Here is a 288358-nt window from a genome sequence, read left to right on the forward strand (position 1 = left end):
AGAGATTTTGGATTTTCCTTTCACAAGCATGCTTGTGTTTAGAGGGAAAGATTCACACTCCAACCCCAAAGTCAGCTTTGATTTTTAATTGAATTGAACCACAAAAAGACCATTTGCCTTTTACGTTTATACAGAGCATCAAAATAAGCATTTTGGGAAGATTTATGAAACTCTACCCTGTTAGAGGTCAATTTACCCTTTTGTGGGGGATTTTCTCTTGAAGATTTCTCGTCTCCAGATGTCTCATTTGTCCAGTGGCCTTTAGATTGCTTGGTTGGATGCTTTTATTCTCCTGGAAAGACAAAAACAAAAGCCTGCCCTAATCCTAATTTGAAGAAGTTCCTTTTTTGGCAGATTATATTTTTGTTAAGGCAAAATGTTTTTTTGGTGGTAGAAAAAGTGTTATCTTTTCACAATAATTTTTCCGGTCAAAGGAAAGGCATTTGTTAATCTTATAAGTTAATTTGGACTGCATGACCAAGCTGTTTGATGAACTATCACCTCTCCTGATCAAGAGGTCTCTCCTGTTTAAATCTAATCTTAATCAGTCTTTATGGTGTCCGTAGCTTTTTTCTCCTATGGAAACAAGAGCAAAACCTCTCTCCCAATATAACACATATCATAGTTTCCATTGTGAGGTCAATATTTTTAAAAATATAGGCTGATTTAATTCAGCAGTTTTTTTTCTACTATCCAATGTCCTGCAGGTGTTGTTCCGTTCTTGTTAGCATTTAAAAATTTAAACTTATTAAAGCACTGTGTAATCTATCTTTATTACCTCTTTTTGTTTATTAAGCATATTTTAAAGGGCAATTAGATCTTTCTATATTAGCTTGTTCTGTATAATTGTGTGGTTTGCCTATAATATGCTTTATATTGTAATATGTAAAAAAAACTGTTTCATTTTACTAGAGAAATATGTTGGAGCATTGTCAGTGTTGATTTGTATGGGTAGTCCCATAATGACCATGACTTCTAATAAATGTGTAATTATGAATCAGCCTATTCAGAACTCAAAGCTCTTGCCCATTGAAATCCTGACTATATATCTATGGTATGGTGCACATACTTTAATTTTCCAAACTCTGCAGAATAAAACACATCCATTTACCAGATTTCATTTCTTTAAGTACCCTTTGGACTACTCTTCAGGTCGTGGAGTTTGGTTGTACAGAGAACAGTCGACATTTCCTTATAATTTTCTTGGTTTGTTGTCAAGTGATAGAAAAAGTCTTTCTTCAAACCTTTGTAATTAACATGGTTTTCTTATGAAATTCTGAGACTTCTAGCACATTTCCTACCAATGGCTGATCAATTTCTAGTACTTTGTACTAGAGGGCCTGGTAGAGCATTATGGGATCTGATATGTGTTATATACAATGGATGGTTTCTATTTCTGATTATTTATTATAATTGAATAAATAACAGCTAATTTTGATTCATCTGAAATAATTTCAGTTAGTTTCAATATATAAAGCAACTCTTCTTCTTACATATTGAAAGCCAGTAACTACATTAAGAAATTCTGGAAAAATCTAGTAATACCATGTGAATAGTATAACTCTGATTTTTGAACTGAATTATAAGACCTTTGGACCACTTAACTTATTTTTCCTGGCTTATAACATGCCTTTTTCTGATTTATTTGCATCATTATAGAATGTAGGAGCTCCAGAAATTGTTGTTCCTCATACAGTCTGAGGAAGAATCCAATTACTTATTTTTTATAAACTGGAGTCACTTGCCTTTGGGATATTTGTTGCTAAACTCTCTCTAAAAAATTACTCCAAGCTCTTTGCCAGTGTTCATTTTCTGCCCATAATGAGGCAATTTCAGCATTCATAAAAAATACCACAATTTCTGTTGGGTCTATTCCAGCTAATTAATGAAGTCCTGATTTTCTTTTCAGAATCAATTCAGAAAATCTTTTCTATATATATCTTTAATCTTTTACTCTGTTTTTGTGATAATTCTAAGATATTATTTTCTCTCTGCATAAGAATTCTTGTGGGAGGATGAGGAGAAGTACTATGACCAGGATACAATCAAGCTCTGGATCCAAGTGATCCACTTGTGAATCCTGTAATTTCTCTTTTAACAGAGCCAATTCGCTCTCAGCCTCAGGTGATCATTTTCATGGACTATTTAAGTTCTTAGCACCTTATAAGGTTTGAAATATATTACTTACCTCTTGAATAATTAATCCAATTGTGGGCCTTAGCCAGTTAATATCTCCCAGCAATTTTTGAAATTCATTAAGAGTACATAATTGATCTTTCCTGATTTGTACTTTCTGTGGTTGAATTTTCTTTAAACATATCTTATATCCTAGGTAATTAATAGAATCTCCTCTTAGTGGTTTTTCAGGAGCAATTCATAATCCCTAATAAGGCAAATTATCATTACTTCATCGAACATTTTCACCATTAGGTATCTGTGTCTGAATCATTAGTAAGATATCATCCATGTAATGATTACAATTTATTTCTAATTGTTGTTGCACGAAATATTGACACAAAGAGACTGTTTAACATTCCTTGTGGAAGGACTTTCCAATAGTACCTTTTAATGGGCTGTGAATTATTAAAATTAGGCACTGTAAAGGAAACATATTCTCTATCCTGTTCTTGAAAAGACATAGTGAAAAAGCAATCTTTTAAATCAATCAGTATAATAAGCCATCCTTTAGGTAAATAAAGAAGGCAAGATAATTCCAAGCTGTAAAATGTCCATTGTCTAGATCAGCTTATTAATACCTCTCAGATTTGTTACCATTCTCCATTTTACAGATTTCTTTTTAATAACAAATATAGGAGAATTCCAAGGACTGGTTGATTCTTCAATATGTTGAGCATTTAGCTGCTCCTGTTCCTGCTGTTCCAGGATTCTGATCAAGTGGCAAACTTTATTTTTCTCAGGTTAGCTTATATAGTCAGTAGAGCAGGCTATGGAGAGGGGTAGAATGAGTTGTTTGTGCAAGGTGTTAGTGTAGGCAGGATATTAGGAAGCCACAAAGAGGATGTTTGGCAGGGTAAAGAGTTCATGAGTAAGAGGTTCAGGAAGGGTTGCCTAGGTGACTGAGCCTGGCAACCCAGGAGGACTGGGTCAAGTTGTTTCTTTTTCTGGAGCTGAAATTCTAAGGAGCTGCTATGTAAAGGTTAATTACATGGTTGGCCAAGCATGGACTAGGATCTCATGCCAAGCCCTGAGATTTGGCTCCCAACAGGGATAAATACTGATCCATTACCAGAGGCCGCATAGATTGCCCAGACCTCCAAACTGACATCCTCGTTCAGGGGATCTGGATTGGTCCTATGCTGGTTTCCTAGCTATCAGTCTGGGATCCATGAGCTTCCTCCTTGTTCAGGTCAGCTGTTTCTGTGGGTTTCTCTAGCCTGGTCTTGATCCTTTGCTCATCACTCCTCCCTCTCTACAACTGGGTTCCAGGAGTTCAGCTCAGTGTTTAGCTGTGGGTGTCAGCTTCCGCTTCCATCAGCTACTGGATGAAGGTTCTAGGATGACATATAAGGTAGTCATCAATCTCATTATTGGAGAAGGGCGTTTAAGGTAGCCTTTCCACTGTTGCTTAGATTCTTAGTTGTGCTCATCCTTGTAGATCTCTGGGCATTTCCCTAGTGCCAGATTTCTCTTTAAACTTATAGTGGTCCCCTCTATTATGGTATCTCTTTTCTTGCTCTCCTCTATTCTTCCCCCGACTCAATCTTCCTGCTCCCTCTTGTCCTCCTCTCCCCTTCTCTTCTCCCTTTCCCTTTCTCCAACTTCCCCCCTCCCTCCATGCTCCCAATTTGCTCAGGAGAGCTTTTCCCTTTCCCTTTCTCCAGGGGACCATGTATGTCTCTCTTAGGGTCTTCCTTGTTTCCTAGCTTCTCTGGGGGATGTGGATTGTAGGCTAGTAATCTTTTGCTCTATGTGTAATATCCATATATGAGTGAGTACATACCATGTTTGTTTATTTGTAACTGGGTTACCTCACTCAGGATGGTTTCTTCTAGTTCCATCCATTTGCCTGCAAATTTCAAGATTCCATTGTTTTTTTCCCACTGAGTAATACTCCATTGTGTAAATGTACAACATTTTCTGTATCCATTCTTCAGTTGAGAGACATCTTAGGTTGCTTCCAGGTTCTGGCTATTACAAATAATGCTGCTATGAACATAGTTGAATGGATGTCCTTTTTGTATGACTGTGCTTCTTTTGGGTATATGCCTAAGAGTGGAATTGCTGGATTATCTGGTAGACTGATTCCCATTTTCTTGAGGAGTCGCCATACTGATTTCCAAAGTGGCTGTACCAGTTGGCACTCCCACCAGCATTGGAGGAGTGTTCCCCTTTCTCCACATCCTCTCCAGCATAAACTGTCATTGGTGTTTTTGATTTTAGCCATTCTGACAGGAGCAAGATGGTGTCTCAGAGTTGTTTTGATTTGCATTTCCCTAATGGCTAAGGATATTGAGCACTTTCTTATGTGTCTTTCAGAAATTTTAGATTCCTCTATTGAGAATTCTCTATTTAATTTTGTACCCATTTTTTAATTGGATTGTTTGGTGTATTGATGACTAGTTTCTTGGGTTCTTTGTATATGTTGGAAATCAGTCCTCCATCAGATATGGGGCTGGTAAAGATCTTTTCCCATTCTGCGGGCTGCTATTTTGTCTTGTTGACTGTGTCCTTTGTCTTACAGAAGCTTCTCAGTTTCAGGAGATCTCAATGTCTGCACTACTGGTGTTACATTTAGGAAGCAGTCTCCTGTACCAATTCCTTCAAGGATACCTCCCACTTTCTCTTCTAACATGTTCAGTGTGGCTGGATTTATGTTGAAGTCTTTGATTCATTTAAATTTAAGTTTTGTACATGGAGTCTTCTACATGCCAGCATCCAGTTATGCCAACACCATTTGTTGAAGATGCTTTCTTTTTTCCATTGTATAATTTTAGCTTCTTTGTCAAAAATCAGGTGTTCATAGGTGTGTGGGTTAATATCAGGGTTTTCAATTCAATTCCATTGGTCTACCTGTCTATTTTGTGCCAATACCAAGCTGTTTTCAGGACTATAGTTCTACAATAGAGCTTGAAGTCAGGGATGGTGATGCATCTCTGGAAGTTCCTTTATTGTATAAGGTTCTTTTGGCTATCCTGAGTCTTTTGTTTTTCCATATAAACTTGAGTATTGTTCTTTCAACGACTGTAAAGAATTGTGCTGCTATTTTGAAAATGGATTTTATTAAATCTGTAGATTGCCTTTGGCAAGATTGCCATTTTTACTATGTTGATCCTACCTATCCAAGAACATGAGAGGTCTATCCATTTTTTGGTATCTTCTTTAATTTCTTTCTTTAAACACTCAAAGATCTTGTTATACAGGTTTTTCACTTGTCTGGTTTGCATTACCCCAAGATATTTTATTTGTTTTCGGCTATTGTAAAGGGTGATGTTTCTCTGATTTCTTTCTCATTGTATTTATCATCTGTATATAGTAGTGCTACTGATTTTTTTAGTTAATCTTGTATCCTGCCACTTTGCTAAAGGTGTTTGTCATCTGTAGGAATTCCCTAGTAGAGTTTTCCCCGGGTCTCTTATGTAAGCTATCTCATCTGCAAATAGTGAGAGTTTGACTTCTTCCTTTCCAATTTGCATCCCCTTGATCTCCTTTTGTTGTCTTATTGCTCTAGGTAGAACTTCAAGTACAATATTGGAGAGATATGAAGAGAGTGGACAGCCTTGTCTTGTTCCTTGTTGTAGAGGAATTGCATTGAGTTTCTCTCCATTAAGTTTGATGTTGGCTGTGGTTTGCTATATATTGCTTTTATTATATTCAGGTATGTTCCTGTTATCTGTGATCTCTCCAAGACCTTTATCATGAAGGGGTGTTGGATTTTGTCAAAGGCTTTTTCAGCATCTAGTGAAATGATCATGTGGTTTTTCTTTTTCAGTTTGTTTATATGGTGGATTACATTGATGGATTTTCATATGTTGAACCATGCCTGGGATAAAGCCTACTTGATCATGGTGGATGGTTTTTCCGATGTGTTCTTGGATTCGATTTGCCTATATTTTATTGAGTATTTTTTGCATTAATGTTCATGGGGGATATTGGTCTGTAGTTCTCTTTCTTATTTGTGTTTTGTATGGCTTTGGTTCCAAGGTAATTGTAGCCTCACAAAAAGAGTTTGGCAATGACCCTTCTGCTGGTATTGTGTGGAACACTTTGAGAAGTATTGGTATTAGGTCTTTTTTGAATTTCTAGTAGCATTCTGCACTGAAACCATCTGGCCCTAGGCATTTTGTGTTTGGGAGACTTTTGATGACTGCTTGTATTTCAATTGCTCATCCTTTATTGATTTAACTTTGGTAAATGATATCTATCCAGAAAATTGTCCATTTCTTTTAAATTTTCCAATTTTGTGGAGTACAGGTTTTCAAAGTACGACCTGAAGATTCTCTGGATTTCCTCAGTGTCCATTGTTATGCCCCCCTTTTCATTTATGATTTTGTTAATTTGCATGTTCTCTCTCTGCCTTTTGGTTAGTTTGGATAAAGGTTTGTATTCCATGTTGATTTTCTTGAAGTACCAAGTCTTTGTTACATTGATTCTTTGTATTGTTTCCTTTGTTTCTACTTTATTGATTTCAGCCCTCAATTTGATTATTTCCTGCTATCTCTCCTCCAGGATGAGTTTGCTTCTTTTTATTCTAAAGCTTTCAGTTGTGCTGTTAATTCTCTAGTATGACTATTCTCCAGTTTCTTCATGTGGGCACTTAGTGCTATGAACTTGCCTCTTAGCACTGCTTTCAAAGGGTTCCATAAGTTGGGGTATGTTGTGCTTCATTCTCATTGAATTCTAGGAACTCTTTAATTTCTTTTTTTATTTCTTTCTTGATCCAGGAATGGTGCAATTGCACATTGTTCAATTTCTATGAGTTTGTAGGGTTTCTGCAATTTGTGTTGTTGTTGAATTCTAACTTTAAAGTGTGGCAATCCAATAAGATACAGGGGGTTATTCCAAGTTTTTGCACCTTTTGAGGTTTGGTATGTTGCCAAGTACTTGGCAGATTTTAGAGCAAGTTTCATGTGTCATGTGGTGCTGAGAAGAAGGTATAATCTTTTGTATTTGGATGGAATATCCTACAGATGTCCAATTGGGTCACAACTTATGTTTGTTCCTTTGCTTCTTTGTTAAGTTTCTGTCTGGTGGTCCTGTCTAGTGGTGAGAGTGAAGTGTTGAAGTCTCCCAGTATAAGTGTGTGAGGTTTTATGTGTGATTTGAGTTTTAGCAATGTTTCTCTTATGAATGGGGATGCCTTTGTATTGAGGGCATAGATGTTCAGAATTGAGACTTCATCTTGATGGATTTTTCCTGTGATGAATATGAAGTGACCTTCTTCATCTCTTTTGATTGATTTTAGTTTGAAGTCTAATTTGTTAGATATTAGGATTGCTACACCAGCTTGTTTCTTGAGTCCATTTGATTGGAAAATCTTTTTCCAATCTTTAACTCTGAGGTAATGTCTGTCTTTGAAGTTGAGGTGTGTTTCTTGTATGCAGCAGAAGGATGGATTATGTCTTTGTATCCATTCTGTTAGCCTGTGTCTTTTTATAGGCAAGTTAAGACCATTAATATTGAGAGATATTAATGACCATTGGTTGTTCATTCTTGTTTGTTTGGGATTTGTTGTTGTTGTTGGTGTGTGTGGATTTCCACCCCTCTTTTTCTTTTGGCTGTTGGTATAGTGGGATTATCTATTGCCTATGTTTTTCTGGTTATAGTTAACTTCCTTGGGTTGGATTCTTCCTTCCAGAACTTTCTTTAGGGCTGGATTCGTGGGTATGTATTGTTTACATCTGTTTTGTCATGGAATATCTTGTTTTCTCCATCTATAGTGATTGAAAGCTTTGCTGGTTATAGTAGTCTGGGCTGGCATCCATGGTCTCTTAGTGTTTGTAGAACATCTATCCAGGACCTTCTGACTTTCAGTGTTTCCATGGAGAAGTCAGTGTAATTCTGTTAGGTCTGCCTTTATATGTTACTTGGCCTTTTTCCTTCAATGCTCTTAATATTCTTTCTACATTCTGTATGTTTGGTGTTTTGATTATTATGTGGCGAGGAGGCTTTTTTTTTTTTGGTCCAGTCTATTTAATGTTTGGTAAGCTTCTTGCACTTTCATAGGCATGCTTTCTTCTATGGTTTTTTGTTGAGTATGTTTTCTGCACCTTTGAGCTGGGCTTCTTCGCCTTCTTCTATACCTATTATTCTTAGGTTTGGTCTTTTCATGGTGTCTCATATTTCCTAGATATTTTGTGTCGAGGATTTGTTGGATTTAAGATTTTCTTTGGTTGATGAATCTATCTTCTCTAGTTTATCTTCAGTATCTGAGATTCTCTCTTCCATCTCTTGCATTCTGTTGGTTATGCTTGCATCTGTAGTTCCTGATCATTTACCCAGCTTTTCTATTTCCAGCATTCCCTCAAGCTGTGTTTTTTTAATTGTCTCTATTTCAGCTTTCAAGCCTTGCACTATTTGAATTGTTTTCTTCACTTGTTTGGTTGTTTTTTCTTGGCTTTCCTTGTTTTCTTTAAGAGATTTGTTTATTTCTTGAAATTTTTGGTTTGTCTTTTCCTCAATTTCTTGAATTTTTTGTTTGTTTTATCATCCATTTCTTTATGGAATTTTTCTCATTTCCTCTTTGAGGGTCTGTATCATCTTCATAAAGTCAACCTTGTTAAAAAAAAATACCAGTGAAGGCTTCTTTTGTAAAATTTTTGCAAATGACTGGACTCTGATCTCTTTCCTGATTCTTCAAGTTTGTCCCAAGCATTCAAAGCTGCTAAATGATATAGTGCTAAGGTATGATCGTCAAATTCAAACTGACTTTGCAAGTCAGCATATTGGCCTTCACTGAATAACTGACCTTGGGAAATATCAATAACCACTATTTCATTGTTCTATATCCCTAGCTCTCTTTCCACCATGTTATGCAATATAGAACATGGAGAAGACCAGCTCTCATTCTTGCTATAGCTAAATGTTTACTGCCTTAGGGGATAATTCTATTCTGATTTGCCCGTGATATTTACCATCTGCTTCACATAGAGTGAATGTATACCTTGTGAAATGACCACTTTTTTAGATCCCCTCAAATCTAATATTTCTGTATGATTCAATTTAACTTCTGCATATGTAGTCAGACCTTATTTGGACTACCAGCTCCCAAATAATGACAAGGAGACTTCTTATTAATTATGAAAACTTGGCCTTAGCTTAGGCTTGTTTCTAATAGCTCTTATAACAAACTAACCCATTTTTATTAATCTACATTCTGCCACATGGCTCATTACCTCTCCTCCATACTGTAGGTCCAACTTGCTCCTTGTCTCGCTGACAAATCCTGTCTCTCTTCATCCCAGAGTTCCCATCTCTTTCTGGAAGTCCCACCTCTCCTTTCCTGCCTAGCTATGGTCATTCAGCTTTTTATTAACCAATCAGAAGGTGCCTTTGCAGAGACACATCTTCACAATGCACAAAAAGATAATCCCACAATACTAAGCGCCTACATAAAAAAGCAGTGATGTTTCATACTAGCAACTTAACAGCACATGTGAGATATCGAGAAAAAAGGAATCCAGCATATCCAAGAGGAATAGACAGCAGGAAATAATCAAACCAATTAATAAAATGAGAACAATACAAAGAATTAATAAAATAAAGAATTGATTCTTTGAGAAAATCAACAAGACAGACAGATTCTATCAAAACTAACTAAAGGCAGAGACAGAACATCCTAATTAACCAAATAAAAAATGAAAAGAAAGGCACAGCCCAGCAGTAGGGGCACATGGCTTTAATCCCAGCACTCAGGAGGCAGAGGCAGGCAGATATCTGTGAGTTCAAGATCAACCTAGTCTACAAAGTGAGTTCCAGGACATCCAGAGCTGTTACACAGAGAAACACTGTCTCAAAACAAGGAGGGAGGGAGGGAGGGAGGGAAGGAGAGAGGGAGGGAGGGAAGGAAAGAAAGAAAGAAAGAAGAAAGAAGGAAAGAAAGAAAGAAGCAGGTAAGGAGGGGCATAACAATAGACACTGAGAAAATCCAAAAAACCATTAGGTTGTACTATTAAAAACTTGTACTCCACCAAATTGGAAAATTTAAAAGAAATGGATAATTTTCTTGATAAATACCACTTACCAAAGTTAAGTCAAGATCAGATATTCCTCAAATTTCCCATAAAATAGGAAAAAGAAGGAACATTCCCAATCTTATGAGGTCACAGTCACCCTGATATCCAAACTGTGCAAAAATTCTACAAAGAAAGAGAATTGCAGACCAAGTTCCCTTATAAACATAGATGCAAAAATACTCAACAAAATACTTGCAAACCAAATCCAAGAACACATCAAAATTTCATCCAACATAATCAAGTAGGCTTTACCCAGAAATGCATGCATAGTTCAATATATGAAAGTCAATAAATGCAATCCACCATGTAAATAAACTGAAAGAAAAAAATCACAAACTCATCTTACTAAATGCCAAAAAGTTCTTTGGCAAAACCTAACACTCCTTCATGATAAATTTTGGAGAGATTAGGGCATAAGTAAACATAGTAAAGACAATTGACAGCAAGCCAATAGCCAATATCAAATTAAATGAAGAGAAACTCAAAGCTATTTCACTGAAATCAGGAACAAGACAAGGCTGTCCATTCTCTCCATATTTATTAAATATAGTAATTGAAGTTCTAGTTAGATCGATATGAAAACTGAAGATCAAGGAGATACAAACATGAAAGAAAGGAGTTAAAGTATCACTTTGTGAAGATGATATGAAGTATACAAAAGCAATCCAAAAAATCCTGCCAGGGAACTCCTACAGCTGATAAACACCTTCAGTGAAGTGGCTGGATACAAAATTAATTAGAAAAGTTATTAGCTCCTATGAGAAACAGACTGAGAGAAAGAAATCAGGGAAGCAACACCCTTCACAATGGCCACAAACAATATAAAATATCTGGGTAACCTTAACCAAGCAAGTGAAAGACCTGTGGACAAGAACTTGATGTCTTTGAAGAACAAAATTGAAGAAGGTATCAGAAGACATGCCCATGGATCTGTAGGATTAATATACTAAAAAATAGCCATCCTATCAAAAGCAATCTACAGACTAAATGCAACCCCCATTGTAATTCCAACACAATTCTTTACATAACTTGTAAGGGCAATACTCAACTTCATATGGGGAAAAAACCCAAGGATACTAAAACAATCCTGAACAATAAGAAGAACTTCTAGAGGGGACAACACCCCTGATTTCAAGCTCTACTACAGAGCTATAATAATGAAAAAAACCACATATTGTTAGCATAAAAACAGATACATTGCTTAATGGAATCAAGTCAAAGACCTAGACATAAATCCACACACTATGGACACCTGATTTTTTTATAAAGAAGCCAGAAAAACACAATGCTACATTTATACAATGATGTATTACTCAGTTGATAAAAAACGATGTCATCAGGCAATTTGTAGGCAAATGGATGGAACAAGAAAAAAATCACCCTGAGAGTGGTACCCCACCCAGAAATATGGACTCATTTCTAAGTAGATATTAACCATCAAGTAAAAGACAACCCTGCTACAATCCACAGGGCCAGTGAAGCTCTTAGGGGGAAACATGGCTATCCCTGGGAAGAGGAAGAATAGATTTTGTGGATGAACTGGCGGAGGGTGGCAATGGAAACAGAAGGGATCAGGTTTTGGGGCACTGATGTGGAAACCTAGTACAGTGGAAACTTTCTAGAACCTATGAGGGTGACCTTAGCAAGGGCACCTATTCTAGTAATAGAGGATACAGAGCTTTAACCAGAGTTGTAACAAGGCAAGGCTCCTGGCACTGGAACGAAGACATCAAACCAGCCACAAAGCCTTCAACCTACAATCTGTCCTGCCTGCAAGATGTGATGGGCAATGGTGGCGCAGAGCCTGTGGCCAACCAATGACTGGTCTAATTTGAGGCTTACCACCATGAGAAGGAGTGCATACATGACATGGCCAGGATGGCCAAGAACTGGAAGCTGGATGGCTAGATCTAGAGTAGACCCAAACATGACTGGCAAAAAAAAGTCAATGAAATAATTCCTATTGATACTCTGTATTCATATATACAGGTCATCAGAGAGGCTTTCTTTGGCAGCAGATACAGAGACCCACAACCAAACATTAGATAGATCTTGGAGAACCCTGATGAAAAGGGGGAGGAAGGAATGTAGGAAACAGAGGGGTTGAGAATACAAACAGAACATGGCCCACAGAATCAACTAATAAGGGCTCATAGGGGCTCACAGACTGAAGCAACAATCATGGAGCCTATATGGTCTGTGCTAGACCCTCTGCAATATGTTGTGGTTGTTTAGCTTGGGGTTTTGTGGGGCTCTTAGAGTAGGAGAAGAAGATGTCTCTGACTCTTTTGCCTGCTCTGGGACCCTTTTCTCCTACTGTGTTGCCTCGGATCCAGCCTTGATATGAGGGTTTGCGCATAGTCCTACTGCATCTTGTTTTGCTGTGTTAGGTTGCTATCGTTGGGGAGCCTGCTCTTTACTGAAGAGAAACAGAAGAGCAGTGTATTTGTGTGGTGGCTGGTAGAGAGCTTGGATGAGTGAAGGGAGGAAGGATGTGATCAAGCTGTATTATATGATAGAAGAATAAATTAAAAGGAAAAATATAGGTGATAACAAGAAAGAAGGAAAGAAGAAAGGAAAAAAGAGGAAAACCAGTACATTTTATATATGCATTTACACACACACACACACACACACACACACACACACACACACACACACTTCCAAAAGCAAAATATGTATCTTCATTGTTAGAAAGAGCAGGAAGTCTCAAAGGCCCTTGAAAAGAATTATGAGTAGAACAGATGTTTGGTGTGGGGTAGGTAATACATTGTTCTGGGAAATGCATTGTAATAATGGTGGTCTCCAGACTCCAGGTGGGACAGAGATCCATCAGAACAAGTGATGCTGTCGTGATGCTTGTGAGGAATGTGGACAGGATATGGTCCTGTAGCTGTGTGTAGATTCCACCCACAGTTCCCACTGTCCATGATTCACAAATAAGGATCTCCCCAAATCTAAAATAGCAGTTTCAGTTGGATCCCTGTGAGAGCACCATATGATTTGGGAAGATCTGGAAAGGACATAATTGGTAGAAGATATGGCAAATGAAATCAGGCCCTGTTACAGTTGGACTTGAATAAGGACCACCATGTGGGAAGCATGGTTAGTTTAGAACGAGGAGAGGGTACTCTGAGTTCCAGTGCAAGGCATAGAGGGATGCAGTTCTGGTGACACAGGTCCAGAAGAGTGATGAACTTGATGGTATAACAGATGGCACACACGTAGAGCACTCCTGTTCTTCCAAGGCTTGGATCAGGCTAGCCTGATGGTGCTTTTCCAGACAGTGTCCTTCTTACAGCAGTGGCTTGCATAGGGAATGTGAATTTGCCATAGAAAATTCACTAAATATCTTCCTGGCAAGATTCTTGCCTGCAATAGAATCAGTAGTGGAGCTCAGAGACCTGTGTGCCAGGTTAGAAAGTACAGCTGATGGCAGCTGTACAGAGTCCAAAAATGGTTTTGGACACAGCTTTATTGAGATACAATTCACATGCCAAAATTTTACTCATTTAAAGTATACAATTAAGTTTATATATATATATATATATATATATATATATATATATACTCACCACTCAGAGTGGTGAAATCATATCCATTATCTATTTTTAGAACATGTTCATCACCTCAAAATGAAACACTATGTCCACTAACTATAGCCACTATAACCCCTATCCCATTTTCCTTATATATTTCCAGCCCTAGGCAGGCAGCAGCCTGTTTTCTGACTATGAGTTTGTTAGTTTAGAAAGTGCATAAAATTGGAAGCTTATGGCCATTCATGTCTAGCTTCTTTCATTTATCATAGTGTTCCCAAAGTTTATATTATGGCCTTATAAAAGAAATATTTTCTTTTTTAAAAAAATCAAATGTATTCCATGATACACATAAAAGACACTCTTCAAACTGATTCATAAAGATTAAAAGCTAAAAAATGTTTTATTTATTTTTAATTGTATGTGCATTGGTGCTTTGCCTGTATGTATGTCTATGTGAGGGTGTCAGAAGCCCTAGAACTGGAGTTCTAGAACAGGTGTGAACTGCCATGTGGTGCTAGGAATTGAATCCAGGTCCTCTGAAAGAGTAGCCAGTGCTGTCAACTACGGAAAAAGATTAAAAAAAAAAAAAGTCAAAAGAACAGGTGCAGGCCACGCCAATCAGAAGAACAGGGCCCCCCCTGCTGCAACAAAGGCCAAGTGAATCTCCAGAAAGCCATCTCCCAGTTTGGACAGAGAATAACTGCTAGACCAGAGGTCAAGAAAGCCACCAAAAACACAGGCCATAAAGACTAGAAAACCAAAGAGGAGACAGAAACCCAGGAACAGAACACCCATCTAACAAAGATAAATACCAAAATCAGGGCCTATACCTAATCATCCCAAACCCTAAATGCTAGTGTAAGAATAAAGTCAGCAACAGCCAAGGCAATATATCACCACCAGAGCCCAGCTATCCTACGACATAGAATCAGCAACAGCCAAGGCAATATATCACCACCAGAGCCCAGCTATACTATGATATACAATCAGCAACAGCCAGGACAACATGTCACCACCAGCTATCCTTTGACAGGAAGACCTGAATATTCCAATGCAGCCGAAGCACATGAAATGACTTAAAACCAACTTTATGAAGATGATAGAGGTCCTTAAAGAGGAAATGAAAACTCCCTGAGAGAAATTGAGGAAAATGCAACCAAAAAATAAAGAAAATAAACAAATCTTTTGAAGAATGCCAAGAAAAAACAAACAAACAGGTGAAGGAAACTCTTCAAGACATTAAAATTGAAGTAGAAGCAATAACAAAAATACAAACTAAGGGAATTCTGGAAATGGAAAACCTGGGTAAGTGAACAGAAACTACAGATACAAGCTTCATCAGCAGACTATAAGAGATGGCAGAGAGAATCTCAGGCACTGAAGATACAATAGAAAAAAATAGACTCATTGGTCAAAGAAAATGTTAAATCTAAAAATTGTTTTTATTTTATTTTTTATTTGAGAAGCACTCTTATTTACATATCAATCCCCCCATTCCCTTGACCTCCCATCCTCCCATGTTTCATACTGACACCCCCCAACCCACCCTGCACCCACTTCCCAAGGATAGTGAGGCACTCCATGGGGGACCATCAAAGTTTGTCACATAATTTGGGGGAGGGCCTAGGTCCTCTTTCTTGTATCTGGGATACAATAGTACCCCTCCATAGGGAATGAACTCCCAAAGTCCATTTGTGCTCTAGGGATATAGACTGGCTCCACTGTTAGAGGTCCCATAGACTGCCCTGGCCTCCTAGCTGGCACCCACATTCAGAGAGCTTAGTACGGTCCAATGCTGTTTTCCCAGCTTTATGACTAGGGTCTTCATGCTCTCACTAGGTCAGGTCAACTATTTCTTTGGATTTCTCCAGCACAGTCTTAGCTCCTTTGCTCATCCCTTCTCACTCTCCACAACTGGATTCCAGGAGTATGGTTCAGTGCTTAGCTGTGGGTGGCTGTTTCTACTTCAGTCAGCTAGTGGATGAAAGCTCTAGAAATGGAAACCAAGGTAATCATCAATGTCATTATAGGGGAAGGGCATCAAAGGCAGCCTCTTCACCACTGTCAAGATTCTAAATTGGGGTCATCTCTGTGGATCCCCTGTGCCAGACCTCTCTCCAAACCTATACTGGCTCCCTTTATCAAGGCATCTCCTTTCTTGCCCTCCTCTATTCCTGTGTCAGTCCTCCTGTTCTCCCACTCTCTCCTTACCTTCCTCCTCCCCCCTCCCCGTGCTCCCAATTTGCTCAGGGGTCCTTGTCCTCTCCCCTTCTTCAGGGGACCATGCATCCTTCTCTTGGGGTCCTCCTTGTTTCTTGGTTTCTCTGGTGGTGTGGATTGGAGGCTGGTAGTCCTTTGCTCTACATCTAATATCCATATATGAGTGAGTACATACTCTGAATGTCTTTCTGTGATTGGGTTACCTCACTAAGGATGTTTTCATCCAGTTCCATCCATTTGCCTTCGAATTTCAAGATTTCGTTGTTGTTGTTGTTGTTGTTGTTGTTGTTGTTTTCACTGAGTAATACTCTATTGTGTAAGGGTACCACATTTTCTTCATCCATTCTTCAGTTGAGGGGCATGTAGGTTGCTTCCAGGTTCTGGCTATTACAAACAAGGCTTCTATGAATGTAATTGAACATACGTCCTTGTTGTATGAATGTGCATTCCTTAGGTATATGCCCAAGAGAGGAATTGCTGGATCTTGAGGTAGACTGATACCCATTTTCCTGAGAAACCACCATACTGATTTCAAAAGTGATCGTATAAATTTGCACTCTCGCCAGCAATGAAGGACTGTTCCTCTTTCTCCACATCCTCTCCATCATAAACTGTCATTGTTTTTTTTTGTTTGTTTGTTTGTTTTTGTTTTTTGTTTTGCCATTATGGCCGGTATAAGATGGTATCTCAGAGTTGTTTTGAGTTGCATTTCCCTGATGACTAAGGATGTTGAACACTTTCTTAAGTGTCTTTCAGCTATTTTAGATTCCTCTATTGAGAATTCTCTATTTAGTTCCGCACCCCACTTTTTAATTGGATAGTTTGGTGTTTTGGTGGCTAGCTTCAGTTCTTTGTATAATTTGGAAATCAGCCCACTGTCAGATGTGTGGTTGATGAAGGTCTTTTCCCATTCTGTGGCCTGCCATTTTGTCTTGTTGACTGTGTCTTTTGCCTTACAGAAGCTTCTCAGTTTCAGGAGGTCCCATTTATTAATTATCAATCTCAATGTCTGTGCTACTGGTGTTATGTTCAGGAAGCAGTCTCCTGCACAAATTCACTCAAGGGTATCTCCCACTTTCTCTTTTAAGAGGTTCAGTGTGGCTTGATCATGTTGAGGTCTTTGATCCATTTGGATTTAAGTTTTGTGCATTGTGATAGATATGGATCTATCTGCAATCTTCTACACGTCCGAATCCAGTTATGACAGCACCATTTGTTGAAGATGCTTTTTGTCCTATTGTAAAACTTTTAGCTTCTTTGTCAAAAAATCAGGTATTCATAGGTGTGTGGGTTAATAGCAGGGTTTTCAATTCAATTCCATTGGTCTACCTGTCTATTTTTGTGCCAGCTTCTCTTAAATTATCCCATCTATCTTTTGCTTCTGGGCTTTGTCTTTCTCTATTTCTGTATACCTTTCTTTACTTCTTACTCCATGGCTTTCTGTGTAGCTAGGTGGCTAACCCCTGGAGTCCTCCTCTTTATCCTGTTCCTCCTTCTATTTATTCTCTCTGCCTGCCAGTCCTGCCTAGCCTTTCTCCTGCCTCGCCATTGGCCATTCAGCTCTTTATTAGACCAACAGGTGTTTTAGCAAGCAAAGTAACACAGCTTTGCAGAGTTAAATGAAACATAAAAGAATGCAATACATCTTTGTATCATTAAACAAATATTCCATGGCATAAATGAATGTAACACACCTTAATCATTCCACAACTGGAATGGTCTTGAATGCATTAGCACAAGAGACAACTTCCTAAAGAGAACACTGATAGAACAGACACAAGATCTACAATTAATAAATGGGACCACATGAAACTGAAAATTAAGGCAAAGGACACCGTCAATAGAACAAAACATCAGCCTACACAATGGGGAAAGATTTTCACAGATTCCACATCTGATAGAGGGCTAATATTCAAAATATATAAAGAACTCAAGAAACCAGACAAAAAACAAATAATCCAATTAAAAATGGAGTACAGATCTAAACAGAATTCTCAACAAAGGAATCTCAAATGCCTGAGAAATACTTAAAGAAATGTTCACCGGGTGGTGATAGCGCACGCCTTTAGTTCCAGCACTTGGGAGGCAGAGGCAGGCGGATCTCTGTGAGTTCAAGACCAGCCTGGTCTACAAGAGCTAGTTCCAGGACAGCCTCCAAAGCCACAGAGAAACCCTATCTCAAAAAAAAAAAAAAAAGAAAGAAAGAAAGAAAGAAAGAAAGAAAGAAAGAAACGAAGGAAGGAAGGAAGAAAGGAAGAAAGAAATGTTCAACATCCTTAGCCATCAGGGAAATGCAAATCAAAATGACTGAAATTCCATCTTACACCTGTCAGAATGGCTAAGATAAAAATCACAAGTGACAGCTTGTGGAGAGGATGTGGAACAAAGAGAACACTTCTCAGTTGCTGGTAGGAGTGCAAACTTGTACATCCACTATGGAAATCAATATGGTGGTTTCTTGGAAAATTGGAAATATATCTATCCCAAGATGCAGATATACCACTCCTGGTCATATACCCAAAAAATGTTGCACCATACCACAATGGACTTGTTCAACTATGTTCATTTTATTCACAATAGCCAGAAACTGGAAATAAACTAGATGTCCCTCAATCAAAGAAGGGATGAAGAAAATGTGGTATATTTATACAATGGAGTATCACTAAGCTGTTTAAAACCAATGATATCATGAAGCTTGCAGACAAATGTGTAGAAATAGAAAAAACATCCTGAGCGAGGTAACTCAGATCCAGAAAAACAAACATGGTATATACTCACTTATAGCTGGATATTAGCCGTAAAGTAAAGGATAACCAGGCTATAATCCACAGACCTAGAGAAGCTAAGTAACAAAGAGGGTTCAAGAGGGCATGTATGGATCTCACTGTGAAGGGTAAGCAGAATAGACATTGCTGTTGAGTGTGGGGCGGGGTCTGGATTGGGAGATGGTGGTGGGAACAGAAGGGATCAGTTGTGGGGGGTAGAAGGTGGAGGAAGAGAGTACTGGGAGAGACACCTGGAATCTGAAGGCCTCTCTAGAACAAAAAATAAATAAATAAAACTTAAAACTAAAAAAAAAAAGATACCTAGAGCATTGCTGGCTTCTGGACACCATGAGAAAAATGCTGCGCCTGGAGATTCATTAGGAGTTGGCTTAGGGCAGGTTGATGAAGTGCAGGGATTTGGACCAGATCTGGCTAGATATCCAGTGTATGGATACCTGATCTATAGAGTGACTCACAAAATATTAGAGACAGGTCAGAACCTGGGGCATTCATTTTGAAATACACCTCCTCAAAGCCATTGTTTAGGGTGTGCAAGAGACTGCAGGTCAAGTGTGGTGAGCAAAGGGATTTCCATACAGGGTCATCTGGAGTTCTTGTGTTTCACCAGCCAGTGTAAAACTAAAGTCAGTCATTGTCAGGGTCACTGTTGACATTAAGATGAACTAGATTACTTATCTTCTTGGATTACAATAGTATTAAATATACTATAGTATTAAAAATACTATTCTAGTATTAAAAGTAACATTACTAAGCCCCCACAAAAAGAATAATGAATGTATGCACAGCAAATAAAAGCAGAAGAACTCATAGACAGACACAGTGGTGCATGGCTGGAATCCCAGTTTCTTGCAAGGCTGGGGAGAAGCAAGAGGATTACACATTCAAGAACAGCCCGAGCAGTTTAGGTGAACCTTGTCTCAAAATATATAGTTAAGATACTTTTATGTGTATGTGTGTGCCCTCAGTTCCAGAAGAATGTGTGCCTGATCCCCTGAAGCTACAAGATGGTGTGAGCCACATTTTGGTGCTAGGACCTAAATATGGGTCTTCTGCAAGAGCAGCAAGTGTTCTTAGAAGCTGAGTCACGTCTCCAGATCCCTCAAAATGTATTTTAACTAACAAGCGATACTGCAGTTCAGCGCTCAGGTACATATTAAACAAAGCAAAACCCTGAACTTTGACATAGAAAACACACCTTTCAAAAACCTTCACAAAAATGGCTATATTTAAGCTACAGATTTTCTGAAAATTCCATAGAATCACCACAGATAACACTTTCTGCTTGTAACATAATAAAACCAGAAATTAATAGAAAATTATCAAAAAGATCTTCTGCCTTGAAATGTTGTAACTCTTTAACCATTCTGGGTTAAAGGGTGTCTGTCAGGGGCTGGAGAGACATCTTGGTGATTAGGAGAACTTGCTGCTCTCTCATGGAACCCAGATTGGGTTTTCAGCACCCATGTAGTGGCTCACAACTGTATGTAACTCCAGTTCTAGGGCCTCTAGTGTCTTCTGCTGTCCTTTGTGGGCACCCAGTATGCACATACAGACAGACAAAACATTTGTACACAGAAAATATGAATCTTTTTGTGTTTTATAAAAGTTTATACTTTTTATCATAAATATTGTCTCATCAACAAAACAAATTAGAATATTATAAGCTGGGGGGAATGGTACATCCATATAATCTCAGCTATTTTAGAAGCTGAGGCAGGAGAATCACAAGTCCAAGACCAGCCTAGGAAAATTAACAAGACCTGGTTTCAAAATAAAACTTTTTAAAAAATTTAAATTAGAAACAATCTTATTTTACATATCAATCCCAGTTCCCTCTCCCTCCTATCCTCCCATCCCCCTTCTGCTCCCAAGGGAGGTTGAGGCCTTCCATGGGAGATCATCAAAGTCTATCAGAATCTTTTTATAAGTATGTATTAAAACAGGATATAGCTGGGCGTTGGTGGCACATGCCTTTAATCCCAGCACTCGGGAGGCAGAGGCAGGCGGATCTCTGTGAGTTTGAGGCCAGCCTGGTCTCCAGAGCCAGTGCCAGGATAGGCTCCAAAGCTACACAGAGAAACCCTGTCTCGCAAAACAAAAAAAAAAAAAAACAACAAAAAAAAAACAGGATATAAAAGCATTTATTTCTGCAAAGTAGCTATACATATTAGGTTCATAGGATATAGTCAAGGGAGTTACACAGATTGAAAAGCATAGGAATAAACACTAATTTAAGTTGTAAAGAACTGTAATAAGTAAAGCATCTGAACAGAAGTTAGAGAAGGAACAACTTAAAGCAAAGTAGAATTCAGGTATTAATAGAGAAAACAGAACAACAACTATTCTCTTTTTTTCACAGTTCTGGGGGTTGAACCAGGTCTTACATTAGGTAAGCAATCTATGAATGAACTACACTACACTCCCTGAGAAAAACTTGAAAGAGAAACCAATGATGTCTTTGTAAAATCCTCTGCAGACCCAAATTTGACAAATTGGGCAAACCACTATTAGCACACTAGTCATATTCAGAGACCCATCACTAAGAGCCAGTGTGTCTGCTGAAGAGATATAGATCCGAAACAGTGGGTGTACACAGAATGACATCCACAGGTCTTGGGCACAGGCTTCTTGGTGCCCCTGTGGGAGCGTCCAGTCACATAAGGTAATAGGTGTCTCTGAAACCATCTCTGCTGTTTAGAGGGGAGAATCTTGCGTTCAGAAACCCAGCTTCTACTGAGCCTTGTACTCTGATTATCTGGTAGGCACATTTTTGTTTCCAGGGTTTCCTCTAGCCCAGGATTGCCTTAAACTAGATAGATATGTAACCGAAGCTGGCCTTGAACTTCTGACCCTCCTGTAGGCGGAGTTTTTCATTGGGACCTCCAGCTCCCAAATAACAATAGAGACTTAATGTTAATTATAAATGCTTGACCTATGGCTAAAACTTATTACTAACTACTATAACTTAAATTATCCCATATTTCTTATCTACACTCTGCCGTGTGTCTCAATAGCTTTTCTCAATAGAAGTTCATCTGCTTCCTCTGCATATCCTGGTGACTCTCCTGACTTGGCCCTTCTTCTTCCCAGCATCCTCTTAGTCTGGCTCTCCTGCCTAACATCCTCCTGCCCAGCTATAGGCCAGTGAGCTCTTTATTAAACCAGTGAGAGTAACAAATATTCAGTGTACAAAAAGGATTATTCTACAGCAGTCTCCTGCCTCCACCCTCCAGGGGCACAGATACTGCCTCCAGCTCTCACCCACCCACTGAAACATAATTGTTATTACTAAACAATGCTAACAGGCTGATCCATTCACTCTGGAACAATCCAAAGTCCTTAGTGACTTTATCTTTAGTTAGTAAATTCCAGTGGTTGTAAAGGGTCAGCAGCTCTGTAAGAAAGTTGATGGCCAGTCTGGGGCAGCTGATATTAACCCATGTGATGCAGTGTGTATAAACTGAAAACAAAGGGAATATTAAAATACAGAATAAAATGCACAAGGGAAAGAATAGGAACATAAAATTGTTTAAATAGTTAGATACTGCTTGTCCAAGTTTGCACTAATGAGTTTGAAGACCTAAGTTTCAAATTATTTTAATCATAGGAAAATGCAATCTACTTTAGCATAAATAAGCTCAAACCAACTACTTTTCATGAGAGAAATAAAGAAAAATTTAATTGAGACATTCTTTCTCTCTCATAAAGCTCAAGGCCTAAACAATTTCACAAGATAATTCTATCTTCCCTTAAAGAATACAGCAATAATAATGCTACATAACTATGGTAGAGCTTAGAAGAAGAGGAAGACATTCAAATTATTTTCAAGAAGTGAATATAACAATACCAAAACCTGAGCAAAAGAAGCAAAGTGCAAATCATCATTTTATAAATATCAATGAAAATCCCAAATAAAACAATATGCATGTTCAAAATAGTATGCCCTGGCCAAAAAGCAAGTTTTGGGCTTTTGCCATCATTGTTTGTCTTCTGTTTCGAAACAAGGTCTCGTGTGTCCCAGAATGTCCTTGAACTTGATATGTAGCTGAGGATGACTTTGAACTTTCTTTTAAGATTTATTTTATTTGGATCTGGAGAGATGGGTTAGTGGTTAAGAACACTAGCTGCTCTTCCAGAGGACCTGCATTCAATTCCCAGCACCTACATGGCAGCTCACAACTGTACATACCTCCAGTTCCAGGGTACCCGACACACTCACATAAACACACACCAATGCACATAAAGTAGAAATAAATTTAAAAAACATTTATTTTATTTGTGCACACGCGCGTGCGTGCGTGCGTGCGTGCGTGCGTGCGTGTGTGTGTGTGTGTGTGTGTGTGTGTGAGAGAGAGGCAGAAAAAGGTGTTGGATCCCTTGCAGCTAGAGTTACAGGTGATTTCGGATCCCTGGCTTGTAATGTGAGTGTGGATGCTTGAATTCTGGTCCTATGATTACCCAGCAAGTACTTTTAACTATGATCTATGTCTCCTCCACCTCTCAGAGTGCTGAGATTATAGGCATGTGCCCCCATGCCCGGTTTATGTGACGCTGAGAAGCATCGGGGCTTCACGAATGCAGGGCAAGTGTTTACCAAGTGAGTTACACTGCTAGCCCATCATTCTTGTTTTTATTGTTGTTGTTGTTTTGTTTTATTTGTTTGTTTGTTTTGTTGTTGTTTTTCAAGACAGGGTTTCTCTGTGTAGTTTTGGAGCCTGTCCTGGAACCAGCTTTGTAGACCAGGCTGGCCTTGAACTCACAGAGATCTGCCTGTCTCTGCCTTCCGAGTGCTTGGATTAAAGGTGTGTGCTACCACTGCTCAGATCATTCTTGTTTTTAAAGGCCAGTAAGATTGAAATACTTCTTTGACATGGTTAACACACACACACACACACACACACACACACACACACACACACACACCTCTCTCTCTCTCTCTCTCACACACACACACACACAAACTCTCTCTCCTCTCTCTCTCTCTCTCTCTCTCTCTCTCTCTCTCACACACACACACACACACACACACACACACACACACACACAAATAGCTGTATGTGTATTTCAAAACAAAAACAAAATTCCAATTTTATAGCTTCCAACTTTTGTGTTTCATGGAAACATCACACTGAAGTTATAAAAGAGTAAAAGATGCCCATCTAACTCAGTACTGATGTAAATGCAAGAAAACAAATTAAACATTGGGAAAAAAAGAAGTAGGACTCATACACTTATAAATGCTAATAATTTAAATTCAGGAAACCACAGAGAATGGAAGAAAATAACTATAAAAAGAAGAGATGTCTGTAAAACTGAAAACAGTGTCAGCCTTCACATCTAGGTGGCCTGAAAATAATCCATTTAATGGCGTGCAAACAAAATGAGCAAACAAGTGAGTAACAGATGAATAGCACTATATCTGGAGAGGAACACTGAAGTAGCTATTTTTAAAGAGAGGGATAATTTATTTTGTTTCCATTTCAGATGTCTTAATCCATATAATCTGGGCTCATGTTTCTGGACCTGTTATGAGGCAGAATAGCAAGCATGGCAGAAGGGCACAGCAGGACAGAGGAGCTTATGTCTCGTGACCTAGAAGCTCTGCACCACACACACACACACACACACACACACACACAGAGAGAGAGAGAGAGAGAGAGAGAGAGAGAGAGAGAGAGAGAGAGAGAGAGAGAGTCTCATCTAGCCCAGGCTGACTCACTACAAGGCTAAGAATGGCCTTGAATTCTGGATCCTCCTGCCTCAACTCCCAAAGTCAGGGGCTGCAGGTGCACTGCCACACTTAGCTGTAGTGAACACTCCCAGAGAACACAAAGCCCACAGAAAAACACCCAGGGCTTGGAAGAGTCAGCACCACTTGAATTCATTTAGGAGAGAAAGCTTGGAAATTTGAATTTGACTGCTGAAGCTGTTTTGCCTAAAATGCAAATAATTCTCGGCATCACCAACAGGTGGCAGTATCTCACGGTACTTTACAATCATGTGACAATTGCATCTTGGGATTTGCACTAGCATTTTATTCTATGCCTTCATGTACATATATGGAAACCTGGGGAGACATAAAAACAAAGAACACAGGACAGCTGGGGAAAGAGGCAGGGAGAGAAATCTGTGTACATACATCACACTTAGTTTGAATTATGTCCAAAATCTCAAGGTCAGGGTTTCAAGGAAAAGTAAAGCACACAGCAGAGAACACTCATTAGTTTGAATGGAGATTTTACTTTGCGGGACAAAGAAAGCACCTTACAGTCCTGCACAGCAAATGCTAATGACCCTCGAGAAATGCGGAGCCCTCCTGCCCTGCCCCCTTTAAAGTGTCCTCCATTTGATAGAAGCAGTGTCTCTTGTGTTACAGAGTCCTCACAATCAGGGAAAAGGGCTATCTTGCTATGAATTCATAATAGAAATACTTCCAAGTCAAATTCCATATGATAATTTAACTATTCTTCTGAACGTTCTCTAACACTCCCTTTTAATGTAATTTCTGTTCACTCTACACAGAAACTGGTTTCATAAAGACATTCTTGTATAGGTGTGCATATGCTTTGACCATGTTTACTCCTGCTTTTTCCTCCCCAGGGTTCCCATGCACTTCTCCAATCTCTTTGCTTTCATGTTGCATACATCATCTACATTACTTTTTTTTTTTTCAGTGTATAAGCATTTGTTTGGATATTTAGTTTCTTTGCTGCTCAGAATGTACTTAAGGACCTGGAAGATGTCCACATATCTAGCAAAGTTTGTGTTTTGGTCGCTCTCCAGACCTCTTTGGAATGCTCCAGAAAATCTAAAGTCTCCCAAGCCCAAATAGACTGCTAGATGGCAGTAGAAGTACATGGTGCTTGTCGAGTCCCCGGCTACATCTCAGAATTACATGGGAAGATCGACTCTTCCTTCTCATTCCAAACAAGGTTGCCAGCCCCCAAGGAAAGGCAGCCACCAAGTTCACATGACCAGTTAGTCAAGCAATCTAAAAGCAGAATCGCCTACAGATCATCTAGTTTTTTATGCTTTAATATTTGCAGCAACTGTTTTCTTATGGCTACATTGAGAAAAACGATTTTAAATGTTTTGTGTCAAAACATTTTGAAGAACTGAAAGCCAATACAAAAGATAGGAAATGCAATTAAAAGTAAGTCTTTCTAAAAAAAAAAAAAAAAAAAAAAAAAAAAGTTAGTCTTCCTTCAGCTGCCTCCTCAGTTCGTGTCCCAGGAGAGACACTCGACCAAGTTCCTGATTGTTTACCCAGAGATACTTACATCAAATGTGCGCTGACCGTTGGTGCAGGATCTGTGTGCAATTGTGTGGGGAATCAGTGGGCAAAGTGCACGCACAGACTATAGGGTACTATGAACAAAGGCGGGAAAGCTGTTGACCCAGGGAAAATGTCTCCTTCGCCCACCCAACCTTGCTCCCAAAACGGGGATCTCTAAAGATTCTCAACTCCAGTTTTTTGTTTCTGTTTTTTCCTTCTTCTTGCTCCTGTTTAACAGATTGAAACCCTACCAACAGCACCCTCAGTATCGGTCTTGGTAAATCGCGCCTTCTGAAGCTGTCCCAGCTGTAATTCAATTACTGTAAATACAATTAGAGGGTCCCTCTAGGTGGTCTGTGTGACACCAGCCCCAAAGGAATTGTCTTGAGATATTTGAATCCAAAGTAAAGAGCAAAGTGGCGGGATCCCCTTAGGGGCCAGTCCTTTGAGGGTTTGTGAAATAACCGGTGCCCCGGGAGTAGGCATAGGTAGCAGAACTTTCAGGAGACATTTTTCTCAACCAACCCTGGCCTTCAGGATCAGCGCGGGGTGGGGGTGGGGGGGTTCCAGCCTCCACTGAGCGCTTCCTGCCCCCTCAGGGCCTGACAATGATTTGCATTCCGTCTGGACCAGTGTGCATTCAGCATGTTTTGCATAGCTCTTGCTATGTGGTCCACGTGTGTTGCTCAACAAGCTTAAACTTTGCCTAGCCCGTGCTAAACTAATTTGCGTCAATTTGTCTACATCATGCCAACAATCGTCCTGAGAGTCCTGAATAGAACATACAAGGCTGCTGATAAAGGCCCTGGGACCAGATGCCGCAGGCCTTTCTGCTGAGCCTCGGGTCTCTAGTTCTTCTCCATGGTTTCGTCATATCCTAGTGACGATGTTAGTTTTTCCACCATGGAGTTAAAACTTTTTTTTTTCTTTTTAAACAAAAGACACTGCCTATACAACTGGCAATCCTACCGATTTTTTTTTTTTTAAAGAAAGAAACTGCTGAATTCTAGACCCAATGTTTCCTAACAACATCCTCCCCCACCCACAAGTTTTAAAGAAGCAAATGGAGTTAAGTTTTGTAAAAAAAAAAAAAAAAAAAAAAAAGTGCTTATACAGCTGTGACCAAGCACTATTCAAATTGCCTGTCATTCTTGAAGACTAAAATTGTAAGCCTAAAACCCGATTGCTTTTTACAGAAAGATTTTTGTAAATAAGAAAATAATTAGCATTTATGCCGAAACACAGCAAGCCAACACAGGATAACCAAGGTAGTTTGTAATAAAAAGGGGTTTTGTGAAGGATTTGTTTTGTTGTTTATTTGAGACAGGGTCTTGCTCCATAGCTCAGGCTGACCTGGAATTCACTGGAATCACTATGATTCTCCTGCATGAACTACCTCACTCAGTTCAGAAATAATATTTTTAAGGATTTATTTATTTTTAATTGTGTTATGCATGTATGTATATGTGTGGATATGTGCACATGGGTGTAGGTGCCCTCCTGTATCTGTGTGTGCATGTGTTCACATGGGTGTAGGTGCTCTCATGTATGTGTGTGCATGTGTGCACAGGGGTTCAGGTGCTCTGGGGGATTAGAAGAAGGTGCTCAGTCCTCTAGAGCTGGCCTTACAGAGGTTGTGAAGTTGCTCAACCTGGCCTCTGGGAACCAAACTCTGTGAGAGCAGTGTGAACTCTCAACTAGCTCTTCAACCCCAGAAGATTTTGTTGTTGTTGTTTTATTTGGGGTTTTGTTTGTTCTGTTTTGTTTTTGAGACAGGGTCTTTCTACTGGAACTCACAAAGTAGACCAGATGAATCACAGAGATCCACTTCCCTCTGTCTCCAAGTACTGGGATTAAGGGCATGTGCCATCAAGCCCAACAGCCCCCAAGAAATAGCTTTAATGTAGGGGGATCAGTGGGCAAAGTGCACGCATAGACTATACGGTACTATGAGCAAAGGCAGGGAAGCTATTGACCCAGGGAAAATGTCTCCTTTGCCCACCCAACCTTGCTCCCAAAACGGGGATCTCTAACTTTCTGTGTTGTTTTCTGAGCCCCATATACAATGCCTCTCCCTTGCATTATCCCCCTTAAAGAATCTAAAGTCTTTCCTTAGAAAATTGATGAAATTTCAAATGTATTTAACCTAATGAGCGATTATTGAGTAACTACTACATGCCCAGCACTCTTCAAAGCGTTTGGTATCTAGCCATAAACAGACAGCCCTTCTGTAGCACCTGGGAAAGAGATATTTAAGGAAACCAGTGAACACATAACAACACTTGGAGGGGATACTGGATAACGGGAAGTGCTCAGAAGAAAACTGAAGAGGGGAAACTCCTCAGGCTGATGTCTTAGGGATTAGAGAAGATGTCACTGACAAGATGGCATTGCACAGAAACCGAAGGGAGAGCAGAACAAATAGAGGTAAATTTAGGAGTCCAAGCCCTTAAGGTGAGGATGGCTTTGAATACTAAATAATAGGAAGCTGGAGTGGGGGGCGCAAGAAGGTAGGAAAGGCAATTCCAAAGATAGCTTAAGGTACAGGCTGCAGCATCTCAGGCTTTCCCTACTGCTCAGGTCACGGTGAATCTGGGTAGCAGCGCATCACTTCTCCGTCTGTCCAGCTGTCCTTGAGAGAACCCTAGAGAGAGATGAGACGGATGCTAGGCCAACGGAAGCACTCAGAGCTCTTCCGCACTAATCGGCAATGGAGGAGGAAAAGTTCAAAAATGTTAGGAAACGTTAAAACTGCAAATCGGAAGCAGTGAGTTACAGCTTCCCTGAAGGACCCATAAAGCCGGATTAGCCCGTGTAGCCTGAAGTTTGGGCACAGTGGAACCTTCAAGAACAGCACAGGCAGTCAGGTGCAGCTGTTCTAAAGAATAATCTAGAATTACTTAGGCAAATAAGTCAAAGGCAGTTAGTCAGTAGTCTTACCCCTAGGATTTATATAAAGCATGAAAATTCTGTTGCTCAAAAACAAGGCTCAGAGCCCTGGGATTTAGGAGGCACACTTTAATGCTGGGAATGGGGCCATACGCCTGTAATCCCAGCACAGCAGCCAGGAGGACTGAGAGATGAGGTCAGCCTGGGCTCCCCCCTCCCCAAAAAAATGGAAACAACAGAAAGCTGTCTTAATCACTTTTCTATTGATATAATACAGCACCATAACCAATGTAACTTACAGAAAAAGTTTATTTGGGGTTAATGGTTCCAGAGGATTACAGTCCATGACAGTGATTCAGAGACAGTAGCTGGCAGGTGGCTGGGGCAGCAGTCAGGAGCTCACATCTTAAACTACAAACATGAATCAGAGAGAGCTAACTCCAAATGGCAGGAGTCTTTAGAAGCCCTGAAGCCTGCCCTTCACCACATACTTCCCCCAGCAAGGCTGTGCTGGCTGGTTTTATGGCAACTTGACACAATCTAGAGTCATTAGAGAGGAAGGAGCATCAGTTGAGAAAATGTATCCATGACATGTAGAATGAATAATAAAATCCCAGAGACAGATATTGGGGTTAAAGCTGAAGATCAGAGAAGCAAAACAGCCAAGCCACTAGAGTTCTTACCTCTACCAGGGCTCAGACCAAAGGGGTAGGCGATCCTGTCCTCAGAGTGACTGCAGACTGAATACTCTGCCCTCCTTTCTTCCCTGCCTTATATTCCTCTCTAGTGCTGGGATTAAAGGCTTGCACCACCACTGCCCAGCTTCCATGGCTGACTAATGTGTCTGCTGGGATTAAAGGTGTGTGCCACCACTGTCTGGCCTCTATAGCTGACTAGTGTGTCTAGTTTTTCACTCTGATCTTCAGGCAAGCTTTATTTGTTAGATCATAAACAATATATCACATTTCCCCTTTTTGTTTAAAATTTTAAAAGGTTATAATTAATATAAGAACTATACATAAGTACAATAATTGCATACAATATATACAGGCAATAAGTACATCAACAATGTCTAGTCCATTTGCATTTAACAAATTCAGAGAAAATACTCTATTATCTATCTTACCTTGGTGAGTCCTAAATGTTGTACCTAATTCACTTTCTATTCTAACTTACATTACCAACTCAAAATTATCTTTTTATGTTTCTCAACTTTATATACTTTACATTTCTTTAGTGAGTTTCTTTTGTAAGTCTGGTAAACAAGGAAAACTCTTATCTAGTCTTCAACTGCCTCAGACACCCAAGAAGGAAATAATATTAAATGTAAACACAAAATGCAAGCAAGTGACTTCCAAAAAATATAAGAAATGTCAGAAACCACTGACTTCCTAGGCAATCACCCAAGGTTCCTCTGCAATGCTGGGGCTATCTTCAGCCCATAGGCCTAGAATATCTGACAGACTTTTCTATGAAGCAGGCTCTTTGAAGGACCTTGCCACCTTGTCTTGGCAAGGTTTAGCAGTCACTCTCTTTTTTGTCCTGTTTGTCCAATTAGGACAGCATACTGTCAGCAGGGTAGGCAAAGGCACTTTTGCCCAGTGACTTACTTTTGACACAGAGAAAGTAAACTCCATGTGGAGTTTCTTCAATGCCCAGCATCTTCTCTGAAATAGACTTGTGCTGTCAGGAGCAGACATGTCTCATCATCATAAAAAAAAGAACCAATGTTATTAAAATATCTTAAATGCAATATTCTCTAGATCTCTGAAGTGTTTGAAGATAATATGTCTATATGAAATATATATATCTGTTTGACTTTGTAAACATACCTACTATAATTACAAATTCAATTGTAATAGGTGACTAATTACTAACCTGCATTTCTATTATCCTATATGGTTGGTAATAATAACTTTCAAGGACTAGAAATTTACATTGCTAAATGAGCTACATAGGTACAATATCTTGAACAAGATTAGAAATGTATGTACAGTATGTTTTAACAAAATTAATCTCAAATTTGTAACAATATACAAAATTTGAATACTATATACAAAAGTGCAATATAATGTAAAATATTTAAAACTAATAGTTGTGTTTTAAAAGTATATTTAATAATCTACCTTTTTATCTTATCATATCTATATCCTCCCCTTTTTTCTTTTCAGAATAGATTCAATAATTTATCCTCTTAGCCTGTCATATGTTTCCCCCTTTTTTCTTTTCAAAACAAGAACCCTGAATATAATATCCTTTGGTTAGCTTTTTTCCTGACCATTATCAATAGGAACTTGTAACCAATTCCCCTAGACAATGACAAATATCCATAATCTACTGAAAGACCAAAAACCACCCACCCCATCTCTTGGGAATGTAGGTGTTGTGTTCTTAAATTTACTTCCTGCTCTCTTGGGGGCTATGGCATCTTAGGGGATCCTGAAAAGAAAAATTGTGTTGTCAGGTCCCGGGAGAGGTAGCTGTATCATTTGTTGTCTAGTCTGCGTAATAGGAAAGTTAAGGCCTTGTTTCAAGTCCTGGTAGAGTAGTCTGGGAGGCTGGATCATCTCAGCTAGCCTCCTCAAAATTGTTCTGAGCAGTTTGTAGTCCAAAGCCGATCTTTAGTTGGTGTTTTTCAGTTTAGTGGTGTTATCAGAGTCCTGGTGGAATTGTCATTGTGGGGATCTATCATCTTTTTATAGACTTCAGATATTGCATTAGGTCAGATTATCCTTTTTCTTGGTAATTTTTTCCCAATAGTTCTCCCTTCTTCTTTGGATGCTTATTTGTCCAAAGTCTTTAAATTCCTCAAGATGCTTGTTTTTACTGTCCTGAAAAGACAAAAACAAAACCCTTCTGCAACCCTAACTTTAGGGAGCTTCCTAATCTAATCTTTATCAGTTTTGATTTATGGTTCCTCCTGAAATTTTTGTTTTATCTTCTATAGCTCTGCTATCATCTAGAGCATTATGTTTTCTTACAATAGGCATTATAATTGCTCTGGGAAGGAGTTCCCACGATGACAGGAAATGACTGAACTCAATTTGGCATAGGGCCCCTCAGGCAGTTTCCTGGTGGCAAAGGATTGCCTTGATGTCCATTGTTGACCTGCATTCATTAGTTCAATGCCTACCCTTGACACACCTTCTTCATAATCCAGAAACGGGGTGGGGAAATTCTGTTTGAATTATGTTTAGAAAAAAACATTGTTTCTAGGAACACCCTGCTTACATCCCTTTTGAGGTAACCTTGTTTGCCACAATTGAAACATTTGACACTTTGATTTTTCTTCAAACCTCTTGAAATCCCCTTCTCTTAACCATGCAACATCATGATCATGAGATTCAATAATGATTGTATCTCAGATCCATTCCTCCAAGGGTGCTGACCTTGCCTTTAAAGGCCTAATATCCTTTTGCATTGAGCATTAGCATTTCCAAAAGCCAGAGATTCAATAATTATTTGTCTAGCTTCTGAATTTGGTATCATTCTATTTACTGCTGATATCAGTCTTTGTAAGAAATCCGTGAAGGCTTACTTTGGGCTCTGTACAACTTTTGTGAATGATTCAATTTTTCTTTCCTACTTCTCCAATTCTGTCCCAAGCATTCAAAGTTTCTGTGTGGTATAAATCCAGGGTGTGGTCATTATATAGAGATTGCCTTTCAATTGTAGCATAATCTCCTTCTCCAAGAAGTTAATCTTGGGAGATTTCCCTATCTCTAGCTTTACACCATTGTTCAATAGTCTCAACCACGTCTATGAACCAGATACTCTTTTGTAATTGTGGACCAGGCTTTAAAGTAGCATTAACCAAGTCTATCCAGTCTTTATGGATAATTCTATTACAAACTGATAACGACCTTAACATTTGCTTCACAAATGATGAATGCATGCCATATGAGACTACTGCTTCTTCGAATCTCCGTAAATCTAACATTGGCACAGGAGTCCAATCAGCTCTTACAGAACCTCTGTCATTTGGCAATTCCTGTAAAGTTACTGGATATATTAAAGTTGGTTGTTTGAAAACCTTAAGCTGTTCCTCTCTAACCTTATAATGAAATGCTGAAATTGGTTGTACTTTAAATTCCTCGGTCTGGGTTTGAATATCTCTATGATGTGCTTTCATAAGTTTTTCTAAGGCCTGTATCTTAGCACTCATATCAACCAACTTTTTTACAGATAAACCAAGAGTTATCAAACCAACAACAAAAATTATCAAAGTGATAATTAACAGTATTTCAATCCTGATTAAGTTGATTATCCCTTCATTTAATTGCTCCAATTTTTAAACCATCCATTATATAATCATAGAGACCTAACTATCTCCATTGTAATAGTGTTTACCATTTTTAATATGGAAAAAAACTCTCTCTTTTTAACTAATTCCTTCCTTTAAGAATTCCCATTGTCTTACCAAATCTGCCGGCAGTGTCAGTGAACTGTGAGCACGTCTGATTGGAAAACTAGCTGTGGCCGTCAGCTGAAAGTGGCAGCCAGAGGAAAGGGGCTCTAGGAAAAGCCTGCAAACCCATGGTGGAGGGGATGGAACTAAGCTATCTGAAGAACTGCAAACAGGATAGTGTGGATAAAACACTTGTGGTGGGTGTGGCAAAGTCAGCCGATCTAGGGAGGGTAAGTCCTGTGGTGTTTGAAACCCAGGTGCTTCTGGAGTTTGGGTGTCAGCAGAGGACTGTGTCAGAGAGCTATGATAGGAAAATCCCAACACTTTCAGAGGCTTGGGGAAAGAAAGAAAGGAAGACATAGTGAGCTAGACAATGATTGCAGTGGGAGCCCCTTTTGCAGCCTCTGCCTGTACCCTCTTCATGAATTCATACCCCAAAAGTTAGGTACCAGATGTAGCATAAATAATAAAATCCCAGGAACAGTATTAGAGCTAAAGCTGAAGATCAGAGAAGCAAAACAGCCAAGCCACTAGAGTTCTTACCTCTACTAAGGCTCAGACCAAAGGGGTGGGCGATCCTGTCCTCAGAGTGACTGCAGACTGAATCCCCTGTGCTCCTGTCTCCTCTGCTTTATATTCCTCTCTAGTGCTGGGATTAAAGGCTTGCACCACCACTGCCCAGCTTCCATGTGGCTGCTGGAATTAAAGGTGTGTGCCACCACTGTCTGGCCTCTATAGCTGACTAGCGTGGGCTAGTTTTGCACTCTGATCTTCAGGCAAGCTTTGTTAGATCATAAACAATATATAACTACAATGACATCCAGCAATAAGGCATTTTCTCAATTAGTGATTGATGGGGTTGGGCCCAGCCCACGGTGGGTGGTAACATTCTTGGGCTGCTGGCCCTGGATTCTATAAGAAAGCAGGATGAGCAAGCCATGGGGAACAAGCCAGTAAGCAGCACCCCTCCATGACCTCTGCAGCAGCTCCTGCCTCCAGGACCTGCCCTTCGTGAGTTACTGTCTTGACTGCTTTTGATGATGAACAGCAACATGGAGAGTAAGGTGAATAAGCCCTTTCCTCCCTAACTTACTTTTTGTCATAGTGTTTCATCACAGCAACAGGAACCCTAAAAGGCCTCCTAATCCTCTCCAAACAGCTAATGACAGAATCAAACATTCAAATGCCTGGGACTTACGGGAGACATCTTGAATTCAAACCACCACAAAAGCAAAGCAAAACGAAATAGAAACAGGGCATTAAAATAGCTGTATTTCAGGAAGAAGAGACAAGGGACAAGGATACTGACTGGTATTGGAACCTCCTCATCCTGACCCCTTGTCACACCACACAGTATGCATTCCTTATATCCTGGGTACTGTTTGTGGTCCTCCAGGACTCGCTAGTGCCACTCATACAGACTGCACAGCAGCAAGGATGTCTACTCCTCACAGGGATCAATATTAGGACAGTTTTTGCTGTTGTTTTCTGTAGCCCTCAGGGATCAGGAATCTCCTCGCTGGTCAGAGATGGCAGACACTTTCAACGACCAACCCCAAAGTATGCAGGGTGAAGGCTAGAGAGAGAAGTCCACACACTATGATTGAATAGTTAACTCTTATAACCCGAGTAGTTCAGCAGTCCTGTTCTTTTGTTTTGACTACTATGCTATTGTGACAACCTATAAAGCAGCATTCGAATTCAGAATTTCCAGATCCCCAGAGCACAGAGAAGCCAGCTCCTAACCTGCAGCTGGTCCCTTTCTGCATCCTACCATGAGCACCAACCAGTACTATGAATCCAAGCTGTTTTCCTCCTTTAGCGACCAGCTCCACAGGGCCATCCTTCAGGCCTAGGACAAGCATTCTAATGACAATTTGGGCCTAGGGAAGAGGCCTGCACAGGCCTTCTATGGGGTAATGCAATGCTTTGGGTTTCCTGGGCTCCTGATGCATTCCTGACCTCTGAGCAGGAACACAGAAGGTAGCCAGGATGGAGCCCCCTGAACAAAGGGACTCCTTCTACCTGGACCAGGGCAGGACTTCTAAGAAAGGTACACAGAGTTAGCTTGAGTCTGGGTCAAAGATAACATGTTAAAGAATATAGACGATTCCTTGAGCAGCCTGGGAACAATGATGGGCTCCAACAAGTCTTTGAGGCAATAGAAGTAGATGGTAGACACAGAAAATTTTGAGACAACCCAAAATACCCAAGGATACCTTGTGTAGCTGGGGAGTCTTGGGTAGGCTTCCTTAAACTCTCAGTGCATCAGTTTCTCCATCTGTGAGTCAGGTGGATCAGACAAGACTAACATTCTCTCCAGCCCAGTTCTTCTTGTGTGCAGACAACTAGGTTGAACCAGATGAGAGAGTCTCAGCTTGAGGTCCAATGAGGTTTCTTTCTGCTCCCATCCCCCACCCAACAAACAGAATCTCACCTTGAAAATGTACTTAGGTGATCTAAGTATTCAGAACTGAGGCTGTGGGACCAGTTGTTCCTCTCTGAGACATGCCACTCCCAGCTCCACCAGAGTCTCTCCATCCGTGTGGGAAGCACACTGGATGGGAACTTCATTCTTAGCTTGGCAATAGTGGATTGTCTCTAAAACACAATGTTTCCCACAAGGCTTTGTGAAAAGGTCCATGGACTCCAAGGGAGGTTCTGGTTACAGGGTCACCTGCATCTGTGTGAAACATTGAGGGTGGGAGATGAGACTTGAGGCCTGGGGAGGCAGACATGACTGCTAAAGAGAACAAGACCCTGCAATAGAGCTGCCAAGCTTGGGACTTGGCTCTCAGGAGGCCACTTCTCAACCTCTCTGAATGGCAGATGCTGCCCGGCCTCTCCAGGCCTCTGCCAGGCACCTGCAGGCCAGACTTTTTTTGGCAGGTGAGGAGGAGAGAGGAGAATGGGGCTTTTCTCCAGCCTTTCTCCCAGAATGACATGAGCTGACATCTGGGGAGATACCGGGTGGGAGACACAGGACACTGTGTGTTGGTCTCAGTGTGTGAGAACCAGCCAGCAAGTGGCAGGAAAAGACTTTGTGCTGAAGTGCTTTGCAGCCCTACGTCCGGAGCTTGGTGTGTTCCGGGCACCATGAATGAGACTACTCGACGCTTTGTACCAGATGTAAAGTGGCCTCTTTTCACACAGTTGACATTGAAGACTAGTGAAGGGGATCCAGTGCTCTCTGGGAGCTTGGCAGAGCTGGGCATGGAGCCTGAATAGTGGCTCTGTGGTGCAAGGACAATGCTACCCACTAGGAGAATTCTTCAGCCTGGAAGTGATGAGGTTCCCCTATCAGCAATGACCCACCACACCCATACCTCCTAGGGCCCAGAGCTGCAGCTCAAAGATCACATTTTCCAAAACAGACTGGAACATGAGTCTCGTGTCTTAGGTACCCAATTATTTGCATGTTCAGGACAATTCCATGGGTCCAGTAAACAGACCATGGAGATGGAGACTGTCTAGAAATATGGGGTTAAAAATCAAAGTATGTTTTCCATTTATTTATTCTTTCTCTGTCTTTGGTTGTTTTATAGCCTTCACTATCAATGTGATTAATCATGTGAGAGCATTATTTCCACTTATCACCATCACCACATCACCTTCATCATCATCACCACCATCATCATCATTTGAAATGAGGTCTCGATGTGTTGCCCAGACCAGCTGAGTTTCTGATCTCCATCTCTTGAGCAGTTGGAACTGTGGGTGCATGGCATTGTGCCTGGCTCCAGCTGACAGCTGAGGAAAGGTTCAAAGCTTAGGGGGAAATATAATCGCTTGCTCAAGCTTTGGACCACTGGGGTTCAAAACCTGCTTCACTATTAAAACCTAAATTCTTCCTGTGAGATTGGGCTTTCCATAAAAGCAGCTGGGAAGGAATGATGCATACACAGTGTTGCTTGTCTGTGGAGGGTATATATTATGCCAGAAGTCAGCATTAAATGGGTCCCTTGCCATTCACTGGTGCATATATGCCAGGCTAGCTGGCCTATGAGCTTCTAGGGGGTTTCCTGTTTGCATCTCCCATCTCATTATGGGGACACATGCTGCTGTAGTAAGCTCAGGTCCTCAAGCTTGCAAAATAAACACTTCGTCTACTACACTGTTGTCCCAGCCCCTCTCTCTCTACTGTGTTATAAGATCTTTCCTGTTAGACTACACTGCCTGACTAGTGAGCTCTGGAGATCCATCTGTCTCTCCCTGACCCTCCTGGGTTACAGGCTCACAGCATACATACAGCTTTTTACATGGATGCTAAGGATGGGAACTCAGATTCCCAATTTTACACAGCAGGCTCTTTATCAACTGAGTCATCTTCCAAGCCCCCAGAGGGTTTGTTTGTTTGTTTGTTTTTTATGTATTTTATGAGTGTTCTGTCTGCACGTATGCCTGTACTCCAGGAGAGGGCATCAGACTCTATTTTAGATGGTTGTGAGCCACTATGTGTTTGCTGGGAATTGAACTCAGGACCCCTGGAAGAACAGCCAAGTTTCTTGGTGAAAAGCCCCAAGGTGTCCTCAGCTTGCCCATTGTGCTGACATGTTGATGTCTGAGTCTATAAATATCGCTGGAGCTCGAGGAAAGTCTGGAAAAGCTAGAGTTGAAAGGGTGGATCAGAGTTCAGGATATGCATGAAGCAAATGTTCACTATGCTTTTGAAAAAGATCTCGGGATGTAGAGATGCCTAACATGTTTAAGGTCCTGGGCTTGATCCCATGTACTCCATACAACTGTGCACAAGGACACATGCCTGTAATCCCAGCTCTGGGAAAATTAAGACAGGAGAATCAGAAGTTCAAGGTCATCCTTGGCAATGTGCCAAGTCCAAGACCAGTCTGGGTTACAAGAGATGTTGGGAAGGAAGGAAGGAAGGAGAGGCAGAAGATCACTATGTAGGAAAGATAGTGTCATCTCTGTAGCTCATGGGCTCCAAGAACAAAAAAGTAGCCTGGCGCGTTGGTGCATGCATTAAATCCCAGCACTCGGAAGAAAAGGCAAGCAGAATGAGTTCTAGGACAGCCAGGGCTGTTATATAGAGAAACCCTGTCTCAAAAAACCAGAGAGACAGAGCAAGAGAGAGACATAAAGGAGGAGGAGGAGACATTGGGGACATTGGCTTGACTTTTGAGAAACTGAAGTAAAACAGCCACCCTAGCATTTTTGTAGGTAGATTTATATAGGTGAGAGAAGAGGAATGGGTGGCTCTGTGTATTGCTTTAAGTAGCAAAATCAGGAGGTAATGACCTTTGGCACAGAACAATGTGCTAAGAATCATGGCCAAGGCTGGGACATAGCTGCTGAGTCCGGTGTTTGTCAAAAAAGCTTGAGCCATGAGCTCCATTGGGATGAGAATGGAAGCATAGGCAGACCTTGAACACAGTCCCTGTGGCCCTCTTCCCCATTCTGTGTCTGCATTCATGCTTGTGCTGCCCCTCAGCTGAGGTCACAACAGGCAAGCACAGAGCAAGAGGAGGCTGGGTAAGCTCCCCTAAGGGTCTGCTTGCTCTATCTCCATGCTGGAGTGAGAAGAACAACCGAAGGAAAAACCCAGAAAGCCTGGGCTTAGTAATTGCCTTCTTTTCTGCCCTCAGAAGAGGGGTTTTCCCAAGAGTTTCCCAGGCCTCTTTCTCAACTCAAGTGACTTTTCCAGGGCTCTCACCCACCAGCTCCCAAGCTGTTCCCACAGGTTGCCTCTCCCCCAGTGCCGGGAGCTCATTTGCATATGATTCTGGCTGCTCCTTTCCACCTTTGTAGCCACTCACTTGGGGCTGAAGGGGTTTCTTACCTCTCAGAGGCCACTTTTCAACCTCCTCCTATCTTTTGCCAGCTGAAAAATAGACATGTGCTTTATTCACTAAACTTTTTCTCCTGAGATCTTCATGTAATAAGAGACCCTTTTGTAGGATTCTGGGAGCCATGTTTTAACTAGTTAATTTCTCAACCTGAGCTTCACAGAAGCTCCTGCCCCTAACCTCCCATCTACTGAGGCAACAGCACTAGGTCTGACATTCATCCTAGCTCTGATTTTGGAGGATTTTCCTGAATCTCAGTGCTCTGGGTCAGTGTAAAATGTCACCATCCACAGGTCATGCATTTGAACATTTGGTCCCCAGTTGGTGGCTCTGTTTTAGGATGTTGGAGAATTCAGACACGGGGCCTAGCTGGAGAAAGTGTTTCTCTGAGAGGCAGCAAGCCTTATGGGTTATTGTTTCATTTAGGTTCCAGTTTCGATCATGTGTTCTGATCCACATCCTCAAGCTCCTGCTGCCACACCTGAAAACAGTAGGCAAGATTTCCATGATGCCTGGCCCTCTCAAATCATGAGCCAAAATAAGTCTTTCCTCAAGCATTATATCACAGTGACTAGAAAGCTCCCTAACAGAATTAGTGCTGAGTAGTGGAATCTGTGCTGTGGTAAACCTGTGTGATCTGTAGGCCTTTGGAACTGGTTTGTGGAATGAAAGTGGCAGGCTTACACTCTATGGACCAGAGCAACCCTGGAATGTTAGTTATAAGTAGAGTTTAATGGGTGATTCTGGTGGGTATGTGAAAGGCTAAAATGCTGAAACACTCTCTCTCTCTCTCTGTCTCTCTCTGTCTCTCTCCGTCTCTTTCTGTCTCTCTCTCTGTCTCTCTCTCTGTCTCTCTCTCTCTCTCTCTCTCTCTCTCTCTTCTCTCTCTCTCTCTCTCTCTATGTGTGTGTGTGTGTGTGTGTGTGTGTGTGCATGTGTGGATATTTTCACCAGAGTGCAGGTGGTCACACAGGGGAGAGGCACTGGATCTCCCTGGAGCTGGAGTTAAAGGTGATTGTGAGCTGCCCAGCACAGAAGCTGTGAACTGACTTAAGTTCTTGGCAATAACAGTATACATTCTCAATCACTGGATTTCCCTCTCATACAGACAGGCTTCAGCCTAGACAGCCATCAGGGTGAGAGGTAGGGAATGAAGTCCACCGCTGTCCTGGCTGGGCAGGAGTGGAGCCTGAGGAGGAGAGTGTCGACCCCAAAAACTGACAGCAAACCTCTCTGGGTCTTTTCTAAGAACTGGCTGTGGGATCCTAGGTGAGCAGATGCTGACAGCCAACATTTTTCTCTAGTAGGAGATCTTGTGGGCAGTGAGTGGAGCTCCAGGGACATTTGGGGCCTGGAGTAAACCTCTTTACTCAAGTTCTGGGTCAGATCTGGGCTCGAATCCTGGCACTGCTGCTTTCAGGATGGATGTCTTGAGGGTGATGCACTGGTGGCCAAGCTAAACCAGGACCCTCGGGTCAGAAGCCCGGCTGTGTGTAAACCAACCCTGAAGGCACTTCCAAAGAGTAGTGCAGAAAGGTTGGAGCTGAGCAAGGTTTTGGAACGTGTTCTTATTCAGGCATTTCATTCTGATTCTTCAAGATCTGTACTTCATCAGAAACCTTTTTGCATGTTACACTGGTGCCTACCCTCCTTAAGGAATATGTTACACAATACTGCTGTTTCTTGTGGGCTGTTCCTTGCAACTCAAGGCTCCTGAGTCATAGATTGTGGGTTTTGGTTTGAATATTTGTTCTTTTTTTTTCTTTTTGGAGGGGGGTCTCACTGTGTAGCCCTGGCTAGTATGGAACTTGCTATATAGAACAGGTTAGCTGGAGATCTATTTGTGTCTGCTTCAGAAGTGCTGGGATTAAAGACGCAACCACCTTGTGAGGGTTGGTTTTAGTTACCTCTCTGATGTTTGGCAGGAGAAACATACTCAGTATCATGGAAGTAGGTGTCATTAGGGTGTCTCAGCTCTTCATGAGTGCCCTTTCATTGTGGGGACTTTAAGAGTGTGTAAATAAGTACAGTAGGAGAAAAGCATCAGTTATTATTTTCTTCCTGTGACATTCTTGCTTCACAGAGGTGACCTTGAGTAGATTCTACTAAAAGCTGAGTTCATCCATCTGGGGAGCAGAGATTCTTCAATCCAGAGCCTCATTAGCAGATATGAGAGGAACATGGACTGTTCTGGAGATTAGCAGAGGCACACCTCGGTGTTCGGGAATGGAAATTAGGCAAGTGTGTACCTGACGGTAAGTGGGTGGAGGTGATAATGGAGGAGAAATAGTAACTTCAGACACATTGTTAAGAAATCAGCGTGTGCAATTCCTCTAAAATCAGGGACTAGGCAAGGCTGTCCACTCTCTCCATACCTCTTCAATATTGTCCTTGAAGATCTAGCTAGAGCAATAAGCCAAGAAAAGGAGATCGGGGGATACAAATTGGAAAGGAAGAAGTCAAACTCTCACTATTTGCAGATGATATGATAGTCTACATAATTGACCGGAAAAACTCTACCAGGGAACTCCTATAGCTGATAAACACCTTCAGCAAAGTGGCAGGATACAAGATTAACTGAAAATATCAGTATCCCTACTACATATAGATGATACATTTTCGGAGAAAGAAATCAGAGAAGCCAAAAACAACATAAAATACCTTGGGGTAAAACTAACCAAACAAGTGAAAGATCCATATCACAAGGACTTTGAGACTTTAAAGAAAATAATTAAAGAAGATACCAGAAAATGGAAAGATCTCCCATTCTCTTGGATAGGTAGGATCAACATAGTAAAAATGACAATCTTGTCAAAAGCAATCTACAGATTCAATGCAATCCCCATCAAAATTCCAGTACAATTATTCACAGACCTTGAAAGAACAATTCTCAACTTTATATTGAAGGGACCAGCTCCCCATTTCAGCAGCCATAACAACCGAACACATGCTTGCCCTGACCTTGCCTTGGTCACTAGGAGGTCAGATGCCTGCCTCGTGACAAGGAACCAATCAGAAGTTAGCTGGTGGCGCTATGCTTATGGTTCTGGGTGTGCTTTACGGACAAGTGCACAGCAATGACGCGCAGAGCATAGCAACCATCCTAGGAGGGACTATGGGCCATAACAACCAGTTGAACAATCAACACAGGGCAAGCCCTCCAAGCCTGGAGGGCACACCAATCCTGAGCCTGTGCGTACCCCTAGACACTCCCCTTACGCTGCCCTATAAGATCTCTATGCAGACGGTTCGAGCTGTCTTTCCTAGCCATCCGCCATGGTGGGTGGATGAAAGACCCGAGCTAACATAGGGTTAGCTTGTTAAACAACTATAATAAAGCCTCATGCTGTTTGCATCAAGCTTTCGAATCCGCCTGGTGATTGGGGTGACTGAGGTCCTGGGCTGAGATCCTGGAGACCTGAGCTTCCGGGGGTCTTACAATATGGAGAAACAAAAGGCCCAGGATAGCTAAAACAACCCTGTACTATAAAGGAACCCACAGAAACACCTGACCTGAACAAGGGGGAGTTCTTGGTCTTCAGACTGATAGTTGGGAAACAAGCATGGGACTGATCCAAACCCCATGAACGTAGGTGTCAGTGAGGAGACCTAAGGAATCTACGGGTCATCTTGTAGTAAATCAGTACTTTGGAAGCCCATTCCACATAGAGGGATACTTTCTCAGCCTAGACACATGGGGGTGGGCCTATCCCAAAGGATATGACAGACTCTGAAGACCCCCCCTCCCCCGTGGAAGGCCTCACCATCCCTGGGGAGCAGAAATGCTATGGGACAGGTAGGGTGTTAGTGGGGGGCAAGGGAGGAGAGGAGGGAGAGGAAACTGGGATTGACATGTAAAACAATCTTGTTTCTAATTTAAACAAACAAATGGAGAGAAAAAAGAAATCAGCATGTGGGGGGTGCAGGGGTCTGGTATGTAGCTCAGTAATAGTGTGCTTGCTATTATGTTTAAGGCTTGGGCCTGATCTCCAATACCACCTCTCTTAGTTAGGATTTCTATTGCTGTGAAGAGACACCATGACCACAGCAACTTTTTTTGTTTTTTGTTTTTTTGTTTTTGTTTTTGTTTTTTCCAGACAGGGTTTCTCTGTGGCTTTGGAGCCTGTCCTGGAACTCACTCTGTAGACCAGACTGGCCTCGAACTCACAGAGATCCACCTGTCCGTGCCTCCTGAGTGCTGGGATTAAAAGCATGTGCCACCATGACTGACTTTTCCACATTTATTTTTATTTGTGTGTATGCCTGTAAGTATATGTATGTATGTTCATATGCAGGTATGTGTGCCTGTGAGTGTGTATTTGTGTGTATGTGTGAGCACATGTGTGTGTAGGTACCTGCAGATGCCAGAAGAGAACATCAAATCACCTGAGATAAAGTTACAGGGGGCTATGAACTGCCTGATACAGTAACTGGGAACCTAACTCCAGTATTCTGGAAGAGAGGCATGTGATCTTTACCTGCTGAACCTCTCTCCAGATCCTAAGCCCTACTCAAAGCTTCAAGAACTGCACCATGAGCTGAGGACCAAGTCTTGCTAGCTCCAAACTATGGCAAAGTTCTTAGTTTTCCATTTTGTTTCGAGACAAGGTCTCCTATAGCTCAAATTGGCCTCAGATTCACTATGTAGCTAGTGATGACTTTGAACTCCTAATCTTGCTGCCTCTACCTCCCAAGTGCTGGAATTGCAGGGATGTGTCAATGCTGTACATCACTATCCTCAGAGCAGATCAAGACTGTCTGTTGGCAAAAGATCAGCACAGTTGGGCTTATTGACTGTAGACATTCCCTCATGGAAGGAGGGGTCTGGAGGGTCATTGGACCTTCCCCTGAGTATCCAGCTGCTCCCTCCAGTCATTAGTATGCATTTCTGCCCTAATCAGTGCCCTCAGGAAGGGTCTTGAGAAGGGCCTAGATTATATAGGCCAAGGAGGACTAGGCATCGGGGTTCCATCTACTTGGCCATGGATGAGCCATCACCATGGTGTCTTAGTCACTGTTCTATTGCTGTGAAGAGACACCAATACCAAGGCAATTTATAAAAGAAAGCATTTAACTGGGGACTTGTTTACAGTTTCAGAGGGTTAGTCCATGAGCATCATGGAGGGAGCATGGCAGCAGGCAGGCAAGCAAGTCGGTGTAGCCACTGAGAGCTTACATATGATCAATAAGCATAGAGTGAGTGATAGAGTGAGACTGGGTCTGCCAGGAACTTTTGAAACCCCAACTCCATCCTCAGTGACACAGCTCCTCCTAAGGCCACACCTCCTAATCCTTCCCAAAGAGTCCACCAACTGGGAACCAAAGACTCAAATATAGGAGCCTATGGGGAGCCATTCTCATCCAAACCACCACAACATTTCAGGTACAGACTTTCCAGCATGGCCGCTTCAGGGTCTCAGACTCCGGCTCATAACCAAACCCAGGGTGAATTCTGATGAACTCAATATTTGGTTCATCACTAAGAACTTGGGAGGAAGGGTAGACATTGTTCTCATCTTCCCCAGGGAGAACATTCTCAGGGCAACTCCAGTGCCCTGTTAGGTATTAAACCTACGGCTCCATGTGGGTGCTGGGAATTGAGCCTGGGTCGTCTGGAAGAGCAGCCAGTGCTTTTAACCTCTGAGCCATTTCTCCAGCCCCAAGAATATTCTTTCTTGTGCTATGGCTTGGCTACTATGAATCTGCCAAAACACATGCTGAAATTTGATTGCAGTTGTAAAGGTGTTGAGAGATGGGGCCTCAAGGGGAACTTAGATTTTGCAGACTCCACTATCATGATGGGATTAAGGTCTTCTCTGGGGATAGATTAGTATCTGGGCTGCAATGCATAAGAATAGGTTGTTTAGGTAAGGTCATAGCTGCACTCATTCTCTCTGATGCTTCTCTTGTCCACCTCTGATCCCTCCTGCTTTTCCATCATGAAGAGAGACAGCACAAGGCCTGGCTGTTATGTTGAACTTTCCAACCTCCAAAACCATAAGCCCAAATAAATCTGTTATGGTTTGAATGTCAAACTCAAATCTTTCCCCCTCCTCCATAGATCACATATGGGAACACTCAGTCTTTAACTGGTGGTACTGTTTGGGATGATTACAGAACTGTTGGGACATGGGGCCTAGCTAGTGGTCATAGGCTCCTTGGACCAGGCCTGTGAAGGTCATAGCCTGGTCCAGCTATGTCCTGCATTGCAAGCTCCTGCCACAGTGGACCAAGCCCTACAACTGCCATGCCTACCACGAAGGCTACCTTCTAAAATTGTGATCCAAAAGAAACTTTACATTGCTTCTGTCATACTTGTTATTACAGGGACAAGAAAAATAAATAACACAAAATCTCTTTATAATGGTCCATTGTCAGAGGTTTTATTATATCAACGGAAAGCAAACTGCTACAAGCATGGTACCAGTTTGTAATGATGTCATTGTTTGCCTGTCTACCTACTTAACTGTTTGTTTCCCAACACGTAGATTGATAGCTCCACAGAGACACACACTGGGCCTGTCTTGTTTAGCACTGGGTATCACTGGCTGGGCACAAGATGTGCTCAAAGTGTATTTGCCCAGTAATGGTGGAGGGGAGAAGGATGGGGGGCTCATACTGGGAATGATAAGGTCAGTGTAAGAGAGACGGTTGGCAATGGAAAATGTGTTAGGAGAATGCCTTGGCTATATATGAGCAACTGGTGCTGAAGGTCCAGCCCAGTAACCCACTTAAGGTCAGTGTCACTTGACATTAGGGAGCCAGTGGATCTTGGGATCAAGCTTGAGTCCAGTCTACCACTTTCCATGATGATGTATTTCTTTAGGTGTTTGGTTTCTCATCCATATAGTGACGATAATAATAGTACCATTTCATGGAATCAGAGTATAGGATATGTGTGTGTATGTATGTTTGTGTCTATGTGAGTATGTGTGTCTGTATGTATGTGTCTATGTGTGTCTGCATGTATGTGTCGTGTGTGTGTGTGTGTGTGTGTGTGTGTGTGTGTGTGTGTGTGTGTGTGTTTGTGTGTATGTGTGTATGTGTCTCTGTGTGTGTCTGTGTGTCTGTGTATGTTTGTGTGCCTGTGTATATGTATCTGTGTGTGCGTTTGTGTGTCTGTGTGTGCCAAGTCCAGCTCCAGATGAGGGCAGGGTCTGAAGATGGATGGATGCAATAGGAGGAATCAGACACAGGACACTTCTTAGTTTCCTTTTAGGAGAGATAGACAAAGAGGAAGCACATGCCCTGTGGAGATGCAGGTCCCAGCAGGGGATGTAAGGAGTAGGCGAGGGAGGCAGTGAGCCAGGCCATGGTGGTCAAGAGAATCTTGCAGCCTGACTGACTAGCAGACTGTGTGCTTCTTTATTTATACAGAATTTAGTAAGTAGGGATGCATTAATGTTGTTCCAAAACATAGATCATATCATTTTTGTTTTTGGACATGTGTTTCACTTCCTTTTGCTCATCTTTGAGTTATCATTAATAAACTAGGACAGAACAGAGTTATCATTTCCAATCATTTTTCCTCAAGTTTTGACATTATTGATAAAGATATTTTTGTTTGGTTGGTTGGTTTTTGTTTTTTCGAGACATGGTTTCTCTGTATTGTTTTGGAGGCTGTCCTGGAACTCGCTCTGTAGACCAGGTTAGTCTCAAACTCACAGAGATCTACCTGCCTCTGTCTCCCAAGTACTGGGATTAAAGGCATGCGCCACCACTGCCCAGCTTAGCAGCTATCTTTTTATGCCATATTTCCCTCACCATCCCCATAACCCAATTTTTAAGACTCTAGAGTAATATGACTGCCTATTCTCAGGCTAGTTACTTTTGTGACTACAAGAACATTAGACCAAAACAAAATCTTTAAGACATGTCCCAAGTAGTGTATTATTAACTCTTAATGGTCAGAGTACCCAAGAAATACCCTTGGGCCAGAGCTGCTGTAGTTATTCAAATTCTGGCATAATACAATGTTCATATTTTATATCTTTATAGAACACTTTTATCATCTTTCTACATAATTCTTTGCCCATCAGTATACGTCTCTGTGTAGGACAGAGGTAACTTCAGCTAATCTAACTTTGTTGTTGTCTATTCCATGTAATGCCTGGGTGTATAGTGGGAAGAAGCTTTCGGTCTGAACTGTGGCCAACTCCTGTAGCCCACCGAATCATGTTGGCCTTTTTAAGTTTAACTTGGTTTTGAATATCTTGTTCCTGTGTAAGTCAGGAACAGATGTTTCAAGAGAATCTCATAGTCTCATAAAGAGACCTCTGGCTTCTTCATGTGTCACAGCCTCCAAGCATAAGGAAGACCTTCAAGTAGATAAGGTTGGTTCCCTAAAATCAGGAGGGGTAGTGTGTTCAGGACTTTCCTGGGGAGGCTTAGAAGCAGTACACCTGGGAGAAGGCTTAAATAATTTACAAGAAAATTTCCATCAATTCAATATCCCCAAATTGTACAAATATTAAAAGTCTCCCAAGTATGCAACAGGTGGAGACAAAAACCAAAGTAGCATGGCGGCCATCATGTGGCTCAGCTTTGCGGGATCTTTGTCAAGGAGCTGTGCTGGCCTTATGACTTTTGCTGTTCCCATCAGATATGACTGTGCCACTAATGCATACAGGATATAAACAATATAGCTTCTATTGATGTATTATGAATGAATGAATGAATGAATGAATGAATGGGTTGAATGTTGCGTCAAAAAATACTGGAAAAGTTTCTGTGGAATAAAAAGACTCATAATCTTTAGGTAAAACAACATTTTAAAGACAAATATGGCAAGTCACAGAAATTTAATCTCCTAAATGGTTCCTTAACAGTAAATATAGGCTGCTTCCTAGAAAGCCGTTTGAGTGGACGCAACAAAAGCTTTGCATGAGCTGACCCCTCACTACCAAGCAATCCACTTCTAGGAATCTACACTAAACAAACAACCAGTGCCCACGGTTTGTTTACAGAGCTATTCCTGGATGGTCTTGCAGTTAGGCCCAAATAACAAGACACTGAGGTAGCAAGCTCATTACCCAGCAGTGGATGATGCCCATGTTGGACAGCTTCGGAAAGGAAGCATACAGTGCAGGCAGGATATGACAAACAGAACTGTGCTGTCATAATGATCTAGTGAGAAACACATAAAACTGGCCAGTCAGACCCCAAATGTAGACCAGGCAGGTATGATGAGAAGATTCCTAAAAGAGGCAAGCTGTGGTCCCTGGTGAATGTGGGGAGCAGTAGTCCCTGGCTTCCTTCTGACGCCCTCATCCACAGCCTGGCTTCCAGCTAGCATTTAGCCCCAGTCACCTGTGTGAGCAACCGACTGCAGCTGAGGCTGAGGCTGAGGCTGAGGCTGGGGAGTCTTGACAGCCTCAGTGTGGTTTTTCCTGCCTGAGGGAGGACAGCGAGTGAGAGGCCCTGAAGGGCAGGGCCAGAGAATGTCAGTTGGCACTGTGGCTTGTCCACAAAATGTGACTTTGGCCTTCACAGTGGTTTTGTCATCTGTGAAATAAGGGGAAAAGGCCTAGGTAATCGCCCAGGAGTCACAGAGCCATGTGTCTGCTGAAGTCTGGGTGCTATGCTTAACTGCAGACGTGTGTGTGTGTGTGTGTGTGTGTGTGTGTGTGTGTGTGTGTGTGTGTGTGTGTGTTATGGAAGCAGGCCAAGAGTCATAGTCTTTCTAGCAAACTCTGAGCAGGGGTTTGTTTTCATTCTTAAAAATTAGCAGTACTTTTTTCTTGTTTTTACTAGTGCTTTGAGAGTTTTACACAATGTACTTTGACCACTTTTACCTGAGGGTTCTCACAGCATACCCAGGTGCCGCCCCTTTCTCCACCCACCCAACTTTGTGTCCTTTTTTTATTTTCTGTTCCATATAATGAGGTTTTTACTCTTGTCACCTTCCTTACACGTTTCCTTCTTCTCTTTAACTGTCAAACCTTTGTTTTTGTATCATCAAGATTGATGAATTATAAACCCTGTTTGGGAATGACAAGCATCTGTTCTTTGTCTATTGGTTGATTCTAATTCAGAAGTCAGTCCCTGTTCTCTACCAGAGAGTTGCACTGAAGCCAGCTACGTTTCCTTTTGTGCATTGCATCTTGTTTCCTGGGATTGCCAGGCATCTTTCTTCACTACACAATTTGCAAAAGAACCAAGTGTGCCAAGCGTGCCAGTCATGGTTTGATCCAGGGCTGTGTGTGTTCATGCTAGGGAAGGAAAGAGCCAGAAAAGGGACAGAGCAGCTCACAGGAGAACTGGCTAATGAGGGCACCTGAGCCCTGCGCTGGAGCTGGGACAGAGTGGCTCAGCTACAGGTTCAGTGTCCAGCCTGGGGCTAAGGAATTGGGCATGGAGCATCAGTGCCCAGCCTGGGGTTGCGGATGGGCATCAGGCATGGAGAATGGAGAGAGCTGTGTGGTTTGGAACCCAGGGGCACCACTGCACTGACCAGGAAGACTCTCAGAACGTAATCACTGCATTCCTCCTTCCCCAGTTCCCTTGCCATCCCATTTTGCCAGGTCTGGTGCAGAATCCTAGGGGACAGGGATTCTAGGAATGTGGCTCCCAGGTTAACTGAGCCAGCAGCACAGCCGATGCAGCCCCACCGGTGTCTTCATCTATGCTGTGTCCTGCAGTTCAGGGGTGCAGTCTTCGCATTGCTCCCATTCTCTACACTGGTTCCTTCCTGGACTGTTGGAGCCTGGGGCTGGACACCTTAATCTCACCCTGCCTGTTAAGTATTCTTCTGGCTTCATGAGTCCCAGATACTCAGCTACCTGTCACTCCATCTTCACACATGCATCGTGAACCTCTGCTATTTAAGGCATCTGGAGTGCATGTGTATTGTTTACAGACTCACTGCTGAAACTTTAGGGATTACTGTCTCTTAGCTTTGGTGAACTATTGAGCCTGCCTTCTGGGATATCCCACAAACACTTATGGCTTTGTTGAATCTCAAACTGCTACCAAACTACCAAATGGGATTAAAAGAAGGTAAGAGACAGATGGAGGGGACACAGATGTGACCGATCTCCAGGGGAGTGTGTGTGAGTGCAGAGGAAAACATAGACCCAGGCAAGCTGGGAATCCAGTCTAGTTTCACCTGCACTAAGTGGGTGACCCAAAGGTTTCCTAAGAGTATCTGATAAGATGTCAGATTTGCAGATTGAAAAAAGACAGGCGTATTTGTTCATTGATGTTTTCACAAAACAGTCCTAGTTTGTCTAATTCTCGCTTTCTCTTTTAGATAGGGTCCCACTGTACATGCTGGCTGGCTTGAATTTACAATGTAAACCAGAGAGACCTTCCTCTGCCTCCTCAGCACCACACTGAAGGCATGCACCACCACACCCAGCCTTTAAAGAGAGTATTTTCTTATGTATACAGTGTCTGTCTGCATGTTTGTCTGCATACCAGAAGAGGGCACCAGATCTCATTATAAATAGTTGTGAGCCACCATGTGGTTGCTGGGAATTGAACTCAGGACCTCTGGACAAAACAGTCAATGCTCTTAACCTCTGAGCCATCTCTCCAGCCCCTGTAAAGAAAGTATTTTAAATATGCACTTATTTTATTTTATGTGTATGTGTGTGTGTGTGTGCCTGAGTGTATGTCTGTGCATTATGGACATGCAGAACCCAAAGGCAGTCAAAAGAGTGGGTTAGATTCCCTGGAATTGGGGTTATGGGCAGTTGTGAACTGAAATGTGGATGTGTGTATGCCTGGACCCAACCTGTGTCCTCTGCAAGAGCAGTCAGTGCTCTTAACCACTGAACCATCTCTCCAGTTCCCTTTACAGTTTTTTTTTTTTTTTTTTTTGAGTCCATCCTGGAACTTGCTCTGTAGACCAGGCTGGCCTTGAACTCACAGAGGTCTGCCCGCCTCTGCCACCTACACGCTGGGATTAAAGGTGTGCGCCACCACTGCCTGGCCCCCTTTACTGTTTTTTTAAGTTTCATTTATTTATTTATGTAGTGTGTGTGTGTGTGTGTGTGTGTGTGTGTGTGTGTGTGTGTGTGTGTACTGGAATAGATGTACATTAGAGGACTGTTTGTGGGAGGTGGTCCTCAGCTTCCATTGATTTTTCTAATTATGTGGTAACTAGTTATTTTATAAGTTATGCTTCTCAGTCACCCAGGTTTAAATGGGGTCTTCACAGAAATTTGGGAACATTATATTCTAGATTTGTCTTCATCTATGAAAGCCCCCACACACACCTCACTTAATTTTCTCACATTCAGCTTTCTCTGAGAGCTAAAGGGAGAGCAAACCAGCCTCATCCCCTTCACCTGGACATATAGGATCTCAGGCCTCCCAGCCCCACTGAGTCTAGATGTTTTTATAAGCGCATCCCAGGGATTTGAGTGTCCCGAAAAATCTAAGAAGTCCTGAAGAGCCCTGCAATTTCCTCCTGACCTGCTGCAGTCCAAGTGTGGACTCTTCATGGGAATAATAAAAAAGCCCTTCTTCCTGGTGTGGGAATTCTGCTAGACACTTTTGTTTTGTTTTTCGAGACAGGGTTTCTCTGTGTAGCTTTGGAGACTATGCTGGCACTCACTCTGGAGACCAGGCTGGCCTCGAACTCATTGAGATCCGCCTGCCTCTGCCTGCCGAGTGCTGGGATTAAAGGCATGCGCCACCAACGCCCAGCCGCTAGACACTTTATGAATTCTCATTTCAAGTCCCCGATGACTGGCTGTTATAATTGGACTGGAAAATGAAAAACTAAGGTTCAAGGAGGTGAAATCACTTGCTCAGAACCATGACTCATGATGGCCATGGTGGCTCTTACCTAGAATGCCTGCACTAAGGAAGCTGAGGCAGGAGGATTATGATTTGCAGGCAAGCCTAGGTTACATAGTAAGTCCAAAGCCAATCTGGACTACCAAGTGATACGCTATTCCAAACAAAACAAAACAACAAAACAACAACAACAACAACAAAAAACCCCAACACTCCCCACACACCATTGCAAATAGCTGACACATGAATTCACATGCAAGATTGTGCAACTTCAGAGTTCATACACACATAGATACACACACACACACACACACACACAGACGCAGAGAGAGAGAGAGAGAGAGAGAGAGGAGAGAGATTTAAAACTAAGGTAGGGGAATTCTATTTTTTAATTACTTAATTTTATCTTATATACATTGGTATAAGGTGTCAGGGTGTCAGGTCCCCTGGAACTGGAATTATAGACACTTGTAAGCTGCAATGTGGGTACTGGGAATTGAACCAGGGTCCTCTGAAAAAAACAGCCAGTGCTCTTAATTGCTGAGCCATCCCTCCAGCCCCTAGAGTTCATATTTTTAACACATTGAGATGTTCATATTTGCATGTACACATTTTCTTCTTAGCTTTAGTAGTTATTAAAGTGATTGCAACAATTAATCTTGCAACTAACCATGTCCCAGAGACCTGCTGCCTCTCTTTCTTGCTGACTAGCTGACCTGTTGGCACAGAGGCGTGCTGCCTCTCTCTCTTTCTGACTGACTGGTTGGTTGATCTGCGCTGGCAGGGATGGGCCTTTGTTGTCCCTCTGGTCTGCACCCCCCTCACTGTGGCCACTTTCACTCATTTCTCCAGGGAGCTGCCTGGCTGCAGAGAAAAGCCTTTGGAGCCCTTCTCTTTTCAGCCAGTCTTTATTGAATTTCACCTCCATGTTTTCTTCTCCCCAAATAGGAGCATCATTTATCTTGGACTTTAAGTTGCAGAGGTCTTTAGAAGCTTTCTTTTCTCCCCAGCTGCATTTGTTGACACACAGTCAATCTGTTTCTTTCCTCCACTCCCCGCTCCTCCCACGAAGTCCCCCAAGCAGCCATAAAGTGTCTACAGCTGTGCCTTTATTACCCTTCCCTTTCTATGGCCGCAAGGGGGACGAGCTGAAATATAGCACAGCCATTACCGCTGACAAAAAGGGACAATTTTAAAACATTTTTGCTTTTCATCAGGAAAGCTGATGGCACAAAAGAAAGAGCATCATTTTATTGTAAATGCTTTTAAAATATGGGTCACTTGGCCATAATCAGCCCCAAAGGACAGAAAAGTTCAAAGCCCCAAAGCGGCCCCAGATATTGAGAGTTTCCCCCCTTGGCCTTTGCCTTTTAAATTATGCTAATTGACACCAAGGAAAAAGGGGTGGGGGTGGTAATCTCCAACCATCCCATACACTCTGCCTGCAACTCCCTTCTTACAGAAAAAAGCGTGTACAATGCATCAGCCCGCCCAAGAAGGGTGACCAGAAACTATTAGGGCCATTTTTCTTTTTATTTCATTCCAGGAAGTATTAAGAGTAGGAGGCTTGTGGTCTGGTCTTTCAGGACGGGGCGACTTGCTCAGTCCTAGTGGGGAGACAACTCTTGTTATCTTCCTTGCAGACCACCAAGAAGAATCTGCTAAAGGCTCCTAGGTTTGTGATTATGGGCTGTTTCCAGAGGTACACAGAGGTGTAAGAGTAGGAGGCCCAACTCGGGGACAGGTGCCAGGCCCTCCTGTTAAAGTTAGCATATTTACAGAGTGCGTCTCAGGGTTAGGGAAAGAGAGGGCAGGCAGCAGGATGACAGAGATACCCATGTAGATTGTGAAAAGTTGCCCTCCAGCACCTCCCCCCCACCCCCTCCCATGCTGAAGTCTGAATCTTCCTGCCTGTGGCTGTCTCCAGAGAAGGGATACAGATGTGAAGATTGGGGCCATAAGAAAGAGTCTCCTAGTACCTGGAGTGAGGCCAGGATCACCAGTTCCTGTGGACCAGTTGTCTCAGTGGCACACAGACCCTCGACTATTCAGGCTAAAGAGTACTGCTTACCCACTCTGAGACACTGTGGAATGAGTGAAGAGCTCCCACCACCCAGCATACATGTGGCATGGAACTCTGTCATTGCTTGATAAGGCTGAGGAGGCCCAGGCACTGGAGCCCAACGATATAGGTTGGACGGTTGGCTCTCCTGGGAAAGGAATGGCACTGAGGGTGGCTTTAAAACCCCCTACAGTGAAAGGCACAAAGACTATTGGGTGATGCTGAGTTTCATGCAGCCTCCCCCACCCTACCCCACTCCGTGGGCAGAGAGCCTGGTTGGGTTCTGCTCATCTGTGCTGAGCACTAAAGGCCCTGCTAACCAGGTCAGCCCTGCCTGCTCGGCCTCCATTTCCCACCAACAATGAAGAGTAAGAACAGTAGCTATGCCCCAGCTTCTTGTGAAGACTGAATGATTAGACATTCAAAAAGCCCTATCAGAGACCCTGCCATAGAGTAAATACTGTATTTCATTATTATTCCTAAGAATGTGAGGTGAGGTATGTGCATGCATGATCTCTCTCTCTCTCTCTCTCTCTCTCTCTCTCTCTCTCTCTCTCTCTCTCGCACGCACGCACGCACGCACACACACACACACACACACACACACACACACACACACACCTATACCTGCGTGCACATGTGTACTGATTGTTACCCCATAGAGTCTATATTCACACAGTGAATATAGTGTCTGTGTTTGGTCCTGGTGTCATCTCTTTCTTAGGAGGACCCAGGTGTACTCTCCGATAGTGTCCCCTGCCATGCTCAAGGCTCTTTGGCCACCATTTTCACTTGGTTGCTCATTTGGCCTTATGCTTACTTTTGGGGTTTCACTTACTCCATCTTTCCTTTTCGGGTAACAGAGCTGAAGCCCATATTTAAAATTAGTCACAAATGTGGGGAGGAAAAGCTCCCCACATTCTCTGTTCTGATCTTTTTTCCTTTGAGATTATTTCTTCAAAATCCAGTGACCTTTGTCTATCTCTTCAAATTGAAGAGCCATGGAACATCAACTTGGGACCTCCACAAGGGCTCGCCACATCTCCTCCAAAGTCCATCTCCTCCAAAGTCAGCGTGATCTGCTGTGCTGTGACTCTGGCTTTCCCTTCTGGCCCAGTGGGGCCACTTTCCCTTTTATTTCTGTTCCAGGAATTATTAACACTAGGAGGCTTGTTTGGTCTTTCAGGATGGTGTAACTCCTAATCCTGGTGTGGAGCAAACTTTTCTTCCCAGAAAGCTGCTAGGCTGCGTCTACTAAATGCTCAGTGTGGATTGTGGCTGAGTCTAAACCTATACAGGGAAGGTGTCTGGCTGCAAAGCAGCCAGGGAAGAGTTGCTAGACTCTCTCAGTTCAGGCTGAATTGGCCTCTGTTCATACCAGGACTATCACTGCTATAGGCCTATGCACCTGCTATGCCCTCTCCCTGGAGGGATCAAGTCTTGTGTTCTTGTGGCTTCTTTCAGGCCTTAGCTCAAGAGGCACTGTTGGAAGCATTCCCTCAAGACTATAGAATCTGTCTCCTGACTGTGGTGCCCCATTTGGATGAATCGATGCAGGCATGGAGGTATATGCAAAGCTATCTTCCATTTACCAACACACTGTACCCGTTAACTACGTCTCTGCAGAAGCAGAGAAGCTGCAGGCCAGGCCTTGACTTCAGCCATGTTCATGCCTTCTGCGGCAGTCAATGTGCTTATTTGATGAACGAGTGTCTGCATGACTGAATAGTGACAGTACCAAGAACCGTCCTCCCATTTCAGAGAAGGATTCCTGCATTCAGTCTCCTCAGGTCCCTTAGGGTCAGTTCTTCCAGAAGAAAATGACTGGCTGCCAGGGTTCTTAGAGTTGATTGGAGAGGCATCTACCTTCCCCCTTTTCTCAGCAGGGACTTTCCCTGACTTCTCTGCTAGCATAAGGTCTGGAACCCTTTGAGCCAACCCCTTCGTAGGGGAGCTCTTGGATACAGGGTCTGGGGTCACACAGAACAGGAACCACATGGTTTCATGTGTGTACATGTTAGGGGCTGGTGGGGGCGGGGATTTGCCAACCCTCACCACAAGCCCTTCTCAGGCCTGTTATCTCAGACCCTCAAGCCATTCTAGGCCCTGCAGGGTCTACCAGTGACTGCTGTAGGTGCAGGGCAAGGCCCTGGTGTACAGTGTCTGCCAATGCCCATGGTGTCAACTCTCCTGCCATAGCCAAATCCCTTTATAACCACCACTCCCAAAACAGAAGCAAGATCCATTACATCTGCATCCTTTCAGTGTGGCTCATCTGTTTCCCTTGAATGCCTCCAGAATCTTCAAATAAGCAAAATTTTGATTTTCTTTTGATATTGGTTACCACCAGTTTTAAGTCTTTATAAGGTTTTTTTTTAAGCTTGAATTTTCCAGCATCTCCTTCCCATACAATTGCTACAAATTGTATATTTTGACAGGAAATACAAACAGGCAAAAAGATACCATGACTACAGTAAAGCTTAGAAACAAACCTCCACCATGTCCCTTTTATCAGTATGCATATATGCAATGCATGCATACCCATGGCACTCTTTATGCAGTGTAGGAATGCTTGGGGGATATTTTCTTTTCTGGGAAGTCCCCTAAAGGACCATGTATTAAAGGCTTATTCCTGTACATGCCAACCCAAGTTCATGCTGAAGTTGGAATGTCAATTACAAACTATCTGTCCAAGTCGCCGTGGAAACAGCACCGGTCAGCATGTCAGCCCATCTTTCAGTCCTTCGAGGAGCTCCTCCTTTGCTCAAGTCTCATCTCAGCTGTCACTGACCTCACCTTCATGACTTCTTAGAACACAATTCCTTTCTTCATCCTCCACATTGTGCCTGTCACACTCCAACAGGTGTCACGTTGGTTTTCCCAAAGAGCAAGTCACTCTCCACCCTTGAGCATTCTCCACCTTGCAACCACAGTGGATACCTCCAAGAAAGCTGGCACCAGGCTCCCCACCAACCAAGGCTAGCACCTTTTGATTTCCAAGTCCTAGGGCACCCTTGCTACTCACTTGGCAAGACTTTCTGGGTACTTAATTCTGCTGCCATGACATGCTACCATAGCTTCTGGACAGAGCTACACAGCTGGGTGAGCCTGCAACTCCCAGCTACTCCAGGTGCTGTGGCTTTACTGTGTAGAGGCCCAGGCTGCCTTCCCGAAAGACAAAATGCAACATTTTTTTAAATGGGTAGGTCCTAAAGATCATAATATTTGCTGTGGTGATCAGCAGGGTTTGCTACCCTTCATGTAATGGAATGTCATAGCCATTAACATTTGAAGAATATTTATTGGTATGGGAAAATGCTCACAATATGTTAAAGAAAGCAGGGTACAAATCTATAAACACAGCATGATCCCAATCTTGTAGTAAAATAAATTATATATGCATAGAAAAAACACAGGAAGGGGAGACACTCAACATTAAGACTGAAGATCAGGGAGGGCGGACTCTGGGTCAATGATTAGTCTTATGGTTTCCTGTACATTTTATAAAGAACATGTATGTCTTTGATAGACAAAGGGGTGCAGGTGGACACCTAGTCCTGGGAGGCAGCAAGACGTGTGTGCTTGCTGAAGTGCCATTTAGTCACTTGCAAAGCTTCAGCCTGTCATATATGAAGGAAGGGTGGCATCTGGGTACCTGAAAGGGTCACAGCCATCTGGGAACTGTCCCTTCAAGCAGCTCGAATGCCTTGCTTTAGGGCACACTTCCTCACCCATCTTTCACTTTCGAAGTTCAGTGTAGGCAGAGGGCTGGAGACTGTAGTGGTCACTGTCCCATCATTCTCACTGGAGAGGGAATGGCCCACACCACTGTCTCTGACCTAAGGGTGCCCAGGACCTCGTGTATCTCTGCTAACTGACCAGGCTTCTCACTCCCATGCCAGCACCTCCCTGATGGGAAAGCCCAAGACTGCTTCTTCTAGAGGTTATTGCTTAAAATGACCTGAGAAGTACCACTTTCAGCAGCCGGGGCTGCTTCCATCTCAAAGCCTCTGGCTGTGTGGTCAGACATGCAGTAGGGAAGGTGCTTAAATCAAGCCGGCCTGCAGCTGGACTCTGGGGTGAAATTACAGAGAAGACATGGAACTTGATGCTCAGTGCTCTTTCTGTGTGCAAGGTGAAACTACTCCATTTTCTTTCTAAGAATTAACCCTTAAGAAAAAGAAGTGCCCAGTAGAGAGATTTGCAAAGTGAAAGAACTCACTGAGAGCCTAGGAGCACCTCTGCAGCACTATGCAGCAATTTGGGCAGAGCCAGCGAGGAGCATCTCACCAGGCATGGCCTGAGTTATTAGGCTGATACTCATGGGAAAGATATCTGACCAGAGATTATAAAAATACTTTCAAAATGCATTTGTATAATGAAATAACAAAATAGTTAATTAAATTCCCTTTTCTCTGGATTTTTCCACCTAAGCTAAAATCATGAATTGCCAAATAAAGGTTATATGCCATTGGCTAAAACATGGACCACAAACTCTTCCCAACAATTGTGCACAAAAATCCTGTAATGCATGTACTCTTCCTAGTTGCTTACAAAGCATTCTGAATTTGATTTATTCTTTTACAGCAACTCAGGGCCACAATTAGGAAAATATGGCCATAGCATCACATACATTGTTTTCTGAGTCAACTTGGGTACTCTTAGGTAAGCAGAGTTCCAGGTTTGCTCTCCATGGGCAGTGTTTTTCCTCTCTCATCTTGGCAGGCACTCTGACCCTATTTGAGCACCAATGAATGGGTGCTGCAGGCCTTTCCAGGCCCAGCTGGCTTCTTTCACTTTCAGCGTGCCGACTTTAACTCCAGTAAACTCCTTTTCTGCTTTTGTGTGTGGGGTGAGGGCTTCAAGTCCAAGCAATCAAACGTTAGAAATGAACGTAAATCTTAGTGATGCAATTTGTTCAGTAAATTTTAAGAAACTGACTGACATCTCTCTGGCAGCTCAAAGGCCTTTTATGATTCAATTCTTGATGTGTGGTTTTGTTAGAAATAATTTAGGATAAATGCCATTCTCACTAGTACTATGCACACTGTCTTTTAAAGAGGTTACATGATGACAAGTGAGGCAACAGATGGAAAAACACTTTAAAACACAAACTGCAATGGTATTGTTAGCCCATGTATCCATAAAGAAACACACACAGATGGCTAAATTGAATCATCCCCAATGTTTTATTTAATTTAAAGTTTTAAAAGGCAGTGGTTAAGCACATAATCTATGTGTGTGCATGTATGTATGTATGTGTACTTATATGTACATATACATACATATATGAAAAGAAACCAACCCCTTTTCAGCTTTAGCCACGGATCAACTTGGCCTGCTGTCTACATGATTGCATGTCTACTTCATATGACCATTCTAAGAGTAAAAATAAACAGCCTTAATCAGTTTAATAGTAACTATTTGTGTTTCTTTTTTTAATAAATAAAGTTACCATTAAACTGATCACATATGGTAGAAAGAACACACACACAAATACACACAGAGACCCTTGTTTAAAACATGTGACATACGAATGACCTTTATGTACATATGGGTGCTGTTGGCTCCCTACCCCCAGCACAGGCCACAAAAGAACTCCCACTACTCGGGGAGCCCCATCCTCTCTGTTGCCTGGAGGATGAGTATGTACTTGGCACCCTGAGTGAGACCTCAGAATGCACGCTCTGGATGCAGTGGTACAGATGGTGGTCCAGCCCTACGGTACTTGTAGTGTTCAGGAACTTGAGGAATAAATAGGCACATGTAGCTGCCTGGAACAAAACCATCATTTCTAACTCCTCATAGGAGAGATGTATTCTGAAGTTTTAGCTAAGTGACATACAAATTTTCTGAGTGTAACAGGTTTCTCTGTGTGTGTGTTTCCACATTTACAGAAAACTGAAATGAAGGGTGGGGCTGGGTTTACAGAGCAGCTGCCTGGCTTCCATTTAGTCAGTGCTGATCTAAGGAGTCACTTGCCTCAGCCCTTGTTTGCCAGCTCCTTGGGCTCTCATGTGCCTTGGGGTTGCTGGAGAGACTTGGAAGGGGTGGTTTACATGAGTGGGTGAAAAGACATGGCTGAATCTTCGGCTAGGAATCCTGGCAACAAGACTACAAGCCTGGACCAGGGCTGCTTCTGAGTGAAGGCCGCACTGCATCCTCATGAAATGGAATGACTGTCTCTGCTCCTAGCCCGAAACTCTGCCTAACTCCCGCTCTGTGTGATGTCTCAGTGTTGCAGAGAACACAGGACCACCTCTTAAATACGCTGGGTTCTCAACGAGTAAACCAGCTAATGTGTTTCTAGCCAAAGCAAGGGCATAAATGTTTTAGAGAAAAGGATTCCCCTGGAGCTACAGAGAAAAGATGCTGATAAAAGCCATATTGAGAGTGGAGCAGGTGACGATGCTTTTCAGTCTGTGTCGGAGCTGGTCTCTTCGATGACAGAATACTGGCTGAGTGCTTCCTCCAAAGGCGTTATTGTCCCGTCAGGTTTTAGTCCCATTGGTTTAAGCAACTCCTCTCTGGAAAAAGAGATAAAAGAAAGAAAAAAAAAAAGTATTCACCAGCATCACACACACGCCCCTCCCCCACCCAGATCCACATCCTTTTAAAAGAGAAGTCTTTAAAATCCAAAGTATTTTCTCTCTCGCTCTCTGTGTGTGATAGAAAGATGAAAGGGGCATGGGAAGAAAAAGAGGGAGATGAAAGACTTCATTCACACAAGCCAAACCTACTAAGCCAATTAAACTATGAAAAGTCAAGGTCCAAATGGGCTCAGGACAAGGAGCAGGTCTCTTCTGTTTTGAATAATTAACTTTTTCCCCTCTTGTGGATTCATTTGTTTTAGAGAAGTTGAAGCTGCCAGAGTTTCACCTGCCCAACTTAGAATTAAACACACGTTTCATTTAACAGAATCAATCTGTCAAATTTGGTTTTGTTCCCATGGTCTCTGACTCATGAATACTTGTTGATTCATTTCAAATCAGTTGGATTTCCCCAGGTTTTCTTTCCTTTTCGCTCTCTTTCCTTCTTTTTGGTTAAAACACCACTGCTTTTGTTTGTGGCAGTTTAATTACAGGATTGACAGCCATTTTTAATCTCTTCAAAGCTCCCCAACTGTCTTCACCTAATCCAATTGTATCCACTCCACAAGTTACAGCCTCATCTAAGATGGTTAATTATTGATTAAGCCAATCAAAAAGCACCAGGAAGATTTATTTAATCTTTTTCATAACCCTTGTTTATATTACACGGAGATTGTGACGAATGTACCTATTGAGCTGGTAACTCCATTCCTTCCACTCCCAAAAGCTAGTAGTGCACTTAAGAGAGCGGGCGTCAAAGGCCCAGGAGCCCCTTCAAACCTGTTTCTCATGGAAATGGTCACCACTGCCTGAGAACATGGTGCAGCAGCTGTCGTGTTGGTGGGCTGTGGTGTGAGGGAAACAATAACACTTGGCCTCTCTCCTTGTTACTGTCCCTTCAGGCAACACAAAGAAGGGTTCTCTCCTGGGAAAGGGCATCGATATAGCTGTGGCAGCACAGTGAACCCTGGGGAAGTAGGTTCAGCTCAGTGACTGGGTTAAAGAAACAGGAGTCTCAGCAAGTGGTTCTGGCCAGTGCCAGAGGATGACTGCTGAGACCAGGGTCCGGAAAGTATGGATGGCTGACTGCTAGCTAAACCAAGGTTCCTGCATGTTATATGCAGGGAACAGGATCAAAATCATGAAGCTTAAAGTTGGAAGAGGTCTCACAGATCATTTAGTCTGACCCCCTTTAAAAGGGGGCCACTGAGTGGCAGAGTTGGGCATGGGACAGGTCTCCTGAACCCTAGTCCAGTGCTCTTTACAGTGAGTCCATCTCAGTTGGCTGTTCTAACTGCATGGAAAAGCAGTTGAATTCACTGTTCAACAACCATGTGACAGGAACTGCCACTTGCTGGGCAGATGAGTAAGACAAGTGGTAGCTGCTGCTCTTGATGACTGGACAAAAACAAACAAACAAACAAACAAACAAACCCAAGATGACTTGGGCCACAGGTGGGGTAAATGTCCTGAGAGAACTGTGGATTCGACACTGTGGCTCCTGAGAAGAAGCATGGCCACACTACCTGGGAGAGGCAGAGAAGGCATCACAGACAAAACCAGACACCCTATGCTGGGCAAAGGAGACTGTGGAAGGCTCCGTTGTCTTGTGTGACTGTGTTAATTTGCTTTTGCTGCTTTGTGTTCTTGTAAGGCTAGACAAGGAACCAGTGTTTAGGGAAGAGAGGGTCTAGGAAGAAGTGAGGGGCAAGAGGGAAGGCTAACAAGGTCAGAGGAAGGAGCTTAGCATTCGTCCTGTAGTGTCTATGGGATCACACTCTGGGAGTGCTGTGGCTGATATAGTGCAATTGGTGACAGGCAGGTTAGGTATTAGGAGGTCATTGTAATGCTGTGTAATGAGAGAAAGAGATGGATTAGGGCTGAGGCTGGGGCAGGAAGGCATCACACCTCATGTAGGTGTGAGAGAGGGCTGGTGAAGGTGAGTGGTACAGTGCCCCTATGGCTCCAGGGCAGGTATTAAGGCTAAGGCTATGGCACTACCTACAGGAGCCAGAACACAGGAAAGATGCCTGGTAAAAAACCCAAACCCAAACCCAAGCCAACCAAACAAACACAAAACCTTAAGAACCTAATGACCTCAGTTTAAAGGTGTTGGTAACTGAAGGCAGTGAGGTATGGTAAGGACTGAACACTAAGGAGAAGAAGTAGAACTGGCAGGGGCCCTACCAAAGACAGTGATGAAACACCTGATAGACACACCATCACTGACAGTACTAACACAATTACATTTCCAAAATAACAGGTCAATCCTGGGACTAGCTGCCCGTATGCCAACTACTCAGCTACTTTCTATATAAACCCAGGAAGAATATTTCCAAATTAAGTCTTCCATCTTTATTCCTACCCTCTAGTCAAACTCTACAACTAGGAATAATTGAGAATCTTAAAGTTTCATGGTCAGTTTACAATAGTTAATTTATAGAACAAAGGGCACCCACTTTTTCATTCTCACTTGTTAACTATTTTCAAGCATTTAGGGGGTGCTCTGCATCACCCTCCATTAAAATGGAAGCCCCTCAGAAGGTATGAATTATTTTCTTTTCCACATGGCTCCATGCAATGTTTCTTTGTACTGATATTTCTGTAGGAACGGAGTCAGTGCAACTTGGCCACAGTCATGCATTCATGCAAATAAATTAAGACAGCAACGTGATGTGTGGGAAGAGCAAACAGACTGTAAGTTAGCAAGTCTAAGGTCTGGTCTCTTCCACTTCCCAGCAGTGAAATCTTAGTTTCCCCATCTGTAAAATGGAGGCATGGTAATAACAGCTCTGCCTACTTCCCAGTGATGACATGGAAGTCCCAGAACAGCAGTGGTAGCAGTAACAGTATAGATCAAAGAGTTCTGTGAACTGGAGAGGACTCGAGTGTTTACTGTAGGGGAGTGAAAAGCACATATAGGTTCTAAATCCAGACCTGGGTTTTAATTCTAGATCTAGAGCTCATTAACTGCAAGACCTCGAAAATTCTAAACTTTGATTTCATTCTCTGTAGAACTAGACCAGGGACATGCACCTCACTAAGCGATCATGAATGCACAGACCACAGACTACACATAGAAAATGTGCAGTGTAATGGATGGGATATAACTGGAACCCACAAGCTGTACTCTTGTTCCTTGTGTTTACAGAAGGCTTCCCCTTCCTGATAAAATAGTATAACTGGGGGAGCATTGGAGGAGAATATGCAGAAGCAGAAGACATGGTCTCTGTCCTCTCACTTTGGAAGATCTCTCGCTCTCTCTTCTCTCCTCTCTCTCCTCTCTCTCTCTCTCATGCACACACACACACACACACACACACACACACACACACACACACACACACACACATTAAACAATATCAAAAAGGTTACAGGACAGCAGATCAACAAACTTAGGATGATTGACAGCCAGAACCCTGCTTTCCCTGAGCCAGAACCCTGCTTTCCCTGAGCCGTACAGCTCACCAGTTGACCCCTGCTGTCTGTGAAATGTGTTCAAGGAGATTTCCTGTCCTGTCTGAGAGCAGGAATGGATAATTTACTAGCCTGTGACTGCTTTACCCATGGACCCTGGATTGCTTCTTGTACTCTCAAGTCCAACTTTGCTGCTCTTCTGTCCTAAAGCTAGTACATCAACCTGCAAGCACCAAACAAGAACTTGCTCTAGAGACTCACTGCTAACCCTAATGGATGCTGTGGCTACCTTAAGAACCTAATGACCTCAGTTTAAAGGTGTTGGTAACTGAGGTAAATGTCGGTTTCATTTACATCTGTTTGTGTCCAGGTCAACAAGAAAAGGACGGAGAATAGGAACCTTTTCATGAACACTACAGCAGTGTTCTTCCACCGTCACATGGCAGTGCACGTGTGGGAGGGTCACATCCCTGCAGGTCCCTTGCAGGAGGCAGACTCGAGGCTACACTAATGGCAGTGAAGACATGGCATTATAGGAAGAAAGGCATCCCAGAAGCAGGGTTAGTCAAGCAAAGGCACACAAGTGAGAGTTAGTTATGTGCAAGGCCGGCAAGCATGTTGGCTAAGCTGAGAAAAAGAAAACGAAAGCTCAAAAGTTCTATGAGGCATGAAAGTGGGGCTGGAAACCCGGGCTCCAAAGTTGAAACTGGACTGCGTATGGAGGGATTTTTGTCTCCTATTTCAAGAGCCACCTCACTATTTAAGAGAATTTATTAACAAAAACCATTACTACACAGTTTGAAAGCTGCAAACAATACTGTTCTGACATATTAAAAGAAACTGTTCTGTGCTTTAGTTAATCAGGTCATAGTCCTCCTGTGTTCTGGCACAGGGCCTTAGAAAGCAGTTTCTTCAGTTAAGCACCCATGAGCTGGCCTTGTTACATAAGTCACATACCATATAGGCTCCTCACAACTAAGCCACAAACAGGACACAGGCTAAATTTGTGAGCAGATTTGCTTTCATCAAGATTTGTAGGTTCAGGAAAGGATTGCCAGTCCTCAGGAAACCCTGCTATAGAATCAAGAAAGGACTACTAATCCACAGAAGAACATGATTCTCACAGGATCAGGAAGGACTACTAATCCACAGGAAATCCTTTCACAGGATCAGGAAATCCCCTCACAGGATCAGGAAGGACTACTAATCCACAGGAAATCCTTTCACAGGATCAGGAAATCCCCTCACAGGATCAGGAAGGACTACTAATCCACAGGAAATCCTCTCACAATATCAGGAAATCCCCACACAGGGTCAGGAAGGACTACTAATCCACAGGAAATCCTCTCACGGGATCAGGAAAGACTACTAATCCACAGGAAATCCTCTCACAGGATCAGGAAGGACTATTAATGCACAGGGAATCCTCTCATAGGATCAGGAAATCCCCTCACAGGATCAGGAAGGACTACTAACCCACAGGAAGCCCTGCCTGCCAAATGCTGTCCAAGGACTTAATTGCTCTCTACTAGACTGCTCAACTGGAAGGCAGTGTCCATGTCTTCCTTGGCTATGATTTTCACATATCTAGTCTAGGAGCACACAGTAGGTGCTTGGTAAATGTTTCCTGAAAGGCTATAGTTCATGGGTCAAGGAGCATTCTTTTGCTAGCTGTGACAGTTTCCTCGATGGGTCAACATCATTAGATGATGTTCTCAGCCCAGCACAAGTCAGGCTTTCTTGCTGTCAACCCCCATCTGGTACAGATTCCATGTCTTATGCCTGAGAAATTAGGAGTTCTAGATTCTAGCCTCATATCTTCTGCTAATCTGTTGCAAATCCTTGAGCAAACCATTTGCCTCTGTGAGCTATAAAATGAAGAGTTGGACAAGATGATCCCCACTATTCTATACTGATTTTAAGAATTAAGTATCAAGCTACTAAATAATTTCAATCACATAGAAAGCTCCTGCAGTTTTAAGACACTCAAAATCACTATCCTAGGCCTTTCTTCCTAATCAAGGTATTCTAAACCTAATGGTCAGACATAGCATCTGCTTGTCAATGATAAATACCACAACCACAAACTCTCTCTGCAATCTGCCAGCAGATTGCAATGTCAAGTACCTCACAAGGATCCAGACTGCATCATAGCCTTCACTGTGTCATATTATGAAGAGTTACTACTGGTCCTAAATTTACAAAGGTCCTTTCTAAAAAATGATGGCCAAGTGTCCAATAAACATCATGGTTGAAATGTGTATCAGTATTTAGATATTCACATAGCAACAACTGCTTCATACTTACCTTCAATGCTATACACAGGCCTTAACACAGTTAAGACTGCCCCCGTTATCACCAAAAAGTACAGTGATGTCTACTGGATAAAGAGCCCATTCTAGGCACTGTGACAGTATCATGGCGGGCTTCTCATCTGATCAGGCATCTGGCCAGGGAAGAGATAAGCCTCCAAGAATGTTCAACTGGAACGAAACATCATTTAGAAATTTGATCTTACTAGACGATAAGGAACCATAGTCTATAAGGGTGTGGCCAGGCAAGAGGACACAGATAAAGCACGTCCAAGAAAAGAAACCCTATTTTGCCCTTGGGACTGCAATGGGAACCAAAAAGGTGTGGGGACTTATATGGGATTCAAACATTTACATTTTTTCTGTTTTAACATCTTCCTGTTGGGATGGCACTTTGCGATAGCTCCTCAGAACTGTAGAAATGGTCACAGTGTTTTAGGGCTTTAAATTCCTATGTGACACCCCCAGTAGTGACAGTGTAATATTGGGGCTCAGACAGTAACATGCCCAATTGCACACTGCATTCATGTTACAGAATAGGTCAGATGTGCGTGTAACACCTTACTTGACCTGGAAGCAAGAGAATACTCTTACCCACAGCACATGTTTTGTGCAATATAAACAAAGCATTCGATTCAAGTGCACTTGTTGAAAGCAGGACATAATCAAGCAGTTGGTAAAAATACATCGTTTTTCCCACTAGCAAATCTCCCAAGAGTCCCTTCGAATTTACCTATACGAGTTTCAGCTTCCCGCTTGCCACTTAGCTTGATAACGACTCAAAAATCATTCCCTTGTTTTCAAGGGCTCTTCTTTCTTGTCTGCTCTGTGTACTACAGGGCAGTATTGACACATGGAATTAATGACAGGGTCTGTAATGAAACAACAATCATGCAAACACCAGTCTGCTCTTTTGATAAAACAGCATGTTAGAGACCTATTCACCTCCCTCTAATTGAGTACTGCATAATAGTTCCGATCCTTTTGTGTCACATATTTTGTTCTATGATTAGAAAAGAAGAAAAAGGGGGAAACCTATGAAGCATTGCTTCCTTTAATCACCCCTGATTAATTCTCTGTTTTAATGAGGGTGCTGCTATTTAGCCAGCTTCTGTTACATTCTTGTTTTGCTGACTTCTGTTCAATGTATAACAAAACCCGAGACAGGATAATTGGGAACCATTACTTTGGCACAGGGATTCCTGTTCTTAATGTGAGGTTGGCCTGGAGAAAGAGCCCTGACATGTTAAATTAGCCATTTCATATTTAATTCCTTTCACCTTTGAAAGATGTGACAAGGCATTAGTATATAAATGAAGTATTTTAATTAACATAAGATGCCTATGGGGATGGAGCCCCTGACACCCCAGACGGTATAGAGCTGCAGTGCCTGCTGGACTAAGCATGACTCAAGTAGTCACAGGCCTCTCAAGTGTTCAGGGCTTCTCACTCTCGGTGACAGCCCTTTTTAGCTAAAAAGTTACACTGTGTTGGATGTTGTGAGTGGAGTGGCCTTTGGGTGTGGACACTGCTTCTTCATCTCTCTCTAAATGACTTCCTAGTGCAACTGGTTATAGTGATCTTTTACCAGGACGTTAATAGATGAGGAATAATGGGAATGGTGGCTTTTCCACAGCAAACATAAGGTCTTCAAACCTGCATCTTAGTCAATAATCCTGAGGCCTTTCCCTCAGCCCTTTCCATTACATTCGAAGTTGGAGCACTGATGGGAAACTGAAATATGTCAACCCCAAGATAAATGGACATGGCATACCATTTATACCACCACACCCTTCCATTTTGTAATGGGATTGCAAATTACCCAAAAATTTCAATAGGAAAGCCATTTTAGAGTTAAGATTTAGTGATGTGATGGCATGCAAGGATCTGTTAGGATACCTTACTCATTCTCTTTTAAAAATAATGTCAAAAACCCATTTAACAGAGCATCTTAGAACTTTGTTTCCCTAATAAAGCTAGTTCTTTAACTAATGACGTAGTGTCTGATATGGAGTAGAAAATTGGGGTGTGTGACACATCTCCACTATAATCTATAGCCTGTCTAAGTACACACACTCACTGTTGGTCTTTAGTGCTTTGAATTTATTTAAAACTATGTCTCATTTAAAAATAACCAGACTGACAAACTTCTCAAAGTTGTTGGTCATTTTTCAAAAGCATAATATTTGGGAGTTTTGAAACTGCTCTTGAGTCAATTACTTAACCTCTGACAGCTCAGTCCTTTCACAGGACTGTCTTAGAAGATCACCAGGGAGCACATATAGAAGCACTCTTTACATTTTGGAACATTAAGTTAGTTTTGTATTATTCTAGTTTCTGTTAGAAGATAGCATGCAAAGCTTCAAAAAATCAGCTGTGGCCTTGTGTTAGTTAGCACAGCTAAGAGCACACTAGAGGGGAGATTAGGACAGGGGTGAAAGAGTGTAATTTAGCACAGCTAAGAGCATATTAGAGGGGAGGCCAGGACAGAGCTGAAAGAGTGTAATTTAGTTTAGCCTTAAATAATGACATTCTTTATCAGTTCTTGGTAACATTACTAGAAAGCTTTTCTACTCTGTTGTCTAAATTAACAAAATCCAGTGAGGTTTACATGCCAGTGAACTCTGTTGAAGGAAGCAGCACAAATGAAAATTCTAATACGCTCCTCCAATCAGGATATCTGAACAGTAAAGGGCAGGCAACTAGGAGGGATGTTATTTTCATTTCACATTTTGCTAATTGTCAAAAGCCTTTTCAGCTTGGCTTTAACCAAGCATCCAGTGACTTACAATAAGGAATACAAAGGGCAAATGACACCCCATTCAGGCGACTAGCCACTGAGATAGTCCTCTATGACATAAAGATGCATAGACCAAGCTTCTCCAAGTAATCCCCTCGTTCTTTCATAAGATGGTGTCAGTGTACAAAGTACCAAGTTCCCTTAACTGACTTCTCATGGAACCTTAGTGACGGAGGACAGTGCTGCATGTCACAACAGGAGCCACCACCCTGGAAGCTGCATGCTGACATTCAAGTCCCACTACCCAGAAAGAAAAGTACAGTGGGGTAAAGTTGATTTCAAAGGTATATTGTATTTAATCCCATACAAAACCTGGTCATTTTAAACACACAATCTACTAAATAATTAATGCGAAACTTTCCGCTCTCTTTTTGTCTTTAAAGGACATCCTAATTTGGATTAATCACACTTCATGTATGCAGTAGTCATGAATTAGTGGTTCCCATATCCAAAGTGTCTCCTGACCTAGATCATTAAGACCTTTAAACTGTGGTGCCTACATCAGGTCTTACAATGCTTTGAAAGGGTTGGTCGTGTTTCTGAAATGTACCCGAAAAGAACATCCTAGACTAACTCCTCACAAAGGCATGTGCAATTACAGATTTTGGTATTTTTGTAAGATGAGCAATAGAATTTAGTTATGTGGAAAAAGTTATGTATCTGTTACTTTTCAGCTGTAAATCACCATAACCTTATATTTGATGCCAATATTACGAAAGGCATGTCCCATATATCAATATGGCTGGCAAAAATGGGGTGAGATGGGAAGCATGGTTAGTGGCCAGAAAATGGATGAGAGAAGGAAGTGGTGGCAGAATAGGCATTATCTATCTATCTATCTATCTTTCTTTCTTTCTTTCTTTCTTTCTTTCTTTCTTTCTTTCTTTCTATCTGCAATTTAAAACACAATTTTTGTTGTGTTTTAAAGTGCCTTGATAAACAGTGCTAGAGTGAGAAGGGAGTATAAGACCAATCCATCTGGTGTCAATTAAGGAAATAAAGGGGATTAGAGGAGTAGAACCAAAATTGTAATTAACAATGTCCTTGCCCTTGGCATCATCAGTGTGCGAGTGTGTTGCTGCTAGGCACAGGCAGCTGGGCCAGGGATCCTGGGCTCCCTACCCACACAACCATTCTAGTCTCCTGCTTGAGTGCAGGGGCTTAGTTTTTGCTTTCAAATTCTAAGGCGAGAGGAGGTGGAGAGGCAGGCAAGTTATAAATGTCACATGATGTTTTCTGTAATCTTACACTTCAGGCTTGACTGCTAAATATTATACTTATTCTAGATCAAAGAAGTCCTTATCACTTATTTAACTTAGCCAGTCATGGCCCACATTTCTAATGTTTGGCTAAGAAATGGAACTGACAACTGCACTTTGAAGACTTGAATCCTGCAGGTTATTTTATACAGAGAAAAAAACAAAACAAAACAAAACAAAAACAAAAACAAAACCCAGACTTCAAATCTGAGGGGTCAGCTACTTCCATTTTCCATTCTTGCACACTGGGAAACCATAGGGCAAAAGGCACTGAACTAACTATACAGGAAAGGATTTACAGGGTTGAGATGATTTTCTAGCTTTGAAAGCCTCCAGAGGCACTGCCATCCCACAAAGAACTAGAGACAGGTAACACAGACATGACCTAATGTCACTGAGGATGCTACTCGGTCCATACTCAGTGGGAAGCTTCTAAGCACCAGTCTCCTCACCACCTTTCAAATCTTCGCTGGGGTAAAGATGCTGAGGACATGAATTCCTAGGGCTGTGTCTAGCATGAAGGTGAGATGGAAATGTGACCTCAAGTTTCACAGGAGTGGTTTTACACTTTCGGCATTAACATCTATACCCTACACCAGGCTCAGGAATAGTACTTGGCATGACCAACCTTAGTCATCACTTTGGTAAGTGCTTTGGCACGGGCCACTGTTGCTAACCACCATCCTGGTGCAGGTCCTTCACATCTGCTCTCCTATGGATGAAAAAAGGAAGTGTCTAGTGTCCATGCCTTGGCCACGTCACCTCCAATCCTATCCTCTGCTCACATGCCTTTCTTTTTGAGGTGCAGGAAAAGCTGCTGATAGGATGACTAAGAAGTGTTCTGGCAAACACTGTAACTTAGACATAGTAACACAGTGGGCAGAGCAAAGGCCTGGCCTTCTGCAAAATGGAGCTCCTCGTCTCCCTTTATCTTGGAGCTGGAGAGAGCTTGCATGGGTGAGTGTTTGTAAACTGCCAAAAGAAAATGGATTATCAGCAGCTATCTGCTTGGAAATGTTTTGGGCATTTCTGTGGTCCTTGCATTTCCCACTGGTCAGTGAGGTTAACATGCCACTTGAGCTCTTTGGAAGAATGATGTAGTAAGTAAAGTCCAAAGACTTGAAAGGACTAAGTCTCTCTCCCTATAATGAATTCTCCACTTCCACTTCTCTCGAGAATACTTCTTAAACTTCAAGAGCAGCCCACACGTCACTTCCTTTCCCCGGGAAAGACTCCCTGAACCATTTAGACAGAACGAACTGTTCCTTTTCCTTGGGGCATACAGCTCAACACATAACTTGTTTGTCACCATTTCTACTTTGCATTCTGAAATTAATTATACAGTCATTTCTCCTGGTAGAGTATGAGTTTTCCAAAAGCAAAAAAAAAAAAAAAAAAAAATCTTATTCATCTCCAAATCTCCCTTGCCCTCCTAGCTCAGTGCCCTGCCCACGGGTGCTGCTGAGTAAATGTTCCTTGTACGGTACTGAACCTAAGTCGACTTGGCTGTATGGCATCTTATTTTTTCTTATTTTATCAAAAATAAGAAAAGGTGAAAAGAGAGATGAAGCTTTAGACTAATGAATAATTTAGCAAAACAAACATGAAAGACACATGAAGGAATGGTTCCATTCTGTGCACTGTTGCTCTGGAATGCCTACTGCTGGCTTCACTCAGCTGTCCCTGTTGTTAGTGAGAGTGAATGTTAGGAAGCCCACACACAGCAGACAATGTGAAACCCACCACACCCCATGCAAAGTCACCACAGCTTAAGACTATGCTCAAATTTCTTTTGCTTTCCATCAAAACCAACACAGACATACATACTGGCTCTGTTTTAGACATGCGAGCATCAGGACCGCCTTCAGCTGGAGCCAGGCACCTGCTGGGTGCTTCTCGGTGAATGTTTGTTTTCTTTTAGACATGCTTAAGGGGAAGTTGGGCATTTCAGAATTAATGTTTATTGGTAGGTAGCTTCTAAAATATGTCTAAAATATGTAGATTCCCCCAAGATTAAAAAGAGAATTGTTTTATGTGAATTAATAGGGTACTTGATGAAACTGGTGATGCATCTATGAATAAGCCAAGAATTCAGATTACACTGTAGTATCTTGGGCAGTTTATTCCTAATTTTTTGTTTATGCTTGGGCATTTCCTCATGCAGGTTATGTGGACCAGCTATATAGCATCTGTGCTAACTGCCAGCAACTCCTATGGTCATAACAGGAAATTTATACAACCTTAGTGATCTACTGTGCTAAACACTAACATGTTCTACCCAGGTCCTTGCTAGCAATTTCCTTTCTAGCTTCCACCAGATGGATCTACTGATTTCATTCTAATTTACTTACACCATCATGTTTCACCCATCTAGACGCTGTCATGCACATACAACTTATTTTTACATAGATTCTTTTTCTGGAGGGGAGGGTGCTGAGGACTGAACCTAAGGGCTGGACTTTAGCACTGAACTCTTTTCCTAGCTAGTAGAGTTTATTTTTTTATATATTCACATAGAGCTTGTTATTCTTCTTAATACAGGTCGGCTCTAGTAACAGTCTCTATGACTATTATTAATTTCCTTCTTGGAAAAAACTTGTTATATAAAATATTAAGGAGAATGTAATTTGCAAACAGGACAAATGCTGGGAAAGGACAAAAATTTAGGAGGATCCAGCAGTCATCAAGTTCTACAATACTTTGTAGATAATGAAGCTACTTACTTTTAAGGATATTTTACACATGATCACTGTCATTCAGAAAGCTAAAGCCTTATCTCCTATAATTCTGCCAACCCACAGTCATTCATTTCTCAGCTCAGCTAAGCCTCTGGCTACAAATGGAACCTATGCTTTCCTGTTAGCCCTTTCCCTTCCCACAGCTAGTCTCTAGCTGTTCTATTCCAACTGTTATTTCTCTTGATGGATGAATAGCAGCTTCATGGTTATGTGAAATGAGATGAGCAGAAGAGATTTACCTTTACATGGTGGTTGTCACCAACACAAAGAAACACTCACTCAAGATGACCTAGGACTGGAAATAAGGCAGCCTATCTGAGTTTGCAGGAATCATCTTCTAATAATGCCCCCAAAGAGCTAGTTGTTGATTAGTATGTCTTGATTTAATTATTTACAAAACTGGTTATTTTGGAAAGGAAGGAGGTGTGAAGCAAAAGGGGGGGGGCTGGTTGTTTTTGGAACCCCTAATTAGTAAAAGTGCCTGCTTAAAAAAAGTCTTTTATTTAAACTATTTCTTTTCCCTTCTTCCTGAAGAGTATATGGCATTTTAGAATTCTTGGTTTCAGCAGCAACTCAAAAAGCAATACTGCAAACTTGCACATCAAAAAGGAAAGGAGAAAAAGCGCCATGGTCTCAAACAAAAACCAAAACAGACTGAAACAAAAATACAAGAAGCAGCAAAGTTACTGACCCTAACTCAAAGCATTCTTTTGACGACAGGGAGGTTAGTCAGTTAATATTACAGCCACCTCTAGTTTCTGCTCAGCACTGAGTGTTGACATGTTTCAGTGACGCACACCCAGAAGTGGCACGTGTAGAAACGCCATGGGTGGCACCTAGCTGCTGCTGCCTGGGCCTCCCTGTTCCAATAGACATGGATTCCAGAGTTGTTGTTCTATGGTAACTCTCAGTGAGAGAGAGACAAAGAAATAGAACATTCTTAGAAACCAAGCAAAAAATGGATGGGAATACAATACCTGGAAAGTTTATCAAGCATGTTGACAAGTTTCATGGCTTCATATTCTTTTTGTTCTTCTGTCATTTCATCTATAGGGTTTGGCATTGGTTCCTCTAAATGACCAGTGATAAGATTAATGCTACAAAAAGAAAAAAAAGTTATGCTGTATGTTTTAGAATTATGCTCTTTCTATACTTTTCTGGTCCAAATTTTAAGTTATATAAGAAAGAGTATAATGGCCAAAAACTGGCAATAATTTTAATAGTAATTTTATTATATAGAATTGCTATAGGAATGTTATTGTTATTATTAATTTTACTAGTTTGCTTTGGTAAATGAGCTTTTTAAAAATCAAAACTGACTTGCCAACTATTTTTTAAGGCATGGCTGCTTTTAAAAAAATATAAAATTTGGTTGGTGCCATTGGATAAATATCCTTGGATGCACATCTTATTCATTAATTGTAGGGGGACAAATACTTTCAGAAGTAAGATGAGAAAAATCCGTTTTGTGATACAGCATAAAACAAACATGTTCAAAAAAAAAAAAAAGAGGAAAAAACAAAAACTGGAAAAATGATGCCAGAGAGGCTGCAATCTGCAAATGAAAGCATGCCGCTTCATAATCTCAGGAAAATTAGTCCATTAGTGAGGCTGACCCCAGAGGTAATGAGTAATTGAAACAGCAAAAGGTAAGGCAGAAGATAACTTCTCATTAGATTAGAGCTGACTAGCCCATCAAGAGTCAAATGTAGCAACTTCGCTTTCTGTAAAGAGCCCTGGAACAGTGCTCACAGCACAGTGCTCACAGCAATGCATTTCTTTTACAAATGTTCTATTAAGTGCTAACACCAAACAATTATACTCTTAAATAAAAGGCCACATTTCTGTCTTTTCTTTTTTTACTGAGGGGAAATAAAACTCAGTTCTTTCAATGTCTGCTAAATACCAACACCTTAAAACATTCTTGAGAAGACATGACTACAGTTACACCATCTTATACCAGCCAAGAATAGGTTGTTTTAATGATCTGCGTGGAAGAACCCTGCAGACACACACTGATGATAGATGATTTCTAAGGTCTTTTAGATAAAGGACCAATGCTTGCAGGGCTAGGTCAGGATAAGCAAACCAGTACAAACTGTGAGGTGTTGGAGCCTGGGGTACACTGAAGCAAAAAATATTGTATGAGCCAACTAAAGCCACTGAAATCAATTGGCTCCTCTGATGGTCAGCGTCCAGTTCCACTTGAAACTGTTCTGTTGTCTTAAGGGTTAGCTCATGGGTCACTATCACTTACTATAAATTAGATTTCCCTTTCTTTTGCTATATTCTTTAAAGGCTATAGAGCACAGGTTCTTGTGGAAGGGTCTGCAGTCACAGTCTTAGCAAACTAGATTTGATGTTTGTGCCGCTGTTCTCAGATAGGGCCTGTGACTAGAACTGTGTTTAAGAAAATCTATTTTGAAAAAAAAAAAAGAAAATCTGTTTTGTAGGACTTAATGGTGCATACCTAAGATTCTTGCTTGGGGCTGAGAAGGGAGGAGTGTAAATTCAGCCAGACTGAGTAACTTGCAAGGTTTAAAGGGAACTGGGCTACAGCATTTGCTGGAACTAGGTGTGAGGCCATGCATTAAATCCCTACCATGCCCCTTCCTTGTCCCTAAAAAGGCAAATGAACAAACCAAGAAAACCCCTGTTTCCACCAGTAAACTGCACCAGACAGAATGACGCAGAATTCCTCAGGGAAAAAGGTGGGAATAGGGCAAGCAGAAGACACTGGGACCTAGAGACCCTTCTGTTTGCTCCACCCACTTGTTTCCAGGTAGTCCTCTACACTGCTTCTGGAACTCTGGGGTGGCCCGCAAACATGTAGCTTGCTCACTTATTCCTAGTCTTGACTACATATGAGAATCACTTGGGAAACTTTAAAGATAGAGCTGGCCTTACCTTAGATAACATGTAAAGTTCCCCAGGTGCCCTTGGTACACTGGGCTCACTCGGTACCTGCTCAGACACTGCTCTGTACTCTCCCTTTTAAAGGTGAAACAAAGAGGCCTCTAATTAGAGGCCATCATAAAATTGCTAAATAAGCCACTGTATTTCCCCAAACTTATGAACAAAGAGAACTGAAACAAGGCTTCTGAGAAGAGAGGTATGGAAATGCAGTGTCCCTGTCATCTGCACAAGCAGATGGCTCTTTCTATTTCCTAACATCCAGCCTTTGAGACGGAGAAAGGTACACAATAGTTACAGCTCCTATCAAGTCAAAGAATCGGGCCTTCAGGAAAGTGCAAGTGGAGGTAGACACATAAGCTATGTTGGTCCCACTCAAGTTGTCACTAGAAAGCAGGTGTCTCACACTGACAGAGATGTGATTTGAAGAACCACACCTGTAGACTTTTCAGAAAACAATGACAGTAGCACAAACAATCACCGACCTAAGGAAAGTGTCAGGACACACTGGTGAGCCTTGTGGTGTTGTGACTCCTAGGTTGAGCAGAAAAGTTCTTTTCTTTGTTTGTTTGTTTCTTTTTGAGACAGGGTTTCTCTGTGTACTCTAGTTGCCCTGGAACTCACTCTGTAGACCAGGATGGCCTCAAACTCATGAGATCCCCTGCCTCTGCCTCCAGAGTGCTGGGACTAATGGCACGCATTGGTGGGATGGTGTCCATTTTCTAGAAGCTTCTCTCGAGTCTCCTGACTGCCAAAATGACTTTGAGGTTATCTCCCAAGTAACAAAGTCCTCTGTTATCTGAGCATGAAAGCAACATTCTCATTCTCAAAGAACGGGGCCCCTCCCCGATCCATGTAGAAAACACAAGTAACCCTAGGGACTCAGGATTCATTTCTTTCCCTTGTGATACTCAGAGGAATGTAAACAAAACCACACAAAACACAAGCCAGGACAACGAACTGTGCCAGTCTCCCATGAGAAAAATGCCAACACATAGTAGCAGAAGGCAGATGTGACCTCTGTCCCCTCCATCTAGCCTCATACAGCTTCCCACCCAAAAGGAAAGAAACATGTCACCACAACAACAATGACATTAGGCTGGATACTCTGGGATGAACACACACCTAACACCGATACCCAGCACTCCAGACTCAGCTTTTCAGGTTCCAATGGTAACTATGAAATGCTGAGGTCACCTTTGTTTAATACTAACCGTGGTGGACCTTTGGAGGGAAGGTCATAACCATTTATTTACCTCTTCTTTCCTCCCTTCTCCCATCATTCCAGTCCTGTGATTAGTTATATATTCCAATTAGTTGTCAAGTGTCTGAACTCCTATGGATACTAACCCTGATTTTCTTTTTTAAGCCTATCACATGAACTGGCAAGGTACGGCTCAACATCAGAAGGATTATGGCATACTAAAAGGGATGAGCAGAGTTGAACCACATTTTAGTTCTTTTTACTCTTTTAACTATTGCTGTTTCTGGTCAATGTTAGCATCACTTAACAAAAAAAGAACTCCATGAGAACTTAGCTATATGAAAGCTTCGACCTCTAAAGGCAGGGCTTAAATTTTACTCAATTCTGGCAAGGAAGGGGCTATACTGCTGCAACAGTGGCAGCACTGGATAGGGGGCAAACTGCTCTGATTGGATTTCAGGCTCCCTCTCCAAGATATTTCAATCCTGGTACTGAAAATCAGGTTTAAAAATCCACAGCTGGAGAGGCCATGGGCTCACATAGCTAACTTTACAAGGCCTCTAACTGCCTTCTAATCATCGATGTTAATATCCACAGATAAACACTACCTTAGGGAAGAAGCTCTTCTTTACAATAAATGGTGAATGCAGAAACTCTTGGCTACTCAAGGTGCCGAGAAAAAGAAAGAGCTGAGCTCATTTATATCACTACCTCCAAGGCTTACGGACTGTGAGAGTGGAAAGCAGGGAGGATGGGAATGAAAACCTTCTTGTCATGACACAGCAGTCAGAACCATGGACTTTACAGTTGTCTGTACTGCTCAGGGACAAGAACAGACCTTGTCCACAGTAAGGCTTGATGGGTCTCGAGGGGCCCTACCTTTGTGGCTAAACTACAGACTACTAAAAGACTCTGGGGAAGGAGCAGTCAGTATCTTCAGATGTTCACCCAATGATGGTGAGTGAACTACAAGGGACAGTTCCAAATCCATGATCATATAGAGGGCTCTGGTTAAATGTGGTAGGTCACAAAGCAAAACAAAAAGATATGGATGTGGGCAAGGGATTAGTGAGGAAGGATTGGAGACATGGATAGGAGGGAGAAAAGAGAAAGTAGGGGTGAGAATAACTGTAATTCATATGTACATGCATGACATTGTCAAACCCTCATAGAGACAAAGGCAGTCAGCAAGGAATACATGCCTGGTATGACAGAACTCTACTCGATTCCATCAGCTGGCTGCTAGGTGAGAATATAAGCTTTATTAGAACTAGTTGTTTTTATAAGGATGATAGAAATCCAGATTTTCATCTGAAATATCTACATCCTACATGTTGCCAAGTAATAATTATTTTAATAAGCACTTTTCAAAATGATAACAAAAATATAAAACAAACAAACAAACAAAAAACCAATACTACATGGGACAAACCAAGCATATTTGTGGGCAAAGATCCTGTTTTCATGCTGATAAATTTGCAACCTCTTAAGCGTTTTTAGGAAAAGGCATTTTTGTATGCCAGACTGGGAAGGAGTGAGTAGGTAGGTAGAAGTGAGTGAGAAGTCCCATGGGATAAAGCTCATAGTCTTTTCTGGATGCCTCCCTCCCCAAGCAACATAGAAAGCAAGGGGCCATATCTTCATTTCCTGAGGTCTGCTCTGGCTACCAGTGCTTCTCCACAGGAGGAGCTGACTCATTCATTTAACAGCTCAAACAATGTATTAATGTAGGGGTTGGAGAGATAGCTCAGCAGTTAAGAACACTGGCTGCTCTTACATAGGACCTGGCTTTGACCCCCAGCTCCCACATAGGGCTCTCAAATGTCTGTAACTCTAGTTCCAGGAGATCTGACATGTTCTTCTGGCTTTCATGGACATCAAACATGCACTGGGGCACACATATACATGGAGGTGAAAGACTCATACACAAAATAATTTAAAATGTATTAGTGTAGTCAACAAGCATTTGCATAAAGACAGTTTTTTAAAAAGTCCCGTTCTCTCATGGAACTCACCTTCTAGCAAAGAAAGGGAAAAAAAAAAGACTTAATGAACAGGGAAGCTAATTATGTGAAGGTAGGAAGAGCTGTTAGAAAAAAAAGGCAGTGAAAGAGTGTGAGGTGGAATGGAGATGGAGGCGTGAGAGCAGGCTTCGTAGAGGACTAAACAAGCTGCACAGAGGGGAGAGGCTCAAGCAAGACCTAGAGGAGACAGCAGCCATCTGGACAATGTCCCTAGACAGTTTTGAGCAACTGGCATTATTTGACTCGTACTTTGTGGGGATCACAATAACTGCTGGGTTGAGAGTAGAATGAAAAGTTGAAAGGTGGAACCCACAAGGTCCGTTAGATGGTGAACTAAAACATGACTGAGAGCTATGGCTGTGATTTGGTGGTGGAGAACCAGCTTACCATGTACAAAGCCCTGGTTCTGTCACTAGTGCCAGCCAAAGGGGAAAGGATTTTGGAAAGAGCCCAAGTGTCAGCATGGTGATAATTAAGAGCAATAGACACAACTTAATTCTGAGTGTATTATAAAGACCCAGTCATGACAGACAGGTGTGTATGAATATTTACTGAATGATAGTTGAGTCAAGTGGTACTCCTGTGTTTTCATGGAACCAAGGCATGTGCAGACACATTTATTTTCTGTTCTGGAACTATCTTAGAAAGACAACCATGTAAGGAGCTATGAACAGGGGAGCTGCATGAAGGACAAGCCTGTGTGCCTCTCTGACTCATGGAATGGAGTGGTAGGTAGGATACAGTCCTCACTTTTTACCACTGAAAACACAGACAGGCACCCTATGCAAAATAACACATACTGTGAGCACATAGTATAGAACAACATATACTGTGTTCATATAGCATATATTGAACCCTATGACTTCAACAGGAATACAAGATGGTGCAGCTGAGTCATAAACAATACGGAGTTTCTCAGAAAACTGAACATGTGATACACACTCAAGAGAAACGAAAGCAGGGACTTGAAGAGATACCAGGTCACTCATGTTCAGCAGTATTATCCATAAGAGAAAAAAGATGGAAGTATTTCAAGTGTCCCTTGATAGCCAATGGATAAACACAATGTTTATATAGTAAAATGGAGAACCATTCAGTCTTAATATGGGAGGATATTTTGATACATACCACAATATGGGTGACTCCTGATGACATACTAAGTGAAATTGGCTAATCACAAAGGACAACTATTATATGTGATTTCATGGATATCAGGTTTCTCATTTTATAGTCAGGAAGAGGCTAGGGGAGGGCATAGGACAGTGACTAATGATAAATTCTGTAGGCAAACTGGCACTGTAGTACACACCTGTAATCCCAGCACTCTCTGGCTATGGCAGTGAGACTGAGTTTGAGCTCAGCCTGGCTGACTGATGGAGCTTTCTATGAAGCCAGCTGTGGTGGCACACACTTAAAATCACTGCCCTTGGCAAACGGAGGCAGAAGGACAGTCAGCCTGGGAACTGAGACAATTCCATTGTGAAAGTGCAAGTATTACAAAGGCTGACAAGTGTGTGAAGGTGGTGTGGATGTGGCAGAAGCAATAATGATTTTTTTTTTCAACTAGGGTCTTTTCATGACCAGATTTTGGATGTGTTTCACAGGGTGCTTGTAGTCATAAACCTTGGTTCCTAAATTAGTTAAATCCTAGTATGTACAAACACAGTCCAGATTAGGCAAAGAGAAAATCTACATGGCTCATTCACTTTAAGAAATAGTAAAGCCATACAATTTATACAATTAACAAGACAATTACTACCAGACGAGAGCAGCACAACAAAACCATGACAGAGGGGAAGAACACTCAGGCATGGTGCCTTCTGCTGAGTTGGACAGTGTGTGTGGGTAGTCCACACGACCACTGCCACAGCATGTAAGTCAGTGTTCTCAGGAGAGCTATCCCAAGAGTGCTGAGCACAGTGCTGAGGCTCTGTACCCCACAAGCTCACGTGGAGACTCAGAAATCACCCCGGGATCTGACCACATTTGACTCTGCCTCTCCCCCTGCCTCTCTATAAGGCAGCACAGTAAGACACCTCTGGATGCCAATGCACCCAACCTGAAAGCTAAGGACTGAAAGCTGAAAATAAGCCCAAAACACATTAAACATACATCTTTCTACTAATGCTTAGAATGATGTAAACCACACCAGTTATTAAGGGGCTCTATGCTCAGAGACATAAAAGAAAGCAGGATAGCCGGGCATTGGTGGCACATGCCTTTAATCCCAGCACTCGGGAGGCAGAGGCAGGCGGATCTCTGTGAGTTCGAGGCCAGCCTGTTCTCCAGAGCGAGTGCCAGGATAGGCTTCAAAGCTACACAGAGAAACCCTGTCTCAAAAAACAAACAAAAAAAAAGCAATATAAAATTAAAATTTAGTTGGGTGTGTTAGTATAGGCCTTTAATCCCAGTACTTGAGAGACTGAGGCAGGTGGATCTCTGTGAGTTTGAAGCCAACCTAACCTGTATAGTGAGTTCTATGCCAGCTAGGGCTACAAAGCAAGATCCTGTCTAAAACAAACAAATGAAAAGGAGTTTAGACAGTTGGCTTCTTTCCTTTGATAAAGGACTGTATCTGAAAATGTAGCCAGCCTGACTGGCTAGATGGCCATGTGGCATCTAACTGGATTCTAGAAGTGTACTTTGTTAAACGTGCCTAACTGCAGAAAGCCGTTTCCAGTTCATTAAATACATTTATTTTGACACACAAAAGAGACTGCTGTAAAATTAACTGTGCCCCAACGCCTGGATGGAAGCGCCATACAATCAATCCTTGGGTTTAGATTCCAATAAAGGATTACAGGTTACCTTGGTGCATTAATCAGAATCCACTTACATTTCTGACAATGGGAATTGGGCCAACTGAATGAAAAGTCATTACTTTAGCTAATACTAGCAACTGTTGTGAATAGACATGTCATAGACATAGACATAGCAGAATGTGGGATCCTGGGAACACTGATGATAAAGGGGACAGTAAAATGAGCGATCCCATCAGATGCCCACTTTCTAAGTTCGATCACACTAGTAAGAAGCTTTACTAACAAGCTCTTCAAGCTCTGTGGGTCATTCCCCAGAGAACTGAAGGGCTGTTTTGTTGGCAAAGTATTTTACTCACTGTCACTTCCACAGGAACCCCTGGAAGAATATATTTTAAAGTTACATTAACAATTCCTCCAGATTTTACTCTTGAGAGGGCAGATTTGACAGAAAAATGGACACTAGTCTATTTTAAGGGGTGTAATATACTTGAAAACTCATATTTATGCTTACAATGAGCAACGTTTCAAAGACCAAGATTTGACATTGGTCATGACCCTGGCCAAATTTAAGAGCTGAGAAGATTTCCTTAAGGTTACAAAGCCCAAACACGGTTTTGTTCCATGTCAGAGAGCTAAGACATCATCAACACTGATCACACATCAACACTGATCACACAAGGGTGCCTTCTGAGGTTTAACATCACCTCTGCAATGTAAAAGAACCTTCATTTCCTACACCGTGGGGAGAGACCCAATGTTCCTGTGCCTTCTTCCTTGAGCTCCTTGGTATGGCAGCATTCTGTACTTTCTAGTTACCATGACCATACAAAAGCCATTTATTACATAGAATCAAGCATACATACTGAAATGCAAAGACACCAGCCATCTATGAACACTTAGGAGTTTCCTACCTTAGCTCTCTTTGTCTACATGGCCTGGAATTTGAGAAATAGCTAATGTCATCTCCATCTTCACTGCTTGTGGTGCTGTGTGCTTAAAGTCTCGGCTACTGGGGAAGCTCAGGGGGAAGGGTCTACTTGAGTCTATGACTTTGAGATCAGCCTGGGCAGCACCGTGAACACCCACCCCCAAACACACATCAACAACAAAAAGGGGGACTTTTTCAACTAGTATATTTTTAAGCCTTAATGAGAAGATGTGCTAAAATGATATGAAAATATAGTTTATGGAATGAATAAAAACAAGAACTTGCAAGACTAACTCAGAATATTGACTTAAATAAGTACAATTTCTCTATCTTATTTTCAAATACTTGACAGAGATGCTCAATCCATAGCATCTAAGTGGCAGTAGTCTATAAAACTCATTGGTCTAGAGCCACTGGTAGCATTCTTCCCCCAACCAAGGTCTTTGTTTCTTAGGTAACATTCTGTAAGGTCCTTCTGAAGCTCAGAGTAGTAGGATGCCAAAAATAACACACGTGCTCAAACATGATTTGTCAAAAAATAGGCCATGTTGTTTCTGCTTGATTAGAGACGGGTGAATTATTATTTTTTTTTTTACACTTTATGGCAATTTAATATTATCCTGTCAACAGAACACAATCTACACTTGATTTTACAGACTGTGATGTTCTATTCTTGGTTACCTACTTATGACCCCATCATTCTCTGGAAGAAAAGCCATAGAAAATAGTACGCCACTGTCACTGACAATGCTTAAAATGAAGGTGCCTTACTAACATCCAGTCATGGAGCCCACCAAAACTCAGCTCAAGTGACTGCTAGGAAGTGGGAACTAAGGATGAGAGTTGAAGAGGACGAGAAGGACAGGGAAGAACAGAAGGAAGGAGGAGGAAAGGAAGAGAGGTGGCAGTTTAAGAAAAGGAGACCATCTTTAATTGCACATACTGACTTAAGTGATGTCCCCGAGTTTCAGGTTTGTCCCCGCCAGACACTGAGACGCCTGCTAACAGTCAAGCTCCTAAGTGTGTGTTTGATGACTGTTCAGTGAAGAGCAAGCTTCTTTTCTTTTGCAGCTATGTGCCTTGCTGCAATATTTTTTGACTTGTAAGGGTGAGAATGATGGAGTCATCAAATAACCAACTTTAATACTTGATGTTATTAGCTGTATGTTATATTATGTATGCATGTATGTTAGCTGTACATTAGAAAGTCTCATGTAGGCAAACAGTCTCATAATGCTCTTTTAAACTGATGATCAACATCTACAATTGCTAGCACTTTTACTGACCCAGAGGGTAATGACCTCGTTGAAAGAATCATGCAGCATATTTCATAAAATACTATCCTTCAATCAGCTGAAGTCACTAACTATATGACCAGTAGATGGAAAATTTACAAATTCACAGGAGAAAGCACTGGAAAATGAAAGCCAAAGTGGAAGACAAACCGCTAACTGAAAGACACAGCTACTTAGATAAACAGAAGCTTGGTACTATACTTTGGTTTTGCGTTTTTGTATTCTTCAGTGTCCGTGTCCTCATCCTCTGAGTACCAATTATCTCCTCTTCCTCCAGCCAAGAGGCCCCTGGCCGCCAACAGTCCTGCAGCATTTCCATAGCCAGTGTATTTCAGTAGGCTATCCACTGCAAAAACACAACACGGTTTTAGACAGGGGTCCTATGGTACTTACCATCACCACCCACTTTGCAGCATAGAGAAGTTGGGGCTACCTGCCATGGCAGGAACCCTTAAGAGGCCTTTAAACATAGAGTGGTTAGGCTGAACTACCTACAAACACTCCTACTTGCTATGAAGTCTAAGACCCGTTGTTAGATAGCAGGGATTCTGAGATTACTCTCTGTCCCTGTTGGTAAGAGTTATGCATCAACTTTCTGATCTCTAATCTTATTAAAAACAAAGCTAAAGACAATGAAGGTCAGATTGAGGTTCTGCATGTGTGGCATGAACAACCTTAAAGTTTTTTTAATCCTTAAAGAGATACAAAGGAAAATATATAAGAAATATTAACACCTAAGGACATTAGCAAATTGGAAAGGCTAATATATCACTTAGCAGGGCAGGGCAGGGCAGGGCAGGCTGAGGAGATGGTGCAATGAAAAAAGTGCTTGTGACACAGGTGTGAGGTCCAGAGACCAGAGTCCAGATCCCCAGAAGCCCTGTAAAAGCGGAACAGGTACTTGCAAGACAGAGACATATTTCCTAGGTACTAGCAAGTTCCAGGTTCAATTGATGGGCTGCTTCAACAAATAGAGAGAAATTGAAGAAGACACCCAATATCAAATATGGGCCCATATGTACACAGGAGTGTGCACCTACACACACACACACACACACACACACACACACACACACACACACACACGTGTGCACACACACAGTTAGCAGCAACATATAGACATAGGCTAGATTTCATTCTGACCACTATCACTAGCTGGCAGAACTTGGGTAAAATGTTTTGCAGCTCTATCCCAGCTTTCTGACCTGTAGAACTGGAGTAAGAGCATCTGCCTCACACATTAGTACCCAGAAAAATATGTGGCAGAAGTAAGCTCTCCTTCTCTTAACTTGGGTGAATACTATGTAAATTGATGATGTTAGATCTCTCCCTCTCCTCTCCCTTACACACACACACACACACACACACACACACACACACACGTCTGAGACACTGGGAACCGGTAGCAACACCCTAGAACCTCGCACTGCAGAGGCACATGTTGAAGTGTCTGAGTGTGCGTGAGTGTGTGAGTGTGCGTGAGTGTGTGTGTGTGATAAACTTTTAAGGAGTATACTGAACAATTACTGGCAACTTTATAGGGGTACTTCATTTCTTCAGCTACAATTTCAAGGCACACAATTATGTATATAACAAGAATAAAAACTGTTAAGTTTTACTCAAGGCTTTGAGTATAATGTTCATAAAATGACATCCTAAGGTCAACTGTAGAAAACAAAATTTATTTATTTATCCATGCTAAAACCAACAGTTGAAAACTCATACCATTCACCTCAAAAACCACTGCTGGGGCTGGGCGTTGGAGGCACACACCTGTAATCCCAGTACTCAGGAGGCAGAGGCAGGCGGAGCTCTGTGAGTTTGAAGCCAGCCTGGTCTACAGAGCTAGTTCCAGGATAGGCTCCAAAGCTACAGAGAAATCCTGTCTCGAAAAACCAAAAAAAAAAAAAAAAAAAGAGCACCCCCCCAAAAACCAACAACAAAAGAACAAAACACACACATACACACACACAAAAAGAACACTGCTGAAAAAATTAATAGAAGCACAGATAGGGGCTAAGGAGGAGGAAGGGGAAGAATGTATGTGAACTTCAGCTGGGGATGGAGGATCATACAGGAGGAGGAAGGGGAGACAAGTAAAACTAAGAATGTTTGAAAAAACCATAGAGAAACATGTTATAAGCTTACTTACATGTATGCATGTATGTATATATGTGTATATATATGTATGTATGCACAGTATGTGTGTGTGTGGTTTACATGCACTTATGTCTCATGCAGTTATGATAATGCCCCAGATGGCAGTTCCAAACTGTAACTCCAGTTCTAAAGGATCCATTGCTCTCTTCTGGCCTCTATAGGTACCAGTCATGACAGTGGCACACACACATTCATGTAGGCAAAATGCCCATAGAAATAAAATAAAATAATTTTTTAAAAAAGAATGACACAAAATGGCCCCAAATTAAAATAGTCTAAAATCCCAAAGGCTACGGAAAGCCAGAAGAGTTTAAAGAGAAGTGAAAACAACACTAGTAACTGCTTTCTTTCTATGCAGAAATCTGTCTGGAAGCTAGTTAATAACAGTGGTCCCTGTTATTTTAATAAAAACAATGTTTACTGCTCTTTTACTGGAACAATATGCCAATTCTATGAGAAATGGGGTTACAGAAATGATTTAAGACATATTATTGCCTCCAAAATAAATAAAGTTAAATGAAATCTTGTTAAGATTTTAAATAACTAAAAATGGGGAGCAAAGGAAGGAGGAAAACAGAATACAGAATCCTAGCAGAGAGGAGGGATGGAGAATGGAGGAGCCTTTAGGTACCTGCTCCTGTAGTGCTAAAGTGGACCTGAGAATTCCTGTTTGACACTGTGAAAGGAAAAGAGGAAACAGACTGAGCTTGGCTTGCTAAGGAAGGAAGGGTTTTCTAGTGCTGCTACAGAGATGGGCACACAGGATACTTGTTCTTTGTCACAATAGCTGTCTTTGTTATTCCATGAAGACAATGATGAAATCAACCAAATCTCAGCAAGCAGATGTTGTGTTGGAAGCCTATCCAGATGTGAGTTCTATCATTTTACCACAAAGCAGAGTTTCCACCCTTATACTGAGAGGGAAGCACACCCAGAGACCACTGTCCCTTCTCAGGCAAAGTTTTCATCCAGTCCAACTCCGCAGATCCCAGAAATCCATGCAGGCAGAAACCGTAACTAGTATTCTTCCAGTTCCCTGTCCTCCCTTTCCATTTCTACCAGCTGCCCAAGACACAGACACGTTGTTCAACACCAACATGACTGTGTTACCTTCCTGGAGGGGACCTCTCCTGCTTCCCCTGAAGGCTTGAACCCCCAACCACAGGTCCTGTAGCTTCTGCTTTCTTTTCTAAGGCTGTCTTTATGCTGTACACACCTCAGATTCTGAAATGTCTTTTTCTGTAATTACTTTCCATTCCTCTGACTCGTATACAAAATCGTTCCTCTAGGCTGCCACTGTAGCAAGCCCAATCTCTTTAGGAAGTTACTCATCACTATGGGGAAATACACAAGATAGCACACCCACTAGACTGAATTTATAGGGAGCACAATTTTTGTTCTTTTATTTAACATTTATGGGACAATTACTATCTGTAAGATGTAAGGTCTCCAACCTAATGAAACTTGATGTTGGGAATGCAAGCCCGATGGAGTTAAAAGTGTAAAAGCTCGAAAAGAAGACAAATAAGTAAAAAAGGCACAATGGAGAATGATCAACTTTTCCTGGATGGCCAGAGAATTCTTCAGAAATGATGTCCACGCTGGTTTTCAAAGACAAAGCTTAGCATGCTGACAACAAGGGGAAGGGCATCCCAGACAACACTAAAGCATCAGCATGTATAAATAGGAAAGGTAGCACATTAGCAGAAGGAAAACATTACAGAGGCAAGAGGGGGGGAACAAAATTTGGATTTCATCAGGCAAGTGATGAGACATCACTAATAATTTACAAGGAGGCAATGACAAGTTTGTGTCATTTATAACAAACCCTCTGACATAACAAACCTGGAAGACAAACAACAAAAAAAAATCCAATTAGAAGAAACAGGAGATCTGGCTATTTTAATATTTAAAAAAATGATTTTAAAGATATTTAACAAGAAGTGGTGTGGGAACAGAACAGGAAACAAATAAAAATGGTATTTAGGAAATAGTCTGTAAGGTATAATTAGTTTTACATATTGAGAAAGTGGGTAGGGTACTATAGATAATGGTTCCTTTACAGAAGAAGTGAGCAAAGGACACAGAAAGGTGAAGGGGCATGGCCACTGGAGACAATGCATTTACTTTCAGACAGGAGATGGAGGGAGCTGTGAGTTCTCAGGTGCAGATGTCTGGTATGTAGGTGGCTATACATGAGGGTTCATCCTGAAGTAGAAGGCACAGATAGAGAGGATGGGGTTCAGAGGATGACTACAGAGAGCTCAGTGTGGAACCAGGATAATTATTGGCAAGCAGGACTGCAAAGAACAGTTGTCAAAGAATATCTACGACTGCCCTAGTACACACATATTCAGAACAGTCAAGCGTCAACTATTATGAAAGCCACGGTAGGATACAGATGAAAAAAGTCATTGCTTCAGATAATTAAGAACTGCTGAGCTTGCTGAGAGTATTTTCAGTGATTAGGGTAGCAGTGAGAAGCATGTTCTACTATTACTGGAATTGAGAAGGAAATGGCTGACTAGAGGCAAGGTGAGGTCTCTCTGGGTAGAGAGGGTCCTGGAAAAAAGAAAGCAATCAGTCTTCCAAGATGCCAAGATGGGGAAGGCTATTGACTAGTGGAGGAACAAACAAGGAGAGCTTAAAAAAATTAAACCAAACAATAGAGAGGAACAACTCATAGAGGAAGGCCTCTGAGAAGACAGGAAGAAAAATATGAACAGTAAAGAGTCAAGTTAACAACAAGCTAGAGAGATGCCTATGGCCCTGACACTAGGATGGAAGCACAAGAGAATTGTGCGTGTGAGCTATAGGCCAAAGGGTTCAAGCTGAATTTACTGTTGTAATTCAGCCCTACCACAGTGCCTACCATATACTGGAAGTACTGCGTTATTTCAGAAATCACTTTCTTTTGGTTAAGATAGCTATGTAGGCTATTTTTAAGGAGTCTGAAAGTAGTTTTAAAATTATTATTTTTAGAAAATTGTTATTAATATGTTAGCATGCAAGGTGAGAAGGTTTTCTATGGTATTTTCACACACATATGTCATTACAGTTGGTTCCTATTTACCCACTTCCTCTAACCCATTTGCCTTCTTCCTGGTTTCCTCTTTCCCTGATAGACAGCCTTCCCTCCTGCTTTCATGCATCTCATTACCCAGATACTCCAAGCTCTTGTTCTCCCTTCTACATTTATGATTCACATTCTCTCATTTAAACTTCACATATGAGCAGTGTTTGTTTTTCTCAATTTAGCTTTTTTGTTTGTTTGTTTGTTTTTTGCTTAGGGTGATTTCCAGAAAGCACTGACTTCATGGAAGATAATAAAATTTTAGTTTTGTCACAGTTCAACACAAGTTGGTGGCATGACCCAGTTAGCATTTTGGCTCCTGCTGGCTGGAGAAGTGAGCTGGCCTGGCACAGATGGCTATTTAAGACAACTGGGTGTTCCTTCAATGCCTAGTCTCTCCTAGGGCTTTACCCTTTGTATCTTGCTTCCAACTGTTGCTCTTTGTGGTTTGAACACAGATCACAGCACTTCACATTCAACTTGGCTTTACTAAGTGTAGAAATTTCAGCTACTCTGACTGTTTGAAAGTTATCTCACCTGCAAAACAGACATTCTCCACTCTCTGTTCTCCCAGACCCAATCCCTAAGGCTCATCACTAGCACTGCAACAGATCACCAGCTATGCCTCCCACCCACATCTCCTGTGATTCCTACAGACCACCCCCTCATCTCTCCCTCTCCTAACTTGTTGCTGCCACCCCCACCTCCAACACCAGCAGGCATTCCCTGTGAACACACCAGCTGGGTGGACCAACACTCTGAAAATTCAGAGAGCAAACAGGAATCAAGGAACAAAACATACACCCAACAAAGGCAAATCCAGAAATCAGTACCTAGACCTATAATCACTCCAAACCAAGATGCCTAGATGCCAGCATAAGAACACAATTAATAACAGCTAGGGTAATATGTCCCTACTAGAGTCCTACTAGCCTACCACAGCAGGCTCTCGATATTCTAATACAGCTAAAGCACAAAAAAGGGGGGGGGTAAAACAAACTATATAAAATGACAGAGGTCCTTAAAGAGGAAATTAACAAATCCCTTTTAAAAAGCCAGGAAAACACAAACAACTGGAGGAAATGAATAACTCCCTTAAAGGAGACCAGGAAAATAAGTTAAAGGAAATGAATAAAGACCTGTGGGGAAGAGACAGCTGGAATTGGGGGAGGGGTATCTGGAGGGTTGTATGGAAACCCAGTGCAGTGGAAACTTCCTGGAATCTATGAGATGACCTAGTAAGGACTCCTAGTAATGGAGGATGTGAAGTCTGAACTGGCCATCTATTGTAACCAGGCAAGGCTTCCAGTGGCAGGACTGGGTTATATTTGGTTGAGCTGTTAACCAAGGGGCTACCATGGAGACCCCAGAACCCAGGTTGATGCCCTAATAGAGGGTCATTCTTCACAAACTGACAGTGGGAGCCCCATTGCCAAGGACAACATCCACACAGCGCACTGAACACAGAGAGGTTGAGCTAGTGCCTGTATGGAACCTTCACATCAAAAAGTCTATTTGGTGCAGGAAGGTACTCTTCAGGCTACAGAAAGAGAAACCTGGACACCAAACTAGTCTTTGACCAACCATCTGTCCTGACTGCAAGATGTAATGGAGCAATGGTGCTGCAGAACTTGTGGGAGTGACCAACCAATATCTGATTTAACTGAGGCCCACTCTATGAGAGGGAGCCCATGTTCAACAAAGTGATGGCTAGGTACCGGAGACTGGATGAACCAAGAGACCTAGCTAGGGTAGAACCAAACATAAAATCAATAAAATGCCTCCTAATGACATTCTGCTATACTTCTAGATCAGTGCATTGTCCAGTCATCATCAGAGAGGCTTCCTCTGGCAGCAGATGGGAGCAGATGCAGAGACCCACAGCCAGACATTATGCAAACAGAGTCTCAATTAGGAGTCTCCATCAGGTCCCTTCCATTGCTACTCAAGGCATCCCATAGAAAGGGGGATGGAAAGATTGTAGAAGTCAGAGGGGATGGGAAACACCAGGATAACACAGCCTGCTGAATCAACTAAGCAGGGCTCACATGGCTCACAGCCTGAAGCAAGAAGCACAGGGTCTGCAGGGGTCTGCATCAGGTCCTGTGCATATGTTGTAGCTGTTAGCCTAGGTTTTGTGAGACTCCTAACTGTGGAAGCTGGTGTGTCTCTGACTCTTGCCTGCTCTTGGGGCTCTTCCTCTTGTTGGGTTGTCTTGTCCAGTTTCAGTGTGAGGGTGCTTCTGCCTTGCTTTATTTTGTTTTGTCCTGTTTTGTTGCTGTCTCTTCAGAGCCTGCTCTTTTTTGATGGGAGATGGGGGTGGGAGTGAATCTGGGGGAGAAGGGAGGAGGGGAAAAAGGGAAAACCTGGTCGGGATGTATTGTAAGAGAGAAGACTTTATTTTCAATAATAAAAAAGAAAGTTATTTGATAGTTTACAGTTCCTTAATGGCAGCATCGAGTTGTAGCTATCCATCAGTGCCTCCTCTCCTGCCTCTGCAGCCCCTTGCCCCTCCAGCCCTGTTCTCCAAGCAACACACACACACACACACACTTTTAAAAACAGGCACAAATGTGTGTGCATGAGCATGTGGAAGCTAGAAGGCACCTTCACGTGTCATTCCTCTGGGATGCTGTTCACTGTCTTTTGAGGCAGGGTCTCTCACTGTCCTGAAGTCTGAAAATCAAGCTGAACTGTGTGTCCAACAAGCTGCAAGAATCCTTCTCCAAGGGACCCTTCTGTCTCTGCTTCTCCACTGGAATTATAAATGTGTGCCACCAAGCTTGGTTTGTTGCCTTCCTTCCTTCTTTTTTTTCCTTCCTTCTTTCCTTTTCTTCTTTCCTTCTTTCCTTCCTTCCTTCCTTCCTTCCTTCCTTCCTTCCTTCCTTTCTTCCTTCCTTCCTCCCTCCCTCCCTCCCTTCCTCCTGCCTGCCTTCCTCCCTTTCTTCCCTGCCTCCCTTTCTCTCTCTCTCTATTCCAATTCAGATTCTTTTGCAACCACTTTACTGACCAACTCATCTTCCCAGCCTCCACACAGCTCATTTTTTATCTAAGATAAATATACAATCAGCCAGTATTTTAACAACACATATAAGAACTACAGGAACTATCTGATTACAAGATGCAAAGCAATGTTCTTTCAAACCATGGAAGAAGTTAATAGTTCAAGAAGATGAAACTGAAGCAGTATTAGCATAAAGAGTGTCCCTATGGGATTAAGTGGTTTTAGGCATAGGACGCCTGTTGTCATCAACATTATAATAACATTTCAATTACGTTGCTAATAATGTGCTATCCCTATAGGAATTTAAGTGATTGAATTAAAAAATTAGAAACGAGGTTTAAGAATACAGAAGATTTAAGATTTTGAGGACTGGGTGTATAGCTCAGTGGTAGGGCAATTACCTAGCATGTATGAGACCCAAAATTCAATTCCCAGCATAAAAAAGTAAATAAATGAACAAATGGATAAAAATTTTGAGGACTGCTTTTCATCTCTGAACTGAAAAACGGGGGTTCTTCAAAAAAGTGATCGCATCTGCTTAGATGTTATTTCTGTATAAAGATATTAATAAACAAGAATACATTACTGTTATCACAAAGGCAAAGTGATCATATCTGCTTAGATGTGATTTCTATACAAAGATATTAATAAACAAGAATATGTCACTGTTATCACAAGGGCAAAGTCACCCCACAGTAGACTTTTGGACTTCTATGCAGTATATCACAAATTACCATTCTGTGACTAGAGAGAGTGCAGAACTCAGTGAAGAAACCAAACTTTTACTGCCATCTCAAGAGGAAGAAGAACCGACTGAAAACTGTACCTGGTCATTAACAGGAGCAGACCTCTTACAATGATTTGCAAGCCCGAGATGCTATAAGGTCTATGTTAAGTGCACACAAAGCAAAGTTTACATGTCTGTGTGTTTGGGAATTTGGGAGCACTTAACAACGTTGTCTAATTACTACTGCCTGTTATCTGCACAGCCACTATAATAAAAGGTAAGCAATCAGCTCTGCAGCTCTTAGAGGGCATCAAACACTACAACCAACAGGAGATTCTCAAACTTCCTCCAAAAGATACAAAATATAGGGCAAAGAGAGTTTGACCTACCTCTCTCTTTGCAAAGGACAAAAAGGAATTCAGCAGCAATTTGCTTGACTCCAAGGTCAACATGTGTCATGAGGCGCACCAGCTTATTTCTCACAGTTGAGCCAACTTCAGGTCGATTTGTCACATCCCTCAATGGTGGTAAAACCTGATGGCATAAATCAAAAGAACCATCATCAATTGAGGGTCCTGGGGTATGTGAGAAGGGTACCATGCAACTGGTCAGTCTTAGAAGAAACTACACTTAGAGTTACTAAAGTAACAAAAATAAATGTTAGCTTCCAAATAAAATGAAATTAACCATTATCATTATCATCATCATTAACAACAACCAGACCTCAGAACCCTGTCTTCCCTGTGTCACCCACCATATCAACACCTGCAGTGCCTCACAAAATTAATTTAAAAGTCTGTATCAAGTTTCTCTTTCTTGCTGGGCATGATAGCACACACAAGTGTATGGAAGGCTGAGCGAGGAGGCTAAGAGTTCAAAGTCTGCTTGAGCTACATAGACATAGCAAGACTATCTCCAAAACCAAACAGAGGGGTAAAGCCAGTGGAGCTTTCTGTGTAAGCACAAGGACCTGAGTTCAATACTCAAAAACCATAGGAAAAATCCAGGTGTGGTGGCGTGGGTTTGCAATCCTAGCATGGAGGGGTAGGCAGAGGGGAGTGGGGCAGGGGAGTGGATGAATAGAGACAGGAGACAGCCTAGCCTAGTTGGACAGTTTCAAGGCAATGAGAGAGAGGAGTGAAGGGGGAGGAGAGAAAGTCGATGTCTAAGAACCAACATTCTATTCACACCAATGCTCACGGTTTCCCATTGTTCCACATACTTTGCTATTAGCCCAAACCATACTGACTTGATTCTTTTAAGTCTAGCAGCATATTCAGTATTTAATTCTTAAAAATATGGATTTATAAAAAAATATGGATTTATGCTTTTAGTTGTTTAATTTTATAATAAAAATGGCTATTTTAGGTTGAATATTCCTAACTCCAAAATCTGAAGCCTTTGAGTACTGACATGATGCCATAAATGGAAATTCCATGTGACAAGGGACATGAACTTCATGTGATGGGTTAAGTGAAGATAAGCTCTGGGTATAAGGTGTATACAGAACATGAAAGAATTTCATATTTACAGTTGGGTTCCACTGAAAGATATCTTACTATATATAATCCATGCAGATATCTGAAAAATCTCAAAACATTATAAATCGGAAACACTTCTAGACTCAAGCATTTGGGTAAGAGTTAACCTCTCATCACCAAGAATTTTTCTCTAAATAGCACTCTCTGTGTCTCTTTCTCTCTCTGTCTCCCTCCCTCTCTGTCTCTCTTTCTCTCTGTCTCCCCCCAACCCCTGGCATAGTAAATACTGACTGTGCTCCTTTTTCCATGGAAGTACATCCTGTGACTCTTAGAAGCATGCACTCATGCTCCAGGTGTGTCTTTCTGAGCACTTCTCTTTTAGCCTTAATGCTTATCCTATCATCTTCTTCAAAAGTAAGTTCAATAGGGACAATTTCCCCTTTCTTTATTAGTCTCTTCTCGGTGCCTGGAATATTATGTGTCCAATAAGTATTTGTTGATTTAGAGGGGAAATTAATAAATACAAGTAATTTTCATTATATGGTGTATTGGTCCATTTCTGCAAGTGTAAGAAAAGGCCCAAAGCATGTTAAGTTTACCTTTAGAGTTTGGGAGCTTCAAAATCCAAGATCGGGTGATCCTACCCACAGGTTCTACTTCGGGTGAGGGCCTATGGGAGGATGGTGCCACAGAGGCAGGGGATTTTAGGGTCAGCCTATTCTAATTTATTTTGTGAGAGCTAAGGGGCCCAAAGGAATGTCTTAACCCCACTTAGGCAATGCCACCAGTGACCTGTGGACTTTCCATGAGGCTATGCATCTTAAAGGTTCCACATCATCACCCACCTCTGTCACCCTGGGGGACATCAAATTTCTAATGTCTTTATAGGGAAAAACTGCACCCAAACCACAGCCTTCTATATAAGAATTAGTCCTTGTGCTAGGAAATGAAGCACATTACAAAGCTGAAGAATGATTTACTGTGCACCTATTCAGACTGTATACGTGTAGCCTTTATTTAATCTATATAACTAAATGTTCCCTTCCATCTCTCTTTTTCTATAGAGTGTAACAGAAGGTACAGGGCTTGGTAATACAATTAAAACATAGAGAGAAAATGTTAGACAATTAGTCTACCCAAATGTTTATAAGACATATAAATATCTCTAGAAAGGTGGGGCTAACATAAGGCATAAGGTAATTGCACAATACATCCTTATTTGATTGAGTTGATTCTCATAGGTTTATTTCCTATTTCTAGAAGAATGAGACATGTGATGAGTGATTTCTAAGCAGTGATTCCTCCAGTAGATTCCTTAATGTCCAGTGTGCACAATCTATAGTCAAAAGATTGGCATGCAAAAATCTGTTAGCTACTTTCTTGGGTTTCTTAAACTTAGTAGCTACAGGTCACTACCAAATGGTACATGCATCTCTCCTCACATTATCCCTCAACAATTTTTTGCTAAGTTATATCCAGTTTCTCTTTGCACCACAGTATCTCTTCTTTAAGACCATAGACTAATACAACCTGGGTCAGTACTTTCCATTGCTTTCATATGTAACTGCTCAAACAGAGCACCCAAGGCCAGATTCCTGTGGGTATGGCTGACTTAGATTTAATAAAGTAGTTGCTATTTCATGCAGTAACTATTTAGACATAACTTCAACTATAGTATTGTCAAAGCTAATTATCTGTTATTTTCCCCAGAGACTAAGTTTGTGGCCAAGCACACGCTCACCAATGAGCCACACCCTGAGATCATGTGCTACATTAAGTTCTGCCTTTCTTGAGCACTATCTACAGAGCATGCTCTTTAGAAGTTTGTTTCCTTCTTCTCCCTCCTCCCTTTCTTCCCTTTCTTTGAAGTTCAAGGACCATTTTATTAGCGTTTCAAAGAAAAACTACAGGACAGCTGCTAGGAGGAAGGTGGGGAAGAGAGAAAGGAAGTCATGGCCTTTGAGTTACAATCAGCACCGGAAGTCTGTAAACAGTTGTAGAAGGGGTGGGGATCGTCAGGACAAATACACTCAGGATTTTGGTCAATAGCCAAAGAACAGAAAAAGGAGAAGACAAAGTTATGCTTTTGAGTTACCATTCAGAAAAGTGGGCAGGCTCAGCAGTGAAGATATGTAAGCAATGGTAGCAAGGGAGGGTCCTGGGATAGGTAAGTACATTCATTATCTCCCTGTATTGTACACTTGTGCTGGACTCTCTGTGCATTCTCTATGGTTTCATATGTTAAAGCATGATCCCTAGTGTGGTGGTGACAAGAGGTGGTGAGCTGACCTTTAAAAGCTGAGGCAATTGCAAGGTTCTTAGGTCATGGAATTGTTTCCAGAGGATTAAGGTAACTCTGTTGAGACCCTTGAGCTTGCAGGATAGCAAGCTGTTATAAGCTACAGTGAGCTTATTCTGGCTTTTTGCTTTGAGATGTGACCCTTCTTCCTTGCATACATGCTTCTGACATATGCCATGCAGTCCTTACCAGAGCCAAACCAATGCCAGTGCCTTACTCTTAAATCTCCAGGTTAAAGAAATCTGTCTTCTCTGTAAATTTAGGCTGTCCCAGGTATTTCACTATAGTAATGATGAGCAGACTGACACAGAAAACTGGTACCAGAAGTACGGTTGTTTGCTATGACTCTACCTAGAAATAGAGGCAGCTTTGGAAGTGGGTGACTAGAAGAGGTTGGAAGAATTTGGAGGAACATGGTTTAATTGGAGTTTCTGGTAGGGCTCAGAAAAGGAAGAAACCAGGAAACGAGTATTATATGGAAATGAGAATCGAATGTGAAAATAGAAAAAAAAAAGAAAGCCATTACTATTACACTGTTACAAAGAATCCAGCCATAATGAATCCATGTCCTAAGACATTGCAGAGGCTGGAATTAGGAGTGCTGAACTAGTTTATTTGGCTGGAGAAATTTTAAGACAAAATGTTTGGGTTATGATATTAGTGTTATGGCTATTGTTAGATTTATAGTAAGAGTTGGAAACAAAGGGAAATGGAATAAAAGAGTTGTAAAATCTGCAGCCTTCCCAAGGAAGGAATAAAATATGTGACTAAAGGTATGGCTTAGGAATATACACTGAAAGACTGTTGAGATTGGCAAGAATGCTAATTATGAGGTCTATATAAAAGCCTTGACGTCACTTCCCACATCTCCTAAGTCACTCCCCACCTCCACTACAGGACAATAGACCTTTCAGGATATCACTGTCTCAGGCAGAAGCAGACTTCACATCAGAGCAGACTTTTCTGCCATCTACATGGTGCTGTTTCTGCAGGTGTGCAGAATATAAGACTCATGAGACCATGATGGTATCAACCACAATTTCAGGCAAGGGCAAGCAGAAACAAATCTGCTGCAGGCTCAAGACCCTGCAATGAGTGGTGGGATGATGCATAGTAGAGATGCTTAAGTGGAGCTATAGCAGGGCCTCAAGAAACAAAGGGAGACTAGCAACATGTCACCCTTGCTCAGGAAAGCTATGGATGTTAGCACATAGTCATCTGGGCAATGGCCAGCAAAACCGCAGGAAACTGCAGAGTGTTTAAGATGCCCAACTTTAGTGTCTCCCTCTTCCCTGGGGCTTTGAGCCAATTCCCTGTGTTTGCTTATCTTTTGGAATGGAAGTATATGCCTGGTGGTTATGCTACCACTGCACACTGGAAAGTAAAAAGTCATTTTATTTTACAGATAGAAGGAATTTGCCTTGAGTTTTCAAAAGTTTCTTTTTGTTGCTATTGTGTGTGTACATGCATGTAGGCATACACATGGAGGCCAGAGGACATTGTGTGTCTTGTTTATTACTCTCTGCCTTATTCCCTTGAAGCAGAGTCTCTCACTGTACCTGGACCTACCTTAATCAATCCTCATCAATCCTCCTGTCAATGTCTCCCTACAGTGCTTGAGGTTACAGGCAATGCATGGCCATACCCAACTTGTTTATGTGGGTAATAAGGATTTGGTTATGTAGCAAATGTTCCTACCCACTGGGCCATGACCTCAGCCACCTGTTATTGTTTTGAGACAGGGTCTCACTATGTAGCTCAGGTTGCTACCACTATGTACCTTCAAGGGATATTAGAAAGAGTTAAAATTATTTGGAAATGGAGTGACTATTTTGCACTGTGAGGACATGAACAATGAGTATGAACAAATCAGCTGAATACTGGCTTCCCCTTTCTCTGCTACCTGGTTTGCTGAGATAGGAACAAATAGCTTCATGTTCCTCATGGCACAGCTAGAAGCTGCTATTTCTGCCATGCCTTCCTTACTATGATGGACCATGAGCCAGAATAGATTCTTTCTCCCTCAGTTGCTTCTGTCAGGACTTTTGTCCCAGCAACATGCAGTGCAATTAATGTGTCATGCGATGTCTGCATCTCCTTGGGGATGGAAGTGAGAAGGCTGTCACTAGATGTGGTCTCTCAACCTTGGATCTCCAAAAATGTTGAGACAAGCCCACTTCCCTGCAGTATGCTTCACAGGAACACACCTTATAGCTTTAGTTATCTTTTTACCTGTCCTGTCTCAAGCCCTCACCCACACTACAGTGTTTCCCAAGGAGACAGAGGGTCTTATACTCTTGTGCACCTATATAGTATGTGGCTAGCAAATAGGTTTCTCTAAATGTCCATATTAGAAAAAGTAAATACAGCTAGTTTTTGAACCTTGACCTTGTTTCTTCTTCTTCTTCTTCTTCTTCTTCTTCTTCTTCTTCTTCTTCTTCTTCTTCTTCTTCTTCTTCTTCTTCTTCCTCCTCCTTCTCCTCCTCGTCCTCCTCCTCCTCCTCCTCCTCCTCCTCTTCCTCCTCCCCCTCTCCCTCCTTCTTCTTCTTGGCTGTCCTCAAACTAACTGTATAATCTAGACTGGCCCTGAATTTTCTATATACTGTAATCTAGCCTTGAACTAAGAGCAATTCTCCTGTCTCTGCTAGGACTAGAGGCATACACAATTACACTCAGTTTCAAGGGCAAATAGTTACGTTTTCAAAGAGAAGCTGGGCATGGTGGTGCAGACCTTTAATACCAGGACTAGGGGGGTAGAGACAGATGGATCTCTGAGTTCAAGACCAGTCTGTTCTACATATTAAGTTCAAGGCTATCTAGGGTTATATCTGAGGGGGGGAAGAGGGAGGGAGGGAGGGACAGAGGAAGGGAGGGAGGGAGAGGGAGAGGGGGGAATATTTCTCCACATATGACACAATCTGCATGATTCTATACTAACTGGGGATAACTGGATAGATTTTTGTGCAGATGTTTGCTGCCTCCCACTCTGCTCATCCTTCTGTTTCTAAGCCTTCCCAGATTCATACATGACCTTGCTTTTCTATTAATAAGTAAAAACACAGAAAATGAAGTTTCTTTTAAGAAAAATATTTATTTTATGTTTTATGTGTGTGGGTATTTTACCTGAATGTATGTCTGTACAGATGTGCATGCAATGGCTGTGGAGGCAGAAAGGGCACTAGACCTCCTACCAGTGGAGGTACAAACAGATGTGAGCTACAATATGGGTGCTGAGAATTGAACCTGAGTCCTCTGGAAGAGCAAGCATTGCTCTGAGCCATCTTTCTAGCCCCATAAAATATTTTCATTTATTATTCTTCACCAAGTTCTTATAGTCGAGGTAGAGTGTTTTAAAGTAATCAAACTCACACCTAAGAAGAGCTCATTCATTTATCTGGCTGAAGCAGGACCATGTTTTTAAGAGTTCCTGCTTTCTGATGTCGTTTATTAGCACTGTTTCTGTGCTTGATACACAGTAAGTTGTCTACCTAGTTATCATCGTAGTCAAAGAGACTCTGATTTATGTATAAAAGGCCAATGAAGTAAAGGGTGGTGCCAGTAAAGACCTGGAAAGGAAGAGGGACCATCAGGAAAGGAGGATGGGAAATTACAGTATTAATTAGGGCTATGCTAAAGGGAAACCACTACATATCCAATACTCAAAAATGAGCAGTTCATCATGATTGTCTAGGGAATCTGAGGTTGGCTCAGGTTGTATTTTAGCATGCATGCCTGGGAATCATCAGCATATAGATGGGTTCAGAGTCAGTACATTGGGATGTGATAACAAGGGAGGACAGAGATAACACAGATGCACTTGTCTTAGGCATGCAAACATTCAGGATTTGGAAGATGAGCAGCAAAGGTCTCTACTGTGTCCCAAGATCCAAAGGAAGTGTTTCAAGGATGTAGGAACTTACACCAAGTGCTACCAGAGGGCAAGCATGTATGTACTCTGTTGACAGAGGGCATGCCTAGTATGTACCAAGTCCTGGGATGGATCTCCAGCACTGCATAAATTTGGTGTGGTACACAAATGTAATCCTAGCACTTTGGAGGTGGTGGCATGAGGATCAGAAGTTTGAGGTCATCTGTAGCTATACAGTGAGTTAGAGAACACTATGAGCTACATGGAGCTCCATCTCCTTTTGAAGAAAAAGGAGCTGTAAAATATATTGGAATGTGCTGGGAAGCTACTTGTTGGTAGTTTTAAATTTAAGGAGACTAGTCAGTTCAAGTGCTCAGTAGCAGGCCACATTTATTCAACCATTTGTTTGTTTGTTTCAAAACGGGAAGACTGAGGAAGAGTGCAGTTAAAGCTATCTGGAAAGCAGAGACTACAGTCGTGAACTGCATACGAGCTTGTCTAGGCAAGAGAAAAGTAAGGGCACCAGGGAGTGAAAAGAATGGTACATTCCCCATGGGAAGAGACAAGGCTGAACTAAAAGCACCGACTAAGGGTAACTAAAATAAGGTGCTTGACATTGAAATTTTAAGAAGTTCATTACTGTCGAAGTTTAAGACAGAATCAAAAGGTTCACAGCTTATTATGTCTTCTCAGGTTGTGCCCCAATCCATCAGTACAGCATGTGAGCTGCACTTTCAAGACATAGCCCAAACAATGAACTCTGGCCACTCCTATACTTTCTCACCCTTTGTTAGCTGTTCAAGGATTGGTCTATGTCATAGGGCAGCATCCACTCATGCTCCACTATACTCTCTCCACACATAACATTTGAAGTATTTTTCAACCATTTGTTTGAATGGTTCTACCATTCAAACAAGGTCCTACCAAGCCCTTTGAAAAGATTCCAGGGTTTTCTCAGCTATTTAAAGAGAATCCAAAGTACGATTCAACCTTGTCACTGTCTTGTGGACTCTGCTGGACTGATCATCTCTTCCTTCTGCCTTCTGTTCAGGCACACTGGCTGCTGGGTACCCAGAAGCATACCAAAGCTTCTCATCTGAGAACTCTAAACCTTTTCTTTCTGACAGATTCCTTTCAACATTCATTTTTTGTTTCTCAGCCTCCTGCTCACCACCAGTCATCTCTTCAAGGAGGCACTCCTGCATCTCACCTCTCCTTTCCCTTCTTAGAGCACTCACAATGCCCGGCTATTACACTTGTTTTTGTTATTTCCCAGAAGGTAAAGCCTGTGGGAATAAAGAACTCCTGGCACTGAATACTCAAAGCTGTTTAACAGCAGCACATAACAGACTTCAGTGAACATGTGCTAGATAAAGGACAGATGAGTGATGACGTGCACAAGGGCGTTTATTCCTGGCTGAAAGGTTTCCGGTTAGAATTCATTAGTTCTAAGTTAACAACATATATACGAAATTTTAAATTTAAGATGTAAGCAATTACCTGATCTTTGAGAAATTTTCGGATGTTCCGATGGGCTCGGGAACACTCTGTTAATAAGCTGAGAACTGGAGTTAGACCCTCTCTATAGCTGCTTCCCTATAAAGAAAACCATGCATGCCGTATTAGTCCAGTTCCTAAAAGTATGGCTCTCCTCCTGAGAACATGAAGACATTTTTTTTGGAGGGGAAGGAGGGGGAAAGGAGGATGATACATCTTATAATACCAAAGCTTACAAGCAAATTTTAAAGTTCCTTTAAATAGTATTTCCATAAGTTGTCTCCATTTCACTATCTGGCTTTGTCTTTTCTGTTTTTTCCTACATTTTCTAGGGTTTCCACCAGCTTAGCTGGTGTCCAGAGCCATCGAAACCACACAGCTGCCTTTCAACACACTCACCAGAGAAACTGAGTGATACACTAGAGACAACTTCTGAAGGAAACACTTCTGAAGATGTCATTTCAGAGTAAGTTAGTTCTCCTAATGCTCACAAAGTAGCTAAGCAGGGCAGTTATTCGTTTTTTTCCTTTGTTTCCAGGCCCTAGTTATACATTTGGTATAAAAACACAATTTTCTACATAAACTCATTTGATTTCTACCAATTTATCATAATAAAATACTTTTAAAAAGACAATTATATAGCACACCAAGTGTAAAGAGCAAGCTTAGTTGTGAGCTTGTGCATGTGTTCTGTCTCTACTCTAGCAGCCTTACCTTGTCAATTCTCTTCTCCATAAAACTGAGTAACACGTGAACAGCCTCCATATTCATGCCATTGTATACCATGGTATTGCTTTTCAAAGCTGTGTCTTTCTCAGTTGTTTTATCACCAGGCAGTTCATCCAGAGTCGCTGCCTCCTGAGGTGTTTCTCCATGGGTTAATGGGCAAATGAGAACATCCAAACAAGAGACTGGAACATTGCTTAAAAGGTTGACGGCATTGCTGAAAGGCAATTGGAAAATACGGTATTTTAGTTTGATTGAATAGGCTTTTAAAATGTAAACATAATACCAAGTTTGAAGGTGACTTTTAGGAGTCAATTAAAATTTTTCTTTTTCAAAATGAGCCATTAATATCACATGGTATTTACTAAGAGAAAATAAAGAACTGTCTTAAACATACATATGACTAATTAAAAAGAAGCAATGTTAAATGGACAGACACAATCACAGGATGCCACGTCACTTTCTGAAATGCTAAAACAGGAATTAGCCAGCTGGAATGCCAGTTCTTTAATTTACTATGACAATGCTGGCTCTGAATTTTCTCCAGGGGCTTGAACTCCTTTTATGGGTCCATTGGTGTTTATTATCCCTTAGTTACAACATAACACACTTGAGAAGCAATGCATGTAAGCAGCTTATCAGAGGCAACACTATTAAAAGCAAACACTGGAGTATTAGTATGCGTTTTTCCTAATGTACAAACTACAATTTTTAAATTATCCTATTTTTTTATATGACATTTTCAGGGAAAAAGAAATGGTGCCCTTCCCCCTCCCTTCATCGGGTCTCTTTAAGAGGCCAGCACTGCTGTTTCTAGCTTGTATTCCAGGTAAACCTGGGATGCACACCAGCAGGGGGAACCCAAACCTTGTATTTTTGGCATTCCCTAACAACCCGTTCTGTTGCTTAGTTTAGAAGAGGTTAAAATGATAGTAGAAATTCAGAAATAGGCATGTTTTTAGTGTGCACATTTTCCTCCCTGTACTATTTTGAATTTTTATCTACCAGGAGAGGCAGTGTTCGTATGTGAACTATATTTTAATAGCCTGTACCCTAGCACTTCCTGATAAACAACAATGGAAAGACAGGCATTGCATTTCCTAGTGACACAGAAGAGAGTCTAAAAATAACCACATCCTGACTAAAATTAAACTCTTGCAAATACAGTTTACAAGTCTAACCACTCGGAAATTGCAGCCAGGGCTTAATCCAGCTGATGTTGTCTTAATTTAGACCACAGCAATTTAAAATGTAATTTATAGTGACACTCTAAAAAAAAAAATAAACAGAAGAATAATACAGAGGTTTTTCTTGTTTTATTTTGAAGTATGGCTTTATTTCTCCATGAATCAATATCCCATTCTTTATATATTACAGAAAAATAAAAATTGGTAAAGAAAAATTACAAATTAAACAATACAGAAAATGAGTGGGAATAAAAAATAATATGAATTGTAGGCAAAAGAAAAACGATTGAACCATTTTTATAAATAATTGATTCTGGTAAGATGTAAGTTATTGTTGTCCTTACTGAAGCTGCTGTTCTATCGTTTGTGAATACTCAAAGGCAGTTTGAGCATACCGCTTTTCACACAAACTTTAGATTTTTTTTCAAACAACCATAGTTCCTTATTTATACATTAAAGTGACTTGTTCCTCACTTAAGCCTTTGGAGATGTTATTAAGAACTACAGTCACTGGAGAGAAGAGTAAAGAACTTTACCTAGAAATGACTTTCTGAAACATCACAAGCCATTCTGAAATGCTAGCATCCCACCACACAAGACAAGCAGCTTTGGAAACCATCGGCATATGGCTCTCTAAATCTATCACAGACTGGCTGGAAGAGTTTTGAGATGGTCTTTCTATTACAAAGGGAAGCTTCTCGGAATTACTGAAAGGGGGGGTTTCCCAGAATTTGGCATATTTAAGAAGCCAAATGTAGAACTGGAGTCAACAAATATTTGGTGTTTAAGGCTTTCCAAGCAAAGTTCCCATTTTCTCATTTCTTATTAAACAAGTCAGTTCTCAAACATCTACAAAATTAATTTTCTGGCTCACTGTATCCGAGCTATTCTTTTTAAGTGAGGAGGGTCAGCCTTTGAGCCCTGTCACTTCTCTGACAGTTTTATTTGTGGGAGAAGAGTGCATGAGATTCCCCAGATACCAGGAAGTAGGTGGCGATGCACACATTTACACAATGGTGTTTGCATTCCTCCTCCAGGGGGTAGAAAGGCTGTGTATATTACTCTCCTTTTCAGGTCCTACAGACCATTAATCACTGTGCCATGACATCCTCCAGCTCATGTTCCCAGCCCCCTCCTGATACGCAGATTCAAAAGCAAAGCTCACTTAGAGCTCCTTGTGCCTTGATTAAAATCCTACTAGCTGTGGGAAGGGGAAGGAAGACAGCCCCACATCCAGTCTTCCCCTGAATCAATTGCTGAACTCGACAGAATGCCAAATGATAGTGAGGAACATGCTAACAACTCACACTCAGCAGCAGCGAGTAACAAATCTTATGATCAAATACAGTTTCTTTATACTTGAAGTTTACATGTGTATTTTCAAGCTGGGAAAGAGAGCCAGCCAAACAAATCACAAGATCTTCAAATGATTCCCGTTCTCTTTATTTAAAAAAAAAAAAAGGTTAATTTTTGTTCCTTTTGTGGTATGAACACTTCAGATCTGCCCTTTTTTACCAAATGTTAAATGCACATGCTACAGTCTTATCAACTACAGATCCTGCTGGACAGCCCCAGTAGTTTCTGACTGAAACCACACACCCTCGCCTGTCCCTGGTCACCACTATCATACTTCTTGGCTCTATGAGTTTCTCTACTTTAGAGTCCTTATTAAAGGGGATCATGCAGGGTTTGTCCTTTTGTATCTGGTTCATTCAATTTATTATAGTGTCTTCTATACCTACACATGTTCTTGCAAATGCCAGGATTTCTCTCTTCTTAAATGATGAATAATATCCCATTACGTGCATATATTTCCCATTTTACCCACTTATCTGTTGTTAGACATTCAGGTTGTCTTCCTATCCCCCCTCCTGTCTATCTCTATCCTTCCCTTCTCCCTATATTTTCTTTAGACAGGCATTTAGGCTGTCTCCATAATCCCCTTCTGCATCGTGCTCTCTCTCTCTCTCTCTCTCTCTCTCTCTCTTCTCTCTCTCTCTCTCTCTCTCTCTCTCTCTCTCTCCCTCCTCCCTCCCTCCCTCCCTTCCATATTTTCTTTATCCATTCATCTGATGACAGGCATTCAGGTGGTCCTCACGCCCCTGTGGTCACTGTGAATGGTGAAGTGATGAACACGAGTGTGCAGGTGTCTCTTTGGGACAATGACTTTTATCTCTTTTGGATACATATCCATCGGTGTGGCTGCAGGAGTAAACAGCACTTCTATTTTCATATGACAGAAGATCCTTTGTACTGTTTCCCGTAAGAAGCCCTAGCCATCGGCCAATAATTTTAACTCACACTGCTGCCAGGGTACAAAGATTCTCCTTCTCCACATGCTCTCAGATACCCTAGCTTTGTGTCTCCTTTAATCAGCCACTATATCAGATGAAAGGTGGTTCTTCAGGTTCTGATTTGCATTTTACAGAAGATTAATAATGCTAACCATGCTTCTATAGGCATGTTTCTGTAGAGAAATGTCTATTCAGATCCTTGGTCTGTCCTTCTTACCTTCCTTCCCTTCCCAGTCTTTCTCTTCTCCCCTTATTCCTCCTTTCCTTCTTTCTTTCTTCTTGGCTATTAAGATTCCTGTGCTGGGTCTGGTAGCACACTGCTGTAATCCTAGCACTCAGGAGGCTAAAGCAGGGGATTGTCAACTGAAGACTAGAATACACAGTCATTTCAAGAAGAGCCTGAGCTGCATCAAAAGTAAAACAAACAAAAAAGTTCCCTATATATCTTTTAGATGCTTACTCCTTACCAAAGGAGCAGAAGGCAAAGCCTATAAATAGCTTCCTATTACACAGGTGTGTTTCCACTTAGACAGTTTCCTATGCACTGCAGTCATGGGGGATGTTCTTCTGTGTATATGTTTCTCTTATTGGTTGATGAATAAAACACTGATTGACTAGTAGAGGCAGGAAGATAGGTGGGGCTAGGAGACGAGGAGAATGCTGGGGAAAGAGGCAGAGAGGTACTGTGAAGAGATGCCATGTAGCAGAGGAAGGAGTAACAGGTCCAGACCCTCCTCTGGTAAGATAAGACCATGTAGAAATACATTAATACAAATGGGTTAATAATCAAGAGAGAGCTAGCCGTAAGAAGCCCTAGCCATCGGCCAATAATTTTATAATTAATATAGCATCCATGTGCTTATTTGGGGCTAATCAGCTGCGGGGCCAGGTGGAACAGAAACCTACATCTTCACTGCAGATTTTCAGTTTGATGAATTGTCTGTTCTGGTGTCATACCTACAATTTATTGCTAAAACCAAGCTCTACAAGCTTATTTACCCTATGTATTCTAAGTTTTACTGTGTTAGACTTTATAGTTAAGGTTTTGATACCTTTTTAGTTCTTTGGTGGTAGTGTGTCACATTTAACTTCAATATTTTACATATAGAAACACAGTTTTCCTAACACCATTTCTTGATGTGTTATTCCTTACCCTTGTGTTAATACAGTTGACTACACATTTGTAGGATGTAGGTTTACTTCCAGGCTGTCTATTCAGTTTCACTGGTCTACATGTATATTTTCATGTAACTACTACAGTAATTTAATTACTGGAGCTTCCTAATATCTTATGAAATCAGGTACTGCCATACCTCTGCAGCTTTGCTCTTAGTAACTTTCACTATTAAGGGCTTTCTGTGGTGTAAGGAGGGAGGGAAGGGAAGTAGCAAGGGGGGAAGAAGATGACAGCATTCAGACTATCCTGTTTCTCTTCATGGTAACATGGTTTGGTGATGACATTAAACTAGAGTTGTCTAGGCAAAGTAGCAGAGGCACAATTCTGATTATTGCATGTTAATTGATTTGTGTGATCAAAAATGAGTAGGGTAAACCCACAGAGACATTAAGGTCAAAGCAATATTCTGTACAGGACAGGGCACATCTAACTGCAGAGAGGTACATAAAATGATCCACTGGGGTGCAGAAAGAAAACATACAATGCTTATCTATTTGTTTGAAAAGTCAAAAGAAGTCTCATTTTGCTATTTAACCAATGTTCTAACACTGGCACCCACACCTGAATCTTATGTGATGCTCCCTGCTCACAAACCCCAGTGAAGTAGTGGAAAGAGTAAAAATTCTGGGCCATGGGCAGGGCAGCTGTGATCCCCCTTTCCTTGATCACTCACTTGCATTCTGAATTGGTCACACTGCAATTGGCATATGCTCAGGTAGGTTACAGACTGTTTTATCTGTGCTTTTTTGTGGGAGAGAGGGCTGCCCTCTGGATCCTCACATCTGTTAAACATGCTATCCTTGCACAAAATTGTCAGTGTTGCTTCATAAGTTTTAAACTGAGCAAATTCTTACAAAACAGGCAAATCACTTTACATGATTCCTGCAAAGGAAACCTAAATTTAAGACATTACTTAAAACAATAGCACATTCTACTTTCTTTCTGACAAGAAAATGGCAGAATCCTTTGTCTGATGTACCATAAGGAAAGTCAGGGCAATCCAATTGCCTCAGCATGGAGTCAAGTTTCTGTTTTGAGACTGGATTTCATGTGACCCAGGATGGCTTTGAATTCACCATGTAAACTTTGAGAGTGAGTCCTCCATAAACCAGAGTGGCCTTAGCTCACTGACCTTGAACTCCTGACACTCTTGCCTCTGCCTCTTGAGTGCTGGAATTAATGGAATGTACCACCAGAAATTTGTTTAAAATTTTTGAAAATTGGGCCAGAGAGCTGGCTTAGAGTGTGGAGGTGCTTGCTGTATAAGCCTGGCAACCCGAGATTGATCCCTTGTGTAAAGAGGAACTGACCTCTTTACATCAGCATCAGCACACACACCCCATCTCGAGTGCACGTACACATGCACGCACACACACCTTTTATTTTTAGTTGTAAATTAAGCAGGCATGATATCAGACTCCTGCAATCCCAGTACTGAAGAAGCTGAGGCAAGTTTGCCAGTTTGTGGACAGCCAGGTTACATTGTGAGAACTCATCTAATAAATAGAACATAAATATGAAAGTTAAAAATTTAAAGGTGGGAATTATATAAAATATGAGCTTACATCCATTGTGTTACTGATTAGTTTTGCCTGATACCCTGAGAAATGAGCTAACGATAAAGCCATCATTAATTAGCAAGACATCTGAATGCCAAATGTGTAAACTATACGGAAAAGGCTATTAACTGAGAATACAGTAAGCTTTTGGTAGGTTAATTTTAAAATTTACTTCCAAAAATTAATTTATTATCCCCTTTACTGTTTATTTCTATATATGATTAATAACTGATTACACATAAAACAGCTGTATATAAACATCATTTACATGTAAATAAACATAATTGAAGGTATGTTCAAAGGGTCTTCCTACTTCTTGTGGGACTCTCAACAATGGGAATGGGGAGCATCTCTGACTCTTTTGCGTGCACTTGAGACCCTTTTCTTCCTACTGGGTTGCCTCGTCCAGCCATGATATGAAGGTTTGTGTCCAGTCTTATTGTATCTTGTTAGGCCATGTTCGGTGGATATCCCTGGGAAACCTGACCTTTTTTGGGGTGGGTGGTGGGAGAATAGAAGAGTTGGTCTGGGGAAGAGGGAAGGTAGGGAGAGGGACTGGTAGGAGTGGAAGGATGGGAAACTACATTCAGGATGTAATTTATGAGAAAACAATTTTTTGAAAAAGGTTTTCCTACTAGGCCTAGACATGATCAAAACCTATGGAGACTAATGGCACAGGAAACACTCAAAAAACTTCTGTAAAGGGACAGAAACAAACACAGTAATAGCTCTGAGGGATAAAGTTTAAAAAATTATTACATCTTAATGTGTGTGTGTGTGTGTGCGCGCGCGTGCGCGCTCCCAGGGTTATGTATGTGTAGCTGTAGGTATCACCGGAGGCCAGAAGAGGGCACTGAATTCCCAGAGCTATAGCTACTGACAGCTGTGAGCTAGACAACTGCTGGGCATCTTGAGAGAGAGCAGAAGTGCTCTTAACCACCAAATCATCTTCCAGCCCAGTGAAGAGTTTTGATAAGGATTTATTTTTCTCCTACAAATGAAACAGCTCTTAGTATATTCACATTTTGAAGACATAATACCCTCAAGGAGATGGAAGATCTAGAAGGGGAGATAATGCTAGAATACGGTCTTTGGAGGCAAAAGCAAAAGGTGTAAAAATAGACCTGGACAGGAAGAGAGCCACTGAAATGTCCAAGAACATCAGGAAACAGGCACAGATACAGACTACAAAAGATTTATTGGTGGCACCAAGGATGAGGGTTTAAGTTTCTGCCTAGTTTCCAATTACTGTTATATGGCTGCCAAGATCATCATTTATCCTCCCGTTCAATTCATTTTCACTATACACACTGCTGTGTGTGTGTGTGTGTGTGTGTGTGTGTGTGTGTGTGTGTGTGTATGTACGTATGTATATGTGTGTATGTATGCATGTGTGTATATATATATATGTATGCATATGTATGTATGTTCATATGCACATATGTGTACTTGCCTAGGTGTCAGGAATATAGTAGAGAATAAGACAGGTAAGCTCTTTTATCCCTTTTTAAAGAGAATACTTTTATTTGTTTATGTCTGTGTATCTGTGTGGGTATGCACATGTGTGCATGTGTACTCAGAGGCCAGAAGAGAGCCTTGGATCCTTTGGAGTGGCTTTGATACAGTTGTGAGCTGCCCAACATTGGTGCTGAGACCTGATTTTCGGCTCTCTGTATGAGTACTATGTACATGCTCTTAACTGCTGAGCCATCTCCCTAGCCTAATTTTTTTTAAAGCTTATTACTTCAGGAGGGAAATAATAAACATGCAAAACAATAAAGGAACAATATTATTTTATTTATTGATAAATGCCATGAAGAAAATGATGAAGATGAAATAGGGACAGGATATATTTATGTGTGTGTACACAAGTCTAAATTAGGAGGCTGGAGAAGGCCTCACACAGCAAGTTACCTTTGCACTAAGTTCTAAAGGGCAAGGAGAAGCCAAGCCTCAAATGCCTAGGTAAAGTGTCCGAGCCTTCCCAGATGGTGCAAATGCAAAGGCCCGAATAAATAAGCAGACTGTGTTGAAGGAAGAGAAGGCTATTTTCAATACAGAGCATCTGGTTTGTAGAATTTGGTAGCTTTCAGAGGCAGGGGAAAGAGTAATCAGTGCCATGAAAGTGTTTTGCTTGACAACAGGAAGAGGAGTACTGTCAAAAGCAGAATGCTCCTCCAATAGGGAGGCAACTGCCTCAGATCTAACTCCATGGATTCATCCAATATTACACAATGAGAGACAGTTCTCATTCAGAAGAAATTGATGTAACTGGCACATTGCCATAGTGGGAATATACTGCCCAGTTCATTATAGAGTCTGTGTGAGACTTAGCATAGTATTTTCCCCTGAAGTCTTGTAGTAAGGGTTGAGACAATCCAAGGCTTCTAAGGCTATGCCAAGAAACAGTTTGAAAGCTTTTTGGACTCCCACAGTCTTACCTGCCTCTCCCATGCTGCCAAGCCATCTTGCTAAGTGAAAGCATAGTATTAGCTGACAGGGCTATATGGGACCTCATGCAGATTGTAAAGGTTTGGCAGACTCATTTATAGAGGAAGAGAGGGAACTGATCTGGTGACACAATTTCCCCAGATGGGGCTGCAGGTCCTAAGTGTATACATCACAAAACAAGTAGTTCTTGAGCTTTTTGACTGAGAGGAGTCATCTGCTTTTTGAAGAATTGTGCATGCAGTGGAGATGAAACCATCTGTCAGTCAGGTAACTTCCCTGTGGAGGTTGCATGTCTGATCTGGAGTTGTGTGTGTTGAGACTCACAGGATATGAGGGAGAAGGAGTTGAAATGACGAACTGATAATTTTAGAGGCAGACAGGCAAGAAAGTGAACCTGGAAGTCTTCCAGAGAGGAAGAAAATGCCAGCCATGGTGGTGCACACCTTTAATACCAACACCCAGGAGGCAGAGGCAGACAGATCTCTGAGTTCAAGGCCAGTCTGGTCTACAGAGCGAATTCCAGTACAGCCAGAGCTACACAAAGAAACAATCTCAAAAAATGAAACAAACAAAACAACCAACCAACAAACAAACATTCAAACAAAACAAGATAAGAGAAAAATCAGTTACTAGAGGTGGGAGGTGGGCAAGAAGGCAGAGGACAAACCTGTGTGGAAAACCCTCAACTTCAGACCATACTCAACTTATCCTTTAGCAACTGTTTGGTACTGGAATCAGTCACTGAAAACTACTCAGAACTATCTTATGGTCTCTTTCTATTCTCTCCTTGAATTGTAATTTAACTTTTCATAGTCTTTATGTCTTGACTCCTCAGCCAGTGCTGTTCTATCAGGGTATGCAACATGACATCCTTAGGACACCTTAGAACAGCACTCTGCTGGAAGCTTAAAGGAGCCAAGGGAGTTAACAAGAGCAACAAATGCCTCCCTTTCTGACTTCTCCAAAGTAAATGTGTTGACTGTACTCTCATATAAGCTTGTTTACGTCTGACACAGTACTCATGGTGGTGTGTGTGTGCCTCATTTACTCACTTCTCTACTAATTGGTGAGCCTCGAAGAATGGACTATATTCTTTGGTCGCTTTTGAACCTGGAAACTCAAATTAGTACCTAACACATGGCTAAGTGCTCACTAACAAATAAACATAAATGGAAATAAAATCAGCTCATTTAAAGTATGATATATATCAGGGTTTTCAACTCTATTCCATTGGTCTACCTGTCTATTTTTGTGCCAATACCAAGCTATTTTCAGGACCACAGCTCTGAAGTCAGGGATGGTGATGCCTCCAGAAGTTCCTCTATTGTACAGGGTTGTTTTGGCTATCCTGGGTCTTTCGTTTTTCCATATAAAGTTGAGAATTGTTCTTTCAAGGTCAGTGAAGAATTGTGTTGGGATTTTGATGGGGATTGCATTGAATTTGTAGATTGCTTACCCACACACCTACGAACACCTGATTTTTGACAAACAATCCAATATATACACTGGAACAAAGAGAACATCTTCAATAAATGGTGCTGGCATAACTGGATGCAGACATGTAGAAGGCTACAGATAGACCGAAGCCTTTCGCCCTGCACAAAACTTAAGTCAAAATGGATCAAAGACCTCAGCATAAACCCAACCACACTGAACCTATTAGAAGATAAAGTGGGAAATACCCTTGAATTAATTGGTACAGGAGACCGCTTCCTGAACACAACACCAGTAGCACAGACACTGAGATCAACAATTGATAAATGGGACCTTCTGAAACTGAGAAGCTTCTGTAAGGCAAAGGACACAGTCAGCAAGACAAAACAACAACCCACAGACCGGGAAAAAATATTCACCAACCCCACATCTGACGGCTGATCTCCAAAATATACAAAGAACTCAAGAAGCTAGTCTCCAAAACACCAAACAATCCAATTAAAAAGTGGGGTACAGAACTAAATAGACAATTCTCAATAGAGGAATCTAAAATGGCTGAAAGACACATAAGAAAGTGTTCAACATCCTTAGCCATCAGGGAAATGCAAATCAAAACAACTCTGAGATACCATCTTACTCCTGTCAGAATGGCTAAAATCAAAAACACCAATGACAGTTTATGATGGAGAGGATGTGGAGAAAGAGGAACACTCCTCCACTGCTGGAGTTGGTGGGAGTGCCAACTTGTACAGCCACTTTGGAAATCAGTATGGCGACTCCTCAAGAAAATGGGAATCAGTCTACCACAAGATCTAGCAATTCCACTCCTAGGCATATACCCAAAAGAAACACATTCATACAACAAAGACATCTGTTCAACAATGTTCACAGCAGCACTATTTGTAATAGCCAGAAACTGGAAGCAGCCTAGATGCCCTCAACCGAAGAATGGATAGAGAAAATGTGGTACATTTACACAATAGAGTACTACTCAGCAGAAAAAAAAAAAAAAAATGGAATCTTGAGATTTGCAGGAAAATGGATGGAACTCAAAGAAACCATTCTGATTGAGGTAACCCAATCACAGAAAGACAAACATGATATGTACTACTCATATGTGGATTTTAGACATAGAGTAAAGGATTACCAGCCTACAATCCACACTGCCAGAGAAACTAGTAAACAAGGAAGACCCTAAATGAGACAAACATTGTCCCCTGGAGAAGGGGAAAGGGTCACGATCCCCTGAGCAAATTGAGAGCATGGGAAGAGGGGGGAGGGAGCTATGAGAATGAGAAGGGAAGAAGAGGAAGGATACAGAGGTTATGAGGGAGCAGAAAGGTTGAGTCAGGTGTAGATTAGAAGAAAGGATATGTGATAGGTAGGGTTTTAGTTGAGGGGAGTAGGGGAGGAAGGGAGGGAGAAGGGAACTGAGATTGTCATGTAATTCAATCTTATTTCTAATTCAAATAAAAAACTGATAAAAAAGAACAGTTTTTTAAAAAGTATGATATATATAATTAGGAAATGATATTATTAGAGTTGAATAGTCCAAATACAAGATAACTCCTACCAATATCACAGTGATGTTTTTGTAGAAATAAAAAACTCATCTTTAAATGTATATGGAATGTCAAGAGACTCAACAACCTGTACAGTCTTGGAGAATCATACTTCCTGGTTTGAAAACGATACACTACTTTAAGTAGAAATGTATTCAAACGACCTAAAGACACTCCAACCAATGGGAAAAATAAAGAACCCAGAAATAATTCTCTCTCTCTCTCTCTCTCTCTCTCTCTCTCTCTCTCTCTCTCTCTCTCTCTCACACACACACACACACACACACACACACACGTGTAGATGCTAAGAGCAACAGGGAAAGGAAAGCCTTTTCAATAAATGGTGGCTGAAGCTGGATATCCAACATGCAGACAAAAGAAGAGGATTTTACACACCACACACCATTCATTCAACATGGATCAAAGACATAGATGAGCACACCCCGATGCACTAGGCGTGTAGAAGAAACTGGAACTGAGCACTTCAAACAAGCTAACCTGTGCTATGTCTGGGTCTCACCCTCCTTAGCAGCATGGAAGTTGTCCTTGTCTATTTTCTTCCCAAAATAAATTACAAATATCCAAAGTGTGTGTGTGTGGGGGGGTAAGTATTAATGGGTAAGCTTATCAACTGTGGGAAGGAATACTGAAAATACTTTCAAGCAAACAGTATAGGCAGAATAGAAGCAGGACACTGTTTAACACAAAGGTAGATAATACTATTTATATTCTAGCTGACAAAAATAAACAAAAGAAACAGAAGTACTACTTAGAACTCTGAGCATGGGGAAAGAGGGTCAGCTGCATTGCCTCTTTGAGTGAAGTCGTACACCACACCATGTTGTTTTCACTTCTCTGAAGAAAGCAATGATGATGACCTACAAAGAAATTGACCAGAAATTTGCCAGACTCTTCCTTTTTTCTTTTCTAAAGCATCTTTACCATTTAATATGAATGGAATTTCTGGCTTGGGGGGGATTTAGAATATAAGAAAACAAATATCTTTATATGATCAAAGGATAAATACAAAAAAAGTTTCTAAATTGAGATATTAAAAACTCACGAAGCAATCTACAAATATTAAGTATCCCAGTAAAAGTCAATCTGTTTGTTTTTAGTTTAAATTTAAAAAAACAAAAAAGAAAAGTCAATCTGCTTGCTACAATAACAGAGGAGACAGCAGACATAGCTGCTGTTAGGAGCTCACTGAGCATCAGGGCCAGGAGGCCTCACACATTCTTATGTAATCATCCCATACCCACAAATACCTTACCCAGGATTACCTGTCACTACAGTGAAACTTTAAAAAAAAACAACAACAACAACAACAACAAAAAAAAAAACAAAAGCATTGAAAAAAGGAGTTATAAAAGGAAAAACCTTGAGGAAGGATGTGTTCAAGTTTGGACACCTCTTTCAACAACTTTTAAAGAATGAAATATAGCAGGGACGAAAGTGAATATGATCAAAATAAATTGTAAGAAATTCTCAACAAATTAGACATATTTATCTTAAAAATAAAAGATGACTTTTAAGTATCAGTTTATGTATCTAGCCTGCGCCTGGCACCCATGCAGTTTTAAACAGTACTATGTTCAGACACTGCACAGGTGCAAATTTAACACCTCTAGAAAGAGCTCCTGACCTTGGTGCAGTTCTCCCACTTAAAAGAGGATTAGCCTGGAGCCATCAGTATCCAAACTGATACTAATCACTTTCTTCTGATTAAAAGGGCACCTAAGGCCATTCGAGGCTCCTGCTAAGTCAGCAGCAACCTAGATCTCCCAGGAAAGCCTGAGAAATACCCATGATCCTGACTGTGCTGTGGGACCCATCTCTGTGTTCACAGTGTCACAAACCTGACTGTGACTGTGGGACTCATCTCTATGTTCACAGTGTATGTAATTTATGCTATGGTTGTGTTGTCATAAAATTTTATTTACATTACATCTGGTGCTAAGTGCCCACAAGGTAATTGACTAGAAGCAGCTCATGTTGACTCTGTATAAAGCAGAGTTGATGGCAACCTTTTCTTTGTAGCTCTCAATCGTTTCACATGGCACTTATTACTGCTGTTGTTGTTTCTTCAAGATGGGGTTTCTCTGTGTAGCCCTTGCTGTGCTGGAACTTGCTATGTAGACCAGGCTGGCCTCGAACTCACAGAGATAGGCCTGCCTCTGTCTCTCAAATGCAGAGACTAAAGGTGTGTGCCACCCCGACTGGTAGTCATTTTTATTCTTCCAGAATACAGCACTAGCAATCTGCTTTGTTACTACAAGCCTAATCTACAGCAAATAAGAACACTGAAAACTGTATTAACTCTTCTCCAGCTGTTTTCACAGAATGATAATTTTTATTTTTCAGTGCTGGAAACTAAACCCAGGGACTTGTGCTCAGAGGATGAACACTCTACTGAGCTGTCCACCCCCAGCCCCAGAGAATGATGAACTCCATTAATGTCTCTAACAGACAAGTTATGTAATTGGAATTATTTTTATTTTCTATATATCTATAATTTCACTGTGTGTGTGTGTGTGTGTGTGTGAAAAAACAATCCGGGTCACCTTAGTCCCTGCCTTCCACCCTCATCTGATACTGGGACTGTTTCCCTGCTGCATATACCAGGCTAGCTAGCCCATGAGTTCTGTCTCCCACTATCACTTCCCTACAAGAGCGCTGGGATAACAAACACTCTTGTTACGGCACCCGCTTTTTTATGAGTTCTGAAGATTCACACTCAGATCCTTATGCTCACATGGTGAGCATTTTTACCCAATGACCCAACCCTCCTCACCTATTTTAATAGAAGACACTATGATTATATTCTTATTGATGTTTTATATTTTAATTATTATTGTATAGAATATTCTTTTTTGTTAAATACCCTTAAAATGAAATGGTGAAGTGTAGTAATGAAAAGGAGACCTCTGTCTTCTTATCTTTGGAAAACAAACAAAAAAAAAGCTACCTCAAAAGGTTAACATTCCCAGTCTGGAAGTCTCTCTCTACAGCACTTAGCACAATGAAACACAGAAATTGTTCAGTACAGTTGTTGACTACAACAAATGCAGAAGTCTTACCCAGGAGTCCAACATGACAGTCAGAGAGGATAGGACACAAATTTAATACAAAGGCATGGCTCAGGCCTACTGAGTCAATATAATATTTTCACTTTCTTGTGATCATAATTAACCATCAAAGCTAGATACATGAGAGAACAATAGGTGATTTGTTCCACTGAGGCATCACCATAGAGGTTACCCACCTGTGCAGCTCTTCTGTTTTGTCTTCAGTTGGACCTACGATTAGTAAACAATGGCGAAGGACAGCTGCCATGACACGGAACTGATGAGAGTCACTCTGTGGTAAATAAAGAGGAGAGGAAGAGTTGGGGGCTGCAAGCCTTAACAGAGGGGTCTGGTTCAGTAATACATCACTGTTCCCCAAACGTTCCTCTGCCATACAGGGAGATGGCAAGATACTCCAAACTTCCAAAGCAATAAGCAAGTTATTGCCATTCCACATGAATTAATAGCCACAACCACCTGCAGAAATGGTGGATGCCAGTAGGTGTTAACAGAGCTACTCTGTTCTATCTTTTTGAAAACTCAATTCACTTAACATACTATCCCAGTTTACTACCCTTACAAAACTTCAACAAATATAAGCTATACTGAGAGTTCTTTTATAACTGTCTGTCCATTTTTAATAATTTAAGAATAATGATCACAACAAGGTTTTTTTGTTTTGTTTTGTTTTGGTTTTGTTTTTGTTTTTGAGAAAAGGATCTTGCTATGTAGCCCGGACTGGTCTTTAACCTGTGAAACTCTGCCTCCCAAGTACTGAGCAAGCAATAGGTATATACCAATGGCCACCAATTTTACTTTTTTTCCATCTTTTTAATTTCTGAGGTCTACACAGTGCCACAAATGGTCAGAATTGTATCCCCTTACTTTCCCAATACTTACTCATTGTCAGTGAATTAAAGACAAAGAGCTAGAGAGAAGGAAACTGACAACAAGGAATAAACCAAGTTCTGAATAATTGTTTTAGCTCTTCAACCTCCTATAATGAGGTCTTGGGCCATTACAATTTCTTCTTTTTCTTTTGGTGTGTATGCGCTATGTGTCTATGTGTGTACACACTTATGTGCAGAGGCCAGTGGCTGATTTCAGATGTCTTCCTTTATTGTTCTCTATTGCATTTAGCAAGGTAGTCTCTCACTGAATCTCTAACTCACTTATTTGCTAGTCTAGTGAGCCAGCTTGCTCCAAAGAGCCTGTCTCCACCACTGGAGCACAAAGACTATAAGGCAGGCACACCCACCTGGCTCCTATGAAGAGCAGAAATCTGATCCTCATGCTTGCACAGCAAGCACTTTACTGACAAACCATCTCCCTAGCACAATTACAATGTATTCAACCACCTGTATCAAGGTCCTATATCTCTCTGGGGTTTTGTTGTTGTTGTTGTTTGCTTTTTGAGACAAGGTTTCTCTGTAGCTTTGGAGCCTGTCCTGGAACTTTTTCTATAGACTAGGCTGGCCTCGAACTCAGAGATCCACCTGCCTCTGCCTCCCAAGTGCTGGGATTAAAGGCGTGTGCCACCACTGCCTGGCATCTTTTTGGGGGGGGGAGGGTGGCTTTTTTTTTAACATAATGAAAAGGACACAGCAAAACAAAGATAATTATGACAGCCTGGATATGCTACAGTAGGTCTCTGTCCATGATGGTTTTTCCCCAATCTGCAACTGCAAACACCACTTTCTACCCTATTCCCCTCTTTTCATAAGCAATAATTTCAAAAAGTTCTTAGTATATAATTAACTTCACCTAAAGTGAAATATGTGTGCATATAGACACATATAATTCACAGCCTTTCTAAGATTCTTCCTACAGACTCTAACAAACATTAGGACACATTTTCATTACTCATAATATGGCTGAAAAATACTTTAAACAGCACCTCACATACAGATTTGAGACAGAGGAAGGCCTCAGTCATAGAAGGGGACAGTGTTACACTTGGAGTCTAGCAGTCATCTGCCTCTGATCTTCAGTCCCTTTCCACATTCTTCAACAAACATGAGGTTCTGCCAGGATTCAAGAAATGGTACGCATAATAGTACTTTAAAACTTGGAATAAGCCTGGAGTTGGTGGCACACACCTTTAATCCCAGCACTCAGGAGGCAGAGGCAGGCAGATCTCTGTAATTCAAGGCCAGCCTGGTTACTGAGTGAGTTCCAGGACGACCTCCAAAACAATACAGAGAAACCCTGTTTCAAAAACAAAACAAAACAAACAAACAAACAAACAAAAAACCTTGGAATAAAATATGAAAGTGAAGGGAGGGGAAAGAGAAGGAAGGAAATGAAATGTGACTGCTAGTGATGAAACAAGTGGCAAACAAGCAAGGGAGCTGGCAAAGGTAAGAGTTCTTAGAAAGGACCTGCTGGAAGCAAGGGCGATACAACTGTTGCATTCACCACCCATCCCCAATTCTTGAGTAAAAATTCTCCCATAAGTATACTCTTACTTGCCCTAAAGTACGTGAAGCAACGAAACCTATGTCAAACTAAATTATTACTTAACCACTGATAAGATTATCTCTTATGAAAATTGGCTTTGCCTGAGCTACTGAGCCCCATCTCCATCCAGATCTTGCTTTAAGTGACAGGGTCTCACTATGTAAATCAGGCTTTCCTTGAACTCAGACCGTTGTATTGCTCCTGCTCACTGCTAGAGGTTACAGGTATGCAGTACAGCACACAGCTGCGCTTCCTTTTAAACCAGACAGCCCTTTATTCTGGAGGTGACAAACCTCGCTCAACATGATCAGGACAAGCCTCTTACAAATCTATCCATGTTGGTCTCTGCCCAAGCTGCAACTGCAAACACCACTGTCTACCCCATTCTGCTCTCTTCATACCTCTTATTCCCAAACTGTACTTTCTGTCTGCAATGTCCCCTTTGCCTATATCTACTTAAGTCTCTGTATGTCCCTGATCAGAGCAAACTTTTGAACATGGGCTGTCCTGCCTCTACTTCCTGCTGTTAATTCCTTTTTGACCTCCAGGAATCCCCCCACTCCTTTAACAGATATATTGTTTGGGAGGTTTTAAAGATTTATTTATTTGTGTATATGAATGCTCTATCTGCATGTAAGCCTTTATAACAAAGAAGAACATCAGATCCCACTATAGATGGTTGTGAGCCACCATGTGGGTGCTGGGGATTGAACTCAGGACCTCTGCAAGAGCAGCCAATGCTCTTAACTGCTAAGCCATCTCTCCAGCCCAGGAAGCTCCTTTTTTTGACACCTGATCTGTATCATTATGTCTTGTTAAAGTTTCTTTTGCGGAATAATTTGTAATTTCACATATTTAACTAAACTTTCTTTTTTGTTTTTTATTTCAGTTTTCAAGTTATTTAATTAACTTAAATATTAATTATTTACATATCCATCCCCCCATTCCCTCACCCTCCCATCCTCCCATGTTCCCCACCAATGCCCCCAATCCCCCAACTCCACCCCAGGGATAGTGAGGCCCTCCACCAGGGACCTTGAAAGTCTGTCATATTGTTTGGGGGAGGGCCCAGGCCCTCCTTGCTGTATCTGGGCTGCAATAGTATCCCTCCATAGGGAATGGGCTCCCAAAGTCCATTTGTGCTCTAGGGATAAACAATGGCTCCACCATTAGAGGTCCCATAGACTGTCTTGGCCTCCTAGCTGGCACCCACTTCAGAGAGCTTGGTTCAGTCCAATGCTGGTTCCCCAGCTTTATGACTAGGGTCTCCATGCTCTCACTAGGTCAGGTCAACTGTTTCTGCCGGTTTCTGTAGTACCGTCTTGGCTCCTTTGCTCATCCCTCCTCCATCTCCACAACTAGATTCCAGGAGTATGGTTCAGTGCTTAGCTGTGGGTGCCTGTTTCTGCTTCGAACAGCTACTGGATGAAGGCTCTAGGAATGGTAACCAAGGTAGACACCAATCTCATTATAGGGGAAGGGCATCAATGGCATTTTCTCCACCACTGCTTGGATTCTTAGTTGGGGTCATCTCTGTAGATCCCCTAACATTTCCCCTGTGGCAGACCTCTCTCCAAACCTGTACTGTCTCCCTCTATCAAGGCATCTCCTTTCTTGCCCTACTCAATTCCTCCCCCATCTCAGTCCTCTTGTTCTCCCTCCTCCCCACCCTGTGCTCCCACTTTTTTCAGGAGTTCTTGTCCCCCTCCCCTTCTTCTAGGGACTATGCAATCTTCTCTTGGGGTCCTCCTTGTTTCCTAGCTCCTCTGGTTAACTAAACTTTCACATACTTCATTTTCTCCACAAATTATCTTCATGAAGACAGAAGGCATGTGTTTAAACAGGTGAGCAATAAATGCTAATCCAAGTGGTCAAGTATGATATACAGAGAGAAAACTGTCCAAATTCTAAGTGTATAATTGAATAGCTTTTCACAATGTAAGCAGCTGGTATAAGCACCATGAGACTCACATAATGCCAGCATTAAGAACCCCAGAACTCTCCTATCCTGCAGATGGCATCCTCCAGAGCCCCAACCTCCAACATCCCATTAGCAAGTTTTGTTGCCACTGAACTTTGTATGGCTGGAATAAAACCAGTTCTCTCTGGTTGAGTCTCATCCATGTTGTATGTAGTTGGAGTGGTTCTAAGTGCTGAGCTGACCCACCCTTATCTGTCACAGCAAAAGCATGTGAGCCCGAGAGATGCTCTGAGCAGTCTGACGTTATGCATGACGCTTACAAAGATTTCCATTCCAGTGGAAAACGTCTGGGCCTTCACCACAGACAAGAAAACACTGGGGCCGGGCGTTGGTGGTGCACGCCTTTAATCCCAGCACTCAGGAGGCAGAGGCAGGTGGATCTCTGTGAGTTCGAGGTCAGCCTTGTCTCCAGAGCGAGTGCCAGGATAGACTCCAAAGCTACAGAGAAACCCTGTCTCGAAAAACAAAAAAACAAAAAAAAAAAAAAAAAAAAAACCAACCAAACAAACAAACAAACAAAAAAACCACTGGGGACGGTTCAGGAGCACCACTGGGGCTGAGCAGATGGCTGAGTGGATAAAGAGAGCTCCTGGTTCCACAAGAGACCCTGCCTCAGACAAATAAGGTGGGAAGTGATTGAACGAGACAGCTGACACACACATGCTTCCACACATGCACACATGCAAGCCCACATGTGCAAATACACATACACACATACATTGTTTCCAAAACAACACTGCTATCAAGAATGCACTGTATATATTACATCACAATGTACCAATGCACCCACCTCTCAATGGTCTCTTTGTCTCCTGTTTGGGGCATTCTGAAAACTGCTGCCATAAACACACTTGTTATGTGTCATCTGGGTTCACGCCCAGGAGAGGGGAAGGGAATGCTGCATCCTCAGGACTGTATACACATCACACTTTATATCCTCAAGTTTTGAGAGAGCAATGCCAAGTAGTATTTCCAAGCATACAGCTGGCAAACATCTCCCCAAGTGGGCGCCCCACCCTCCAGTCAATCTAGCAATGTCTTCTGACAGTTTCTCCACAACCCCACCCTCCAGTCAATCTAGCAATGTCTTCTGACAGTTTCTCCACAACCCCACCCTCCAGTCAATCTAGCAATGTCTTCTGACAGTTTCTCCACAGTTACGTCATTACTTGATGTACGTGAGGTAGTTTCTTGGGTTAGTACCATGTTAAGATGACACAGTAGAACAGCTTTCTTATGTTACCTGGTCATCTGCACAGCTCTTTGGACAGTTCTTAGTCAAGCTCTTTGCCTACTTTACTGTTGGGCTGACCATGTGCACAAATGTATAAGCATTTTCACTGTGCTCAGAGCACCTGTCCTGCAAGTCTCTGCCCTCCACTGTCCCCCACGCTAGGCTGGCTTCTGCCTCCTGAGTGCTGAAGTTTCAGGACTCTACCCCTATTCTTGTCAGCAGCAGCATCTTTTGAACTTATTTTAATTAATATCAATTGCTCAATTTCCCTTTATAGTTTGGTCTTTATTTTATCTTTCTCAGAAGTCTTTCCTTATTTCAGAAATGTTTGTGTTGTCTGAGATAAAGTCATGAAGATAATCTTCTACAAGCATTAACATTTCATTTTGTATATTTAGGTCTCTTCTCTAACTCAGGTTAATTTTTTGTGTATTCTATAAAGGATTCAAATCTATTTTCCCATCATCCACTTGAACTAGTATCATCTATCAAAAAAAAAAAATCCTCTTGCTTATTCTTCCAGGTATCATAACCAGTCAACTGAGTGCATGTAGATTTATTTGTACACCTTATTCTCCTCTTTCAGTCTATATCCCAACAGATATTTTTAGAGGCATCCTATTATCAACTTTTACCCAACAAAGAGAGTGAGTAGGACCAGAGAGATGGCTCAGCATGTAAAAAATGTCATGCAAACCTGATAATCTAGGTTTTATCTTTGAAGTAAGGTAGATGGATAACCAATTCTACAAAGTTGTCCTCTGATCTGTTATATGTATGGTATAATGTGTGCAACACCCCCATCACACACACACACACACACACACACACACACACACACACACACACTAGTAAATTTTAAAAATAAAATTTAGTGTTGGATGTCATAGTACACATCTTTAATCCCAGAACTTGGGAGGCAAAGACAGGAGGATAGCCTGGTTGCACAGTGAGTTTCAGGCCAGCGAGGGCTACACAGTGAGACCCTGTCTCAAAAACATAAAATAAGCTTAGGGGCTTAAGAGATGGCTTGCTGGTTCAAAGTGCTTAATGCTCTCACAGAGGATCCAGGGTCAGTGACCAGAACTTATGTTGGGTCACTTACAGCCACAGGAACTCCAGTTCCAGGAGATCAGATGCTCTCTAGCCTCTGTGAGTACTTGCATGTATGTGGTGTGTATAAATTCACATAGGCACACACATACATGTATAAATTTTTAAAAAATTCTTTAGGAAAAAGTCTAAAATGGGCACGATTTCCTACTGCTGGTTACCATTGCGTGAATTTCCCCAAGTAATTTCAGCTCTCTGATCTTCAGCAGAGCTAACATTCATATTTCACATATATCACCAGCACACAGGTCTTATTTACTGGCTTTCTGACTCAGATTTGCTGTCTTTAGGGCATGGGTATTTTTATCTCTCCTCTGAAATAACACTACATTCCAAGGAAGACAAGAAGGAAAGTCCCTAGAACAAAGACAAGGGAGGAGAGTGAGACAAGTGGGCTGGAGTGGTGACAGGTGACAGTGAGATTAAAAACAGAGGAAACTCTTTGAGATCTTTACATAGTGGTCACTCCTTAATTGGAGTCTATTATTTACTACCACTTTTCACTCTCATGCAAACTGTAGAAGATTCCACTTTATTCACAAAAATATTTTTCTCGTACATTTTCATCCACAGGCTGACTTAGCTAGCCCATGTCTGTGAAAAAGCCCACAGACCTAGACTATATGGCATTGGTTCCATTACGCATGGTTAAAGTGGTTCTTAATTTTCAAGTATACAGCATGTAGAAAAAATATCAAACACTATAACAAACAGCGTTTTTATGGTTTGAAAAGTCCCCCTCACACCCATACTGAAATCTGATTTGTATGGTAAAGGACATGGGTGATAAGGTCCTTAAGAAATGTTTAAGGTCAGTGGGCAGTGGTGGCACACGCCTTTAATTGAAGCACTCAGGAGGCAGAGGCAGGTGGATCTGTGTGAGTTCAAGGCCCGCCTGGTCCAAGCTACATAGAGAAACCTGATTCGAAAAACAAAAACAAAAAAATCTTTAGTCAGATGCCTAGGGTTTAAAAGAATGTAGATAGACTCACTCAAGGAATACATATTTTAAAACAAAAACAACAACAACAACAAAAACTTAAACTTTTGAAATCCTTTGGCCCATCAATTTCAGGAATGAAGACTTCACAAGAAAATTCATTATATTCATGTTTAAATGAGAAAGCATGTTTGTTAAAAATTGACAAATATAAATACTTCTATTTTTATATTTATACTCATCAGTATTATTTATACTCACACATGTTTTTAAACTCACAAGTATTCTTTCCTAAGATTCATCAATCTTAGGTATTTCTGAGTAAAAGTAGTCACCAAGTTTGACATAGCTGCAGAACCTTTTAATCTCCAAACAAAATCTTAGTTACAATACAAGTTTAAAGAGACAACAGCAATAGCTACTTTTCCCAAAGGTTTATAATATTTTAAAGCCTCCTTTTTTCTTTTTAAAATTTCTCTTTTCAGTGTAGAAATGAGGAGCCTAGGAGTCTCACCCCCAGAGGCTACTCCTAGGGACCTCTCTATCAGAAAGAACACATTTGGAAAGATTTATTCTTAAAAATGGTTTATTCTGGTAAATTTGAGACTCAAATCTGGAGCTCACAAATGCTAGGAGGTGTTCTTGAGTCATACCCTTAGCCTGAAGACCACTGCCCTTCAAGAGCAGTGTAGGAAGAGGTGCAGACTATAAAATGACTGCATTTTGTGAAGATGTTTTTTTCTATTCAGAATGTGTAATGAAGAATGACTGCAAAGTGCAAGCAGGGCTTGTCTTCTAATTGATGAGTTTACAGGTAGTTTGCATTTTTTGTCCCTTATGTGGCTTTTTCTTTTTCTTTCTTTCTTTCTTTTTTTTTTTTTTTTTTTTTTTTTTTTTTTGGTTTTTCGAGACAGGGTTTCTCTGTGCCTTTGGAGGCTGACCTGAAACTAGCTCTTGTAGACCAGGTTGGTCTTGAACTCACAGAGATCCACCTGCTTCTGCCTCCCAAATGCTGGGATTAAAGGCGTGCGCCACCACTGCCCAGCGGCTTTTTCTTATATAGCCTCTGCATCTACATTATTTTCCTAAGAAGAAAAATACTATTTATTTTAAAAGTGGATTCTTCAGTAGCTTTTTCATATTGCCTTTGTTTGTTTGTTTGTTTGGCATTAAAAGCATTAACCGTTCCAATGGCTCACTTAATTGAAGTAAATATCCTTGGTCTAATAAAAACAGAAGACACTGGATTCCAGGGAAGTGGGCTCTCCCACCCAGTCTCTCTGTACTGGAGCTGAGTTGTGAGTGCCCCAGAAAAAAGGGGTTCTGTGTCTTGTAAATGGTGCTTAACTCTAGGAAACTTCTGTCCCTGCATTCTGCAGGCGGCTAATTCCCCAGCATCGTCATCCTGGCACTTTCCTCACCTAGCACTAAATACAACTATTTGCTGACTTATTACCTGTTTCTACCTACAAAACTAAAGTTTCATGAAGGCAAAGACAATGCTTAGCATTTGCCAGTACATTCTACAATGCCTGGGACAATGTCTAGTAATTGTTTATAAACATCTGTTGAGCGACTGTTGAATACAGAGCCACATTAAGACATTCTTTTATAAATAGGTTGTTAAAGATCCTACTTTCAGTACTGTTTATATTTCTGAAAACTTCAGTATTGGCCTAGTGTCACATTTGTGATACATACTTCATAAAAGCTGCATTAACTGTCCCATGGCTCACACAGATAAACCACTGACCCTTTATGGAGAGAGTCTCAGAGAACGAGTTTTCTGGAACACAGAATGAGGCTCTGCTTCTTCACCATTTCTAGAGCTCCCCAGTCCCACTGTCACTAAGCTGAAACACTACAGAAAGCTGATCTCAAAGCATGTGCCCACCCCGCCCCCCAGATACTGCGTAGCAGCCTCTAAGGTAGGAGCCATCTTGCTAGGCATCCAAACAGAATATTGTAATAACAGCAAACCAACAGTCTCTGAGGCACTTTTACAACTAAATGGAGCTCTTAAAAACACCAAAACAAACAGTGTAAGAAAAATAACCACAGAAGGTAGCATATAAGCCAAGACATAACATTTTAAATACTTCCAAATATTTGGTTTCAAAGCATAAATGGAGCATGTGGGCTTTGCACATCTTCCCTGCCAAGTCTCAGGAAAGCTGACTATACTGCAGTCATCTGAAACAGCTGTTAGCACTGATCTTCAAATATTTGGTTTCAGAATACAGACCTATTTGCGCTGTACAACTCAGATGCCTGTGTGCTCCCACTATAGCTGCGCTGAGATAATCCTTCTCCAGTAGGCTGCTGGCAAAAACATGGGTGAGAATTACTTCAAATAGACAGGGCAAAATGTTAACCTCAAAGGCAGGAGCTGAACTGCCCTGGTTTTTTAAAGATTATGAAAAAGAAAATGTGAAATGGTAGTATTCTTGCTGAATGATAATGTCCACTTAACTGTGGGCTTCCTCAAACTAAATTTCATGTTTAGCACATTTTTCTTGTAGGAACTCAAATATAAACTATCAAATCCACCTCACTTGGGGTTGTTGGAAGGTCCAGGCTGCAGAGAAAGCTCTTAGTCTAGAAATAAGTGAGTGGTCTAAAACAACATTGTCCCCTGTATGGTGTGATTAGCCCATTTCCTAGGGCCATATGTATCCATAAATATCTGGCTGGTTTCAGACCTCTTAGGGCTTCACAGCACTACAAAACAACACCTCAGAGACTGTAACGATTATACAACTCAGAATACTCTACCCACCATCCTACAAAATGGTAGGCAGTCCTTCTTTACCTTACTCTTATTTTTATTTTATGCATGCCTGCTAGCCACAGAAACCAGAAGAGAGCATCAAATCCCCTGGAACTGGAGTTACAGTGGTTGTGAGTCACCATGTGGGTGCTGGGAACAGGGCCTGGTCCTTTGGAAGAGCAGCTAGTGCTCTTAACTGCTGAGCTATCTCTCCAGCCACTGAAAGAATACAACTTACCCACAGCTAAACACTGAACTGAACTCTAGAACCCAGTTGCAGAGAGGGAGTAGTGAAGAGCAAAGAGGTTGAGACCAGGCTGGTGAAACCCACAGAAACAGCTGACCTGAACGAGGAGCTCTTGGTCCCTAGACTGATAGCTGGGATGCCAGCATGGGACTGATCCAGATCCCAGGAACATGGGCTTCAGTGAGGAGACCTCGGCACTCCATGGGACCCCTGGTAGTGGATCAATACTTATCCCTGGACTTTGGGAGCCCATCCCACATGATGCTCTCTCAGCCTGGACACATGGAGGAGGGCCTAGGCCCTGCCCAGGATGATATGACTAACTTTGGGGAACCCCCATAGAGGGCCGTACCCTGGGGAGCAGAGGGGGGATGGGGTAGGGAGTGGGGAGGCTGGAGGGCAGGGGAGGGAGAGGGAGAAGGGATTGACACATGAAACAGCCTTGTTTCTAATTTGAACTAATAAAAAAAATACCTTGCAGTTTAGAAAACTAATGAAGGAACTGGGATGTTTTCCATTTTCCAACTTAGCATTCCTCTTTTGGGTGTAGCAACCCAGTCACTTAATTCCAGGTAAATGTGTGTATTCTTCCCAAGCTTACCTCTTTATGCACCTTCCAGCTGTCTACCGTCACATTGAAGAGAGCTTTGAGGGCCTCAATGGCACAGTCTGTCTCCTGAGGTGAAAGTGGGGGTCCATTATGGTCTATGGCCGACTCGTACTCATCGGTCCACTTGATGCTAAAGGCACTTTCCAAGATCTGGGTGAGCAGCGGGAGTCCCTGGAGCTCATAGCGCAATTGTGACCTGATGTCAGTGTGCAAAAGTGACAAGAGGAAGAGCAAGCGCAAGTCAAAGCACTTTATGTCATTGATAAATTTTCGGTCCTTGCACTTTCTCAGGAGGTTACAGAGCTTTGCAGCAAGATTCAGTTCCAGGCTGAGCTGCTGGGCCATCTGACTGTTGAACACAATGTTACACAGACACTTTAACGATTCTACAATAACCGGGAACTCTGACACCTTCTCCAAAGAATCATCTGACTCATGCAGCTTGGCTAGTTTCAGCAGTATTTGCATATTCTCCTTAGTCGTTACCGGAACTAAAATCTTTTTGTCTCTGGAGAGGATGCGGAGTACCTCCAGGCAGGACACTTGGCATGTTGTTGGGACGTCCTTTACAAGAACTTTGAATATGCCTTCACAGAGTCTCTGAAAACAAGAACAAGGACGAAAAATCATTATTTGGCTGAAGTTATTTCAAACAATGTTTTCTACCAGTGAAGCCTAAAGATATGGCTATGAGAGGATTTTAATTTTTATATAAATCACAAAAAAATCAGAACCAGACAACAGCTTCCATTTGGTACACATACTTCACTTCTACAGACATGGAAACTGAAGGCCAGAGAGGATGAGGAACTTGCACTGGGCAATGATCAGTGGCACAGGAAGAGCTGGAGGATATAGTCACTGCCTTCTTGGTCCACTTTTTTTTTTTTTTCTCTTAAAACCACATATTTTATACTGAAGTATTTTCCATAAGCTTTAATCTTAACAGGGCTTTAAGATGCATAGCATTGAAGCTAAGGGGAATCAGGACTAAAGCTGGAGAACTGATCCACAGCTGTGTGTGGGTGCCCATGGAGGCAAGAGGAGGACGCTGGCTCCCTTGGAGCTGTTACAGGCAGTTGTGAGTCGCCAGACGTGGGTGCTGGGACCAAACCTGGGTCCTCTGGAAGAGCAGCAAGTGTTCTTGATAGCTGAGCTCTCTCTCCAGCACTTATCTTGTGTTTCAAAAGTATCTGTACTGCCAAATTTAGTGACACTGCCTCAAAATTCAATGTTAAGTTTTCTTCCTAAACTGCCATGTCTGTGTCTCTCAAACTTAATCTCATATATAGAGACCAAGCAACTGTTATCATTCTATTAAGACATTTCTATATTCCACTTAAAAAAATAACAGACACAGCCAATAAGATTTTTATGTTTTTTAAATTTTATTTTATGTGCATTAGTGTTTTGCCATAGGTTTGGGTCCCCTAAAACTGGAGTTACAGACAAGTTGTGAAGCTGCTCAACAAGTTGTGAAGCTGGAGAATTGAACCCAGGCCCTCTAGTAGTGCTCTTAAATGCTAAGCCATCTCTCAAGCCCCAATAAGATTTTTAACATAATGGTTCTATTAACCTATCATTAGACCTTAACTCTTCAAAAAGAAGCTACCAGGGGTCAAACATGGTTTTGCCAATACTCATGTGCCATTTCCTGATACATGCTATTCACACAACTAATAGAAATACTAATTCTAATGTAAATGCCTTCCAAATAAAGGTAAGAAGGAGCTTTACTTGGCATGGTGAAAAAAAAAAAAATCCCATACCCATGTCAACTCTACCTGTCTCATCTGGTCTACATCCATGTCAACTATACCTGTCTCATCTGGTACAAGGCTTTCTTTTAAAGTCTTAACATCACTACTAAAGTAGTATTTTAAATGAGTGTTATCTAGAACTAGTGTAAGTATGGCAGTCATTGAAATTATATAGAGCAGGGAAATTCTTCCATTTCAGATCTGTCAAATTGAAAACAAACACACACATTGTGCATGCTATTTCACACATGGTACGATCCTGGAGTAAAATCAAACAATCTTTACCACCACACAATTTTTTCCAAGAAAGAAATGATCTATCTTTCTGCATAAGAAACCTAGAATACAGGACTAGAGAGATGGCTCAGCCATTAAGAGCACTGGGTGCTCTTCCAGAGGCCCTGACTTTGATTCCCAGTAACCACATGAAGGCTTAAAACTGAAAGTAACTCATTTCCAGGGATACAACGCCATCTTATGGCTTCCAAAGGTATTGCATGCACATGGTACAGGCATACACACCAACAAAACACCCATACACAAAATAAAAAAGAAAATATGGGATTAAATAAATATGAAATATAACATGTGACTATGGTATAGTACATAGATATCTTTACCTTCTAATCCCCAAATGAAAACAACAAAAATCTACACAATTCCTTTCTTCTTCAGACACAAGAAGGAAGACAGCATGAAGGTAAACTATAATAGCCCAGGCTACAAAAAAAAAAAAACAAAACAAAAGGACTGGGAGACTGAGGCCTATGAAAAAAGGGCGAGAAGTCAGAGATGCCTACAGAGTTTACACTTTATACCTAAAAGCTTGCACAGGCACCCAGCATCTAAAGACATGGGTTTTTGTTCTTCAGCAGTTGCCAATCCTCACTTCTCCCAACCATGTCATTTCTCGTGACAGTTTTCTACTGTCTTTGAAAAGTAATAGTGAAAAGGTAGTTAGCTCTATTATACAAGTGCTTGTAATGCAAGCATGCTTGGAACCCTAGACTCAATGTGCATGCTGGGAGGGTATGGCAGCCTGCCTGGATTCCAGGGACAAGAGGCAGAAATGGGACTGCTGAACCAACCTGGTTATCTGAACTAGTTGTACTGGTGAGCTGTGAATTCAAATGAGAGACCCTGCCTCAATAACTGAGAGGAAAAGTGACTAAGAAGACACCAACAACAATCTTGGTTACACACACACACACACACACACACACACACACACACACACACACGACTTGCACAGACAGTGATCCATGTGGGTACTAAGAACTGAACTTGGGTCCTCTAGAAGGACAGCACTTTTGATTGCTGAGCCATCTCTGCAGGCCTTCATATACATCACTTTAAATGGACACACTGAATCCTGCTGTCACTGCAACTTTAACATGAAATGCAGCTGATCCAGAAAATTCAGTGGATTCCCAGCTTGGGAATGGCAGAGTTTTCTTATGCATCTGTAGAACTAAGGTCAGCTTTGGCTTCAGCTGTGAAACAAGCAAGACAAGCTATGAAGCAAACATGAGCACTCAAATGATCTCTTATTATCTGTACACTCCCAGGATGTGTCTTCTAAAACTATTTTAAAAGCAAATTTCAAGTTTTAAACATAAAGAAAACACCTTTGTTTAAAAAACATGACATCAGTCTACATGTGATCCCAAAATAGGCTTTCAGAAAACACCTCTAAAACCATGTCTGTAGGTAACTGCCCATTCACAGTCTGTTACTAGACCACAGAGAGACGAGGACAGAAACTGAGACAGATACAAAAACTGAGAGTGTTCAAGCTGGGTGGTGGTGGTGCATGCCTTTAATCCCAGCACTCGGGAGGCAGAGGCAGAAGGATCTCTGTGAGTTCAAGACCAGCCTGGTCTACTAGTTCCAGGACAGCCTCCAAAGCTACACAGGGAAACCTTGTCTCAAAAAAACAAACAAAAAAAGTTGAGAGTGTTCAACTTAGCAATCTTCACAGTAGGTTAATGTTGCTGGGACAACTAAGAATATGGTTATTTCTTTTAGTGGTTAATTTTGACTGTGTTTCATAAAAGTACTATGCTCCAGCATTTAGGAGAAAATGAACACAATAAAGCCCCCAACCCTTATCACAAATCACCTGTTAGGCACTGTTACAAATAAGCATCCTGTCTTTGGTAAGTTGTCTATAATAAGGAACTAAAACCAACTGGAATCCAGAGACTAAAACAGATAAAGATTCATATTCATGCTCACCCACGGTTTCATCACTAGGCATTGAGGTAGACATAGAGAGCTGCCCACCAGTGAATCCATCTGCCCTCTCCTAGGTAGCAGCAGAGCAGCAGTAACCCATGGCTGCTTGACTGTACACCTTTTGCCAGCTATTCAGAGACAATGCCACTGAGCTTCTGCCAATGCAGGATTAGTATCTAAGACAGTGGCTTCAGCTTTTTCTCTTTCTTTTTTTTTTTAATTTATTTATTAAGTATAGTCTTCTGCCTGCATGTGATCTGCAGGCCAGAAGAGGGCACCAGATCTCATTCAAGGTGGCTGTGAACCACCATGTGGTTGCCGGGAATTGAACTCAGGACCTTTGGAAGAGCAGTCAGTGCTCTTAACCTCTGAGCCATCTCTCCAGCCCGCTTTTTCTCTTTCTTGCTCCTATCTATACAGTACAACAGAGAAATGGCAGCCCAGTCTAGGCATGAAGTTTGACTTGACAACTTGAGCTCCCCCGAATCAATTCACAGAGAAGAAACAATTAGCATGCCTAGACATCACCCCAGAACTGCAAAGGTAGAAGTTAACACCTTAATTCCTTGAACCACTTCCATCTTGTTCTTTGTCGTTTTAAATGTGTTGATTCTTTTGTTACAATTTAGTTATCACCTGAACAGAATGCATACTTGAAATAAAGGTCTCATGCATGCTCTTTCCACAATCTCCTAGGCCTGCAATTTGTATATAACAGATGTTATGGTCTATGCAAAGTCTAACAGCTACTTTTTCTATTTAATACCAAAAGACAGGCTAGTTTTACCATGGCTAGTTTGTGCATTCATTTGCTCCTCTCTTTAGCCACAATCAAGAATTCCCTAAGTGTCTATTTTACAAATCCCAGGTGATGAGGACAATGGTAAAGGTCTAAGAAACTCAAGAGTCGAGTGGAGAAGTACAAGAAGATATAAGCTATGTTAATGTGGTAAGTGCTTCTCATGGATCTATACCACAAATTCCTTGCTGTACTGACAATTTGGATCAGAAAAGTCTTTGTTTGGAAGGCTGTTTTGTGTTTTAGGACATTTATGGGAATTTTAATTTTCTACAGGATGTTAATAACATACCAGCACTGCCACCAAGTCGTCACAATAAAAAACGTCTATGGGAATTGTCAAGTCCCCTGAAGAACGCAATCGCTCCCCTCACTGAGCAACACTGTTCAACCACCTAGCACATATATTGAGGGTGTGGGGTTTTGAAGGTACTGTGGGAAGGGGTGGACAAAGGTGTAATTCTGATACTGAGCAGATGACAGGCTAATGGAGAAAGCAGAAATAAATATAAACAGCTAAAATATGATGAAGCATTGTAACGGAAGGAGGCAGGATGCTTTGCTAAGGAGTTGGAGAAACATCAGCTTGGGTGATGCTTAAGGTTAGTTGTGAATGTGAGAAACTGCTAACCACAGAGTGGGGCGGAGCAGCACAGGCAGAGCCAGGGATGTCTGCAGTGTTGAAAGCCTATACAGTGAGACTAGCGGCAGGCTGCTGGGAGATGAAACTCCAAGTGAGCAGGAACCGGCCATGTGGAGCCTCACAGCTCAACTGTTATGAAAAGTCACTCAAGAGTTGATGCAAAGAAGAGTAAAACCCAGTTAAAATTTAAAAACCAAACCAACCTGGCTATCTATGAAGAAGAGACTAGAAGAGCAAACACAGCTTCAGTTATAGCGGTAGTAGGGGACTGACAGCACCTGCCCTGTGTAAGAAAATTTCTGGCTTCCACCAACACACTTACAAAGCAAGGATGACTAGGGAAAGGTCAGGCTTAGAGAACTCTGTAAGATCACAATACCCTTGAAATACTTATAAAAATGTCAAAGAGGAAGTTGAATGTATGTGGCAGAGCTATAAGCAGTCATCAAAGCTATGCTTTCTGTATAAATAGGAACACTTCATTTATGACTGGATTAGACTAAATAGAGAAAAACAGAAAGAAACGATACAAGAGCCCTGGAAAATGACAACACCATGACTAGTTTTTAAGAGGAAATTTAAAGTGTAGGTGTTCTGGGAGAGAGAAGAAAGCATTTTATGGATGGAATGCTCAGGCGTTTCATATGCAGGCAAAAGATCAAGTAGGACCTGGCAATGCTAGACCCCAAGTGTCTTCATAAAGACCTTTCTAAAATATACCTGGAAGTGGGGGAAGTGGACAATAGACCTCTCAAGACACAGAAAAGAAACATGGAGATATGCAGAGGGACTGTCTGGTGGAGAGATGCTGTCTTCCTTTCTTTGTGAAAAGAGGAGACAGATGCTAAGTCTGGACATTCTCTAGAGAGAGATGAGGAACTTACAGAAGAATGCTAATCAGGAGAATGGTTACACTTGTACCTTGGGAATAACTGACACTAACTTAATGTGGAAAACAGCTAAGCAGCAACAACAAAAAGAGACAGGACCAGGTTGTGCAGGGACCCAGTGAGAAATGACAGAGGTGTGAACTAAGACCACGGAGGTGAAACCTGGCAAAGTACAACGACAAAGAAATTTGACTGATATAGAACTGGATGATTTGAAAAGGATGAAGAAGAAAGTAAAGCCAAAAACCTCCCTGGCGTCCAACTGGAAAACTCAGCTAGTAGTTAGTATTCACTGAGGGAGGGATTTTTTCCTGAAGTTGGCAGGAAGAAGACAACAGTGCTGATGGCAGACTTTTCTGTCACAGTTCCATAGTCATGTCAAATAAAACACAAGCAAGCTCAATGGCTGGAAAGAGCTCAGAGTCCATACAAATGACTTTTAGTGTCATAATATCCTTGGTGCAGGCACAGTATCTCCTTAATACCTGTATGAACCCCTCTGCTTTCCATTTTATTTCCCATATTTAGTGTCCTTCCAGCTGCACATTGCTAAATTATTCCTATCTTCAACATAATGCCATCTTTTTCACCATCCCAAAGCAGGAAGTAATCTTTTATAGTTTTAAGTCCAGAGTACTTAATCTCTACTCTCAGAACCGAGCACTTGTGACCTTGAACTGTATTTGTGGAGAGTCAACTTTCTTGTCATCTCTCTTGGAAGGAGGCAAGCTCTGTGATGTATCTCTGCACTCCTCTAGGTATGTATAATACACTATCTGCAAATACACATCATATGCAAAGCATGCTACTATTCAAGCACTGTGAGCTACAGAATACTATGTTCCCACTATTTAACTGGTGGCTAAAGCTCCAGGTTTCACTCCCAGCTTCATGACTTCAGATAAAATGGCAAGCTTCTTCAACTTCCTCATCTGTCAAGAGTACCTATTTTGTGGGTTGTTTACTTGTCATATATAAGAAATAAAGGAAAATGGGCATTCTTAACATTAAACATGACTGCATTAAATTAGGCCAGTGAAGGGAAATGGTGGCTGTGATTCCCCCCTCCTTCAACATACCTTAGTCCTTAAACACAGTCCTACAATTTTCATCTTTTTTAAAAAACATTTTTGCGCCAGGCATTAGTGGTGAACACCTTTAATCCCAGCACTCGGGAGGCAGAGTCAGGTGGATCTCTGTGAGTTCGAAGCCAGTCTGGTCTACAGAGCAATTTCCAGGACAGCCTCCAAAGCCACAGAGAAACCCTGTCTCGAAAAACCAAAAACCAAAACCAAAATCAAACAAAAAAAAAAACCTTTATCTCTTCTATTGGAGTGATACTGAAATAAGCTCTATTTACAGGTTGCCACTTTCTCTTCAATGAACATGGACTTTCCCCTTGCTATTTTCCCATCCTGCCTACAGTGCTACTTCAATCTGTACTCACTGGAATCAACCAGTAACTCTCAAGTGACAGGATAGGATTCTAACCTTAAAATAGACTCTGTAGATTCATCTGGGGATGAGGCCCATGTCCTCTGGACCATGGTGATACTAAAATACTGGGATGTATTACAAATTACAATACAAAAGTCACAGGAATTTTTAAAGAAGGGAGATGTCCAAGGAATTTTTATAGTCAAACCAAACTCCTTTGGATGATGTCTTTTTGGCTACTCAAGGTTATGCCCACACTCTCCACCAGACGTCAGTGGATATATTCCATAGGGATCTAATTTTAGTTCTTAACCGGAACTAAAGGTCAGTCACCTGAACCTGATAGTTCTAAACTTTTGCCCTCTGTACACAGCAAGTGAGCAAAAGCAAGAGAGAAGGAGAAACAGAAGTGATGGGAAGGGAGGGAAGGGGGAGGAAGGTAGGAGAGAGGAGGGAGGGAGGGAGAGAAGAGGGAGGAGGGACGGAGGGAAAGAAGGAAGAGGGAGGAAGGAGGTATAGTAGTGAAGACTGAAAAGAGTTGTGAGGAACAATCATTAAATTGGTTTTGATCAAGTTTCTCTGCTAATTAGCAATCCTGAGAATGGCATGCTGTACCATCAAACATTTATTAACAGATGGGAAAGACAGCTTAGGTGTAAACAAAACTTATAAACCACTTAGCTGCTCTTCCTTTCTTGACTGAGGGCAGAAAAGCACATGTAAAATGTCTTCTCTTCAAACATAAAACCAGTCCACTACGTTTCTCTTACTATTTAAGTGTCATTATTTTCCAAAATGTCCTTTTATCCAGTGCAGATGCAAAAGTTTAGTCTTTAAAAAACATTAGGTTTTTAAGTTAATACTGGCAGTTACAGAAGTATCTTCATTTCTTGTATACCTGAATTCCCCAAATGAGAAAAAAAGTTTTAAGAGAAATAGTAAATGAAGAAACATCTATTTTGGGTTAGTGAGCAACAATAGAACATGACTCAAATAATTTATAATATTAGAGAGATTTAACATACATAAAATGACTAAATGCTAAGTATCTTTCAGTACACAACAAATTAAGCTCTGTGCTAAAATACTGAAAAATAATCCAAGGGCTTTAGTCAGAGAAGCTTCTTGGTGGGTGTGTTATTATTAGGCAAGAGGACAAGGCTGCTGAGTAGCTGGAAGGAGGTAACAGAAGAATGGAGAAACATGAACAGAACCAGGGAGGACCATGGAGCAACTAAGAGCATTAACCAGAGCAGACCTTGGTAAAGCCTTCTTGATGATGCCATCCACATGTGGAGTGGCTGCTGGGAGTCTGGCATTGAAGAAGTATTCAGAATGTGATGTCCCTGGTGCAGGACACCTAGGGTCCCTGTATGGAAAGCTATTCAAGACCCCTTACTCCAACGTGAGTTCTGAGGATGATCACCAAAGGCAAGAGGAACTGTACTTGCTCTTGCCCCAGCTCTCCTGCCAAGCTGTGACCTTAGGTAAAAGCTATCTTGGTTTTCCATCCATAACTGGAGTAATTAGGATCACTGCAATGTCTAGTCCCTGTGAGTTCTATCAAATACAAACATAAACATTCCACTTTCCCTGACAGATGAGCAAAAGTTCTAAGAAATGAATGAAGTACTGAAGATGGGAGCCGTACACTTTTAACAACAGCAACAAAATTCTGGTATTTCTGAAAAAATCTGCAACACACCTAAATTTTAGAGGCCAAGTCCTCTAGTTATCCACCCAGCCCCTCATGGCAAGCATGCCCTCTTGTGCCCTTCAATGCTGGTGATCAGCTCAGTGTCAGTCTGTCTACACTTCACAGAAAACTCAAATCCTGGACAGCTAAGTCAGAGAGGAGGTTATAAGTAACACAATGCGTAGTCCAGCCTGATATGGTGTGACACAGGGCTATGGACCAGGCAGCTGAGGTCTGACTCCTGGCCTACCACTTCACTAGTTCAGAGTATTTTCTCTGTATGTTCTGTTTCCTCTCCTGTAAAGCAAGAAAAACTGTAGTATGGACTTTAAAGCTTTGTTGTAAGGCTTAAATGTGCACAAGACAGATGGGGCTTCTAAGAGGAAAGGCATTTAGTGTACACTTTAGTAGTACTTCTTTTTATGCCATTTTACTGAGATATAATTCACATAAAGGCCATCCTGTTAAAGTACACAGCCTATTTGTTTTTAGAGTACATATTCACACTTGTGCAGCCATCATCTCTATCTAATTTTAGAATATTTTCATCTCTCTCAAAAGAAACTCAACACCCATAAGCAGTAAATCCGGCTCCTCTCTTTCCTTAGTTCTAGGTCCCTGGCAACCACTAATCTATTTTCTGTCACTAAGGATCTGTTATCCAAGATGTTTCACACTAACAGAAATCACACAACATCTGCCTGGCCTCCTTCACAGAGCATACTTTCAAGGTCCGTTCACCATTAGCATACACTAGTTATTTACTTCTTTTTTTAACTGAGTAATATTCTGTTGTAGGAATATAACATATTTGCTCATCACTGATACGTTGATGGTCTTGGGTTGTTTCTACTTTTTGGTTATTAAGCATCAAACCTGTGTGTGTAGTTTTATGTGGGCTGTGTCCACATTTCTTTTTGTAACACACTTAGGAGAGTCACTCTGGATGCCTAGGGGTGCAACAGGTATGTTAGATGGTAACTAGTTTAACTTTGTGAGTAACTGCCAGACTATTTTCCAGACTGGCTGTACCATTTCCTACAAGTAGTGTGTGAAGGATTGGATATTTCAGCATTCTTGTCAATATTTTTTTTATTATCTCTTGTTCTATCCCAGTAGAAGTGAGTTGGTTTTTTTAATGGAGGTTTTGGTTTACCTTTACCTGATAACTAATGATGTCAATTTTTTATTTTGGAAACCTAGCTCTTCAGTTCTCTGTTCATTTTAGTTGTCTTCTGATTAAGAAAGGGTTCTTAGGGCTGGAGAGATGGCTCACCTGTTAAGAATATTTGTTTCTCTTGCAGAGGACCCAAGTTCAGTTCCCAGCACCTAATGCTTATAACTATCCGTAACTAGCTTCAGAGCATCCAATGCCCTCTTCTGATTTCCATGGGCATCAAGCATGTAGATGCTATACAAATACACATTCAGGTAAAACACTCATACACATAAAAAACATTAAATAAAACTTCAAAAAAAATTTTAAGAGTTCTTAGCATATTTTAGGTAAAATTTTTATTAGATAAATGATTTTCCAATATTTTCTCTAATTTTGCAGATTATCTTTTTTTTTCTTCCAGGTAGTATCTTTTAAAAATACAAATGTTTTTAATTTTGACAATGCCCAGTTTGTCTGTTTCTATTTTTGCTTATGTTTTTGGTGTCATCTGAAAGCGTGGAAATTCCTGGTTTACCCAGTAAGTTTTAAGTCTTTACCTCTTAGATTCAGATCTTTGATCCATTTTCATTTCTTAAAATTTTTTATTTATGTTTATTTTATGTGCATTGGTGTTTTGCCTGCACATATGTCTGTGTGAGGGTGTCATATGCTCTGCAAATGGAGTTACAGACAGTTGTGAACTGTCATGTGGGTGCTGGGAATTGAACCCTGATCCTCAGGAAGAGCAGCCAGTGCTGATAAGAGAGGCTATCTCTCCAGCCCCCAATTGCATTTGTGATGAGAAGTAGAGTTAGGTAAGGGCCAACTACATCATTACAGATGGCTACCTAGGGACTGCTTCTTTTGTTAACAGCCACAGCCATTTCCATGATAGTTTCCAGTCTTGGCCACCACTACTCTGTGCATTTTAAAACTGTTGGCTCTGCTCCCACCCCTCTTTGAGCCCCTTACCTTCCTGCTTCCACCTCCCATGTGCCTGGATCACAAGCACACCCCGTCACCCTAGCTCCATTGTCATTCTTCCCTTCATGACTCTTCTGGCTATTCTAAGCCTGTTTTAACTTCAGAACTTCTAACGAGAAGCCACCTAGAATTCTAGAAGGGATTACACTGAATTGGTAGATCAGTGAGAAGAGGTCACCGTACCATGAGGAGTTGTATTAAAGGGTGGAGCATTAGGAAGGTTGAGAACCATTGCTTTAAGGCTTACTGTATGCACTTTACAGATCTGCTCCGGACTAATAACCACTTTCTGGAAGGCATACAAGTAGCATTCCTATACAGTAATCATCCTTTTGTCTGTAGATACAGTCACAAATACAACAATTAAAATTAATAATTTCGGGTTTAGTTTTTTTTTTTTTTTTTTTTTGGTTTTTCAAGACAAGGTTTCTCTGTGTGGCCCTGGCTGTCATGAAACTCACTCTGTAGACCAGGCTGGCCTCGAACTCAGAGATCAGCCTACATCTGCCTCCCGAGTGATGGGATTAAAGTTGTGTACCACCTCCTGGCACAATATTTGTTTGACCTTGTTTATCATCACTTCAGTTTCTTTGATTTTTTCTTGGGGACTCCAGCTGCCATCTAGAGTCATTTCAGTACAATACAGCTTTGCTGTCATTCACCTTTATGGCAGTCTGGCAAAAGCATTTATATATGCTATTTGCTCACCATCTCATTACAGACACACTATCTTACACGGATGCTTTAGAAAAAAAAAACACTGAAGGGACCACATGATGGTTCGGGTAGTGAAAGCACTTGGAAAATAAGCCTGTCAACTTGAATCAGATCCCCAGAGTCCATGGTGGAAGGAGAAAACCAACTACTAAAAGCTAAAGGAGCTAAATCTTGAAGGCAGCAAGAGAAAAATCAGACTAGAAATGTAAATTGTATCCCTCCTAAGAAAAAACCCTTCCAACTAGTAGCTGGAGTGTTCTCTATTGCACTTGTTTATTGGAGGCATCAGTACACATATCATCCATCCATTTACTTTTCCTACTGAGTTCCAGAATTTTTTCAGTATATGTTCTTTTCATTATATACCCTTGGGATTAGTTTAAAAAAACAAACTCTTGTGATTAATTTAAAAAAATAATTTTCAAAGGTTCATTGGGATGAGGGTTTATAGAGCTCCATACACTATCATGGCTGAAAACTTACTGACATGTTTAGATGAGAAAATATACCCCAAACTCCATAATGTCCATTAAAGACACTACTCTTATCACCCAGCCAGAAGTCCAAAGAAGAAGCACAAAGACCACAAAGGGTGGGTCAGGGATAAGTATCAGCACTTGCTGGCAGGTCTGCTGAGCTGAGCTCCAGGTTGGAACCTGGAAAAGCAGGCTGCTCGGGAAAGCTTTGGTGAGTCCAAGCTGCTCTGGAAAGAGGAGAGGTAGCCACAGGAGGACCAGCAAAGGCCCAGTGTAGCATGCAGTACACAACAGAACTAGAAAGACCTAAGCAGGTGGGGGAGTGCAGCAGCAGCCACCACCCCAGAGATGGGGCTAGACAAAGTCCACTTCTCTAGTCTCTGATTTCCACATGTACGGTGTCATATCCATTACCATGAACATACATAGGCACATGGGTATGCACTTGCATGCATGCACACACACACACACACACACACACACACACGATATATATATATAGATAGATAGATAGATAGATAGATAGATAGATATCACATAAAGATCCTAACTTAGAAGGGATTTTCTGTCCTTTCCCCCTATATTTATCCCTTCAATTCCCTGGCAAAACATCTACAGTGAAAGGTACAGCTTGGAATAAAACTCAAATTATTTGGTTTGAACTACTAGACATTCATTCTGCCTAACAGGAAAAAAAAAAGTGTAATAGATTCCTGCTAGGTAGGAACTTTAAAAACAAAACCTTGAGGTGTGAATTTTGTATTGTGTGTACATGTTTTAATGGGATAAAAAATATTTAAAGCACCCAAAACCTTGGATACGCTAGAAAGCATTCTACAACTGAACTACGAAAGGGACAGAGACAAGGAGACAAGGAGGGAGGGAGAGCAGAAAGAAGGGAGGGAGGGAAACAAGGAGGGAGGGAGGAGGAAGAAGGAAGAGAGGGAGAGAGACAGGGAGACAGGGAAGGAGGGACAGGGAGAGAAGGAGAGAGACAGGGAAACAAAGAGGGAGGAAGGGAGGGAGGGAGATAGACAGGGAGATAAGGGGAGATACAGGCAGGGAGGGAGGAAGGAGAGGAGAGAGGGGAAGGGAGGAAGGGAGGAAGGCAGGGGGTCTGAGAAACTTGGCTATGCTGGAAAGCATTCTACAACTGAGCTCTGTCCCCAGCCTGAAAATTATCTTTGAAGGACTAGTTTCAGAGTGAGCACTATATTTGTACTATGTACCTATGTGTTCCCTTAGGTAGAGTCAAGTAAATTCTGATTCAAATTTACAAGCCATATTAAGTTTTTTCTTTTAAGTTTGACAAAGGCTTTCAGAACAAGAATCCATACCTCAAGCTATTCCACTCAATGTGGCACAGCAGTGATGTCAGTAAAATAAGGGAAAGGGCCAGGCATGAGGGTACACGCCTTTAATCCCAGCAATGAGATGGAGGCCAGCCTGGTCTACATCACTGCAGTGCCACATTCAGGGGTAGGAACTGAGAATACAAACTAAGTAATTCAGGCTTCTGTCCCCTTAAAGAGCTCACAATTTCAACTCAGCAACTGCCGGACACCTTAACAGAAATGAATCTCAGTTATAAAATACACTTGAAGTTTAGGTGTGAAATACTCATTCTTTTGAAGAAAATGGGTTTTTTGTTTGTTTGTTTTTATATGGACCACTTCACGAATTTTCATGTCATCCTTGCACAAGGGCCATGCTAATCTTCTCTGTATCATTCCAATTTTAGTATATGTGATGCCAAAACGAGCACAAGGAAAATGATCTAATATACAGTTATCATAGACAACTGGAGCTTTTCCACAGTTGATAATGGTATATTCTTAGTTACAGGTGTTTACTCCTCTCTCCACTCCCCAGTATTGAGGACTGAACATGGAGCCTCACACATGCTTGGCAAACTGTGTCCCTGAGCTATCATCCAGCTCTAGCCATTTTATGACATATCTTTTTCAACTATGATTGCAATAGTCTTTGCTGGTTTTTGAGGGATGTTTTGTGTTAAAACCAAAGTAAGAGCTTTCACTGTCTCTATGTGGGTTTCCAGATTATTCACCATTTCCTTCCCCCATCTCACACATTTGCATGATACATTTGTTATGTACTGACAGGTAATCACAGCCCAGAGTTTTAGGTGAAGATGTAAAGCAAGTACAGGTGCTTCTATCCAAATACACAATGATCCATGTGCACCTGTCACAATTTGCATCCTATGCACAAACATTAGAATTACACCTGACTTTATTCCTTAAGAAAAAATACACATCCCCATTTGCTAGCTCCCAACTTAAACCTGATACTTAAATGCTGTCTCCACAGTGGTGAAATAAGATAAAACAAGGTATCTGATCATAATTTCCAGTATTTCAGAATCTACTCCAAAAGGTAATGAAGAGACAGAGCTCCCAAGCAGTGATCGCTGAAGAACTCCACATATCCTTTCTACACGAGGCTTCCCCACATCCGGCAGTGTGAGCACAATTGGTATCTCACTGTAATATTCTGGCCATACTTCATGGCACTAGTCAGGAGAAGCAAATCTTTGTATACTGAAAACCATTACACAAGTGTCAGGAACCAGATCTAGAGATCACTCGTCATCACATGTACAAAGTCAATATAATCAAGTTTTTGGGTTTTTTTTTTTGGGGGGGGGGCACTGCTTACACTACTCTAGGTTGTCAGAAAATGTTCTTTTTAATATAAGAAAGATATTACTATGCATGGATTTTTAGTTGATGGGTTTTAGCACAGTACTGTACTTTATGAAAGGAGGGGAGGTCTTGAATTTTTGTAACCAAGTAGCTACTGACAGAAGGCTCTAGAGCAGTGATTCTCAACCTTCCTAATGCTGCAACCTTTAACACAGTTCCTCATGCTGTGATGACCCCCAAACATCAAACTATTTTGCTGTTACTTTGTTATCCAAATTTTGCTCCTGTTATGAATCATAATGTAAATATCTGATATTCGAGCCAAAAGGGGTCAAGACCCACAGGTTGAGAACCACTGCTCTAGAAGCACAATTAGGGCAGTATAAGGACAGCAAAAGAAACCATTTAGTAATTTGATTCCTTGTATTTTCCCATTGGGCTCAATGCAGAGAAGTGCCTCCTACTGTTTCCACAGAGAACTTCTAATGCTGTTAGCCTTGGAGCTGTCCCACATTTCCCTGTCAGGGTCTGAAAGGCACTGTAGGCATCAAAGAGTCACTAATGGTTTTAACCACTGGAGACTGAAATGGATTTGTTTGCCAATGTTTTCCATTAATGAAGATTACCTAGCTAGGTCCCTAATGACACTTGTTTATAACAGACCTCCCAGGAAGCAGAAACCTACACACAAACTGAAATAAACACTAGTGCAGAAGTTACTCTCTCCAGAGATCTAAAAGTAGCAGAGGGCAATAGCCATACCAATAGATTCAAACAACCTTTGAATCAAAACCACTAGGAAAAAAACCATCTCTGCACTGAACATACAAAGACTTTTTTATCATTACTCACGAGGCACTATAACTTTACAAACCGTTCACATCATAATGGGCCTCTAGCGATTATTTAAAGTATACGGGAAGATGTGTACTTATATGCAAATACTAGGAAGATAAGGAACTTGAATATCTGGGGATTGTGTGTATATCAGAGGAATGTTGCTGGAATCAAACCCATGTAGACAGCAAGTGGGGAGAATGATTAGAAAATGTCAGGTTTTTCTACTACTCTAGAAAACAAACAACATATATAATTAGCATGGGAAAAATTCCCTTTTAACTAATATTTATATGGGTAAAACATCTGTATTTAGCTTTCTATGCACATGTGTATATGCATGTATGTATGTGCAGGTGTGTGTGTTTCAGGAATCCTTTAGTCCCTCTCTCTTTCCAGTCTGGGGATCACAAACGTGTCACTGCTCCTGACATTTTTCCATTGGTTCTATGAACTGAACTTGAGTCCTGATTGTGAAGCAAACACTTCAGTGACTTGGTGATCTCTTCTGCTCTTAATGATGAGTAAAGCACTATGGAGATTCTGAAGTATGACCCCTTATACAGCATTAATGTTACAAATGTAGGATGGCTTCTCCCAGTTAAATATATAGCAGCTGCCTTCCTAACCTGAATTTCTATTATGAGCCTATCATTCAATATGCTTTGCTTAAATTCCTTACTTTGTTCTTTTTCAATAGCACAGAATAGAACTTTTACTACTTCATAGTATTAGGTCAATGTGCCATTGTTTCTTTCCATCATCCCTTAACTGGCTGTTTCCAATCTTTTACTGTTTATGTATGTTTTAATGAAAAACTTTTGTTCACTTGGGTTCAATCTAAATGTAAAACAGATCTACAAAAGTGACATATTTTGATAAAAGGGCAAAAGTCTTCTTACTTAAACAGCTAACTACCAGTTTCTCCTCCATAGACACTGGGCCGTTGTGTAGTAAGACTTCTCTGAAGACTGTCTACAGATATACACATGATTGGTGCTAAGAATGACATGGCCAGAGTGTTGCTTACATTTATGAGCAAGCAACTAGAACCACATGTCACCAGAAAGTGAAAGGACAGCTGAAGAACTAATGCAGTGCCAGGCAGTGGTAGTGTACGTCTTTAATCCCAGCACTCAAGGCAGAGGCAAACGGATCTCTGGGTTCAAGGCCAGTCTCATCTATAGAGTGAGTTCCAGGATAGGCAGGGCTATATACACACACACACACACACACACACACACACACAATCAAAAAAGAAAACTATCTCAAAAACAACTCAGTAAATTAATAAACTAATGAAGGCTAGAATTAGGAGGATAAACCTTAGGAGGTAGAAAAGCAGGCATTGTATGTAAAGAAAGGTAAATGGGCACATGTAAGGTCACCAATCCAATACCAGCATCTAAGCCATGTCTTCCAGCACCAAGAGATGCATACTGACTCAGCCATTGTCTTATCTGATCCTGGGATCTATGAGGCTGGGATACAGGTATGGAACCCAGAAAAACAAAAAGGCAGGACTGGTTTATTCTCATTAACATCACGCCTTAATCCACCGAGTAAGGCAACCCTACATTGAATAGTCATACATCTGATGCACCCTCTCTTGTAGTAACTCCTTTGTATGTGGGTCTCTTGATTCCATTCTCCTGTGACTATGAAGCTGGTGATCTAGACAACTGTGACAATATAAGTAGGTATAGTGCTGACAGGAATATGTGACATGGTTAAGGGATCACATCAGGAAAAGCTGCTTTCCCCAAACTCAGCCCATCATAGCCACGCTTTACATTAGCCTGACATTGTATACAACCTGGAATTCTGCCACCAAGAAACGTAAACCTTCTGGCAGTAAGAAAATCTAGTGATAGTCCCACCTGAACCTTTCCCCTACTTAAGTAAGCCCTCGGATCCTGTGGGGAAGAACAGGATGGGTTGTGTGTAACCCATCCTAAACCTGCTACCTCTTTCCTCCCAGGATTCCTGAAAACATGAAGTGAAACAAAAAACGAATCAATTAACTATCAGATAAAAACAAGTCCACTGCTTAAACCATCCAGGAGTAACACACACACACACACACACATACACACACACACACACATCAAACCTTACCTTTCTTTTATCTTCATCTGTTGATTCAAATTTGAAAGTAGCCCTATGCTGAAGAGGGGAAAAGGAAACATTGTCATTTTAATACATACATTTTTAAACAAAATATATAAACTATTTTTCTCATAAAATAAAGACAGACATAATAATATAAAAAATAAATGTAAAGCCACATGGAAAGACTATGGCAGAAACACAAAAGGAAAAGAGAGAATTAAAAGCAACTACTCAAGAGGAGGTGGGATGCCTAGCGCAAGACACTGGATAACTGAGCTGGACTTTGAGAGATATTATGTGTTTGCTGTAGATGTGTGAACCATATATTCATGAAGCCAGAAGCTCTGGGAGAAAAAACAGACACATTAGGGGATGGCACACAGAAGATGAGACTGAAATACAGACTGGACAGGGAATGGAAATGACCATCATTGTGCTGGGCTTTTCTTTTTGAATTCCATAAGAAATCATCAGAGGTCAGGCAGTGGTGCCCGCCTTTAATCCCAACACTCGGGAGGCAGAGACAGGCAGATCTCTGAGTTCGAGGCCAGCCTGGGCTACAGAGCGAATTCCAGGACAGCCAGATAGGGCTATACAGACAAACCCTGTCTCCAAAAAAACAAAAAAACAAAAAACAAAGAAAGAAAAAAGAAAAGAGCAGAGAACTGCAGAGAAAGACAAAACTGTGGAAAGGAGACTCCTCTCTCTTACTAGTTGTAACTTCAAGCAAGTAAACTGTACCATGGCGCCTCTTGGGTAAAAAGTACTTAGCTAAAGGGTGATTGTGAGGGTTCCGTAGCTATAGCACATAAAACACCATCTCACTGCCTAACCAGTAGCAAACTGTTCATTAGGGTGCTGCTGCTGCTAATGATATTAACAGAAAGGAAGAGTGTCATGGTTCCCCTGAAATGACTGGTACAGTGCATTTTCTATTTTGTAGCAGATGCACAGGAGAATGGAGAGAACAACCAACCTATCTGCATAAGGAGTGGTGGTCACAAGACCAAGAGCACACAATTACGATTCTCTCACATTTTAGCCAGAAATGCTCACCTGAGTCCCAGCTGAAGTTTTCCCACGGTACACCAACAAGCCCCTCCTCTGAGGGCTCTACTACCTTTCCTATTTATCTCGCTGTCCATGCTGACCCACATGACTGGCAGCCCACTACAAGTGTGAAGGACAGCATCATTTTGGTAGTTCTGTTTTATAGCTTTGCAGAAACAGTGTGTAAAACAAAATGAGCTACAGAAATGTTGGGAGGGAGGCAGTTTGAGTATAAGAAGTAGTTAAAAGAAAAACAAGAGGTTAAGACATAAGGGTCATTTAAGAAAACCTCAACATGGCTACTCAAACATGAACCAAACCAGGAAACAGGTGATGTGAGAGAGAAGGGCAAGACGTAAAACTTTATATCTGAACTGGCAACAGGCTACACATGACCTGGGCAAGTCTAGGATGGAATATAAACAGCATTCTGGATGGGGTATTTTGGGCAGTAGCCCATAGGCCAGCTCAAGGAGAGCAAGACAGAAGGCAGAAAGCCATGTGAGAAGCGGGCATCACAAGCTGGGATAATGAATACCATTTGACACAAACCTTTTAAAGGGAAAGTGATTTGGCAACACATCCTAGAAGCCACAAAAATATTTACCCCATTTGACCCAGAACTCCTACTCCTATGAGTTTATTTTAATGAAGTCATTTAGAGTGAGAGAAAAATCATCTATGTAAGCACATTCACGACAGTGTTTTCTAATACAGTAAGCACATTCACGACAGTGTTTTCTAATACAGTTAAAGAGGCAAGCTGAATATACAACACTGAAAGAAAAATGTGTATGTCACAATATTCTACTGAACATACCATATCTATCTAATAAAATACTGTGTAGCAACTAAAAGAAAGGTGGCTCATTGGGATGATTTTATAGTAAAAATCTTGAGTAAATGAACAGGGAGGAAAGAGAGGAGAGGGCAGAAGAGGAGGCCATGAATCTGAGCCTATACTTGGGAATTTACAGAGTCAGAGTTCACTGAAACCTAGCACTACAGACAAGGAGGCAGCAGGCCAGCATTCTAAGTGGACATTCAGTACAGGCCCCCTATAAACGAAGATAATTATATTAGAAACCAAGAAGGCTTAGTTTGTGTCATTCTATATAAAATATTAATTTTGTAGTTATTTGGAATAAATGTATCTAGTTATTAAAACTTAATACTTCTAATTTTTTGGCATTTATAAGGACAGGACAGGAAAAAAATAACTCTTGTTTGGAAAGATACTCAGTAAGTTACAAAGATGTCTTCTAAGTATTTCCTACATAGAATTATTTTTTTAGGAGAGAATGTAGAATAGTACCAAAGGCTAATTTTTCACTTTTCTGTTGCTTTTTCACAGAAAGTCCGATTGAAAATAATAATTTAAAATAATTATAAAAACAGCATTTAAAAAATTTCTAAGGGCCTATCTAGCCAGTATGAAAGCTTAATTTAATTAGAAAATACACTAGCATGGGGGGACACGGAAAATTAAACTCTGAATGGACCAAGCTATTTAGAAACTCAACCCCAAAGATCACTGTATCCAGAAGATGCTGGATTCTATGAGGCTGGCTTCAGTTACATAAGCTAGATCAGACTTAACATACTATCCCACCTCTCCTTCCAGTACTTTTAAATACTTTTCATTTTTGAGACAGGACTTTCCTAGTGTTCCAGGCTGGCATGGGGCTCTTCAATCTTGCTGCCTCACTCCCCTTTCTATAGCTCAAAGGGTGGGAAGAAAACTAGCATCCAGGTGTACATGCCTCACTAGAGCTGTTAGCCTTTTTATATACTTCATTTCCAGAATAGGAGCAAACTGAATATAAATCACAGAGAAAAGTCACTGTTCAGCTTCAAGTCCAGGCAAGCTAGAATCTCTTAGGGACACACCACACTCATGACTGCAGGTTTCATCACCTATGAGAGCCCCCCCCCCAAAAAAAATACTCAGCCATCAGATAACCTCAAATATGATCTCAGTGCTGCTGCTCACTGAGGGCAACCCTGGTCAGGCTGCCCTTTACTATCCCTAAAGTTTTCCTGATTTTTTTATGTTATGGATGGCACCTTGCACATGGTAGGTATTCTTTAAACCGCCACTACTATTGTTACTACATGGTCTCTGCTCTAGTATCTGGCTAAACACTGACCTATTACAGAATTCAGAGTTAGTGCATTGATGTCTACAGGTACACTAAAAGACTGCTTCTAAGGACTCAAAACAGACTGTAAAACAATTTGTAAGTAAATACAACCTGGAACAAGGATATCGCTATGCAAAAACCTAGGGCAAGCCCAAAGTCAAAGCTCAACCTCAAAGATGGAAAGCAAAACATCCTTCTACATGGTCCAGGATATTTAAATCCCCATTCAAATGCAGAGGCTGCATTTCTAGAACTGTTTCCATGTTAGTTTTTTCATCAGTCACATTCTTCTAGGATATAAATGATGAGCTAAAGGCTACCAGCAGTTTTCCTTTCCTGGAACTAACTCTTGGAGACCTACTGAAGAGACAGTATCTTAAATAACTTTTTAATCATTTATCTGATCATAAACTTCCATATTTCCAAAATGGAATCCTGCTGGAGATGGCTGTGGGACAGGACATGTCCAGGTTGCCTCTATGGAATGTTATGCCTTCTCGGATTTATCAGTCACAGTTAATTAACTCAGTTTCTTCACCTATTAAGTGACAAGTTTGGTTCTTTCAGCTCAGTGGCAGAGCATTTTCTTACAAGCAAGACCCTGGGCTCAAAGGCTAGTACCTCCCCACCAGGCCATTAGTCCCAGCACTCAGGAGGTAGAGACAGGCATCTTGGCATTTGAGGTCAGCCTGGTCTACAGAGGGAGTTCTAGGACAGCTAGGGCTACATAGAGAAACCTGTCTTGAAAACAACAACAAAATCACAATGTTACAATGTACCTCAGGCCCATGACAGTGAAGCTAATGATGGTTAACAGCCTCTCTACTAAACCGGTTATCTGAGCAGACCCGGAAGGAAGACCAGGAGCTAAGATAGTCTAAGCTATAGCAACACATCTCAAAACAAACAGTTCATTCTGTAACTAAAGGAGAGTGCTTAGGGCTCACCAGTTGCAAAGAAAGTAGTACACTGCTCCTGAAAATAAAACCTTCCTATACTCAAAAGCAAAATCAACAAGAGAAAGGCAACACAGCTCTGCAAAAGTGACCTGGGTGAGGAATCTAAAGACCACATCTGCCACTTGTAGCCATGTGCTCTTGGGTGTATGCAATCACCTTGTCAGTCTGGACCTCCATCTCCTATTTAAAGAAATATGAAAATACTTCCATCTCTCTTATAACTTTTAATGTAAGGGGATTGTGTATGCAAATTCTTAAGAAAGTCCATAGTGCCTACAAGACACACAATAAATGTTAACAGGTGAACTTAGGAGTGAGAAACAGCTACTCTCGGGGAGGGGGGAGGTGTTCAAGACAGGTTTTCCCTGTGTAGTCCTGGCAGTCCTAGAACTTGCTCTGTAGACCAGGCTGACCTTGAACTCAAAATCTGCCTGCTTCTGCCTCCCAGGTACTAAAATTAAAGGCCTGTGTCACCAGCACCCAAGAAATAGCCACTTTAATTCAAAGAATTATTTTCCTATTCTGAACAAGTTACCCTTGACAAACAGACACTTTTTTTTTTCTTTCCGGGATAGAGATTTCTCTACGATAACAAGGGCCAGCAAATGAAGCAAGGGTACTTGGAGATGAGTCTCTCTATAACAGTAAGAATTAGGTATATTCTGGAGTCACATAGCCACTGGCTGCTCTGAAAGCAGTAAGAGATATACTGTGGTAATGATACCATTGGAGGAGCAAAGGTTAAGATAAAGAGTGGGAAAATCCCCAAACTTCTTAGTGTGTTCAGTGCCACAGGCTTTGTTGACAGCAAACAGCCATGGGCTTCTTCAGCAGCAGGCCCTGTTCTAAGTGCTTTACACATAACCCAGCCAATCCTGACCAAAGCCCTAGGATATGGACTCTACTCTCCTCATTTGACAGAGAATAGAGAAGCACAGTTAGAACTTGGACTTGGCCACATACATTGTAAACTGAGGGTGAGTATCCAGGGAGTCCAGCTCCAGAGCTACTCTGGCCACACCCACTCATGAAGGATCCAGACTATTAGCTCTTCATAACTTAATGGGGAAGATTTTATAGATATACTGTGCTCAGTGCTTGTCTCTACATTTCAATAGATCTAATCCACATAATAAATAAAAAGAATGGTGTTTTAATTCCCCCCTTTACAGATAAGACAACCAGGACCCAGAGGCTTGAAATAACTTATCCACAGTCATGAAGCTATTAACAGCAAAGTTGAGATTAGAACCAAGGTTTATCTGATGCCAGACCCCATCTTCTTTCTGCTATACTAGCAACAACCAGCTCCTCTTCCAAACAGCTAACCAATTTCTCTCTACATCACTCATTCCTCTTCCACTTGGACCCCTCAATGCCCCACAATGACTTCTTCCTCTAAACATTTTGCAAATCATTTTTCCAGATAAGAAATCTGAAGGGCATGCTATCCATCTGCTTTCTGGGGGTTTCAGATCAATACACCATAAATCTGGACAGCTTATTTCTATTCTTCTTGCCTGACTGCGGATAGCATACATTACCTTCCCATTCATGTCACCAGAGTTTCTCCCTTTGAGGGACAGTGCTATAATGCAACATAGAGCTCACCTATTTCCTCTGTGCTCCAATCAGCACTACTCTACTAATAACTATTACTATTAGTTACTCTATTGTAACTAATAGTAAACATGAATGCTTTCTCCTAAAGAGCTATCTGGTCCCATTTATACCAAATCAGAACATTCTAAGGTTTGGCCTGGCCAGAAAGGGTGTCTGAGAACCCTCTGAAGCACTTGAGGACATCACCTTAAACAACAGATGATGAGCTGACAGCATTGAAAACACAATCTGAAAGGGGAAGTTAAGCTCAAACAAGATGTGGCCATGAGTGATGGGAAGAAATCAACCTGAAGGGAGATAAAGGAGAGGAAGGGATAAGCTGGAGGAAACAAATAAATGGAACCTAATTAGTTTAGCCACAAAACAGTGACCACTGGACTAAGAGCCCAGTGTAGGTTTTCCTCCTCCCTTCCCTGTAGAAGGAAGTTCCCATTATTGCTGGATATCTGGCATATAGTAAGTGCTAAATAAACATTAGTTAATTCAACACAATAGCCAAATTATACTTCCTTTTGAAAATTAGCTTGTAGCTCCCCCCACATCTTCTCTAAAAGCAATAATAAATCAAGTTAAAATAATACAGTCTACGAAGTATGTACACCTATACATTAAATGAGTTTCTCCTAAACTAGGCAGATATGCTCAACACAGACACATATTAGAAAGTGAAGGGGCTAACATGTGACCAGAATATGGCCCATGTATGTTCCCAAGGACTGCATCGCAGCAAAAATGGCACTAGACTTGGAGATGGACAGCTAGACTCAAATCTCAGTTCCATCTTTCAGAGGCTATATGAATTTGGGATCTCATTATCATCACAACTTTTAACATTTGTGAAATGAGGAATACCCTTATTTTGCTCACTAGGTTGCTGGGAGGATTAACTGGGAAGGTTCTTTCAGAGGTATGTCTCCTTTGGGGTTGTTTTCTACTAAGGGCAAAAATGGCATGCTGGCTGCTCATTGCCACAAAGTCTATGAAAGTGCAGTAGTAGACACATTACAGAAGGTGAGACCATCAACAGAGGGGCAATGGCTTATAGCTTTCAGAGGGGGCTGATAAACAGGAAGGAAACTATGAGGAATAAGGTACCAGTTATATCTATAGTGTACCTTGGTGCTGGGTGTGTTTTCATAGAAGAGAGTCATCAAACATTCTCATACAAGCTTAGCCTCCTAAAGGACTAAAGGTGCTAGGTTGGCCACTTCCTCAAGTGAACATGAAATTGCTGGAAGGAAAAGAAAGAGAGAGCTAACGGTTCTTGAGAGAGAGAGAGAGAGAGAGAGAGAGAGAGAGAGAGAGAGAGAGAGAGAGAGACATTCTCCAGAGAAGGTAGTGGTGTTTATAACAAGACAGCATTTCACTGTAGAGTGGAAGAACAATGAATGGACAGTTTGAATACCTAGGTGGGAAGACTCTGGCTCCCAAGAATGACCTTGGGCTAGTTATTTAGCCCATCTAGAGTCTCTTGCAAAACACAGATAATACCTCACAGGGCTGCTGTGGAGATTAAATGAGATAATGAATAGGAAAGCTGTTAATGCGATACAAATAACAGGTATTATTAGGAGTTGGATTTTCCACCCACTTACAATATATGTCCATGACCTTGGGCGTGATTTCAGTTCTTTGCACCTCGGTTTCCTCATCTATAAAATGGGAAGGATGATACCATCTACCCTATAAACACTGAGGATCAAAGGAGATCACATATAGGACATCAATGCCTGGAAAGCCGTACAATGGTATTGGTACATAAAGAACTGCCATCGTTGCTGGTATGTTCTATGCATGTCAAGGGCTGTGTTTATGCAGAGAAGCATGTATTTCTACAGTATGCAGGTGAGAAAGCCTCGCATGCATTGTATGCATCCAGGAGTGGGGCACTGGGCAGAGGCGCATCTACGGATTCTGGGGGTGTGACTTGCACGCTTAGGAAGAAGACCACAGGACAGGCTGCTGGGCCAGGAATCGGAGGAGTGGGCGCTACGGTGTGTATGGAGATGGGGGCGGGGTGGGGGGTGCAGGATGCATGGGTGGGAAAGGCTGGGGGCACAAACACGCCCAAGCCGGAAACGTTTTCGGGGGGGGAGAGCAATGCGCATCCCCAGAATGAGGGGGGTTGGGGAGGATGCGAAGTGCAAGCCCCGAGGGCGGCCCGGGGCGAGACAGCGAAAGCCCGCCCGGGGCCGGAGCTCTTTACCTTGTCGCTGTAATCCCTCAGGACCCGCTCGATAGCCCCCGCCTCGCCGGCCCGGACGATGTAGAGGGCGCGCTCTTCATCCATGGCCGCAGGTGCGGGGGAGCCGCGGCCGCTGTGCGCGCCCCAGCCGCTGCTTCCCAGGTAAACGCCTCGCGCCCCCGCTACCTCGCTCCTTCCCAGCTTCCTTCCTTCCCTCCTTTCCTCCCTCCCTCCAGTCTCCAACCCGCCAGCCTCCGCCCGAGCAGGCCGTACGTCACCGCCCCTCAACTTTCACCCCGAGACGTCACCGCTCCCCCAGCAACCGGCGCCTTGAGGCCTCCCCCTACAAGGCCCCGGGCCTCCAAAGACGGGGTCAGGCCAAGCCCCTGCCTACTGTCATCAGTCTACTAGCCTTGGAGAAGAGTTCAGCTTCGCAGTGAGCTTTCACAAGCAGAACTTCCCTCCTGACACTCTATGAATCATTCCCCTTAACGGACAAGAACTGGCGGGCTATCACCCACCCATCTGCGAGTCCACCGCTAGGAAACTACAATTCCCGGCGTGCAGCGGGGTTGTCCCACACCGTCATCTGAGTTATTAGTGAACCGAATAGCTTGCCGGGATTGGTAGTCATCCATCGGGAAAGACTTCCCACGACGGGCATGCTGGAAATTGTAGTCCTCTGAAGGCCGGAAACCGGAGTCCTGAGACCGCCCGGTCAGAGGCGGAGGGACCGTTAGTGGGAGGGTCTAAGCCGTGTTCTGACTAGGTTTTTTTTTTGTTTTTTTTGTTTTTTTTTCCTTTGCTGACCCGCACCAGACATGGCCAGTTGGACTAACTAGCGATGGAGAAACTGCCGGCCCCTGATGTGAGCGGTCAAGCGCAGGTTGAGCTCCCTCTATGCTCAGTTAGCGGTTTCGGTGTCTGGAATTCTCTCCCAGTTGCAGCTGTGTTATGCACTAGGCTGCAGCAACGTGGGAAATTGAACACAGTTCTTTATGGAGCCTTAAGGAACCCAAACTGCAAAGCAATTTAGGTAGGGTCAGTAAATGGGAAAGAGAAGATTTGAATCCACGTCTTTCCCAAAGGTGGCCACCCTCCAATCACCGTAAATGTCATACAACCGGAGTAGCAATGGAGGCAGTGGTGATGACGGAGGTGCATGTTTGCCAAGCTTTAGTTCTGTCTGTGCCAGGCACTCACACTTCACCTGTGTTCAGCTACTTCCTCAAAAATTCAACAAATATTTGAGAACCTGTGCATTTCTGAGCATTATCCAATACAGTGTGGATCTAGTGGTCCTCAAGGCAAGTCTCAGCCTCACTAGGTGTTCCGTTTTCGTGAACACCACTGTGAACGGCCCTACTGTTTTTACTTTAAGATGGTCAGTCTTGGAAAATAAAAATGCAGTTTTAAAATTAAGTTTGGAGTTGGAGCCTATTCTGTGCTTCCAGACTTTTTCATAGAAAATTGATGAATTCTGCAAGAAATTGCCAAACGTTTTACCCCCAAGTAATCATGTTTGCTGCCTTCCCTGAAGAGGAAAGAGGGCTGGCATTCCCTTGGGTTTCTATTATACTGTGGTAGATATTGGGAACGTAGAGTTAAACAACACAGAAGCTGGACCCACGAAGCTTAGATTTTCTTCAGATTATACTTTAAATGGAACAAGCATTTTATTGAGCATACAGCTGAAACCACATACATACAGCATACAGTAAAGAGCCAGAGAGTGTTGACTCTGTTACTGAGACAAATGCTAAGCCAGTCAGTAAAGAAAAGGATTTGTTTTGATCATACAAAACATAAACGTGGTTTATTTCTGTGGTTCCTTTGTGCCATTGCCTGTGGTCAGGTGGTGTATCATGGCTCATTGGCAGGGCATGTGTGACATAGGAAGCTGCTCACTGGAAAGCTGCTCGATGGAAAGCGAAGATCCAGGAGGAGCTAGGGCCCAGTATTCCCCCAACAGCATGCTGCTGTGGACCTAACTCTTTTTGTTTAGGTCTTAAATGTCTCCCCACCTCTCAACAGTGCCATGGATTGGGGACCAAGCCTTTAACAAATGGGCCCAGATGTTTTATATGTAAAGTATGTAAAAGATAGGTGCTGTAGCTGTAATAAATTAAGTCAGAAAGAGTATCTCTAAGAAAGGCCATGTAAACTACAATCCTAAGATTAAAATAGATAGCAATTCTTTGTTTACGGACAGTTACTAACCATGATTTAAATAGGTCACTGAAACCACGTGAATTAAGTAACAAACTGGAAAGCTAGCCGAAAGCTGTCCAGTACTTCATGAAGTTCTATTTGGGTAATTATTTATTTGGGAATGTCTTAGGGTTTCTATTGATGCAATGAAACACCATGACTAAAAAGCAAGTTGGGAAGGAAAAGATTTATTTGGCTTATACTTGCACATCACTGTTCATCACCAAAGGAAGTCAGGACAGGAACTCAAACAGGGCAAGGATCTGGAGTCAGGAGCTGATGCAGAGGCCATGGAGGGATGCTGCTTACTGGCTTGTTCCCCATGGCTTGCTCAGACTGCTTTCTTATAGAACCCAGGACCACCTGCCCAGGGATGGCACTGCCCACCATGGGCTGGGCACACCCCCAGGGATCACTAATTAAGAAAATGCCTTACAGATGGATCTTATGGAGGTATTTCTTTCAATTGAGGCCTCTTCCTCTCTGATGACTCTAGCTGTGTCAAGTTAACATAAAACCAACCAGTATAGGGATCAAAGGTCGCCAGAAGAGAATATTAATAAGAAAGTATCCCAGTAGAGATACTTTTCTTTTAAAAAATAATGGAGGCTCCTACACATCTTTGAACTGTGGTTTTGGCAGAAATAGGCTATTTTTTTTTAGGCTCCAATTCTGTATTTCTAAGAAGAAATAGAAAAATGTGTGGACTTTTGTGAATTAACAACTTGGGAAATTGTAGTTTAAATTTTAATTGTTTATACTCTGATTTTATGAATCAAAGTATTTTTGACTCTATTAACCACTGATGAGACTCAAGTCCCAGAAAAAATTAAGTGACTTGTCTAAAGTCTATAGTTAAAAGCAGACTCTGGAACAGAGCCTAGACTAGACTATTACATCACTTCACCTCCCAAAATATTGGTTATGTGATACATTCAGTGACTAGAAACTCTAACACTAAATCTAGTTTTTCATACTGTATAGGTGGCATGTTACCAAGGGATTAGAATTTAGAACTTCAGTAATCAAAACACTTAAAAGCCATCACTTTCAAGAGATGCTAGCCCAATGCTTCCGTGCAAATATGTGTGTTGTTGCAAATATATTTGGGGTGTTGGTTACTTTGCTCATGAATGAATGTGCTGGTTTAGCTAAGGGATGGATGTGCTCTGAACTCTAGTATCAAGATGCTGAGGCCTTTTGAGCTAGGACCAATGAAAAGACCTACAAACAGATAGTGGTCACTTATTTTTTATTTACTTATTTGTTTACTTTGGACTTTGATATAGCCTGCTGTAGAATTTCCTCTTGTCATGGCAATAGGGTATTTGGAATGTGCCACACTGAAAGTCTTTAAGGGGCTCCTGGCACTGACAGCTCTTAAAGCTCAACCCTTCCAACTCAAGATATTGGACATTTTGACCATTTTCCTTAGAGACAGAAGTTTTGAAACTAGACAGCTCAGACTGGTAACTGTAGTTCCAGAACAGAAGTTAAGAAAATTCCAGTCATTCAAGATAGGACCTGTCGCTTGGCAACCACCCCCTCCCAGTGTGAGGCAGCTGCTCAGCCTCTCCTCACCACCTCCCAGGAGTTACTCAGCCTCTCTCCACCCAGTGTCTTCAGTTTTGGCACCAGGATTGACCTGGATCTTATTTTAGATCTTAGTTCTAAAAAATCTGTGATTCCAAATCAACAAAGCCACATTTGCATACAACAAAACCACATCTGCATATGCATTCATTGGAAAAGCATACTCATGAGAGGGGCAGTGAAAATTAGCTGTCAATTCTATGCTTCATTGTGTGAATATTCTGTTTCAGTCTGTCTGTGCTGAGGCCAGGGGTATTGGTCATTTCAGAAGCTTGCCAGTGGATTTAAACAGCACTTGGGTTTTAAAAAACAGGGAATGGACATTTTTGAAAGAAGATCACTAGCTATTGGGTGACCTCCTAAAATCATGTTCTTGTAAAGGTTTTTGAGAAATTGAACAACATATCAAAATGAATTCATTATTTATTTAATTTTTTATGAAGAATGAAGTCACCCTTTCATTGAAATTAATGACTAATTAGTGTAGTTTGTTTCTTTTACAAGTATTTTCCATTTTTTTTTTTTTTTGGAAATATCACATTGTGTTAGACTCCATAAAAAAAAGAGAAGCAATTGATTCAATCTTTTGAGGATTTAAGAAACAACCAGACAGCAAATGAATTATTTTTAGTAATAAGAAGGAAATTGAACATAACTACACAAATGAAAACAAGTAATGGGGAAAGTGGGTAATCAGAAAAGTTTTCTCAGAGAAGGTATGTTATAGGGAATGTTGGAGAGACTGAGAAACGCTGAAAGAAAAGCTCAGAATAGGTGTTGAAACAGCTCACTTGCTGCCAAGTTCAATGCCCCAAGTTTGTCCTCCAGATCCCACCTTGTGGAAGGAGAGAAGTCTTGCAAACTGTTCTCTGACCTCCACAAGCATGCTGTGACATGCCCAATTTAGGATGTGTGACACCCAGCCTCAGGGATCTTCAGGGTTCTCATTTGATCCTGTACCACTAAGTCATTGGCAATAACTGATCTACATTGATTGTATATGATAGGTTTTCACATTTGGCACAGGAAATGGGCCCTGCCCTTCAGGAGTTATTTACCCAAGTTCTGGAATGTTGGTCAGCTTTATTTGCAGCTTGTTGACTTGAAATCCCAAACACATTCTTCTTGGGAAAATCCAGCCCTTTGGGTGGCAGCGCAGAACTTCGGACAAATAACCTGGACCAGGAGATGGAACGGTTGGTTCATCTTCAGTCCCAGCTCACTGTGTCTCAGAAGCTGAGGGCTTGTCAAGGCTCTTGAAACCTTTCTCAAAACCAACGGGGAAAAAAAAGCCTTTCATGACTGCCCACTCTGTTTGGGGATATTAAGGGTAAATCACTTGCACTCCTGGGATGTTGAGTTTCTTAGCTGCAATGGACCTACTCTGTGGCATGTAGCAGGGGTAAAAGAGATGGTTGTCAGTGAGGCCAGCATATGGGACTTGGCATGGAGTTGTCATGACCAGTGTTAGCTGGACTGAAATGGGGGGAAAATTGTTGCTGTCCTTAAAATAATGTTCTGGATCTTCAGGATTAGGATAGTTTTTCTTGGGTTATTTTCTATTGGTTTCTTTTTCTGCTACAGCTGTTACTACTTTTTAAAATATATGTGTATGTATGCATAGGTACACATTACATATGTACACATGTAAATGCAGATAGATATCCAAGGAGTCCAGATGAGTCCAAGGAGTCAGCTCCCCTGGAGCTGGAGTTACAGACAGTTGTGAACTGCCTGATGTCAGTACTGGGAGCAGTGCACACTCTTAACTACTGAGCCATCTCTCCAACCCTGCTGCAATTGTTAGCGAAAGGAATACCAATGTAATGCTTGGTGTGGCTTTAAAATAACTTCTTTCACACTGCATGCTGCCAAACAGTTTTGTGAGAGTGACCCTGCCACTGTGTGTGTGTGTGTGTGTGTGTCTGTCTGTCTGTGTATGTGTGTAAATAAAGAGTCTAAAGCACCCTTTCAACACCTCCTCAAACCAATGCCTTTGCAATTAAGTGTATTGAAATTCACATGTCAGAGGAAATATATTCTCCCAGTGCTTCCTCCCAGCACCACCTTTTGCAGTAAAGCATTAATTTACTTACCAACATTTGATTAAACTCTTAAGGTTCAACCCTAGGAGGAGGCGGACTGGACAAAGGATTATTGTCATTCATCATCAACACATTTAAGTCTTCCCCTCCAGTTGCCTATGAAGGATTAGCATTTCCCTGAAAGGAGCAGGACGGAATAAATTGCATCCCTGGCCAAAGAACTGCCAGCCCCTTTCAGCTGGGGGCACATACCGGGAGCTTTTCCCATATTAGTCAGCTTTATCTCAACTTTTGGGCAGGGCCTACATCTGAATTTCATGGGTTTCAGGATCAGTCAAAATAGAATTGTAGGGTTGTGGAGGTCAGAGGCCACCTCTGTCAAAGGGTAGTGACCTTAACAGCAAGAGGTAGCCAAGCCCTCTCCTACTTCCCCCCACACCCCAGTGACTTCATTCTAGTGAATGCTTGGCTCATTGCTCCTCCCCTGTGGTGCTTTTTTTTTTTTTTTTTTCAACCTGGTAATAAAAATCCCCCTGAGACCAGATTTAAAAAAAAGAGAGAGAAAAGAAAAACATTATTATTGATTTCCTTTGTTCCTGTTTCTTTATAGAATAACCACATCTTGGTCCTTGATTGTATATCGGCCATGCATTCCTTGGAAAATGACAGAGGAAAAGCTGTCATTATTGTACAGTGTGTAGAATGCCACCTTGGGTAGAGGGGAAGATCTGGAGCCTCCCTTAGGAACTACCTTCATTTAATGAGTGCAGTTTCCCAGAACTTCTGAGTGTGAGATAAGAGTGAGGCCGAGGCCTCCTCTAATGATTGTCTTGCTTTGGCTGCATTTCAGCCCCAAGATACCATCTATTTCTGTTCTCATAGAGGTTAGTCTTATGCCAGGACATTTTGGATACTGACCTTCAGAGGGGCAGGGTTTTGCAGTTTCTTGAGAATAAACTTATTTTCCACTCTCCTCAGACTTTCTATTATACTGTTACAAATACCATACATGGGCCCCACAGCTTATTTTCTGAAGCTTATTTCTCTCACCCCTGCTGTCATGGTCAGACCTGATTCTTCTTCACAAAGGACGTCAAAGCACTGGAGTTAGCTCTTGAAGCGTTTATAATGAGAAATAGGCAGAAGACTGGGAAGTCCTAGTTCTCTCGCCCACCACCTCTCATCACCCACACTCCTAGCAACAGCTCTTAACTCCATGGCCCACGTCTTCTGCGCCACCTACACCAGCAGCAGCAAAATGTGGGGGTGTTGGGGAGGGGATTGAGGTTCAGGAAGAGAATGGGAAAAGAGCTCAGGAAGGCAGCTGGTGAGGCACAGCTGGCCCTGACCTCCCAGGAAGAAGTGGGGTCCCCCAAAGACAGTGTCCAGGCTGCCTGAGCCTGGGAGGCTGCCAAGGAGCCAAAGCTGTGAAGTTCCAGGTTGGGAGAGTAATGCAAAGTGACAGGGACTGGTGTGAATGGAGGGCCCGGGCCCAGCACAAAGAGGGGAGGTTTGATTGCTGAACAAACTAGTACAGTGGAGTTTGTGGAGAAGTAGAGGTTTCAGAGAAGTGTGGATTTTGGATGGTTAACGGCTGTTTTCTCTCAATACACTGGAACCCTGTAGAAAAAAAGAAATCTAGAACTTCTTGTGAAGTAGGTCCCTGAATCCTGGAGTGCTGAGATGAAAGGGCCATGTTGCTCAATCCTAAATACATATAACTCAGAGAGCTTAAAAATCCTGGTGCCTAGGCCACTGTCACATCCACTGTTCACTCTTAAGTCACATCCTTCCTAGAGTAGGAATGTCCCTGTACAGCCTGTCCTTGGTGGGACCAGCATTTGGCTTCACTCACCACTGCTTCACTTTAATAAGAATATCCATCACTTGTGTTTTTAAGCTTCTGGTGATTTACATATTCGAGGCATTTGCTTTAATCTCTATTCTCATTTAATTTTAGAGAGCTTTTCTCCTAGTCTTCTGGAGACCCATGGTGACTCCTTCCTTCCCCCTCTATATCATAGCATCTTTATGCCATGCCCTTTCCCTGGGTTTAACATTTTAAAACCCTACTGTCTGCCAAGAGAGGAGCAGAGCCACGAGTCTCTCTGCACATCTCCAGCTTCACAGCAGACATATCAACAGATCTCAAGGCAGATGTCAAAGTCAGTTCTGAACAGGGAAAGTTGCAAAAGACTCCTGGTGGGAGAAGCAGGGGTTGGGCAGGAGGCAGTGGTGGGATCTTTGGAGGTGATAGGCAGGTGTACCAGCTGAGCTTGCAGGCGTGGCCCTCAGTCTGAGTGTTGGCACCAGCCCAAGAAGCCTCCCTCAATCACTGCCCAGCTGCCAATCTAAGTTCTGCCCACTCTCCTCACCCAGATCTGCTACCCTTCTCTCTAAATTTCAGTGCCAGTTAACATGCCTGCTTCAGGTCCAGAATATGACATGCAAGGTCATATTACAGTGAAGCAGTGACTCCCTAATGCTTTGTGCCTTTAACACCACAGTTGAGCTTACTCAATGGCAAGCATTCCTGATTTGTGTGGGCTGCCTTCTCTGAGGGGTCACAACACCCTTTCTGTTTAGATGAGGGATGACTAGAGGCCTGGCAAAGGACACAGCAGGGCAGATGTTGAGGATGCCACGGCCTGCAGTGTGGGTAACATCCTAGCTGATGTTCATGACTTCAGCCAGTCTCAAGCTGTCAGAGGCTCTTTCAAGAAAAAGTCCTATTGCCAGAACTCTGCTGCTCTTGCTCTAAGTGTCCCACCCCCAGCTTCCAGCCTTGCCCATCCCACTCTGGTGACTGGAGAGGAACCATCAGAAAGAGATAATACCTTGAATCCTGCTCCCAACAGCTATTTCCTTTCCTAACCAGAGGTCAAGGTTTTAGCACATTTGGGAACATCAATCATGCCCTTAGATTCTGAAGAGGATGCCCTGTGCCTGCTGGCCCTCATCTCAAGCTGCTTTCTTTGTTGCTATCACTCATTCCTGATTGTGTTGTGAGGGGCATGCGCTCACTTGGAAAGGTCATTAAGCCACTTCTCCATCTCTCAGCCCCAGGTTCTTGTTAATGGTGACAAGTTTTCACCTAAAGGGCTGTGCAGCTAATGAGCTTGTGGCTGTTATTTGTAAATGACTGCTGTTTATCCTGTTACCTGGCTAGAGAATGTGATAATGACTCGTGGTTTGTTGCTGGTGTTGTTTCGGTTTTTTTGTTTTATTTTTGTGCTCATTAAGACGAAGTCAGACATACCACACCTTTGTTTATATGGCACCTGCTTTGAAGTCTGAGAGACCAATAGGGATGTCATCTTGTGGTTTATTCTCAACAGTGGCTAAATTCTAAATTTCATTCATCCTCTCTCTTGCTTTCATCATATAAAGCTAATGGATTGTGAACAAAATGTCAAACTAATTTACCATGAAAGAATGTGATCCAGCATCTATGTTCTTTTTTTGTAAAATAACACAGCTGAATATATTTAAGGGGAGGCTATGTGTAACATAAATAATTTCCATCTTAAAATCATCTTTCAGATATAAACATGTTATGTAATAGCAAACAAAGGCTTGACTTTAAAAATAAATCTTTCAAAATGCAGATTAAGTTGTCACATTCTCATAGGTTGAGGTTAACACAGTCACTCCTGCATAGGCTTTGGAAGCTCCTAGGTTAACATTTAGGCAGAATGGAAACACACTTCTGTATCCTATATCCCTCGGCCACAGAAGCCTGGAGAAGAGCTTAATTCCTGTTAAGTATTTGGCAATCCACTCTTCTGTTTATTCTCATTAAAGCAAGGCACTTGAAATAGCTTTACACCCACTGATCATCAAAGCATAATCAACTTGGTACCAGGGGACGCTTAACAATGCTGATGCTGAGAAAGATGCTCCCTGCAAGAGCTAGAAGGCAAATGTAGGGCAGATCCCAGTTTGTAGAACAGGGCCTCTACAGACTTTCAATGGACAATCCGTACTATACTCACGCTCTGTGGGCCTACCCAAATGGTATGATTACTGCATGGCGAGTTAGTAGGGAACCGAATAAACAAAACCATACAGTCATACAAGGCTTTTGTTGTTTATTTGCTTGCTTCCATTTATTTATTTATTTATTTATTTATTTATTTATTTATTTATTTTTTGAGACCAGATCTAGGCTGGCCTTGAACTCACTATTCTCTACCCTTGGCCTTCTGCATGCTGGGATTATAGGTATGTACTACCACACTCAGCAAGACCTTTTAGTTTTGTTCTGCCTTCACACCCGAAGAATTAAGACTGGTATTTATAACGTAGACACACACATGGTATATCAAGTGCAAATGGAAAACAAACAGAAGCTGTCATTTCAATACTTTTTATTTGAGTGTGAAACCATTCATATCTTGCACAACTGTACAGATAGTGAAATCATTCATATCTTGCACAACTGTACAGATAAAACTATTTCCATTTTAGCTGTAGACATGATTATCACACTGGGTGGTGTGATCAAACATTTTATTTACAGAACATTTGCTAAAACATCCGATGTCATATTTCCATTTATTTCTTACCCATAGGGTAATAGGTCCACCATAATTGCTTGGTGCATCTTATAATACAGAAAGAAAACCTATGTTAATCTCTAACAAACCTCACAAATAGCTACAAATCTGACAAAAAAAATACCTATGAAAAAATTTTCCCAAAGTACAATACATTTTTATTTCCACACATACACAGTATAGTATAGACTCAAAGGCACAGCTTTGAATTTTTTCTAGCAAAGTGTCGGAAAGTATTCTAGTCTTATGAAGGAACCAGGACAGTTTTTTTTTTCACACTTGGTGCTTGCTAAGTGAAAATTTGATCCATCCAGCTTCACAGAGCAACAGGGCAGAGAACGCTACTTAGTGCCATTTCACACAGAACTTAAGAAAAACCCCTCCTGCCTTTTGCTGATGCTAGCCATTGTGCAAACTTAGGACAAATCCTTGTACATAGAAGAACTGGTCCCTACAGACATCAATCAACTAAAGGCAATATACAACAGACCTCTTCAGTCCCTCAAAACAGTGCTTACATTCCAAGACAATGCAGGTACTATGGCAGGTGTGAGTGGGACAGGTGGCTTAGCATTTTCAGGAACTTCCATTTAGCCCTAGGACTCCAGGAAGTAGGGATGACACCACCAGGAAGTAGGGAGGTGGATAACATGCCTGAGGGCTGGTAACTGTATAGTGAGATGACAGACATGGCAAGGCAAATGCTCTTGGTAAATTATGTGCCCATCCAAGAACACAAACCAGATTCTGGCTCCAGTATCCATCCTTCAAGACTAAAGAGCTTTGTCAACAAGAAAATAAGTACCCTACATGGAGTGGTTGCCATGCAAGATCATGGAACAGAGGGGAAAGGCACAGATTGGCCTGCCCACAGTAGTGCTCTATAGAAACAGTCAAGTCTGGCTTGGCTACCGGAACCCAATCCCAGTGACTTTTAGTAAGTCCTGTTTCTGAACTACAGTCTATTCATCCCATATTGAACATCCTCTTGTTCATTAGGAAAATGGATGCTTAGGAACAGCCCGCGAGTTATCATGTATAGAGATAAAGTCTTCTGGAGGGTGGGTATTGGGTTTATTATTATTATTAATTATTAATATTAAATATGGATTCCTATGAAAGCAGTCATTTAGCCCATCCAGTGGAGGCCTCTCCGTTGATGTAAGCAAAGCCAGGAAAGTGTTGCATGTGCTCATACTCAGAATTCCTGCGCGTGGTCAGGGGTGTGTACATGTCACTAGAGTTTCCATACCTCGTGGAGTGCACAGATGGGCTTGTATAGCATGCGTTGGCTGTTGGCACCTCTGGCCAGCGAGGAGTGACTGGGGTAGGATGCAGCCTGGGAGTACTGCTCATCAAACAAGGTTCCATCCTGGAAGTGGGGCTATTAAAAGGGTACTTGTGGAGGAGAAAGAAAGTCAACAAAATTAAAGTTAGCTTGAAGTTGCCTGCACCCAAGGGCAATCTTATTGAAGCTAAAAATTGCAGAATGCTATTCACAGGAGTTGATAGAAAGGAATCAGTGAGCTTCTGTGCAAATGTGCACTTTGGTCCAAGGAAGCAATCAGTGAGATAGTCACAAGGGTTCTCACAGCCAGAGGCTGGCTGGTACTCCTCTCACACAGAGTGATTTGACTGTGAGCTGTGAGTTTGCAATATTCTGAGAAGTCAAATTCAAAGAGAGGACCACTCCCATCTGGGAATACAAAGGGTGGGAGGGTGGTGGTGCTGCTGGTGCTGCTGGTGATGGTGGTAGTTGTGGTGGTGGTGGTGGTGGTGGTGGTGGTGGTGGTGGGTGGTGGTGGTGGGTGGGTGGTGGGGTGTGGTGGTGGTGGGTGGTGGTGGTGGTGGGTGGTGGTGGTGGTGGGTGGTGGGGTGGGTGGTGGTGATGGGTGTGTCTTTGTGTATACACACTAGCAAGTGTGATTTCTAGATATGTGTAAATTTTATGGTTACCTATGGGGAAGTGGTAAGTCCTATTCCATCAACCCAAGAGGACAGCAACTACCAGGTAAACCACAATGACATTAAAAATAGCATTTTAGTGATGATTTCAATCATGAACTGAAGCCCCAAACAGGCTTTTGAAGAGAAAGCAAGCCGCCAGCTTCAAAGGTTATTATTAGTGCCTGTCATTTAAAGAACATCTTTCTTTTGGGTTCACATTCGCTGGAGTCCTGGAAGATATGCAGGGAGGAAATGGTAAATGACTGGGCTCTGTGAATCCAGAGAAAGGAGTTTAGAAGAGATGAGAGGAGGGAGAAGCTCCAAGGGAGAATTAGGACTGAGAGGGGCCTTCTTTTACATTCTTCATTGTCAGAAGGACAACTAAGGAAACAAGTCCCTGTTAGAATGACTACGAGGGAGAGGTGGGGCGTTCATGTTTGCAGGCCGGCCAGCACAAAGACATCCTTGCTATGCTTAGGGCCAACAAGGACACAAGCCAATGAACAAGGATGACAGGGCAGCACGGAGGAGAGGGTGTGTGGATTCCTCTGCCCCCCATCTGTCCACCCTGACAGTTGGAGAATGGAACCCCCAGGGATTAGGGGGGGGGCTGCTGTGAGGGAGACAGACATGCTGAAGCCTAGATAGACAGCAGAAGTGCTGCTGTCAACATGGCTGTTCCGCTGAGTCTAGGTGGGCAAAGGAGCCCCTCTGCCTCTTCGAGCTGGATCCCAGGGGAAGCAGGAAACAGAGGAGGCTTGGAATATATGAAGAGAGCTAGCTACTCAGAGCTCAAGAAGAGGGTCTCAGGTGGAGTATTGAGAGCTTTTCCCTCATGCTTACATAGCAAAGGGCAGCCACTGCACAAGAAAAGAACAGTCAAGAAAGAGGGTGTAGGAGGTGTCTGGGAACTCCAGGGAGAAGGACCAAGTGCTGTTGCCAAGGAGACTGCAGACAGCATGCCAAGGTTTTCATAATCCCAAATCAGATCTGCAGCTCTGGCACAGACCCATGTGCTGTGCAGAATGAGGACGCAGGACACTGTTTGGGTGGAGTCATGGTGGGCCCTCAGGTCTGTGAATGGAGATTCTCAGAAAAAAATCAAGATCCCAGATAATATTAAAAAATATCAATGATGCTTCCCCAAGTGAAGCAGCTGGATGCATGTTATCCTCGCCCTCTCTTTGGAACTATGCTGGCATAGAGGTCTCCCTTTTTCATCTAGGGCTACACGGAGCGGGTCTTTCCATAGGACCTTCCTAAACTACCCTCCCCCCCCCCCATGCCCGTTCCTGTTACACCTGCCTCTCCCCCACTCTTTGGTGATCAGCTCCAACATAATGCCTGAGAATGACTCTTCTGGACATCCCATCACAAGAAGCCAAATGCCCCACCACTTCCACCCTGCCTGGCAGCTGTTTCTCCACTGGCTAACATTTAGGTGCTCCCTGTGTGGCTTTGTTTTGTTCATAGTATGTCTCCATAATTTGGTACAGTGCCTGGCACCTAACAGGTGCTAATCATATTTGGTAAATGTACACTAGGACATTCCCAGCAGAAAGAACCTTCAGGGTCATGAAATCTAAACTTGTAGAAATGGGAAAAGTTGGAACCATGCCTGGTGTCACAGAGCACGACAAAAACCCAGACCTAGGTGGCACAATTTCCCCATATCAGACTGACCTACCTACCTACCTACACTTGGCCTACCTACCATTCTCAAAACCACTTTTATCGCTCATCTTCTTCATCAAGCTCTCTCCTCCTTCACAGGGCTAGGCCTTGGAATGCTGACCAGGCCATTTAAAGCCTGCTGGCCTCTCTGGCCTCCGCTTGGGTAGGTAAAATGTCACATTGTGGACTTGGACCTCTTCCCACCAAACGCCAGAGAGTGTAGTTGTTGTGCCTCATCAAGGGTCCTCAGCACAGCTGTGCCCAGAGGTTGTGTCATAGAATCAAAAGAGCAATTGCCTGGAAATGAGACTGGCTCAAAATATCTCCAGTGTGACAATACAATTCTGTTACCAGCATGGAAAATTCAGTCCCATTAGGTCAGCTAATTGCAAATGAGTCAGTGACTGCTTACCCCCTGGTGTATGAGACCATTGATAGGGAGATAGCTAAAGTGCCTGCTGCATTGGCCTAATGATTAATGTGACCCATGAAGACTTACTTCTGTGTAGTGCTGGGAGTAGCCGAGGCCGCACAGCAGCATCCACCTCACGTTTCACACTTCACATCTGGCTTCATGCAAGGCTCCTAAGCATGCTGGATACAAACTCTGGGTACCAAGAGCTCCAGCCAGAATAAAGGAGCTTTTGTTGAGAGCCTATGACAGGAAGTTACCAACCTCTGGATCAAATCACAAGCTGTTGCTACTGACTTTTTAAGATAAGATAAATCACTAGTTTCCTCTTGAAAGGAGTTCATGAGGATTTTTATTGACTGTGTGTGTGTGTGTGTGTGTGTGTGTGTGTGTGTGTGTGTGTGTGTGTGTGTTTAAAGTAGTCACCAAGAGGCTATGGTGTAAGTCCATCTTGGTAGTGACTGACTCTTGGCCTCTTTGGAACTGTATTAGGAAGTCTATTTTGGGAAGCAACTCCCTACTTCAGGGGCGGACTTTCCTGCACTTGGAAAGGGAAGAGTGAGCCCTTTATCCCTGCCCCTCACCACGTGGCCTGCTGCTTGGGCAGGGGGTGAAAGGTGGCCTAGTCAAGACTGCAAACTTTTCCTATGAAAGGCGGCTCTCACTGTGCCCAAGGCCTGTCAGGGACTGCCACCGGCAACTTTTCCCTTGGCTTCTTCTGAAGCAGGACATGGTTTCCCAAACTCTTTGTCAGCCAGTCCACAGCTTCTGAGCTCTTAGGGTCAAGATTAATGAAGTGAATTGGCGTGAAGCAGCTTAGAACCCATATTGTAAGTTTTCAAACTGTGTTGGCCATGTTCTTCATTTTTGAAGGGCATAGGATTGTGGTCTATTAGTAATCCCAAGAATCTCAGGGATGGACTGCAAGGCCCTAGTGCTTATTTTACAGGTGAGGGCAAGGCCTGTAATAGCTTAGCACTCAAACAAGGCTCACTATTTCATTAACTATATCCTGGGCAATCACTAAGGACTGAGCTCTGTGCTGGATCCTGGGAGTGTGGAAGATGAGAAGAACCTGACTCTTGCCTCTGCAGAGCCAGTGCAGTACAGAGAATAGATATTAATTGTGTATTTATATAAAATAGACCACGATTATAATGGGATGCCAAGGGGGATGATAAATGCAAATTGTATTAACTATGAGCCAGATCTTATTCTAATCTTCATTAACTACCTGACCACGGCTACTACACCTTGTGAAATGGGTGTTACAACTTATCCCTATTTTCCAGATCAATAAATGAAGCTCAGAACTAATCAGAGGCAGAGTTGGGATTTGAACCCAGGGAGACTAGCTCTCAAAGATTTTGCAACATTATGGTTGTTATGTGAGTGTGCACACATACACACGTGGTACATGTCTTCATTTGAGTGCATGTGCATGGAGACCAGCGAATAACCTTGGGTGTTTTCTGCTAGTGCTGTCTACCATTTTGTTCTTTATTTGAATCAGGGTTTCTTACTGGCCTGGAACTTGCCAGTGAGTCCCAGGGATCTGTTTGTCTCTGTCTTCCCAGCACTGGGGTTATAAACACATTCTATTACATCTATTTTTTTTTAACATGGGTTCTAGAGAACAAACTCAAGCAAACACCTTACTGAGCTGTCTTCCTAGCTCTGGTGTGTGTGTGTGTGTGTGTGTGCTTTCCTTTACACTGCCTCAAGATGCTATCCCAAGGTAGAGTACCCTAGAAAAATTTGGTAGCACCCCTGGCTGTAGGCTGGTTGGGGCCCAGGCAGATAAAAATTGAGCTGGTCACATGCTGCCCTTGAGCCATCCAGATGAGAAAAAAGGAGCTGCTTTCCTGTCTCATGGAGTGCATGCCTAGCCATATGGATGCTGGATGATCACATGACTTTTGAACTCTTGGGCCATGCTCAAATTTATGGTTGCAGACAGGGTAAGGATTGCATGGGCAGAGATGCCCCACCCACGAATTCAGTGGTTCAGGGAGTTCACAAGCTGGACTGGAGGTTCACCTTTGCACTGGCCATCAGCAAACACAGGCTGTGCAAGTGAGTACTCTCAGCAAGCATCCATGCATTTGTGGGAAAAGCAAGTGGCTTCGGATTACTTTGATTGCATACTTATGGGATGCCTGTGAAAATCACAGTCCAAGCATGTCTGACTCTTACAAACCAACCTAAGAGTCTTACAGTGTGCTGAGAACCAAGTACTTTTTTTTTTTTTTTGAGCCAGGGTTTCTCTGTGTAGCTCTGGCTCTCCTGAAACTCACTCTGTAGACCAGGGTGACCTAGAATTCATAGAGATACACCTGCTTCTCCTCCTATGTGGTGGGATTAAAAGCATGTCCCACTGTAGGGCACACGAGCCAGTCAAAGATGGCGCTGAGGGGAAGTCAGATGGGTGAGTCCTGAGTTGTTTCAAAAAAAAAAAAAAGATGATTGATTGCCTAGATCAAATCAGATGAAGTCACTGCATGAACAGTTTGTGTTCAATAGGTAAAGCATAGGGCACCCAGGCACATTATAGGCTGGCCTTTAAAACCATTGGCTGTCTGTTTTCTCCCTCTGTGGTTTTTTCCTTTAAAAGATGCTTGCTGTGTGGTAATAAACGAGTTCCTGCTTGACTAGACTCCCTGCTGCATCTGATTGTCTCCAGGATTCTTCGAGGCTGGGAAATGTGCGAGCAGCGCACTTATTCTTCCTCGGACCAGCTTAACCTTCCATGGTTGGGCTAAGACCCCCACACCCCACCACTGCCTGTTATAAGTAGATTTCTTTAAAAAAACAAAACAAAACCATTGTTTGATCATGAATTCTCTTCAGCTTAGACCTATCTCTTCCTCATCCCCTTGAACCTTCTAGAGTGAAGAATGTTATCCATTCATACCTTTTATAGGGAAGAGTTGTCCATTCACGGGGGATTGAGACTACTTGACCTCTGTTCTGGAAAGCTAAGATTATTCAACCCTACAATGGATTTCAGCCTTACACACTCAATCTTTAATCAAAGAATTTGGATGTGCATGTGTTTTCTCTCCAGAACTTGACATTTAGTGAGAATACTAGTGCCAGTCTCTAGGCTCTGCTGCCCCCTCCCCCAACACAGTGGTTTTAAGTCCCTGGCATGGGGCTGGGGCTGGGGCTGAGACTTGAAGTGTGCTTTATTGAATGGATTACATTGCCTTTCCATGGTTGCTGCTTCATCTTCTTTTAATAATTTATTTTTATTTAATGCTCATTGGTGTTTTGCCTGCATGTATATCTGTGTGAGGGTGTCAGAAGCCCTGGGAATGGAGTTACAGAAAGTGTGAGCTGCCACGTGGGTGCTGGGAATTGAACTGGGGTCCTGCAGAAGAGCAGTCAATGCTCTTACCCACTGAGCCATCTTTCCAGCCTCTTGATGCTTCATCTTTAAGAACTGGAGAAAATTCAGTCTTCCTGAGATTGTTATGGAAATGGATGAGCCCATCTATTTTGAAATGCCCAGAGGTGCAAGTTGCTTAAATGTTAATGGAAAATGAAACAAAGACTGGTTTGTCTTTGGCAGGACCTTCCCTAAAAGGGACACTTCAATACTGACCTCACCAACAACTTGGGCAGAGATAATATAACTAACTTTTACCCACCCCACTTTACAGATGGAAACTAACTAAATTGTGAACTATAAAGTGTACTGTGTGTGTGTGTGTGTGTGTGTGTGTGTGTGTGTGTGTGTGTGTGTGTGTGTTGTGTGTGTGGTGGGGATTGATAGGGTGTCAAATGCCCTTGTCTGAGAGTCACAAAGAGCCACAAGGCAAGATGGTGTAGAGGCTGGTTGAGTCCTCATCTATATGCACAGGTTTCTTTGTTGATTGTAGCTTGTTCGTACCCATCTATCTCTATTAGAACCAGCTACTGAATGATAAAGGGACCCAGTTGGGTACTTTTGTGGCTTCCAAAGTGGACACTGCAGACCTATCTTTGATCACCAGGGACTCTGTGGGCTTTGCGGAGAACTTGGCTTCTTTTTTTGGTGATGGTTTTAAAACTATCACCTCCAAAAAGAGCTCCTGAAATTTCCTGGGACAGGGGCATGAGGCAGTAGAGAAGGAAGGAAGATAACAGCCAAAGCAGTGGTGTGGTGATGCTGTCTCTGGCTGGAGTGTGAGCTCCCCAAAGCTGCTTCTGCCTCCTTCCCTACCATTCTCCTGGAAGCTGGAGTTGTGCACAGAGAGGCTCCCAGCAACCACTGAGGAAGGAATGAGTGGATGGATGAGTGAATGATGAATGAATGAATGAGTGCCTAGATGGTGCTGAGTGTGATCCAGACAGAAAGTCGGTCATTCAGGGGGATCGAGGCACACATGCTCTGCTCCCAGGAGAGGCAGCACCCAAGGAGCTGGCATCTCTCTCTGACGCAGTCAGGGTTCTCTAATGAATGCCCCAGGTGATGACTTAGTGGAATCAACTTCTTAGCTTGTCTTGGGATTAAACCAGGGTTCCCCTTGGTACTGAGATGGAAATCAAAACAAATGCCTGTTTATCCTGAGTGCCTGTGTATTGTGGATACATTCTCTTCAGGATGTCCCTTGGAGGCAAAGCTGTGTACTGCAGGCTGATGCAATGTAGCCTCCACACAGCCTCCATCCTGCCCTTGCCCTCCTAGGTCCCTGCCCACACCAGCCCCTCTTTGTGCTTATCCTATGGGAATCCTGAGAACTCTTTCTCTGGCACAAAAACTACCTGTGGCTTCTGAACCTTCAAAGCAGACAAAGTACACTTAGCCTACCCCAACCACTGACTGGTTCTTCCTACACCTACTTCCATCCACCCCCAAAAGTGAGAGCCCATCTGGGAGACAGTGGAAGGTGACACACGTGCACAAGAAAGCAGTCACACTTTCTGGGTTCTGTCCCTGCACAAGTCTCTCTGTCCCATTTTCTCTTCTACTAGGTTATCCAGAGTGTATTCAAAGTGCTCAGCATAGGGCCTGGCATACTGCAGTATCTGGGAGAAGTGATGACCTAATGATGGGTTCTGTGTGCATGACCTGGGGATAGAGACTTAATCTCTGCCTTGGAGGAGCTTGGGACTCCTGCAGAGTTAGAAGTCCTTGGCTGACAGAGTATGGGAAGTGTGACTGAAAGAGAAAGACCAGAGAGTGGCAAGCACTTGGTAAAGGCCTGTAAGAAGGAAGGGGGTACTCTCAGGAGACTCACAAAGCCGTAAGATGTTTGGATGATAAGCAGAAAGGTCCCCAGCTTTTGGAACAGTGCCTGCAGATGAAGAAGTTGATACGTGGAGTACACACAGTACAACTGTGCACAACTGCCATGGTTCCACAATGGCAGAGGGTGGTAGGGAAGTCTGAAAGGAACTGAATATTGAGAAGTAAGCTGAAGAAAGGACTGCAATGTGACACTAGACTTGGTGTTTTTGTTTTTCAAAAGACCTCTCCAGCTGCAGACAGGGCAAACTTTAGAGACAGAGACCATCATGAAGGCCTGTTATTACCTAGGTTAGACATAAAGGAAGGCCTTGAGCTAAGGCAGGACAGCCAGGATGTCAAAGACAATTTAGAATATAGAATTGAAGCTGAGTGTGCAGCACTCATGAGGTCAAGGGGGTGGATCTCCATGAGTTCAAGGCCAGCCTGGTCTACATAGTGAGTTCCAGGATAGCCAGGACTATGTAGAGAGAGAAACTCTGTCTTAAAACAAACCAACCAAACCAAACCAAACATCAAAAGAAAAAAAACCCAAACAATTGAATGGAATTGGTGATTGGTGATCAATTGTGCTTGGGACAACACATAGGAGGTGTCTAAGATAACTAGAATGTCCAACAGTAGCAATCTGGGTGCTTCCTCAACTCTTGCCACCCCAGGCTCTACAGGGCTCAGTTTGCGAGACTGTGATGGGTGAGAGTAATCAAGGGCGGGTCCACTTCAGGATGCTTGTGGTTAAGATTCCATGTGGGCCAGACGTTCAACACACACCTGGAGAACCAAGAGACGAGCTATCATGATACAAAGATGCTGATGGATGCCATGAAGGTAGTGATAGGGAGGGAGAGAGGCTCGTTGAGAGGTAGGTGCCCAGAAAGGGCCAACAGAAACACAGCTAGGTGGATCCATCAGAGAGATCCAAGAGAATCAAGAACTTAAGAGAACCATTAAGCAACTTGGATGTATAAAAGAAAGTGAAACATGATCACAAGCACCCAAGGTAGGCCATCACCACTTGAGGGCAATGAGCTGACTGTCCTTGGGGACCTACATGTGGCATATACAATGAACTTATTAACTGTGTTTAGTTGACTACTCCTCCCCTACACTCACCTGTGCAGAGCTCCTGTGGTAAGGGGAATAGTGGAGTGGCCCAGAGATGGCCGTGTCATGAGGCAGGGCTGGATACTGGCTCTGCATTGGGTGAGGATGCTGGTTGCCATAGCTCCCATAGTTATAGCTTCCCGTGTACCTGAAATGCAGCAAGTACAATGGATACTGTGAGTCATAACAGAGAAAAGTCAGTTTGACACCTTAAAAAAGTCAACCTCATCTCCTTTTTTTCTTTTTGTCGTTCCCCCCCACCACCACCACTTTTTCTTCTACTTGATTCCCTCTACTCCACCCTGTTGGCTTTGCTGTGGTGAGTCTAAAACCCCAGGTTGGTTTTCCTTTTCCTCTTAGCATTCTTGGCAAGCGTACACTCAGGGAATGGAACCTGACTTTGATTAGAACATTACTGTGATGGAAACCTCTCCTCCCATTGTGTCAAAAAGCCCATTGTACATCCTGAAGTCAAACAGGGAGAACGTTGTTGCTTTGGACTTTGTGTTTCAGCATTCCTTGGACTTTGTGCTGGGCAGTAGTGGTGAAGAGCCCGAGAAACTTTATGGTGAGAAGCAGCAGCCCAGGGACACTGGTTTTGAGCTAGACCCTGCCACTGTCTAGCAATGTGATCTGGGGTTACTCACAGCTCACATCTGCAAAATGATGCACAGGGTTATAGTGGGACCACTCAGGTGAGGACAATGCCACATGTACACAGGATCATGTGTACACAGGCTGCCACTACCATGACTATATAGCATAAGATCATCCTGGCAAAGAACTGGACCTGTGGCCACATGAGTCTGTATTCTACCATCCTTGTAGATTAAAAAAAGGTCTGAAATACAGTTCTAAGAGTGCATTGTGATTATGCAGGGAAATGCCTCGGGGAATAATGACTGACCCGTTGAGATCCCAGGGGATCTGAACTGTGGGCACATAACGGACCTACAGGCCAGTCAGTGCACACCTTCAAGCCCTCCGCCTTCTGCTGGGCCACCTGTGTGGGAATTGCCTGAGATGCCCCTGCACCCCAGCTATTTGGGGGCTTCTATAGCCAGTCTGCAGGCCTGCAAGCAGCTGCAGGTGAGGCTCTCTGCACTGTGTAATTCTTCTCAATGTCAAGAGTGTTCCAAGCCACACTGCTCAGTGAATGCAGCATAGTCAGTGATGCCTGATAGACAGAACACCAGACCAAGGGCTGCTCAAGTTCAGGTAATACCTCTAAACAGATGTGCAGGCTGGTCATCACAGCGGCACCCCCCTCCACCCCCCCCCGCCCACGTGAGCACTGTTGGAAGCCATGGGGGCTCCTGAACCTGGAGCACACTGCAGTCCTTTAGAGCCCTCCCTACCACAGGTAGGGGAGACCACCTTTAACTAGAGTCTGAAGAGACAAGGACACACTGTGAGTAAAGATCTACTCGGGGAACTGCTGGGAAGGGATGTGAGTGATGAACTTCAGCTTTGGAGTGAGACATGCTCACTTGGGGCTCCACAATTTGCCAGCTGCCTTGGGGAGCTACGGGGCCATTCATCCTTTCGTCCCTCCTTCCTCATCTGCATATAGTGGGGGTTATGCAGACAGTTCCATAAGGGTATAGCTGAGTAACGTGTGCAGACTAACCAGAAGGTAGCCTGTCCTGCAATCTGTGGAAACGATGACTGTCTGAACCCTTCTCAAGTTCAATGCTGAGCAAGTCACCTACCCATGCTCCTCTCTGTGGGAGTAGACTGGTATCCTGTGTGTGACAGAAGAAGAAGGCATATGCGTGCTCCTCATACAGGGAAGTTGTTGGGAGTTCTCAGCTGGGGACCCAGCAGCTGTCGTCACTGTGTATGTTAGCGACCACGTATATGACTGCATTGCTCCTACAGAGACAGATGGTATTACATTGGTCACTAACAGTTTGTCTTTAGAATGCTACAGTGGCTTCCCACTGCTCCTAAGCTGATGCCAAAATCATTCATGACAAGGCATTCTCTGGTCCAGCTCACCTTACCAGAAGTCTCCGTTGCAGCCCTGGTCTAGCTACAGAATTATTTTCTCCAGAGTACCACAATCTCTAGCTTCACAGGACCTGGCACATGCTGCTTCCACTGCCTAGAATGCTCATTCTTCCCTTACGACCCACTCAGGCTTCATATATGAGTCCAGAAACATGGTCTGCTAACTGCAGACTAGGTGAGGCCCCTTGGGTGCCTTGTAGGTCTTTGTGGTACCTACATTAATATTCAGTTCCCATTCTGGAAGGTATGTGGTTTGATTCATGTCCAGCCCTCCCCCACACCAGAGTGGAGGCTAGGTGTGTGTCAGTCTGCCCAACCTGGCATTTAGGAGAATGCCTGTCTGTCCAGATACACTCAGTAAAAAAAGCTTAAGAGGAAGAAGAGGACAAGAAAAACAGGAAGAGAGGAAGAAAAAGAATGCAAAGCCTGGCACAGTGTGATCCAGGCAGTGGCAAATGAACTTTTCATGCTCAACTTAACAGGTGTTACAGAGTCAGCAAATTGCTTTGAATAAAGTAAGAAGATCCCTTGGGCTCTCTGGTTGAAGATTGGTGGTTGGTACCCTATGGCCTATCCCACACACATTGCTTATTCCACTCACTGCCTTTGAACTGGATACCTAAAACTGCTAAGGACTGGGGGTGGGGGGAGAGTTTGAGAGGGAGCCTGACGAAGGCTAATATTTTTATATTTTATAGATGGTTACAAGAATTTTAAAACTTGCTAAAAGCAGTAAACTCATTTTAGACAACTTAATTTCTGATAAATTTTAAAATATTAAAACAGCAGAAATAAAACCTGTTTTACAAGGTTTAAGGAACAGGATTCAGTATCCCTTTGGGTACACAGGAGCTGGAGAATTGACTAACGTGATATTTTTAAGAGCAAATAAAACAGGCGGTGGAGAAATGGCTTCATGATTAAGATTGCTCTTTCAGAACCTAAGTTCAATTCCCAGCACCCACATGACTTCTTCTGGCCATCAGTAACTTTAGTCCCAGGGCATCCATCTCCCTATTCTGGCCTACATGGGCACCAGGCAAACATGTGGTGCATACACATATAGGCAAGGAAAATACCCATATACACCATGCAAGATAAAAGTAAATTTTAAAAAAGATGAAACAAAAATCCTGTATTGTCTACATAAGCCCATTTCTACCTTAAAACTCCTAGACAAAGGAAGAGTTTGCATATTAGAATTCAGTCTGTTAGGATAGGAGAGATGGCACAGAGGTTGAGAGCACTGGCTGCTCTTCCATGGGTCCTGAGTTCAATTCCCAGCAACCACATGGTGGCTCAGAGTCATCGGTAATAAGATATGGTGCCCTCTTCTGGCCTGCAGCAATATGTGCCAACAGAATGATGTATACATTAAAAAAAAATTCAATCTGCCCTTCCCCCAAAGCTTTGCTGGCAGCACAGGAAATAGCTTGACATGGGGTGGCAAGGCCGGAGGGGGAGAACTGGTGGATTGGCACTATGTTGTTTGCATGGCAGAGACCTGGCAAGGAAGAGTCATGAGGGAAAGTGCCTTGCACTATGAACATATGCAAATCTGCAAACTTGGAATGCAGGTAATATCGCTCTTAATAAGGTGGCAATGATTTACTTCAAGAGCATAACAATGTGTTGTATTTTATTGAGCATCTATTAAGGCTAGGCACTGAGCTAAGTGCTCTCTCCACAAATATCCTTAAATTAAAAAAAATATGGAAACATGTAGAAGCACAGAGGATTTGAGAATATGCAAATGGAAGAAGGAAGAAGAGCCAGCGTGGAAAAAAAAAGTGTAATTAGGAATCTGGTGAAATGGCGTTTCCTAAGTGCCTGTCTCCCTTCACATGGCCTTTACCCTAACCCTGGCTTTTCTGGGACCTGGTGCTACAGTTAGGAGCCTTATGACAGGTAACATGTGCCCATTGTCCTTGGATTTGCATCATGTGGGAGCTTCTTTCAGAGAGCCACATAAAGAAGCCACACTAACCTGTGCCATGTCATCAGTAACCCCATAGTGGACTTCATCTAGATTCTTAAGACAGCTCCTTGTATCAGCACTGGCTGAGGGAGAGAGGCTTCATAGGATGATGAATGGCTTGCCCGAGGTCTCAGAACACATGGGTGGTCAGTGGGGCCCAGGTCAGCCCCACACTTTCTCCTCTCTCTGCCTGTGTGTCTCTGTGCTCTGAAACCTACCATGTATTAGCTGGAAGATGCTGAGAAAGCCTCTCAAATCTTAGGGACCTTTGCTTCACTCTGTAAAATGGGACTAGTCATCTCTATCTTACAAGGCTATTGTAAGGATTAAGATAATATGTGACAAAGAACCTGACATGCAGTGGGTTTTAATGAGATTCAGGCACTACTCTCTTTGAGTTCAGGTATTCTAGTGTCCTTTTGTGCATATGGTATATGTGTACATGTTTGGGGGGTAGGCATGTGTGTTGAGGCTAGAGATCAATGTTGGGTGTCTTGCTCAGTTGTTCTTCACTTTTGTTTTGAGACAGGGTCTTTCTCTGAACCTGGAGTTTGTGAGTTCAGCTAGGCTGGCTGGTCAGTGAGCCAGGGATCCATGCACCTTGCTTCCCTAGGACTGGGATTATAGACATGTGCCACCCCAGCTGGCTTTGCCAACTTAGTCATCTCCCCAGCCCCTTCTTTTTGTTTCTTGTTTTTAACTTTAAATTTTGTTTTTGAAATAAAAATAATTACTATTATTGCTGGGGTGCATGTCACCACCTGCTTGTAGAGGTCAGAGGACAACTTTGTGGACTTGAGTTCCTTCCATCTCTACTCAGACTTATTCAGAAGTTCTTTTGTCTGCAGAGGCCTGCCCCCAGTCCCAGCCCTCCTAGAAGTCCCTTACAGTATATTTCTATGCCCCCCATTCCAGATTCTAAGGAAGAAGACAAGCTTTTTGGGTCAATCTTATCATCAGACACTATATTATTCTATGGTTGTTTGTCTTATTGTTTTGAAACAGGGTCTCACTCTGATTTCAATCCTCCTGTCCCGACCTCTCTACTGCTGAGATTACATGTGTACTATAGTCTGTGTCTTAAGGTTCGTGTGTTAAAGGCTTGATGCCTAGAGTGTTTAAGAGGCAGGGCCTAGGGCTGGAGAGATGGCTCAGAGGTTAAGAGCACTGATTGCTCTTCCAGAGATCCTGAATTCAGTTCCCAGCAACCTCATGGTGGCTTACAACCATCCATTATGAGATCTGGTGCCCTCTTCTGGTGTGCAGATATACATGGAAGCAGAACGTTGTATACATAATAAATAAATAAATAAATAAATAAATAAATAAATAAATAAGAGGCAGGGCCTAGTGGGGGTTTGGGGTCTTGACAGGCACATGACCATGAAGGAGGTTATGGGAGCCTAGCCTCCTCTTCACTCTCTTCCACTTCCAAGCCATCAGGTGAGTGGTTTTTCTTCACCATGGGCTTCAGCCATGATGTGCCACCCCAACCCAGAGCACCAGGGCCTACTTAAGACCCTCACAACTGAGCCAGAATAAATTGTGTCAATTACTTGTTACAATAATGAAAAGCTAGCACACTTGGGATGGAATGTGACTTGCCTGTGACTGTAAGATAGCCAATTACAGTAAACTTCTAAAGAATGTGTTTCTGTGACATCACTGGTGCCCTCATTCAGAAAGTGAGAAGTACCTTTCTTTCTGCATTTCACATCTGTCACATTCTTCCCCAGGTACACTGTTAGAAATCATATATAAACTACCCCAAAGAGTGGCTTCATCGGGAGCGTTGTTGGATATCATTCCTAAGAGTGGCACAAAGATCAGAAGAGGAAACTCCCAAGATGATCAGGTGATGAGGTGATGGGGTGACTGGATTAGACACAGTCCCCTTCTCTGTGCTTTAAATCTCCTCAGAGGGGCTGAAGAGACCGTTCCATTGGAAAGTGATTGCTGTGCAAGTGTGAGGACCTGAGCCCAGATTTTTAGATGGTTATAAAAAAGCTGGGAGGGGCTGTGTGCCTGTAATACCAGTCTGGGGAGGTGAAGACAGGAAGATCCTGGACCAGTAGCCAGCCAGCTCCAGGTTCAGAGAGGGACCTTTCTTACAAAACAAGGTAGAGAGCAGCCACAGAGGAAACTACCTGACACCCACCTCTGGCCTCTGCATGGAGGTACTTGTGAACACACGATCATGACTGAAACACACACACACACACACACACACACACACACACACACACACACACACACGCTAAATACCATGAGATTATAGCACTCTTAAAATTTTAAATCCCCCCCCTTTTTTTTTTACTAAAATGCGCTATTTCTGGGTAAGAAAGTGGATGATTTTTAAAATTTTGGTTTTGTTTTGTGTTTTTATGTAACAAATACATATTGCTTCTGTGAAAGGAATTCATGAAAATGTAAATAGATTTACTACCAGAAACTGTGATGGGCTTGAAAAGTTTGAGACACTAATGAGCCAGTCACAACAAACAAGTGCTTAACTCTTCAAGCCCTGGTTATACCTCAGGGCAGTGGGCAAAGTCGGTGGCTATTTATAGGAGCAGTTAAAGAAGGCAGAGGGTTTTGTCTAGGCAGTAGTAAGACTTGGTGGGATAGCCATCACCTGAGGGAATGCAGCAGAAGTTACTTTTGTCTGAACCCATGGAGCACAGCAACTGTTAATTCAAGTCTCCATCCCAAGCATCAGGCCTGCCAAATAGTAAGTGTTCAGTAAAATTTGATTCCGTTGAATCTGTTGTGGAAGGAGCCAACGCTGCTAGGAATAGCCCTTATCAAACAAAAAGCTAGTAGAACTCCTGGGAAAATGGGACCCTGCAGTCTAGGGAACAAAACCTCTAAATGGCAACGTGCCAGCAATCTAATGCATCCACTCAGGCAGCCTTAAGCAGATTAACACCTACTGGCCTGGGTGAGGAGCAGTTTCTGCCTGGGGAGCAGAGAGAACATCCCTTGTATACCAGCTCCTGGGTGGGGAGCCTCCAGTGAGAAGAGCTGCTGCAAAGCCTGTGGTTTAAGGGACACCAATAAAGGAAAAGTTGATACAGCCCAAAGGCTTGTTATTTGTCAGTTAAACAACAGTGCTTCCCTAATTGCCTAATTCCCATATTTCCTTCTGTTGCCTCCAACCTCACACCATTCACACAACCCCATGTATTTAAAGGTCTGAGGGTAGTGGTAGGACTCCTGACCATTCACAGTTCTATCAAGATTCCCTCAAGGAGCAGTTGATGGCGGCTTTATAGAGCTGCAACTACAATAAGGGACCATTTTCTCCCCATCCCCAAAAGAACATTCTTCCTCAAGCTTGTTTTGGTTCTGGATGGGTTTGCAAGCACAGGCTAGAAAGTGCACTAGGAAAAGAAAGGCCTTCAACAAGTCCTTCAACATAAATTAATGACTGTTCACCCAACAGGAAGCAGAGCTCATTTGTGTTTCTTTCCCACTTTGTTTTGGGGCCAGCAGCATTACCTCCCTTTGCTGTATTGTTTCATTTGTTCTGAGACAGGGCTTCCTATCCTAGGATGGTCTTGAACACATGAACTTCCTTTCTCCAGCCTCAGCTCAAATTCAGTCCCAAGTCCTGGGATTATAAGCACACAAAACCAAACCCAGACTTGCCATATATCCTTTTCCAAGTGAGAGAATTGAGGTCCAAAAGTGAAGGACCTCACTCAGGTTAGATGCAGACAGTTGGATGTTGAGTGCAGACTGCCCTGACTCCAACGCTTTCCCACAACAACCACACTTTCCACTCTCAGATTCCTGGAGATAGTGTTAAAACACAGATCCTGATCCTTTGGGTCAGCAGTGCAGCATTTACTGCAGTAAGAATTTCAAGGAGGACAATGCTGTTGGTCCATGAGGTGTGCACCAAGAAGCAAGGCTCTGAGCTGGACAGTGGTGCCGCACACCTTTAATCCCAGCCCTCGGGAGGCAGAGGCAGAGGCAGAGGCGGGCAGATCTCTGGGAGTTCAAAGCCAGTCTGGTCTTCAAAGAGAGTTCCAGGACAGCCTCCAAACCTACAGAAAATCCTGTCTTGAAAAACAAACAAAAGAAGCAAGGCTCTGTAACACATTGCTTCCTGTCATATTATAGCCTGCTTAAAATAAAAATATTTCCACCAGTGCAGGTAATTGAATCCACATGTTAAGCAAGCACCCTACCATTGAATTACACTCCCAGCCCAGCATCTGAGAGATTCTGCTGAACACTTGTGTAAACTGACAGTTTCCCTAACTGTCTAGCTATACCTTCTCCTCCAGCTGATGGATAAGCTCACTTGACCTGTCCCCACCCCTGGAAAATCTACCCTAAGTCTTTGCTTGCAGTTTCTCAGGAATAAACTCTAGTGAGTATGTGGAGACTGGAAGTTGACGCCATAGACACTAGCCACCAGGCATTTGCAGCTGCTCAAACTTAAATTATGAAAACCAAATGCAGGGAAAATTTCCTTAGTTGAGCTGGCTGATATGTGACTGATGGACATTGTGCTGGACATCTTGGGTTTTTATTTTAAAAGGTGTATAAACTGTGTATGGATATTTTGCCTGCATGCATGTATGTGCGCTATTTTCATGCATGGGACTAGAGTTACAGGATGTCGAGGGTGGGGAGGGGGGGGAGGCTAGGAACCAAACCCAGATCCTCTGCAAGAGCATCCAAAGTTTTTAACCACTAGTCATCTCTCCAGCCATGGCAGATACATTTTGTTTGATTGACTGATTTTAATTACTATAATCACACAAAGTTCTATTTGGGCAAGAATACTTGTTTTCTGAGATACACCAAACAAAAAATTTTTTATATCCTTCAAGACTGAGACAGGAAGATTATGTATATAGATCTGCCTACACCTCTATCCATTGCATTCATGGCTGCCCGAGTTTTGGGGATAGCTGTGTTTAAGGAGTATGCCCACTAATATGGGAAACCTTGCCTGTTTGAGTTACTACACAAACAGCTCCATGGTCAACATCTCAACATCAGACTGACCAAAGTGGCCAGTGGCCAACAATAAATCAATTCCCAGGAAGACATGCTGACTTCATCACTGGCACTCTCTCCCATACTCACATGCCATGGCCAGTCCTCATTAGACCAAGCCCTTTCTGCCTCTGACCTGTGCACAAGATGTCCATGTTGTCCCTCCCCAAGTCCTATATGGTTGGCAACTTGTGACCGATCAGTTTTGTAGCAGATGTCACCTCTGTGGAAAGGCATTCTCTGTTCACCAAATTGGGTAGGCCTCCAGGTTATACTTCTTCATGACATATTGCTATTCACTCATACCTCTTATGGCCATTTGGAGTTACATATTTACCTGGTAGCTTACTTCTGTGTTAACTCTCACCCACTGGAATCTAAGTACCACAAGGGCAGTGGCCATATCTTTTTTGTTTTGTTTTGTTTCCACTTCTGTACCTCCAGGGCTGGGCACAGACTAAACACAGAACCTGTGTTTATTGCTGGACAAATGAATAAAAGATGAAGTGGACGGATGAACATAGTCAAGAAGTGATGGATAGAGTGAAATCAATGCATGCATGCATGTGACAGACTTTTTTTCTGTCCTGATTCACTTCTCCTAATTCTTCAGTGAGGAGGAAGGAGTGGTGATGGAGGGGGATTCACTGTAAATGAGTCACCAGTGTCCGCCATCAGGAGCCGCTGGCCTTCGTTGTCCTTAGTACAAGTGGGCTTTTGTTATTTGCAAAGTCGAAGGGTCAGTTATCTTTGTGACATCCTCAACTGCTGCAAAGAAAGTACAGCTGGGCAGGCCAGATGTTCTACAGTCAGGGCCATTTGTGAGAAATCCCCGTTTCATCAGGCAACCTAACTTGCCAATGAGGGAGTTTGCTGGTTTTGTGTTGCAGGGAACCTGGGTGGGAAGCTGAAAACATGAGCTTAATAGTTAACTTTTATTGTCATTGCCAAAGGAGGGAACGCTTAAAATGACATCATAAATGGGGGTTTTAGAGCCCTTTGGTGGCCTACCCAGACAGAATCTGAGCTTAACATTTTGTTTTAAGTGACATTAAAGAATTGTAGCCCGATGTCATGTTAAATAGGCTGATCAATTAGGCACCACCTGCCATGTCCCCGAGGCATAAAAGTACCCCAGTCCCCTAAATTTGAAGTTTCTGAACTTTGACTGACCAGGAGGGAGGAGGCAAGCCCACAAAGTTCCAGGTGGGTGGATGGCAGCAGGCTAGGTTTTACCCAGTGGAAATGTGTTGGTGTGAATTCCTATAACTAGCTCTTATCATGGGATGTCCAAAGGTTTTAGAAAACTCACTCTACGCTGGCCTTGGCCAGCCTGTTTCAGGTGCTTGTGCTAGTTCTTTTCCTTCCCTCCCCCACAGCCTCTTGTTTAAAATGACAGCACAGTCGGCATATTTAAAAATATGAGTCTGCATGGACATGGATCGAGACCCAGACATGAGTACGTAGAGAAACTGCTCTCCCGGTAAGTCATAGCTCACCCTCTGTGATGCCCAGTCTTCCCTAGCCCTTTCATCAAAGGCTATCACAAGGTCATGTGTCATTGACTAATACTGTGTGCTCCATGAACAGACATGTTAACTGTCCTCTTTTTCATAGCTGAAAAGCGAACATGTGTCCATCCACAGGAGACATTGGTTTGGTGAAAAGACTCCGGTATCTGACTGACCTTGGCTCTTAAGTCACACCTGATACTACATCATTTGAACTTCTGACCTTACCTCAGCCTCCTGAGTTCTGTGATTACAGAGGTGCATCAACACTCCAAGTTTATGTACTGCTGGGAATTGAACCCAAGACGTCATGAATGCTAAACAAGCATTTTACCAACTAAGCTGCATTCCCAGCCCTTACTCTGGGTTCCTAAAAGAAATTTTGGTTTGAGTCTGGCAACATGGCTCAGTGGGAAAGGCACTTGCCACTAAACTTGATGGCCTGAGTTTAATCCCTGAAACTTACATGGCAGGAGGAGAGAGTCAACTATACAAGTTTTCCTCTCATCTCCACATGTGCACATGCACAGACTCACACATGCAAAAGTGCGCGCGTGCGCGTGCACACACACACACACACACACACACACACACACACACACACACACACGCTCATGTGCACACACACACATACACACACACACACACACACACACACACACACGCTCATGTGCACACACACATACACACACACACACACTCATGTGCACACACACACACACACACACACACACACACACGCTCATGTGCACACACACTCACACACATGCAAAAGTGCACACACACACATGCTCATGTGCACACACAGACTCACACATGCAAAAGTGCACACACACATACACACACACACACACTCATGTGCACACACACACACACACACACACACACACACACGCTCATGTGCACACACACTCACACACATGCAAAAGTGCACACACACACATGCTCATGTGCACACACAGACTCACACATGCAAAAGTGCACACACACACATACACACACACACACACACACACACACACACACGCTCATGTGCACACACACACACACACACGCTCATGTGCACACACACACACACACACACACACACACACACGCTCATGTGCACACACACTCACACACATGCAAAAGTGCACACACACACATGCTCATGTGCACACACAGACTCACACATGCAAAAGTGCACACACACATACACACACACACACACACACACACACACACACACACACACGCTCATGTGCACACATACTCACACATGCACATGGGCACACACACTCACTCATGCACATGGGCACACACACACTCACTCATGCACATGGGCACACACATACACATGCACATGTGCACACACACATGCAAATAAATGTAATTTTTGTTTTTAGCTTTTTGGAAAGTAGATAGAATATAAAACAGAAATTTAATAAAACTAACTGGGCATTAAAAATCACATACTGAGTTAAAAGAACATGGGTATGTTTTACTAAATTTACACAATCATTTTCTAAGTTATAATATTATTCAATGAAAGTATGTATAAGACCACAAAGTTAAGAACTCTATAATAATACATGTATAGCACATGCATAAAACCATGCAGCCTCTTAGGAAACTATGTGTGTCTCTTCTCAGACCATAGCCCATTGCATGCAAGGTCCAGTCTCTGGATCCAGATTTGATCCATGTTCACAAGTGGTACCAGAGAAAAATAGCAAAGATACACTTATGCAGGATGACATTTTAATGCCCTCTGGAGATACCTGAGAACAAAGCTGGAATGTGCCAGAATCTTCAAAGCCTGCAGGCGTCTGAAGAGAGCCTGTTTCACATTTGTACTCCTAAGAAGGGACTTTTATGACCTGCAGCACGTTGCACAGAAATCTCTCAACACTTTTATGATATTCTTGTGGCCTTGGTCATCGTCACACCTGCCCCTAACTCGAGGCCTTCAACTCGATACAAAGAAAGCCAGGCAGACTTACTGGCAGCATGAGTCTGAGATGTTCCCATTAGGCTTCCCTGCACACCCCCTACTCACACCTTCCCCTTTCCCAACCTTCCGTTGGTTTGATGGGCCATGCTGGGAGGAAGCCATTCACCCTGATCACACTGTTTGGTGCGCAAAACTTCCCGTGTATTTTAGAAGACAGGATGGCCATGAGTGATTCTGCGTTTGCCTTGGTGATGGTGGAATTGTCAGGAGCATGGTTCAGGGAAGTGGCTCTTGGCAGCTCATTGGCCCGCTGCTTCCTTGGTGAAGCAGGAGACCCAGGGATGCTGATACAACACTCCAATCTAGGAAGAACCCAAGTGCTAGAGCCATGAATAGCACATACATGTTTTGCTGTCAGTGAGCAAAAAACATCATTTTTTCCTCTCTTAGTCCCCTCCCCATGAGTGTCTGAATGTTTGTTCAGCAAGATTCCCAGAGTTTCCAAGTCAGTGGGCCTGTCTGTTAAGTTGTGCTGCACTCCTGGTCTGGGGACCCACTAGAATCTGGGACAATGGGCACTTCCAAATGGCTGCATTTAAAATGCTCTCCTTGCGACAGAATTCCCCACCAAAGCTGTGTGCATGCAAGAAGTGACTTTCTGCTGTAATAACTCCTTACATAATACATAGCACCAAGGCCATCTAACAAAAGGGCTGAGGAAAAAGAGAGACTTAAGGTTTGGTAATAAACGGGATGGCACAGCACCTTACCCATCCCACCACTCCTCTGTGAGATCTCTCCTGATACCTCCAAGCATGGACTTCCTTCCTTGACAGCCCTGTAACATTAGTTCATACCTTGGTTATGCTGTTTTCTATGAGTGTCTATTTCTCTCATCCCTATGTATGGCCTTTTGGTAGCAAGGCCTTGCATAGTAATATTCATACCATACACAGCACTTAGCACAGGACTTGGCACTTTAAAAATATTTATGTATCCATGCACTCGTACTGCCTCTCTCCATGTACAAACTATGAAATAGGACTCTGTACTGAAGATTTTCAATGCATGTTAAACACTGCATCAGATACTGAGTCTGACGTTGTTGATGAAAAGTCTGGTATCAAGCTCAGTCTCCTTTGGTGATTATCTGTTCTCTTTGGAGCTGATATGATCTCTTTGATTTTATTCAGAATTTAGAGATGACTTTCACCTGCACCCCCATTTAATCACCTCAGGAGTCAAGGAAAGGATATTGTTACCCTAGGTCTTATCTCTGTATTCCATAAAACCATTAAACTATTAGTGTTCTCTGTCTCTCTTCCCTCTCTCCCTTCCTCCTGAGCTTTTCTTTCATTCTAGTAGCACAATGCTTTCTTTCTTCCCTTTCTTGCTTCCTCCCTGTCCTTCCCTCCTTTCCTCAATTTATTATTTTTGAGACAAGAGCTTACTCTGTAGCCCCATCCCACCCATCCCACCCACCCCATAGGCCCTGTATGGCTTTAAATACTCAGCAATTCTCCTGTCTTACAGCCTCCTGAGTTGCTGTGCCCCACTCTTTCTCTCTTTGTTTTTTTTTTTTCAAGACAGGCTTTCTCTGTATTGTTTTGGAGGCTGTCCTGGAACTCGCTCTGTAGACCAGGCTGGCCTGGAACCCATAGAGATCCACCTGCCTTCCTCTGCCTCCTGAGTGCTGGGATTAAAGGCATGCTCCACCAACGCCCAGCTCGCCCTGCTCTTTCTTGGAACACTTATTTAAAATGTGAACGTTGGTTTGAGCACACACCTGCAATCCTAACACTCAGGGGCAAAGGAAGTAGGTTCACAACAAATTTGAGGCTGGCCTGGTCTTTTCATATGGAGCTCCAGGTCAGCCAGGGCTACACAGAGAGATGCTGTCTCAGAACAGTAACAACACATCTGAACGTGTCGGCTTTCTCTTAGCATGGCTCTCATACTTAACATTTACTTCTTTGCATTGATTGTACTATCAGAGAAGCTCTTAGCTCATTCATTTAGTTCTCTTTCAGTTGTATTTTGTTTTCTTTTCAACCTATCTGTTGAAATCTGTTGAAAGCTCTTTCAACAGCTATTTATTTCTTTGAAGATCTCTGACTCTCATAAGTATATAACTCCCCTTCCTACTGTGTTAAGCCACTCTTCTCCCATGGAACAGCAATGCTGTGTGTGTGTGTGTGTGTGTGTGTGTGTGTGTGTGTGTGTGTGTGTGTGTGTGTCAGAGAGAGAAGAGAGAGAGAGAGAGAGAGAGAGAGAGAGAGAGAGAGAGAGAGAAAGAAAGAAAGAAAGAAAGAGAGAACACCTTAACCTAAAATCTAGCAATTAAACCCTTTTCAGCTTAGCTGCAATTTGGGAGTTTGTTGGGTCATATGTCTACCATCACCATTCATCTCCAAAGTTTCTAATCTTCCCAAACTGAAACTCTGTCACCCTGTATCCCTATCCCCTGCCTCTAGCTTCTATTTTACACACATGGTCCTTTACACCTTTTGACATGTATAAATACTTTTGTGAAAATTGATATACAAATATCTAGTTGGGGTTCTTTCAGTTGTTTTAGATATGAATGATTAATTACCTAGGCTTGGGCGATTATTGGGTGTGGTTTGGTGTATGAGAACACAGTGTGGATTTTATGCTGTGGTTCCCCTCCGAACAGCCTTCTAACAGCATCCGCTTTACCAGTCATGCTCTGGGTGGCCCAAGGGTGGCCTAAGACCAACTCCACTCACAGATGCTGCCTCACTCAGTCTTAGTATGGCTTCACATGGCCTCCTGCCTGTTTACCTTCCCACAGACAGTGCTCAGGTCTGGGCTCATGTTTCTTGTTTTCAAGAGTGCCTACATACTGACTCATGTAACATTAATCATTTCAGTGGCCTACTTTGGGGAATAGAGATTTATCATGTGTTTAATCTGCCAACTGAAAGCAGCAACATATGGAAGATGTACTAATGAGTAATTTGAGGCCTGTAAGAATCCCACAAATCCAAGAAGATTCCCAAGTCTTGGTATTTCTCTTTGTCTTTTGAGGAAGACTGTTTTCCAGAAATTTCTTGCTTTCAATATCTTCTCCCCACCTAGCACTTTGAAGACCCTCTGCTTACCTGTTGTGCTAAGTCCAGTGTACTCGGGGGATGGGTTGCTGGCAGGGGAGGATGGAGGTGGCACCTCCACAGATGTGGCAGATTTTGCTGGAGAAAATGATGGTACTGATGAAGGGGTGGGTGGGGCAGCCTCCGTCAAGATAATCTCTTCCTGGACTTCCGCTACAAACAGAGAAAAGATAAGTCCTTAGATGCCAAGGTCAAGTCCAGTTCCCTTTACAGAACCACAAAAAAAGGAAATATGCTTTCTAATCTGTGTTGTATTGGTTACTCTCTGCTTAAGCCCTTCAGTGGTTTCCATACACACAGGTGCACTCTCAAGAGGAAGGTAGTGTTGATTTCTCAACATCTGACCCCCTCACCACAGCTAGGTCTTTGGTGTGTGGGATTCAGGAAACAGAAGAGGAGAGAGTACATTAATAAAGAGTGCTAAGCTCTGACATGGCCATGGAGGCTCCAGCTTACCAGTACTGCTTCCTTCTCCCTTCATGGCCCGCATGAGCTCATTGGCCCGCTCCTGACAATGCAGCGACTCTAGTAAATAGAGCACGTAGTCATCAAACATCAAGTGAATTAGGTGGAAAGACCCTGGAGAGAAAAGATCAAAAGGGAAAGGGAGTCAGATCACTTTGTGGATTCCCCTCCACCTGGACTGCATGCTGTGTGTCCTCTAACCACGTGTTCGGGACCTCATTCCTCTCCCTTATGGTTAGAACTGTCTGCCCTTTGCCATATTCCCACTAATTCTTTTCCGTGCATATGTCACCATAAAAAATGACACATGCTGAGCCCCTCCAAATGTGCCTGAGCTTTCAGGTTCCAGGCAGTCCCATCCTTGCCTCGGTACTCTTCCCTATTCCCAGCTTGTGTCAACACAATGGCACTCATTTCCATCCTTTCTATCACACAGCCTTTAAGTATGCCCATGGCAGGCAATGTGCTTTCTAGCTCATGGTGTCTGCCAATGTACCTGGTATAATCCCAGCGACAGAACTGAACAGAATAGAAATAGTAAATTTGCAGTAACAGAATTATTTCCCTAAATGTTTTGAGGCTCATTTAGCACAAGGTTTTTAGAAATTTTGTCCAAGTGGACAAAATTTGAGATTTTCAAGGTGTGCTCTTCATTTAGAATGTAGATAATTCCTAAAAAGGAAAGTAAGCAGTCATTTTAAAGACTGTCCCATGTATCAGTGCCTGTGCTCAACAATCCCCAGGGTCTAAAACCACCCAGCACAGATGGCATTACAACATCTGTGTTTCAGCCTACCTTGCCTAACACTTTTAAATAAGAACAACAAAGTTAGATGTACAGTGAGTAGGTGCTCCGTGGCAACCACTCTATTAGGTTATTGTGTATAAGCTACATCTCAGCCACGAGATAAACATAGTAGTTTGTTACAAAAAGGAAAATGAGACTCTGGAATCACAGAAACATGCAAAGCCATGCAGTTAAATGGCAGAACTGGATTGGAATCCATCTGCTCCTCAAGTTGCTGTTGAATTATTATGCAGTGTGATGTTCTCTGAAAGTAAGATAGTGAAGCTTACATTGCAGAAAGAGATATGTATACATCAGATATCTAATGGTAATTTGTTAGCTTAAGAATTATACAATGGGAGCTGGAGAGATGGCTCAGAGGTTGAGAGCACTGACTGCTCTCCCAGAGGTCCTGAGTTCAGTTCCCAGCAACCACATGGTGGCTCACAACCATCCGTTATGAGATCTGGTGCCCTCTTCTGGTGTGCAGGTATACATGGAAGCAGAATGTTGTATACATAATAAGTAAAATCTTAAAAAAAAAAATTATACAATGACTGATCCACCCAGTTACAGTTTAAAAAAAAAAGTCAAAGGATAGCATCAGATACTTAAGCATTCATATTGGAGGGATTGTTTTTATTTGCTAGGATGCTGGTCTAAGTCAACATGGATGGAATAAAACATCCATGAACTGGTAAGTTAGAATGGAAAACCCTGGATGGTAAAAATTGGCTTGCCTAGTAGTATTTGTCCAGGTAACCCCTTAGAAACCATCAACACACTCAATAGTTCTGCTCATTTTAAATAGCTCTACAAAGTTTCTGCTTGAACAGGAATTTTGTAGAGCTCTTGCCCTCTGCCTACAACCACTCTGTGGTTCTCTGATTACAGGAATGCATCAAGGCCCTGACTTGGTAGGGGCTACTGTGTCCTTTAAAATCCATCATTAGGGTTATTGGGCAAAAAGTAGTCCAGTGCCAAGGTGTCATGGCCACAGGGGAGGATAAATATAGAAGGAAAACTGGAGGCGGGGTTGAGAAAGAGAGGAATTTTTTAAGGACCCTCCAGTCCTCATTCTGTGGCCATCAGTGTCAGGGGTACAGCAGAGACTTGATGTACATAGATTAGAGAATGAGGAGTGGTCAAGAACAGACTACTTTATGATATGTACCAGGTAAGCTGTTTGACCTTCCAATGGCACTATGAAGGTTTATTCTTGGCAGCTAATATGTGGGGGCAAGTTAAGTCTCAGGGAGTATATACCACTGGCTCAGGCCCAGAGCTAGTCATCTCCAATGGCCATTATGAGAAAAAAAAAAAAAAACTATCAGGATGGAGACAAAGGAAACTCTTGATATATGGTAACCTACTTAACTGCATTTGATAGAATCTTGGATTTTCTTAATTCTGGCCAAACTTGTTTAGTTTATAGAAAATGAGAGTATTCTAAAATGAACATTAGTATTCTTACCATATAGTTTTATGATATGCTTAACATTGTTTTAAATCAGATGTTTGTTTGTTCGGTTTGTTTGTTTCTGGGTTTTTGGTTTTTTTTTGGTTTTTAGAGACAAGGTTTCTCTGTGTAGCATTGTAGACTAGGCTGGCCTCGAACTCACAGAGATCTGCCTGCCTCTGCCTCCCCAGTGCTGGGATTAAAGGCGTGTGACACCACCACCCAGCAAATCAGATGTTTTTTAATTGAAGGCAAATTTTAAGTCCCATGTTCCCTTCCTTTCTGTCATTTCCCTGGTTCTCCGTGTTCATCCCTTTAAATAATCACTAATCTTGAATCTGTTATTGCTCACACGTATTTTATACTGCTACTGTACACTTAGAGATCCGCAAAGAACACACAGATAGTTTTCCGGAGGGAGGAAAATGATACAACACCCTACACAGCATCCCGCAACCTGCTTTAGATAGTTTTCTGTTTGTAGATCCATGTATCTTGACATGTAAGTTGCAGTTGAATGGGCACTCAATACCACAGTTTACCCATTCTCCTGCTGGTGAGAGCTAGGTTCCTGACAAGTTTCTGTCATTGAAAACTGGCAACAATGACTATTTTTGTCTCCTAGTATCTAGGTCTAGAAGTTCAAGTAACAGAACCCAAAAACAGCTGTACCTCCATTCTTAAGAGATAGTGTCAAATTACTGACCAGAATAGTTTATTTTACCAGAAGCAAATAAGCTGCTGGTGGAGAGGTGTGAAATTTGTAGTAACCTAATCACCACCAAGACATGGTCTTTTCATGTGCTTGCTGTTCAGTAGAGTTTCCTCTTCTCTAAATTGCCATTTGCATTTGTTGCTTATTATTTATACCGAGTGTTTGCTTTAAAAAAATAATTATTTAAAGGCCAAAGGTATATCTCAGTGGGTAAGGGTACTTGTACCAAGCTTGACAACTTAAGTTCTTTCCTTGGGACCACATGGTAAAAGGATAGAATCGGTTTCCACAAGTTGTCCTCTGACCTCTACATATCTCCTTGCCCCCCATAGATACATAGATAGATAGATAGATAGATAGATAGATAGATAGATAGATAGATAGACAATGATAGATAATGGCAGATAGATATAGATGATAGATAAATAGATGATACATAGCTTATTTAGAGTGATTTCAATATTTTCTGGATTTTAAACATTTGATAGTTATATCTATGACAAAATACCTCCCTTCTTTCCATGTCCTTTTTGGAAATGGTTTCACTTTGTTTATGGGACTCATTAAGCACAGTTTAAAATTCCAATGTGTTATCCCTAGAGTGGCTGCAGTTCCACAAACTGAGCACTGAGCACAGTGAGGAAACTAAGTCACAAGTGGCAAATGGAGAGACGGCAGCACACGCACATTATTTGGCAATCTAAAATCACCAAGAAAACAAGTGATCACAAAGGGGTGCTGGCCTTGGAGAGCAGACCCAGGGATGGGTGGGAGCTGTCATTTATGAATTATCCTGCAGTCATCCAAAATCATAGAGTGACTCTGATCTGATCACCTCGACCTTGTGTAAGGCTCAAGGTAGCACCACTTCAGGGCAGCTTAAAACACACATATTGATGTCTCTTCTCCTAAAGTTTCCTCATGGCTGAGTTATACCATAGAGTCAGAGGAAGAAGCCTAGCTAAGCCTCTCACACTGTGTTCTTTCACAATGTGAGCTAAATTAAATATATGCATATCAAATGTCAACCTTGGCAGAATCTTCCTTCATGCTTTGTCCTTTGTGTGTGTGTGCTTTATTTTTTTCAGAAACAGTTTCCTATTCCGAGATCATAAAGAGATCATTTCCTTTTTTTTTTTTTTTTCCAAGACAGGGTTTCTCTGTGTAACAGTCCTGCTGGCTCTCCTGGAACTAGCTCTGTAGACCAGGCTGGCCTTGAACTCACGGAAATCCACCTGACTCTGCCTCCCAAGTGCTGGGAGTAAAGGCATGTGCCACCATGGCTCATTTCCTATTTTTTAAAGAAGTTTTAGGATTATTTTTGTCATTGTTACTGTTTTTCATGTAGATGTTTCCTTTTGGAATTTGGGGCATTTAATTTTATCTTAATCACCCTAAAATACTTGCCTCAGAAACCCGCTAGTCTGAATCGTACTCCTGATTCATCAATAGTCTCTCAGCACCAGGGGCACGTGGATCCGATGGGCTGGTGACAGGCCCTGCTCCTGACAATCTGCCTTTGGCCTCTGAGGTTTTCTTCATTTGTCTATCAGTGTCAAACGCCACACTGTCTTGCTTTGTAATCAACTAGAGTCTGCTGAGCATGTACCTACACCTGACTCTCGAGCCTTCCCTTCACAGTGTCTTCACTCTCCTAGCTCTTTAGGTTTCCATATGAGTTTAAGAATCAGGTTATTATACTCAGACATATTGGAGATGTGAGCTGGAAGTCTATTGAATTTACACATTAAAGAAAATTAACATCTTTTGGGGGGATTGAACTTTCCAAATTTGAACTATAATTTTTTTCCTTGAAGGCACCCCCACCCCCCACCCCCACCCCCGTCTCCACATGTGGCTCTAGCTGGCTTTGAACTCATTGTGCACCGCATCTGGACTTGAGCTTGCAGCTTCTACAAGTCAGCTCTCTGTCCACCATGTGGGTCCTAGGCATCAAGCTCAGACCATCAGATTTGGCCGAAAGCACCTTCACCTACTCATCCAGACACTTCACCCACCATTAATCATGAGTTAATAAAAGAAAAGGCTTGGCATGGTAGCACACATTTTTAATCCCAGCACTCAGGAGGCAGAGGTAGGTGTCTCTGTGAGTTTGATGCCAGCCTGGTTTATAGAGAGAATTTCAGGCCAGCTAGGGCTACACAGAGAGAGAACGTCTCAAACAAAACAGCCTGGAATGAGGTCTTGTAGTGTTTTCACCCCTGGGAAACAAAGCTGACTCACAATGGTCTTTTCTACTACTCTTGAGGTTTGAAATAGAGATTCCCTCATAAAATGGATGCTATTGCTTTTCAGTTTTGTTTTTGATTCTTGTAAGTAGGGGTTTTCATAAATTATCTCATATAATTTAGAAAATCTTGCCTCTTAAAATATTTTTGCCTGCTGTTTTCCCAGGAATAGAGGCTTCCTCACTTATTCAGATCATAGTTTCTATGTCTTGTTCTGATCTTCAGTTTACCACCTATGTTCTGTGCCTTCTTCACCTCCTCAGTTCTTGCCATCTCTTAAATATTCATAGCATTCCATTTCCCCTTGCAAATTATGATTATGTTGTCATGGTGATAATCCCTTAATTCATCCTAAACATACATTCTACATGTTTACTATGAAAACATATATGGATAGATATACAATCCCGACAGAATCTGATTATTTACTAATTGTAGTAGAGACAAAGGCCTCTAATGTTTTAATTGCCCTTTGGCATTCACTTCTCATTACTCCATGTTATATATTTTCCCCTAAAACTTGGCTCTACCTTTGTAAATAACACACATAAAGATTAGTTTGAGGACATCACTATGCATGCCTCCCCCCACCACCCTTCCTCACATACACAAATAACAAATAAATGTAGAAAGAATTAGGTAATTAGATTTGTTTACATAAATTTTTCTCTCATGTACATTAGTAAAGATTAGGTGAAAGGAAGCCCGGAGCTCTTGAACAAAAAGAGTGTGAAGAAAGGTACCAGGTATCTGGGACCTGTCACATACAGGATGGTCACATACAGGCCCAAGAGTCACCATTGGTACTGATCACAAGAATTTGGATGATGGCTGTTTCATGCCTCTCTGCTTTGGGGCAGTTTGTTACATAGCAGTGATAATTGGAAAATGGCTGTTTCTTGTGTGCTGTATTTTTTTTCTTGCTAAAGTACATTCTTTGACATCCTTTGCTTTTTGATGCATTTATGAGGATGTCAAATTCTGTTGGTCTTTATATAATTGAATATGACTTTCTGTAGGCCTTGCTCTTGAGTAAGTTGACAATTTTTTGTTCTCAGCACTTACAATATATCATTCCATTGTTGTCAGGCATCTGCAAGTATTTTTAACAGTCTAATGTTTATTCTTTTCTCTCATCATTTAAATTAAAAAAATCTTAATCCATAAATTTAAAACCATCAGTGTGGATAAAATAAAGTCATCTAGCCCTTTTGTGCCATTTATCTGAGTTCTGTGACTGAGGTGATAGAATGGGTGTGGTCAGGCAGATGGGCCTGATCTGGTGACTGTGGTGACAGAATGAATGTGGTCAGGTGGATGGGTTTTGAGCCAGAGCTCTGCCATTCTATCTCCCAGATCTTGGCAAAGAAATTCAACAAGCTCCCTTCCCACTCTGTGTGTTCTTCTGCCTTGTGGAGTTGAAGTAAGAAATAATGATCTTATATTTTTGCTAAATATTTGTGAAGATAATTATTATTGGCTTCTGTTTGCCTTATTACATGTCTAGTTCTGAGAAGCCCTTATTAAGTTCACCCCAGCTTCCACCCCAGACACACAAAAGGAAGCAATAGAAAAATGCTGATGTGATGTCTAAAATCTCTTAGACTCTTCATAAATACTGGATCATAGTTCCCATTGGTATCTAACTGAGAAAGACAGGTGGGTCAGGACAGTGTACAGGAAAGGGCACACACTTGAGCTGAGAAGGATGCCCTGTCCCTGGGAAAACTCAGTCTCTTGTGCAAGTCCTCCTTCTCTTTGGGCCTATGGGGGTGGGGATAGAGGTGGAGAAGGAAACTCATTCTCTCAAGTGACACTAACAACATCAGGGTCTTTGTGTTTAGCAGGCTCTGGGTAATGGGGAGCCAGGGCACCTGAGTGTAGAGAGGCAATTTGGAAGATTCCATCACAGCCACCAGGTCTGGAAACCACTCCATCACAAATGCCCACGGGGCCTTCCAGACCTGGCCCAAGAGAGTGAGCTTTGATGCTAGACCACAAAACTATCGTGTAGAAAAGTGATATGTGGAAGGGTATGCAGCCCTGCCCATCCACTGTAATGCTGGACTTTTCAGATAGGTTTGTTCTGGAGTATGCCAGCAACTGCTGTTGCCTTCTGGACACCCACAGCAGGGAAATAAATGGACATTTGGTGAAAATCCACAATGGAAGGGAGAAGGTTGCTGTGCTGGCTGGAGACTCAGGTGTCCCTGAACTGGAATCAGATCTGCCTTAAGACAGAAGCTTTCAATTGTCCAACATCACCAGGACCTTGTCACCTGTCATTTCTGCAAACTTCTAGAGACACTGTTTACAGCACAAAGTCTGGCTGCTCTAGATCAAACCCTAGACTCAGCAAAAGTAATCATGGAGACAAAACTGAAAAGTAATCAAGCAGAAAGAAGGTGTCAACTACCTTTCCAAGGGTTACTCTGAGAGGAGGAGAAAGAGTTTGCCAGGGCCCTGTGAGGTATTCTACGAGCCCACTGTAATGGCCAGCCTGCCATGCTGGCACTCGGACGAACCCCACACTATTCCCCATACCGAGGACCATGCAGATAAGATACATAAAGCTGGTCCCTGCAGCTGGGGTAGGGGCCAGGGAACAGAGGGTTCTTTTTCCTAATTAGCTGTTTTCATACAGAAAACGCATGACCCAAACAGCCACTAACTGGGTCTTTGACATATACAGGCAGAAACAGGGAGCTGGGCTTTGGTCTGCCAAACATGCTTTCAACTTGCCTGTCGCCCCAAGCTGCAGAACTCAACGATGAGTCAGATGAGCTGGACCATTTCAGAGTTTGCTGAATGGCCTTAGAGGCAGGCATTGTTTCAACCTACTCAAGGCTGAGAAGAATACTGTAAGAGTGAAATTGGGTTAACACCTCTCTTTTCACTGTGTGTGTGTCACACACACACACACACACACACACACACACACACACACACACACACACACACACACACTTGCCATTTACCCCAGTTTCCAGCACATCCTGAAACAGTGTGATTGGAAAAGAAATGAACACACTATACCCATTTTAATGACTTGTACATTTCAGGAAGAAATCCAAGGCATTAATAAACCACAATTGTTCTGTCCAGGCTTCCATTTTTACACTGATTATTAAATCAGCCCAAACAAATGAACTACAAAGAATAATGCCAAGGAAACTGCCATCCCTGCATAATGGGAGGTGGTCAGTGAAGTGCTTATTTCACGGATCAGCAAATGGAAGGATAAGCGATATGGCAAGGAGTAGAGGTTCCTCTCTGTCCATGTGCACGCATGTGTTTGTGTGGAAAATGGTTGAATCTCTGATTTTGAAGCAATAAAAAATCTTAAGATACCATTCATCCATTGCCTAATTAAAAGCAGTTATGCACAAATGATCTTTCCAGCGCTATAGGTAACATGTGCTAACGCTCACCACAATGGACTGGAAGTCATCAAAATGCCACATTTGATGGCACTGCCCAGGCAGCGGTCATCAGAGCATTCCCATGCTCTGCTCAAAGAGAGTTTCCATCTGTAGCTGAAGCATGGTCAGGTTCAGAGAACCCCAGGGCTGAAGTGAAAGAAATAACCAACAAAATGTCCGAGTAGGCCAACTCTTTACTCAATAAAGAAGAAATAGCAGCTCCTAAATAACACCCCTGTGTCTACCACACTGACACTTCATTATATGACACAACTGGGAAATTGTGACAATTCTGTAAAAAGTTAGATGGAAAGTGTCCAATTGATTGGCTTAACCTGAAATTATGAGATGCAAAATCACATCTATATTTGCAGAGAAAGACATCATGGAAGCAATTACCCAGAAACTTTACCAACTGTCCCTGGTAGAGATGCCGGAAAACAGAGGGCAGTGTTTTGGAATTTTGAATATCTAGGCAACATCTTTCCAGGTCCACCCCCTTGCTATGGACAGTATGGACTCCAACATATATCCTCTCTGCTGAAAAGCAGGCAACTGTGTCCTGCAGGAAGCATAATATCTTAACCGAGTTGGGGACCAGGTTTCTGCTTGCAGAGATAGGACTTGGAGATAGACCTCACACACTGTGGGGAGTAGTAAGTGAGGACTTGGGGGTGATCCAAGGGATCAGGAAAACAAAAGGGGACATGCAAAATCCTTCTTCTACAGAGTAAGCTAGAGTGCATTTTTGAATAAATATCAATCAAAACATCAAAAGTCAATCATTGGACAAATGAAAAAAAGCGTAAATGAAAAACAGCAGTAAATAACCCTAGGGTGTCAGTCAGGCCATTTGCAAAGGCTTAAATTCAGGGGCCTGTCTGTGCCCAGTGTTAGAATGCCCAGAGCTGTGGAATTCTGCAGACCGTCCTTTGGAAGTGGTAGACACTGGGGACATGTGACAAAGGGCACTTGGCTACTGCCACCCATACCTCCTTAAATGCTGGCAGGTCTCTCGGTCAGCAAACCTCTTATTTTCACACAGGCTGCTTTGCCACTTCTCCTTTAGCATTCCATGCCATCTTGCTCTCTGAATAACCTAGCAGAGTTGTGTCCCACCCCCACAGATAACTTCACACTGATGTCCTTGTGGCCTCAGAGATAGCAGGTGAGACCGTGAATAACCCCACAGTCTCAGTGCACAGAGTCCAGAAAAGTGGTTAGACAGTGTGTGTGTGTGTGTGTGTGTGTGTGTGTGTGTGTGTGTGTGTGTGTGTGTGTGACTGGCATAGCCTTACCGAAGCTGGGAGCACTGTGCAAGGTCATGTCCCGGATCACCCTTGTACCAAAGCAAGACCACATCAACAGGAACTGTTGCGCTACTTTCTTCAGGGACCCTTGTTTCTTGGCAGCCACCTACAAGCAAGTGAATGGCTTTAATACTTCAGTTCTTCATTCATTATTGGCTCTGAAAAATGAGGGAAGGTCTGTAACCTTCAAGTTCAAGCCTGTGAAGCAGTGGTTTTTGTTTGTTTGTTTGTTTGTTTTTTGTCTTTTTGGTTTTAGCAGCATAAACACACTTAATAAAACCTGATGAGAAGATGCTATATAAGGGACGAGTAAGGGATGCATACCTGGGTGAATCAGGAACAGGAGACCAAATAAGAGTTCTTTCTCTGTCCCCTCTACCTCCCAGGGTTGGGGCCAGGTCTTCTCCTTGCAACCCCAGAGCTCTGTGGATGCTGAGGGACATCAGATAGCTCACTCTGGGGTTCTATGCTAGTTAGGTGTCTACAGGGACAACCAACCATCTGCAGGAGGCATGGCCGCCCCTTCCCTTCTGCCTACCAACCTTCACAACGCATCGGTCTACCATGGTATCCAGCCATTCTATGTAAGACTCGATAGGCGATTGCTCCTCCAGCAGGTGGTCAAACTCCTGGTACACTGTAAATGAAGCAGAACCCCACACACCTTACTCAAGTTGTAGTTCCACAGTGGTTTATCCTTAAAGGCACAGAGGATGGGGCTGCATGGTTCTTCATGACCCAGCTGAGATGAAGTCCTTCCAGCCCTCCCTCTGCCTCTCACCAGCAGAAACAGCATCCCTCCCCCTCACACCCCTCATAGCACATTGCTGTCTTCAGTCTGTCTTTACTATATCATTAATAGCACTGGCCAATAGCTACTAAGGTTTCAGGTCTTGTTGCTGGCTCTTCTCTCGAGTCATTGTTTGATGCACTATCTGTGCCACAGCTGTTATCCTAGAAAGCCTTGCTTAACCATTAGGCTGGGGTATCACCATCTCTTGTTGTCTGCCCAGGAATGGGGCATGAGCAATGATCCCACTGTTTCTGGATTACACCTATATTATGTAAGTAGCTTACCCAGCCTCTCAGTGCTAGGCATGTGTACTTATTGCATATTAATCAAATGAAACCATCTGATCCTCTCTCTGCCCTGTCTTCAGCTTCAGGTTAGGAAAGTAAGTGTGGGAGTGTTTGCATATCAGTGAAGCACTATGGGAAATAGGTACATGGCTAGGGACACTCTCCTCACAAACATCTCTTTCATGGTGTTTAGACATGGTGCTCACAGTTCAAGACCTGTACATTTCTCTTGTTTCAACGCATCTGCGCAGTGTTTTCACATGTGAAAAGGCCAGCCCAATTCACTCTATTTTGCTTGTTTGATGACTCTTTGCAGAACCAAACACTCCCAATGCTTAGCATAAAGATGGGCTTTAAAAGTACATTAATCTTCTCAGATTATAGAAGAAGTGTGTGGTGGCTAATATTGTCACCTTGACAGAATGGAGAATTGCCTAGGAGACAGGGCTCTGGGCCTGCCTTGAGATGTTATCTAGCTTGGGTTAGTTGTGGTGAGAAGACCCACCTTAGCTATGGGTGGTGTCATTCCATGGGCTGGGGTCCTGAACTGAACAAAAAGAAGAAAGCAAGCTGAACACAAGTGTTCATCACTGTTGGCTTCTTGACCCTGGACTAGCCACTTCAAGCTCCTGTCGCCATGACTACCCCACCATGATGAACTGTGAGTCCAAATGAACTCATTGGCTTTATTGGGGGGTATTTTACCCCTGTGACGGGAAAAGTGACAAGTTTCTATTCCTTAGTACAAGGTTCTATTCCTTAATGAACTGACTCAAAGCCAGAAAGCAAGTGAGTTACACAGCAGAGCCTAGAGTCATAGGTGTGTCTTTGATTGCCAGTGGGGGCGATAATGGTTGTATAGTAAAAATGGCAACAGCTAACTTTCTGGAGCACTTACTAAGTTCCAGGCATTCTCTTCAGTGACTTACATGGCTGCAGTAAGTCAAGTGTAAATGTCATGGGGGCTGGCTGTGCCGCTCATCCTTTTTGACTCCAGTGCTTAGGACTACCTTGTACAGAGTAGATACATAGCTGGTTGTTGAATGAGTGGACAGACAACCCAAGGAGGAAAGTGTTCTCATTTTTCCCATCTGCAAATAAAGAAACTGAGGCACTTCAAAATGAGGACCCACCCAAATGTTTTATAGCTAATAAACAGCAGCTAAGATTCCAAATAGCTCTGCTCATGCATCTGCCTCCTAACCACTGCCTTCGGGAGCACTCTGCTGTGGAGCTCTCTGCTGTGGAGCACTCCATTGTGCACTAAGTGTGGTGCTTACTCTTGTTTAACCCCTCTGCATTAGTCTCATCTTACAGAACTAGAAATCATGATCTCTAGGCATTCCCAAGGTTCCAGCAAGGTCTTTGGGGGTAAACAACCCCACCCTTTTCCTAAGGCACCCCTTAATCCTCATTCTGGTGGTGTGCTCAGATACCAATATATGTAAGAGCTAAAGGGAGCCAAGCATCCCTACTCAGGCTCTATGTCATGCAATGGTGACCCTGACAGCAGGAATTTGCAGATCTGTCAACTAGCTTTAATGAAGGTGATGTGCAGCATGTAGGTGCCCCCAAGCCCTGCTCAGACTGACTCCCAGGCCCATTCTCTGTGTTTCACAGACTTTGCTCTTGTCTATTGGGAGGTACAGGTAAGACTAGGCCATCTGCCTTCTGGCTTGGCACACTGGCTCAAACTCTCCTTTCTGACATTGCATCCTATGTCCTCAAGTGCAGCTGTATATCAGCTTTGGACTCACCATGGACTCTGGGCTGTGTCAGAAGGGCAGTGTCTATCCTAGTCATTACCCAGCTTCTCACACAGAGCCTGATCCAGTATAGACATCAGTGAGGGCCAGCTGGGCTGAACTGAACTACAATCTAATTCTAGATTCAAGTGACACCATTCTATGCTGCATCTAAAGGAACTTGAAAAGAGAACCCAAAGATTCTTTCTTAGAGATGGAGGCAGCAGTGATGGCCGTGGTGTTCCAGCACAGGCTCAGAGCCTCCTCCCTTCAACTAGCTCTGCAGCTTGTATTTTCCCCAAAGTCTGGCTCACATTTAGTTCCCACAAGAGGCTCTAAGGGAAGAGAGAAGCCAGTGTAAAACTGTCAGTGGTGCCAAAACTGAGAAGCAGAGTCACTGGTGGGTCTCTGCTCCTCAGACATTATTAGATGCAGTTCCATGCCTGGCCCATTGGGAGGCCTGGAACACAGTGACCAGTGGCATCCCATGGGCTATTAGGATGCTCTTGACCTAGCTGAGAATGGGGGGACAGAGCTAGAATCAGCCTGAAAGCTGGGGAGATGCTCAGTGAGTAAAGTTAAGGGTGCAGGTCTGGGTCCCTATCACTCTCACTAAAACACACACACACACACACACACACACACACACACACACACACACACACACAGAGAGAGAGAGAAAGAGAGAGAGAGAGAGAGAGAGAGAGAGAGACAGAGACAGAGACAGAGACAGAGAGAGACAGAGAGAGAGACAGAGAGAGAGAGAGAGAAAGAGAGAGAGAGAGAGTTGTGTGTTGGGCAGCACACAGCTGTTAAGTTCACCACTACTATAGGGAAATGGAGGCAGAGACAAGAGACTTCCCAGGAGCTTAAAAGCCAGCTATCTTGATGTTCTGGCTAGTCTTATGTCAACTTAACACAAGCTAGAGTCATCTAAGAGGCAGGAGCCTCAATTGAGAAAATGCCTCCCTAAGGTCTGATTGTAAGGCATTTTCTGAATTAGTGACTGACAGGGGGAGGGCCCAGGCCCTTATGGGTGGTGCCATCAATGGGCTGATGGTCCTGGGTTCTATAAGAAGCAAACTGAGCAAGACTTGGGGAACAAGCCAGTAAGCAGTGTTACCTCTATGGCCTTTGTATCAGCTCTGCCTCCAGGTTCCTGTCCTGACTTCCTTCAATTGTGGACTACAGTGTGGAAATGTGAGCCCTTTCATCCCCAAGTCTCTTCGGCCATGGTGTTTCATCACAGCAATAGTGACCCTAACTAGCATACCTGGTGTAGGTAGTGACAGACAAGAGGCCCTGCCTCAAACAAGGCTGAAAGGCAAAGGCTGAGGCTGTCCTCTGTGCTACACACACATACTGTGGTGCATGTGCAACTACACACACACACCCAGACACTCACACGCACATACTGTGGTGCATGTGCAGCTACATACACACACAGTCACTCACACACATGCACATGCACACATGTGCATACACACACACTTGAGCACACAAGAACACACACTCGCACACACCCACACAAGACACATGCAGGCACACACCCACATGCACACACACTCACACACATGGGCACACACACACACACACACACACACACACACACACACACACACACAATGGAAACAAACAGAAGTCATAACAGTGCTTAGACAGATCCTGTACCCTCTTGAACTCAACCACATTTTTACAGCATTGGTTCCGCCTGCTCCTTCACAACAGGAGCTGCCCTGGGCTTGTGAGGCTGACTCAGTTCTAGGTTCAAGGTCTAGCACTGCTACATGGTGACCACAGGACCCTGGGGAAGCCCCATCATCTCTCTGGGGCTGAGTTTTCTCAAATGTAAAATGGGAGTGACCCAAGAACTGTCCCTAATGTGGATGTGAAGCTATTATACATGTGGGTTTGATACGGCACTTGGCAGAGAACAGGCAGCTGATAAACTCCATTATTATTTCAGTGGTTTTTGCTAAGATGCAACAGTAGACAATGGGGAAACTGTGCAGGAAAAGAACTAAGAACCTGAGTTAAGGCCATGGTCTAAACCCAGGAAGTAAGTCTCATGGATGTCCACAGGCTCAGCTATTTAGGGCTCTGTTTGCCTTTGAGAGGCCTTAAAAGGAAGCACCCTCTGATAGGGAGTCTCAGAATGTTGGTTCATAAACAGCCCAGGCTTAGACCGACTGGCAGAAGACAGGGACTCCAGGACAATAGTGTGGAGGAGCAGGCCCTGCAAGTCGAGGGGCCTGGGCTTTTCTGAATAGACACCTTCTCCTGGTGGGCATTGGGTGACAATGTAACTTACCCCACACAGAAGGTTCAGTGTACTCTCAGCACCACCCTGGAATCTCTGAGAGCATGCGCCCTGCTGCCCTTCAGAGGAAAGGATGGCTGACCAAAGAGAGGCATGCCCTGAGCAATCAGCTGGGCCAAGGCTCAGAGGAGGAACAGAGGTGTCTAAAGGTGATGGGTGATATTTTCTGTCCCCTTGTGTTGCTTCACTCTTGGGAGCAAACATCTTGCCCACATCAGGGCTGCTAGCACTGGAATATTACTTGCTTGTAGGAAGCCAGAAGTAGCTCACCACCCATTCATATTCGTGGAGGGGAGTGGGGGGTAGGCTGACTCATGGTCACATGACCTTCCACTGACACATGGACGGCACATCCAACTGTCTGTATACCAACATACACCAAGGCAGGCCATAAGTTCCAGTTCCTATTTTCTCTGTCACTCACTGCATGGCATTCAGGGTCACATGCAGGGTCCTTTGTATGACATTGTGTGCTGCCCAACTGCATCAGCCATGGTGACACATATCCTCTTAAGTAGGTTCACCTCCTGTCTGGGCCAACCCATTTTAGTAGGAACAATAAGAAGAATGGGATCCGGGGAAGGGGACAGGGCGGGAATAGCACTTGAACATTTGTCAAAGTACTTTCTCCCTTTTTCTTTTAAAAACAGAAACAGAAGGACTACGCCCCTGGTGGGACACCTTACACTGGATGATGAGTCTGCGGTGCTCATCCCGGGAGTCCTCCATGGTGTAGAGAGTTTGTTTGGTGATGCTGTTCAGGTCCACATTCCTCCAGTCTTCCAGCATCTGGAACGTGATGTCTGCACTGTGGATCACTGTTCGAGATGCCTGTAATCCAACCCAACCGACTTGTCAGCACACAAGCTGTCCACTTAAAAACCCTCCTCTCGGTCCTGTGTGCCTCCTGAGTGGGTATGCTTATTGAATTTTGTAATTTACTCTGAAATCTGGGCAAGCTCAATTTCAAGAAACAGTGGTGATCCCTTAACTCTGAAAATTCAGAGAGACTCTTTTTCCCTGAAGCTTTCTCATCTCCCTTCTTCTTCTCCACTAAGGTGGCCTGGGCCAGGCCACACCCTGCTGTTGTTCCCAGTCCCTTTGGTTTTGACCCCAACAAACAATGGAATGAGGCCCAGAGATCTAGTAGCTTTCTGGCTTGAGCTGGTAGAAAGGAGTTCTGTGTTTAATAAACCTGTGTGTCTCCAGTGTCAGAAAAGTGACAGGACTACACTGAGGAACTGTTCTGGCCACCCTGGGCCTAACTGGTACCTAGAAATTTCACAATGTATATTTATCACATAAATGTAGTACACATTTGGGTTCCTATCTTTTGTGTTTATTTTTATATAATTAGGAGAGTGAAAAACGTGAATAAGGTAGAAAAAATAGAAGACATTGAGATAACAGGTACATTCTCTCTCTCTTCCTCTCTCTCTTCCCCCCTCTCTCTTTCTCTCTCTCTCTCTCTCTCTCTCTCTCTCTCTCTCTCTCTCTCTGTGTGTGTGTGAACTGAGATTTACAAGCTGGAGTAATACTAATAAGAGAAAAAGAAAAGATATATAGGATTATTTCTTTTACTTATGATTTCAAAAACATCTTCTAATAAAATTTTTGTAAAAGTTGGAAACACTCAAGGACATCCTTGGTCTATAATTCTAAGGCTTATGAACTTCCAGGCAGTGGTAACTAGAGCCCCTGATATCCTCTGTTCAGGCACAAGTCAAATCCACTGAATGTCTGACTGTTTGAACACACCTGGTCTCTGACCATGAACACCGCAGAACATGAAGGTTGGGTGTTGTGGACTCAAGCATACCTAGCTCTTGCCCCAGCTTTGCTACTTGTTCCCCGGGTCTGTCTGTGAAATTGAGACACAGTGGTGCCTGCCTTCTGTTCCTTGTGATGGCTGTAAAGCATAGCTCATAGACTGGGCACAAGGCTTCATGACACACTGTCATTGCTGAGGTTGGCTTGCTTTGCACAGACTGTGCTCACACTTGGAAGTCTTGACACCCTGTGTTCCCATGGACTAAAACATTAAAACATTATTCTCCCACCATGCCCCTGCAGCTCTGCCTTCCTGATGCTTCAGCCTCAATGTGACACACATGGAGAGCCCTTCTCCAACCCATCTAGCCCAGTTAAATACTTGATATTTGGTATTTTCCTATTTCTAGCCTATTTTCTTCATAACATGCATATTTATTTATTCATTGATTTATTGACTTGTTTTCCTGGCAAAGATAGGTACCACTTTATGTGTCTGGCATGCAGTAGGTACTCAAAAAGATTTTGGGACATGAGTGGTGAGATGAGTGCTAGGTAGCTGCCTGGTTAGTGTCCGACTGTATGGAGGGACCTCTCTTTGGGTCTTACTTAATCTGACTTGCTCAGTTTATGTGTTTCAGAAAGCTCATTGGTTTGTTAGCTCAAATGTACCATTGTGTTTCGTTCCCAGAATTAGTACCAATTCGGAGTTCTGGCTGGTCCAGGAATATGTCTAGTGAGGTTGGAAAGGTGCTATTTCCTGAATGAATTCCATGCTCTGTGTGTACAAGGTGGAGAGAGTGTGTGTGTGTTAATAATCATGTTATTCCCCAAGTTCCATTCATCTGTCAGACTCTCCCCAGAGCAATGCCCAGGAGTTGCATCTGTCACAGCTGCCCCAATCTAGAAGGCTTTCCCTCTGTTCCTAAGCCATCCCGTGTGCCTTCAGTGACAGGCACAGCATAAGAACAGTGAGAGGTGTGAGGAGTCCAAGGTGGAGCCTTCCTTGGACCACTCTGAATTAGAAAACCTTACCTCCTTCCTTGTCATTGCATAACCAGGATCTCCCAAGAGCCAAATGGTACCACTGGAGTGGTTGCTAATCTGACCACTGGAGTGGTTGCTAATCAGACCATGTAAAGGCACTTGAGACAAACCAGAGAGGTACATCAACTTAGACAGAGAACTCTGACAGAGGAATGGAGGAATGGCCATCCTTGCTGAACGCCCACTACTGCCCCGGTTACATGCTGTTCTGGGCAAGCTGCTACTTCTTGAAGGGTTTCTGTATGTAACTAGGGTGTTCAAGTGTCATACTGAGTAAGTAAGACAACTGGCATCTTCTGGGGGAGAGGCCAAGGGTGTTGCATAAACAATTGCACCTCCAAGTGTCAATAGTAGCTGACAAACCCAGCATTTTATTTCAGGGAAACGCAAAATTGGGAATCCAGACAATATCCAAAAGGTTCACAGGCAACTGCTGTTAGAAATGATTCTGTATACAAGTTATATCTTTAGTAATGGCCTGAGGTTTTTAGTTCCCTATGTATAGAAACTAAATACAAAAGAGAGCCAACCCTGTAATGCCACCAGATTGACGCCACAGGAAGTTATCCTTGTGGATGAAGCCTGTGTCCTTTGCAATGACTAAGAAGTATGTTAATAAATGAGAGAAGACAACTACCTGGCAAAGATGATTCAGCGATGTTTGCCTTCTCAGAATTTGGGAAAACCTTCTTGATACTGCAACAAGAAAACAGGAAGCTAGAAACATTTGCATGCTTGATATTCCGACCAGGAGCAGATTTCAAAAAGTAGTTCTTAATTTCTAACTTTACCTCACTGCCCTGCCTTGTTTTTAGGTACAGATGCCTGCATCTGACTCCTGTCCTGTTTTGGCTCCAACAGCCATTTCCTAATGATGATATTTAGTGTATAGATTTCAAAGTCATGAACATGCCACACTCGCAGGTGTGAGAAATGGTGGAATCAACCAGCTGTGAGGAAAAGCAATTATTCACTCGTCTTTCATTTTGCTAATTGCAAGCTCAATCACCACTTTCCACATAATCACAGGAATCAAATGAAAGCTTTGAAGAAGCCCTTTAAAACACACTGTGTCTCATCAGAACCGTGACTGACCTCAGTGCTGTGTGGTCAGGGGTGCTATTGCATGGAACCTGGGCTACCCCACAAGGTAATTTGGCTTTTATCAAATGGCCTCTGGGGCCTCTGGGATCTATTTGTGGGTTCTGATTTAGGAAAAGCTGTTTGCCTATCTGGCCTAGAGGTCTGATAATTTGAAGTGAAGGGACCATATATCTGTGGATTTTGTTGTTTGTTTTGTTTTTGTTTTTCGAGACAGAGTTTCTCTGTGGCTTTGGAGGCTGCCTGGAACTCACTCTGTAGACCAGGCTGGTCTCCAACTCACAGAGATCCGCCTGCCTCTGCCTCTCAAGTGCTGGGATTAAAGGTGTGCGCCACCAACGCCTGGCGATTTTTTAAAAAGACATGTTCCTGTTCATGGCCTTGTTCTTCCAGCCTTGCACTGGGTGTGGGGAGTGTTTGCTTCCACGCTCTTGCACAGTCTCCAAACACTCAGGCCCCCTGGGGAGGACCACTTTTTCCAAGCAGGCGCAGGTGGAAGGCCCAGCCCACCTCCTCCTCCTGGCTGCAGACTTTGAACGGGTTTGTTTTGTTGCTGGAATTAAAACAGGCACGGACATTCTTCTCATTAATTTCTGAACTTGTCATGAAATAGTCAGAAATTTCCCCAGGATTATTCTAATTTGTACTCAGAGTTGGCTTGGATTAAAAAATAGTGTGTGGGGTGGAGGATGGGGATGGGGCTGTGTGTGCGCGGGGAGATGAACTTCTAATTTTCCAGGCTGATCAATTGTTAATCCTGCTCCTTAATTACTTTTTCTTTAACTTTGTGATGTGGAATTCAGTGCTGGAGAAAAGAAAAGAACTGAGAGCCGTGAAATAAAGCAGGCTTTATCAATAGGTGATGGGCACTGCAGGCGGCCTCAAAGCGTCTCAAAGGGCTTCTTTGCTTGCAGAGAAAGGGTAATTTGATCGCCTTCATTTTCCCCACTGGAACTTGTTTGAGGCAAGGACTGCAAGTTGTATTCAAGCGGGCCTTTAAGAAACATATTTTAAAACCTTGTTTTGCTTAAAATCATCTCATCTTTGTTCGATAGCAACACATGTATTGTATACGAGTCTTCACTGTGCTCAGAGCCATAAAGAGAAAACTGGAGCCAGCCTTCTTAGACTCGGCTAAATGTTGGGGTGACAAGACACTACTTAGCCAAGAAAAGATTCATGGCTCCAGTTCCCGTATAAGAAATATTAACTTGGCTTTCTAATTAGGCAGAGAATATGTGAGGCTCTTAAACTAGCTACAGCTGTTCATGGACAGCAGCTTCAAGGAAATCTCAGAGCATTGACAACAGTTTGATTTGTGTCTCCCAATCACCAGCTGTGTGGCTGTGTGGCTTTGGGAATGTTTCTTTGCCTCTCTGCACCTGTAGACAGGGGCACTATGTCCTACCACATAGTGGTGCCTGTCATAGTATTAAATGGAGTTGGGAGTATTGTGTTCACTGGATGACTTTGGAATCAGTCGGGGACACTGGGAATAAATCCTGTCTTTGCTATTTACTACCTAGGTCTGAGAACCTTCTCTGTGCTGCTGCAACAAACATTTTACAAGGATTAAATGAGTTTACACATGGGAAGTACTTAGCCTAACCCCTGGTGCTTCCTAGGCAGTCTTACTTCATCAATGACTCACGTGAAAGGAGTGGCTTTGAAATGTTGCCCTCACCCCGTGCTGCTTGCAAACTAAATACCTACATTCAAATTTGATGTTTCTCAGGTTTTCCGGGAGGTCATGGAGAGCCACTTTCAGCCACTCGTCCAGCTGCTTGGCAAACTTTCGGATCACCTGAGTTAAGCTAAAAGGAGAAAGGATGAGCTGTAAGTGCGGCCCGAGTTTCTGAGTCCCCAGAGGAATTGATTTCACATAGTCCTCTGTTGGCTGCTACTAACAGATGCAGCTGGTCAGAGCAGCCCAGAATCAGTGTGCAGCCGGTGCCTTTGAAGATCTGATGGCTTTGGGGGAGGGGCTTATGGGTGCCAGTGCCAGTCCATGACACACAGTGGTGGGTAAAAGGCACTGAAATGAGGTGGCATCAAGACACCCTCGTGCTATTTTGGAGGCACCTTATGTGAGGGGTGAAGATAGTGGGCCTTGGCCTAACAACACTGTTCTAGGCCTGGCCTCCATCCATCATGCTTTCCTCCTGTCTTGTCTAAATCCCCAGCCTGGAGGAACCCATGTGCAGCATTTGGAGATGTTTGCCTACTCAGTCTAGCGAGCCACCGCCTCCCCCTCCTGTGGGGGCTGGGAAGTTCTTGCTCATCAAAAAAGGCTTTTCTGCATTTCTGTATTTGTGTGTGTGTGTGCGTGTGAACATGCATAAAGGCAGGCCATGGCACACACATGCAAAAAGGGAAAGGCCAGAGGAAAACTTGAAAGAGCAGAGCTAGGTCTCTCCTTCTCCTTTTCTCGCTGAGCCATCTCACAGGGCTATCAACAGCTTGTTTTAAGTCAACAAAAGACTCTAAAATGGACCTGGAAACCATAGCATATTTTGAGGATGGAGAAGAGTTCGAAGGGCTCAAACCCAGGAGGCAGCCAAGGCTGTAGGGTCCAGCATGAGGTGGGAATCTGGAGCTGAGGAAACAGGAAGCACCATTCTCAGACTCCACATTAAAACCATCTGTTCATGGCCTCACACCCACTTCCCTCTTGGGTATTGGCAGACACACTGACCTCCCCCCATGGTGACATCCACACCACCTGACCCAGGACCAGCCACTTCCTCTGCCCTGGCTCAGTCTTCTGCTGTCCTTCACCTGTCAGAGCATGGTCACCAACCTCCATGGCAATACCTCCTCCACTCTTTCTGTGACCAGAAAGAGTCCCTAGCCCTCTCTAAGACCTTCAGCACCCAGGACCCACTCTCCTCCCCGAAGGGCTGACATAAATGAGTAACTGTGGTTGCCATGTGACTAGGGCCCACCCTCCTCCCCACGTGGGTGACATAAGTGAGCACAGTGGTTGCCATCTTGCTCCCTGCACAAGCCATGTAGCTTCTCCCTAACAGAATCAGGAAGCATTGGTTCCTCTTGTCCCAAGGCTAAACCCTTAGCCTTTCTTGCCTTCCTAGGGACATTGTTACTGACTATCCCTTCTCTTGTGAATTCAGCTTTTCCTCTTGATTGGATTGTCCCTCTAGTTATTTTAATGCATTCAAGAATGACTCATTTTGCAAAAATAAATAAATCTTTGCTATTTTTTTTAAAAAAAGACTTCTGTCTATTCATTTCACTTGAGCATATTACTTTTTTATTGTTTTGTTTGGTTGGTTTGGCTTTGGTTTCTTGGGGGTGGGGGTGGTTTTTGTTTGTTTGAGACAGGGTCTCACTGTGAAGTCCTGGCTAGCCTGGAACTTTCTATGTAGACCAGGCTGGCCTCAAACTCAGAGAGATCCATCTGCCTCTGCTTCCAGAATGCTGAATTAAAGGTGTGCACTACACACCTTCATTGTTTCTTTCTGGGCAGTCATGTTTCACAACTACCACCCCGGGGTCCTCATGTGGCAACTATCATTATTTTCTTTGTCTCCTGGTTCAAAGTCACCTCCACAGAGAAGCCCTCTTGACCACCTGACCTAACACGGTTTCCCACTTGACTGTTAACTCAATTTCCCCCCTTCATTTTTGATAATTAATGTGTGGGTGTTTTGTCTGCATGTACGGCTCTGTACCACATGCATGCAGTGCCCACAGAGGTCAGAAGAGGGCACTGGATCTTCTGGGACTGGAGTTACAGTGGTTTGTGAGCCACCATGTGGGTACTAGGAATTGAACCTAGGTCCCATAGAAGAGCTGCCAAGGCTACAGAATATTTTGCAAGTCCTCAGCCTGATTATTTTTAGATGCAGTTCAGTACTGCATGGCTTTAGCAATGTAATGAATTTATTTACTATGTCCTACCCCCTCCACTAGACCAAGGATTCCAGGAGGGCAGGTACTTAGTTTTCATGACTTTATTTCCCAGGGCACTCAATAAATACTTAATGAAAATGGGGTTTGGGTGGAGAACCTTTAAGAAATGGAGGGGCTTGGAGATGGCTGTGTAGGCAAAGGGCAGATGGTGTAAACACGAGGACCTGAGTTTGGATCTCCAGAGACCTGCATGAAACCGGACACAGTAGTCCAAGATGTAATCCCAGTGCTCCTATGACAAGATGGGAGGTGGAGATGGGAAGACAGCTGGAAGTCTGTAAGCTCAGCTGTCAGCAACAAGGGACCCTGTCTCAGATAAGATGGAAGAGGAGGAACAGCAGTAGAGGTTGTCCACTGGACTCCACATGTGTGCCATGATACTCACAAACGTGAAACATACACACACACATGTAAATAAACAGCTTTTGTTGCCTCAGTTGTATCCCTTGAGCCACCACACTGTCATTCTGCTCCATGGACACATCATCAGTTACTGCTTTCTTCATTCTCGTTTGCTCCCTGCCTTCACTCCTGTTCCTGCCTGCACAGCTGTTCCTTAGGCAGCAAGCTCCATCTAAGCAGAAGACACCACGGAGTCACTTTGTTCTGTGTTTCCCTGCGCCCCTGTCCTCCGGGGAAATCCGGGCTCCCCTTGGCATCAGTGAGTGCTTCTTTTAGATGCTCCTCAGCCAGAGCTCAGTGCTTTCTACCCAACCATTGCAACCCCAGTTTCAGACGACTGGACCTCTCTTTTCAATTTCACTTCAGAATTCCACGAGCACCAGGAACACACATGGTGCATACACATTCAAGCAAAACACTCAAACACAGAAAATAAATAAAAATTAAACCATAAATATCATATATTCACTCTGAATAACTTACTGTGCAAATTTCTAAGATCTAAATATGTATGCCTGTGTATACATTCACATGTGTGCATTTATTTTAAATGTCTATGTCCTTGGGACCCCTGCCATAATGAACTGTAATTCCTTATGGTATCTAAGGCTCAACTGGTGTTCCAATTTCCCCATTTCTCTCAAATGAATTAATGATATGCACGTATTACAAGTAAGATAAAACATTCATTTTCTTAAACTTTCTAGATTTGGTTGTGACTGACTCTCCCACACTGTTGTGGTTCATTTCTTCCTTGAAGAGTTGATTATTCTAGTCACCTCTCCTCTGTGCTTCCCATAAGGCCTTATGGCCTGCCCCAAAGTAGCCTTGGTTTTCTGTTTAGTCCAGGAAACTTCCCAGGTGACCCCTATACTGCATCTATCAGGAGGATGTCCGTGGGTCAGTTTCCCTCTGTTAGTGTGTCTGTGACTCGGTGTCCCTCTGTTAGTGTGTGTGTGACTCAGTGTCTCTCTGTTAGTGTGTCTGTGACTCAGTGTCTCTGTTAGTGTGTCTGTGACTCAGTGTCCCTCTGTTAGTGTGTGTGTGACTCGGTGTCCCTCTGTTAGTGTGTGTGTGACTCAGTGTCCTTCTGTTAGTGTGTCTGTGACTCAGTGTCTCTCTGTTAGTGTGTCTGTGACTCAGTGTCTCTCTGTTAGTGTGTCTGTGACTCAGTGTCCCTCTGTTAGTGTGTCTATGACTCAGTGTCTCTCTGTTAGTGTGTGTGTGTGACTCAGTGTGTCTCTGTTAGTGTGTGTGTGACTCAGTGTCTCTCTGTTAGTGTGTCTGTGACACAGTGTCCCTCTGTTAGTGTGTGTGTGACTCGGTGTCCCTCTGTTAGTGTGTGTGTGACTCGGTGTCCCTCTGTTAGTGTGTCTGTGACACAGTGTCTCTCTGTTAGTGTGTCTGTGACTCAGTGTCCCTCTGTTAGTGTATCTGTGACTCAGTGTTCCTCTGTTAATGTGTCTGTGACTCAGTGTCCCTCTGTTAGTGTGTCTGTGACTCAGTGTCTCTCTGTTAGTGTGTCTGTGACTCAGTGTCTCTCTGTTAGTGTGCCCATTAAATGCACCCACACAGACTCCTGCTCTTTTTAGTGAGCACTGCAGATTTTTGCCTCCAAATTACTTCCCAAGTACATCTAACATGCTCCCTTTTCCTGCCAGGTCAGTCAGCCACTCTCTCTCATTCGGGCCCCAATGTTAGTATTCTTAGCACCTTGCTTTTTGCCTTCTACCTCCATCCCAGCACAAGGTGAAGGGAAGATCCCCCCAAACAATTACAGTGCTATTCTGTGTCACCCTCAGATTAGAAGTTCTCAATGACTTCCTATGTTCTGAGATTGAGACCCTAAATCCACCCCCCCCCCCCAGCTCCCCATATTCCAGCCTTCTCCTATCTCTGGCCCCCCTCTGCTCTGTCTTGGGTCCCACTGGCCTGTGATCCAGTTCCTTCCATCTAGGACCTTTGTTCTTTTCATTCTTTACAACCAAGAACATCTTTTCCTTAATTCACGGGCTCAGCTCCTCCTTGCCCCTCTCATCTCAGACTGCCTGTTACTTCTGTAAGAAAACCATCCCCAAAGCCCCCAAGATGGGGTCAAAATCTATAGTTGTTCCTGTGGGGAGGCCCTATGGATTGTGACGGCCAAGTCATTCTGTACTGACTTGTGTAATCATTGGATTAGTGTACATCTTTCACTAGACCATATGCTCTGGAGGTCTAGTCTGTTTTGTTTATCACTTTATCCTCAGCACCTACCATACCACCAGACACATAGTAGGCATTTAAGAAATGTTTGTTAGGTGTAATGACAAATAAATGCCTCTCAATCTTCAGATTGATAGATCCCAGGCATTCTCCACAAAGTTCTGCCCATGGCCCATCCCTCTGCCCAATGATCTCTACTTGTGTAGCTGCTCCAACTTGCCTCCTAGCCTACTCCATTCTGCAGCACTGGCCTCCATTATGTTTTTCTAGCACCCCAAAGCCCTTTCCCAGTTTGCACAGTCTGGTCCCTCCACCTAATATGTGCCACCTAGATAATGGCACACTCCTTCCCCGTTCCAACTTGGAGTGCTGTCCACCTGGACTGCATCGTTTCAGATCACTGGTCTCTCGCCATCATGAGATTCCTGTGCTGTCTCAATCCTACCATACGACTGTGATGAAAATTAACTATAGGGGGATAAGGACCGAACAGAAAGCACTGTTTGGACATTGTTGTAACAAGCCAGGCAAGAAAGAGGTCTGGGTAAGAGCAGAAGGAGTGGGAACAGCACACTAAGGTCAGATTAGAATGTTCTAGAGGCAGAGAGAGCAGCTTTAAGTGGAGTGGAGAGGTGTGGCTGAGGAAGGAATGCAACTGTGTCTTCCTGAAGGAAGGCAGTGTTAGGCCTGGTACCTCGCCGGCCCACAAAGATGCTTCCTAGCACTGGAGGCAAGATGAACCCAAAGGATTCAGAACGTCACAAGGCAAGTCCATGCTGGCTAGTCATCCACAGCCTGGGACTGAGTTCTGAGGGGGACAACTTCTCAGAATCTCTGGCTGCTATCCACAGAGGGGCACACTACAGAGAAGCACTGGGTGATTGCCCAGTGGCAGGGGCCAGCCTGCCTCTCTCCAACCATGTATTGCTGTTGCTGGCATGCAGCCGGAGCTAGGAGCTGGCCTTTGTCTCGGGTCACAAAGAACACAGCAGCACTGTGCAAGGGACCTCTGGCTCCAGGCAATTGTTTGCTTTTATTAAGCTGAAGAAAAGTGTGGAGGCATTCAGCCCAGAAAAGGTTCTATTTGGAGTTTAGAGGCTTCTTAAAAACCTCTCCTCTCTCCCCTCTCCTCTCTTCTTTGCCCCCTCCCCCCCCCGTGTATGATATGTAGGAACTCACAGGCCATAGTGCATATGTCAGAGGACAACCTCAGGTGTTAGTGTCTTTCTTATCTGTCACCCTAACTCACATATACTCACACCAGGCTAGCTGGCCCACAAGTTTCCAGAGATATTGCTGTTATCATCTCTGTTTGCTTCAGGGGTCCTGGGATTGAGACTGATCCATCTCTCTAGCCCTGGGTCTGTAGTCTTTTAGGCATTATCTAAACACTGAGGCTGCTTGTGGTGTTGGTGAGGAGGCAAGGAGCCACCAACCCTGACCACATTGTTATGAAATGCCTCTCCAGACCCTGACGATGCCACCTCCTTCAGCATCTATTAAGACTCTTCTTGACCCTGCTGCCTTCATGGGGGCCTCACCTGGAGGGAAGTTCCCCTCCCTCAGCCCCTAAGCTGCCAGTTGATCCACTCCTGCATGAACGGATCTGACAACGGCAGGTCTCAGCCCTTCTGCCCTCGGGTCCCTGGGTAACCACCAGGCCTGATGTTGTTACAACAGCAAGGAAGTGGTAATAGCAGACACCTGCTAATGAATGTGCTGAGCCAGACACTAAACACTTTGCACATATTTAATTGTTTAATCCTCACCTCACCCTGTGAAGTAGGTATTATTATTAGTCCTTCCAGAAAAGTGAGAACCAAAGCTCAGAGTTAGGGCATGGAACAAGAGACAGAGCCAAGGTCCAAGGCCAGATCTATTTGACTCAGGACTGTGCCACAGTCTCATAGTATGACAAGTCCCAGGCTGGGTGCTTTGGACGCCTCACATCTCACCATCCCAATGCCTTCTACTTTTTATTTAGCATCCCTGGCTTGGTCGTTGGTCCTTGGTCTTGGTTTTTTGTTTTGTTTTGTTTTGTTTTAATCCTCCTTGCCAATCTAACACACACACACACACACACACACACACACACACACACACACACACACACCTTTCTTTCTTTTGCTACATCACCTGATAACACTGTTTCATTCTGCCAAAATCACCTGGAAGAGGTGAGCAAAACAACTTCGAGAATGAGAATGATGGGTCTGTCACGCCTTCCTGTAAAGAAAGGTGTATGGTACATGTGCAGGGCAATTTCTCAAATGCTGTTCACCTCAGCTGTAGTTAGAAAGGGGGCAAAGCCTGAGCCAGTGAGCTGGAAGCTGAGCCTCAACCTGACCAGGGCCATGAATGACAGTGTCTATTTTCAACCCAACCAAGCATGAGGCCTTGGCTCCTCAGGCAAGTTGAGAAAAAAGTGAATGTGTAAAATGTAAAGTCATCTGTCAGATGGACCCTGGCCTTTGAGGTAACTTTGCCCTCTTGGTTTAAAGGCACTGAGTTTGTAAGTCTGACATCACAGCAGCAATAGTCTAACTGGATGGTTTTTAAAAAGTCTCCAAAGATCTATTGAGAACTCAGCAAAGCAAGCATGTTTGAGGTATGTTTGTTTGCTTGAGACAGGGTCTCAGTATGTAACCCCCTCTGGTCTGCAACTTGATATGTAGTCTAGGCTGACCTTGAACCCTGCTGCCATGGCCTCCTGAATGTTGGGATTAAAGGTGTGAGCCACCACTGCAACCAATTGTGCCTGATATTTAATGCTGTTCTTTAGGGCCAAACATTGAGCTTAGCACATTACAGCTACAGATGAGCATCACTTCAGTGAATGAATGACTATATGAATGAATGAATTCTGGCTGTTTCATTATTTGCACTTTAAGGCAGATAAGTCATTCCAGTTCTTAAGCTCTGGCTGCCACCTCTGTCACAGACAAGAAGTCAAGGATTAACAAACTAAGTCTCAAGCAACTGTAGAAGTCACACAAGGAAGGCCCAAGTCTGAGGCAGAAAGGTTGGGAGACAAAAGAAAATCCAACAAGCAAATGTCTAAACTAAGCACAAAATATTCCAGAAGAATTTGAATCTAGAGTTAACGTTGGTGGTAATCATAGCAACCACAAAGCCCAAGCCCAGGGACCTCCTGAAGACACAGACTCAACTCACATTGACAGCTTAGGAGAAGAGGCAAATGTCCATTTCTAGGCATAAATCCTAATTACCTCAGTGTCTATTGTTCTAAACACTGCTTGACAGTCAATCAAAAATGATTAAGCTGGCAGATAGATGACTCAATGAGTAAAGAGCTTGCTGTTCAACATGAAGACCTCAGTTTGGATCCCCAGAGTCCATATTAAAGCCGTGTGCAGTGGCACACACTTGTAATACTGGCACTGGGAATGTGAAGACAGGAGTGTCACTGGGGCTTGCTGGCCAGCCAGTCTAGCTGAATTGGCAGGTTCTGTGTTCAGTTGGGAGATCTTCTCTCAAGCAATAGGGTGGAAAGTGATTGAGGAAGACAGCCAATATTGACCTCTGATGGGGAGTGTTCTTCTGTGTATATGTTTCTCTTGTTGGTTAATGAATAAAACATTGATTGGCTGATTGGCCAGACAGGAAGTAACATAGCTGGGCAAAATCAGGATATAAGCAGGGACAAACAGGAAATAACTCTCTTCTCTGCTGATATGCTTAGGAGTCACCATGTCACCATGTAGTGGAGGAAGGAGTAAGAAGGTTCGGACCCTTCTCTGGTAAGATAAGCCACAGCCTCGTGGAAATACATATATTGATAGAAATGGGTTAATAAGACAGAGCTAGACAATAAGAATCCCTAGTCTTTGGCCAACAGTTCAATAATTAATATAGCATCTGTGTGCTTATTTGGATCTCAAGGGCCATGGGACCAGCCAGGACAGAAACAGACCTCTGGCTTGCATACAGACATATACTGTCAGTTAGGGTTTAATGCCATGAAGAGACACATTGACCACAGCAACTCTTATAAAGAAAACAATTAATTGAGGTGGCAGCTTAGTTTCAGAGGTTCAGTCCATTATCATCATGGCTGGGAGCATTGTGGTGTGCAGCAGAAGTGGTGCTGGAGATCAGAGTGCTACATCTTTTTTTTTTTTTTTGATAGTCCTACATTTTGACTTATTGGCAACTGACTCACTGGACAGTATCCTGAGCATAGGAAACCTCAAAGCCAGCCTCCACACTGACACATTTCATCCAACAAGGCTATACCCACTCCAATAGTGCCATACCCACACCTCCTAATAGTGCCACTTCCTATGAGCTTATGGCAGCCAAACACATTCAAACTATCACACATACATACACATAAAATATAAGATAAAAAAGTCTAAAGAGAAAAAGCAGTCAGTATATCCAGTATAACTGGGGTTTATAAACAGACACTAAAATAACTATAATATAATTAATACTGGTACAGATCTAATGAAAAAGATGACTTTTATGCATGAACAGATGAGAAACTTCAGCAGGATAGAAAAATTACTTTATAATGGTAGTAGTGGGGGTTGGAGAGATGGCTCAGCAGGTAAAGGTATTTGCTACAAAGGCCTTGTGACCTAAGTTTAGTCTCCAGAACACATGTAAAAATTGGAAAGAGAGAACCCACTCCACAAAGTTGTCCTCTCCTCCACACCTATGTAGTACACACATGTACACATAACAACAAACAATAATAATAATAGTAATAATAATAATAATAATAATAAACTACATGTAAAATTTTTTTAGAGAATCAAATGGTTAAATATAAAAACAAAACCAAGGTGTGCTAACATTGGCAGTCAGTTAAGAATCCATGAACCTGAAGATATTTTAATCAAAATTAACCAATCTAAACTCAAAGATAAAAATGAATAAAATAAGAAAGACGTCCTTTAATAGTTGTGGGACAATGTCAGATGGGCTAACATACTCACTGTTGAAATGCCAGAAGGAGAAAAAGATGGAAGTAGAGAAGATAATATCTAGGAGTTTCCACCAACGTAATGAAATTCAGTTAAGCACAGATCCAAGAAGCTCCAAAAACTTAGGTAGGATCCAAAACAGAATTATAATAGATCATTGTCAAACAACTGAAAACCAAAGATAGAGAGAAGGTTGAGGTGGTCAAGTGGGTGGGGTATTTCCATAGAGGACAAAAGACCTATAAAGCACAAATATATAAGCCAAAGGAAAGTGCATGAATTTTCAAAATATTGAAAAGAAAATAGAACACTCAAACCCCTGGTGAATTTATGGGCTGAGGGTGGTTAAGTGGCTAAAGTGTCTGCTATACAAAGCATGGGGCCTGAGTTTGGATCCCAGCAGCCATGGAAAAGCCAAGTGGTATACATCTATGACCCTGGTGCTTGGGAGGCAATGATATGAGGATTTCTGGGGCTTGCTAGTAGACCAGTCTAGCCATAACAGTGGACTCTAGTGTTGGGGGATGGTGAGAGACACCATCCCTCAAAATAAGGTAGTGAGTGACTGAAGAAGACACCTGGTGTTGACCTCTATATTGGTTACTTTTCTGTTGTTCTGATAAAGCACCATGACCAAGACAACTTAGAGAAAAAGGAACACATTTCAGAGGGCTAAAAGTTGTCATGGTAGAGAAATGCTGCAGGAAGCAGCAGGCATAACAGCTGGGACAGGACCCTGAGAGTACACATCCTTCACCATAAGCACAAAGCAGAGGAAGCAAGCTGGAAGTCACAAGAATCACTAAAGTCTCCTAGGCCACCTCCTGTGCCATATTTCCTCCAACAATGCCATACCTCCTGAATTCCCCAAACAGCACCACCAACTGGGACCAAGTGTTCAAATACATGATCCTATGGAGGACATTCTCACTCAAACCACCACTAGTAAGCATACAGTGACCTACATGTACACAGTGCACATACAACACATATAACTTGTCAATCCAGCATTGGACCCAGTGAGAACACTCCTCAGATGTGAAGGAGAACGCACACACACACACACACACACACACACACACACACACCAAAGAAACAAACAAGCAAACCAAAACAAAACAAAAACCCATGAATGAAGTCATTGCCACCAGACCTACAATACATGAAATATAAAGAAGTGCCACAGGTAGGAATACATTAGGCAGATAGCTATAATTTACCCCTTCAAAATTAGGAATAATGAGAATGGGGTAGAAATGAAAGACTGGTTTCCATATCTTCAATTTCACTGAAAGATAAATGTCTAAGGAAAAACAATATAATAGTTTGCAAATTTTAGCATATATAAAAACAAATGACAACAGCACCAGAGAGAGAGAGAGAGAGACAGAGAGAGAGAGACAGACAGAGAGAGAGAGAGAGAGAGAGAGAGAGAGAGAGAGAGGATACATTGAACATTACTGTCATAGGGCTATTTTTTCGTCTTTTGCTTTTTGAAACAGGATTTCTCTATTATGTATCCCTGGCTGTCCTGGAGCTCACTATGTAGACCAGGGTGGCCTTGAACTCACAGAGATCCACTTGCCTCTGCCTCCCAAATGCTGGGAATAGGGCATGTGCCAGCACACCCAGCTAAGATTCTTATACTACATATAAATCAGGTATTTATCAAAACAAATATTAAATTTTTAAAAGATATATAAATAACAATCTAGTTGTAGGAATACATAAAGAAATTCATTTCAGACAGAACCAGTTAAGCTAGAACAACTGGCAGATGGAAAATTGAACTAACCATGTAATTGCATTAAATGTAAAGTCTAGATGGGGGAAATTGCCAGATTAGATAAACAATTGCCCAAGATCTTACTCTGTGCTAAATATAAGACATAAGACAAATGTATGAACAGATTGACAGAGTAATGAGGTAGAAAGGCAGAGATCTTGAAAATGCTCTAGTACCCATGTAACTGCCAAAGTAAACTGATGAACAGAAGTATTACTAGGAACAATATCTGTTGTGAATAACACAAATATGATAATACACATGTGTGATAAAAAAGGAATCAGTTCCCCAGGGAGGCAGAACATCCCAATTTAAATATATTTAACTACAAATCCTCAAAAATGAGTTTCAGATGAAGCAAAAATGGATAGAAACTGAAAAATCCACAATTAAAGCTGGAGATAGAAGTCGATAGAACAAAAGGATACAAAGTCATTAAGGACAAGGAGAACATGAGCACTGCTGTCAATCATTCTGACCTAACAGACACTTGTAGAACACCTCATCGATGACAGCTGAAGACAGCGTTTCCCGTGCACACAGGGCACTCTTCGACATGCTCCATGTTATGGACTATTAGACAGGTTTAAATAAACATAAAAGACCTGATATATTGCAATGTGTACAATCTGACTACAGGGAAATGAAAATAGAAGTTAATAACAGAATAGTAACTCTCACTACTTGAAAAATCAAGCAATTCATTCTTAAAATAATCTATAGATTAAAGAGACAGTGATAGAAAAAAGTAAAAATACTTTTAAATCAAAATGAAAATATAGCATATCAAAATCTGTGAAGTAAAATTAAACAGTGATTAGAAAAAATTAAAACATTAAATGATTTTACATGAAAGTGAATTTACTTGAATTTTTTATTTGTTCCTTTTACAACTGAGTCTCATTCTGTAGCCCAGGCTAGCCTAGAACTAACTGCCTGTGTAGCCCAGAATGGCCTCAAACTCATGGTGAACCTCAGTTTCCCAAGTGCTTGTATTATAGGCATGGATACCTGACTAAATAGATAGGTTTTAATCGGTGACATGTTTTCATACAAAGACTAAAAAGAGAAAGGATAAGAAGCCCCAAATCAATTTTTTAAAAAAAAATCAATAAAATTGAAAATTGACAAGCCAGAGAAAGCAACAACTGCTTTAAAAGAAGAATATCTATATATTAAACACTGATAAATCTCCAGGCACACTGACCAAGAAAAATGAAAGAAAATCCCAGTTACTCACATAGAGAATGAGAGAGGCGACATCACCACAGATCCCACAGATACTAAGATGAAGTAAAGAAATATGGACAACTTTAAGCTCATAACTTCAAACTTTTGGATGAAATTTAGAATAAAAGAAGAGTGGAAATGTGTTCCACCTCACTTTTTGAGAACAGTATTACCCTGACACCAAAATCAGAGAAAGACATTATAAAAAAAAAAAGCTTTAAAAACCACTAACATTTATAAATTGGGATATGTAATTCACAATAAAATAGCAATTCAGATCTATTAATGTATTTCAAAATTGTGAGGAGTATATTACACTTATTGATATCAGTAATATAAGTGTAATATAAGTGTAATATACTCCTCCCAATGTGTCCCTATGTCAGACAACAGACAACAGAAGCAATCTTAGTGGGCTCCTGAGAAGAAATGTTTTAGGCAACAATCTCTAGCCACGAAATAATACAAATAGCAATAGCTCCCAACACTCCAAAAGTTTTAAATGCCCTTCTTAAATTCTTATGGTGGTGGGACTGCAAAGGGAAGTCATAAAATAGGTATGAAATTATAGTATTAAAATAGTGCATACGGAACACGGTTAAAACAGCCTTAGAACAGAATGCCTAGCATGCATGAGGCCGTGGGGTTGGCCCCTATCATCGTATAAAACTGGGCGTGGTTGCATACTTTTGTAATCCCAGCACTCTGCAGGTGGAAGCAAGGGGATCAGGGTCATTCTTGGCTACACAGTGAGTATGAGACCTGGTCCATAACTGACTGACTAGCTGAGCAACTAAATAAACCAGTTACCATTTAGGAATTTATCCTGTACATATATCCCATATAGTAGGATGATAGTGGCAGAATATATGCTCACTCACAACTGGTAATGACCTTCTTGGGAATAAGGGTCATTGCAGACACGATTATGACTCTCCAGGTGAGGTCAGCCTGAAGTAGTCAAGTGGGCCTAACTCTAGGTGCAGGTGTCCCAGTGAGAGACAAAGGAAGACAAAGATACAGGGCAGAAGACAATGAGTAGATGGGGGCAGACATTGTAGTGATGCAGCTGCAAGCCAAGGGACACCAGGGACTGCTGAAAGCCACCAAGAACCAACAGCCAGGCCTGGGCAGACATTCCACAGAGCCTCTGAAAAGACAGTCTGCCAGCCCTTTGACTTCTCACACCAGCTTTTTTTTTATAAGGGACATTCAGGAAGGCATGGCCAAAGAAGAAACCAAAGGGGAGAATAAATTGTTCTCATTATAAGCTGCCCATTATGTGAGAATTTATTACAGAATCCACAGGAAACTAATATGCTCCACCATGTCACCCGACACCCTTCCCTGTCCTTGTAGTTGGACAGGACTTGAAATCCCAAGAGAATCAATAAAGTTCAATATGGAAGAAGCCCACAGGGTTACAGAAAACCATGAGCTTGTAGAATGTCCCCTGAGACAGCACCAACACCCAACTGTCACTGGAAGTGAGAGGGCTTGTTTACAAGGGACCACTGAGAAAGGGGTGGACAAGCAGAGAAAAATCCATAGGGAGACCACTGCAAACTGGGGTAAGATGCTGCCTGCTCTTAGCCCCCCCCCCAAAAAAAAACAGCCTGGGAGGACACAGCTGGCCAGAGGCAACCCCACATAGAAGAGGCCAGAGAAAGTTCCCCTGCCTCCACTGTCTGCCCTGCTTCCCAGTGAGGAAGTTAAAGAGCATGGTGGAGAATGCAGAGAAGCCGCTCAGCATAAGGGTGACATGGTTTTGTGTGAAAGCAAGGCAGAAAATAGTACAGAGACACTGTTCCAGTGCACATGTGAACCACACATGGTGACCTCCATGGAAGCCGCTGTAGTGATTCCCACTGCACACCATTTGGAAGTTTGAACCATTTTCAAAGTAGAAACATTTTATTTACATTCAAAATTACTACCTTGAATTTTTAAAAGTCCATTATTAATGATCTTTACAAGGCCCTGTTTACCATACTAGTTAAAAACAAACAAGCACCCATAAGAGCCAGTGCCTGGCTCCTCCCAATGAGAGGTGCTTAGAGACTGAGCAAACTCACCTGTCGGGCAATGCCTGCAGCACAGTGGGCATCAGCACCCCAGAGATGGCCTTGTAGAGGATGGAGTCACACACGCCCACAATGTTCACCACTGTGGAGGAACCGAGCACGGGCAGCATGTGGGGTGGCATTCCTTGCCAAAAGTGCAGAAGGAAACTTTGAACCTGCATTGACCAACAAGAAGAGTAGCATTCAGACAGAGCCTTGTGATGCCACTTCCACAGCACAGGCTGCAGCTCCTGAGTCTGGGAGCTGCCCCTGTTTGGGACGCTGTGAGGGACTTCTGCCCCCTGCCCACACTTGTGCATGCCGACTGCTGGATGCCTGTCTGTCCTGCAGCCTGGTGTTGGGCTCCCTCACTGTAAGATGAACTCTGTAAGCTGAAGTCTGAGAGCTGGTTAGGGAGGGAGGACCGGACACTTCAAAAAGATCAGAACACTAGCACCCGCTGTTCTTTGAGCCCCTGCTGACTCCTGGGTGTTCTGGGAAGGAAGGGGGAAGATGTGGTAGCTATAGGTTGAGAGCACAAGAAGTGTTGGCCACCTACAAAATTCTCCTGCTTCAAATATGTGTGCCAAAACCCTGGACAGAGGGCAAGGAACTTCTCATCGCCCAAGCTCCCATGTTCTCAAAGTGCCTGGTGTCTTTATGGGATGATAGGTGGTGACACATAGGCAGGAAGATAGAAGGGCACATGAAACACATGATTGGCTTTTTCTTTGTTCCCCAGGACACGAAGCAGCACTCTGCAGGATGCACATAATGGAATTCTTGTTAGCATGGTGAAAGCAACAATTCCAGGCTTCTTGTGGATAAGCAAGTAGCTGAGGGGCTGCTCCAAGCAGAGAGTGTCTTGGTGACACCCCACCCACAACTTTTAGGGTGTGGTTTGAGGAAGAAGGTAGAGGAATGAGACAAGGGAAGGGAAACAGAAAAAGGTAGCCTCATATACACAAAGACACCCCTAAACTGAGAAACCCATGAGGAAGCTATGAGCATCCAAATGTGGGTCTCTATAGGGCTAAATTGAGTCCTGGGCTATGCATCGTTCTCCCCACTCCTCAAGATAGGCACGCTGGAACTCCACATGCATTGTATTCCAGGTTGCTGATTCCCAAGAGCTAGTACTGATCCAATGTGGCAAGCACAGTCTGGCCTTAGTGCTTTGGAACTAGTATTTTTATTTTCATTTTTATTTTTGGTGAGTGCCCCTTCCGCCTTGTGCCTGGAGCATTACAGAGTTCTCTGTTGTAACACTGTTAATGATAATTGAGCCCAGGATCTTCACTCCCACTTACAGAGCTACCAGCTTCTGGTGAAAAATATGGAAAATGTCAGCTGCTGTGTAGGATAAAACAAGTCCATTGAGAGACTTTAGTGGGCATCTGATTGATAGAAGCCTGCTCAAGTCACATAAGGAACCTTATCAGTCCCCAAGTTCCTGGCAGCCACTGTATCAAGTGTGCTACCAACTGTTAACCTCTCTTCCTTCTCTTTTTATGACATTGGATGCCCAATGGTTCCCACTCCCCTGACAAAGGATAGGAAGAGAAGAGAGAAGGAGGGGAATTTAAGTGTTGAGATCTGGAGGCCAGCTGTGAAATGGAACATGGACAGCATTTCTACTTAGGACAGACAGCTGCTCTGACCTTGCTCTGGACTGGAGGGAAAGGGAAGAGCTGAGGTTTGTGGTTTGAGTGGTTGGGCAGAGGGTCCCAGCAATGTTAAACTTGGGGAGACAGACATAGGACAGGAAATTAGGAGCTCTGGTTTAGCTATGTAAAATCAGATCAATCAAATCTGATGCTCAGGACTAAGTGTGTGAGAGCCAGCAGCCCCTTAAGATGGATAGAATGACTTCTAGCTATTGGTAGGATGAAATAAGATGCCTTGTGTAAAGTGTCTGGCATTGTGTAGCATTGGATAAATGGAAACTTATTATTAGGCAAAAGGAGGCATTCTGGGAAGTTCTCCTCAGTCCTTTGGAGCAATTTCAGTGTAAGGATCAGACAAGCGTTTGGATGTGATCACTGACTCCCAGCTCTCTGAGCTACCCATCCAGTCTCCCGGACCTCCATCCCTTCTTCCAGGGAAGCACCAGATTTTTAGAATTTTTATTCAATTTGTTTTTTTATTATTTTATGTGTATAAGTGTTTTGCCTGCATGTATGTCTGTGTACCTCATGCTTTCCTGGTGCCCAAGGATGTGGTGAACCCCCATGTGGGTGCTGGGAATCAAACTCAGGTCCTTTGCAACAACAACAAGAGCTCTTAAACACTAAGCCAACTCTCCATTCCTCTAATTGGGGGAGGGTGAGACAGGGTTTCTCTGTGAAACAGTTCTGTCTATACTGAAACCCACTCTGTATTCCCTTCCTCCCAAGTGCTAGGATTAAAGGTGTGCACTACCACTGCCTGGCCAGTCCCCTGATTTTTAAAAGAACACCTAAGCAACATTATTTTTTAAATCTCTTTTCCATGTCCATTTTTAGTTTATAGCAAACACACTGGCAACACGTAGAAAGACATCTAATGATGTGAAGTTGAGCGTTGAATTGGCTTGGCATTGGAAACTATTGCTTAGTAAACCAATAGTTACCAAAATGTCTATCATCTGTTATGTTCTAGTACAAAGCCAGACACATATATACTGTTTAGTATATATCCCAATTTTGCTATGAGATCATTACAATTGCCAATTTTTTTTTGGCAACAATAAACAGCAAGGCTCAGAAGCAGAAAATGCTTTTGGTTAAAGTCACAGGCTAGTAAATGATGGTTTGGGGACTCAAGCATGGGACTTTGGGACTCCCTAGCTCATTGTGATATGCTGTTGAGAGAGGAGTCCCCTCCATGTGACAGCTTGACAATGTTCTACTGAGTTGCTCCCATCTGTCCAACCATCCCCCACCTACCAATCCAAACACACCCCACCAGTATGTACCAAGAGTCTGAGCAGTGAACAGGATGGACAAGGTCCCTTCCTGTGGATTGGATATTGTAATGCTTGGGGCAAACAATCCATTTATTGAAGACTTTCCTGAGAAGAAAAGTCTTCCTGCTCTTCCTTCTGTTTCGGCCAGGTGGATCCCTGCTTCCTTCTGTTGTGGCTAGGTAGACTGAACCATGTCTGGCTTAGGTACCTTAAAGGCTGCCAGGAGAGTAGCAAGGACTTCAGACTAAAGGTATCAGGTAACAAAAGGATTAGTCATAGCTGTGGTCTTACCCAGCTGTGTGTGACCTTGGACAAGTCTCTTTGTTCTCTGGATGACTGGATACCTAATAATAGCAAGCATCTGTAATACCGTTTACAGTTTATAAACTGTGCATCCCCTTCTTCTACTAATCTTGTGAATCATACTGGTAGGGGTGCTTTTTATTTCTTGGCTGAGAAACTGATACTTGATTGCATGTTTTCCATTATACTCTCTGGTTTGCAAGCCTTTCCTTCTCCCCATAAGGCTGTGTATTACATACCTCTCTAAAATGAGTAAACAATGCATGGCAAACTTTGATAACCACTAAGTGTTGGAAATAGATGAAAGGAAGGGAAATGAAATGGGAATGCCTTTTGAATTAAATAAAGTTGCAAGTGAAAAGGAGATTGTCATAGTAGCCATGGGGGTTCACACATACTCCTCAAGCCTGTTGCACTAAGACAGAGCCCTCTCTTGTCAATCACACAATGGTGACGTGTCAAGGTTAAGATGACAAGGTTAAGAACAGTGCATGACTTCTGGCTGAACAACAGGATTCTGAGACTCTAGACCACAAGCTAGAAGCAGCCTGGGTCCCTATGTCATCCCTGGCCACCAAGTCTGTGACATGACTAAGGGAAAGCTGCCAGAAGGTTAAGATTTGGGGCTTATTTGTTGTAGCAGCAAGTGTCATCTTAACTGTTTGTAACTCATTATTTACTGATTTCAGCAAGTTTTTAAAACTTAAAAAAATACACTGAAATGTCCACTCCAGAAATTTGGGAGAATTTAAAGGACATTTTAGAGATGTAGGCACAAAAGCTGAGAGAAGGAAGAATGGTCTGTCTTTACAAACACACCGCCATCTATTCTACTGCTGTGTCTATAGAGTCAGGCAACAGGGGAAAGACATGATAGATATGTTGCCTGACAAAACACATACACAAGGAATCTCTGTGATATTTTCCACCAGTAGCGCCAGGGTTTTGTAGTTCATCTAGAGCCCAGTTCTTCTCCCTCTAATTGAACATCCATATCCAATCCCCAGGTGCCGGCAGAGGTACTGTTTCTGACCCCCCCCCAAAAAAAAACCCACCATCTTTAAACATGGAGGCCTCTTGCAGGTGAGGTAGGCGGCTTAGTGGGCAAGAGGATTTTAGTAACTCTCTGGTTAAACAGGTAACTTAATTCTTTTTTGCTTTTCCATTTGTGTTCTTTTCTTGAATGCAATAGTCTAAAACAGAAATAAAGTGGGTTTCTCTCTAAGATGGCCTTCCTGAAGAAATTTGGGAGACATAGAGACCAGGCCTTGAGGGAGGAGGAGGGCAATTACCCCCAAAGCAGTAACGTGTTTGATCTCAGATAAAGGTTGAAGTCAAAATATTATTTAGCTTCTCAGAATCCATATGTGTAGCTGTGCCGATATGCTAGCAAGATGGCCTTCCTAATGTGTCATTCTCTAGTCAAATCAAGGAACAGCCACTGCCACCTGATATGCACAATGACTCCAGTAAGATAGGGATACCAGCAGTGCCTGACTGGTAGTATCATTGTGAAGGCTAAGTGGCCAATGGCTGCCAAGGGCTTCTAGACACCAGGACCTGCACCTGGTGGGAGCTCTTAAGTAGGAGCAGGTGTGAAGTATAATATTTTAACAGAGTATTCACAGCATAATGCTGCTGACCTACCTCATCAAAGTTGGCTCTTATGACAGTGTCCAGTATTCTCTGACAGTGCGTTCTGTACATCATAATAAAGGTAGATACCTGTGGGGTGAATGAAGGATCAATGACAAAGGAAGACATTAATACACAGTGTGGCTGACTTGAGAATTTCAGTATTAACACCATTTATTCATGGGTGGGGTGGACTTCAGCTAATAACCATGTATCCTAAAAGACTTGAAGGGAAATGATAGCCCTTAAGTGATGTTCTATGACCTTGGCTCCTGGATCTGTGCTCGCATGACACCCTGCAGTACAAAAGCACTAGCTTTACTCTGCCCCCATCTTCCACTCTGAGACTCTGGGCTCCAGGAAGATCAAATAACAGGCTCTTCACACTCAGGTGTCCAAGGCACTGCAGAGTGCTTAGCACATGGTACCACAGGGCTGAGGGGACTAAATTCTCCTTGTGGCTAAGACACTGAAAAAAACAGACTCCAATGCACCACTTGTATAAGTGCTTCTGCAAAAATCACCACAGGCATTTGGGAATTCTCTGAAATTTATGGGAGGGAGGGAGAGAGGGAGGGACAGAGGAAGGGACAGAGGGAGGGAGGGACCATCCTCATAAATCACTTCCGATGAGGTTACCTTTTCCTCAGGAAGACTGGCAGGCAGATTTAGGTCTTTGACATTTGGAAAGTCTGGCAGCAATGTCCCAAGCTTAGACCGGGGAGAATACGCCACTGTCTGTTTGGTCACTTCTCTCTTGCCCGTCTCGCTCACCCAGGCAGCTCCTTTCTTTGAATACATCACATCGTAATACTGGGAGCTTTCCTTTACTGCTATCCCATAGTAATGGTACCTGGGACACCAAGAAAAAGACAGATAAGAGTACACATGGATCATTATTAGATGGGGGGTTTCCTGGGTTGGAGAATGTTGTCCAAAACCAAGGCTGGCTGGACACATCCAACCCAGGGCTGAAAGAGTTAACTCTTCTATAAGGTTTGATATCCCTGAAATCTACAATTAAGCCACAGTTCCATGTTGCCAGCCATCAATCAGGCAGGTAAAAATAACTAAAATTGCCTCCTACAGAAAATGTTAAGTCAAATACTTTGCAAAGCAAAAAAGGGATGAGAAATTTTCCATTTATACCTGATCTCTCTAATGTCTACCAAACACCTTCCCAAGGGTACCTAACACTTGAGTGTCCCCTCTGTGAGGATCCAGACAGCAAAATGTGTTCATATAACACCAAAAAAATTCACTTGGCCATGACTGTCTTCTTCAGTGAAGGCTACTCTCAAAAACCCATGAGTTTTAATTTTTTATTTTATTATTATTAATTTTGAGAATACGTTTGACTGTGTAACCCTGACTGGCCTGGACCTTTGCTATTCAGACCAGGCGGGCCTTGAACTCTCAGACACCCACCTCAGACACTCTGCCTCCCAAGTGCTAGGATTAAAGGCATATGCCCCCATACCCAGCAAAAGCTGTAAAGTTAAGATACATTCAGTGCCTCACTTGACCTCAAGTGCCAAAGACTGGAACTTTTTCTTAACTCACAATTGGCATAATTGCAGACATGTTTTCAGTTACAACTAAAAAGGGATGGAAGGAAGCTGCATTTGGTGGTGGTGGAGATGGCAGGGCTTTGTTTTTATACTTTAACAATCTACTGAGGACTCAGGTTCTGAACACTTTACAAAGTGCTTTTTATTCATATTAATTTGAAAATAACCTGAAATGAGGATTGCTGCGATCATACTAAAGATGACAGTGGAAAAGGCAAGCAGTTTGCTCAAGCGTGTAGAGCAATTTCAGGCAAGAACAGGTTGTGGGCCGGTCTGTTTGCCTACATGGCCACTGTGCAGTACTAACAGTGAACAGGAGGTGTATCAAAAGTATGTTAGAGTTTAATAAACATGCAGGTTCCTAGACCCCTTCAAAGAACCCACGGATTTAGAACATCTGAGAACAGGACCATGGACCAGCTGGGAAATGAACAGCACAGGCAACTGTGAGGTTCACCAACTTGAAGTCCATGGCAAGAAGGACTTGACACTCATTATCTGATTTCACAAAATCCCCAAAAGGCTAGAAATAACACACTTCACATTTTACAAACAAGGTCTAGAGAATTTAAGTGATGCAGCCAAGACCACCCAAGTGAGTAGGCAGCAGAGGCAGGATTTGAACCTCTAATGGGCTTTGCACCTCTGAGTCAGTCAGTGATTCCCATGCTTTATTAACACTAAGAATCACCCACAGAGCACACAGCAGCATCCTGACCCCCAAGATTCCGATTTAGTGGGTCTAGGGTGGAGTTTTACAGTGCAGTGGCAATGCTATGGTAATCATGAGCCTGGTTTTTAGAAACACTGGCCAATGCATCAGCTACCTTTCTCTCCCCACAGAAACATGGTGAGGGGTCCAGGGGAGCAGTCTGAGTCTTGGGAAAGGTGTTCACCAGGAGGGAGAGATGGGTGCATGTAACCTTCCCTTTCACAGCCCCCTTCCTGCTGGTACCATTCTGTGAAATTTCTGCCCAGTGGGCAGCTCGCCTCCATCTGCATGCCTCCTGGGATGAAGAACTCAGGCCCTCCGAAGGCAGCCCAGTTCATTTTCAGCCGATGTAGTTACCAGAAAGTTCTTTGTGTTGAGCTAATATCTACCGTCTGGGCCTTCTACTTCCCAACTGTCACATAACTGCCTTTCCATCTGTGGGCACTCTGTGGGGGAGGGGCTGTTCCAGTGGCTCCAGAGGTACCTTCTAAAGGAAGACAGTTGTAGCACACTGCTTTAGCTTTAAAATGTCCCTCATAACTGCTCAAAGTCAAGACAGTCATATCTTAACACAACATTATGGATTATTTACATTATTATAGGATAGCACAGCTTACTTCTTGATTAATCCATGCATGTTTCGGAGTCACATTAAAGCCGCTGTTCTGGTCTGCTCTCTCTTGGTTTTGCTAGTTTGGTTCTGGACACTCCTCACTAGAAAGCCTATGTTTGGTCTATCAAAGCGGCTTTGCTGGGGGATTTGGGAAGGCCACACTGCAGCAGGAGACTCATATGTAGCTTGAAGCATCTTGCTGCCTTTGGATTGGCTGAGGATGTGAACAACATGGAAGGACCCTTTTGGAAATGGTAGAATGTGATTCTGAGTGTGCAGAACTTCAAAAAAAATGGATGCTGTCCAGCCTGCTAACATGTAGGGTAAGGAAGAATTGGACAGAAGAAACACAGGATGTCTCAGAATGATGCCCCAAGGGCATTCAGGGTAGGAAACACACATGTTCTGTTTCTACCCTTTCTGGTTTCACATTCATCAACTCTACTATTCCCACTCTCTTAGAATCACAGAGGATGTGTTGGAGCCAGTGGTTTCCCAAAGACCACAGGCCAGACAAAAGTTTCCAAACATTTCCATCCATTCAGCATCCTTTTTAGTCAGCTCTCCCACCCCTACCTTGAAAATGTCTTGCTGTGTAACTCAGGCAGCTGGCTTTTAAATCCTGTGGCCTCAAACTCCTGCCTCCTGCCTCAGACTCCAAAGTCCTGGGATGACAGGCAGAGCTACCATGTGGCTCAAATCTGGCTCAACCAAGATTTTGAATTATCGACTTTGTGATCACCAACAAACAATTTAAAAAGAATCTGATTTTTGCATTCTATCCTCACTGAAGTTACAACCTTATTTTAAAATGAAATACCAAGATTTTTCTTTATGATTGAAGTTAGGAAGTTTGCCCTTCAATGTAGTCACCTGGGAAATAAATCATTAAGAAATTATCTTAAGATGTCCTTTAATTATTCAAACTTTTTCTGGATGGTCCTTTGGAATTTCTCCTAAGAGCTTCTCCTCTCTCTCTCTCTCTCTCTCTCTCTCTCTCTCTCTCACACACACACACACACACACACACACACACACCTACTCTCATTTTCAGACTTTACCAGAAAGGGTTTTCCCAAGTTTGATGATCTTTTCATTGGATGATGAGAACGTCCTGCCCAAATCCAGGGCGGTGGCACAGGCCTGGGCTCACAGTGGTAGGGAGATAAGGAGTTCAAGGCCTCCTTGGGCTATACATCCAGTTTGAAGCCAACCTGGGCTATCTAAAACCTTATCTCATCATAAAAACCAAACCAAATTCAAACAAAAGAAAACCTAGGGTGTACAGCTCAGAGGCCAGTAAGAGTCATGGGGTGACTGTTTCTCAGGGTCACCTGTGGGGTGTGCTTTTACGCCCCCCCACACACACAAGATAAGACTTTTAAGTCCTATATGGTGATTTCAAGTTTTTCTTCTTAGAGAGGTTTTGACATTTGAGAGCTGCTTGTGCTGCCTCGCTCAGGGTGGTCAAAGGTCTAGAATGCTGCCTAAGAGGAAGGCGCCCTCTAGTGGAGCTACCATGCACATTAGCATAATAAAGGTTCTTAGAAGTCTCCAGTAAAGGAGCTGTTGAACTGGGGCTGCCCAAACTTCTGTGGCCACCTCCCTCTTCCAAGGAACACTTCCTGACCCCTTAAAGCATCCAAAACATCATTACAGGTAAATGTGGTGTGTTTTTGATGGAGTAGGACAGGCTGGGCCCTCTTTCTGGTACACACCTGGGAAACAGGTGTCCTCATGGCTGACACTTCCTCTGATCTTAAAGGTCAGTGTCTCCAGAAGACCTTTTCATCCCCACCCTTCTTATTCTCTACTTGACCTGAAGTCATCTTTGCATGTCTGTCTTACATAACAATGTTTCTGGCAAGCCAGGCATGATGAGACTTATAAACTCAGTATGTGAGAGGCCCAGGCAAGAGGACCATGGGTAAACTTCAGTTTACAGAGTATGAACCTGCCTCAGACAACAAAAGTGAAGCAAATGCTGGCAGGCTGGTTGAAAAGCACTAAGGCAGGGGCAGGAACCTTCTGTCTCTCCCTCGTGTTGTTAGAGATGGTTTGTAACTGTATACTATCAGAGCAGAGGTTACTCAACTAAACCATCCAAGCAACCTGTAGATAGTATAAGAAGTCACAAGACTCCTTGAAAATATGAATGGATTGCTTTATAAAGAGCACTTGAGGACAGGGTGTCCAGGGTCAGAAGGTGACAAGCAATTGCGCCAAATGTCCCAGGCTTTTGGATGGTCAGCCTCTCTCTCTGAATGGTCCTGAGAGAGAGCCTAGCTGTCATAAAGTTCCTTCATGTCCTCCCTTAGGTTCAGATCCCCCCAATGCCTGTAGATCAAACTTTGGGGGAGCAGTCTAAGGTCTGGCCTCAAGGCCCAAGGCGAGTGCTGTGAGCAGCATGGCTGTCTGATGCTTACTTTGACTGTCCTCGGGTCCCGAGTCTTCTGGTGGTTAGCTGAGGGAACTGCTGCCTTATGATCTGTAAGACAATGCAAGAGCCAGTTACCCATCAGGAAAAGGTGTGTGTGTGTGTGTGTGTGTGTGTGTGTGCGCGCGCGCGCGCGTGTGTGTACCTGTGTTTGGTGGTACAGGAAAGGAAACAGACCCTGTCTGTAAGACAACACAAGAACCAGTTACCCATCAGGAAAAGAGGGGGGTGGGGGGACAGGGAAGGAGACAGACCCTGATGCACTGACTTGCTAGGAGTCTTTGGATACCCTAGAGAAGACTCCTGGTGTTGAGTGGGTGCAGGTGGACAGTGCTTTGATGGTTGTGAGGCTCAGATCCTGAGGGAATATCACTGGGTTACAGGTGCTTTATTCTCTTGTATTCACAGCATAGGAGAGCCCAGCCTGATCTAAAATACACCAGTTTCTCTTGCACCTGGAACCAAGCCCACCTTCAGCCCTGTAACTAGGCCTTCATCCCTACAAGCTGGCCCCTGTCCTTCCCACATCCCCTACAAGAATGCCAAGGTCACCCACATTCCACAGGCTTTTATCTCTGAAGATGACATTTGGGCTTCTGAGCAAGCTCCCTCTGCTCAGAGACCTCCTGGGACCAAACAGTGTCCAGTAGCACAGGCAGCCTCTTGCAATCACCTGATTCTAATTCATGCTTTCTTACTTGGTCTCACCTGAGAGCATCAGGGCATGTCCTCATTGAGTGTTATCGGGTCAGGGTATGTGAGAGCAAAGACCTTGCTTAGGGCTTGGAACACAGGAAAACTTGGTCTTGCTGTGAACTGAAAAGTTTAGGCTCTCGTTCCTGCCCAAAGGGTTTCCTTTGCCTCTCTGTAGAGGATCTTAACAACTGTGGCCTAGGACAACCACACTCCTGAAAGGAGTCTGGTGAGAAGGTCATTGGACAAGGTAGGCACACATTCTTGGTGTTCACTGATGATGTTTTTGGAGAAGTGACATAATGGAGAGTTTGTGTAGTAGAAGTTTGGGTATTAGAGGACCTGAATTACATCATGACTCAGCCATTTGTAAGATAGGTCCATTCACATCCAAATGGCGTGCTTTCCCTATTTACAAAATAGAAATGGGAGCCAGGAAGATGGCTAAACAGTTAAAAATTTGTACTGCTCTTGCAGAAGGACCCAAGTTTGGTTCCCAGCACCCATGTCTGGCAGCTGACAACTACCTGCAACTCCAGCTCTTAGGAATCCAACGCCCCCTTCTGGCCTCTGCAGGCACCTGCACTCATGTGCACATAACCACACACAGATGCACGTGCATATGCACAATTAAAAATAAAAGCAAAGTCTTTAAAATAAAAATGATAAGAACCTCTACCTTAAAGAAGCCTTGTGAAATTGGGGTGGGGGTGTTAACCAGATGTTATAGTTCAGTGCTTAATGAGCACTTGATAGGGTGCTTCAGAACCTCTTGACTGATGGCTCATTCCTTCCTTCCTCAGAAGCCTTTCTCTTTACGTTTACTCAGAACCCTCAGGCATTGCTCCCTTCTGCCTAAGTCCTGAGCAGATGCACATGGTCAGAGAGATGAGGCTGCACACTGTCCTGCCTGAACAGATGCTGAGCCTGCTTCCCCGCTGGTGGGGTGCAACCCCAAGGGCTTTCTAGAGAGGAGACTTCTTTCATCACATTGGCATTCATTCTCATCTATGCCAGTGCTCTCACTGACGTAGCTCATCCGTGCAATACACAGGCATGACCTGTTAGCTGTTTGGACTTGACATACTCAATCTTTATGTACCTTGGTTCCCTTCTGTGATGTCTGAGGACTCAGGGAGTCACGTAGTCTGCTCTTTTGTTTTGTTTTGTTTTGTTTTGTTTTGTTTTGTTTTTCGAGACAGGGTTTCTCTGTGTAGCTTTGGAGCCTATCCTGGCACTCGCTCTGGAGGTAGTCTGCTCTTAATCAGAGGGACAACTGGAGGTGGCATCAACTCAACTAACATCAGTTCAGTGGGAAAGAAGTGAACAGAGAGTGAGGACCTGAGATCTTAGAGTGGTAGCGTGAAGATTGCCCACTTTGCCACACACTCAGTGTGGAGAATAGACAGGCAGCCTTGCCTCATCTCAAGGTGAGGGAGAGAAGAGGCAGCTCACATGATCCTCAGTGCAAGAATATCACAAAACCACTTGGAGAGGGAAATGAGACTTTATGAACATTCTTTTATGGGCTGGAGGGTGTGGTAAAGTGCTTGCTATGCATATGAGGACCTGAGTTCACATCCACAATACCCATGTAAAATGTTGTGCATGGTGGCACTTAAGTGCTTATAATCCCAGTGTTAGGGACATGGAGATAGAAGGATTTGGGGGGGAATTTTGACCATCCAACCTAGCCTATTTGCAGAACCCTAGATCTGAGTGAAAGACCCTATCTCAAAAGATAAGGTGGAGAGTGATGGAGAAGACACTCGACATGGATCTCTGTCTTCCCCACACATGCACATAAACATACATAAGAAACGATGATAACTAAAAATGACTCAGTCATTCTTTGAACTATATAAGGTGTCCCATGGTATTGTTATATCCTATGTAAAATACAGTATCTGAGCTTGTGTCCGTGAACTGCTCTTGGAGCCCCTTGCCCTGTTGTGTAGTCTAAGCCTATATTAAGGTTTAATGGCCTTTCTGCCCCACATTTGTATCCATCTGTGGCCAGACCCTCCAGAGGCTCATCATGTGGCCAGCTAGAGCACAAGGATCCAAAGCAGATATTAAAAATGGTTAAGTATGAACACTGACCAGGACAGACAGAGGAATGACAAGAGAAATAAACATTAAACCAAGAGTTCATGCTGGCTGAAAGAGGGTTATGATTTAGGTTCTGAGTTTCCTAACTATCCAAGTAAACAAGGTAACAGTAGTGATACAGGAGTCCCATCATCTATCAGGGCATACTAATTTCTCAGGAAAAGCAGGGCCTCTCTTGTGTTTAGCCCCAGGAGATAGCTCCCATGCAAATGGGTACAGTGGTGAGGTGCTCTGTTGAGCTCTCTAAGATTAGCAGATACTATGAAAATGATAACATTTGGTGCTGTCAAAACTGTAGTAAAATGGCAGCAAGATGGCTCAGTGAGTGGGTAATGCTCTTGCCGTCAGCCCGGTGACCTTTGGGTTCCATCCTCAGGACCTGCTCAGTGGAAGGAAAGAACCAACTTTTACAAGTTGTCCTCTGGCCTCCACATGTATGCTATGGCATGTATATGTGTGTATACATGTATATATGAGCATGTATGTGCTCATGTGCATACACACTAAACAAACATAAAATTTTTAAAATCTACAGTACAACTAGAATCTTCAGATTGGCAGGGATCCTATTAGTACAATGATCCTCTGAAGCGGTTTTACAATATATGTCAGGAGCCACAAAACTCTCATACTTTCTGATCTATTAATTCTAAGGAAGTAGCAGAAAGTAAGAACACAGAAGGTGTGGTGCTTCTAATAAGAGAAAAATTAAAAACATCAGGAATACCCCATGGCAGGGAAGTGGCCACCTACATGCTATAATATACACTAAATAGTACTCATGTAGCCATAAAGAATGGTCCCAAACTCTTACTATATCATGGCATCAAAACTGCCTGTGATACCAGGTAGACTCACACATTAAACTCTAGCTATAACTTTGTTTGTAAAGATGCAAGAATAAGCAGATTATGTAAACTAAACTTAAGATTCTCTAGGGTGGTTGGGTTGTAGGTAGGACAAAACTGCTTCTGGGGTGCTGCTGCCCTAAACAAACTATCTATGGAGAAAGAAAAGAACTTTCTTAGTAGAGGAGTCCTTATGGACAAAGTTGAGGATAATCTCATTAGAAGCATCCCAATCACCAGTATGTTACAACATAGGGCTTTCTCTCCCTTTAAGATGTGAACCATTCTCTGTTCCTTGTACATCACCTCCAATGATAAAAGAAACCAGCACTGTTTTGTTTGGTTGCTAAGCCTCATTGTCATTTGATTTAGGGGACTGGCTGGGTTCTGTTTATACCCATGGTATCCGCACAATATTCATAGAGCAAACAGGCCAACCTTTGGCTTGGAAAAACAGGGCTACTGGCTGGTCTACAGACAAGCCACAGGCCACTGGGACATAGGGACAGGCTTCCTGGAGTCATTTGTTCTACCTCCATGAGTCAATATAAGTCACAATCCAAGTCCTTGTCATTCTTTGTATTGTCATGACACAAGCTAAGGAATTCACTGACCAATTTGACCTGTGATTCACTCCTTTGTCAGTAGTTTGCCTTTCTCCCTTGGAATAACTTGTGTATTGGGATGGTGCCTTCACCATCTTTGTGACCAGTGTCACATTCCGCTAATTTTCCTAAGACAGCAGGAGTCCTCACTGTCCCCCAAACCATCTCAGGGATTCTCTCCTATGAACAAGGTGCATCTCAATGCCCATTCCATCTCTGCTCCAGCCACATTAGTCATCTCCACCTGGAACACAGACACATTCTCCCAGCAGGATGCCCTGCCTCCAATCTAGCCTCCTCAGCAGGAGCCAACTAAAAGGGCAAATACAATCATTTCATTTTGTCATTGGAAATGCTAGGTACCTTCTTCTTCTCCATGTCCATTCCTTTCGACCTTCATGCCCCTCCCCCAAGTCTCAAACTGATAACTTCTTTTTCTTTGTCATTATATACATACATAATTTATACAGACAAAGATATAAGCATTTGCACAAATACATAAACATAACCTGTTGAATGTGTGTGTGTGTGGTTTAAGGGTTGACCACTTTGTATTGGATAACCAGACAGGGGCTCATGCCCAGGAGAGGCTAATCCTCCCTCTCTCAGCAGTCATTAGTGCCTGCAGTTCTTTGTAGGGGTGGCCTGTGATCTTCCCCCTTAGATGGTCATTGCTCAGGTGGTATCTATGCAGTTGCTTTAGGAGAGATGTCTCTCCAGGACTTTCTGCCATCCTGGCTCTTACAATCTTTCCACCCCACATATTTTATCTTATAATTGTTTCTCTCCTTTCTGTGACCAAAATACATGACAAGAAACAATGTAAGTAGAGTAGGGTTTGTAGATTGCGGGGTTACAGTACTGCGTGACGAGAAAGGTTTGGCAGAAGCAGGAAGCAGCTAATCTACAGCTCCAGTGGTCAGGAAGACAGTGAACAGGATTGGGATCAGGCAATAAAATCTCAAGAGGTTCCCTTAGTGACCCACCTCCTCCAGTGAGGTTTCATCTCCCAAAGGTTCCACAGCCCTCTCCAAACAGAGCGAAGTATAAGGTCCACGTGTTCAGACACAACCAAAACACAGTATCTTCCCTCTAAGTTGTTCCAGCCACAATGAAAAAGTAATAGATGCACCTTCTCATGAAGTGTTGGGTGCCTCTACCTGCTCCCTACTGAACTGAGAGTAAATGACTAAACAACAGGGCTCAGTGCCACATCCACTCAGGCCCCAGTCTTCGACTGGGTATATGTTAGTCACTCTACATACACCACCTCTGCTCAGAACAATACCAGATGAACAAACTGAAACTCGTGAGCTGAACCATTCTCATGCAGACCTGAGTCTGCACTCTCCAGCACAAGCACACTCCTTCTTCATGAATGAACATCTCTGGGCTCTCAGACCTTCCTTTAGTGCCTTTCTATTACTTCCCTCTGTTCCCACTGAGCTGTGTGTTGAGGAATGAAAGGTTTCTTGTTCCCACCCCCAAGTCAGGCAAGATTTCTCCTCTGCTTGCCTTACTCTGACCCTCTTGGAAAAGCTCTTGTGGCTTCCTCTGTGAAGAAGATCCATCTTTCCCTACCCTAAGAGGTTCCAGAAAGTGGGAAAGAGCCAAGGGGTTGGTGATACTATAATAATAATAATAATAATAATAATAATAATAATAATAATAACTCAGAATTTGTTCACATCCAGAAAAGTAGAAATGTGATAATTAAATGCTTCTGTTTAATGAAAATACAGAAGTCATTAACAGAATTATCAGAAGTCATTCTGGAGGAGAAGTAGCTTAGTCTTAAACGCATACCCCTATACATATATGGTTGCATGTGCATGCATGTACACACACACACACACACACACACACACACACACACACACTTGCCTGTCCAGTGGTACCCTCTGACATTCCTCCAGAACCACCTGACTCACCAGAAGCTCTAGTTCCACTCTCTGCTATCTTGTTTCTCTAAATGTCCTCATGTGGCCCCAGTTCTGTCTTTAGACTTTAGATTGCTTAGATTGGTTTCTCTGGGGGCTTCTCAGGCTGCCTCTTTTGTACCCTCTGCCTGTGGCCTTCTTGACCTGCACACTACTGTGTCCTCTCTCTTCAGGACATGTACCACTCCCTGGTGAGTTCCTCCCAGCTCCCTGGTGGGGCAGAGCCTTCTCTCTCCATGCCCAAGAGCTTCTGTCTCATACTATGGCAACAGCCCACCTCCCTTCCATTTCAAATATATCATGATTCTATCCAAATCTGCTCATCTCTATCTGCCTAGGACCACACCTGCAGTGCTCTCTCACTGTCCTTCTTCCAGTCATGCTCCATCATAACCACTTTCCCATGGTGCTCCTGGACAAAGCCCAGTCCTACCAGGTTCCACCAGATGGGTCCTGCCTTCATTTTAGCTCACCTCTCCTGACCCTACACTCTGGCCATCTGGAACTGATTCCAAGTTTCACAGAGCCACTGCTCTCTTACTCTGGAATTTTTTCATGGCTGTTCTAACTGTTCAGCACCTTCCTCCATGCTTTTTGTCTGCTTGATATTCATGTGCCATTCTAATCTCAGCTTTGACCTTATCTTCTCCAGAAATCCTCCCTGGGCCACTTGATTGGTGACTATAATTACACAATTGCTTTGAAATTGGCCAATTAAAATGTATGTGTTTACGTCATGTAATACATTGGTGGTGGTCTGAATAGAATGTCCCCCATAGGTGCCTATATTTGAATGCTTACTCATTAGGTAATAGTGCTATTTGAAAGGATTAGAAGGATATGGAGGTGTGACCTTGTTGGAGGAAGTGTGTCACTGAGAATGGGCTTTGAGGTTTCAAAAGTTCAGGCCAGGCCCAGTCTCTTGCCTCTCCTCTCCCCTCACCTCCCTTTTCCTCTCCTCCCTTCCTCTCCCTTCTCCTCCCCTCCCCTCCCCCTTCTCTCCCCCCTTCTCTCCTCTCTCTCCCCTTCTCTATCTCCATGTGGATCACAATATAGCCCTCAACTACTTCTCCAGCACCATGCCTGCCATGCCTGCTCCCATCATCCCTGCCATAATGATAATGGACTAAACCTCTAACCCTGTAAGCCCGCTCCCAATGAAATGCTTTCTTTTATAAGAGCTGCATTGGCTGTGGTATCTCTTTACAGCAATAGAACACTAAGACAATGGTGTTCTGAAATATGTATCATGAAATGGACAGATTAGGCTAATCAGGGTAAGCATTGCCTCACACACTTGACTCTTCTTATGTGTGCAGTGAGTGCACCTAAAATACACTCCATGGCAATTTTCAGGAACATAATGCATTCTTTACCTTTGTCACCATGCTATCTAAAAGACATCTTGAATTTACGCTTCCTAAGTAAAAATTTGCATCTGTTGGCTAGTAAGTGTCTTTCCCAAATCAGTGCTAGGAACAAAACACAGGGGCTCATACACAATAGGCAAGGAATCTACTTTTGAGCCACACCCCCAGCATTTGGTAGGATCTTTGTACGAAAATGGCCAACTCAGCTCTACCAGTGCCTACCTTGGGCCTCTAAGATTCATCTTCTACAACTCCTTATGCTCAGCAGTGTGTGGCTTCAATAACCATAATCAGCCAATAAGAGAAACATCTAGTCACAGCATGCAGAAGGACATTCCCCATCAAGGTTGGATTGCAGAACATGGCTTAGATTCTCTCAACAGCTTTCATCAACCCCTGGCTATAATCTGGACATCATGTAAGGCCCTATGGAATATGATGCTGAGCAAATGGAAACAGCCTTTGTTCAGACATGAACACCTCAAAGTGAAAAGGTCAAAATGGAGAAAATAACCCACACTGTCTTAAACCAGAGACTTGCCACCGAGGAGTCAAAAGTACAGGGTGGGGGAATGCGGAATGTGGAATGTGGATGTGGGGTTGTTTTGTTGCTTACTATTTGAGGACTGTGGTAATATGGATCTGAGTGGTGACTGACAGAAAGTGAGGGAATGAGCTCCCAGGATCTTCCTTCCAGGCTCTGGGGGTCCAAAGCTCTTCAGGAATTCTTGGGGATATGGATAAGCAGAGGGCAGAAAAGACAAAGGAGATGGTGGGAGAGGAAGCTGTGATCTAGGAGAGACCACAAGGGGGGTTGCAGGCCCTTTGTGGGCACTCTGCTTGCACGGATGAGGTGGGGGACTGCAGAGAGTCAGAAGCAAAGAGTGGGGACCAGCTCCAGCTGAGCCACTCAGAAAGATGAGTCTGGCTGCTGAGTGGAGAACTGGCTGTAGGGGTAGGGCAGTGGTAGGGAGGCCAGCCAGTAGGCTGCTGCCATCCCCATAGGTGATGATGGGACTCAGAACCTGGAAGGACAAATGAACAATTCTTTTTTTTTTTTTTATCCAAAGTGACTTTATTGCTTGTGTACATAAGAGAATTTATGCCACTAGAGCAGAGGCTGTGGATGACTCATACTTGCAATTGGTGTCAGGACACACTTAGTCTTATAGTAATGAGCCAATCGGTGAATTCTGCTCTCTATCAGAATCAGGTGGAACTTAGCATCCTTACCCTTTCTGCTCCTCTCGAGATGCTTTCAGACAGCAACCACTTTCTTAATCAAATGGTAGAGATCCTCAGGGAGATCAGGGGCAAGACCTTTGGACTAAAAGACTCTCAAGATTTTATTACCAGTAACAAAAATGGACCTGTGCCACACCATGTGAGTCCCTCAAGATCACACCTATTTGGGAGGGAGTCAGGCCTTTCTTGCCCAGTTTGTAAATCTGTTCCTTCACATCTCAGATGTCAGCTTCAGCCAAGTGAGGATGCTAAGGAGGCGACAGGGCAGGGCTGACTGGGACAGGCCCTTCCCGGGAGTGTGCATGTGACCCATGGTGGCAGGGGTCTGGCAGCAAAGAGCAAAATGAGCAATTTTTTCATCAGCCATTGAAGATACTCCAAGTGTGTTTTAGGAAACTGTGATATCTTTGTGCATAATGATGTTTATGTTTGTTATTGATATTTTATTATTTTTACCTCGTAATAGTTTCTCAAATGCAAAGTTGCTTAATTAATAATGAGAAATAAGCCAATGTAAGTTATACTCAAAATACTATCTTTGTGTGTGTATGAGAGAGATGTGTGCATGCACATGTGTGGTGTGTGTGTATGTGTGTGCATGCTCATGTGTGGTGTATGTGTACATATGTATGTGGACATTGGTAGACGTAGATGTTTGTGGTGTATGTGGATGTGTGTGCACACTCATGTGTGTATGATATGTGCATGCATGAGTGGTGTGTGTGCGCTCATGTGTGGTATGTGTACATATGTATGTGGATGAGGATGGAGACAAAAGGAAAATATCTAGCATCCTCATCTACCACTCCCTGCCTTGTTTCTATGAGGAAGGGTCTCTCTCTGAATCTAGAGCTAGGCTGGTGGCCAGCAAGCTATCTTCCTGAGGGTCATGTGTCACCCTCATCCCTGCCATAGGGTTATAGACCTGAGTCCAGCCTTGCCAGGTGTTGTTTTTTGTTTGTTTGTTTGTTTTGTTTTGTTTGTTTTGTTTTTAAGTGCTGGGGATTTGAACTCAGGTCTTTGTGCTTGCACAGCAAGTGCTCTTCCCCTACTGATCCTCTTTCCCAATCCCTCCAGATTCTATCTTTGAAGTGTAGCGGAGCATTTGCACATTTTAAAAATATGTTACAATGTAAGGCTGGAGAAGGTATTTTGCTCCTTCTGCCACACCAGCATCAGGTCTCATCTGTAAAAGGGACACTGTTAGCTGATCAAAGGGCAGATCGGGTATCCAATGTCACAGTGGGCAGGTGCCTGGACTTGTCTCCTCTGACTTTGTCAACCAGAAGTAGGGCAAGGACGTGGAACAAGAGACAGTCCATAGAGACAAGTCCACAGGTCCAGGACTGGAGGGGAGGAGATGAGTGACCAGATGCAGCAAGAGGTTCACAGTCCCTAACCACCCCCCACTCTGCAGTCCCCTACTTTGAGCACTGTCCACTGCCTAGCGAGTCAGTCCTCCTTGCTTCCACCCTTTTCTGTGTTGTCAGAGGATCCTCATCCAATCGGATGGTCAAGCCTATGTGTGGCCCATGTTGCTTTCCCAAGCAATACATTTATGTGATGAATTATATGGTATTTAGTTGCTTCATCTTCACCTCTTCAAACTTAAGCAAGCAAACAAACAACTAAACAAAGAAAGGCTTTTCCAGGAAATAATAGGGGAAGTCTGTTCAGAGTTGGGTGTGTGGGATGGGAGGAGGCAGGCCATATGCACCATATCTTGCCTGCCCCATGCAGTTTCAGGCTTATCCCACTCTGAGCAAGAAGAAGATGGCACCTCCTACCTGCAGCCACAACAAATCCTGTGGGAAGGAGAACTGGCTTTTTCTTTTTCTTCTTCTTTTTCTACTCTCCTTCTCCTCTCCCACTTTCTCTCCCTCTCTCCCTCTCCTCTCCCACTTATTCTCTCTCTCTGTGTTTTTTTTTCTCTCTCTCTCTCCTTGCTTTAAGTGTTTCTTATGGACTGCAAATTACAACCAGCCTCATCTCCTTTCACAGCATCATCAACTGGCCCCTGAATTTGAAAGCACAGCACCATTTCTTTGGATGTATCCAAAAACGCAGGGCCAGTTCATCCCCATGAGGGCTGTTCAACTTTTAATTTCTGGAGCGAGACTAGGCAGCAAACAGTAAACCACTTTTGTGGAGCTGTGAAGGCTGAGCTTCGCTGTTTGATAAATGAGCAGACGGGCAGGCAGCCCCTCTTTCTTTATTTGTATGGATTCAATGAAGCCTGCCTAAAGAACACCACATGCTGTTCTAGCTACTGATCTAACATTCCATAACATCCCAGCCTTCCAAATTCCCTTTAATTACTCAAGAATCCCACCCTTCTCTCTTTCAGCTACAGCAGACAGAGCTGGGGGCTTGTGGAATAGGGGTGGGGTGGGGGCGGGGCCTTTCCGAAGAGCTGTGCTCTCTGGAGTTGCTGGAATGATTTTAGGTGGCAGTGAGTGGCTCATGTATAAGACCCAGCCTTGAGGAGACCCAGCATGCAGGGCACAATTGTATAATTTTGTGGGTGAAATTTTTATAGAACACAAGTTGCAGGTATGCATTCCTGTAATGATGTGGCCACACAGTGGCCCTATGGTAAGATGGGGAAAGAGAAGAGTCAATGGAGGAAGAGACTCCAATAAGCATCACTGAGCCCTGTACACTATCTGAGGCATGTTCCTCTTGGTATTAAAAGTGACCCTAAAACAATTCCCAGCTGAAACCCAGGATCTGGCTAGTGACCTAACTGCTTGGGTTCATAGCCTCTTGCCAGTGGAAGAAACATCAACATGGCCCCACTGACCTTCTTTGACCTTTACTCTCAATAACACTTGGCACCATGGAGCCAGCAAGGTCTCCATCAACTGGGCATGAGTCCTCGTGAGATCCCTCCAGAGCCATTCAGCAAATCCCCTCAGGCCCTCTCCTCTACAGACAGGCTTCACTCTGGGCCCTCATCCTACAGCCTCCATCACCTTGGTCTCCAAACTTAGCCACTGGGCTTCTTATTGTTTCTGCAGATTCAACCCACCCCCAGGAGGCAAAAGTTTGCCACCAACAAACGTTCTAGAAGAAATTCCAGAGTGACAGAGCCAGTATGAATCTTCCCACACCCTAGAGGAGGCAGGATCCTGGGTAATGCATCAAGGATGCTGAAAGCTGTTCTGAAGGAGAACTGTGGGTCCCTGTTCAGGGGTTATTTGGGTGTGGGAAAAGGAAGGCTGGTCAAACAGAAATTGAAATTGAATACCACAACACACTGTGTTTCATAGGTATTCATTGTGGAATTCTTCCCCCCCCCCAAGACAGGGTTTCTCTGTAGCTTTAGAGGCTGTTCTGGAACTAGCTCTTGTAGACCAGGCTGGTCTCGAACTCACAGAGATCCGCCTGCCTCTGCCTCCCAAGTGCTGGGATTAAAAGCATATGCCACCACCACCCGGCGTCATTGTGAAAATCTTTAAACAAGAGAAGGAGGTTATTCAGGATAGGGGTTGGTTAAGAAGCTGATTCCCACCGATTTAAATCTAGACAAAGTGTGGGAAAGTCACTCTCTTTTTTTGACAATAAACCTAGTCCCCTTTCAGAGGAGGAAAAATTGAAGCCTAGTGGTGACTTCGAATAAAGACTTTGAAATATCTGACTTTTGTGACTCCTTCTCCAAGTGTTTGCTGGAGCAATTGTGCATGGGGCACAATGACCCAGTCTATATGCACACACACACACACATACATATAAAGTATTATATACACACATTTCCTGGATGTCATCCATTTAAACAACTTTGAAGTTCTACTTCTGTAGAAAATTCTCCAAGAAGTTTCCACAATGAGACAGAAGTAGACTTTCAAATCCCAAGTGTGAATGGATGAAGGAGTCTGTGAAGAACCCCAGGGGAGGGAGGGTAACCGAGAACCAAGAGGCAGGTAAGGTGGGTGAGAATGGCAAGAGGTCCAAACTTCCATCTGTGAACCAGGGATTGTCCTTAGGTTGACTGGATGATGTGTCACATGTGCGTGAGAATATGACAGTTTTGGCAGACTGATTTAATTAGAGTGGGGTGAGTTACATAAGATGCAGGTTAAGTCAAAATATGGAATAATGGCACAGACAATAATAAGAAAAGTGAGGGTGGTGATGGCAGTGAATGTGATGTGGGACATTTTTAGAACAATAGTTTTCAAAATTGCTCATCAGGAAGCATCCAGGAGGGTTGGAACATTCATACATTAGGGATGGTATATTAAAAAGCATGAAGTATTAGAGCCATGAAGTGTTGCTATGATAAAATGAAATCATAATTGTAACCAACGGGCATTGAGTGCATCTATTTGCTGGCTTCTAGCTAAGTGGATTTAGTCATTCCCTCCACAGCCCCCAGAGTTGTTTCCATGATTCCACTTTACAGACAAGGTAACTGGGCCCAGGGCTCTTACACTGGCTGGGCATTTACTGCTGGTTAATTCTGGGGTTGAACTTCAGACCCAATTGGTCTGGGAATTTTTGCATAGTACTACACTAAGAAAACCAAATTAAAATATGTATGTTGATGTGAAATTGCATGGACTTTTGATACCATATTCTAAAGACTAAGGAACACATATGTTAGCATTTAAAGCAGAAAGACATTCTATCAGTATAATTAATTTTTCCTTTGACTGATGGCAAGATATCATTACGAGGACCCCTTGGTATGTTTTCAGGGCACTTTTATCTCCTATATCCATAGACATGTGACTGACATCTCCTCCCAGGTTGGGGCAGGAAGGAGGTGGGCAGAATGGAAGGACTCTCAAGGATCTTATTTCCATCTGTGTTCCACATGTATTCATGCATGACACTAATCACAGAACACCAAACACACATGGCTGTCCCCACCACTGAGCAAGGCTGACCAGCAAGAAGGAAGGAGCCAGACATTCAAGGAGGAGGCACCCCCAAAGTCCAACCTACCAGTGACCTGTAGTACTCACTGGAAAAGGTGAGTATAAATAAACTAAATCCATGCAAATGAAGCTCTCTAAAGCCCGACTTCCCTTTTCCTGGTTTCTTCACATCTTACTGACATCAATACACCACCCATCTCAGCTAGCTTGGATGGGGCAACCCTGCCTGTCACAAAATGCATCAACTTGAGAAAATCACCCCCTCCCTCTGAGTTTTAATTTCCCCATCTGGAAAATGATGGACTCACACCAACAGATCTCTAATCTCCCTCATAAATTAAACTCAGTGTGTGAAGAAAATAGTTAGTAGTAATGGACTGTGTTCTCTTCTAGCTTTGTGCTTATAGCCAAGTGGCACTGAGGAACTTGAGTCACCAGCAGGCCTTCCTGGAAGTGAATGAAGCTTGTAACGCTAAATGCCCTCTTCATGCACTCAAATGACACTGTCCAAACTATCTGATGCTTTTCCATATTTCTACCTCTTCCCAAGAACCCCACAATTTGTGGACTCTAAGCCGTGCCAGCCTCGTGTCTTGAGTGGCCATACGAAGCACCTGTGCTACTTTATCTGGCTAGCATCTGAGAGTTCACAGATGGGCCCCCGTTATGATGATTCAGCTTACTGTGTTCTGAATTGAAGGTGGTGCAAAATCGACACATGTTTGGGAGACACCAGGCTTTGCATTTGCATTTTGAACTGTGATCTTTTCCAGGTCAGTGACAATGTGGGATGATGATCTCTTGTGATGCTGAAGAGTGGTGGGGAGTGGAAGCTACAGCTGACCATGTGATCGTGAAGGCAAATAACTGGAATTCCATGGTCTGCGATGCTGCCATACGAGATTTTCAACTACTTCTTATAACAGATATATTGTTGGGGTGATTTTGCCTGACTGTAGGGTAAATAAATGTTTTAGCATGTTTAAGGTAGGCAAGGCTAAACCTTGCTGTTCAGCAGGTTCAGTACCCTGAACACATCTCTAACTGATGATAGTTTCAGCTTTCAATAGATGTTATCTCCATATAACCATACTGTAAGTCAAAGAGCATTGTCATATTCTATAGTGCTCCAGGCCCTGGATCCATGTCATAGCAGAGACACAAATATCTGAGATAGCCTTCTAGAGACAAAAATCATTAGTTCCTGCTCTATCTCTTTCTAATCAATAACTTCCGGTAAAAGTGAAACTTGTTTTTAATCTGCCTACCAATGACACTGTGTTCAAAATACTAGCTCAGCAATACACTAAATTATATATCTACCTATGTAGGCTCATACATCAGGAAAATTAATGATGACAAAGCAATGATACAAGTGCAGGCAGGGATTTAGAGGATTGTTACCAGGTGCTGACCAGTGAGATTATTTAAAGCTGGCTTGATTTGTTGTAAATGTATACTGTGAATTGTGGGCAAGCACTAAAATCAATTTTTAAAAAAGTATAACTGATATGCCAAATAAGGAGATAAAGTAGAGCCATATAAATGTCCAATTAAAATAAAAAGGGTAAACTGTCTGCTGTACGAGCATGAGGAACTGAGTTCAAATTCATGTCAAAACCCAATACGGCTGAGTGCAATTGTAGACCCAGTGTGAGGGAGGAGACAGGTGGATCCCTGAAGCTTACTGGGCAGCCAGTTTAGCCAAAGAGTGTGCTCCAGGCTCTGTGAGGCAACCTGTCTCACAAGATAGAGAGCAGAGGAAGGCGTGGTTCCCCCCTACACACACACACATCACATGTACATACACATACATCCAAACGTGACCATTAAATATTAACACACTTACTCACAAGGTGGTGACTCAGACTGAGATAGTAGGATTACCATAAGTTCAAGGCCAGCCTGGTCTATACAGTGAATCTGAGGCCAAACTGGGCTAAATTAATAGTTTAAAATGGTTAATTAAAAGTAATTAAATAGGGCTGAGGGGGGAAATGCCTTGGTGATTTAAATACTTGCTGTGTAAGCCTGTACTTGTAAGCATGAGGACCCACGTAAAAACTGGGTGTGGGGGGCTGCAGTGACAACTTGGTAGTTGAGAGTGCGCTATTTCTGCAGGGTTTCTGAGTTTGGTTCCCAGCTCACAACCACCTGTAACTCCAGATCCATGGGATTCAACACCTCCTCCTGGCCTCGTCAGGCACCCACATGCATGCATGTGTACACACACAAATTATAAACAAAATTAAAATAGAGTATAATAAAATAAGTATAATGAAATAACCAGGCATGATAGCATATACCTATTACCATTACATTCAGAAGGATAGTAGCAAGTTTGAGGCTAACCTGGGATACACAGCACTAAATAAGTAAATACACATATAAATAAATAAATAAATCAAACTGTAAACAGTAGGAAATAGTAAAATATATAAATAGAGTAAAGGATAAGGACAACAAATAGAAAACTAACGGATGTGGCGATATTGTTCCAGCTGTGTCAATAATCACTGTGAGTGAGCATGGCTAGGGCACCTGTGCCAATTCAGAGAAGCTGCAGGTGCTGGGCAGGTGGCAGGTGCAGACTTGTAGTTCAAGCCCTCAGGAAGCCAAGGCAGGCAGGTCAGGATTCGAGGACAACAGGAGCTACACAGAGAGCCTGGGCTGTGCAGAAAGATCCTAGGAGGACACTGGGGAAGACAGGAGATGGAATGTCACAGGGAGATTGCTTGATTCTTGAAGTAAAGAAACAAGATCCAAATATATGTTGCTTACAAAAAAAGCTTTAAATACAATGATGCTTAACGAGGAAAACTAAATGGAGAAGGAAGGTCAATATAACACTAAACAAAAGAAGTATGAGAAGTTGCACTAACTTCAGATAACACAGACTTAAACAAGGGAATGGTGTCAAGGATAAAAGGATGGGTGACACACTGACCAATGTGTCAGTTCCCCCAGGAGGCACAGCAGTTCTTAATGTGTTTATTTATAACAGGATATCACACTTCTTTTCAGCACTGTACCCGAAGGCCTCCCTACTGTAATGAAGGCAAGAAAATGAAATAAAAGGTATATCAGGAAGAATGAAAACATGATTTTCTACAAAGAAAATAAAAACGTATTTGAGAAACAAATAAAAAAAACCCACCAGATTTTTAAAATTAAAAAGAAATTATAGAAGTGTTGCAGGATATGAGGTTAATATATAAAAGCTAATATATAAAGGCTTTCTACACACCTGCAGTGAACACAACACCATTTGTATTAACACTCTTAAAATGAGATATTATATAAGCCCAGTGAGCTATGTATAAGATCTACAAGGAAAGCTAAGTGAATGGAGCGGTGTCCCATATGCACGGATAGGAAGATACAACCTGGCTAAGATTTCAGTTCTTCTCAACTTGATGTATAGATTAATTATAATTCATCAAAGTCCCTGCAGGTATTTTGTAGTTATTAACAAACTACTTCCAAAGTTTACACACAGACCCAGAATAAGCAGTATGCTATTAAAGAACAAGATGAAAGGACTGGCACTTCCTGACCTTGAGGCTTACTGTAAAGGTACAGTAATCATGGCATCCTGGTATTGTCAAAAGAATAGACAAATAGATTAATAAAGAGAATAGAGGGCACAGAAGTAGACCTACTGTGAGGGTAAATCTTCATCGTCACCTTGGCTGGATGACAATCACCTGGGCATCTGTGAGGGCATTTTCAGGGAGGCTTCACTGAGGAGGAAGGACCCGCCCTGAATGTGGCTGGCACCATCGAATGGGCTGGGGTTCTGGACTGAATCAAAAGGACCAAGAAAATGGTGGGCCAGCATCCATGTCTCTCTGATTCCTGACCATAACTTACCTATCGCCACAAATTCCCTGCCGTGACAGACTCTACCCTCAAGTCCTGAGCCAAATATCACTTGTGCCAAGTATTTTGATACATAGCCATGCACGAGGATACACATACACAGCCGTGCATACCTAAGCAGTCATGAGCATGTGTATAGACATGTACAAAAGAACAATAAAAGGTAAGGAGGTGAGGGCCCAGGAAATGATGTGAACCACCAGCAAAAGCCAACACAAGACCAGGCCAGCTAGAGGCTTCCGCATTCTCTCCACTTTCTGAGTAACTCCAGGACCCAGGTCACTACAGCATCCCCAGAAGCCAGCGCTTATGGAGTTTGGGCAATGGTATGGTGAGACATTCCAGGTCTCACTTGTGGCAAGGAAACCACTGCCTTCTTCAATAATGGTGGTTTCCAGCCAGGCTGCCCCAGGGGCAGCTTATACTAACAGCAGTACTAACATCTGACTCACTACTTGCCAGCCCCAGGTGCGGGGCAGGAGGTGGGGTGGGAAGGGGGCTACTACCAATATAATTTCTTCCTTGAAAATGAAGAAATTTGGAAACTTGTCTGCTCTAAGTTAAAAGTTCACAGATGAATTATGTTTGGATGCTTCTGCTCAAGGGAAGGCTGTACCCCAAGGTTTGTAGAAAACTGGTCCCTTTCTCTTGAGATGGCAGTGTGCAGGAGTTTTAGGACTGCCATTGTGTGTCTGAGATTTCAATGCAACAAACTCACCATGGACACTCATCAGGCACCTTCTGTCCTAGGCATCTGGAAGGACAATCCCAGCTTGAGTGGTTTGGACCACTGGCAAGGCAGCTGCCTAATGCCTGGGCATTTATGTTCTCAATAATAAGGATAACTCATTGCATTCAGTCTGATGACTGAACATGGATGCCTCTTAAGTGTTTGTGTTGGAAGCCACTGGCACTGTACTTTTCAGGGAGGAAGCACCTCATTCAGAAAACGATTTGAAGACATCTGTGTGGTCAAAGGTGTGAGCAGAAACCAAGAACCCAAGACGAGGAGAAATTTGGCAGGAGGTGTCTCAACAAGGAAATGGAGAGAAAAATGGGCCTGAAGGGAGGGGAGGAGGAAAAGCTAAGAGAAGTGGGGCAGAGAGGGTCTGAGGCTACTAGAAATGAGCGAGAGCCAACAAACCTGCTGATGAAGAAGGCTTGATCCCAGCTTTATTGGAAAGTAAACCTGTCTACTAACCAGTCTACTGAGGCCGCATCAGCTTTCTGCGGGCTGTCATGTGAAAAGCAAAAGCACTGGGATATGGAACAAGGACTGTCCTGTAGACCCTTCCATGATGGTGAGGTGCCATCCAATACAGTGGTCTCTGGCCAGCAGTTGCTATGGAATGTTTCAATGAGGCCAATGCAACTGCTAGTGGCCTGAGCTCTTGCTTCTTTTTAAGTTTCAATGTGTTAGATGCTGTATCTGGCTAAAGACACCAGGCTGAACTGAGGGGGTAGGGAGATGGCATAGACAGCAGGAGGAGACCCAAGTCAGGGTAACTTTTAGATCACAAATTTCTCCGGATTTGACCACATCTTGAAGGGGGCTTGAGGCTTAAAATAGGAATGGAAGTGGGGTGCTAAGGGTGAAGGACAGACTTGAGGCAGAGTCCTCTCGAGTAAGAGTTCAAGGAAATGCCAAGATGACCACAGAGCTACGGAAGTGTTTTTTTCTTTGTTTTTAAATAGAGTCTCTACAAAAGCAAGGCAATGAATGGTGTTAGTTTAGTTTATTTCATACTTTAAGCTAATGGATGGTTGTTTGCATCTGGACACAGGCATTTCCAAGATGAACTCCTAACACTAACAATTGTGATCATCTCTTGGTGGCTACCATATATCTGAGCTGCTGGACAGCTCAATTATTTTCCACCCACTCTGATCTCCCATCTGACCCTTCCCACAAGGTGGATGCAGCTCAGAAAGCTGCATGAGAAATTCTTGAGTCACTGTAGCTGCCCCTCTAGCCACACCTATCTGACCTTCTCATTGTGGCCACTTCAAGAGGATGCTAAGACAAGTCGTATGTCATGGAAGTCATGGAATATTCTCCCTTCCCTCACTGCTGGGTTTGAGCCCCTCAGAGCACCATATTGGACCCCTTTCTAGGTCCTCTGAACACTTTCAGCTGAGGGCCCCGACTGAAATGACTCAGCAGCACCTGCTGCCAAGTCTAAAGGTCTGAGTTTGATTCCCAAGACTCACAGTGGAAGGAGAGAACTTGACTTTGACAAATTGACCTTTGACTCTCTCTCCCCTCCTCCTTCTCCTCCTCCTCCTCCTCTTCCTCCTCCTCCTTCTCTCTCCTCTCTCCCTCCCCCACTCTCTCTCTCTCTCTCTCTCTCTCTCTCTCTCTCTCTCTCTCACACACACACACACACACACACACCAAGTAAAATGTAATTTTAAAAATTAAAATATTTGAATTATTTAAAGTTGGTGGGGGAGGGGGCAGGGATGGGCCAGGCCCGACCTGGGGAGGTTAGACTGACCTTCCCGAAGCTGGCAGCATTCACAGGCTGGGTGTCGTTCTTCTCACAGAAATCCAGGTAGTGCATGTAGAGGGCACTGCGGGGGATGCAGACACCTTCGGCAATCTCATAGTTTTCCTCCAGCCTAGAGAAATAAACACCCAGTGAGAAAAGCAACAACAGCAAAACCCATCAGCTCCCCTTCCTTCCAGTCTGGGAAGGCCGCAGAAACAGTTCTCTTCCTCCATGATGAGAAACTGGGGACAAAAAGGTAAAGAAAGTGTCATCTGTAGGGTCAGTAGGTCCTTTGCATTTGGTCCTAGTTACTGTTCCAGCCCAAATTGCCAGCCACTGTGGCTGACATTGACCTGGGCATATTAACTTGACAGGTCCCCTCGACAGACCTTTAAAGCTATGCTGGATCTAGCAGGTGCCCTGCCCAGCCAGTTCAAATCATGCATTCACTTTGAAGCCATTTCTAACAGGAAGATGCTACAGGCTATGTGTCAACACCCTGGAGCTCCTTGGCTTGACAAGAGTGGTGGAGAGGAAGTATCTAAGAAAACACATGAGCAAGCAGAAGTGACACAGCTGGACAGTCACTGATCACTGCCCAAAGGGAGACTCTACGATCCTAGTAGAGCTGGGTCTCCTTCCTCTTGTGTGGTATTCAGGCTGATAGTACTATATACATACCTTCATGAGTGCAGGTTAGGGGTTCTGTGGAAGACAATGTCCACTCTCCAACTGGGTTCAAGTCCCAACCTATTTGTGTACTGATGTGGTGACCCCCAGAAGGTTATCTAACCTCAGGCCTCAGTTTTGCAACAGAAGGGATGACTGATAACAACTGCCTTTCCGGGTGGCTGTTAATATCAAACACAGTGGTGTGTGGCAGGTATTCTAAGTATGGGGTCCAGATGTCTTGTGAATAACATTAGAATTCCTTAATTTTCTTTTCCATAAGACACTTTGGGGTAACGATGTGTCCCAACTCTGTGATAGGCACTGAGGGCCTAGAATAAATCTAAGTTTTGAAGGTTTTTTTTTTAATTAAACACCAGAATTTAGGCATCCAAATGAATTCTGCCTCCCATGACATTGAACTGTCAGAGGGTTAACACCTCTCCCAGCATCACTGCTGTGACTCATAACAACTTGGAGGTTTCTCTTTGGATCTTCCCTCCGGAGCCTGGAACACATCCAGTGGAATAAACTCACCAACAGAAAACATTCCTCCTGTGTTCATTGGATTTTTAGGGAAACCACTCAATAAACAAACAAAAAATAAACCTGGAATCAGGTTTAGGGGACAAAGTGATGAATTCCTGTTTTCCCAAACTTTTTGTTGTTGTTGTTAAAATAAGACATGTTTCCTAAGCAATGGAATAAATGTCTTCAAGTAGCTTTAAACTCTCTCTGGGGGCACTTGCCAGAGACATGGTCCAGCACTGTCCTTACTTAAGTAGAATGAGGATGCGGCCTCCCAAGGGACCCACTTGAAGGGGTGGCACTCATTGAGCTCATTCCAGCATAACACCAAAAGAAAAGCAGCTCAGTTTCAAACCCCACGCATGAATCCGACCCCAGGGGCTCAGGCAAAAGGCTGGTGGGAGGGGGGGGAGGGCGCACGGGGAGCTGCCATTCAGTCCACTGCCCTCTCTTGGGATTGGGCATATGGAGTAGTTCCTGCTGATTCTCAGGTTCCAGTAAACACCTCATGGAGTCCTTTCCAGGTGACCAGATACCCTGAGGCTGGGGGAGTATCCAGTCACCTCAGAAACAGAGATGAGCATGGCCCCTGAATAGTGAAGATATTCTCGTGGAATGTTCCACATTAAAAAATAAATAAATTAAGGAAACAATGGTGAACAAAAGGAAGCCTTTTTCCACCAGTGCATGTGTCCTCAGTGTCACCAAGTGGAACTCTACCTGTTATTCACCCAGGGAAACTGGCTTCGTGTACAGTATAGGTTTCTTGGGCCTGTTCTGAACTTTGGATCTGGGATGAATGAAAATCAGTCTCCAAGTTCAGCCAAGATTCCTAACTGCCACTCACAGCATTGTTTCTCTGTAGCTTCAGAGACCCAGCTGAGGCTCAAACTTTATAGGAACCACATAAGTAAAGTGGCTGTCACCAGTGGGGGTCTCAAGGACATGCTTTCTTTAGCCTTAGCAGCAATGGCCCAGCTTTTAAACCCAGAACTTTGCACAAGAATCTGGATTCCTGGCTTCTTCTGAAAAAAAAAACAACTGAGGTCTGGCAACCCTGGACCAATATTCATTCCCTCATGACAATAATTGGCCAGGGTGACATGTACCCTGGGGTTGGCCAGAGTCCTTACTCCTCCCTGTCCTTTCTACGCCAAGTCTGTTTTCTGTCCCTTTCCTGACTCCTGTAGGCACTTGTGTTGGCATAAAACAACCTACGTCCTAGTTCACTTTGGAGTCTATTTGGGGAGAATGAGACACAAGAAACAAGAATATGTAAATACTATAAACTCCTGACCACAGATTCTACTGAAGAAGCAAACACTAGTGTGTAGATGGGCATGGATAATTATTGTTTCACAGAGGACTTGGGATTGAGAGTTTGTAACAGCAAACAGCAGCTCATTCACGGAGCTCTTTCTAGGTGCCAGGGTAGTCAGGGTTTTTTCTTTTAATTCTCATGGCAATCACATAAAAGTCAGGCATGTTGACACATGCTTGTAATCCTAGCACTCAGAAGGATGAGGAGGGAAGATAAGGGGTTTGAGTTTGAGTTTATGCTACATAGTGTGTCCAGGCATGGCCTGAGCTACATAGTGACAACCTGAGTTTACAAAAAATCCAAATGAAGCAAAACAAAACAGAAAAACCACATAAAGTAGGCATTACACTAATCTTTTAGGTCCAGAAACTAGGGCTCATAAAGTAGAATTCATTTGCTAATGTGACCAGTAATTAAGAGAATTTTTCTCACTAGAAACCTATTCTGCCATACCAGTTGGCAGAGACTCCAGGCAGACAGAACAACTGAGAGCAATAGATATGTCATATGACTTGAATGATGGGAACATCTGTCTGTGTGGGAAGAGGGGTTTGCGAAGGGCAATCTAAAAGGAAAGAATGGTGGGGATTGCAGAGAATCTTTAAATGATATTCAAAGGAATGTGGCTGGACATACACGCCACCCTCGACTAGGTGCTACCATAAAATGCCCTTTCCATAAGATGGTAGAATCGCATTCAAGTAATTGAGGGGCTAGAGGGATGGCTCATCAGTTAAGAGCATAAACTGCTCTTTCTCTCTGAGGACCCAAGTTCAGTTCTCAGCAACCGTGGCAGGCAGCTCACAACCTCCAATAACTCCAGTCCAGGGATTCAACACCATCTTCTGACTTCTACAGGCATGTATATTCATATGGCACATACTTGCGCGCGCACACACACACACACACACACACACACACACACACACACACACACACACATTTTTAAAAAAGAGAATTGAAAAAATAGAGACTCATTGATTGATGAGATGACTCAGTTTGTGAAGTGCTTGCTGTAGCATGAGAACCTTTACTGGAGACCAGGAGCTCACATCTCCAGAGCCCATGTCTTAAGAGTGAATATGGAAGTGTGTGCTTGTAACTCCAGGGCTGGAGATGCAAAGATGGGGGCATCTCTGGGGCTGGGTAGCCAGCACACCGAATCAGTGAGGGACGATGCCTCAAGACACAATGTGGAGAGTGAGTGAATAAAATGTGACAAGATACTCAATGTCAACCCCCAGCCTCCACGTGTGCACACTGTACACACATATCAGCAGGCACACACACACACACACACACACACACACACACACACACACACACAAGACTCAGAAGCAAAAAGACCTGATTACTTCTAGAATGCTCTATAAATCACAATAATAGTTTGATTTATAATAATAATAATGTTTCTGTTGACAAAGGTTAAGAATATTAATGTAAATCTTAGTATGTTGTTAGCTGATAACAAAGTATAAAAGGACACAAAAAAGCAAAATAGTATACCCCACAGGTTCCATTTTAGACTTGTGAGTGTTCCTTAAACTATTTTGATGGGGGATGTCCTTCGTATGCTGTTCTCTTAATAGATGATGAATAAAGCTGTTTTGGCCAATGAACAGGCAGGATGTAGCCAGGCAGGAAGTGTAGGTGGGGCTACCAGATGAGGAGAATTTGGGGAAGAGGAACACAGAGTGTGAGTCTCGAGGGAGACAACGTGTAGCTAACAGGAAGATAGGATGCCTGAGCATCACCAGTAAGCCAAGACCATGTGGAGATTCACAAATTACTAGAAATGGGCTAATAATTAAGAGAGAGTTACCCAATAAGAAACCTGTTTTGATCCCTGGGCCAAACCATTTATAATTAATATAAGCCTCTGTGTGTTTATTTTGGACTAAACAGCTTCGGGACCAGGCGGGACAGAAACTTCCATCCACACTATTTCCCTAAATTAACATGGGTTTGACTTCAATACTTCAGGCCATTGTGTTTGGAACATTTTCTAGTCTAATACACAGACATGAGGGCAGCTGGGACTTGATGGAGAGAGGAAAGTGACCCTTTGTGCTGATTGTGTTAAAATTGTCCTAAGTTTATTTTGGCCCCCAAAATTCATGGATTCAGTGGGAAAACATGCTTTTCAAGCCATTCAGAATCCATGTGGGACACTTTCAAATGAGAAAGCACCCCAACCCTTTTAAAGGACACGGGTGGTGGATGACCAAGGATAACTAACAAAGTTGGGTTAATTGGTATTTTTTTTTCATGAATCAACAAACACATGAGACTAGTTTGAAATCACTATGCTACTTCGGGCAAGAAGTACTGTCCTGACTGAGTCCAGATAGTATACAGATTGTAGATCTCCTTTTGTCAGAATGGAGGTGTAGGCAGTAACAAAGGTGGGTCTCAGGTTCCTAAACTGAAAAGGGTCAATCCTCACATTGTCAGAAATGCCCCAAGATGGGCAAAGTTTGGGGAAGTAATGTTTTCAATATGGTGTTAAAAACATGAATTCCCAAGCTGAGAGTAATTCCAGGGCTCAAAAGGCTGAGGCAAGAGGATCACCATGAATTTGAAACCAGTCTGGACTATAAAGTAATATTCTGTGTGCCACCCCTACCCCCAAAAAAGCATCACATCCCAGGCGGATTCCTGGTTTCTGTATTCATTACACATTACTGAAGCCACAGTGCCTGTGTTTCTATTTGCTATTCTGTGGTCTGTTGGCCTACTAAATCCGACCAAGAGATCAAGACTGAAATACAGCACCTGGCATGATAACACAACACATGAGATGAACCCTTAGCAACAACAAATTATTCGAATCTGATGAACAAAAGTCACAGTGCATGCAGGCTGAGCTAATTAAGCAGTTACCTGTTGAAGGACAGGGCCTGCTAACCCACTGCATTTCTGTTTTTGTCCCTGTGCCGTGAGCTGCTGTGCCTCAGAGTGTCCAGGTGGCTTATGACTATGAAGCATTTTAATAAGCTCTGTGAGTGATAGGCGTAATTGGCATGGAAGGGCACCTTTGATGCTTGATGGATTCTACAGGAACAGCATTGTGATGCCGTCCCTCAGACCGCCTCAAAAATCCAGAGGCTTGGTGTGTGGACTGAAGTTACTAATTGGAACATCCGTTCCCCTGACAGAGGCGCGAAAGAGAGAGAGCGGTTAATTACTTCTCTTCATATCTGATGATGAAATTTCCCTTCCTCCCCTCCTTTAGAGGACATTATTAGCCTGACATGGTGGGTGAACAATGCTCCATTATACCTGGACGTCTTTACTGTACACACACACACACACACACACACACACACACACACACTGGACCTGTTCTGTTTTCTTAGCTTCTAGTTAACAACTTCATTGTATTTGAATTGAGCCGTGCTATTATGGGCAGATAATGAACTCGGTCACCAGCCTGGTGAGTCATTATCTGAGACACCCATTTTTAAAGAAGACTTCTGTGGAAGGCTTCAGCCAGTGACCTCCTGGGACACAGGGAGGCAGCTTTGTATCAGTGTTCTTCAAAGAAGAGAGAGTGTTTGATGCCTGGAACCTCTTCCCTTCTGAACTGGGTTTCACCTATGACTTTTGTTTGTTTGTTTGTTTTTCAAGAAAGGGTTTCTCTGTGGCTTTGGAGGCTGTCCTGGAACTAGCTCTCATAGACCAGGCTGGTCTTGAACTCACAGAGATACACCTGCCTCTGCCTCCCAAGTGCTGGGATTAAAGGCATGTGCCACCACTGCCTGGCCTCACCAATGGCTTTTTATATACACACATGACTGTCATTTCAAAGTGTCCAACCCTTAAGTTCTTGCAGACTTGTCTAGACATGCTAGAACAGGTCTCCTGTTACCAAAGCAGAAACAAATTCACAAAGTATAATAGGAGAGCCACAGGCATTATTATTATATAGCGATCAAAGACTGTATTATTTCACTATAAGTCTCTGGCTGTCCTGGAACTATATCATCCAGGCTGGCTCAAACTCACAGAGATCCTCCTGCTCTCCCTCCTGAGTGTTGTGTGTCACTATGCCTGGCTTGTTTTGCTTTAAGATCTGAGACTGTAATCATCAGGGCAGAGCATTGCTCTACACCTTCAGTGGTTCTGTATGTTCTCATCACAGAAGTCCAGGTTCCCTCCCTGTGCGTTCAAGGCCCCCACTATCTGACCCCTGACTGATGCTCCGTCCTTCTTTTGCTCCACTCTCCACACACACCCTGTCTTCAGCTATTGTGCCATTCCCTACACCTTAACTACATGTTGCCATAATGTACCCATATGTGCTGATAGTGGTGAACCACATACACAACAGTAATGCCCTAAGATCAGAACAGAGTTGAGAATTCTGTTATCTGTGGCATCACAACCATCCCCATAGCAGAGAAGAGGCATTCTTCCTGTGTGTGATGGTGACACACCAACTGTGAGGTAGTGTGTACGTGTGTGCGCGTGAATGCATGTGTGTGCCTGTGTGTGCACACGTGTGCCTGTGTGTGTGTGTGAACACCTGTGTGTGTGTGAACACCTGTGTGTGTGTGTATATGTGTGTGTGTGTGTGTGTGTGTGTGTGTGTGTGTGTGTGTGTGTGTAACACAGATGATAACTCATGGGAATCAGTTCTTGCCTTCCACCATGTGGGTCTATAGACTGAAGGCTAGGTGGCAGGTACCTTTACCCACTGAGTCATCTCATCAACCCACAGACATCACTCTTGGTAGCAAATGAATGCTACTGGCTTGTTTATCATATGATACTTTAAATCATGGTTTTCAGAGTGAGTATACCCCTTGAACTTACACATTCACACCAGTAGCAACCTTGTCATTGGGCTGTGTCATTTTCTCCTGTGTCAGATTTAATTCCCTCTCATTTTACTCATGGCCTGAGGAGCAATTAGCTCTATAATCTATACCACAAGCATTTCCATGATGCTCACTCATCAACACACCAAGCCACAGAACGTGTGTCTGTTGCTAATGCATGGCTATAGTGATCTGCCTGCTCTGCAATTTTATGGGAATTAAGTGACTTTCGTGATGACATCATCTGGTGGGGGATGGAAGAAGCACTGCCCAGTATGTCCTGAATCTGTAGATCTGGCCAGTCCAGAGCAGAGGACTGAATGACACTCTCTGCCATCACCATGACTGGTAGGACCAGAGCGCAGAAGACTGATTCCTCCCCTCCACTTACTTACAACTTCCCAGAGACTGGGGTTCAGAAATGTAGTTGCAGAGTTGTGGCCAGCTTTTGAGTATCCACATCTATTAGGTATGGTTTTATTACGGCCAAAAGCTGTGCTTTATCTAAAGGCATGGTGTCACAAGCTGACAACACTTGTGTCTGGGAGGAGGTTGGGGACCGGTGACCCCAAAGCTAAGGGGATTTGGACAGTTCCCTGTCCTGCGTCCTTCGTGCTCTTCTTCATTCATTCCCCATCTCTGCCTCTCCTCGCCTTACTGTGGCGAGTGAGGCACCAGAGAACATCATTGCAGGGCTCCTTACACTTCTGGGGAGGGTTCTAATGTGTAGCAGAGTCAAAATGAGCAGAAGACCAGGTCTCAGGTCTCAGAAGAACCTCAGGTGACCTAGGAACCATGGTCTGGTCTAAAATAGTGTAATGTTTAGTTTTAAAAGGTCAACTTGCTGCAGCCTAGACTCGCCTGGGGAAAGAACTGGAGAAGTAATGCTCAAGTTGGCCTGTGGGGATGTTTGTAGGTGGCTGTGATCCACTGTAGATTAGCTGACATCCACTGTGAGTGGTCCCCACTCCTTAGGCTGGGCCCTGAACTGTACCATTAAAAAAAAAAAAAAAAAAAAAAAAAAAAAAAAAAAAACTAGCTGAGCAAGAGCAAGTAGAAAGCACTAGTGTATTCATTTCTCTCTCTTCTTGACTGTAGATGTGGTGTGATGAGCTGCTGCCAGTCCCTGGCTTGACTTCTTTAAAACGATCGACTAGAATTGTAAGCAGGATGAGCCCTTTCCTCCCCTATGCTGTTTTTGGACAGGATGTTTCCTTAAATTTTAAAGGGGAAGAGGGAGGGAGTGGAAGGGGAAGGAGTGGGGGAGAGGGAGATAGAGATGGAGATGGAGAGACAGATTGAAATGGTGTGTGTGCCCGTGCACACCTGTGTGCACATACAGAGACCAGAAGAGGGCACTGGATCCTCTGGAACTGGAGTTCCAGGTGGTTGACAGCCACTCAAGGTGGGTGCTGGGATCTGGATACAGGCCCTCTGCAAAGGCAGTGTGCTATCTTGACCACTGAGCTGTCTCTCCAAACACCACATTTTATCACAGCAACAGAAATTAAGTTAGGACAAATAGTAGAGTCTATTTGTAGAGCAGTCCCAGTTGGCTGCTGGTGATTTATGAGAACATTTTAAAGAGAAACACTAAATTTACTTAATATCAATATCACACTACTATCAAATAGCAACCTCTCCAAAAAGAGGAAATATTCCCAACTTCCAACTACCCTTGCTAAGAAACCGACACCTCACTGTTTCATCTCCAGTCTCCTAAGTATATTGGGGGAACAAAGTATTGGGGGAACCTCACTTCTTATGCCAGGTGCTGAGAAGAAAATTTCCCCCGTCCTGAAGTTGCACTGGGCTCAGTAAGGGCACAGGAGTGGATATGGGAGGTAGCAGGCCCACAGAGGAGCCATGCATTGGCAGCAGGTCAGCCGCCATGGCCCAACAGGCCGCTTTCCATTTGAAAATCTTCAGTGTGAATAGGGCTGATTGTGTGGCTGGGATTCCAGCGGCGCCCAGCATCCCCAGTGAGGTGGGATTTACTCACCCCCATGACCAAGGATGCTGGAAAGGCTTTGGCAGGAGCCCTTTGACAATATTTGCCTGTTTTCTGCTGGAAGCTGCCTCCAAATCATGTGACCCCAATTCTTTTTGGCTGCTTGGCAGTTATGTTATTTGTTCTCAGAGGAGGCCTGGTGTCTCCAGGGTGGTGGGGAAGGGCTCTGGAAGGGAGGGGCCAGAGGAGAAGCAAATCATTCCTAACCCAGTTCTAGTAGCAAGCCAAATTGTCCCAGGGAGGCTGGGTGCTGTCAGCCTGGCGTAGCAGCTCTCCTTCCCGACAACCCTCCGGGTGCACACTGGCACAGGAGACAGAGGACAACAAGAAAGACCTGAATGCTTCAGACATAAGATTCCTGTAGACGGAGCCTCCTAGGTTTGAGTGTTTTAAGTATTTTGTGCTGCAGGGAAAGATAGAATTGGAAACTGTTTGATGGGCGGTGCTGTAAGCCCATCCAATGTGTGTGGCAGCTATTCTTCTCCACACCGGCACAGAGGAAACCCTCCCCGAGGCTGCCAGAGCTCCCCTGTGAAACCTTCTTTGGGGTCCTGTGTGTAACTCAGAGGTGAGATTTGGACAGACCTAAATACCTACCAAGAGGGAAAGGGTCAACTAAACTCTGCAGCTGCTCTCCCTGCAGCCCTGTGCACCACTTAGAATGAAGCGGATTTGCTTCATCTCTAAATGTGTGTGTATGTGGGGGCAGTTCACACACATGTGCCATGGTAGATGTATGGGGCTCATTTCTGTCCTGCCATGTGGGCTCCATAGCTCGGACTCAGGATTCAGCCCCAGAAGCCCACTTCCCTGTGCCAGTCATGGTCTTAATCACGAGAAATTGTCTGGTTACACACAACAGCATCCCATGAACAGGCACCACAAGCAGTTCAGCCTGCAGAGAACGCTGTGGTAGAGATGAGGGGCTCATGCTACTCATCACTCCATGTAGCAGGCAAAGGCAGGGGGGGTCAGGAACTTGATATGTCCCTCTGACATACCAAGTTCGAGGGACTACATGATACCCTGTCTCAAAACACAAAACAAAACAAAATGCTGACTAGGGGAGGAGCTGTGTGTGTGGGGAGAATGTGTAGGACATCCCTCTAAACTGAGTAAGACCGTCACACTAAAACCATCCCCTCCATAAAATCCCTCACCAGGAATTAACTATTTTTCCTATATAGTTTCTGTCTAAAAGCTTTGTCTCTCAGAAGGAACTGGATGCATCCTTTATTTACAGAAAACAGCAATATAGTTTACAGTGTGTCTCCCTTTTTGTTCTGGCTGTCTGGGAGTTCAGAGATTAATCTGAGCTGGTTTATCAGTGCTGTCTACAAATACAGGGATGCCTGAATACTTCTCATACTTCTCTCCTTTGTCTAACTTTTACTGTCTAGCTTTATATTTTATTAGCTTTTTAGAAAAGCCAGGAAATAAATATAGTCATAGATGCCTCCTGTTTCTTCTGTTATTGGTACAAGTAACACAGTTCCTTGTTAGAAAATTAAACTATTTCTTAACATCCTGATGTCACACCTAGATTAGTGATGTCACACTGTATTAGTGATATCACATCTAGATTAATGATGTCACACTGTATTAGTGATGTCACATCTATATTAATGATGTCACACTGTATTAGTGATGTCACATCTAGATTAATGATGTCACACTGTATTAGTGATGTCACATCTAGATTAATGATGTCACACTGTATTAGTGATGTCACACATGATTAGCTAATCATGTGTGACATCACTAATACAGTGTGACTCAGTGGATAAAAGCACCTGAATCTAGAGGAAGTTATCCTTGGCAGAATATGAAGAATACTGCCTTTCCCAAAGCAATGTGCCCTCCCACTGGCTTAGGTCTGATGACAGACATGGGTGGTGATGGGGGGACATAAGGATTAATTCTGTGCTTGACAGGGGCTTATCTCTGAGAGGCCACGGAGGCCTCAGAACTGCCCTAGGGGTCTACTGGAGCTAGAGTCAGTCTCCTCCCAGCCCGGCTTCTCCAGAACCTGCTCCAGTACCACTCCTTGTGGATCCTGTGGAGTGAAAAGCCGGGCCACAGCCTCAGGCCACTGTAGTGGCCCTGTCTGGGTATTCCTCTGGCCCTGGCTTCCACAGGGCATGGTGTCAGACAGAGTTTGATGTCACAATCTGTCCACTGGAGTGTCACCTCCGAGTTTTCCCTACTGCTCATCAGAATAGTGTGGCCACCCTGTTCTTAGTGCCTCTAAGTCTCCCACAGCACCAACCTCGGGCTAATATATGCCTAATTTAATTTCTAGTCCCTTAAAAGATGATCATTGTGGATGTAATTCAGTTGGTAGAATACTTGCCTAGCTTGCCCAAGGCCCTGGATAAGCCAGGTGTAGTACCCAGCCCACACTATAATCCCAGCACCCAGGAGGTAGAGGCCCAAGAGAGTTGAAGGCCAGCCTGGGCTACAGACCCTGTCTCAGAAAAAAATGTACAGTTCTGCTTGCTTCTCCTTCTCTTTCTTATCCCAGAATAGCCCTGATACATAGTAGGTACTCATTAAGAATTGAATTTATTAATGACTAAAGCTATATTAACATACTACATAAAGGAAATTGGAGACTGATTTGATACTCCTAAATATATAAACTCTCAAATCTGCTTTGCCCTATGCGTGCCAATTGGAGGATGAAGTCTGTTCTAGAATGATTCACTTGACCTTGTATTTCACAGAACAAACCACTGATGAGAACCAGTTGCCGAAGATGTAGAATATAGGAAGGAGGCCTGTCCTGCTCTGGGTGGCCCTCTAGAGATTCATACAGAAGAGATGTGCAGAGGACCTGCCAAAGTGCCACTCCTCCATGACAGGCCCTGCCTGGGTGGGCATTTCATCCTCAGGATGATACAATTGTCATCCCTTTACACTGATGTGTAAACTGAGTCAGAAGGAGGCTGAGGACCTGGCCTGAGGTTGCACAGCCAGCAAATAACACAGATGAGAACTGACCCCAGTGTGATGTCAGAGTCAGCTGTCATAGCCTCACTGTTGCCAGGAAGGTGCCAGAGAATCACAGAAAAACAGATGCCACAAGGTGGGTTTATTCTAGTATCATTTTGATAATTTTTTTCTAAAATGAATTGGTTCAGGTCACTAAGAAGACAATGTTGATGTCTGTATTTCTAGAAATTCCTACACCCAGTGTCCTCTATGTGGATACTTTATTCCTGTGGTGGCACCATGGCACTTATGTGGACACAATTGGCATATTTGGAGACTACTACAAAGGCAGATTTGCTAGGGGAGGTAAATTTAGAATCCCCCCACTTTGGCAGGGATGGGAGGACAGCATCTCATATAGACAGGCTGGCCTCAAACTCACTGCACATAGTAGTAAAGTGAGTTTCTAACCCTCTTGCCTCCAGCTCCCACCGTAATGGTATTACAGCGTGAGTTACCACATGTGGTTTATCTTGTGTAAAGCATCAAAGCCAGGCCTCCTGTATGCTAGACAAGCACTCAACCAACTGAGCCAAATCGCCAGGTCATAGTCTTTAGGCTAATGATCTCGAGACAGGAGGAAGACAAATGGGGAGGTGCATTTTGAGGATGTCAGCTCCCATTACAGCCACCAGCTCTGTCATCAAATGTCAAAGGTGGCTTCCAAGACTCCTTTCTCAGCCTTTTGTTTGTCCCCCTTATTTCCTCATGTGTTCCTTCTCATTGAAGTTCTGCTAACAAGGTGACAGTGGAGACCCATGGATGGAAAGCTGACTGTGGAGACCCTTGGATGGCAAGGTGACTCTGGAGACCCCTGGATGGCAAGGTGACTGCGGAGACCCCTGGGTGGAAAGCTGACCGTGGAGACCCTTGGATGGCAAGGTGACTCTGGAGACCCCCTACATAGCAAGCTGACTATGGAGATGCCTGGGTGGAAAGCTGACAGTGGAGACCCCTGGATGGCAAGGCGATGGTGAGATCTTGGGAAAGCTATCTGAGATCCACCTGAATGCCTTCTGTCATCTTCCCTTCCTTTCTGCATACATCAACTCAGAGACTGAAACATGACCATGCTTATAGCCATCAGCTTCCTTTCCCCATCAGAGATCTTTTCTCAGTCCTTCCCAAGCAAAAGGTTGGTAGTTAATTAGCCCCAGTCAGATTCCTGCCTCCTTCCACTTAGGAAGCTGTGTCTAACCAATGATGTGACCATCTCAGTTTTATTTTCTCCTGTGTAAAATGGATGCAGCAATGCTAGGCCATTGATGCAGAATGTAAGCGAGCCCCACATAGAAACTAGCAAGGAATCCATGTGTGAATCTTCGTTGCTCCAAATCTTTCCCTCCCCTTCACTCCTGGGTTCCTTTGGGTTCACTGAGCTAGACTGGTAAGAAAAGCATAGCCTTCAACTGCCAACATCTGCCAAAGGAACAGTCTCAGGTCAGAGAGCTCTTGCTCTACAGTTCAGGGCCACAACCCAATGTTCAAGTAAAGCTTTGAGAAGAGGGTCTCATTGTACATTCCATCAAGTCCTGGAATTTCAAATATTAAATTGGAAATCACTCTAGAGGATTACTTTTGTTAATATTGTAGTGTTAAAATAATTACATTTCTATCAACTATTAATTCACTCAGAGCTCCTAGGTTAAGGATGGACAGAGTTTCATTTCCATTTACTAAACTCCATCCATTGTAATAATAGATTCTGTTAAAACTCAGTTAACAACATTCACATAAAACCTAATCCTTACCAGTGTTTAGATAATGGAAAAAATTTACCTCCAAAGAAAAGACACATGAGAACACAAATCACCAGGCTACATCTAAGGCGAGGGCTTTGTATTTATCAGCAAATTAAACAGATTACAGGTGTATTACCAAATGTCAAGTAAGCATGATAAATTCAAAATATCCAAGTGACAGACTGAAAGTGATAGATAGATAGATAGATAGATAGATAGATAGATAGATAGATAGATGAAAGAAAGAAAGAAAGAAAGAAAGAAAGAAAGAAAGAAAGAAAGATAGAAAGATAGATCTGGGTGACTCACATTTGCTAAAAGCAGACACTTACCATTGCAGAGTGGCAGGAGTGGAGTGGGGTTTAGAGGCTCTATTATTTTCTTTTTCCTCATCTGTTAAAGGAAAGAAAATGGACTTCAGTTGGCAACAGGAGAAAGCCAAAGGTTTCTCAGTAACCCCAATTTTCAAAAGCCCAGATGTCCCTGGGATGCTGATGCCTTGAAACAATGACATCTTGGCACTGCCAACATGCTAGCCTCACTGCAAACAACACAAGGAAAGCTTACTTTTATTTTTTCAGACAAATCTCACTGTGTAGCCATCATTACATATGGAATCTGGAACTTACCATGTAGACCAGGCTACCCTCAAACTCAGAGACCTACCTGCCTCCCAAGCCCTGGAATTAAAGGCATGCACCACCACACCTGACATAGAAAACTGACTTCTACAGGAAACCCTTAAGTCCCTTTGCTTTATGTGACCCCAGTAGGTTAGTCTGACAAGCTGCCCCCACCCCAGGTCACTGACTGGTATAATGCACCTAACCACTTAGACATTTTGGACATCTGTCTCCGTGGCTTGAGGACTTAAATAAATTGTCCTCACTCACTGCTGTGGACTGGACATTTGTGTCCCTCCAGGGTTCACTTAGGAAATTAACCCACCCCCAGGAGCTGGTGTTTGGAAGTAGGTCTTCAGTTTCCTTGAGAATAAGTTCAGAGCCTTCGAAAAAGACCCCATAGAACCATCTTGTCCCTTCTGCCCATAGCACATTCCAAGAAGGCTCCACCTATGATCCAGGAAGTGGCTCCCACTAGAGCTAAACCTTCAACAAATGCCTTGGCCTTGCTGCCTCCAGAACCAGTTTTAGGTATTTTATTGGAGTGACTACAACAGACTTAGACATTCATCATCTTCTGGTCTCTGCAACCCCAATGGAGCAGACAGCTTAGGGTTGTGAAGGCTGTGTAGTAGTTCAGGAGCGCCAGAAGAGGCAATATGGCAGGCCAGAGGCCTGAGGCCTTGTTTGTAATAACTGAGGTTTTCAGTCCAAGAGGACTACAAAATAGAGAATATTTTGTAGAACTTTTTTTGACACCAATCTCAAATTCATGGTCATAATCCTGGTCATAATTGGACTTTCTTGAGTGCTAGGATTAAAGTATAAGCTACCATGACTTATTTAGAATTTGTATAACAAGAAAGAAAACAAATCTCTCCCTCCACACATTGAAAATTCAGAATGCAGTAATACCAATTACTAATGTCTATGTTATGTCTACTAATGAGAATAATAAAGTTATTTAGGGAAGGTACTTAACATTTCTATTCATTGGGATTCAGTTAGCATTCCTCAATATCAAATATCAAAAAAGCTTATCTGCAAACATCACTAATCTTTAAAGGCTGCCATCTAGCAAAAGAGCCATCAGGACAGTCCTTGGGGTCCTGATTGTTGAGTCCTTCAGTGTGACAGTCAGCGTAACAGATCAATCTCTGTCCACCTGAGAGAAATTAGTCTTTCCCAAGTCTGATTGAAGATTATTAAATGGAAGAGCCAACATAAGATGTCTTGATCCACAAATTTAATCCAAGAAAACCACTACAGTCTCAGTTAGTTTCAAAAGAAAATTATATACATGCATGAAAATAACATGACAAAATTCATTATTTCATCCAATTAGTACGTGCTAAGAATTTAGCTTTTAAGAAACTGATTGGATGGGTGTCATGCATGTCTGTAATATCCAAACCCAGAAATCTCTGGGTTTGGTTCATGGTCAGTGGCAGGAGATGTTCATAAGGTCAGGTTAACCTAAGTCACCCTGGACTCCATGGCAGAAGCAGAGAATAGGCTCCCTGAAGTTGTTCTCTGAACTCCACATGCACTTTGCATGTCTCCCCACAACACAAATAAATGTAAACAGAACAAAACAGAGTACATGGCTAGTCTGGTACACAGTGGGATGCTGCCTCAAGGACATGCAAGGCCTTGGGCTTCATCCTCAGCATATCAAGCAAAGAACAAGATGGGAAAAGAAGAGGCAGATGAAAGAAAGAACAAAACCACACAAGCCAAACCTAAAAATAAACTGAACAAAATATGGCACAGAAAACTTAAGTGGAAAGGAACCAGTACTTGGGAAAAGAGATTAACTAAAACAAAACTGAAGATGGTATAAGATGCTGGTAGCAAACAGGGGTATCTTCCCTTTTGACATTGTGACACAACACTGTCATCTGCAAAGTCTATGCTCAAGAACTGTGCAATCAAACTGCCCTCCAAAATCTCATAATGTTTTGCATAAGTTTATGCTTTTGTGCCAGGCCAATTCATAGTTATCCTTGGCTGCACAGATCCTACAGCCACAGATTGACTACACCTGACCAACTCTTTCCTAAAATCTTTAGGGTTTCAGTAAAGTGAGTTCCTGGAGATATTTTCTCCAAGAAAGCAGGTTGGTATCAGTATAATTCTGATTAAAACATGGGGTTGAGAAAAAAGTTTTCCGACAATTAAAAGGAATCTACAAGAGGCTCTCTGACCAGTAAAGGGATGGGGAAAAGACAGCAAACCTGTGACTGGGCAGAGTGGTGGGATGAGGACAGACAAGGTCAATGTTGACGGTACAGACAGAAGGCAGGGAGTGACTCAGGCTTCTGAATTCCATACTGTGCCTCTCATTAATGGGCCCCAGAATGACTGTCTCTCTGTTTTGAAAGCCAATCCCATTTCACAGCTAATAAAACCCATATCCACTGGGTGCTGTCTCCCAAACCACAGTACTGATAAAGACACAAGAGTTCTCAGGCACAAAAATACTGGAATCCTCAACAGACTCAGCACTGTTTAGTTTGCATTGTCACCCGAGCCCCTTCTAAATAGTTCTTGTCCTGTCCCTTCAAGCCTAACTTGGACAGTGCCACCTGTTTGAAGTCTCCCCCAACACATCTGGTTTGGTCGGTACACTCATCTTCTAGTGAACAGTCTAGCCCACATCCATCTTCTCTCCTTGAGGGCTAGCTCACTGAGAAAGCAGGAGAGTACCCAAGTCACCTTTGTGTCACCTCCTGCCAGGGCCTCAGTACTTAATAGCACTTTTAACTCTGCTGCCTATGGCTGTCTAAAACCACAATAAAAAAAAAAGGTGGTTTTTCAGCATAGTAAAGAACATGGAGCTGAGGCTGTTATAAGAATGCAATCAATAAACATGGAAAGTATTATTCCACTTCTGCAGAGCACAAAGAGATAAACAGGAAACATTAAGGTACTATGTGGGTTTCGGAGAAGAAGTCAAATTACAAATAATGATAATTCCCAGTGCTGGCGTGTACACAGTAAGACTGACACATTCCGTAGCTCCAACTACACGGTGTCAATGCATCTTGCAGAGAACCAGAGCTTGCTCCCTGCCACCCACATGGTGATTCACAACTCTCTGTAACTCCAGTTTCAGGGCACCTAGCATTGCAGACACCAGCCAAACTTATGGTGCAATGTACATATAAAACAAAAATAACTTAAAAAACTAGATATGGTTTTTAAAGAATACCAAAATGATATTAACATTATTTGAGAAGGCATTGGTGCTCGCCACCATACATCCCATCCTACAGGTGAGTCCACCAAACAGAGCTGAGAAGTTGTTATGTATATTTATAAATTAAGAACAAAGCTTTTTGGAGGCTAGACAACTCTCATGGTCCACACGGTTGGTAAATGTGGGCTGGTACTTGTGACGGTGCCTGCTGTTGAGATCATTTCTAAACAGGCATCTTCTGCCTCCAGGCTCATCCTTCTCTCTGGACCATCTGTGCCCCTGTGCCCAGCCCCGAATGCCTGGCCTCCTTCCATAGAGGGCAGCTCCCAGGCCTGACCCTCACAGTTGGTGACTATCAATCCTAACTCTTCTTCCTAACTCACCAAATATGTACTGAATGTCTCCTACAGCTTAGTTCTGCACCAGGTGTAAAAGGCGAGAAAATCAGACACAGCCTCTGCTCTCTTGAGCTCAAATTATCAGCTAAAAAAGAAAAACTCAGTTTTCTTCAATGGGTGGCAGGTCCCTTGCCCAGCAGTAGATGGTCAACCCAAAATGAACTTAGTGGTATTTTTGGAGATTTTTGTTTTGGTTTGGTTTTGGTTTTATCTTACAGATCTTTTGCTTATATATTATTTTCCTACTGTTTTTATGGGTTTTGTTTGTATGCAAATGTGTGTCTCAGGGGCTGTATGCTTTTTCTTTGTCTCTTCTTTCTTTCTGTTTGTTTTGTCTATCCTGGTTTGTTTCTATTTTATCTTACTTTTAGATGACTGTGTGTATTCAAATGAGAGAAAGACAGGGTGTGGATTTGGGTGGGTGGGGAGTGGGGCTGATCTGGGAAGAGTTGGGAGGGGAAACCATAATCAGAATATACTGTATAAAAAAATCTATTTTCAATTTAAAAAAATATCAGCTAAAAAAGTTCGAGTTCGCCGGGCATTGGTGGTGCACTCAGGAGGCAGAGGCAGGCGGATCTCTGTGAGTTCGAGGCCAGCCTAGTCTCCAGAGCGAGTGCCAGGATAGGCTCCAAAGCTACACAGAAAAACCCTGTCTCAAAAAAAACAAACAAACAAAAAGTTCGAGTTCTAGGCAGGTATAGTGGAGGTCGGGTCCAGGATTCTATGACCTGGGATATAAAGGGGACATCAACCCAAAGCAGGCAGAAAGTATGTTTAAGGAGATGGAACAGCCGTGGATGATGGAGAGCTAGGAACTGGCACTGCCCTGCATCTCTGAGGGCTTTGGGAACTGGAGCTGCCCTGCAACTCTACAGACTTTAGGAACTGGCGCTGCCCTTCGTCTCTGCAATTGACTAGGCTGAAGGGTCTCTGGTCAAGTAAGACCCATCTCGCAAAGTGCACCATCAGGCTTTTACTCTCCAGTGCCCACCAGCTAAAGCCGAGGGCAGCACTATGCTTCGGAGAACCCCTAAGAAAACACAGTTACAGTTCCCAGAATAGCACAGGCATCTCTGACCTCTTCCATTACTTTTCTCTACCTCTAGGCTCAAATCTTGGCTCTGCACATTGTGGTCATGTGACCCAAACAAGCTTTTTGGTCTGTCACTTCTTCATCTGTAGAGACCAGAGAGCACCAAGCACCAAGCCCTCCCCTGTAGCGGGGAGGGCTCTGACCCTCCCTGCTACAGAGTACAAGCTATCACAGTGTTCCCAGAGCCTCTCCAAGCTGTAGTTTCTCCTAGACGGCCACCACCCAGATCACACTCCTGCACAGGGATAGGGTAGTGTATTGACTCAGTGGCCCCACAGCCTCTGTACTGTCCCTAGCAGAGCCCTCATCTCTGGTTACCATTACAACTCCATGACTGTCTTAGCCGATTCTGGCTTCCGTAACAAAATACTGTAAACTAGATGGCTTATAAACAACAAAATGTCCTTTGCATACTCCTGGACATTAAGAAGTCCAAGATGATCAAGATGCAGAAAGATTCCATATCTGGTGAGGGATCTCCTCCTGGCTCATAGGCACTGTTCCGAGGACACCATACTGGATGCCGTACTGTCTCTCCTGTGGCAGAATGGGCGAGGAGCTCTCTGGGGCCTCTATTACAATGGCACTCTTTCCATTTTCAAGGACCCTCATGCTCATGCCCTAATCCCCTCCCTAGACCTCCACCCCTCTAAATATTACTGCTTTGGTCATGAAGTATCGAACTGAAATTCTGGGATGACACAGCCTTCAATTGACAGCTGCCTTGCTGGGCTGCAAGCTCAGGAGGGTGCAGTTCTGGCAACATACCACGCCAACACACTGCAAAGGCTCAAAAAATACCTGAGGAATGAAGAAATGATTTGAAAAATAGCAAACTAGAGGCTGAGCCCTTCCCTCTGGCTTCAGAAAGCATACAGAGTAACAACAGCACACGAAGGGCATACATGGAAGATGAGTGAGGTGCCCAGAACATGCTAAGCTCTTCATGAAGCTGTTTAGCTTTCACTGCTGCCTTAGAAAGTGAACGAGTTCACACACACATAACACCAAATGCAGCGTCTATGGTGTTTAGGGTTCATCAACATCAGAGCAAGTTATTAGCATTCACTCCTCTTCCAGAGGAGAAAATGGGGGCTCAGAGAATATAGCCATTTGTCTAAGGTCACGTGGCTATTGGTAAAGACAATAATTGCACCTTACTGTTGTCAAATCCTCCAAACTTGAACATGTATCAGCCCGGCTTTCTTTCTGGCCTGCAGTGATGGTCTGCAGGTTTGAAGAACATAGTTCCCACCCACTGTTTCTCCCTAGTGGTTTCTTCAGTCCCTGTGCTGATTAAATTTGCCATATCCACGTACCTGTTCTAGAAGATTTCCTGCCTTGAGGCTTATTCAAAAAGTTTAATGTAGTGGGAGAAAGTCTCTAAATTAATTAATTACCTTTTTAACTCAAAAGAGGGACAGTTCAAGTTCATGTGAGTCTTGAGTTTCACTTCCAAGTTCTAATTCCATTTCCTTTCATTGTGTTGGCCTACCCACACCTGGCCAGCCTCACCTGTTGGGGACAGGCCATTGGCAAATGTTTCATTTCCCCTAACTCACCACCTTGCTAAGAGCCTCCGCTGCTGAGCAGGGTGTGTGGCACCCAGGCTCTTGGCAGTAGCACCAACCCTTGGCAGCAAATTCTTCTCCCTGTGGGAAAAGGTTGGGTCCCAGACAAAACAGTGGTGTTGGCAGCATCGCTCTGAGGAGTGGCATACCTGTTTCCTTCCTTCCTCTGGGTGAATTCCTCCAGAGCCTCTGTCTAAAGAGGGGCCCATCTAACTCAGATGTGAACCCTAAAAGCTGTACAAGAAAAATTGACACATTTTCACTACAAAAAATTCAAACTTTTCTATGTGAGGGAGTAGAAAATGTGCCATAATTTTCAAAGATGATGGCTTCATTTGGAAAAACTGCAGTTGTGAGAATCATAGGTTGCATCTGCCACCACAGAAGCAGGCTCCACAAAACCTGTAGGAGAAAGACCCAGAGCCCAGAAGGAAAGGGAGCAAGGCATGCAAGGTTGGTGGGAGTAAGAAATTAGTCATTACAGTCCATTTTCAGTCTGAAGGGGCTTAAAGCATATCCATCAGATAACAGGAGGCACTAGACCCCTGTCTTCCCCAACTACAAACTGGCACCTGGACACTTTTTACCTTTCCCACAGACAATTTGCTAAATGACAAATCCCCTGAATTAAAAAGGGGAAGACATCTGCAGGTCCGGCAGGATGGGAAATTTAGGAAGAGAATCATCCTAGAAGAGGGAAAGAGTCTACCTCCCTGAAGACCTCAACCAATGTAACCCAAGGAGGAGGAAATGCACTTAGGACTATAAAAACCATCATTGTGTGCCAAGTTGGCACACCAAACATGTTTTGCCTTTTCTGTAGGCTGAAGCCCCATTTCAAAAGGTCATAAAATAAATGACTTCTCTTTCAATACTCTGATCTCCATTATTATAAAATGGGGATCATTGTTTCTCATGTGAGGAAACACAAAAGCTCTAAAGCTGAGCTGTTGTGGAATATTATTTTAAGATGTGTTACATTGCTTTATGCTGCAGAACATTTAAGGTTGCAAAGATGTGCTGTATTCTTTTACATTGCATTTGTTTAATTCTGGGAATCTGTGTTACTTTGCCTGTCTAAAATACCTAATTGGTCTAATAAAGAGCTGATGGGCCAATAGCAAGGCAGGAGAGTGATAGGTGGGGCTGGCAGGCAGAGAGAATAAATAGGAGGAGAAATTGGGGGTGGGGGGGAGATACAGGAGTAGAGAAGGAGGAGGACTCTAGGGGTCAGCTACACAGCAAGCCACAGAGTAAGAAATAAAGAAAGGTATATAGGATAAAGATAAAAGCCCAGAAGCAAAAGGCAGATAGAATAATTTAAGAAAAGCTGGCTAGAAACAAGCCAAGTTAAGGCTGGCATTTATAAGTAAGAATAACCCTCCATGTGATTTATTTGGGAGCTAGGTGGCAGGATCCCCAAAGGGTAAAAGAGTAAAAGCAACCAGCTACCCTGAGCACATGGTCTGCCTTCATCAATGGAAAGAGAACACTAAGACTGCATGAGGCACTGATTAGATGGGCAAAAATCTACATAAAAACTGCAGAACTGCTGTGAGGCTATGAGAAGCAGGCCTGATGGTTCTGAGGGGGTGTAGATTAGTTCATCTCGTGTGGAGAATCATGTGATACTCTGCTGAAGCCTCAGATGTCCTTTCAGTAGCAGCCTCACATCTGGGCCACACTCAGACTTACAGGAATGATGCAAATTCAGGGCTGTGTATTGCAGTTGCTTGTAATGGCAAGCTTGGAAGTGACCCAGTGTCTGTGTGATTAACTAAATGATGGTGCATTCTCACCCGGGAATACTATGCAGCTACTAAAAAAGAAAAAAAAAAAAAACAGAAGGATGAGGTTGCCCTCTATCTTATTTCCCTCTTATATCCATTCTTCCCTCTCCCTTTTTTCTTCCCCACTTTTGTGACAGGGTTCATGTAGCCTAGGCTAGCTTCAAACTTGTTATATAACCAAGGAAGGCCTTGAATGCCTGATCATCTTGTATCTACCTCCCAAGCAACAGCCTTATAGGTGAGTGCCAGTGTGCCTGGTAACCTGTATCTCACCAACCCAGAGCACTCCTAGGCTGAGCCAGAAATTAACACACCAAGTTTCAGCTCAGCATGTGTGCACAGCATGTGTGCGTAGAATGCACTGTCACTTACGTGAGAGAAAGGGCCGTAGTGGAGAGCATATGTTCTCATTTCTTACTTGCATTAAGAAATATGTGAAATGTATTTTTTAAATGAATAAAAGTGGGAATGGTGAGATGGTTCAGGAGATAAAGGCACTTGCATCCAGGCCTGAGGATATGAGTTCAAACCCCAAGATACACATGGTGAAAACAGAGAACTGACCCTTGAAGGTTGTTGTCCTCTGATCTCCACTAAATAAATAGATAAATGTAATTTAAAGAAAAAAACAAAAAAAATGAATAAAGTGAACACTACTGAGGAGCTAAAGTAGAAGGCAGAAGAAATGGGGAGGGCAAGACTTCCAAATAAGGACTTCTTAGAGCGTTTTGGCTTTTAAACTGTGAGTATATTAGCTATTTAAGGCACTCTAATTAAAACTGAAGAAACGACATGACCATGAGGAGGCATCATCTAAAGGAAGAATCTCCTCAAACAGCTAAGTGGTTCAGGGGTCTCTAACTCAATACCTGGGTCCAGCTTTCCAAGCTGTTTGCCTCCCTCCCTTCCCTGTGCTTCAGCAAGTGCTTCCTTCACCTTCGGGCCATGGGTAACTGAGAGAAGAGTAGAGGGCCCTGGCAGAGGATCAGAGTACAGAGGAGGGGACACTTTCTTTCCCACAAACTGAGGGGTGTGCTGGAGAAGGCAGACAGCCAGAAGGGACCCCAAGGTCAAACTGGAGGAACAGTTTGATATGAGAACAGAAAAGAGGCCTGGAAGGAAGGAATGTGTGGGGCATCTTAAGTCAATGTATATCCTGGCACCTCATTGTCAAGCTGGCAGCCTTACGTTCCCACACTAAGGCTTCTGCCGATACCCCAGGAAGGCAATTCCAGACTGCAAAAGCAGTCAGAGGCTGGGGGTGTGGCCTGACAGTAGAGCACTTGCCTAGCATGCATGCCCTGGGTTCTATCCCTACTACCACAAAAAAATGATAATCATGATGGTGATGGGTGTGGTGATGGTGATGGTGGTGGTGATGGTGGTGATGGTGGTGGTGATGGTGGTGATGATGTTGGTGATGATGTTGGTGGTGATGGGTGTTGGTGGTAATAGTTATAAAAGCAGCTTATGGAGATTTCCCTGTAGGAGACATTCCTTGTTTCTGATTTTAAGGCATTCTCTAGCCTGACAATTACCCGAACTCTCTCTGCCACTGTCAGGGATCTTTCTCCCATAGTGTGAGGTCAGGGAGACAATCCTACCTCCCCAACCCAGTCTTCTCCCAGTGGGTAAAGCTCTGCAATCTTCTCATTTTTTTTTTCCTGTTAGGAATTTCAAATAAGATTTAACAACATTTCCTATTCTCCGGAATCCCTTTTATGAAGTTACAAGACCCCAAATTGGATAATAAACCGAGACGCACTGAGTGAGCTGAGTGGAGAAAGAGAGGAGGTTTTTGCTTATGTAACCTTGAAAGGGTGCTATTTTAATAGAACAGCAGTGAGTCACAGCACCTTGTGACCCATCATGACCCTGGGCTTTCTATGCTGTCATACTGCACAGTTCAAGCCTTTCCCTTGCTTGTGCTATGAATATCCTCTGTCACCTACAGCCATAGTGAGTCAGGAGGGTTGGTAGGTAAAGGAAGACGCCAGCCTTGGGGCAAGGTGAGAGGGCAGACAAGAGAGCCACCATCAGAAACTGGGGGGAGAGGAAGGAGTAAGGCCCAGTGTGGACCATTCAAGAAGAAAAAGACAAGGAGCATCACATGTGTGCAGGGGTCTGATAGTACTAAGGCCAAAAGGGAAGGCTGTAACTCCTAATGAGATACAGGCTGGAGGCTAGAGTTCTTTTGATGTTTAGGTACCAGGGAAATAGCAGTCTGAAGCTTAGAGGACTTGGGAACATCTGTGTTAGACTGCACCATGTTCTAGTTCCCAGAGACTGAGAAACGAGTTTGGAAGAATCCCATTGATCTTTTGCTTCTTGGAGACATCTTATCACCCAAGTCCCTCCAGTTCCCTCCATGACTAACACAGATAGTCTATACCTCTTCTTTTCAAACCTGCACCCTAAGGGACAACCTCTAGGTTCTAAGCCACATGCTCAGATACTCCATCTTAGCCCAAAACCACCATCTCCACCGGCCTTACCTGAAGCCCATGCTTCAGCGGCACCTTAGTCATCAAACTTGCAGTTCCTTCTGTGAAATTCCAGCCATCCCATGACATAGTTAGGGTGACTATTGCTGTGATGAAGCACCGTGACCAAAAGCAAGTTGGGGAAGAAGGGGTCATTTTGCTTATGCTTCCATATCACCGGTCATCTTGAAGGGAGTTAGGGCAGGAAATAAAGCAAGAAGGAACCTAGAGGCAGGAGCTCATTCAGAGGCCTTGGAGGGGTGCTGCTTACTGGCTTGCTCCTTGTGGTTTGCTCAGGCCTCTTCCTCACAGAACCCAGGACGACCAGTCCAGGGGTGGTCCTACCCACAATGAGGTGGGCCCTTCCACATCAATCACTTATTAAAAAAATGTAGTGGCACATGTTTTTAATCCCAGCACTCAGGAGGTAGAGGCAGGAGGATCTCTGTGAGTTCGAGGCCAGCAAAGTCTACAGAGTGAGTTCCAACAGCCAGGACTACACAGAGAAACTCTGTCCCCCACCTCCAAAAAAAAAAAAAAAGAAGAAAGGAGAGAAGGGAAGGAAGGATGGAAGGAAGGAAGAAAGGAAGGAAGGAAGGAAGGAAGGAAGGAAGGAAGGAAGGAAATGCTCTACAGGCTTGCCTGCTTCCAGCCCAATCTTCTGGAGGTGTTTTCTTATTGAGGTTTGCACCTCTCAGATCACTACAGCTTGTGTCAAATTGTCGTAAAACTAGCTAGCACAAGTCTGAAGTTCACATTTCCTGGCCTGTTTCCCATGCTGCTTTAGCCTCCCTACTTAGAGCAATGTAAGTCACAAACAAGCTCGTGGCTTTCTGCCTCCTACTCCTTTACCATCTCTGCAGCATACTAGACATGATTTTTTTTTAAAAAAAAAAAGGCAGTTGAGGGCCTGGGAGGCAGCTCAACAAGTGAAGTCCTTGCTTACAAGCACAAGGATCCAAGTTCAGTCTTCAGAACCCATGTTTTTCAAATGGCCACCAAGGTACCTGCAAAGTGACACGCAAGAAAGAGCTGGAAGAAAGATAGACAAACCAGAGCCAAAGGGAAGCATAAGATGTGCTGTTGGATGAGCTAGTGTAGAGTGTCCAGAGTTCCAGATTAGCAAGGAAGGAGCAGAGGGCAGAAGATAGATCTGAAAGACAAGGACTAAGAATTCTGCAAATCTGATGGCAACCAATAGATGGAGAAACACTGGTCTAAATACAATCAAGTCCCATGTGTGGGACCATTGTTATACCGCTGAAAACAGAAGGCCAGAAATACATTTAACAGCAGCAAGAAAACAGCACACTGCATTTGAAGAAATGATGACTACTCTATAGACGTACTTTCAAGAGACTTTTTTTTTTGTATTGTGTATTTAGAAAAATAATTGAAGCCCAGCACTCAGGAGGCAGAGGCAGGCAGATCTCTGTGAGTTCGAGGCCAGCCTAGTCTACAGAGTGAGTTCCAGGACAGGCTCCAAAACTACAGAGAAATCCTGTCTCGAAAAACAAAACAAAACAAACAAACAAAACAGAAGATAATTGAAATGTCAACTTTAATGTGTTGACAAGAAAATAAAAAGTCCAAATCCCTCACCAACCTAAAATTTTATATCCAACAAAAATAGCCTTCAGAGGCCGGGCTTTGGTGGCGCACGCCTTTAATCCCAGCACTCAGGAGGCAGAGGCAGGTGGATCTCTCTGAGTTCCAGGCCAGCCTGGTCTCCAGAGCGAGTGCCAGGATGGGCTCCAAAGCTACACAGAGAAACCCTGTCTCGAAAAACCAAAAAAAAAAAAAAAAAAAAAAAGACACCTGACACAACATACACCACAATGCACTGAAAACGAGCTCTTCATGCAAACATGAAAAATGATCCCAAGTCCTGACAGAAATGAAGGATTCTGGGAGAGTAAATATGAAAATCAACAAAAAGAAATTCTAACTTCTAAAACAGCAATATCATGTGTCTTGGGGGTGTCAAACTCATTTAGATCAAACACACTCAAATGAGAGCTTGGGAGGTCAGAATGAGGACATTGGGCTAAACTCACAGTGCTCTTGTGCTGAGTGTGAAGTGGAAAGGAACCCTCTCTCTCTCTCTCTCTGTCTCTCTCTCTCTGTCTCTCTCTCTCTCTGTGTGTGTGTGTGTGTGTGTGTGTGTGTGTGTGTGTGTGTGTATGTGTGTGTATGTGTACAGGTTTATGTGGTTGTGTGCACATGTGTGTTATGTGGTGTGAGGTTGACATTAGGTGACTTCCTCAACCACTCTCCATGTATCTTCTGAGACAAGATTTCTTACCCATTTGTCTGGCTGCCCAGGGAGCACTGGGGAAGTCCTGTCTCTGCCCCACAACACAGGGATTATAGACGCCTGTCGCCACACCACTCTGGACATGAGTGCTGGGGTCAAACTCCTTAAGCTTGTACAGCAAAGCACTTTAACCACTGAGCCATCTCCCCAGACCAGGATTTCCTCTCTAAGAGAATGTCCACTTGAAAATGAGTCGAGGAAAACATCTAAACAAGCATTCTATAAACCATGGCACCCACCAAAAACACTAAAAATAAAGGAATAAGAAAACATGGTTCAAATTGAAAAGAAAGGAGGCTGGAGAGATGACTCAGAGGTTAAGAGCTCTGGCTGTTCTTCCAGAGGTCCTGAGTTCAATTCCCAGCAACCACATGGTGGCTCACAACCATCTATAATGAGATCTGGCTCCCCCTTCTGGCCTGCAGGCATAAATACAGACAGAACACTGTATACATAATGTCTTTTTTAAAAATTGAAAAGAAAGGCAACACTAAGTATGTTGATAATATCACCAACAAAATGAAGAGCAAATCTTCAATAAGGTGAAGATTATCAAATGACAGTTTTTAAAGGTGTAGGGAAAAATAGCCTTGGGGCAGCGTGGTGGCAGAGGGCTTGCCCAGAACACACAAGGCTCTTGGGCTGACTCCCAGCACCACACAGAACAAAACAACCTTCATCATAGGGCCAGAGGAGGGGCTCATTAGCAGACAGTGTGCCCAGAGTATGTGCCCAGCATGTGTGCCACCCTGGGTTCCATAACAGCACCAAATAAGTGAAACCAAAAAATAAACTTTAATACTGAATTCATCAAAATCAGAAAAAAAGATGAAAAATATACCATAACAATCCAGAAAGAAGCTGGTATAGCTGTAGCAAAACTTCAAGGCAAAATAAAGTAGTGGTGATAAGGTAGAAATGTTTGATGATGATGATGATGATGATGATGATGATGGCCATTGATAAGAGGATATAGCAATCTAGAAAACTAGAAACAATCAAACAGCTGGAGACTTAAACACACTTGTCTCAGAACCAAGAGAGTAGCCTAAGTCGGCAGTGTGTCTAAGGACATGGCAAAGACAGCAGTGCATCTTTAAGGATGTGGCATGTTTGAACTACATGGCTATCCAACCCCACCTGACCAACAGCCAGAGTATCCTCCAAAATAAAGCCTTGCTGGGACAGAGGCAAGTTAACAGTTTCAAATATGACATATACAGATGCTCTGTAATAAGTGGAGCTAGGACGGAACCAGGAGCAATGGCCAAATACTCAGAAAGCAAGTCTCAGAACTGTGAACAAGCCACAGGCAAGAGAGAAAATCATGACAGAAAATTGAAAGCAGGCCAATCATAGGTGGCACATACCTTGAATCTTGGCACTCAGGAGGCAGAGGAAGGTGGATCTCTGTGAGTTCAAGGCTACCCTGGTCTACCAAGCAAGTTCCAGGACATCCAGGGCTACTTAGAGAAACCCTATCTTGAAAAAACACAAACAAACAAAAGGAAGGAAGGAAGGAGGGAAGGAAGGAAGGAAGGAAGGAAGGAAGGAAGGAAGGAAGGAAGGAAGGAAGGAAAAACAGGTCACCTGGTGAGAGTGAAAGGGCAATACAAGATATGGACAGGACTGAGGATGTAGCTCAGTGGTAGGGCATTTGTTTAGCATGCATGAAGCCCAGTTCCACCGAGAGAGAGAGAGAGAGAGAGAGAGAGAGAGAGAGAGAGAGAGAGAGAGAGAGAGAGAGGACAGGAGAGAAGAGGGAAGGAAAGGAAAAATATGGCATACAGCTAAACTATACTTATAAAAAATCTATAACTTTAAATGTATATGTTAGAAAAGGCTGAAAATCAATTATCTACCCCCAAACTAGAGAAAATCAACACATTAAATTCAAAGGAAGAAGGGAATAAATAATAAACATGGGAGTAGAAAAAATGCCAACAGAGAGTAAATCGAGAGATGTCATAAAGATGTGACAAAAATAAATAAAGGGAGAGTTTGGATACAGAATGAGTTCCTATTGCTGAGATAAACCCCATGACTTAAAGCAACTTGGGGAGGAAAGTGTTAATTTCACCTTCAGCTTGGAAATCTGATCCTGAGGGAAGCCTGAGCAAGACCCTGCAGGCAAGAACTGGAGGCAGGAAGAGGCCTTGGAGCAGCACTGCTTACTAGCTGATTCTTGCTCAGTCTTCTTCCTTATACACCCAGAGCCACGTGGCCAGGGGTGGAGTCACACATGATGAGCTTGGCCCTCGCACATCCATCTCTAAGTAAGAAACTATCCTATAGACTTGACTACAGGACAATCTTTTTTTCTTTTCAATTTCTTTTTTTATTAATTTATTTTTTACATTCCAATCCCAGTCCCCCCTCCTTCCTCTCCTCCTGCTTCCCCAACCTCCTCCCCAACTCCACCTTCCATCTGCTCCTCAGAGAGGGTAAGGCCTCCCCTAGGAAGTCTACTAAGTCTGTCCCATCATCTCGTTGAGGCAGGACCAAGGCACCTCTCCACCCCCATACCCCTGTGTCTAGGCTGAGCAAGGTATCTCTCCGTATAAAATGGGTTCCACTAAGTCAGTTTGTGCATTAGTGTTAGGTCTTGAACCCACTGCCAGTGGCCTCATAT

At 43.0% G+C, this 288358-nt stretch overlaps 2 protein-coding genes, 1 non-coding gene and 1 pseudogene across 11 annotated transcripts; all 4 read right to left on the reverse strand.

The window, feature by feature from the left end:
* Positions 1 to 59091: 59091 nt before the first annotated feature.
* Positions 59092 to 156011, reverse strand: Ric8b (RIC8 guanine nucleotide exchange factor B). Of its 9 annotated transcripts, none has more exons than XR_004771687.1 (13): positions 155488 to 156010; positions 154877 to 154933; positions 147512 to 147559; positions 129083 to 129691; positions 117934 to 118028; positions 102993 to 103221; positions 102282 to 102377; positions 93523 to 93667; positions 84371 to 84515; positions 74021 to 74140; positions 66980 to 67118; positions 66242 to 66417; positions 60321 to 60454 (listed from the first exon to the last, which is right to left on the reverse strand). XR_004771687.1 is itself a non-coding variant. In XM_035450723.1 (12 exons), the coding sequence occupies exons 1-11, from the start codon at positions 155569 to 155571 to the stop codon at positions 70978 to 70980; spliced, it is 1668 nt and encodes a 555-aa protein (XP_035306614.1). In that variant the 5' UTR covers positions 155572 to 156011; the 3' UTR covers positions 60325 to 60454; positions 70934 to 70977. The 9 variants fall into 9 exon arrangements, 5 of the variants coding, with proteins under 5 accessions (XP_035306613.1, XP_027248301.1, XP_035306615.1 ...); XR_004771686.1 differs by lacking the exon at positions 66242 to 66417 and adding an exon at positions 70934 to 71017 and having other exon boundaries at positions 60326 to 60454; positions 155488 to 156011; XR_004771688.1 differs by lacking the exon at positions 74021 to 74140.
* Positions 143549 to 143655, reverse strand: LOC113833031. Its single transcript, XR_003480576.1, has one exon. It is a non-coding gene; the product is annotated as a U6 spliceosomal RNA (small nuclear RNA).
* Positions 156012 to 165668: 9657 nt separating the features above from the next.
* Rfx4 (regulatory factor X4) lies at positions 165669 to 235376 on the reverse strand. Its single transcript, XM_035451063.1, has 14 exons — positions 235282 to 235376; positions 233395 to 233608; positions 232768 to 232845; positions 227883 to 228046; positions 213013 to 213113; positions 210836 to 210894; positions 208068 to 208212; positions 202779 to 202873; positions 202225 to 202342; positions 192286 to 192408; positions 191821 to 191982; positions 177957 to 178119; positions 176254 to 176392; positions 165669 to 167272 (listed from the first exon to the last, which is right to left on the reverse strand). Exons 1-14 carry the CDS (start codon positions 235374 to 235376, stop codon positions 167000 to 167002), a joined length of 1929 nt encoding a protein of 642 aa, XP_035306954.1. The 3' UTR covers positions 165669 to 166999.
* Positions 235377 to 246738: 11362 nt separating this feature from the next.
* LOC100760497 lies at positions 246739 to 247214 on the reverse strand (annotated as a pseudogene).
* Between the last annotated feature and the right edge of the window lie 41144 nt (positions 247215 to 288358).

The sequence above is a fragment of the Cricetulus griseus genome (assembly GCF_003668045.3).
Source record: "Cricetulus griseus strain 17A/GY chromosome 1 unlocalized genomic scaffold, alternate assembly CriGri-PICRH-1.0 chr1_0, whole genome shotgun sequence".
Lineage (NCBI taxonomy): Eukaryota > Metazoa > Chordata > Mammalia > Rodentia > Cricetidae > Cricetulus > Cricetulus griseus.

Excerpts from the sequence above, each read along its gene's own strand:
- Ric8b (XM_035450722.1), bottom strand. The coding sequence starts at position 155,571 with ATGGATGAAGAGCGCGCCCTCTACATCGTCCGGGCCGGCGAGGCGGGG. Across the intron at positions 93,668-102,281 it reads GAAAATTTCTCAAAGATCAG|GTTTTACCACCATTGAGGGA; the intron begins GTAATTGCTTAC and ends TTATGCCATCAG. Across the intron at positions 74,141-84,370 it reads TACAAAAACGCAAAACCAAA|CATTAATCTTATCACTGGTC; the intron begins GTATAGTACCAA and ends TTCTTTTTGTAG.
- Rfx4 (XM_035451063.1), bottom strand. The coding sequence starts at position 235,376 with ATGAACTGGGCTGCCTTCGGAGGGCCTGAGTTCTTCATCCCAGGAGGC. Across the intron at positions 233,609-235,281 it reads GGCAGAAATTTCACAGAATG|GTACCATTACTATGGGATAG; the intron begins GTACCAGCAGGA and ends TTGGTGTCCCAG. Across the intron at positions 191,983-192,285 it reads GGGAGAAGGAAGCAGTACTG|CGGAAGTCCAGGAAGAGATT; the intron begins GTAAGCTGGAGC and ends CTCTGTTTGTAG.